General features: G+C 39.8%; 5 protein-coding genes and 2 long non-coding RNA genes across 19 annotated transcripts; 4 read left to right on the forward strand and 3 right to left on the reverse strand.

The window, feature by feature from the left end:
- Nucleotides 1–2,030: 2,030 nt before the first annotated feature.
- On the reverse strand, nucleotides 2,031–39,546 carry Slc6a13 (solute carrier family 6 member 13). 4 transcript variants are annotated; one of them, XM_003461776.4, is made up of 15 exons: nucleotides 39,400–39,546; nucleotides 36,967–37,173; nucleotides 29,004–29,138; nucleotides 26,712–26,852; nucleotides 24,033–24,117; nucleotides 23,232–23,364; nucleotides 22,286–22,420; nucleotides 7,389–7,492; nucleotides 6,455–6,579; nucleotides 5,400–5,512; nucleotides 4,975–5,112; nucleotides 4,277–4,379; nucleotides 3,706–3,806; nucleotides 2,767–2,937; nucleotides 2,031–2,465 (listed from the first exon to the last, which is right to left on the reverse strand). In XM_003461776.4, the coding sequence occupies exons 2-15, from the start codon at nucleotides 37,166–37,168 to the stop codon at nucleotides 2,346–2,348; spliced, it is 1,806 nt and encodes a 601-aa protein (XP_003461824.2). In that variant the 5' UTR covers nucleotides 37,169–37,173; nucleotides 39,400–39,546; the 3' UTR covers nucleotides 2,031–2,345. The 4 variants fall into 4 exon arrangements, with proteins under 4 accessions (XP_003461824.2, XP_013012019.1, XP_063114636.1 ...); XM_013156565.2 differs by lacking the exon at nucleotides 39,400–39,546 and adding an exon at nucleotides 38,728–38,906 and having other exon boundaries at nucleotides 5,475–5,512; XM_063258566.1 differs by lacking the exon at nucleotides 39,400–39,546 and adding an exon at nucleotides 38,728–38,905.
- Nucleotides 39,547–53,908: 14,362 nt separating this feature from the next.
- On the reverse strand, nucleotides 53,909–162,333 carry Kdm5a (lysine demethylase 5A). Of its 5 annotated transcripts, none has more exons than XM_063258550.1 (29): nucleotides 161,584–161,773; nucleotides 161,307–161,489; nucleotides 157,360–157,437; nucleotides 156,022–156,144; nucleotides 142,963–143,133; nucleotides 139,732–139,866; nucleotides 132,360–132,465; nucleotides 130,756–130,847; nucleotides 129,597–129,755; nucleotides 127,735–127,854; nucleotides 126,733–126,891; nucleotides 125,186–125,367; nucleotides 124,168–124,330; nucleotides 122,610–122,729; nucleotides 119,159–119,353; nucleotides 113,229–113,410; nucleotides 112,768–112,892; nucleotides 111,608–111,758; nucleotides 108,943–109,057; nucleotides 105,192–105,547; nucleotides 100,594–100,732; nucleotides 99,216–99,395; nucleotides 97,169–97,330; nucleotides 86,605–87,156; nucleotides 86,076–86,219; nucleotides 78,230–78,389; nucleotides 76,832–77,052; nucleotides 73,953–74,363; nucleotides 53,909–66,001 (listed from the first exon to the last, which is right to left on the reverse strand). In XM_063258550.1, exons 2-29 carry the CDS (start codon nucleotides 161,469–161,471, stop codon nucleotides 65,795–65,797), a joined length of 5,073 nt encoding a protein of 1,690 aa, XP_063114620.1. In that variant the 5' UTR covers nucleotides 161,472–161,489; nucleotides 161,584–161,773; the 3' UTR covers nucleotides 53,909–65,794. The 5 variants fall into 5 exon arrangements, with proteins under 5 accessions (XP_063114620.1, XP_063114622.1, XP_063114621.1 ...); XM_063258553.1 differs by adding an exon at nucleotides 66,470–66,552 and having other exon boundaries at nucleotides 65,818–66,001; nucleotides 161,307–161,772; XM_063258552.1 differs by lacking the exons at nucleotides 161,307–161,489; nucleotides 161,584–161,773 and adding an exon at nucleotides 162,158–162,333.
- LOC106028415 (WD repeat-containing protein 5B-like) lies at nucleotides 80,251–81,572 on the forward strand. The gene is given in 3 exon segments (XM_063258667.1): nucleotides 80,251–80,269; nucleotides 80,499–81,348; nucleotides 81,350–81,572. Coding segments are annotated over 3 exon segments (1,038 nt in total). The 3' UTR covers nucleotides 81,519–81,572.
- On the forward strand, nucleotides 161,953–165,837 carry LOC134478164 (uncharacterized). The gene is made up of 3 exons (XR_010050650.1): nucleotides 161,953–162,069; nucleotides 162,300–163,903; nucleotides 165,157–165,837. It is a non-coding gene; the product is annotated as an uncharacterized LOC134478164 (long non-coding RNA).
- Nucleotides 165,838–168,180: 2,343 nt separating this feature from the next.
- Ccdc77 (coiled-coil domain containing 77) lies at nucleotides 168,181–203,295 on the forward strand. Of its 6 annotated transcripts, none has more exons than XM_003461764.4 (12): nucleotides 168,181–168,271; nucleotides 176,854–176,907; nucleotides 178,817–179,018; nucleotides 185,487–185,629; nucleotides 189,298–189,394; nucleotides 190,914–190,986; nucleotides 192,632–192,723; nucleotides 193,852–194,000; nucleotides 198,316–198,535; nucleotides 200,845–200,970; nucleotides 201,064–201,216; nucleotides 202,504–203,295. In XM_003461764.4, the coding sequence occupies exons 2-12, from the start codon at nucleotides 176,870–176,872 to the stop codon at nucleotides 202,648–202,650; spliced, it is 1,440 nt and encodes a 479-aa protein (XP_003461812.1). In that variant the 5' UTR covers nucleotides 168,181–168,271; nucleotides 176,854–176,869; the 3' UTR covers nucleotides 202,651–203,295. The 6 variants fall into 6 exon arrangements, with proteins under 6 accessions (XP_003461812.1, XP_063114645.1, XP_063114646.1 ...); XM_063258575.1 differs by having other exon boundaries at nucleotides 178,917–179,018; XM_013156544.3 differs by having other exon boundaries at nucleotides 168,223–168,264.
- Nucleotides 168,196–178,799, forward strand: LOC101788650 (E3 ubiquitin-protein ligase makorin-1-like). Its single transcript, XM_063258574.1, is given in 3 exon segments — nucleotides 168,196–168,271; nucleotides 174,972–176,361; nucleotides 176,363–178,799. Coding segments are annotated over 2 exon segments (1,473 nt in total). The 5' UTR covers nucleotides 168,196–168,271; nucleotides 174,972–175,158; the 3' UTR covers nucleotides 176,633–178,799.
- Nucleotides 197,028–222,958, reverse strand: LOC134478165 (uncharacterized). The gene is made up of 2 exons (XR_010050651.1): nucleotides 222,851–222,958; nucleotides 197,028–197,496 (listed from the first exon to the last, which is right to left on the reverse strand). It is a non-coding gene; the product is annotated as an uncharacterized LOC134478165 (long non-coding RNA).
- Between the last annotated feature and the right edge of the window lie 4,109 nt (nucleotides 222,959–227,067).

Genomic DNA, 227,067 nt, shown 5'->3' on the forward strand with positions numbered 1-227,067 from the left:
CTCAGTGCCTCCTAAGTGCTTCCCAAGACTGCAGTTCAGAAATTGTCCCATTGCCTGTGCTTCTGCTCTCTGCGCTCAGCTCTCACCTGCTCCACGGCCCTTTCCACGGCCCTCCTTCTCTAACCGGTGTGGCCTCTGGACAGGGAGGATTCCCTTTCCTGCCCTGCCTGCTGTCTTCCTCCAGGAACAACATAAATCAGACTCTACCCTCCTGTGCAGGAAGCGTAGATGGGACTGAAGCAGCGCCTCTCCATCGACAGCCCTGCCTCTTCTACTCCCTGGGCCAACGCTTACCCCGGCACGAGGGTCCATCTCCAACTGCCCGCCCTTCCTGGATGGTCAGAACATCTCTGCCTCATTCATTTCCCTCACTGGCTTAAGGGTTTCACACTAACTGGCACCAAGAGACTGAAAGGGCTCTCACTGAGCCCCACAACAGACCCATGTAGGCCAAGGCACAGTATCATCTGGAAAACAAGTGGGAATCACAGGGAGTTTCCAAAAGGACATATAGCAAATTAGCTATAAATCAAGACCAGAACCAGTTCCATTTCTTGGCCAATGGATGATTTTTACACTGCATAGGCCACCATTTGCGAGTTTCCTACAAAGGAGTCAAATTCTAATACAACAGCTCTGTACCTTCCCAGACTCAGAAGATTCTCAGAGCTTTGATCAGAAGGCTGGATGCTCAGCTGGCTTTCCCAGACCACCTGGACTCCACTATCAGGCTCCTTCCTGCCTGTCCTCTCAGCTCTGTGCTTTTATCTTTCAAAGCAGTTGCCACCTTTGTTTAAGAAATCCTATCTGATACCCAGTGGGGACAGCATCAGAGGGCTCTGCAGGGCGGTGTTCTGGAAACAACATGGCACAGATGGAGAGGCCAGGTGTGTGTTGGCTCCAGCTTCAGGAGCATCGCCAACCGATTTACGTCTCTTAAGAACTGTTGCTGAGCCTGGTGCACTGTCCAGGAAGGCCAACTCGTGGTGTGTGGGTGTCAGGGGGTGCGGTTGGTGATGTTTATAAACTTTTCCAACAACAGGAAACCAAAACTTGAAGCCTGACAGAGGTTGCTGTACATTTCCTCACAAACTGACACAGAAAGAGAAAAAAAAAAAAAAAAAAAAGCTGAGAAAACCATGCAGAGGACCCTCTGTACCCTTGATGGCAGCTCTGAGAGTCATGGGACGTGACTCCAGATGGCAGCAGCAGAGTCTACTGATGAAGGGGCAGGAAGGTCACACGGAGGAGCACTCAACCACTTCCACATACGGACGCAATGCCACCAGAGACCTCTCTGCCCTCCAGGGAAAGGCTGCCAGGCCTGGTGTCATGGGCTGGGAGGGAAAGTGGCATGGGTGCTCGTGGGCTGGGGAAGGGGTTGACTGCAGCAGTGCCCCATGGGTCCTGGGGGAAGAGAGGGTGCAGGAACTCCTGTGGGCTTCTGCCTTCAACTGTCTCCTCTTTAGCCTAACCCATCTTAAGAAGCTCCAGCTCTGATGGTGGAGCTGCGGTCATGGCAGTGCCACCCACCTTGTGTGGACAGTTGGTGATGGCAGCATTCAGTTTGAAGCCTCTTTCAAACTTAAGGGAAGCAGTCCTGGGGGAGCAGGTCACTCTGCTGGCTCAGTCTAGGCTCCCACACCTACCTGGAGGCCATGTCATCAGCTGGCTTGTGCCCTCCCGCACCCCACTGTGCCAGGCTGGGCGGGCCTGCTGACACAGAGTAGGCAAGGGCACAGCCTGGGAAAGAGCATCCTCCCCCTTTCTCAGGTAGGGTCCTGGTCTCCTCCCCCTCCTATCTCCTTTCTTATCCCACTGTGCACAGGTAGAAAACACGAGACGCCTCCTGGGATCCATGCCCCTTGCCGTCACCCTCTCACCACAGCAGTCAGCTCTGCTACAGTGTCAAAGAAGAGACCTCAGTGACTGCAAGCAAGACAGGAGGGAGCTGGTTCCCCAGCCACAGCTGCACAGGGGGAGGCAGCCAAGGCACAGGCTGAGGCCAGAAAACAGACTGGATGCAAGCATTCAGGGAAGAAGATGGATTTAATGGAATGCAGGGAAAAGGCGGAGGCCAGTTGCTCTCACCCCTACTACCCCCACTGGGCTTCCCGAGCTGGCTCAAGAGGTACTCTGGACACTGGCATCTCTCGTCTGTTTTAACAGATGGGGTGGAACAAAGAAGTGGGGCTGAAAGGCACCCTGCTCCAAAGGTGCATTCCAAAGGATGCCCTTTGTGTTGTCTGCCCAGGGTGAGAACAGAGGGGCACAGTGGGCCTTCTGCCTGCTGGCATACAGATGTCCCCCAGCCAGGCCCACAGGCTCCATGTGAAGTTCCACCCTTAGCAGTTTGACTCCAGTTCTGTGAGTCGCAGAAGAGATGTCCTGGGTGTGGCAGCGGTGGGTCCTGCTTGGTTCCTCTGGGGCAGATCCTCAGCCGGGCACAAGAGCTGGCGAACTCTCTGCAAGAACAGTGACCATGGCTGTCATGTGGCAGATGAGAGTGTCCCTCAGCACCAACATCTGCCTGCCTCCTCACATACCCCACAGACCCAGGATGCCAGCCCTGTAAGCAGAGCCTGGGTCTTGCCATTACCAGTCTCTTCCTGAAACTTCTAAGCTCACGCTGTATCCCTCTGACACCTATGCCAACTCCCTGGCCCCTCTGAGCAGCATCTCCCACCCTGGCAGGCCACCCACCTGTCTTCCATAAGCTTACCCCATCCAGAGAGGCTCCCATCCCTCTAGGGAGATCCTTCCTACCTCTCTGAGGGGGCCTTTGAGGCTGAAAAATTTGTAGATGCTCCAGGCGGGAATGCAGGCCATGGAGGACAGAGCCAGGAGCCAGCCCAGGGCATCACCCCACCATGGATATGTGTACTTCTTGTTGTAGGTCAGTGGTGTATACTTGATCAAGGCGAACAAGAAGGTGGCCTGGGGTAATAGTGGAAAAGAAAGAAGTTGGGGGCACAGAGGGAGGGGCCTGGGTTCTCAGCACCCCACCCAATGGTCTGCCCTTGTGTGCTCCCAGTTAGCCTCCAAACTATACCACATTGTGCTCAGAACCCACTCACCAGGTTCCACAACACGTGCTTTCAGGACCCATGCCCTGTTACTCAGGGTCCCTGTGTCCCAGATGCTCTGCTGCTGGCTGGCTCTTGGTTAAACAGGGAGATATGCCTGGGAACTTTAAGGTGCTGGGTTGCCTGGGTGTGAGTACTGGCCTTCTACACCTCTGTCACTTGGTAAGGTGCTTTACCTCTTAGCTTCAGTTTCCTCTGCAAAATCATGCCGTTGTGATTCTTGCCTTACTGAGTTCTTGTGAGGAAGCAACAGATTCATACATGCAAATAAAGTACCTGTGCCAGGCATGGAGTAGGCCCTCGAGAACTGCTGCTATCATGGTGCCTGTGGTTTTTAATGTTATTCTGAGCCCCTCAACCCTATGTCCTGCCTATGACATTAGATGACAATGGGTTCCTGGTCAAGCTGTCTGACAGAGTTAGATCTGTTTATTCCTCTGTGAAATGGGAAGGAAGAATCTAACTTGCTGTGGATTTGTAGGCTTCAATGGGAGGAAGAATGAAAGTCTAAGATGATTTTCAAATTCTAGGGAGAACTCAACTCTGGAGCTAATGACTGCTACCCCTACCCCTGCTACCACCCTCAATCCTTCCCATCATCCCTTGAGGATTTCCTTACCATGCACACAGCTGGTGTGAAAAAGAGCCAGCAGAATTTGATAAGAGGCCATGGCTTGTACCCAATCATATCTTCAATATTGTCATAGAAGCGTCCAGCTCCTGCCACAGAAAAGGGTGGGAGAAAGGGGAGAAAGAATGTCTTTCAGGGTTAGGAAGGGGCCATACAGATTAGGTGGGCATAGACCTAAATGGAAGATATCATGGTTGTCTTTTCAAAGCACTGCTGGAGTCCTCTTCCCTAGGGTTCATAGCATAAACAGTAGCGGTAGAACTTGGTTTAGGGAGAGATGATCACAACCTGATTTTCAAGGTTGCTCACAGCAGCCAAGTTTTGATAAGGATTGAATATTGAATGAAGCTTGCCTGAAGGGGACCGGGAGTTCCTTCTGCAGGTAGGATTCAAGGCAACTTCTGGAGGGCCCTTCCAGCACTAGCCACTTGGGGGTTTGAGTTGTCTGGGGTTGGATAGGGCAGAGTCCAGGAAAATGTGGGTGTGGGCAGCAGATGTTGCTGAAAGGCACTAAAGTGGAGGAGATACTTAGGCAGGGATCTGGGGAATAGACACTCACCGTAAACCCAAGCCACACAGAGGGACTCAAAGATGGCCACAAACAGGAGACACATGCCACTGGCTGCGTAGTAGTCAAAGATCTGGAACACGTACATGCCGCCCTGCACAAGGGAGATTATCCAAAGGAGACAGACAGACTTACTTCTGTGCCCCACAGGCTCAGAGCTTTGGGGCCCACAACAGCCTTGGTGAAATCACAGCTGCTAAAGGAGAATGTGTTTATAAGCCATAAAAACAGTAGGCAAATATGGAAAATAACTGTTGTATTATTGCTCTCAGACAAAAGATGAATGAAAAGAGAGCTATTTTTGGAATGTTCCTAATAGCACTTAAGGATTCAGAAGCCAAGGTACCGAGTGCACTTGTCCAAGAAAAATGGAGCTGTCATTGGTGTTGTCAAAACACTGAGCTCTACCACCCGGCTCCTCCCCTGAGACATAACACAGGTGTCTGTCCCCAGGGCTCCTTTTCCCCTGTGAAACTGACCTTGGTCCTGCTGCCTAAGGAAGCATGGGGGCTTGCTGGAGAGGCAGCTTTTCCCAATGCTTTCTGTCTCTGCTTATCATGGAGCCAAATTCCCCCTCACCTTTCTGTGGGGTCAAAGAGGGGGGTCCCAGTGGCTAGGAGGCAGCTGCCTTGACTACCTTGCTGCTCCTCTTCCTCATGGGGTGCCCTCCCAGCCCCCCAGACCCTCACCTCTGTGAGCATGACTAGCCCCAAAAGGAAGCAGACGACGGCCACCACAAGGATGAGGATCTCTCTCCGGTGCTTCCTCCGGAACTTCTGGGGGTACATGTCCACCAGCGCTGTGACCAGGCTTTCTACACACACAAACTGGATGAGAGGGTGAAAGGGTTGAAGAGAAGAAAGCTGCCGTGGCATACTTAATCAACCAGCTCTGCTCCTGGACCCCGGAGTCAGCCCTGCCAGCCCCCCTGACTCCAGCCCAGAGGTTAGTCTGGACTTCACTGCAAGCTCCTCCAGATCCCCCAAGGATTGTCCCAGCCCCCAAACATTTTAGGCTGCCTTGGGGCAGACAGCTCACCTCATGCCTTTTGTGCACCCTTCCCCAGCCCATACACCCACGGCCTCTCTCAGTCAGAGAGGCTACCTCTTGATACCTGGCTATCAAGTCCCAGGAGAATGACCATGAAGAAGAAGCAGCAGGCCCACAGAGGAGAGAAGGGAAGCATTACCACAGCCCGGGGGTAGGCGATGAAAGCCAGGCCAGGGCCTAAGATGGAGTAGAGGGATACAGCTCCATGCTGAGGCAGTCCCGGGCTTCTGCCACCCCAAGGCTTCCGGTATGGGGCCATGGAATAAAAGATCCAGAAGGAAAACTTCACCCCAAAGTCACCATCACCTCCACCATCCTGACTCATGCCAAGACATCCAAAGTTCTGCCTGGTCCCCAGATTCCCAAGGCATCAAGCCATTGTATGCTCACTGGCAAGACAGAACATAGGGGCCCTAAATAAAAAGGGTTTTTTCCTAAAAGAGCTCTCTCTGTTGCCCCAAGCCAGAGGCGTCAAACTTAGAAAGAGTGCAGGAGCCAGTGGGCCAGATAAACCTATGAAGTTGACCTGCTATGAAGCAAGAAGGAACTGGAACATGCCACGGCTGAGGCAGCCACTTTGCTGCATTTACAAAGTAGGTGGTTCCAAAGACAGTACCTCAGGGATGCGATTTGGCCTGGGCCCGGTGTATTACCCCTCACCCTCCAGCAAGGGACCTGGCATTACTGTTAGAATGCCACTGGCATGCATCCTGTCAAATGGCCTCTCAGTCCCTTGTGGGGCAGCAGAAAGTTCACAGGCCAGAGCCTGATTTTGTCTGGGAAGTTTTCACTGAAAGATACAGAGTATCAGTGGGCGGTCTTCTCCTTCCCCAAGTCTCAGCTCCCACCCTGGGGCAGCAGGGACAGTGCTATCACCCACCCCATGGGCGTGCATCACATGGCAAAATGCTTCACACCATGCATGACTTATCCCTCATCCAAAATGGGACCAGAAGTGTTACAGATTTTGGAGTTTTTTGGACTTGGGAATATATACACAACCTGTCAGCTGAGCTTCCCAATCTGAAACTCAAACATGATCCAAAATCTGAAAATTTTGATTGTCATTTCTGGATCCCTATCACAAAGAACTTGTGGGCACCTCCCAGTGGCACTCACCTGACTCGGCGACCTCAGAAATGGGCACACCCTGTTCCTGGGCCATGAAGCCCAGGATGGAGAAGATAGCAAAGCCGGCCATGAAGCTGGTGCCACTGTTGAGGAGGCAGAGGGCAAGGCAGTCCCTGCAGGGGGCGGATGGGGAGGAGGAGGCAAAAGGCTCACACAGCTTCTCTAGCAGCCACTCGCTGAGCCCTCACAGAGGTTTCAGGGCTCCCTGTTAAATCCAGGCGGCTTCTAAGCACTGGCTCTGCTCCACCTCCCCACCACTGGCTTGGTCAGACATGAAATGAATCACAATGATCCTAAAAGAAGGATGCCTAAGAGCCACCCCCTAACGCAGGCACACACGCGGGCACACACACACACACACACACACACACACACACGGTGCTCCCACACTTCTGGAGATGCTACTGCTGTCACATGAATTCTTTCTAGCATGACATGGATAATCCCAAACAACTAAATCTGAAATTTGAAATGCCCAATAGGTTTTTTTCATATGTATTTCAGCGAATTAGCTTTGGCTTCACCTCTCTAAGAAGGAATCACCAAGGCAGAAAGGAACCCTGGGGAAGGGACGGGGCAGGAGGGGAGGGCCTCTGGGAACCACACCCAGACGAGGTGAAAGTTAACAAGGAGTCAGTGTTTGCTGGGGCAGGTTTACAGAGCAGGCACAACTGAGGCTTCCCCAGCAGCCATGAAGCTGCTGCTTCTCACCTAGTGCTCCTCCACCTGTTAATCTCTGCATTGGCCAGGGCAGCAGGTCCCTCCTCAGATGACAGCCTTTTCCCGCCCTCCCAGAAGCAGCCCCTCTGCCCAGCCTGCAGCTGACTCCGTGCAGCTCCCAAGAGCACCTTGGCGGGGAAGTAGGGGTGTAACCATGGCAAACGTGTGAGCTGGCGTGGATCAGAACCCGCTCCCCAGTCACCTGTAGCAGTTATTGTGGTACTTGTTGTAGCTGCCCAGGGCTGTGAGGCAGCCCAGGCAGATGGCGAAGGAGAAGAAGATCTGGGTGCCCGCGTCCATCCACACCTGTGAAGGGAGACGGCAGGAAGGCTAACCTCCTGGGAGGTGGCCCTCTGCACTTCCATGGAAGACTCAGCCAGGAGCCAGGCCCCAGGCAGGCCCTGCTGCCCAGTTCCCCCAGTGGCCCTCCTCCCTGAAAGCACCACAGGAAGGAACAAAGGGAAGCCTGAAGGAGGTCTGGTGGAGGGTGGGCAGCTGGGGCACGGCTCCAGAACAAAGGTAGGTCTGGTCTCCACTCTCTCCTACCCCTGGTAAGATCTCCTGTGAAGGTGCTCTAGGGGTATGGGTCTCGGGAACTCTCTGTCTGAACACCGGAGAGAGTAATCCTCCACCTCCCCTAAGTCTGGAGGATGAACAGAGAGAAATGTGCAGACAGCTTTGTCTCACTGGGGAAAACACCTCGCCAGCTAAACCTCAGTAAGGCTGTCACTGTTATGTCAGCTGGCTGGCCAGGTCTGTTCCTATTGTGATCTAACAGCTAGAACAACATCCCAAAGAGAAAGAACATCAAGGTGACAGGACTAAGGAACCCTGCAGAGTTGGGGGTGAGGGAACTGCAAGCACCTCCAGGGAGCACTGAGCTGTGGACACGCCCCACATTCCCAGAGAATCCCCGGAGAAAGGACACGAAAGGATACCAGGATACCGTATGACACCTCGGTGCCTTAGCCTAGGCCACTCCAGGAGCTCCCAGAAAGTCTCCTGCTTCCCATAAACCTTCCACGCTCCCATCATTTTCTTCTAACAGCAGCCTCCAGTTCCATGCACAGATCTCCTCAATCCCTCTCTGCTTCCCCAGGCCCTAACCAAGGCCACCCCCCAACTGGACCCTTGCTCTCTCCTATCACACTCAGCCCTGCCTCAACGTTGCAGGGTCTGGGGACCTGCAGGCAGGCTGACTCCTAGAACCACACTGACTACCACCCCAAGGAGAGGCTCTGAAGCCTGAGCCCCAGAAACTGCCATTTTCAAAGTTCTTGCTTATTCTAATGACACTACCCTGTGCCCTGAGGACAGGCATGCCTCTCTGGTTGCATTTCCCCTTCTGCAGGAGTGAGGAATGAGCCGGGGAGGATGTGGAGAGAAGGAAAGGGAGCCTCCAGCTGTCCACCCCTTCTGGTCCCTGCAAGTCCCTTCCCTGAGCATTCTCTGAGGTGGGAGCTGCCACCAGAAAAAAGGGTCAGAAGCAAGAAGCACAAGGAAGATTGAGAGGCTGGAGGTGACAAGGAAACAGCACAAGAGGCCAAAGATCAGGGGAAACTTAACTCTGAAAAAAAGTTGTAAGAGAGAGTGGAGAAAGAATTCATGTCAGAAGCTAGAAAAAGAGGTGCAAGGATAAAACCAAATCCTGAGGACAGCAAGGGGAAGCTTACGCAGTGTGCAGTGCCACAGCACATTGGAGGAGAGGCTGAGCCAGTCTGCTTGCTCCTTCTAGATATTTTAAATCCTTTACTCTCCTAAATTCTGCCCATAGTCATCTCAGAAAAACTAGTGGGTACCCACCTCTGTTTTGTCTCATTTCTGACTTCATGGGTAGTTTCTCGACAGCATCAACGGTGGGACCTCGCAGCAAGATCCTGAGCTCGTGCAGACAGGACTGACCAGGGCCAGGGACGTGAGGTCCCTGGCTCCTGGGCCTATGGAATCTGCTGTTACACCAAGTCATCCTTCTAAAGGGCAAAGCCCCTGAAGTCTCAGCTTGGGCGTGTGCCTCAGACAGCACACAGGGTGTAGCTTGCTCAGCACATCGCCAAGAAAACTCCCAAGTATGCTCGGGGCCGTGTGCGACTGCCCACGTACACGTAAACAGAGGCTCAGTCTTAAGATGATGGGAATTTATGAATTTGGGCTTGGGTAAATAAGGAGAGAAATGGTGACTAGTTGTTCACTTTGCCTTGTCATAGACAGCTAAGTTAAGCAAAAATACTATAGGCAGTGAGACAGGGCTAGGCCCTAAAGGAAGTCAGTGCAGAAAATGAGAACACATTACAACTGTGGCTGGAGGGCATCTGTTGAAGGCCAGACCTCCAGATAAAGCCAGAATGACCAGGCCTTTGTGCCTCCTCAAGGATAAGCAATATGCTGTAATTGGTATCATCTGGTCCAATAAAGTCTAGCTAGGTATCAGTCACTCAGGTGGGTCACTAGGACCTTCCGACTCATCTTTTTCAGGAAAGGTCTTTGTTCTTTCCGTGTACAGTTGCTATGTGAGTTGCTTCCCCATTGGATCAACAAAACCTAGGTGGTTATACTTGTTATCTTACGGGTTGATCATGGTGTTGTCCCGTGTTGCACCCACCTCATGATTTAGCTCTATAAAAGTAGACAAATGGGCTTGTGGCCACCCACTTTTGGTCCCCTCTTGTCTCTCAGGAGCTATCTGTCTCAACACAGTTTTCTTACTTTTAACTTCCGTTGTTCCTTAGAATTCATTCTTTGATTTTGGGGCACACAGACTTGATGCATCTGCCATCTAACAGGTTAGGAGTTCTATTTTAAGATAACTGAAAGGAAGTAAGAGTTCGCTTTTGTTTCATGGATTCTGGATTGTGACTTGTTTAGATAATGAAAAATTGTCATTCTTGTTTGTCAGTGGCTCACGCCTTGAATTTTTATGCCTGGACTTTTTACACATAGTTCTTGTTTAGAAAGATGATGCATTTAAATTGAGGACATGGGACGATTATGATGTTTCTTTGGGGGGACACTTCAGTTTTGTAGACATGGAGTTACACTCCTGTTTCGCACCGTACTGCATTTGTACTTACTAGTTGCTGAATTTATTGGTGCTGCCTGCTTGACCTGCTGGACCTGATGGACTAGTGTGGTTTTATCTTAGACAACAGCCCTAAGGAAAAGTAATGTTAGAGCGTCCCCTAGTGGACTTTTATACCAATTAAAATGTGAATTTTAAAAAATGAAATTAGTATATATTTAAGAAAATACACATGCCTATTAATAAATCACAGGACTCCAACTGCCAGTTAAAAGGTGATAGGCTGGCAGCCATTCTTAAGACTTGGGGGACAGTTTCCATTGGGACAGCCTAACTCGATCCCTCCCCTACATTCTGGGAGAGGGATATTGAACCTGTCCTCTCTCAGTTTCCTTTCTGGTCAGATCTTCTACTATTGAGGGGCAATCTTGGCTCTTAAGATTCCCCATTCTTCTCTTTCAAGGTTTTAGATAATGATTCATGGGAAAATCGTCTCAATAAAACTTCCATCTTCTGATCTTATTTCTGATACTTTCCTGTCACGTTTTACTTTCCTTTTTTGGAGGCATGTTTCTGCTAAAGATCAGAGAGGGAGGAACACTGAACTGCCTCGACCTTCCCCTCCTATCCAACAATTAAGAACCTTTAAATTGAGCCAAATACCGGAAGTCATCTTAGATGTCTCTCGGTCAGACGAGACTGTGGAATATTGCCCTTCTAGGAGAACACACATGAAAGAGATGTCCCCACTTCAGTGTCCCAGGCAACAGTCTCCTAGGGAAGCTGAACCTGAGATTCTGTGCAAAGAACTGACTTCTGGATGACACCAAAAGGAGCTGTTTCCTCAAGCAATATTTAAGGGACCCCCCCCCCAAAACCAAATATATATAATTTAGTTTAAGGGCAAATCCCCAACCTCCTGGCTTTCTCTCCTCCTAGGCCTGATTCTCTCATTTGTGTGGTAGGGGAGGGAAATACTTTTGCTAATGTGTAAACTGCGGTTGCTGACTGGTCAGTATAGGTTTTAACCTGTGAATTTCATAAGTGTGTAGAAGCTAAAGAGACACAGAAATTTTAGAAGGGATTTTAAGTAAAACTTACCTTTGTCTTACTGTTAAGAAAGATTGACACTGTGGTTAGGTAGACAACACAAATGTCTTGGAGACTTGCTAGTGCCCAGGGCAGGATTTTTCGGATCCATTACTTGACTATATTTCTAGAAGTGATTGCTGGTGAAGGCTGAGAGTGCTCCAACCACTTCCTACTTGCCCTCTGATTTTTTTTTTTTTTTTTTTTTGTCAATCTCTTTCAAAAAAATTGGAAAGCATTGGTTCAGGTCGCTTGGTTTTTGGCTTAATTTTACTAACAACACTTCCTTTTTACACATGACTATTATAGCTGGAATCAGCTGTATTGTGTTTTTGTTTTGTTTTGTTCCATTTTATTTTGTTTTTCAGACAGTTTCACCATGCGGCTCAGGCTGCTCTTGAACTTACTTACGTAGCCCAGAGTGGCTTTCATATCATGGTGACCCTAATGCCTCAGCCTCCTAAGTGCTGGGATTACGGGCATGGGTGAGCACATCTAGCTAGAACTGAAAGTAGCTTGTGCTTTGAGAAACACATGTTGGAATTAGGAGAGTGAGTTTCTGGGGAAGATGGGGTGTGAGTCAGGAAGTGTGGCCAGCCTGACCTAAGCTATCTTCTGCTCACTCTCACAGGTAGCAGCCACCTACTCTGGAAGGGTCACCTCAGCCCTGTGAGGATATAGAAACCAAGCAGGGATTAAAAAGGATATCTATTTTTTTGTGTTACAGATGAGAAATTCAAGATTGAATTCTCTTACTCCTTGGGAATGTATTCTTCAGCACTAGAGTTGTTTGACCTTCCCATACTGAGAAAGCTGTTTAATAATTTTCTGCAGCTGAGCATGGCCTGCCTAGAGACAAAATGAATGCTGAGTATTATTATGGTACTATTTCACAACTAGAATTGTACTGTAAGACAGAGGGAAAATGATCAGAACTATCTTATGTTCAGATGTTCTTTGCATTAAGAAAGAACCCTTACTTGCACTCAAAATGTAAATGTAAGCCATACGGAAACCAGATGCTTCTGGCTCCTAAGGCACACTCAGATGCACCTGCCATCACTGACCCTGAGGTTCCCTTTCACTGTCCTTTGGAGTCTGAGGAGAGGTTTCCAAGACAACCTTAATCAAAGCCTCCTTCATTATTCCTGAGCCCAGGTTCTCCCCAGTTGCCCTTTGGACCCTAAGGGTGAGGCTCCCAAGCCTGCCATAACTGAATCCTCTGCAGACTATTCGTCAAACTCTTCAAGGCCATGTGTACTTTTCTCTCAGTGACCTCAAACAGATCAAACGAGATCTGGAAAAGTTTTCAGATGACACTGATAAGTACACTGAGGGCTTTAGGGGACTTAGATTTATGAGGTAGACAGATGTAATACTACTCTTAAACATTGACTTCTAATGAGAGACAAGCAGCATACAAGCTGCCATTGCATTTGGAGATGAATATCACACTGTTACTTTTAGAGGGCCAGAAGAGACAGCCAGGGGAACAGCCGGTTCCTGCTGGAACCCAAGCAGTCCCTACACAAGAGCCCTACCCTACTGGCCACCAACCAGATGGGAGACTGGAATAGGGGGAGTTTTCAGACATGTCCTGAAGATGGAGAACTAAGTCCTTCAATTATTTTCAATTATAGATCATTTATAAGAGGCACTGATCAAACACATATCCCTGGCTCCTGATAGGAAGACAGATTATTCTTAAAGTCAAGTTTCGTCTCAGATGTTAGGAAAAGCTACAAAAGATGGCTTTTGCTCCAACTAGCTCACTTGATACTTTAGTGAGCATCATCTCCTCAGTATTTTATAACCAAGACTGAGAAGAGGCCGAGGGGAGAAAACAAAGAGACCAAGAAAACAGCTTCCTTGGTTGCAGATTTAAAAGTAAGAGAGTGGGTCTGATTCCCAGTCCTCCAAGAAAACGTGACAACTAAACTCACCTGCTACCACTGCAGAAAGCCAGGCCATCTTTGGAGGGAACCTGATTAGAGTCATCATGACAAGAGACCCCTGAGCCATGCACTGATGCAAAATTGACCACTGGAAGTCAGATTGTCCCCTGAGCTTCCCGGGGACCAAAGCCATCTAGCCAGTCAGTCCAGCCAGACTGAAGGGCCCTGGGGTGCTCTCTGTCTTCTCCCTCTGACCACACTCTCATCTCCACAGAGGGGCCTTGGGTGATCATGAGTACAGAGGGAAAATAGACGAGCCTGTCACTGGACACTGGCGCGTGTGTCTCTCCATCCTTCTTTTCAACTCTGGCCTGCCTTCCAGCCATCATACTGTATGAAAGGAGTCCCTAGAGAGGAGGTAACTTGCCACTTCTCACAGTCCTTAGCCTGCAGGTGGAATGGCTTCCTCTTCACTCATTCCTTTTTGAAATGAAAGTCCAGTTCACCTCCTGGGTGAGATAGCTTATCTTGCTTGAATAGTATAATATACATGCACCCAGGCTGCCTCCCCCTTGTGGAGACAAAATAAATCCTGAACTACGGGCAACTGAAAGAGAATAGGTAGACTAACAAAGAAGACCTCCCCTGGTACAAACACATCTCAAAAATGCTATTTTTCCTCACCAAAGACAATATCCTCTAAGGCTTGATGTTAAAAGGCTGTCACCTGTATTTTACTTCAGGGCACAAAGTCTACTTACACATTATAATACTCCAACTTCGGGAGTGTTACCCAATGTGGAGTAAAGGTTGGTACAGGATCTCAAATTGCCAGTAGTGCCAATTTACCCAGTGGTGCCTAACCCGTACGTTCTCCTTTCTTAGATCCCAGAAGATGCTGGTTGTTTTTCGGTGTTAGATTTAAAAGATGCCTTCTTTTGTATTCCTTTACATACAGATTCCAGCTTCCTTTTGTCTTTGAAAAATGCTTGCAACCAGGTCACTCAATTGACTTAGACTGTGTTTCCTAACAGGTTTAGAGACTGTCTTCACCTTTTTGAGCCAGTGATTTCCCACTATATGGTATGCTCTGAATTTTCTCTAGTGACAGTCCTACAATATATAGATAATAGACTGTTATGTTCCCCCTCAGAAGAGCTCTCTAGCCAAAGCACCCATCCTTTGCTGAATTTTCTAGCAGACAGAGGTTATAAGGTCTCTAGGTCTAAGGCACAACTTTTCAAGTTTGAGGTAAAATACTTGGGCCTTATCATATCTAAGGGAAGTTGAAGGCTGGAAAAAGAGGGTTAAATCAGTTCTTTCCTTTCCACAGCCCAAGATCTGAAAACAGCTCAGAGAACACCTCAGAATTATAGGTTTTTGTTGCTTTTGGATGCCAGGGAATGGTGAGATCATACAACCCCTCTATCAGTTTATAAAGGAACCCTAAAGGGCAGATACCCATATTTTAACCTGAGAACCTGATTCCAAAATTGCATTCCAGAAGCTTATAAACAAGCACTTATAAGTGTCCTAACAGTAAGCCTGCTGACAGGACACCGTTTCAATCTGTATGTTGACAAAAGGTGGGGCATGGGTTTGGGAGAGCTTACTCAGGACTGAGGACCTGCTCAACAACCTGTACATATCTAGACATAAAGTAGACAAAGGGATGGGCTGCATGCCTTAGAGCTGTGACTGCCCCAGCTCTCCTGGTACCAAAGGCGCCCAAACTGACTTTAGACAAAGATCTCACTCTATATACTCCTCACAATGTGGCAGGACTTCTTTCTTCCAAAAGGAGCCTCTGGTTCTCAGATAACTGATTTCTTAAATACCAGGCTCTGATCTCGAAAGGCTAGCCATTCAAATAAAGACATGCTCTTCCTTAAACCCTTTCTACCAGAAAAAGAAGAAACTGAGGCTGAAAAATGTGACTGTAAACAGGTAATTCTCCAATATACACAGCCAGAGAAGACTTGTTAGACACACCCTGATTTGTTGTGATGACAGCTCTTTCATGGAAAATGGGACAAGAGAGGCAGTATATGCAGTAGTGACCCCACATCAGACCCTTGGAAGTTGTTCCCTTGCCACTGGGACCAGAGCCCAGCTAGCAGAACTCATAGCTCTGACAAAGACTTTACAACTCAGTAAAGGACAGATAGTGTTTATACTAATGATGATTGTATGTGATTAACTCCAACTACAGGACAACTTAGTAGAAAAATCCCCTATGTTGGCAGTGAAGAAACCCCTCCTCTTTTCATTGGCCTAACTCTACTAATCCTTGGGATGGTCACCCCCAAGCAGTGTATATATACTGTAATTTTACAAGTCAAAGATTAGCTTATCGCAGAGCAGTTTAATCACCCTGGGATTAGATGAGAAGCCCTGAATGGCACTCACTTATCCTGTAGAACCAGTTTGTGGCCCTGGGTACCCCCTGGATGGATAGAGAGGTGCTGGAACTTGTGTGGCTACAAGGCAAGAGTGTCAAAAATATCGATTAACCTGCAAACTTACCCCATCTACGGCATCGATGGTCTAGAAGTGTGTTTCACTGGCATGATCATTTGGCTTCTATCTTTATTCCTTCCCTAGGATTAGAGGATGTCATCCAACACACCGAGGCTTTGACTAACTATACTCAACGGGCCTTAAACAACATCTCGACTGGTCTTTCTCTCCTGAATGAAGAAGTAAAATTAATGAGGCAAGTCATCCTCCAAAATCAGATAATATTATACATTCTCACAGCAGCACAAGGGGGTACTTGCGCAGTTGTAAAAGCTGAATGCTGTGTGTATATTCCTGAACCTTCTGCTAATATCTTGATGGCCATTCAAAACATTAAATGACAGGCTGATTCCATGTTAGATTCTGCAATTCCCTAGACCATCTCCTTACCCTCTTTGTGGGAGGCCATTACTGGCTTTTGCTGGTAGAAACATTTGTTAATTGTATTCATGATAGTCTGTTGATTTTATAACTTGGCACATGCATACTTAAGTGTTTCTTTGATCCTGTCTCCTCCACACTCAAAGCTATTTGCCTATGCAAGATGAGAACACATGACGTCTGTTGTGGGCCCTTAGATAAACCCTCTGTGGAATATGTCTGACTGCCGATCACAATTATGACCCCTTTCAGCCAGAAGTAGCAAGAACAGTCATTGCCCCTTGCCCTCTCATGGTAATTAGGGTACCTCTTCAGAGAGGGGAGTGTTATAGACAACTAAGTTAGACAGAAACATTAGAGATGGTCAAGAAGGGTAGGCCCTTGAGGGAGTCAGTGCAGAACCATGGCTGGAGGGGCATCTGCTGAAGGCGAGGCCACAAGTTTAAAGGCAGAATGGCCAGGCCTACTGCCTCCCCAAAGACAAGTAATATGCTATCATTGGTATGATCTGTTCCAATAAAGTCTAGATCAACATCAGTCACCCAGGTGGGTGACCAAGACCTTCTGACTCATCTTTTCCAGAAAAGGTCCTTGTTCTTTCCATGTCCATTTGCTGTGTGACTTACTTTCCCACTAGCTCAACATTACCTAGGCAGCTATACTTGTAATTGTATTGGTTGATCACGGTTTGTCCCACACTGTACCCATCTCCATGATTTTGCTCTATAAAACTTCCTCCTTTGAGAAGTAAGCTTGTGGGCATTCCACTTTCAGGTCCCCCCTTGTCTCTCTTAAGAGCTATCTCTCTCTTTCTCTCAATAAAGTTTTCCTACACCTAACTTTCACTGTTCCTTAGAATTCAGTCTTTGATTTTGGGACACACACAATATAGCTCACATCTTGCAGGTTGGGAGTTATATTTATTTCCCCGTATCATTTGGAGTAGCATCTGGGGCAGGAGTACAGGCTCAGCCAGAGCTGGGCTGGGAGGAGGAGTCAATGAGAACAGAGAGTCTCTGCAGGAGAGCAAGAGTTGAGAGCCCAAGGGTCAGATCCTGCGGTGCCTTTGAACAGAGCCCCTTGCTGGGAGCTTGGCAGGCTCAGCTCTCTGCACAGCTGTGGCCCTAGAGTCTGCTGGGCAGGGAATGCACTGAGCAGAGGAGGCTGAAGCAACATGCAGAGCAAGCTGTTCTGTTCCCCACCACGGGGACCCGTTTCCTGCCCGTTCCAGAAGCCCCAGGTTTCAGATCAAAACTCCCACGTGTTTTTAGCTGGGACAAAAGACTGACCAAGAAAAAAACAAGTATGAAAAACACTTGGTGGGCATGGGGGGAAAAGAGATCTTTTGAGAGAGAGTGAGAGTTCTATAATATCCAGGAAAGATATTTCAAGCTAGAGTCTAACCCTAGGATTTTGATGTGTAATAGAAAATCAAATTGATCTGGATCTGACTTCTAACTCTCACAGTCACTGGCTGTGTGAACTCAGGCAAGTCAATTAACCATTCAAAACCTCTTTTCTCATCAGAAAAATGGTTAAAATAACAAATAAAAGAGCGTATACAAAATGCCCAACACATACATAAATATTAATTTTCCATCCTGTCTGCTAAAATGATAAAAAGTGACTTTAAAAGTCTTAAATAATTCGTAGCCTTTGGGAAAAGTCTATCTATTGGGAAGGGTGTTGAAGAGAAGAGACTCCAACCGACAGCTGCTTGAATAAAACCCAAGCTTCCCAGCATGCTAGTTTTGTGGTTATCCCATCCTTTCAGTTGTCTAAGTGTCCACTGTCTCTGTGTATCAAAGGAGGCCAATATGTGTCTGACAGATGAGTGTGAAGAACTCAGAGAAGTGCCCAGCGCTTACACATTATACAATGCACTGTTGTTATTATGGTTATGCTATTATTGTAAAACACACCTTGCCCTTCAGTGATCATGAAGTGGCATCAATTTCAGGGAGCTATACAAAAACCCAAAGACTAGTCCTGAAGAGTTTCTGCTTTCTCCTTATGCAAAGCCTACATTTAAATTGCTTAACATAGGAATTTAAAAGGCCCAACAGGGCTCCTGGGTCCCCCTATCTCCCCACCACCACCTCCACCTTATCCACTTACCAAAGTTCAATATAATGAAGGGTCAGGACTGGGGAGGGGGGGGTCCAGGGGTCTGAACAAAATAGGTAGAGCCTGAGTCCCCAGAGAGAAAAACAACAACCAGCCCAGCACACAGCAAGCCTGGCAGGAGAGAAGCAGCATTGTCCCTGCCTGGCTCCTGGCATCCAGCCTCAGTGCTTGGCAGAGAGAGATGTCTTTGGTTTTGTATTGCTAATGGGGATTTTGCACCTCTCTCAAGTGCCAGGCAAATGACAGTTGGAATTATCACACTTCCTAGAGAGTGCCAACTAGATTCAATTAGGGCTCTGGCAGGGCGTGCCCTCCTGCAGGTGCTTCTGGCTCACTGACGACAAAGGCCTCCTGTCAGCATGGGACCAGGACAGGCTGCATTTGAAACATCTCCCTCTCTGCAGCTACAAAGCACTTGGAAGACATTTGCTCCCTGTGCAACCTATAGCTGGCTGCGGTTAGAAGGACAGTGTCCAGGGTGCAGGTTAGGGCTCATTCCCTGCAGTCACCCACCCATAGCCTTGTTAATTTTCTGACCCATTTTCACATGAAATGGCTAAAAGCTATTATTCATCAGACCCTGCATTTAGAACAGGCCTGGTACATAATAGATATTCAACACATTTTTGATGAATGCATGAGCTGTGCGAGAAACAGGGATCTTGTCTTCAAGAAATCACAAGCCAGGTATAATGGCACATGCCTGTAATTCCAGCTATTTGGAAACTGAGGTAAGAAAAATATTGAAACTTTAAGACCAGACAGGGCAAGTTAGTGAGCCCTTGTATCAAAATAAAATATTAAAAAAGAAGCCAATAATCTCAACACTCTGGAAGGATATGACAGGAGGATCATAAATTTAAGCCCAACCTGGGTGACTTGGCAGAACTCTATCTCAAATTAAATTAGAAAAAAAATTAAGGAGATGTAGCCCAGTATAAAAGACCTGGCTGGGTTTAGTTCCCAGTGCTACAAAATAATATCAACAGCAACAATAGAATAAATGACTGAGAGTATGGCTTGGTGGCAGAATGCTTCTAGATTTAATCTAGACAAGGGGAAAGACAGACAGACAGACAGACAGACAGAGAGAAAGAGAGAGAGAAAGAGACAGAGACAGACAGAGAGTGACAGGAAGAAACACAGAGAGAGACAGAAAGAGACAGAGAGAGAGACAAAGGGAGAGACAGAGAAAGGGAGACACGAGAGAAACAGAAAGAGAGAGAGGGAGACAGAAAGAGACAGAGAGACAGAGAGAGATAGAGACAGAGGCAAAGGGAGAGGGGAGAGAGAGAGAGAGAGAGAGAGAGAGAGAGAGAGAGAGAGAGAGAGAGAGAGAGAGAGATTACATTAAAGTACATGGAATTTAGACATGGTTCCAGCTGCAGGTATGAAGAGACGAAATTCCTGAGCTCTTTGGGCCTCAATTTCTTTCTCTATAAAGGGGGGTATCCCTCATGATCTACTATAAGGATCAGCTGAACTAATGCATGTAAACCTCTTAACAGTGCCAATGACATAATAAGCTCCAGCTCTAAAGAGCTGGTCAGGACAAGGCTGACGTAGTCATGGAACACTGTGGGAATGAAGGAAAAACTCCTGGCCATTAACCTGTCAGTCATTAAAAAGTAGGATTTACTTTTGCTTCTAAGATAGACGGGGGCTCCTAAAATGTACCAATAATTACCAATTACCAATGTAATTAGTGATTGAAAAAAGATAGACTGAAACTTAGAACCATTTTGTTTTTAGTAAAATTCATGACTCTTGGATCTATCAATATCCAATAAATAACTAAAAACAGAACGAAGCTTGACCTTCATTTTATGAAACTCTGGGTCAAACCCTTACCAGCTCTGCAGATAGGCATGTTAGTCATTTTTGGAGTGTCTAAAAGTTGGCAAAACAAGATTCATTAGCCCTAAATTTGCCTATTCTATGTCATCACCCATCAAGACTGAGGACACTTACACCCAGAAGTCCCCATTCCCCTAAACCTATGGTCACCTTGGATCCCAACAGAGCCTCACACGACTGGGATTACCCTTCAAGACAAGAGAATTCTTGCCGTGGAGACCGCATTGCTCAGTTCATGAGAGGAATTGCTCCACCCCTTTGGAGCTACAAACCCGTGACCAACAGAGTGACTGTCTTCTATAAGCACCCTATAAAACCGATCTCTGCCAGTCTGATCTTCTTCACCAATGTGTTCCTTCCAGGCACTACTCAAGCTGGAGGCCTTTCATTTTTCCTTTACTTTCAAGGTAAAGGTTTCTCCTGTAAAGTGATATTGTCACTTTAGTTTTAGTTTCTGTTATCATGAAGGGCAGGACCCACACAATAGCAAGTGTCAAGGCCATACATATTGGGCTCTCTGTCCTTTTTCTGCCCATGACCGCTCTCTCAGTCCTACCTGCAAGCTAACAGGGGTTGCAGCTACTGTTTACAGCTCTGCACTCCAGAACCACGCTGGCCTCCTCCTGCATGGCAGATCTGAGCCAGATTCTCCGAAGCCTTCCCTACACTCTACTGCCCCATTTCCTACTTGTCACAGCTCTTCATTTCCAGATAAGTCAAGAGGCTTACGATTCAGGAAAAAAAAATACATCTTGTGAAAGAAATACATCTTACAGGGCTCGCCACCTCCTTGCTGTCTGCTTTGGCTGCACATCTGTGCCATGCGGAGGCTGCACTAGCTGACCCCTGGGTCCTGTTAGCTTCAGCAGCTCCAGCTCTGGGCACAGCCCTAGAGCCTGACTGCAGCGCTCCTACCCTCGGGGAGGTGAGGGATGAGAAATGGGAGTGAGGAAGGATATGCTCACATCCCACAGGAGGGCCACCAACAACACCCAGAATCGTGACTGATTCTCTGGGCAGGCTTCTAAAGGGCTGCTTGGGCTGCCTCTGTAAGTCACACAGTCCCTGAAGTCAAAACAGAAGACACAACTCTGCTAAAGGGACCAGGAGACTTGAGAATGGCTCAGTTTCTGGATCAACCCAAATTCTGCCATAAAGAAGCCATGGCCTCTGGGGGAACTGAGTTCCCAAGGGTTCAGGGGACCTCAACTATGTGCCCTTAGCTGGACTCTACTCCCTCTCAGAACATCAATGACTTTTCTTTCATTACTGGAAATTGAACCCAGGGTTTTTCACACTGAACTATATGCACAGCCTGTTTTATTTTGAGACACTCTTACTAAGTCACTAAGTTGGCTAAGCTGGGCTCAAACTTGTGAATCCTCCTGCCTCAATTTCTCAGAGTGCTGGGGTTACAAGTGTCCATCACCACCCCTGGTTGTCAGTGACTACCTGAAACATGCAGAAGCCCTCTGAGCATCTTTCAAACACGGGAGCTGCCTGACCTTGAAGGCACTGCACTGACAGAGGAGGACCTGAACCGCACACAGACCCTCAGCACCCAGCAGGCAGAAGCAGAGCACAAGGCAAAGTCACACACCCTGGGGCTGGAGCTTACCCACGCTCCACCGACTTTGCCAGCTCTCAGGATGGCTGCCACAGAGGAGAAGAAGAGACAAGTGTCAGAGGCAAGGCCTGTGTTCCACGCCCTCCAATCTGTAAGCAGCATTGCCCCCGCAGGGTTGGCTGTGGCAGAGTGTGTACAGTGACAGAAGAGACACCTCTGGACAGCTGACAGGAAACTTAACACCAGCCCAGCTGGTGTAGGGAGGGACTGGGGACATGGGGCCAAGGAAGGAGTCACACGGGCAGAGGGAGGAAACCAGACAGTGGTATGCAAGAGAGAGAAAGGAAGTTTGGGAAGAAATGCAAAACATGCAGAAATGAGGAAAATGGGAACATGGAGGGGAAATGAGTGCCGTCTGTGAGTAACAGTGCTCGGTGACATATCTGCAGTCTCTAAGAAACACTCCTAAGGCCCCGGACCCCAAGAGCGAACCCCTTAGACCCATGTGCCACTGCTTGCCACTTCTGCAGGAGGAAGAGCACCTCATATCACCACGGACACCCTGGGACTCCCCACCAGAGCCCGGGGAAAGCCTGCGACTCGAGCACCCGCAGTCCCCATGACAGCCCAGGTCTGCACCTTCTTACCTGGGGGTCCCTCAGACGTGTGAGGTCAGGGTACAGGTAGAACTGAATTCCTTTGGCTGCCCCAGGCAGTGTCACCCCTCGGATTAATAGGACTATCAGCATGAGATAAGGGAACGTGGCTGTGAAGTACACCACCTGGTCGGGACAGGTATGAGATCCAGAAGAGTAGGTTAGGCAGTATGAGAAAGGAAGGAGGAACCCCGAGGTCATGGTGGATCCCAGTCAGGAAAGCAGGGACTGCCCTTACCAGAGGGCAGGTGAGCAAGGGGACCCTCTCCTACTCCTCTCCTGCAGCTGCTGTGTTCCATCTTCCCCGCCATAGGCCATAACCTCCCTCTCTCCTCTGTACATCTCTGAACACTACCTCTCCCCATACATATCCAGTAAGTATTTTTGAGTGACTGAATGAACTTAAAAATCATTCTCCTAGCAAGTGCCTGGTTACAGCAAGTGTTGTCAGGCATGGAAATGTCTGTAACACATGATCCCTTCCTCACAGAGTTTAGGAGCTTAGCACAACCAGGCAACCAAATTAAGATGAAAGCTTCATCAGAGGCCTGCGGGGCTTGAGTTCAGAAGAGCTCAGATGCCCTCTAACATCTCAGACACGCTAAGGGAAAGAGACCCCAACACTAAAACTGGTGAAGAAACATTCGAAGGCGAAAAGTGTGATTGGAGTTCACTGCCCACAAAACTGTTCTGTGAAGTAGAGAGGCCCCCAACTTACTCAAGCTACAATTTGTTCACATGCATGGTACATTCCAAGATCAAATTCCTCTGCAGGTGTCCTTCCAGCCTTTCTCTGTCTTATTTTATTTCCCAGAATTATGTGGGACTGAATTTAGGAGAGGAACATGATCAAGGGAGGGGCCACCTAAAGTCTCTGCAGGTCATTGCCCTCACGGGGCAAACGCTGAGGAGCTCTTAGAAGCTCTCTTGAACAGACCTTGCCTGTGGACTTGACCCCCTTCCAGATGCAGAAGTAGCAGATGATCCAGGCGAGCAGGAGGCACAGGACCAGCTCCCAGCGCAGGGCCCCCAGGTTCTGAATGCCATCAGAGATCTTCAGGACCCGCCTCCTGGGGAGAGAAGCATCGGACCTGGCTCCATGTTGGCTGCCAGCTTTGGGTCATCCTTCCTTCCTTCCTTCTTTCTTTGCTTGCTTCCTCTGTCTTTCTGTAACACTGGGGTAGAAACCAGGGCCTCCTGGCACATGCTAGACAGGTGCTCTGTCACAGATCTACACCCCACCCCTGAGACAGAATTTTGGAGCCCAGGCGCCTCCAATCTACTCTTGGCTAAGGCTTGTCTAGTCTGTGAGGCTTTCTTTTCCCAGGGATGAACGTTAGACTTAAAAGTTGGCAAACATAAGCCGCCCAGGTGAATTTTCTCTGAGACCTGTCCTAGCATGGGGAAGGAGGTACAAATATCCATTCTCCCAGCCAGATTCCTGGAACATTTTGATATGTGGAAGGGAGGGGACACAAGGAGCAACAGAGCAGAAGACAGGTGGTCGGGAGTGTGGATAAACACACATGTGTGCTCTCTAGTGTGAGGAGAGGGCTGCACTGCCTGAGGAAAATCATCTCTGAAGCCAGCCCTGCACTAACCACATAGGCAGCATACAGAACACTCAAGTGCAGACCAGGACAGAAGGAAACAGAAACTCTCCTTGGGCCCACTAGGAACTCCACCCCACATCCACTTTGGAACACATAACGTTTGGAAGGAAAGAGGGCTCACTCACTCCCAGAACTCGATGACAGGGGAGGTGACATTCTCAAAGGTCACATTCAGGGAGCCATTGGTCCTCTGGAACTCCACACAGTTCTCTACTCACAAGTCCCAGGGAGGAAGAAAGAAAAAGACATCAGGCAACATCCACTTCACCTGGGTTAGGGGGCGGGACAATGGAAGGGCAAGCCTCAAGAAGGAGCTCTGCTGCTGTCTATGCAAGACCTCCTCCCAGTGTGCTGACCTCAGCAGACTGTCTCACCTCCCCACACAAATGCACCATGGCTGTGTTTGCATGCATATTCTCACTAGAGCATGACTAGACAGCACTTGAGAAGATGCCTCCATCACCACTTGGGTGCAGATCACCACTGTCTCATGGCTCCTAAGGAACCTCCTGTTTCTATTTGCTCTTCTCTTGTCTGATCTCCATTCAGCACCCGGGGTGATTTTGTTAAACTTTAAATTACTTCCCATCTCAAACACTCCAGTGGGTCTCCCATCCCACAACTCCTTCAGCCATCTCAAAGCCTTGTCTGAAAACTCCTCTGACACCTCTGACCTCACCTCTCCCTCCCTTTCCTCCGCCCGCACTGGCATCCCGACTCTTCCCTACACTTTGACCCAGCACACTTCAGGACTGTGGTACTTGCCCTTCCTCTACTAGAATGTTCATTTCCTCAATAACCAGGTTAATTACCGAGTTCTTACTCCCCCTCCTTCTTCAATCATTTTTCAAAGTCGTCTCAAAAAGGCCTTCCCTAGATACCCTATTTAAACACCACCCCTAAAACTCCCACACACCACCCTGTTTTGTTTTTCTTCACAGCACTTCTAGTGGAATACATATACTTCTTTCTATCACTACGTATAGTTTCCCTTTTATTTTGTTGTGGTCTGTCTCAGCTGAGCTCAGGAGCGCAGGGAACTTTGTTTTGTCCGTTAGCATATCCCCAGTGCTTGGAACAGAATCTGGCAGCGCAGGATCTCAATAAACACTAGCTGAAGAGCTGAATGCCAGTGGAGGGTTTTCTCCACTAAACCATATCTTTCTTCCAGAAAAGTGTCATTTCATCCTGGCAGGACAAGATGGCTTATACTATTCAAGATACTAGGCTCTGAGCAAAACCAGACCCACTAGGGGGGTATCAAAAATATCCAAAATCAAAAGATTTAGGCATGCAATTTGCCTAAGAATTGTTCAAAGATTCCCAACCAGCCCAAAGGCATATAGGCCTGATCCTGCTCTAACCCAAAGTGTAGGTCCCGGGGCTTTGTCAGTTTGATCAGGTCACTCCACTGGGATCTGGGTAAAATATTTACTACCTGGAAAACTGGTTATCAAGGGTGATGCACATAGATATAAACAAATGAACAAATATATATATACATATATATATATATGAAAAATCTTAGAATAGAACAGATTTTTAAATATTTCTTGAGAGCTTGTGGGGAAGCTCACACTGTGCTAGACATACAGCTACAGAGATGAGCCTTTTCTGCCTCAGGGTCTTGCCAGTTTGTAGGCAAACCAACTCAATAAACAGACAAAAAGTTCAGTGTGTGCCATTTGACGGCTGGGGTCATTCTAGGCACAGCCAGGCAGGGGTGCCACCTAGATTTGACTCTTCAACTGGGCATGGGATGATGAGATGCAGGGTGCCAGGGTGCAAAGTACAGCCTGGGGTGGGAGCAGGAGCCATGGGGAGGGGACTGTCCAAGGACGGGGAGGGAGAGACACAGCCAGGTCACAAGGTACAAAGACTAAACCCTGCAAAAACATTTTCCCTGGCAAGCAAAGGATTCAAAATCGAGTTCAAAACTCAGCTAACTTGTCTAGCTAGTCCTACTTCAAAACAGTAGCTCTTGTGGACAAGCACTGAGAGATATTTGGACAAAGACAGCAAGATGTAGCTATGAGAATCCAAACAGAACAGTGCCCAGCTTGCTTTTCATCCTGCTACCCTATATGGAATCATGAGTTCATGTGGGTATTTAAAGTTAAGAAAAATTTTAAAATTCTGTCCCTCAGATAAACTAGCCACATGTCAGGTTGCTCAGAAGCCACTCTTGGACATACAGAGAAAACGGTCATCTTCATAGATAACTTTGTACAGACCTAACCTAGACATTTTTGTTGTCATTATTTTTAATATATTTAATGGTTCTATTGCTCACACAGTCTTACAAGCAGAGAAGTTAATTACTGCTATAAATTATACTGATGACACACAAAACAGTTAAGCCCAGATAAATTACAAATTTGAAAGACCTAAAATAGTATCAAAAAGAAGATTTAAGAAGCAAATAAATGAACAAATAATAAGTACATATATCAAAGTAGTCTTATTTCCAATTGAAATAAATGGCTAACCTCAACTTTTAAAAAGATGAGTTCTATCTGCATATGAATTGAACACATCGATTTGTTTTTTAAAGAGAATAGGACATTTTGCCTGTGATATTGGTGCATTCTTGGTTTCCTTGTTGTGCTGAAGATCAAACCTACAGCCTCACACACAGGCAAGGCAAGCAGCGTACAGCTCCTGCTCTTACCTGAAGGGGAGTTCTCCATGACCGATTTGGCCAGTTTCCATGAGCTAACCCTAGGGACTAGGTTTTTGGCACAGAGAGACTCCTGATTATGTGGCAGAGCAAGCAGGGGAAGTGGACTCTGATGTGATCTCACCTGTGTTCCACTCGTGGTGGCAGCTTCCCCAGGGCAGGTCAGTGGTGAAGCTGCTGAAGAGGTAGAAGAATGCCCAGGCCAGGACAATGATGTAGTAGATGTTGAGGAGCATGACAATCACCTGGGAGGCACAGCCAATGCCTGAGAGGAAACTGCAGAATTGAGCTGAGGACAGGGGACAGATTCCTCCTACTGCCACTACCGGTCAGGAAAGCGCTCGTGTTCTGCTGTCCTATAGCAAGAAGTGCTCTGGCCCACTGCTCCCAGGCCAGGTGGGGACTTATCTCCTACCCTCTGTTGCCCTTGGTCCCATCAGGTTCTGAAAAGTCATCGGCCCAGAGTTATTTTTTAAATGGGTAAGACTAATTCCATAATACTGATAGTCAGTGGTTCTCAGAATTAGTCTGATGTTTCTAAAACATAAAACCACAAATCAGAGGTAATTTGCATAGAAGGAAGTATAAAGCATGAATGAATACCTTTAAAATATAATATTCATCCTCTTTAATTACAGGTATGTAAAATGATACAGCCATGAGGCACCATTCTGCAGTTACAATTTTAGTGAAAATTTTTATAAAGGATGTAACTCAGAGATTTCCATACTGTCTTATATCAGAATGGCCCAGGGACATTTACAATATTTCAAAACCTAGGCCAATCTCCCGACTACTTCTCATTTTTTATTTTTTATTTATTTATTTTTGAGATAGGGCTTCACTATACAGATCAGGGTGACCTTGAACTCATTTTGTAGCCCAGGCTGGCCTTGAACTCACAGCAATCCTCCTGCCTCTGCATCTCAAGTGGTGGGATTACAGGTGTGCACCACCAGGCCTGACTTAACCCCAGACCATTTAAAGTACCTCTCAAGATGGAGCATGGCCACAGCTTCTGTTGCAGGTCCTTAGGTGATCTCAATGAATAAAACTTGAGAACCACCAAAGAATCCAGAGTTGCTCAAAATATATAGAAACATGATTACTCACATCTAGTGCACTGTCACTGTCAGTGTCATTAATAGAACATAATAAGCCACATCAAGGGATGCCAAGTTGATATTCATTTGCATCCAGTTTTCCTAATCCTGAAACTTCATCTCAAAGAAACAGTTCTAAAAGTAGAGAAGCTAAATAAACAAAGATAAGCAAAATATAAAAAATGCATAAGCAAAAGAAAATTTAAAAAGCTCTGGAGGCCTATTATTAAATGAGCATTAAGTAGAAAGTGGAAAATAAAATTAATTGTAAAAAGAACATAAACTGCGTATATTCCATTATAATAAGGTCTATAAAAAAAGAAAGAAAAATTCAAAAGCCCCCAAAACTGGAACAGCCAAATGCTGTGAATGGTTTAATAAACCATGGTACATCCAGCAAAAATCAACCAGCTGTTATTAATATATATGAAAGAAACTGAACAGAAGTACAAAAAGCCAACCACAAATGGTTACATTCTGCATGAGTCCATTTATACGACATTCTCAAATGACAAAATTACAGATAGACAGCAGAACAGGTTGCCAAAGGTTGGGGTTGGAGCTGTGTGGAGTGTGATGATAAAGGGTAGTGTGGAGGAGACCCGCATAGCGATGGGACAGCAGGCTCCTTGAGGTGGGGCGGTGATTGCCCAAATCCACATCAGAGTCACACAGGGTCCCCAAACACACATGAGTGAGAGTATGGGGAATTGCTGAACTCTGAATAAGGTCTGTGGGAAGTACTACGTCAATATGGAGACTTTGCCATTATACTACAGCTACATAGGATGTCACCAACAGGGAAAACTACATAAAGGACATATAGGACCTCTTTGCACTGTTTTTGTAACTTCCTAGAAATCTGTAGTTATTTAAAAACAGAAATTTGGAGAAAATCCTATACAGAGAGAAACAACAAAACAAAACCCCATAAATTTTAAAGTTATTGTGACAAGATGATGGAACTATTAGTGAAATATTGTTTCTCATTTAGTTATTTTTAAATGTTTTATCAATTGGTAAAATGACTTTAAAAACAAAATCACTGTAATATATTTAAGCTAACTATAGCTAAAATAGCTTTGCACTCTACTTATTTAACCTAAAAGCCTTGCCCACCCTTATTCTTATTCTCCTTCATCCTCTGATTGGCCAGGTGACCAGCTCTGTATTCATCTTATTAACCAAAAGTTATCATAGAGACTTGGGAGTCTTATTTTAACTTCAGAACTGATACTCACCACTCAGCCATCCCAAATATGGTTTATAAACATCAGTGAAGATACTCTGGAATCAGCCGCAAAGTCACTCACCCTCAAAGATGGGACAGATCTTCCTCCAGGCTGTGATGCCCCCCTGGCTTGTGTACTGACCCAGTGCTGTCTCCAGGAAGAAGAGAGGAATGCCACAGGTGAAGAGAAAGATGAGGTAGGGGATGAAAAAGGCACCTGTGGATAGGAAATAAACTATCAACTGCCTGACAATATCTTCTTCACAGTCCACTCCATAGTCTCTCATCACCATCCACAGCGCCAGTGAGTCCCAAGGGTGGGGAGCGTGCAGAGTTGTAGTACCGCCTACCTGGATATCTGGAACCACAACTGGGTCCCAGAGTTACCAAGCTACCTAGGAGCCACACATCCTGTGTCTTCTTTCACTGTGAAGTTTCAGTCTATACCTACTAACATTTTCTCTCCAACAGACATCACTGCTACTTAAATAACATCATATGCATCAAGTCACAAGGAGTTCACTGAATTGTAAATATCCAGGGCCATTAGCACAGCCCACAGCCCATAATACCATTCAAAGAAAGCATTGCTCTTAAAGTCAGAGAAGGATTTTAAGCAAGTTGAAATCAGATTTCCCTTTAGTAGTCTTTATGCTTCTTTTTTCATAGTCACTGGCTGAGACAGACCATGGGTGTCCAAAACGCTGGTGTTTTCTCTACCATGGATCTCCATCTGCTTCCAAAATGGACAGATGAGCTCGCGGAATCCAAAAAAACCCAAAAAATCCCCCCCAAAACGGAAACTTCACAGAGAGGAAAACCAAGACACTGCCCAGGTCTCTCAAACTTTCAGCTGAGCATTGGCCAGCACATATGATGAGAAAAGAAATTGAGGTAAGGGAAAGAACTATTTAAAAAATTCAAGTACTTGTACAGTGTATGTGCCAGGAAGCCAGACTGAATAATCTCAAGATTCCTCCAATATTTGGTAGAATATAATTAGCCCAAGGCTGAACTTGACTCCAGTCCTAGCTGACAAATCTAGGACTAGAATAAGATGCAAAAGGACCAAGAGTACTCATTGATCTCAGAACATAGCTCAAGAAGTTACAGAAATAGGATGCTAGGCAACTTCATGGCCAACCTAGGCAACTTAGCAAGACCCTGTATCAAAATTAAAAACTAAAAAAACACTAGGGATGCTGCTCAGGGCTCTCTATGTTTAATCCCAATATTGACAAATTGATTTGAAGTGTGAGATATTTGTAGAAATAGAAAACTATCTACCTAATAACCATTACAGATTGGAATCCAGAGCTCTGGGTTTGATCTCTAGCAGCACCACCCTCCAAAGAAAAAGGAGAGATTAACAGATTTGCAAGGTACAAGGGCATGTGCCTATAGTCCCAGCTACTCAGGAGACTGAGGAAGAAGACTCTATTGAACTCAGAAGTTGGAGAGCAACCTGGGTAACATAGACACTCCATATCTCTATGGGGAAAATTTATAAATTTTAGACTTGAACCATAGCAAAAACTATCCAAAATAAAATGGAGAAAAAAATGGAATTAAAAAAATCAGAAGCTGAGTGTGGTGGTAAACACCTGTAATCCCAGCACTCAAAAAGCTGAGGCAGGAGATCATTGTGAGTTCGAGACCAGCCTGGGCTACCAAGTGATCTCAAGGCCAGCCTGAACTGCACAGTGAGACCCTGTCTCAAAAAGACAAAAAAAAAATCAAGATTGCAGTTCAGTGGTAGAGTGCTTGCCTAGCAAACACAAGCCCCTGGGTTCAATCCTCAGAACAACAGAGAAAAAAAAAAAAAAACAAGAAAAGAACAGTTGTCAGTCCAGCTCAAGCCTCTCCCACATCTGTGCAGCCCGCTCTTTCCCAATACACTAAACCAATATTTAACTGCAGTGAGTCCCATGGTCAGCTGTGCCTCCTCTTTGCCTCTTGGAGCACAAGGTAGCCTGCCACAGGGCAGAGTCCACACCACACCACACCAGCTGGTCCTGAAGTGTCAGGGGTGGGATGGAGCTCAAAAGTGTAGACCAGGGAGTTCTAATGTCCACCTTTTCCCTTTCCCTTCTCATCACTACATTCAAAAAATTGAGCTATCAAATAACAAACCTGTTCAAAAAAAAAAAAAATTGAGCTAGTCCTGAAGAAATGGAGGGAGCAGTTACCTACATTCCCAATCACCCATGCTAGTCTCTTCAGAATTCTAAAATCCGCTACCTTTCTCCTCACAGAATAGAACATTCGCCTCGCCATCCTTCTCAAAAGAAGCATACCCTGTGATATTGCCAATTATATTCCAGCTACTTTTTAAAAAGTATAAACTGATATTCTCCCTGAGCAACAGAAGAAAGAGAACACAAGAATAGTTAGTAGCCTGACCGATGGCGGGCATTTAGGAATTCACTAAAAATGATAACAAATTGTCATACACTACTACAATAGTTGTTACTAGCTTATGAAGAACAGTGCTGTTCATTCCTCTTTATTCTTTGCTATCTACAAACAGCATTGAGGTTAACAGTTTCTTTTGATTTCATTCGGTCCTGTTTATCTTGGCTTGCCCTTCAGAGATCAGAGCTGAGATGAGCCTCATCCCTGTCTTTCTCCCCACTGTGCCCATTTCTGAATGTCTGGCTGCATGCAGACCATCATGCTGTAGCCTTGTGTGGGGACACCAAGCCCAGGTATTCTTCCAGGGAGGTTCCAACTGGAGGCCCAGGTTTGAAGCACCCAGGATCAGGGTCTTGAAGGACTGAGGATCCAAAGAAGGCCCCTGAGGGGACAGGAAAGAAGGGGTCACCTGTCTTATACAAGGTAACCTCCAGCTGTGTTCTGAGACTAGCAAAAGCCAAAGGTTTCGGCAGAAGTAATCTGTGCCTCTGGTGTTTAGCAACACAGACATGGAAATTAATTGTGAAAACTGTTGGCAGACAACCTGATTTTGTCTGAGCCAAGGGAAATAATTTAAATTTTCATTTTTCCAAGTTGAATCATTTCTCTAAAACCTTCTCCTATCCCTCTGTTCCTATATTATGCCTCCTGGGTGATTCTATCTTCCGACCCCCATGACTGGAGCTTCAGCTGGACAGGCCTTGGCAGGAGGTCATATTTGCTTTTCCCTCCAAGGAGCTAGGGGTGGAGGGTGTGAAAAATAGCTGAAGTTTGCAACTTCTTCAGCAACGTTGCCTGCTCAGAGACCTGTCCCCACATCGCTAGACCTGCTAGCCACACACTCGCTCCTCGGCAGCACTTGGCAGACACCCAACCCAGGCAGAATAACTGGGCTTCACTCACGCCTGAGTTTTACCCCTACCTCAGATGTACGACTTCCCATTCTTCTCTCTCCATCTCAACCATTATTTCAAACTCATTCATCAGTCTTTGCCCCAGAAGTCCACTGCAAACACTCTTAATTAAGGCCACAGTAACCTCCATGGAACTAAATCCAACTGTCAGTCCTCATCCTCATTTTTCTTAACCCATCTGCAGCACTTGACGGGGTTGGTGTCTTCCTTCTCCTTGATATAATTTCTTTACTCGGCTCTCCGAAACACTTGATTCTCTTGGTTTTCATTCTTCGTCACAGATGTTCCCTCTCTGTCTCCTTTGCTGGTTCCTCCTCTTCTCTCAGATCCCAGCTCTCTTTTCTTATGCCATCAAATTTTTGTCTATAAGCCAGATCTTGCTCACAAACTTCAACTCGTATGTTATACTACCTATTTGATTGCTCTATTTAGATATCTAACAGATTCCTCAATTCAGCATTCTCAAAACTCAGCTAATTTTCCTCTCAAACTCTGCTCTTCTCAGAGCCTTCCATATCTCAGTAAATGGCAGCCATTCACTTCCAGTGGCCCATGTTAAAGATCCTGAATTGCTCAGACAGGGTGGTAGCCAAGGTGGTAATGAGAACTGGTCAGATTCACATATCTCACAGGGGGACTGATGTACGCTGGGCGCTAAGGAGCACAGCAGACTTGATCCAGGGAGTCAGAGAGGCCCAGGTCTGGAGTGCAGGACATCTGAGTGTTTGGGTAGAACTAAAAGTTATAAAAAGAAGAGACGAAAAATTGGCTCCAAGACTTTCAGCCTTGCGACTGGTGCATATCAGCTCTTACTTCCTTATTATCAGTTCTCAGTGCAGACTCCAGGCAGATCACTTTAAAGCATAAGGTCATGCTATCCTACTCAAAACTCTGCCCTAACTTTGCACATCACTAGAGTAAAAGCCAGAGTCTTCCAATGGCCAACAAAGTTGTGGGTGCTCTTCAACCCCACACTCCTGGGCTTCTCTGACCATAGTTCTACTCATTCCTCCTGTTTCAGACTCCCTGGCCTTCTGGGCGCTTCTGAAACAAGCCAGCTATCTTCTTGCTTAAGACCTTTAAACTTTGCTTATTCTCCTGGAGCACATACCCAGTATTCACATGCCCATCTCACTGTTGAATGTCTTTGCTCAGATATGCTTAATGATGCCTACCCTAACCTCACCACCACACCCACACCCCTCACCCCTTTCCCGGCTCACTCGGTCCTTTTCCACAGCACTCATTAACTTCTCATCTGCTGTGTTTACTGTGCACTTTCTGTCTCTCTCCTCTATAATGCAAGCCCCACAAGGAAAGGGCACTGGTCTGACATGTTTATAGATGAATCCCTACCACACAAAGCAGTCCCTGGCCTTTGCTGGGTACTCAGTAAATATTTGTTGTTGAATAACAGTGCCAGGGCTCGGTTGGCAATATGCCTACACAAGGGACAAATGGGGAGCTAGAGAACCTTAGGGTGAGGCAAGAACTCGGGGCAAAGAGGCTGTGATCCCAAATGACAAGGATGATGAATACCTAAGAATGACTGAGTGAGCTCCTCCTGCAGGCTCCTTACAAGTCCTACCTACTGCTTCTGACTTTTTTTTGAGACAGAGTTTGCTATGCAATTCAGGCTGGACTTGAACTCACTTTGCAGCCCAGGCTGGTCTCAGATTCACAGAGATTCTCTTGTCTCAGTCTCCTGAGTGCTGGATTACAGGCATGTGCCACTATATCCTGCCTACCCATACTTTTCTCTACCTTGCCTTTTCCTCTCTGGAACTCACTTCAGGTTAGATCTACCAAATGTTAACGCTGAAAGCAACAAAAGAAGACATCACTTATATTAACTTGAAACTAAAGGTACATTTTGGAGGCTTTTTCATTTCTGACTTTCTCACTGAATAAATACTAAATTCTTACTTTATCATCCCCTCGCCCAGCACAAAAGTGGCTCTGTGATGCTATGGACTTAGAAAGATTCTAGAAGCGGCTGGTAGGGCACATTACCTAAGCATGATATTCCCCTGGAGTGTCCTAGCATCCTTCACCTGGACTTGCACAGAACATTCCTGTCTTCCCCATGAGCCCAAGCCCCAATCTGAGAGCTGTAGGTTTAAATAAAATCACTAAACCAAGAGGAAAGGGGTCAACTCATCCTAAATGGTTTCCATTCTCTGCAACTTCTTTCCCCAAATCAGCAGCAAAGTGTCTTTTGTAAAGCAGCATCAGTCTCTGACAAAAAGAAAATGGCAAGGTGAAATTTTTCTGGTACATCTGTTTTCTGTAGAAGCTTGTTTCCTTTGGCAGGCAGAAGAATTAACTGATGACAATGGGTAAACCCCTGGAAACAAAAACAAAACAAAAAAACCCTAGGCAGGTCTAGGTTCTGCTAACGACCAAACACATCCTTTGTCAGTTCCTGGCAAAGGATCGTTTTCATGAATTCACCCAGTGATCCCTGGATGACTCATGCCCTTCAAAGCAAACCTGGGTATCCGCCTCTAGCTCCAAAGTCCTGAAGAGCATGCCCCTTCAGCTGCTGTCATCCATCAGCAAACAGAGAAAAGTCTTGCTAAAGCCTCATGCTAGATCAAGGGACAAAACTGTGCATACAGGTTAAAGAAAGAACTTGGCTGGCCACCTATGGTCGTACATGCCATAAACTCAGCACCTTGTGGGGCTGAGGCAGGAGGATTCCAAGTTCAACTCTAACCTAGGCAATTTAGTCACTTAGCAAGAAAGAGCTGGGGATGTACTTTAGTGTAAAGGCTCTGAGTTCAATCCCTAGTAACACACACAAAGACACACACACACACACACACACACACACACACACACACACATACAAACTTGACCCTAAAAATATCTCAGTTATCAGTTTTGGAAAGTATTTAGGGGAACAAAGCCTCAGCATCCATCCTATTGTCTCCACTTCCCCACATTCACATGAAAAACCAAAGTACTGTTTTCTTTATGCACTTGTGTTGCCCTGCAAAACAGTGAGCAGAGTCCCAGCCTGCATAGGCTGACTGTGAAGCCCAGCAAAGCACAGACCCAGGGTAGCCAGACAAACGAGGTAGATGAGCCCCATGCCCCCAGCTGCTGTCACTGCTCCCCTTTACTACACCTTCTTCAGCCTGGTGGCTTTGAATTAAACCTGGAAATCACTGTCTTTCACCTTTTCGTGTCATCCCTGCTAATTCTCAGGCCAATGCTTACCCAATTCCAGAGAGGCTTGGGGAAAGCTGCTCACCTCCTAATCTTTGCCCATGTGAGGTGCTAAGCTGGTTACTAGGTCCCAGAAACAGAGTTCAATGCCCATCTTAGTCCCTGACTCCTGTTTATACCTTAGGTCAGCCTCATCCCTCCTCCTAAGTCTCCCAAGGGAAAGTGCTGAAGCTCAAATTCTTTAGCAAGCCTGAGGGGCATCCAGGACTAGATAGGAAATGGGAAACCTTCCACTCTTCCCTCTACAGACTGAGCAAAGTCTTGTGATTTCAGGCCACTGACCAAAACTTCCTGGGGAGAAAGGACACATTAGTTGATTACTACCCCTTTGGAAAAACACAAATTAACTTCCAACCCCAGGGTCAATCCCCAGTTGCCACAAATTTAGGAATGAGCCTCCATGGCCCAGAGAAACTCTCTTGTGTTCCCCTCAGTCCTCTTACCTCTACTCTGGTATGTGTGCTTTCTTTGCAGATTCAGTGGCAGACTTGAGCTTGATAGGTTTGAAGGTCCCTATTCCCTTGCAGAAGGTAGGTGCTGTTTGTGTACCTCCTCAACCTTTGTGACCTATGAAATGACCGCTCCTCTCAGCATGTTCCCCAGTGACCTACTTCTGCATTCTGCATTCCTCCAGCCCAGGCTGCAAGCTCATTACAAATGAGAATGCCTTACCTACTAGCTAGAGATCTTCCTAACCCTTTGGTCAACCAAAACTCTTCAGTACTTAGGAAATTCTCCTGGGACTTCCCTCCTAGAATTGGGATTCCCTGGCAATGGGTGAGCAGTAGTAGAATTACCAACACTGCTGTGGGAATGACAGAGTCACCATAGCGGGCTGGAATGAAGGAGGATGGGAAGCCAATAATGACATAGTTAAAGAGCTAGAGTTAATACATACAAATTTCCCATTTGTAGTTGGAAATTTGTAAAACAAGAGCCACTAGGGTCAATGGTTATGATAGTGATGGAAGTTGGCTTTGAGAATGTCATGGCGCTAGTTGAGGAAGAGGGAGACACAAAGTCACAAAGCGAAGGCTGAGGAAATTCAAGACCACAGAAGAGTTTGGTGTCAATATTATCATCAGCATAGCTATTGTTTATTAAGCACTTTTATATACATTACCTCTAAACTTACAACCACCTGAAAGATAGATACTACTATCTTGATTTACAGGAGTAGCCACCAAGGCTCTGAGAGCTTAAGTAACTTACCCCAGATCACATAGAAAGCAGCAAAGCCATAATTCAAACTCAGACCCATCTGGTTCCAAGCCTGCACTTTCATTTCTATGTGGCTACACTATACTAGACAGACCCTTAGGACATCTACATAGCTTTCTATACCCCAGTCTCCTGCAGTATCCTTAATGGCCTTCAGGATGCTTCTGACTCCAGCATCTATGGGCTCCCCAGAGGAGCAATAAGTGCTGGAGATGGAAGCACCCTCTTCCAGGATGGCTGGAATGGTGCAGTGGCTCTCACCTCCCCCATTCTTGTAGCAGAGATAGGGAAACCTCCAGACGTTGCCTAAGCCAACGATCTCCCCGACCACTGACAGCACAAACTCCATCTTGTTGTTCCAGTGTCCCCGCTCCAGAGTGCCATCTTCCTTTGCCTTTTCCATGACTGGAAACACTGGTTTTGTTTCTCCATTACTGGTTGTGCCTGAGACCCCGCTATCCATCCCACCTGGAAAACAAGTGGGATGCACTGTTACTATTTGGAATCCCAAAAGGAAGTCTCCTCCCTTCATTAGCAAATTTCCAAGGGAATAAATGTATTGTCTGCAGAAGGATGTCCTTTTTAGCATCTCTCATCGTACAGCCAGGCAGCATCTCCTGGGACTATCATTCCTGTTCTCTCACAGGAACAAAGCACTGACTGAAGGAATAGATTTGCTTCTTCACCCAGGTTCTCTCAGGATGGGACTTGGGGACTCAGAAATATTCATGTAGACCTGGTTGTTGAGTTCCAGCCAGCCTGACTATATTGGCCTATGCTGTGGTTTCTTTACCTTGTATTTTGAGGACAATTGAAAGGATGAGATTGTATATATTATCAAAGTCACTTATTTCTTTTCCAGAAGAAATAAGTAACTGTGACTGTAAGCAAGGATTTGGCATTCCAGATGTGCATTGTTTATAAGAATAAAAAACTACAAAGTACATAAATGTTAAAAAATGGTAGAGAATTAACAAATTATGGTAAATATATACAATGAAGTACTATATAATCATTTAAAAACGGGAAGTAATTGAAACAAACTCTGTTCACAGTATATGAAGTGGAAACAGTATGTACAGAATGATATGCTTAGCAAATATTTTATAAAGTATTTATCTGTATTGAAAGATCAGGCTTTCTACCAAAATATTTCTCTCCTTGAAGTTAGGTTATAGGAATATTTTCTTAATCTATGTTTTCTATATTTTTATCAAAGAACATGTTTTATTTTTGTAATATGAAAATAAAAATCAGGGTTTTTTTTTTTTCAATCCTTCCAAAAGAATGTGGGAGATTATGTAGTAGAGTGTAACCAGTGACTCTGAGCAACATAACCTGAGCTGTCTTGGAATCTATGCCTCCATTTCTTTCTGAAATCAAAATATAAAGATGAACTACAAACCCTCTGTGTTTCGGTCTCTGTCTCTGTCTCTCTCTTTCTCTGTGATGACAAGTGTAAACCATAGTTCTAAACTTTTCACTGCCAGAAATGCCAGAAATCTATTCTAGACTGCTTTGGGATAGAAGATAAGACTGGGTGTAGCTCACATTTAGTGGGCAACTACTATAGAGAGGCATGTTATATACGGTCCTTTCACTTGATTCTGAAAATGACCCTGAAATGTATTATTACCTCTACTGTGTAAATACAATACAGCTCAGAGTCTGGATGACTGTTGCCATGTAACTGGTGAATTGTACAGCACAGACCTGAATCTGCTCTGTTCCTCCTACCATTATATCCCTTCCATTATATTAGCTGCCGCAGTTTATCTGAACAGCTAAGTTAAGCACTGCTGGTGAGTCCCCAGTGATTTCTTTTTTACAGAAACAGACAGGGCAACTTTTTTCTAAACCTTAAAAAAAAAAGTTTGCATTAACTGAACTTTCTCAGCAGGTACCCTTTGGGCCACAGACAATTTGGCTGTGCCTCTCCAATTAGGTCCCTGACAGGTCCAGAAAGTCACTGATGGCACCTCTGCTCATTTGATAAATTAAGGGATGGGTTCCCAAGATTACTTGTGGGCCAAGAAGGAGGAACCACCGAGGTTTCCTCAGCTCCTTCAGGAAGGCTGATGAAGGAGGGTCTTTTGCTTTTCTGCATCTTCCTTTAACCAGCGGTGTGACGGATGTCTCCTGATGGTGGGAAGAGCCTCAGAGAAGCAGCAGGCCTTTCCCGCAGCCTCACTGTAACTTCTTCGGAGCAGCAGGTTGCAGCTGAAAGGACACTAGCTATAGCCAGACGAGCCTGGGTTCAAACCTTCGTTTTTGCCCCCTATCACTGCCTAACTTCAGAGAAGTTAATGAATAACTTGCTTTAGTTTGTTTCTGTAAAAGTGGGAATGATAGGATATACTTAGCTGAATTGAACATGTCAGAATTGATCATTACCTAATTTTACAGAGAAGGCTTTGTTTACTTAAAATTAAACCCAGTATCTTTCTTCTCAATGTGAGGTTCTCTTTCTCCAAAGCACAATGTCCCTTAAGTCATGAGGCACCCAAGATTCCAAAAATCAAGCAAATAGCATATGGTCTTTGCATATGAACATCATAAGTGTCAGAAACATTGTCTAGGAGAAAATCAAAATTTTGTTTTTAAGTCTTGTGGATCCAACCAACCTGCAATCTGAGACCCAGAAACAGAAAAAGGAAAAAAAAAAAAAATAAGAGAGAAGAAAACATTTCGAACCTTAGTGGAGTTGCTGTCAGAGGTCCAGTCGTGAGGAGCAGAATTATCGAGGGGAGAGGAAAGTGCTGGCTATTTAAAGCATGGCTGGAGAATGCCTCTGCCCTGCAGGACTTGTAATCCTAAACTTGGCCCAACCCACATTCCGCCCTCGGACCTCCCCTTCCAGTACTATCCCTTTCCTGGGCCACGGAACAATTCACCCAAGTGATTTTACAGCAGGGGACTGTGTACACACCCTGCCAGTTCAGGCCAGTTGCTTGTCAGCCTCCTGGACAGCATGCTGCTCCCTGTGGCCATGTGCCCTTTCCCTTTGGCGACCCCAGGATCTCCTGCTGTTCTCTCCTTGCCCCAACTCAAATGCTCCTACGAACCTAGCAAGGACAAGTCGCTGTGCAAGGTGTAATGCAATTAATTTAAAATTAAAAATTAATTTTAAAAATATATATTTAATTTACCTTTCTGCAGTTTACAATCTGGAATGAACAATGATTTAGAAAAAAATGACACATAGATGAGCAAACTCTGAGAAATCAGTTCTACACACTCATGAACACACACATTGTATGTATAGAAGTCTGGAAAATAGACACTGAAAAGTTGATAACCATTGTACTCAGTAGGACTGGGATCAGGAAATGACAGTAGATTTTTACTTCTATTTGTTTAAATTTCAGTATTGTTTGACTTTTTAAATAATATGCTAGAATAAGAATCTTTAAAATAAATACCGAAAAGGAAGTACAAAGGATTAAAACAAAGCAAAGTCCTGACCCTGTTATAAGGGAAGAGCTGATGGCAAGCGAGGCAGACAGAGCTCGTGGATCCAGGAGGTTCATCTTCAGGCAGGAACAGTCCAACGAGAGCACAGATGTCCCTGCATGGAGCTGCAGGACCAGAGGCAGGTGCTCTGCTCAGCCATCTGCAGGAGCACAGCACAGTGCAGGAGGGGCTGCTTACGTTTGGTGCCAGCCAAGTGCAGGTCTGAGTTCTGCTTCTGTCACTTTTTAGCCTGGAGTCTAGAACAAGGTATTCAATTTCTGTCAAGTCTTTTCTCTATAAAGAGTGTCTTTTCTATAAAGTGGGGAGAATGTGCCTTACAAGTTTGTATATAAAGAGTCTAATACCAACAAGTCCCCAAACAGTAGCCATTATTTATCCTCAGGAATTATTCATTGCGAGCAGGGAACTCTTCTCGACGTGGGTGGGACTGACAGATTCCTGAGCAAAGCTGGGTTCCTGCCAGACTGTGAGCCTGACTGAGGGTGGGGATGCCATGGACCACTGAAGTAGGTCAGAGAAATGGGTCGGATGCGACAGAGGAGGGGAAAGGAAGGCCGATCGGGGATCCCAATGTAGTTTTGATTTCTTTAGTTTCTTATTCACCTCTAGGATATGGGACAGGCAGGAAGTCTCTCATGATAATTTTCATGTAGCTTCATGGAGATTATTACGCTTATGCTTCAGCTCCCCTTTTTCTCTCCCTTTCTAACAATCCATCTGTCTAGTTTCATTGTGTATGCAACAGCAAACAGAACACCAGAATATGCCCAGGATTTGGAGACATTTATTTACATTGAGGGCACTGACCAGAATCATTCCCATACTATCAGGCCCCAATCTCAAGTGGCCTAGAGCTTTTATACGATGCACAAGCAGAAGGTACAAAGGAGGTACAAATGTGAGACAGCACAGCCTGGCAGACTTTTGATTGGCTAGCAGGGTGAGATCATAGGTTACCAGGTAGATGAATGTTCATCAGTTCATGAAGGTTGGTACAATGGTACCATCAAGCATCCTGCTCTCGTGGTTACAGGGATCAAGAAGCAGTTACAGAGCTAGGCAGTTTCAAAAGAACAAAGTTTTAAAAAGAACAATTTCACTTGTATGGTTTTTCTCTTTCATGTAAAGGAAAAGACCAGAAAGCCCTTTGAAAGACTGCAAACTCATGAGAAAAAAAAAGTCCCTTTTGAGGTTACACTGTAAGTTCCATTTCTATTTATTGGGTGGTCCATACTAATGGTCCCAGCCAACAGAAACACAGAACGTTATAAAACTTTGGCCTTTATAATCTAAAATTGCCAATTAGTTTATTTAGGACTCAAATTCATAAATCTAAGGGGTCAAGATATAATATAGCCTTAGGCAAAGTTACACAGACTTACACATGCAAACAGCTGGGATTGCAGGAAAGAAATCCAGTGATCAGAACATCATCAGAGTTACCCTGAGTGGGTTATCAGTGACTGCTCTTGCCCGAAGGAATGCTGATCCCTTTTTTGCAGTATGGGTGATTGAGCCCAGGTCACCATGTATGATATGCAAGCATCCTACCACTGAGCAACACCCCTAATCTGTTTAAAATTTTGAGACAAGGTGTCACTAAATTTCTCAAACTACTTCAAACTTAGGATCTGGCCTCAGCCTTCTGAGTAACAGATTACAGCAATCCTTTTTACTTCTTTTATTTTGAAACTGGATCTAAGTTACTAAATTGCCCAACCTAGGTTCAAACTTGCGATCATCCTACCTCCGCCTCCTATTGGACTGGTATTTGTGCTTACATGCCCCCCTAAAGACTCATTTGGTCATAGGTGGGGCTTTTTCAGAGGTGGCTGGATCTAGAGTGTGTGACACTGGGATTGATTCATGGTGTAATGCTAGGCTCAAGGGCACTAGGACTAAGGGTATGAATGCTACCCACCCTGAGTAGCCTGGATAAGACAAAAGGAACAGAAAAATGCTGTTAAGGCCCCTTGCTTGTTTTTCTACCTTCTGCCTGCCTTGAACTATTTCTATTCTGCACTGCCTCTCTGCCCAGCCAACCTGCCCTGGCCCAGATGATTATGGACTGAAACCTCTACAAATTGTGAGCTAAATAATCCTTTCCTCTTTAACTTTAGGTGTTGGGTATTTTGTCTCAGCAATGAAAAAAGAAAAAAATACATCGGAGATTACAGGTATATATCATGAGGCCTGGTTTTTTGTTTTAACATAACTGCTACCACAATAACATTTGTTGTTGTTGTTCTTGTTTTGCAACGGGCTCTTTCTATGCAGTTCAGGCTGATCTCAAACTTGCAGCAGTCCTCCTGCCCCAAGTGCTAGGATTTCAGGCGTGTGCCACCATAACTGGCTCACATTAACACTTTGCTTGCTATCTTATTACCTTTCAAATTTTTGCTAATTTCAATTATTTTTCCTCTATAAGATGGAAATGGGTATGACAGACATTTTACTTTGCTTATGTTTGGTGAAGGTTTCAAAAATACGTTTGAAGGCTGGTATGTAGCTCAGTGGAATAGCACCTGCCTGGCAAGCATGAGGTCATGAGTTTGATCCCTCATACCAAAACAAACAAGCAAACAAACAAAAACAAGTTGAGAACAGCTGGTAGATGTTGGTGACAGTCCTTCACAACAGCCTGACTGAGGCTCAGCACAAATCAGACAGGATCATCCTTACATCTATTCATGCTTTGGTCATTCTTTCGTCTTCTAGGTACAAGTCAAGTAGTCTGAAAACGTGAAGTATTTAAGAGCTGTTACTAAAACAACCACACACATGTGAAGACTCAACAGAGGTTGTCACTGAGGATAACTGCAGGCTGTGCCTCCCAAAACAGGACTGCATGAAACAAAGTGAGCCACGGAAAGGCAGTCCTGTAAGATCCTGGGTTGGATCAAGTTGGTCTGGGCATACTTAATGCCAAAATGTCATGATATGCTCTCTCAAATTTTTTTTTATCCCCATTAGGAGTGAAACAAGAACAAATAAATTTTGGTACTGGGAATCGAACTCACAATCTTGTGTTTGCTAACCAGGTGCTGTGTCACTGAGCTATATCCCTGGCAAGAAGAAATAAATTTTAAAAGAAGTACGATTGTTTAAGAGAAGTATGATTCTGTTGCTCAGAAGAATATTTCTGAACAACAATTTCAGTACTAGAATGGTGATGAGAAGCTAGTTGGCTTTCTCCCTAGAGACTTTGGAATTAAGAAGTACATTTCTGTTCAACTACAAGAATGAGGAACCTGATGATTTTTCAAACACCTTTTTAAAATCCCACTGAGAGAAAAGATAGGAGCAAGTGGAATAATTTAAACAACAAATTAGGACTTGCTGGAACTGAAGCAATTTGAACACAAAATGAATAACACTAAATTGTACCATGACCCAAAGAATAAAATTCACTCATCAGTTCATTTAGCATAAACTACAAATTAAATAAATAATGGGGGAGAAAAGACAATTCTTGCTTACAGTATAGCTCCAGTTAATAAATGTAAAAGAAAATAAATATAAAATCACTACTAGATATTAGTGCTATTATAATTTTTTCCCTGTTTAGGTTGGCCAAGTTACAAAGAAGAGAAGGAGAAGAAGGAGAAAGCAGCAACAGCTCAAGAACCACTGGTAGATAGGAGTTGGTGATCATCCCTCTCAACTGCTTTCTGGGGGTTCAGCATCCCCCCATTAGACTAGATCCATCAATGATTGCTGAAATTAGTGAGTGAAAATCTGAAAAAGAACAAAATTTACATAGTTTCAAAGTATCTCCACCAAGATATTTATTAACTATGAAAGGAAAGATGGTAGCTTCATAATAGAGAAACTACCTCAACCAAAACACCTCAGTAATAATACCTTACCAATAACAAGATATAGTGTTATGTGATGTATAAGAACACATTTCTGTAGTTTTCTTGCCAAAAATGTACTTCAGTCATGAGAATATATAAGATAAACCCAAAGTGAAGCATATTAAACAAATAACTAATTATTAGTCTATAATGTCCAGAAAAACAAGAGAAGACTGAAAAACTGTTTAAGGACACAGAAGCAAACTATTAATAACAATTAAATGTAACATGGGATCCTGGATAGGACTGCAGTACAGTCCTGGAATAGAAATATGTTTTAAAAACTGTTTTTAAAAAATGTTAAATGTCAATGTTAAAAAAAAAACCACAAACCTAGTAAAATCTGAATAGTCTTCAGTTTAATGGTACCTTACCAACATTAATTTCCCAGTACTGACAATTGTACTATTATTATATAAGATGTTAATATTAAGGAAAGCTGGGGGTGAAGGATATATTGAAACATTATTTTTGCAGCTTTTCTGTAAGTCTAAAATAGTTTAAAAGTTTTTTATTTTAAAGATGTTTCACCCCGACTATTGCAGTCCAAATACCTAAACTTTCTGTGAAAAACTAAGATGTTGCATGCAGAAGCCAGAAATGTCACTGAGAACTTTAGAAGAGGTTGGGCGTGTTCAGGTGCTATGGCACTAAAATTTTAATGACTTTTCTATGTTGTATTTGATTCTAATAGGACAATTAGCCTAAATTCTGCAAGCCCAAAATCTTCAAGAAGAAGAAAAAACTTATGACAAAGTGTATTACTACCATCGGCCATCACTTTTATAAAGTACCATCAACATGTCAGCCACAGTGTTACAAGCTCTGCAGGCACTAACTTACTTCATCCTCAGGACAGACTTATGGCACAAGGGTTACTGTTATGACAATCTTAGTCATGGAGAGGACTTAAGACAGGCTTGGAGAGAATTAAACGATGTGATCACAGTCACTTAACTAGTAAATGGTTAGAGCCAGGATTTGAACTCAGGTTTATAGGATTCTAAACTCCTTTATTCATAACTACCATGCAATACTTTAACTGGTGGGGGAGCAGGGCAAAAAGAAAAGTGTTAAAATTCTAGTGCTATGTTTATTTGAGGAAAGCTGTAGCAAAAATGACAAGAAAAATGTTTTTCACTGAAATTTTTATCGGCCTTGAAGAATGGCTTTAAAATCTATTTACAAGGCTCCCTTTCCTGTATCAATGAATTCTGCCACCATCCCCTTCTGCTTTCCTCTCCTCTCCCTACTAAAGAAGGAATGCCATGCTTTTTAACTTCAGAAAAATAATTGCAGCTATTTTCCAATTATATCACCCCCCCCATCCCTGTTCCCCTAATTTCTTGTCTGGTTCTCAGAGTGCAAGGAAGTTTGAAACACTTATGCAACCAGTCTCGGTGGGAAACTCTTGGCTGATTAACATCTGGTGAGCCAGGGATTCTGAATATGAGGACATTCTCAGCACAACTCCTAGCATCCTGACACTACTGAGCCATAGTGAGGGTTTAAAGCAGAGTGGCAACATTTAAAATCACCGGACAGTCTTTCTATCCAAGACATTTTATAAAACACTGCAAGGGCTTGTTTGTGATGACCAAGAAAACACAGTATATATTAGTGCATGGATGCTTTAGCTAACTAATATGGAACACAAAGTGTGCCCTGAGTTCACCTCTCACTGTGGAATGCTCCCCAGTCCAAAAGGAACATGACTAGTTCACTGTCATCGGTCTTGGTTTCTTCAAACGAGAAAAACAAAAGGGCCTACTCAGTGTCACGTCAAAGCCCACCAGGCAAAGGTCACAAGGCATACAAGGTTACCTGCAGGTAACCCAGGAGAATGCACAGGATGGAATCCTCAAGTGTCTCAGCACGAAGGTGTGAGTCAGGACTCACAGACACGATGAGCTGGTGTCAGGGGACTCTGAGCAGGGCTCTGGACATTGTTAGGAGGCCGGGGTAGTTTTGTGGTTGGGTTTCCAAATGGATGTCCTTAGAAGCAGGAAGACTGAAATGAAGCTAAAAGATGAAACTGGTAAAGGAGGAATTCATAATGGCACGAGAGGATTTTGTTTTGTTTTGCTTTTAGTTTGTGTTGGAGGAGGACCGGACAAGGTTTATGGTTTTGTTCCTGTTCACACTTGCTCAGTGACCTTTCATGATGCCATATGAAAAATTGTTTATGTCCAACAATACCAGGCTCAGCTGCATGGCCAGCTCCTAGCTGTCAGGGTTTCTTCTACCAACATGGCAGCCACACCTATCAGAGTAGGAAACTAGGACATGAAGATAAGTGACTCCAGCAAAAGAGGAAAGCCATACTTACTTTCTCCGAAGGCTCTGGTCACAGGTTTTTACCTCATCCCTATATTCTGTATTCTTCAAAGTAAGCCCAAACCCAACATTTCTCTCTCTTGTTCTATCTTATTCCCCACCGCCTCATCTTAGATTGACATTATTGGGCAATTTTCCTCCACACTCTTCCACGATTAACACTTAATTTTCAGAATCAGAAGTTACAAAATACTAATCAGGAGTGTGGAGGAAGCTTGGTTTCGGTAACCTTGTATCTACCAGAAAAGGAAAGATCCCCAGAGGCCAGTCCACTGGACTGTTTCCTTTACACTCTCGCCTGTCCATGTAGAGTGCCTGGTCTATTGAGAATCTTAAGATCACTGCTAATGGTCGTGCACAATAACCTGTCCTACCTACCCCTCTAATACTTTCTCTGCCCCCCTCTTGTTCTTCCTCTCTAATCAAACTCTTTTCTCAGTGTTCCCAGAAGACATCCTATATGTTTCTGTCTCATCTGGCCTACCCTTCATTTGTTCACTTTTTCAAAGTCCTGTGGGAATCTGCATCATTGAACAGAACAGACTTTCTGTGGTGTTCTCTATTTGTGAGCTTCAGGATAGAAAAATTTTCCCATTTCTTCGTTCTCAAGAGTAGGTGCTTAATACATGTTTGTGGCTTGACTGATTAGGTCTACATCTCAGGGCAGCATGTAACATGTATACTTGGAAAGGTAGGATATGCATTTCTTCCCAAGTGTACACTCACAATGTTTTTCGAGACAAAGCTGATGCTATTAAAACTGCAGTGTCTTTTAACAGAGTGGGTGTTAGGGAGAAAAGCAGCTTACCTAGGGAATCAGAAATATGTAACCCTTCTCCAGAATATGATCCTCAATAGTAACACTGGCAGAACTGCATATATATATATATATCTGCATAAACTATGTATCTATAATATTTACATGACTGTTAATCCTGATATGTTAATTTCATTGGATTAGAAATGTCTCCTAGATTAATGGAGCCATGTGCTGAGTGGGTCATGGAAGATAGAACTTGGGTCCTTATATATGGTCCTTTCTGGCCCTTTCTCTGTGCCTGACCAACATGAACTAAGCATGTTCCTACCTTTTGAGCCTGGTGACCATGGACTAAATCCCCAAATTGTGAGTTAACTTAAATTGTTTCTCCTTTAAGTTGCAGGTATTGTGTCCAGCAATGGAAAAGCTGATTAGTATATTGCATAAAATTTTATATAAATTTATAGTTTGGGCCCCACCTAAGATATTTGGATCAGTATTTCTGGGAAGGGCTCCAGAAAGCTATATATTTTAAAACCCCAAAGGTATCCTGATGCAAAACTAGTACTGCAAACTACTACATCTGAAGAAAGCTACCAGATCATCCGTTTCTACAAGAGGCCCTATCCTAAACAGTCCATGAAACTAAGAATCTATTATATATTTAAAGCATTTCCAAGTAGAAAGATCATGTACGTCATTCAGTGACCACTACCACTTGGATGTGGAATGCCCCCTGCCATATGTGTTAAAGGAATAATCCCCAAGCCATGATACCACTGGGATGTGGTGGGACATTTAAGAAGCAGGGTCTAGCGGGAGGAAATTAGGTTACTGAGGGTATGCCCTTGAAGGGAATATTAGCACCATGTTCCTCCTCCTTCTTAGTTTCCTAGCGGCCATGAGGCAAGCAGTTTGTTTCACCACATACCTCTGCCATCATGCAGTCTTACCAAAGGCACGAAGCGACTGGATCAACCAACTGATCCTGAGCTGAAGCCTCTAAAACTGTCAGGAAAAATAAATCTTTTCTCTTTTTAAATTGACTAACTCAGAAATTTTGAAATAATAACAGAAAGCTAATGCAGGGACCTCTTCCCAAATCAGGTAATCCTCAGCTACTAAAGAGATTTCTGGTGGTACTGTTTCTGTGATACTGGCCAGGGCCTTGCCCCATGCAAACCTTCTATCACCAAGCTACATCCAGAGCCCTAGAGTTTTTAAAACTTCATCCTTAACTCAATTTTGGCTACCTAGCAATTCACCTAGGAAACATTACTGATATTTGCTAAAAATTCTGAGTTGCAACGTATATTTTAAAAAAGCTGCCAGATTCTCCCTAATGGAGCTATATATGAAAACCTCTGTAACTTAAGCCCTCTTGTTTTTAGCTCATTTCTCATTCTATGTTCAGGAAGATGTTAGCAGATAGTTTTTCAGTCCCTTCCATCATTTCTTCTCCAATATAAATAATCCCAAATCCTTTCATCTTTCCTATGAGTACTTACTTCTCACCCTACTCACCATTTGCACTGCTCTTCCCGGGTGTCCTTCAGCTTCCCAACACCCCTGTCAAGCTCTGGGGAGCAGAGCTTTCTCCTGCCCTTTCATGCTACATTCTTGTTGACTGGATAATGGTGTACTATCTTCAATAGCAGCTCTGCATTGCCAACTGAATTTAGTTTCTTCTATTCAAGAAATTCAGCCATTGAGTGACTGTTCTCTGCACACAAACTAAGAAACAGGAGCCTGAAGAAGGTCCAGTAGTCTGACTGTTAGAACAGGGGGAACCTTTTGTAGAGTTCTGCCAAGGTGGTCAAAGAACAGAGGGGAAAAGTAAAAAGAAATGGCATAAATGTTGAATAAGAGAGTAAATTTCCGTATGATAAAAACAACACGATAATTTAGGAGGCAGCATCCCCAAACTTTTAGCCCTGGGTATGACCTTAACCAGCCATGTGACCATGGGTGATACATTTCATCTTTCTACCTTAGTTTCCCACATGAAAACGAGAGGGTAATACTGAGTCAACTCCAGGTTATCACTTCTGTTCTGGGTCTCCCACAGCTGATCTCAGGTGCCAATCTGCACATTTCCCTTTCACTTGTTCTTCCCATAATTCTTTCCCCAGAAACATCAGTCATTCTAACAGTTATGACTTTCTCAATTCTGAGAGGTAATAATTATAGTCTAGACCCAGCATTGCTAAATCCTAAATTTCCTGAAAGCAGTATAATGCCATCTCATGAATACATGTACAGGTCTAGCAGCACTCAGTTCACTCTGCAGGTAATTGAAAAGATTTAAATAAGTTAAATTTTCTCCAATCTCCAAATCAGAGCTCTAAACAATAACCAGGATAATTAATATTTACCTTTCATCAATAACAACCAAGATTTAGCACAATATAATGTTAACAATATTGGCAGGATGGCACTGTGGTAGGCACCTTTGCACATACTTGCTTAGTCTCCAATGACAACCCAGAAAGAAGCTTTATTAACTCTAAGGTAAAGTGATCTCTTCAGGGTGAGGAAGAAAGGTGTAGGGAGCAGCTCAGAATGGCTGCCACTGTCCTGCCCCTCCCACCTGAGGGCATTTTGTGTCAGCCTACATTTCCCATGATACTCTCCTTGCCTACAATGCGCATGGCGTAAGCACCTTTCTGCTTCAGCCTACATCTCCCATAACCCCCTCCCGTTGACATCACTTCCGCTTACCTATGTGCCTACCTATGACTTCCTGCTAGTCTGATAGGTCCACGGCATATGAGGAGATCCAAGCCAGCCCATCCTGTAAAGCCACGTTCCCTTGGACTTTATATAAGCCATGTACACTTCCTGAATAAATGGGACTTGATTGGAATTGGTCATCTTGTTCTCATCTCTGATTTCTCTTGCCCAGCCCTCTATCCCCGTCCCCTCTCCAGGCGAGGCCTACTGACCAATCCGTGGGCCGGATCAGAAAGGATCCATCAAATTCTGATTGTATTACTTAATATTATTAATATTTTTGAAATCTTGGACATTTTACTTTTCCTCTCTGAAGCTGTTTCTCATCTATGAGGGAAAGGACTTCTAACTTGCATCTTAGTATCTTCTAAGCCTCTTTTCATAGTTTTGAGTTCTTAATTTTGTATTAGTTTTCATAAAGAGGTCCCCCACAATTGTCTAAACTTCAGGACCTACAAAACTTAGGTCTACCTTTGAACTTATCCTTCCAGGCTAACACAACCAGTACTATCTTGGTTTTTTGTTTGTTGTTGTTTTGAGTCAGGATCTCAGTATAGATTCCAGGATGGCCTTGAACTCACAGCAATCCAATCTCAGCCTCTAGAATGCTGAGATTATAGGAGTATACTACTATGGCCAACACCACTACTATCTTCTTTAGTAATTTCAGTCTGAAGGTATTTTTCAAACACCAACACAAAAGGAACCCTGTGGCTTTCTGCTTTGGGATCTATTGCTTGGGTTTTCTTGGTCTTCACAATAGGCCACTTGAGTTGGTTTCCTCTGTGGCATGCCCATCCACTCTGGTTCTCAGATCATTTCCTTCTGTACTGAGCATGTGGTGATGGCTCTATTCCAACCTTCCTGCTGCTTCTCTCATAGGGTGTTCTTTGGACCAGCGCCTGTAGCTGCTCTGGTACTGGGCCAATTGCTTTTTGTAGCCAACAAAGCAGTGCTGTTGCAAAGAAATTACTTGAAAAGGAGAGAAAGAGGGAGCATTTTATACCTCAGTATCTGTTAGAAAAGCTCAAATACCCGAACTCACATTTCATTCCAGCTTCTTCTGTATCCCTGGATTTTGTATCCATCAAAATACTCGTAACACTGTCTTTTATCTACTATTCTTTCCCTTCATCTTGACCTTAGTAACTAGATCTCTGTTTCTTAGTTTTAAAAATAAATGCTATTATATACTTGAGGTTTACAACATGATGTAATGGGATATATAGAGTAAAATATTTACTTCAATGAAACAGATTAACGTTACCTATTATCTCACACCTTTGGGTTTTTTTTTTTTTTTTAAATGTGTAATGTGTCCCTTTTTCCCTTTCTGCAAACCAGAAAGAATGCAGGTATGTACAGCCAAGAAATAAGAACTCTGGACTGTGGGAATTTTGGAGAACTGAGCACATCGCTTCCTTTTCCTTCTAGACTGTCCGTTTGGTAGTTCCATAATCTCAATACTTACGAGTTTTAACGACTGCTGACCTCAGAATGAGACAGTGGGAGACACCTCAGATAAGTGTCATCTGACCATAAATATGAGAAGCCTGAGTTATCGAGGCCGCTTTCTTTCCTCTTTGCATTCAAGTCCCTTTCTCCTTTAGCCTTTGAATCCCCTTCACCTTCTTTTGCCTTCACCCTTCTGTTCCTGCTACATCCCTTGATCAATAAATGTAGCTCCTTCGACATGTATTTGGCAATCCTTTCCTTGTCATACACAAGAAAAGGACTAATTTTCAGCCCATTCAACTGTACATCAGCACTAGATATCTTTTAGGAATGGTTAAAGTACAGTACTCTCCTATTAGTAGAAAAAGCGTGGAAAAGATGCCTAAAAAATCTTAAGAGCTGTGTAATTTTAAGACATGATTTAAGTATGTGTTAATCCACAGAACCTACAGCAATCAGAGTACTAAATATGCCCTCAGACAAGAACTGTACCACACACTCAGTCAGCACTGACCCAAGCAACCCTTGTCAAACGTAAATGAGTCTGGAGGCAAATGGGTATGTGTGGGAATCATCTTTCAACAGTAAAACCAGCAATCTTATTATCTTGCTAGAATATTATTGTTTACGAGTTGGCAAAATTGGGGTGATACTTTAAAAGTCTGAATTTTGTGTTTGTTTCTTCTCTGCCTCCCCTACAGGTTCACATCGCACATCAAAAAACCAATTTACTAAATTCTCTATTGATTTACCCCTAGAAACACCAGACACTCTCATGATCCATGGGAAAGATGAGATTTCAGTAATGAGAGACTCCTTAAATTTCTGCATTTGTAAATAAAAAATACAGCACTTTTTGCCAACAGCTCCAAAAACATAAGGCAGCAGGAGAAAAATAAAATATATCAAGGGGAAACAATTTGCAAAGTTTTTTTTGATAGGGTCTTGCCACATAGTACAGGATGAACATAAACTATGTAGCCCAGGTTGGCCTCAAACTCCCAATGAACCGCTCACCTCAGCCTCCTGGATGCTGGGATTATAGATGTGTACCACCATGCCCAGTAAATTTGCAAAGATTCCTAACCACGCATACTGAATTTTTAAATTTTAAAAGCCAAAGAGGTAAGATTCCTTCATCAAAAGTTGTAGTTTGAAGAATGAAATAAATGCTTTGATTAGGAACTAAAAAGGATATAAACAATTTAATGTGTTTAGAACAATCAGTAGAATTAAGGGACTCAGACCATGTAGAAACATACTTAAGGCTGGAGATTTCTATTTTTGTGAGTAGAAAAGACTTAGGGTAGTTAAAAATACTCCAAAGTGTAACAGTATTGTAAAATTTTAGAAAAAAATGTTATTGCTTTTCAGTCTCATGAACATAGAACAATCTACTTTCCTTTTTCAATCCATCTTAAATAAGAAGGTACGGACAGAGTGAATTTTTAGCCTGAGAAAGTCAGTTTCCCCTCTCAGTATTAGGAGGTAATGCAGCACCTTTCTCATCCTGACTACTTGTGTATCGTACTAAAAAGGATATAAACAATTTAATGTGTTTAGAACAATCAGTAGAATTAAGGGACTCAGACCATGTAGAAACATACTTAAGGCTGGAGATTTCTATTTTTGTGAGTAGAAAAGACTTAGGGTAGTTAAAAATACTCCAAAGTGTAACAGTATTGTAAAGTTTTAGAAAAAAATGTTATTGCTTTTCAGTCTCATGAACATAGAACAATCTACTTTCCTTTTTCAATCCATCTTAAATAAGAAGGTACGGACAGAGTGAATTTTTAGCCTGAGAAAGTCAGTTTCCCCTCTCAGTATTAGGAGGTAATGCAGCACCTTTCTCATCCTGACTACTTGTGTATCGTAATTCCTCTCAGCCTGAGTAAGTAGGACCTGTGACACTTCTCCAATCAACAGACTACAGTAAAGATGATGGGGTATCACTACATACACACCGTTACATTATGTAAGACTATAGTTTCTATCTTTCCCAAAGGCTGTCTCCCTTGCTGGTTTTAAGGAAATAGGTAAATTTGTTGGGACAGTTTGGGAAGCAAGGAGCTAAAGCTGGCCTCTAGCCATGAGCTAACTGAAAACCATTGCCGAGTTCAACAGCCCACAAGAGTAAGATGCTGCCCACAACTACATGAGCCCAGAAGCAAATTGCTCCCCAGTCCAAACTGAATACCACACTGACTACAACCTAGAGACCCTGAGATAGAGTACCCAGCAAAGCTCTATCTGACTCCTGACCCACAAAAACACAGAGGTGATAAAGGTGTGCTGTTTTAAGCTGTTACATTTACGACGATATTGTTATGCAGCAATGGATCACCAGTACAGTGAATGTATACACATATGCAAGGTGTGTTTGTGTTACAAGTTCTGGAACGACTTATCCATACACATGCACAGAAACGCAAGCCTGCACTCAAATACTCTTTAAGAATAAAGAAGTATGTCATAAAAAACTTAAGTGCAGTCGAAAGAGGAGTAATCTGAAGGAACTTGGCATTCTTCACATAATTAATTCAAAAGAGAACAAAGATTTAATGTAAAGCATAAAACTATAAAGTACTAAGCAACATCATGGAGTACTTTTATTATCTTGAAGTAGGGAAGGTCATTCTAAGCATGTCAGGAAAACCAGGAACTATAAAATTTAAAAAGTTTACATCATAAAACTTAATAACTTCTATAAAGAAAAAACTATAAAGTTGAAAGACAACAAGATGGCCAAAATTTGCAATGTAAGATAACGAAATAGTGTCTTCAACATACATAGTTCTGAAAAATCATTAGGATTACATATAATGCAAAACTATATAGCCATTAAAAATAATACAAATCAGTATTTATAGTTATGTACAAATGCTCTCAATATTAAGCAAAAGAAGCAAGACACAAAGCAGCACAAAGTATAATCTCCCTTATATAAAGATGTACATATTTGTATACATACATATATAAATAACCACAGAAGTCTCAAAATAAATTCAGTTAAATCTTAACAGTGGTCATTTTTGGGTGGAAGACAATCTTTCATTATATTAGGCTTGTTTTGTGGGTGGTATTGGTGACTGACTACAGAGCTTTTACACTAAGCTACATTCCTGGTCCTATTTATTTTGAGACAGCATCTCACTAAGTTACTAAGTCTCCCAGGCTGGGCTCAGACTTGTGATCTTCCTGCCTCAGCCTCCAAGAGTGCTGTAATTATAGCTTTCAACAAATGTACATGAACTATTAAAGAAACATTTTCCCAAAAAAATTTATAAATAATACACCTATAAAGCAAAAACTTATTATTTCACAAAAAATAATCAAGATAGCAAAACATCTTGTATGGAAACAGCAATGCAAAAAATATTTAAAAGGAAAATAACTTTAAGGATGGAGTCAAGACCAGTATCAATAATCATTTCTGGAAACTACATTTTCTCAGGCAGAATATGGTGCCGAGTCACCTTCCAGCACTCTTCTGTTAGTGGGGGAAAAGCATTCTAGAGATGTCTGAAAATACCTTCAGGAGAGAATGGGAAGAAATTTTGAATATGATACTAAAATGTATAAAGGGAAAATAACCGAATGGTATATTAAGTTCTATTGTCAAATTAATGATGTTTTATCATACCAGTAATGGAAGCATGCACTGGCATGGGTAAGGCCATAAATGTGAAAATACATGAAACATCCATATTATATAGTTCTTAAAAATCAAGATTGATCACAATGCATTTAGGACTTTTCAGCTTCAGATGCATACTGAAATCAGCTGAGAGCTTAAAAAGCTCCTGACACTTAGGTCTAGAAAAGGCAAATCTATAGCAACATAGATGAATGGCTCACCTACAGCTGAATGCAGAAACAAGGAATGGCTGTGATAGGCATGAAGGTTCTTCTAGGAATGATGGAAACATTCTGAAGTATGTGTGACCTGGTGATGGTTGCACAATTTACTAAAAAATCACTGAATCATACATTAGAATTAGTGAAATCTATGTGATGTAAAGCTGTTTTAAAAAATACTGGTAGTTTGGGCTATACCCTGAGATGCTTGAGATTCAACTTTCTGGAGAGGGAGTAACAAGTATGGTTTATGATTTTTGGAAAGTTCCCCAGGTGGTTCTAAGAACTACCAATTCAATTACCTAAACCCATTTTACTGAATTACATATTACTAAGGCCAGGTCCCGTGAGGTAGTGAACATACACAGCTTTGAAGTACCTTTGGCTTCCACTGAACACATCCAAATGTACAAATGAAACACCAACTATATTCATTATAAACCCTGTCTTAGGTGATTTATAAAGACAAGTCTTACTAAGAATTATAGCTTGAAAGCTGAGGGTATGCTAATTACATACTTAAGGCAAAAAGTTGGAATTTGTTCAGAGAAACCCAATGAATAATGTAAAAGGATTTAAAGATATAGCACATGGGAAAGAATTAATGATAATAAACCAGGAGTTGACAGGGAAATAATGGTTATCCTCAAATATTGAGAGGCTGCTGGAGAGGCAAATAAAAGGACATCCTCAAAAGAAGCAGGATGATGAGGCAACAGAAAGACAGCTCTCGTTCTTTCTTCGAGGCAATGTTAGATGCTAGAGCTGTAAATGTGGGGACTACAGTGCAGTGGTGATGAACCTATGGTACTTGTGCTGCAGCGGGATGCTCATCATTGAAAGTTCTAAATGGTTGGCCGGCACTGCTCTAGTAGTTCTCAGATTCCAGCACAGTCATATGGATGGCTAAAAACACAGGTTGTGAGACTCATCCTGAGTTTTAAGATGTTTGAGGTGGGGCCCACAGTTCTACATTTTTAACAGTATTTCTGGTGATACTGATGCTGCCAATCCAAAAGCCATACAATGACAACCACTGCATAGTCTAAATTTTGTCAAGAGTGACAGAAAAAAAAAATATCTGTAGCCTGAAGGAAGAGTTTGGGGAAGAGCTGCATTCTGAAGAGGAGGTAGACAGGTGAAAGGACAGATGAAGGTATGGCAGTCTAAACAGAAAGAACAGCACAAAGGGACAATAACAGAGAAAGAAAGCCTGAACCAGAGTTCATGGTCTGAGTATTATATACATAATATTTCTCTAGCAGCTAGATACAGAAAGATAAAGGAAACAAGGCCCTTGCTCTCGTGGAACTTACAAATATGTATTGCAAACTCTCCAAAAAGAACAAAACTGGCTATTGAGACAGAATGAGAACATCTAAAAAAGTAGCATTTAAGTTGACATCTTAAGGAGAAAGCTAGAACATTCCAGAGGGAAAGCTTGTTATTTGTAAAGTGAAAATCATAATGGTAGGAGAACAGTGACTGAGTATGTGTAGATGATGAGCTTACAGAGATAGAGGCATATTCTATAGGACTAAGTAAGGAACAGACACACCCTTGAGATAAACTACAGTGACCAGACCAAAGACTAGTGGGGAAACAACTTCAGGTGAAAAGTGATGAGAGCTTGAACCACTGTATCACAATGGTAACACAGATGAAGACGAAAGATAAACTATCTTTAAGAATTTAAAGATAAATTAAACCACCTAATTGTATATGAAAAGAGGGCAAAAATAATATTATAGTAGTGTAGAAGATTTTGTCTTGCACAACCTCAGTGCTACCACCTCATGAACAGAATTCTTTTAACCGTGGTAAAGACGACCACATTCATGTTTGTATGAGAAAAATAACCACGGTTGTGTTTATCACCTGATTCAGAGTTCACAAACAAAAACAGAAGTTTGTCGAACACTTCTGCTCACAACTAAATTGTTTGCAAACAAAAGCATTCATGAACCAAGATACCATAGTAGCCATTTTCCCAAACAGGAAAAAAAAAAGCACTGATGTAAGAGGGAGGCAACAGGTGTAGAAGGGAGGTACGCTTGGTTTTTGACTCAAGGAATTTGGAGTGAATAAAACAAATACAATGGAAATGTTTGCCATAATTGATCTAAGAAAGCAAGCATGGGCAGATAATTAAGACTTGGGGAATTATATTAATAAAAGTGGTAACTGGAAGAGAACTAGGATGTCCACGGTACAGTCCTGAATAGAACACTTTAAATATGTAAAAAAAAATTAACTAACAAGTCAATGAAGTCTTTAAAAAGGGGATATAGATAACAATGTGAGATGCTGAAGAATGGTGGAGTAAGAACTAAAGTGCCCACTGGGCTGAGCAATATGGGCTCACACCAACTTTAATAGGAATAACTTCAGTGGGTTATTAAAGTCAGGTCACACAAAGCCGAGGAATGCCTCAGCACAACAGTGGAGCTTGGCTATAAAAGACGAAGTCGGGAAATGAGCGGAGACAGGCCCACATGAGAATTAAGAGACCTGAGTATGTTTATGTACTAAACGAAGGTGACATTAAAAACAGAAACTGATGGATGGGAAAGTATCTTTAGGAAGTTAAGATCAGATTCACTGACTCTTGCTCATTCACACATATATGCAGTGCTGACATAGGACAGATGAAGATGCTTACAGTAAAGATCACTAAGGAAGCCTAGAGCTCTCCAGTTTCAATTTCTTCAAGGGCTCAGCAGGCTTAAAAGGCTTCAATTGTGGGAGGATATATAAGCTTGGATATTAACAAGAGGAGAATGTCTAAAATACTCTAAGAACAAAAGAAGTTGCTGGATCCACGAAGGTGCTAAATTGCTTTGAGAACCCACCCATCTGTGGCAATCTGTAGTGCTACCTATCAGTGGTGTGTACTTGGTAGTACACCACAACCCACAAAAGCAAGTAAGATGGCTATTTGCTTGATCCAGGCAAAATTTCCATAGAGTCAGCATGATGAAAAATAGCAGACTATAGGTAACTTGACAGGCCAGTGTATGCTACAAGACCAAAGCCAGAATGAACCAATTGGAGGCAAACAGTGCCTAAAGAAATAGCAGGCTTGGGGCCAGGGTTTAGTAGAGGGGCATAAGAGCCTGCCTAGCAAGCATAAGGTTGTGAGTTTGATTCCTGGTACAAACAAACAAACAAAAAAGAAATAGGAGGCTGCTTGAGAATCAAGAGTAAGTATAAAGAAAGATTAAAAAAAAAAAAAGAAAGAACAAGGCACTTTACACTTAAAGTAACTCTTGAAGATAAAAGGAGCTGAGAGAGCCAAGTTAAGCAGCAGAAAAAGTATTTACAAAGAGCAGGGAAGACCTGTATAGCACAGAGAACTAGCAGGGCATTCAGCAACAGCAAGTAGATTAAGGAAGGCAGGTAACAGTATTACAATATGAGCAAGAACTGATGACCAAATACGGTTCTACTTCCGAGGCAGCAGTACACATAGCGAAGAAAAGCAAAGTGGATTAAACTGGTCTTAGTGTTTCAACTGCAACTCTATAGAATAAAGGTGGTTTTACGAAAAACAAACAAAACACAAGTACTGGGCAATGACCAAGATTATGTACTTCAACTGTCACACTGAATTCTAAAATGAGTATTGAGTCTAGTTTTTCCACCCTGGATGCTCCCCAGCTCACCTAAAATGAGGATCAGCCATAAGCTGTTCTGTGTCTCAACGAAGCTTAGCCTTAGAGAGCATGGAAGGGCAAGGTCAGAAAGACTAAGGCAGCAGGTGGCCAGGTGGCCTGCTGGCTGCAACAGAACATGGACAGGGAAGAGACCCACATTCTGATGAGGTTGAGGGTAGAGAGTTAACTCACATGGTCTACTCTTTCTTTCAATTGCATAACCTGATAGGACGAAACGCACTTCAAAATCATCCATGTCCTAGTTTATCAAGGAAAGAGGCTGTGATTTAAATTTCTTTGAATTCACATAAACTTACATGTGGCAGGACACTGAGAACCAAACAGTTGACACATAGCCATAGATACTTCTAAAACTTAAGATTACTTGATTCCTAAATCCAGTGTTCTTTAGCTTAATAATTCTCAGATTCTTATCTTGCCTTTTGAAAAAGATTTTTAATCTACAGAAAAATTCTTATTTCATCTCTATGTCTTACAACTCAAAAATTTTTAGTAGTGTAAGTTCACCAGCTGGAACCACCTAGCCATTTTTGAATCTTCTTGTGAGGTCTTTCTTTCCACTGATAAGGTACACAGACAGCTCTAAAGACAAGGCTAGAGAAAAGTCTTGGCTGTGATTTCTCTTGTATGAGAAACCCAAATATAAAGAGAAAAAGAAAAGATAACTAACAGCAAGGCAGATCTTTTGCAAATAGGAAGGAGGTCTAGAGATAGAGGAGAGGAAGAAGTAGAAATGGATTAAGATATGTACATGTTCCAAATTTCCGTGATGAATGTAATCATCATATACTGCAAATATGTGCCAATAAAAATTTTTAAAAACAGAAAGTTTGCCTAATAAAATTCATGGGACTATGACATACAGAAATATTAACTAAATCCTTTTTTCCACAAAAATAGAGTGGAAATATGCCTTAAAGAGTAACCAGGTCAGGGCCGGGGATTTAGCACAGTGGTGTAAGTGCTTGCCTGGCAAGCACAAGGTCATCAGTTCAATCTCGGTACCAAATATAACAAAACAAACCAAGAGTAACCAGGTGAGAAGAATCAAGAAATTCCAAGATTACTCTAAATTTTATTCATATAGTGTCTGGCTGTATTCTTTTGTACAGAGGGTGACAGAAACACATGGTGAATAAATTTGTTACAGTGAAAAGACACACTGCCATTAATCTCCTTCAAAATACTATCCTTTGCTTTAAACACACTCCATTTTCCTTGCAATTTTTTGAAGCAGCTCTAGAAATCTGTGATTTGAGGTGTGATAAATTGTGTGTGTGTGTGTGTGTGTGTGAGAGAGAGAGAGAGAGAGAGAGAGAGAGAGAGAGAGAGAGAGAATGAATTCTGCTGAGTGCCAACCAATAGGAAAGGCATGCTTGTAAAACATGACAGAGTACCTTCACCCACAATGGTCATCTGATCTGGCACATGTGACTTCTGTTTCTTTCCCCAAAGTCAAAATGGCCATGAAAGGTAAATGTTTTTGAGTTTATTCAGAACATCAAGGCAACCATAACAGCACAACTAAAGACATTCATGGAAGTGGATTATGAGAAAGTCCACTTTGAAAAGTGACAAGAACAATGGGACAAGTGTGTTCAAAGCAAGTAGAAATACTTTGCGAGAGATTAACAGCAATGTATCTTTTCCTGTAACATTTTAAACATTCCCTGTATTTTTAAATCACACCTAATATTGTTCTCTACTTTCATCTTGCATGATCTTCCAGTCAATGGTTAAGCTTTCCATGAAGAAATTCAGGATCTTCCATTTACTGGCATTAACCACAATGTCAAAGGCCCAAGACATACTTGATGTAAACTAGGAGTGCATGTAATTTTTACAAAGGAAAGGACTTGTCATCTCATGAAATTTCAAGTATCATTTTTGTTGCCGTCAAGAATATTTTCCAAGTTAAGAGAAAACCAACTTTTTCCCTCCTACATCCAACTAACTTCCTCTCAATATACACATATATAATCACAATTCATGCACACAGAACCTTAAAATTTTTAGCAATGATCTATCCCATACATTTGGGATAATAACCGGGGATATAGCTCAGTGGCATAATACCTGCCTGGTAAATGTGAGGTGATGAGTCTGATTTCTAACACCGCCCCCTCCCCCATCATACTTGGGACAATCTAGTATGCCTCGGAAAGGCGAGAGGCAGAGGAAGTACCATTTACTTTCTTGAAGCAACTTGAGTTTGAACTAATGAGAATTTGGAGGCCAAAGGAAAAGAAAGACATTTCCTTGTTTTCCCTTTTCCTGGTCCACTGAAAAGGGATATTTCTTAAGAACCAAGGGTGAGAAAATATTTGCTGGTCATCAATGGTTTCTTGATAAAAAGAGGATAAGTGAAATCCTTATGAAATTATTTCTACTTCATACTTCATACTTTCCAAAAAGCTATTCTCATCAATAAGCTGATCATATGAATAAGCAAAATTATTTCAACTCAGTTTATAATTAGCAAATAAAATATTTACAACTGCTTTGGCACAAGTTAAAAGTGGTTCCCATATAATAACTAATTTTCCTCAGGACTATCAACACTTATTACCAAAATTTACTTCATTGTCATTTAAAGTTGCTACCAATGTAAATGACAGGGGCTCAGGTTAGGAGTGGGGATGGGAAAACTGAATGCATATGTATGTGTAAACACACTTCTAAAAATTTTCTGATATAATGTAACTATATCTAATATTATTTCAGAAAATAAAACATAAAACATGCTTTAAAAAAAATTAGGAAATCAAGTTATACTTTTTATAAAGCACCACCAATAACCCTGGTAAATTTTCAATAAACATGGAAGGGGATAATCAACAGAAGGTCTCGACTTTACAAAAGACATTTCTGTTCAGACAACTGAAGTACTGTAAAAAAAATAACAGCAAGTAGGGATACATCTTTAAAAACCTATTGAATTCTTCTCTAGTGCCCATATTAGGGTGCATAGCACTGACTAGATACAATCCAGGTCAAGGAAAGATGCAATTCCAAAAATACACTAACATCCGTTCTTTCTCACTTACGTTATAAATACAACTTAGCAGAGGATCAGGAAAAAAAGAGGAAGGGGAAGGAGGCAGGAGGAAGAAGGAATGAGGTCAAAAGAGAAGCAAGGAAGGCCAAGAAGAAGAAAGTAATCAAAAGAAGGAGGAGGAAAAGGGAGGAGGAGGACGAAGGAAGAGGAGGAAAATGAAGGAGAGGGAGGGATTTCAAAGGGAATTATGCTTCAGGACTTATAGCAAAGGCCATTTTCTACACATGAAAAGTATGAAGCTATTATTCAGATGTGAAACCTTACTGAACCTGGTTATATGTGGGATTCCAACAGTTCAATTTTCTACAATTTACAATTATATTTTATTTCATTTTATTGGTACTGGGGATCGAACTCGTGACCGACTGCTTGCCAGGGAGGCACTTGTGCCACTGAGCTAAATCCTGGGCAATTTACAATTTTAAAATCCCACTCCAATATCACTTTTCTTCTTTTAAAGTGGATGATACCATACTTTGCAAGAGATGTTTTCTTAATCTTTCCTTTCATCCTCCAAATGTAAGTACTGGTTGATACACAAATGTACTACAGAATTATAATAATGACAAGGAGGGAACTGAACTGCATCTAAAATTAATGATTAAGAAAAAAATTAACTGACATTTCTTGGATATCTGTAAATGACAAGCAGAGAAGAACAGAAGGGAAACACAGGTAAAATCATGCTAACCTTACAGATCTATTAGCATTTAGCATGTTTTTGATTACTCTTGGGCAATCAGATTAAATGTTTATCTTCTCAATTATTCAAAGTATGACATGCAATAATTCATAAGTTTACTAAAGCACAATTCTGAGTTATGCAGGCAAAGCTGGTTTGGAGCAGCTTAGAAAGGGAGCCCAGGGTCTACATTTCAACATGGCTGTTTGCAGTAATTGTCAGAAGTGAAACAAGCATGTGTGAGAGGAAAATGTCCCCTCTTCCCAGGAGGAAAGCTAACTACTGATACTATGCTTGCACTTCTAAACTTAGAGATTTGTATAATTCTGATCCTCTGAGGAATTATTAAATCTTTTCATTTTTTTACTTTTCTATTAATTTGTTAAAATATTTATGACAGTAATGAGAAATACTCTGAAAGAATTAAACACAGATTAAAATATGAATGATGAAGAATTCAACTCTGAGGAAATTGGAATGTAGAGAAATCTTTTAAATTAAGTTTTTTATAAAATATTAACAGAAGAGAAGAGTAAACTTGGTTGCAAATGTACTTTCTTAAAGTAAAATCAATGCTTTACATTAGAACACCAATATTTCTTTAGATTAATCTTATTTCATTAATTCCAAAACTGCAGATTTCTTTTAGAGAGGGCAGGACTAATTTCTTTCTTCTGTTCTTTTCAACCTGTAGTCACGACAGACTAAATCCTCCAAGTAACTATAGAAAATATCCTATTATCAATTAAATGAAATACTGTAAGTTTCAAAATATCAAAAGATGACTGTCTTGTTTTCCAGGTCTCCTCTAATCACAAACCATAGCTAATCACAAACCATAGCAAGTATACAAATTACTCCCCAAACAACCACCTATCCACCCACTGTACACTTCAAGATACCAACTTTTCTCAGCATCATTGTAACTGTCCCCTGGTGACTGGGAATGGAAAATTAAATTTTTAAATGTATTCTGTATACCCATCACTTATTTTTGAATTTTTAACCCATAAATATTTAAAGACATTTATAAAGACCAAATGGTAAAAAAAATTGTGCTTTCTTCTGTAATATTACTCGGGCAAAATTCTTAAGTGATAATCTGTATGTATGTAGTTCAGCAAAATGAAAACTAGTTTCCTCATAATGTCCACTGAAGTTTTAAGTCATACACTTGAGATGAAATCAGAAGACACCACACAGCAACACTTACAAATCCCTTAACAGGTCAAAACATTCAAATGTTATACAGTATTAAAAGAAGAATGAACACACACAGTAGGCAGTGAACCAGAGAAAAATTTACAGAAATTGGATCTTATATGAAACCTCTTTTTCTTTAAGAAGATGCCTTTTGAGTTAGATCTCATGCCAACTCACACTGTAACTGGACAGTACATTTCACTTCTATTTACTAGAAGACATTTCTTTTAAAAAGACTGGGACAGAAAAGAAAGAGGAGATGACAAACTGTTCTAGGTCCATGCCAATCTCCCCTTTCAGAAAAAAAAAAGGACAGCTAACACATTTAAGTCAAATCACAGATTTGTAAACCAAAATAAAGGACACAGTATAGTGAGACAAAACACTATTTTTAGTGAAACTTATCTTTTGTCCTTTAAAAGAAAATAGTCTCCTTCCAGTAACAGTTTACATAGCTTACCTAACAGGAGGGAAAAGGACAGCACCGTGGTTTCGAACATTCACATACAAAAGAAACAACAGCCAGTACAAACTAGAATTAAGACCAAGGTTCCCAACAGACAGGGACAAGTCCCAACACACAAACACAAATACAATTATCTATTCTAACAAAACCAAAATGGATGAAGAAGGGAATGCTAACTCCTTGTACTACAAAGAAGGAATGGGACATCCTTATTAAAGCACAAAAGAAAAAGCAACCTCCCAAATGGATTTTTGATGTTGAAACTCTTGTCATATGCTGCTGGTAACAGTAAATATTTTATATATTTATATATATATATATATTTATATATTCATATATGTATATTAAAAAAAATAATCTATTTATTGAATAGTCAGTAGTCAGACATTTAGAAAAAAGTAAAAACAAGTTCTTTTTTTTTCCTTTTTAAAAATGGATTTACTAAAACAGCTTTATCACGCAGAGGTACTACAACCCCACATTCTCTGATGAAGTCAAGGTATTATTCAATAGCATTTGCTGTGAGTCATGTTCAGACGTTGCCATGTTGGGAACTGCAAACATCGGGTCAGAACCGCAAGGCAAGAAGCTGATGCTAGTCTTGCTCATGGCCATGCCTAAAGCCAGATGGTACCTGGAATATTTGCGAATGAAGGTCTCCCAAAAAGCATGCAAGCTGTGGCTCAGAAAGACATTCTGGTCTTCTTTTTCTTGCTTTTAATTTACTTTTCTTTTCTTTTTTAAGAAGTTTGGATTGATGTACCTGTTCTTCTCTAAAATGTACACCCAAGACAGTCAAACTTCTCAAAGGCAAAAAAAAAAAAGAAGGCTTTTGCCTTGAAATAAGAAAAATTCTTCTTCCCAGCATCCAGTATAGTCATCCTTCTGCTTAGAAAATAAGGTAATCCACTCAGATGGTGCAAGGTTCTCTTATTTGGGATTTTCTTGTTGGTATAAATAAGCATAAGCAGCTGAGGTCTACAGACTGGACTACTCTCTCATTACTTCTAAGAATAACTGATCTGTTCCTTTTAGCTGTACTGATGGAACATTAAATACCAGGTAATAGTGGTAGGAAAGTTGTACTCTGACTCCTCTCCAACTGTCCCAACTAAGGAGATTCAAGCAATCAGTACCATCAGATGGTAGTGCTAAGTTATAAGCCTCTAACATCAGCTGGCCTTAAGCCACATCCTACATGCTCTGCTAGCACACCCATGTATTAATGCCAACCAGCCAGCTCTGAGCTCTATCAAGTGTCTGGCCTTAATCCAGTAAATTATACTCAAGGGACATGAGTTGAAATACTGGCTGTTGTACCAAAGAGGACATCCTCTGCATAGATGTGCTGATAGAGAACATAGCTCACACAGTCCATGCAAAGGGGAAGCTAGCACTAAGCGGACTTTCTTTGAAGGCTGTTCATCTTTGGAAGCAACATTCTGAGTGGATCTCAACCACTCTACTGTATAACTAAGGTTTCAAATGGTCCATTCCCTCCATGTCCCAAACTAACCAAGCATCTGCTAACTGGTTTCTTTAAGATCCTCCATTGGCAGTTTGTAGCTCATTAGGAAGGAAGAAGGTGGCGCGTGACTTGGGCTATCTGGCCCCTGCTTCTTTGCACAGCTTACACAGATGTAATCTTCGTTTTCAGCCATTTCTGGAGATACACCCACACAAACTTGATGAAACCACTCATCACAGCCACCATCACATTGCACCCAGTCTACCTGTAGAAGACAAGATTGGGTAATGTTAGGTTATATAACATTTTAACCTAGAGTAAAAGCAAACCAAAGAGCTTTCTTTGCTTAAATGATAGCAAACAACTGGGATGTCCAGAGACAGACAATGACTTCTTATGGGGTTATTTTCCAAAGAAAGAAGCTGAGAAGTTAATACCCCAAAATTATATTCCACCATAGTGTGTCCACAAAATTAGGCCTCTTAGGTAGGTACTCCATTACCTCATAAATACCGGGGGTTTCTTGAGAGGCAGAAACATGTTTGGGGAAAATTTGACAAAAAAGAAACTTCTAATAGAGCAGCCAAGTAGTTTTAGCTAATATTAAAAATTTCTAGGCTCTAAGACAATGCAATTATCAATCAAGAAAGGAAGAGTACAACAATGTGAAGGCAATCCTGTGTATTAGCTTTATTTCAAAGAGATAAGCCAAAGTACTAAGAGCATTAAATACCTTTTTTAGAAAAGCAGTCACATAGGCCACTTTTTAAACTAATATTTTTTATTCTTCTCTTCTTCCGTTACAAATACAACTCCCTACAAAAAGTTAGCAAATATCAGAGGTCAAATCTTACAAATTAACCAATTATAACAGTCAAAGACACAGGTCAATAGATCACTCTGGGTTTAAAATCAAAACGTAGGTAACCAATAGGTGTCAGTGAGAGATGCCCAGCAAATTTTGAACCTTCAGAGAATACCGTGATTGCAGGAGTCTAAGAAAGGACTGTGGTTTGGTAATGTTAAGACTTGGACTTGCTGTTAATCATAAAGTGACTTTTATATTCACAAAGTGATTGTGTTTATTTTTATATCTAATGTCATGGTAGGTAAGCACTTTGAGACATGAGAAGTTACTCTTCTTCTCTCCAATATAAAAGTTGATCATTTCATTGGCAACAGAGAAAACCACTTTAACTCGGTGCCCAACATGATAACAGAGCAAAGTAAGGAATACAAAATATCACAGAAGCATTTCAGCACAGCTTATGAGAAAGAACAAGGAGGTTTTGGTTAGGTAAATGAGTTTCATTTGGGGAAAGACTGATTTTCAAAACCAGTTTTCATGCTATTTTTTTAAATTTTGAAACAAAAAAAGAGTAAGAACAATGATTCAAAATTTCAAATCAACATAATAGAAGATTAACAGTAGTTACATATTATGTATTATCTTCAAAGGAGTTGTTTTTATGTCCCATAAAAATTATTGAAATCGTAATTATGTCAATAGCTTTAGGCTTGTAAAGGATGGGAAAAACAATCTATACAATATTTTTGTTTTTAATATTCCTACTCTAGAACTATAGATCTCAAGAGATAGTGTTAATAGTGTACAGATCATGGAGCTCTAGTGTCTATCGTTTCTGGCAAGTTACTTAACTTCTCTGTGGTGAGGTTCAATTTCCCTGCCTGTGAAACTTCTTTTCAAATCTTGTAGACCACCTGCACCAAAATTACCTACCCCCATGTTCTTGTTGAAAATATACCTGGGAATCATTCCAAATCTATGTACTCAAAGTATTTGGAAATATAAGCCAGAAGCTGACATTCCTAATCACTCCCAAGTGTGGTTTTGATTTGTTGTATAATTTTAAGATGGAGTCTCCTTAAATTGCACAGATTGACCATGAATTTGAAATCCTCCTGCCTCATCTTAACAAGTAGTTGGGATTAAGGAGTTGCCTCAGAGTGATCCTTTTTTCTTTCTCTTTCTTTCTTCTTTTCTCTTCTTTTTTTATTTTGTTACTGGGAATTGAATGACCTCATGACCTGATGCTTGCCAGGCAGACCAGAGTGATTCTGCTTCCTGTAAATTCAGCACACTTACCAATTCCTTTCTAAATTCCTGTTTTGTTTGGTTTCGGTTTTTTTGGTACCAGGGATCGAACTCATGACCTGGCACTTGCTTGGCAGGCGCCTGTACCACTGAGCTACACCCCCGGCCCTTTCATTTGTTTTTTTTTTTGATAGATCTCTCTTTGCACTTCCTTTGGCCCATTTTTCATTTTGAGAGAGGAGCTCCCTAATCATTAAGTTGCCTAGGCTGGTCCCACACTTGCAATCCTCCTGTCAGAGTAATGAAATTATAGGCACATGCTACCTACCACACCCATTTTAAAATCCACTTTTACTGTGTTACTGCACGGTATTTTACTTCTGAAGTCTGTGCAGGAAAGAAAATATTATTTCTGTTGGAGCAAATGAATCAGAAACAAAAATCGCAAATAATGACTTCTAACAAAATAATGGTGCTGCAAGCAAATAATTTACAAAGTATTATTAACTATACAGAAGATGAACTTCAGCTGAGTGTTTTGACTGTTTGAAGCTGGTAAAGGGAATTACAAAGATGATCTGTATTTCTGTGAGCTGCCTATGTTCAAGACTTATGCTGTTTCATCATACTAGCCCTGTGCCAATAGACATCTTCAGCCCTACATCCAACCCTCTTAATTCAATCTAGGGTCCATTCATACCAATCCATAGGACAACTCTATCAGTAATAAAGTTACTAATGTATAGTATTTGCCAACAAAAGAGCCCCATGTCATCTTAAAACTAATTTTGCAGTGCTGATACTTCCTGACTTTACTTTCCCAAAATTAAATCTATCATTCCCTTTTAAATAAGGTAGGCAATATTTTCCCTTTTGTGATTTTGACTAGAATTGCTTTTCTAAGTCTAGTTCTTCCATTATTTCAAGAAAAAAAATATATATATAACCCATGGGTCTACATAAACAGTTGACCTTGATAACATAGCAAGGAAAAATTTTCTTTTACCATGTTACAATCAAATTTGGGTTTCATTTCTATTTCAAAAGGTCCATACAGAGCAAACTAAAGTTTAGATCATCAATTAAATCCTTGAAAGATTCTCACACAGGGTAAACAGACTATGTAGTAGCCTGAAAACTCAAAAACAGAATTTAGCTAATCGTATATTAAGTTCTAATAGTCATTATTTTTGGGAGAAGTGATTAGGAATCATAAAAATAATTATTAAAATTTCACAAAAGGCTGGATGTGGTGATGTGTACGTGGTCCCAGCTATGCTAGAGGTTGAGGCAGGAGACCCCAGGAGTTTGGGGCCAATTTGGGCAATATGGCAAGACCCAATCTCTTAAAAATGCAACAATAAAAAAGAAAACAACAAAAACTTCTTGGTTATGAGCTTTTCAATCACTAATGGGTTACTGAGTTCAGATCTAAGGGAAAATGTCTATTTAAAAAAGAAACATGGAGGGGCTGGAGGTTTAGCTCAGCGGCATAAGCGCCTGCCTTGCAAGCAGGCAGTCGTGAGTTTGATCCCTGGTACCGATAAAAAGGAAAAAGACAAAAAAAAAAAAAAAAAAGAAAGAAAGAAAGAAAGAAACATGGAAGCCTGGCATGGTGGTGCACGCCTGTAGCCCCAGCACTCTGTGTGGGAGAGGTAGGAGGATCTTGAGTTTGAGCCTAGCCCGGGCAACTTAGTGAGACTCTGTCTCAAAATATAAAATATTTAAAAGGCCCTGTGATCAATTCCCAGTACAGAGAAGTAAGAGGCAGATAAAAAGATAGAGATAGATACTGATTCAGGCTGGCGACAAAGTTCAGCAGTAGGCACTCAGGCACTCAGCATGCACAAGGCCCCGGGTTCAATCCCCAGCATGACAAAGAGAACTATATTAAATGAGAAAACAAATGTTAAGTTTATCATTTCTGTTTTGCTGTATGATTTCATATTTACATTTAAGAAAAAAATACTTGACATATGATATTTTGTTCAGTTTTTTTAGAGCATATTATGCACTGGGGAAAAAAGAAAATCTAGTCATTTGGTTATACCTAACTCAACAGATTTTTTAAAATTATTTTAGCATTTAGTCTCTTGCACAAATATTCTTTATAAAAGCTAGTTCTGAAAATGAACACAGGACAAGGGATATAGCTCAGTACACAGCACCTGCCTGGCAGCCCCAATCAGCCTGTCCTTGACCTGTCCTTGACTATCACAGTTCTCGCTTGGTGGCTACTGTATAAGGCATGTCAGGCCAAGACAGGCCAGTTGGGGCTGGCACTCTTGATCTGATTATTTTCCAGCTAGGTCTTATTTGGGGGAAAGAAGATACACACACACAGTATGTATGTGCTAATCACTAAATGACTAACTTTGCCAGTATGCTCAAGAATGAGATTTCCAGTCAGGAATACAGATGCATGAGCATCTGCCTAGCAAGTGCGAGGAGGTCCTGAGATCACTACTCAATACCACCACCCCATAAAAACAAAAAGATTTCCAACTATGTGGAACTTTCAGTGCTCAAGCAAAATGGGGTAGCTGGTTACCCTATTTTAGGTATCTCATATATGTTACACTTTACTAAATCTAGCCTTTAAGAATCTGTGTAGAAAGGAGTTATGAACTACTAGTAAAGCTACCAGTGATATAAATATTTTGGATAAGGCAAAAACCTCACAAAAGTTTTTCAGTATCAGAATGGCTAACAAATAGTACACATGACATTAAATCTTTTAATTCACTGTGCCAAACTTCTTATAAAAGTAGTAATGGCTAAGGAAAAGGCTCACGAGACAGTAAAAAAACAGAAGAGAAGCTGTACATGGTGGCAAATGCCTATAATCTAGTACTCTAGAAGGCTGAGGCAGGAAAACTGCTGAGTTCAAGCCTAGCCTGGGCAATGTAGCAACTAAGAAAGAGACTGTCTTAAATTAAATTAAATGAAAGCAAGCTGGTCATGTGGCACAGACCTGTAATCCCAGCACTCAGGAAGCTGAAGCAGGAGGATCTTGGGAGCTCAAGGTCAGCCTTGGCTATAAAATTAAGTTTAAGGCCAGCCTGAACTGCATAGTGAGACCTTATCTCAAAAAGAAAAATTAAATGAAAGGACTGAAGATATAGTTCAGTGCAAAGTCCCTGGATTCTGTCCTTAGTATCCCTCTTTCTAAAAAAAGGAAAAAGTCCATTTTAATGTATACAAGGAATGTTTACCTTAACACTAAAAAATATTATTTAAACATAAGCCCAAAATAATTTGTTCTTTCAAAGTTAACTTGCTTTATTCTTGGTACCAGTGTGAATAAATAAAGGGACAGGTTGCAGGAAGAGAAAGCTTCTGATTTTTAAAACTGTTTTTTCATAATAGTTCTTTATTGTGTTGAAAATTAATTTTGGCTTTAATTTGTTAATTGATGAAAGATATGACTTCGTTGAAACCCTTTACATCATTCTGGCATTATCTTACTATCCTCTTTCTAAAAACCTCATGGAATTTATGTTAGGTACATGTAAGTAATATTCTTCTCATTTTTATAAAAACACTTCTCAATCTGCATATTTTTAGGAAAAAAACAATAATAAGTACTAGTTAGAGAAATGGTAAAGGTACATTTCCCTAAAAACAAATGAACTCTAGAAATTAGTTTTGCTACATGATATTTTAAATAACAGATTTGTCAAAAAGCATTCTTCTATCATCTTTTGCTGAGGATGTATGCTGTGCATTAACTAGGTTTCTTTGGAGATATAGTACAAATTGAGAAAACTGAAAATACTTTACAGAAGTTTTTGAAGAAATACACTGCTATGTAACAAAATTAAGTTTCAGGAACAAATGTGGGGTACTGTAAAAAGTGAAAAACAATAATGACAGGTAAAATATTCATAATCTGAAATAATTTGCTTAAAATTAAACATGGAAATATAACAATACATTGATTTTAGCTAATGACAAGGTATCTTTAACAGCTTAAAAGAGATATTTTCTCTGAATGCTCAGCTAATTCCATTAAAATGTACTTAAAATGTCCCTATAATGTTAGGAACAAAGTCTCGGGTTTGTTTAAAAATAATGAAGGCTTATTTTTTTAAATGATCATCCCTTAACACTTGCACTACATTTTCCACTAGCAAGTCTTTTCACAGAAATTATTTTACCATTTCCTTTTAATCCTCTGAGTAAGCAAGACATATGTTAATTTATATTTAATTTTGTGACAAATGAAAAAAGAAACAGCCTCTAATGTTTATGTGCTACAAGAAAATGTAGGGATTATAGAAAAACTGAATCACATTTAAAAGCTGAGTAGAGAACGAAAAGATTAACTCATAAAAGAAAGGAGAAAAAAGACAAAAGGTTCATAATGGATATAAACAGGAAAAATTTGATCAAAAGTTTAAAAATTAAGTAAAAAGAAGATTCTGCCAATACTGAACTGCTAATATTTTAGTACCCAAAGATAAACAGTAAACCCTTCAACAGATTGTAATAAAAAATTCAGATGAATTCAAAGTGAAAGATAAAAATAATTTACATGCACACAATGAATCTACTAAAATGCTTTAAAATGTTCACAGTACAGGAAAATATACATGAAATTAATAAAATAAGATATAAAAGTGAATACAGTATGACAATAATACAAAACAAATTAGAGAAAAAGAGAAGAGGGAAATATGCTAAAATATTTATAGCTGTTATCTCTGAAAGAACAGACTATGGGATCTGTATTTTACCCTACCACTATTTTCTAAAAATAAAGCCTAATTTAAAATACAGGTGTCATTTAGCTTGCTTGCTTGCTTTATTTTTGGCAACAGGGATTGAACTTACGACCTAGTGCTTGCCAGGCAGGCGCTTGTGCCACTAAGCTAAATCCCCAGCCTGGGGGTGTGCTTTTGTACTTACATCTCAATTTCCCTTAAGTCAGATTCTGAATGGTTTTGCCACTAGTTAGCTATATGACTTTGGTCACATGATTTGAGTCCCAGTTTCATCATTTGTAAAATAAGAAGCCTAAACAAAGTGACATGTTGGTTCCTTCAGCTCTAAAACTATGTCAGTGTTTGACTGAGGAGATAAGTGGGGGCACAATATACAAGAAACAGTGATGTAGTTTTATTCTGTTCATTTTTTTCAAGTTGAACAGTTACTAAATTCTAAATATCAAATAAATTAAAATGATTAGCCAGGGACTTAGCTCAGTAGCATAAGCACCTGCCTGGCAAGCATGAGGTCGTGAGTTTGATCCCCAGTTGCAAAAAATTAAAAAAAAAAAAAAACATAACACAAAATAAATTAAAACGATTAATGTTTGGGGCAGGGCACAGAGATTCACTACATAGTTCAGACCAGCCTCACTACATAGTTCAGAACTCACTACGTAACCCAGGCTGGCCTGAAACTGGTGGCAATGTTTCTTTCTGAGGCTTCTGAGTGCTGGGATTACAAGTATGCACCACTACATCTGGCTTAACATGATTAACTTTTTAATATCCCTGATAGGAATAACAGATATCCCCTAAGCATTTAAAGAACTGATATTTTTCACAAAGTTTGACCATCAGGAATGATCACCACAGAATTGCTACATTTAAATTTTAGGGATGAAAGTCTTTAACTAATTTAACTAATGTAACCCTGCAAAGAGCTAAATTATGTGTTACAGAGGATTTGGGGGGGAAAAGTTATATTCTATTTAGGACAGTACACAATAGATTCAGGGTGTGTAAGATAAAGACTGAAAAGCTTTCAATTTTTGCAATACAATCTTTATGTAATTTCCTGCAGCTCTTAACTATGGCCCAGGATTTTGGGGGATCACTGTAGCTGACAAAGTATTTAATTCTGAGTTATCTTACTGGGAAAATACAGTACTGCTATAAAACTTGTTCTGCACACTGCATATGAAATGCACTGCTTGAAGGGAATATCATGGCTTTTCTATGCTCCTGTTTTGTGTTCATTAAGTATATGATTTATAATATAACAATTTTATTAAGCACACTGACCAATGAGCCTCATTATTTGAAATGGCTTATAGAAACTGTAGAAAACATACTGCACTAGAATCCAAACTCTGGATTCACAAATGTGCCTCCACGACTGTCATTCCTTGACCCTCTCTCACATTCCAGTACAGACAGATGGAACTCACCTTGTCCTTACAGGGCCTCTGGCAGTTCTGTGCTGCACACACAGCATTCTCATCATCAGACTCCTCTGCTCCTGACCAGTCATACTTGGAGGGGATGTCCAGCACTTTTTTCTCTCTTTTCTTCTCAGTACTCTCTTTCACAGGTTCAACTTTGGCTGCAGCAGCTTTTTCCTTCTTTTTCTTTCTTTCTTCTTCTTTTGCTAATTTCTTGGCCAGTTTATTCAGTTCCTTTGATTTATCTGCATTTAATTTTAATTTTTTCTTTTTGGGTTTGTCCATTTTTTTTAGCTCCTTGGATTTCTGTTTTCCTTCTCCAAAAAGCTGTTCTACCTTTTCTAGCTTCCGTTTTCGTTTCTTCTCTGAAGAATCTTTTCCTTTCATTTTTAATGGTTTCTCTTCCATGCTATCATCCTTCAAAAATATAAAATTAGAGACAATTTTAAAGCAAGACATTTTAAAACAGTGATAACTGCTTACACAAAGGGCCCAGAAGAAGCAGATTTATAGACACAGAAAGTAGAAGAGAGGTTAACAGGAGGTGGAAGAAAAAATAATGACTTGTTCATGTACAGAGTTTTCTGTTTGGGATGACTAAAAAAGTTCAGAAACCAATTGTGACAGTTCTGTAACACTGTGAATATACTTAACACAAATGAACTGCTCACACAATAAGGGTTAAAATGGTGTGTCTTGTGTACAATACACATTATGCCACACACACAAAAAAATTGTCATTCTAAAGGTATCTAATAAGTAGATTAAGAAGACAAAATACAAAAACAACAAAAATCAAACACATTAGATAACTGAATAGAAAATAATGACATCTTAAATAAGTTACTGACTTATTTTCAGCCTATCAGAGATCAGCATTAGCATATACTAGTACACTTTTTTATCCCTGTTTAAGGTAAATATATTAAGTAGATAATTGTACTAAATTATGCAAATAAAAATTTTCCTGGTTTTCATTAATCATTACTAAAGTTTTACAGCACCAGGCACAGTGGTGCACATCTATGACTCCAGCTCTCAGGAGGCTGAGGGAACAGGATTGCCAAGTTTAAGGCCAGCCTATTTAGTAAGACTGTCTGAAATAAAAAATAAAAAGGGCTGGGGTATAGTTCAGTGTTAAGAGTGCCTCTGACAGTTCAATCAACTAGCAGTCCCCCCCAAAAAAATTGTTTTAAATCAACAAATTCTTAGTGGTTAAGAAATCATCAAAAGGGCAGGGGATTTAGCTCAGCAGCAGGGCAAGCGCTAGGTCATGAGTTTGATCCTGGTACCAAAAAAAAAAAAAAAAAAAAAAAAAAAAAGAAATCATCAAAAATGTCAGGAAAACATAAAATTGTATTCATGATCTAATTATAAATGGTATGTAGTGACGTCAGCAAGGGTTAAAAAATAGCATTATATGACAAAAAAAAGTGTGCCCATTAACAGAAGGAATGAAGGAAATGTTAAGAAAAAATATTTTAAAATCTTTTTTTTTTTTTGTCTTTTTCCTTTTTTATTGGTACCAGGGATCAAACCCACAACTGCCTGCTTGCAAGGCAGGCGCTTATGCCGCTGAGCTAAATCCCTAGCCCCGTTAAAATGTGAACATGATAAATTCTTTCAGAGAAAAAAAAAAAATTTGCAATTTCACTTTCTTTGCAGATTTGAGACTTGAGAATCTTTCAAAGGAACCTAAGAATCAACAGAATTCAAAAGTATGTTAGATTATAAATGTCTTATATCTATTATTCCTTGAACAAGATATACAACACTGCTTAATACTTTGTGTTCCTTATATGAACTACAGAGGATTAGACGAGATAATAGATGCGAAGAAAATACTTTATAAACTACAAAACACTTTATCTAAATTAGGCTACCTCGTCTTCCAAACCAAACACAAACGGTAGTAAGGTAGTAACGTTAGTAAGCTAGAGGTGTCTATATTAGCAATTGGTGACATAATACCTTCAATTACATGGAAATAAAAAAGCTAATAAAATGGAGCAGGAATCAGAAACCAGAATTAGAATCAAAGTCTCTTAATTTTACTGGGTATATGACCTGACTTCCCACCTATTTGATCTTTAATTTCTCCATATGAGGAATAGAAGAAATATTGCCCCTTTTATTGTACCTGTGCCTTTGTTGCAGGATTATGGTAAACATTAAATGAGATTATGGATATAAAAACACAGTACAGTGCTAGAAACGGTGGCTCATGTCTGTAATCCAACTACTTGAGAGGCTGAGACAAGACGGATCACAAGTCTGAGGCCAGTCTGGGCAACTAAGTGAGACTGTGTCTCAAAATTAAAAATAAAGGCGGGGAAAGTGGGCCTAGGGTTGTAGCTCAATGGTAGGCACTTTCCTAGCAAGAGTGTGTCCCTGTGGTTTAATGTACTGTATGGCAAAAATAAAAGTATAGTAAAAAGTAAAGGTAAAGTGTAAATTAAAATAAAACAAAACATCACAAATTATAAACTGCTGAGAAAGTGTAATATAAAAATGTGGACTCCTCCTTTCCATCTAACCCAGTTCTACAAGCATCTAACTGTGCCCTTATTTCTTTTAACCACTATACGTTCCTATCTAACTCTGAGCCTTCCAACAGTGACTGGACTGCAGAAGTTGTTCTAAACAAATGATGTTCAATTCTCCCACTCCTACTTATTTTTGACAGAAATAGCCTTCTGAGAAAATTAATTAAACCTCCATGACAATAAACATAAAGTAGAACTGCTCTGGCTTAAATAGGACAGCTAGACAAACGGATAATGCCTACTGTACTAACTCTCTGCCAATATGGGTGATACCTCTAAGGAACTAGGACATTTTAATTAGCTTTGAAAACACTATTCATGTTAGCATTAAATCCGTACCTCTACGATATGTAGGAATCTGTCTTCTGAGGGTGGGTGTGTGGCCTGCAAAATCCGCCATATGTGTTGTGTCTCATCCAGAGACACTTCCAAGAGATCTCCAACCATCATGAGTTCTTCCAGCTGGGCTTTTGCTCCAGGTGACAACTCCAACACTGGAGGCTCCAAATTTCGGGGAACCAAAGGGCTTTTCCGAGGTTGTTTCCTTGGAGTGCTAGTACCTTCCCAAAAAGTATTATAAAACAAAACCAAAAAATGAAAAATGTGGACAAATGCAATGTTTTCAAAGAAAATATTTAGAGGAATGTCCCTCCCCATCTGGATTCATAACATTAAAAAATGAAAATAAAGGTTTCAGTTTTTGAGATGGGGTCTTAATACTGGGCCCAAGCTGGCTTTTACCTCTGAATTAAAGCAATTCTCCTAACTCAGTCTCCCACACAGGTACATGCCACCACAAATATGAAACAAAAAAAGACCTAGAATTCCAAACTTTAAAACAGATTTAGAGTTTAAAGTTGCTTATTTTTCCTGATTATTACAGAATCTCCAGACTATTACAGAATCCTAAACCCATGTTCTTTCTATTTTGGACTATTATCAAAAAAAAACAAGCAGTTAGCTACCCTATAAAAATAAATACACACAATACTATGTTGCTCAATAAAATCCTAAATTTTATATACAGAAAAACATTCTCCATCTTCTAGAGTTGTGTCCCAAAGTGGTATGATTTCCCGTCACTAGGAAAAACAAAAAGCGAGCATCACAGAGAAATCATCCATAGAGTAAAGGAAGAAGTTTCTAATAAATAAAGCTACCCAAATCCAAAATATATATTCTCAAAAAGCAGCAATTTCTTGAAGGACTGATAGTGATCAGATAAAATGTAAATGATGAGTTATCAGGGATTTCACAGAAATAAAAGGTATGACAACATAGCTTCAAATATTCTTCTCATCAGGGCTCTGTAATTCTATATAAGTTTTTAGGTTATCATCTCATATTAGAAAACAGGAATTGAGTTTTGCTTTTCTGAAAATAGCATTTTCCGATTCTATTAGTACTTCAATGGTCAGGCACTGCATTTAATTAAGGAATTTATATAGTCTTAGACAATGTCTTTTTTCTCTTGTTTAGGTTTATTGTCTCTATATTTATTTTTTCACTCTTGTTGTTAAGACAATCTTTGCTAAGTATTCCAAGCCGTTCTTATCGTCTCTATATTTATTTTTTCACTCTTTTGTTTTTAAAACAGTCTTGCTAAGTATTCCAGGCTGTCCTTGAACTATATAGCCTAAGCTATCCTCAAACTTACAATCCTTTGTCAGTTTCCTAAATGCTAGGATTACAGGTGTGTCCACTACACTCACATTTCTTAAGAAGGGTAATTCATACCTTGAGAACAACTTTTAGAAGCAGAAGAATAAGCATGCTCTGCACAGAATGAAGGTGCTGTCCACATATGAGTTACCACTTCCTCTGACTTGATAGGGATTTCTTCATCACAAAAGAGATTGGGTTCCAGACTACTAGAGGACTTCACACTGGCTGTGTCCTGAAGAAGAAATAAAGAAAAGTATTGAGAATTAGAACCACATAATCACCTATGGACAAGGATCTAAATGAAAGTTTTCAGTTTAAAGCTTCTAATATAACGTGCTAAAAAAAAAAAAAAACTGACATTAACTAAATAAGATTAGTAAAATCTCTACTCGGGATAAATAAAAAAAGACTACAATTAATGACTCCAGTTAATCTATAGAGATAATATTACTACAAAGAAGTTACTATTAATTTACCCTCCACAGTTTGTAACTATACAAGTAAGTTAAGGAATCTTACCTTTAAAAAAAAAAGAAAATAGGGGGCTGAGGATTTAGCTCAGTGGCATAAAGCACTTGCCTGGCAAGTATGAGGTCATGAGTTCAATCCCCGGCACCACCAAAAAAAAAAAAAAAAAGAAAGAAAAGAAAATAGACTTAAAAGGGGAAGAAAGGGTTAGAAACGACATGTTAGGTCACAAACCATTTAATCCTTTTCAAAGGTGTTTAAACTTAGAATCTTACCAATTCCTTTTATTTAATATAAGTTAGAGCCTGATACTCAGGTGGCTGAGGCAGGAGGACTGATACAAATTCAAAATCAGCCTGGGCTACAAAGTGAGCTCAAAGCTAGCCTTGACAGAGACACAAAGAGACAGGGTACAAGAAATAATCAACAGAAGAATCAAGGGAGTCAAGTATGGGCAGAGGATTTAAAAAAAAAAAAAAATGCATGACAGGATAATCTAAATGCAAGCATACCAACCATATCAACACACCATATTGAATATAATTGAAGTAAACATCCTACATTAAAAGGCAGAGATTTTAATGCTACTTTAAAAATAAAATTTAAAAAAAAGACCCAAGAACATAGTGGTCTGTATTTTACAAATACAAATATACAGGACTACAGATCATATATGTAGCACCCCACTACATATCTTATCTGTAAGAGATGTACTTTAAATATAGACATAGGATAAAATTAAAATACTTGAAAAATGGTGAGTAATTTTAAAAATTACTTTCCCCCAAATAAAAAGTGTATGAAATCTAAAGAAGCAGAAGAACACAAACAGAAGAATAGAATGGTGGTTATCAGGGAAGGACTCAAGGTAGGCAGTACCAAGAACTGGAGAGAGATTACTTGGAAAGGCTGAATTAGAGAAGGAGTTAAATGCTAAACAGCTCTTGTAACACAGTGTAACATAGTTAAAAATAAAGTGTTGTTTACTTGAAAATTGCTAAGAGATTTTTAATATTATCACAAAAAAGGGAGGTGACAGACACTGAGATGCTAATTAGCTTGATTTGAAATTCTAAAATATATTTATATATTGTGTATTTTACTTATACTTGCATATAAGTATATACCTTAAAGCAAGTTGTATACCATAGAGACATATTAAAATTTTAAAAAATTAAGCTCATAGAAAGTGAAAATTACAGCTTCGTCCCACTGATGACAACTCTATAAAAGAGGCAGAATGAAAGCTAAAACATATGTTCTACATAAAGATGTCACTGCAGTGTTACCTAATACTATATGGAACAAAAGTTTCAGTCAAAGTTCACTCTATTTTCACCAAAATTTAAATTACTTAGGTATTAACTAGTGTGGAGAAGAAATATAAAAGAATGAAACTAACATGCCTTTCTCTAAGCAGTTAGTGAACACATAAAGAAACTTCTTGGAAAATAACAGCTACTAATACTCCACATTCTCTTTTCTGATGTATAATTTTATACATATATGCATTTGAAAAATACAAACTATAATATAGGTGGAAGACTTACAAAAGGTAAATAATAAGCCTTAAAAAGAAGTGACTGGCTATATTTTACTATATAATCACTCTTCTTCCTAAGCCTATGGAGAATTCTTCTTCAGGTAAAAATATTCAATTGAAAGCATTTTTTCTGCAACTATTATGGGAGCAAGTTTTCCAGCCGGACCTATCATTTCGATGATTCTGCACGTCCTCTTTTAATTTCTTAAATCTATCTGAAGCAGTGAGTGATTCGTGGATCCAAAAGTACCTGGTCTCAACACAGGGGAGCTGGGAACAGGGTCGTGGAAAATAGTTTATGTGGAGTCAGATCTACCCCGGACGCCCTAGGGTGGGGCAGAACATCTCATTCACCGCCTGTCTTGGAGCTTTCGAGTCATGGCGGCAGAGGAGCCCGAGGCGCCTTCTCATCATCAGCCTGGCGGCACCAGGAAATGCCTACAAAACCGAACTATGCGCTCAAACTTACTCTTGAGGGGCACACAGAAGCAGTGTCTTCAGTTAAGTTTAGTCCTGACGGGGAATGACTAGCAAGTTCTTCTGCTGATAAAGTAATTATAATTTGGGGAGCATATGATGGGAACTACGAGAAAACCCTATATGGCCACCACCTGGAAATATCAGATGTTGCCTGGTCATCAGATTCTAGTTGTCTTGTTTCCGCTTCAGATGATAAGACCCTGAAGATATGGGACATGAGATCTGGAAAATGTTTGAAAACACTAAAGGGACACAATGATTATGTCTTTTGTTGTAATTTCAATCCTGCATCCACGCTAATCGTTTCAGGATCTTTTGATGAGAGCGTGAAAATATGGGAAGTGAAAACAGGAAAGTGCCTTAAGACTTTGACTGCTCATTCTGACCCAGTTTCTGCTGTTCATTTTAATAGCACGGGGTCCTTGATAGTGTCAGGTAGCTACGATGGCCTCTGTAGAATCTGGGATGCTGCCTCAGGTCAGTGTTTAAAAACACTTGCTGTTGATGACAATCTTCCTGTCTCTTTTGTAAACTTTTCTCCAAATGGTAAATATATTCTCATTTCAACTTTGGACAGTACACTTAAACTGTGGGATTACAGCAGAGGCAGATGTTTGAAGACATACACTGGTCATAAGAATGAGAAATACTGCATATTTACCAATTTTTCAGTTACTGGTGGAAAGTGGATTTTGTCAGGAGGATAACCTGGTTTACATTTGGAGCATTCAGACTAAAGAGACTGTACAGAAATTACAAGGTCATACTGATGTTGTGACTGCAGCAGCTTGTCATCCTACAGAAAACATCATCGCCTCAGCAGCACTGGAAAATGACAAAACAATTAAACTATGGATGAGTGACTACTAAACCTTTAGAAATCAAGTAGTAAAGCCAAGCTGCTAAAAAAAAAAAAATATATATATATATATATATATATATATATGTTTGAGTCAGGTGGTGGCACATGTCTATAATTCCAGTACTCTGGGAAATGGAGGCAGAACGATCTCAAATTCAAGCCCTGTGTGGGCAACTTAGTGGGATCCTATCTCACGGGGGTGGAGGCTAAGAATGTAGCTCAGTGTGATAGTCCTGGGTTCAATCCCCAGTGCAAACCAAACAAAATCCAGGCATGATGACACATGCCTGTAATCCCAGTATTCAGGAGGGTGAGACAGGAAGACTGCCGCCAAGTTTGAGTACAACCTGGGATACGTAGTTTGAGACCACCCTGGAGTACATAGTGAGATCCTGTCAAAAAACTGAACAAAAAAGCAGTAACAAAAAACTTAGATGTTTGAAAGAATGACTTCTCTTAATTTTGGTATGATTTTTGTTTTTTTTTTTTTTTAAATTCTGTTCAGTTGCAAGATTTTGAAGCTTACCAAATGAAGAGTTCGACTAGCAAGTATATGACCTGGGACTTATGCCTGCTAATCTTGAGGTTTGCAAGGAATCTCATGTGTTTGTCCCAAGAGTTTCCCATTCTGTTGCATCTCAGTGACTGTCCTAGAAGGTCATTATATTTGGGAAGTATTTCAAAGTAAAGTTGACAAGACAACTAACTGAGAGAAGCAAGTGAGTTGGCAGTTTTTGTTTTGGAAGGTCAGAACCTGGGTAGTGATGACAGACATGGAGGGGAGGTAAAGTGGGTGATGATAGAATATGAATCCATATCAGGTCTGAGTTGGGAAAAATAAGTCATGGTTAGGTTCATCCTAAGAGTATAAAAGTTAAAGGACCCTGTTGTGATCTAAAATGTCCCCTGAAGTCCCATGTTTTTAGAGGTGTGTCTTTTGGAAGGTGACTGGATTCTGGGAGCACTGTTAATGGATCAATCCACTGATGAGTTCATAGCTGAGTTGTGCTGTTAGAAAGTACAGCCGACATAGAAAAGAACAGCTAGTACTTCCATTGTTTGATCAGTTTTGCGTGCTTAAACTTGGTAATCTGAGCAACTATTTTGAAAATAGCAATATGCAATATAACTATTGTTAATTTCTTACCATCATTTTGAAATGCCATATAATTTTTGTTTTATTCTCTTTAAAATTAAAAAAATAAAGTAGTGCTGGGTTGCAGGAAGGTAAAAACAGGTATGACCTAGAAGGGTGTATTTTTGTCGCTAGCTCTTCTCTCTGATTCCTGGCTGCTCTAGGTTGAGCACCCATCCTGCATGCCATTTTTCTGCCTTCCTTGGACTCAGATGACTATGGACTGAACTCACTGAAACTGGAAGCCAAAATAAATCTCTTAAGTTATGAGTGTTGGGTATTTTGTCTTAGTAACAGGAATGTGACTGATACAGACCTCTGTTATCATATTAGGCAAACTCTGTATCTGAATAGTGACAGTACTTTCCTTCAGTATGTGACCTATTACTCCTACCCCATACTTGAGATTCATTTGAGAAATCACCTCATGGCTTTATGACTTCTTGCCTCCTGCCAACCTCAGTGCCCAGCTGAGTTAGGTGTTCCTGCTTCTTCAGTTTCTGTGGTTAAGTTCAAAACAATTTCTTTACCGATTTGTGTTGTAATGGTTACCTGTTTTTGTACTGTTGATTTTTGCGTGGAGAAGGAACTTAAATGCTTAATGAATGACAGTGGATATCACAGCTTCATTCTTTGCTTTTGATAAATTTTAGTATACATGCCCCAGACTATTACTGGTTACTGTGGAACCCTAGCCTCATACGTTAACTTTATTTACACAGGGATTAATAGGAAATGCAAGGTGAAAAATTTATAAAGTAGAAGCTAGACATGGTGGCACATGCCTGTAGTCCCAGCTACTCAAGAGGTAGAGGCAAGAGGACTGCCAGTGAAGGCCAGTCTGGGCAGTGAGCAAGACTGTTTCAAGGGTTTGGGAAAGCAGCTCAGTGGTAAAGTGATCCTTAGCATGCCTGAGACCAGGTTTCAATTCCCAGTACTTTGAAAGAAAATGGTTTCTGTCTGTTATACCTAGGGAGACATAATAAATATGGGGGGGGGGAATGTAGACATTAACGAATAGTAATTCATAGGAATTTAACTGAAAGCAACTATAGCGAAACTTCTCCTCTTTTTGCATTAATATGACCTGCTAATAGTAGTCATTAAATTTTATTGGGCTGACAAGTTTTCAGTAAACTGGAGCTAGTAGTAGGCACAAATGGCATATAAGAGTACCAGAAGCAGGTCTGAAGTTCTGGCAAAGAAACTTAGAAAGAGGCTGTCACTACTGTACATTACTGAATAGAAAATGACACAAAATCAGACACTAGTGTTGGGTGAATAAGCTTTAGTAAAACATTTTATTACAAAAAATCTACAAGATAATAAAAAAAAAAGAAAGCATTTTTTAAGTATAAATTCTGAGTTATAACAGGGAATACCATATGGCAAAAGCAGCAAACCAATTGCTAATAGATGTTAAACGTAATTTTTTCATTACATAAATTGGAATGGTGGCATAAGCCTGTAATTCCAGATATCTGGGAAGCTAAAGCAGGAGGATCACTTCAGCCCAAGGAGTTTAAGGCCAATCATTACACAATAAGTGCTTGCTGCATGGAAAATGCTAGAGTATTTTCATGCAAAGCTAGCATCATCAACATAAATGCAACTATGAATTATCTAAGTCTTGCCACTATTCTTTTTTAAGACAGGATCTCTCACTATGTAGTTCAGGCTGGCCTCAAAACTCAGTGATTCTTTTGCTTCAGCCTCCTGAGTGCTGGGATTACCAGAGATTTTTCTACTGTTCTAAACTATGAAATGTATTGCTAACACAACAAAATCCACGATTTCATTTTTCTACACTGCCGAATTCCTCTTTCAAAGAGCTTATAAGGTAAGATTCTCATAAAAATTCTGGGGGGGAAAAAACTCTACACAACCAAATCAAACCACCATTTTGATCCATGGGATACTTGTGAGGTTTTATTTTAATATCAACTGCTTCTAAGCAATGCCCAGCACGCTCAACAATTCTAGAGCAGTATGATAATTAATGTGTTACAAAGCAAACAACATAAATCTAAGAGTCACTAAGCAATAGCAAACAGATTAATCTAGCACTTAAATAAAAGACTAAATTATAAGTATTCCCTTTCGGCTACTCTCATTCACCCTTTACAACTCTATAAACAAATATGGTCATTAACTTCTAGATAATAATGTACTTAAGAAGCTTATCTGAATAAGCAACTCAAATTTCAACTTGTCTTTATAGTCTTGAATTCATGATAATTGAAAATTTTCTCATTAAAACATCCCCTGGATTCATTTTTACTTTGAGAAAAATATTCTCCAGCAGACAAATTTACAAGTATCTATGATGGATAGTTTTAACTTTATATACTAGAAGTTTTATTGCTGATTAGACTGATGCTGTAAGAATGAGCTGTACCAAAAAAAAAAAAAAGAATGAGCTGTACCTAACAGATCTGCATGTTTAAAAGATAAAAAAAGAATTAAGCGGCAGGGTTAAAACGAATTTTGTTTTTTAGAGGTAGACTCTGGGTTACCTAAAAAAAAGGCAGCTAAGTATCATTAAGCAAAAAAATTCAGGGTCTCTGCCTATATCATAATTTCATTAGCACACAAAAACCCAAGGATTATTTTATTCAACAAAAGGTGACAATGAAAGGCCAACTGAATCCAACACAATTTCGACACCTGTGTAGCATCATCAAAACTATCAGAATGGCGGAAAATAATTAGCTATAACTGCAACTGTAATTCTACAAATTCTAACCGCAGGCCTTTGTATTTCTCATCTGTGAACACTCAGATAAGAAATTAGAACACAAGTTTCAGCATAGCCAGCTGTGCTAGTACATTCCTGTAATGCCAGCGAGAGACTGAGGCACAAGGATACCAAGTTCAAACTTAGCCTGCACAACTTAATAAGATCCTGCCCAACAATAAAAAAATTTTAAAAGGGCTAGACATGTAGCTCAGTATAGAAGTCCTGATTTCAATACCCAATGTTGGGGGGCGGGGGGTGCAGTAGGGCGACACTCGGAACACAGCAAGAATGATTTAAAAAAAAATTATATAGATTTTAAGCATTCAATACACTTCGGAAAATGAAAATGAAAGTTAGGAGAGTTTCAATAACATAAAGGTTTGATTTTTCTATTCCCTCTGAAACTGGGTTTTTAATCTTTTTTTTTTTTTTAGAAAAACTCTTGCTTCAGATAAATATAAAGTACACACATAAGAACACACAAGGGATGACTGAAAGATACACTGAATATTTACATTAAAAAATACAGAGTTCTAGTTCTGAAAAAATGCTATCAACATAAATTTAATAATCATAAACATCAGCAGCCTTCTCTTCCACACTCAGACCCCAAACATCAGCATTCACAGCTGCTTAAAAAAAAAAATCATTGAACAGATATGTATACACATAGCCTGACCATGTAATTACCTTCATGTCATAGCCATATGTCTCCCGAATGTCCTCATCAGAATCTGTTTCTTCATCATCATAGTCCACTGTTTGTCGAGGGGAAGATGATACACTGCTCATCACCCGGTTAAAGGCAGACTGTTGAAAACTAGGTAAGTGTCCCTAAATAGCAAAGAATTCCAAGATGAACAGAGGCATACTAAACAAACACAGGTGATTACTATATGCTAAGATCAGCAAGATATAATGAACTTGCAAAGCAGCTAACGGCTGTTCAACAGCTAACAGGAAATTATTTAACTATGATGCAAAGATTCATCTGAATGCTATTTCCTAGTAATAGTTCACTAAAATAGCCTAGGTATATACCTAAAGAGAATGTGGTGGGAATTTCTTATGTATGCATAAGAAAGATGCCAGTGATCATAATTGCAGACCAATTACTGTTGTTTTCCTAGTCAACTGGGAAGATAAATTTGATTTACTAATTATACACTGACAAATATTATTCCAAGAAACAGAAAAAGAATATAAATTCTAAACTTGCCTGTAAGTCTGGATTAGCAGCTGCTTTTTGGAGTTCTGCACTGATGATCTTTTCAGTTTTTTCTCGTGCTGCCTGTTCGACCATCCGCTGGCTTAACACAGACAGTTTGGCCAAGGCAGATGACAGTTCATCTGTGGCGAGGGCCTGCCGGGCTCTGTCCTGCCAACTCATAGCACGTTCTGTTAAACACTGAAGGGCTTCTCCTTCAGGCAACCGTACAGGCAACTTCTGAAGAGATACCAACAGTGACAGTATAGTCTCTAGCCTGGGCCTTCGAGACCGCATACAAAGTGGACAAAGGAATTTAACTTCTTTAGCCTGCCAGCTGGATCCTTTTTTCTGGGAACTTGATTTAGGCAGGGGAACACAGTTGTTATGGAACCAGTCTTTGCAGAGTTCACATTGTAGCATGAACCCACTAGCTGTCTTACGGCAAATACAAAACTTTACTTCTTCTATGCGGTCCACCATTGTCATCTTGGCTAGGTTGGCGGCTCTCAGTGAAAGCATAGCATCAATCTCTTTTTGCTCTCGTTCTTTGAATACTGCCACCTGCATACAACAAACACTTAATTGAAATGAGTCACTGCAATATACCCCAAAACAAAATGCTTAAGGCTAAGGGCTTTTTCTGCAAGTTGTAAATAATTTCTTAAAATTTAGGGAGTTCTGTCAATTTGCATGCAAATATCCCTAACCTGTGGGTAATGTCCAATCATATTTGACAATTTACTACACTAAATATATTGAACTTTTCTGTAAGATATAGGAAAAAGCAGGCATGACTTGAAATCAAGCGATTTAGGTACCAAATCTGGTTTTTACATTTATTATAGACTGTTTATTTGGAACACAACTTTTCTTAATCTCAGTTTTCTGAAAAACACACAAACACTACCAATCCTGTTTTACTATTTTAAGGACTAACATAAGACATCAAAGAGTCTAACTTGGTGTCCACCAGAAGGAAAACAGTACTGATTTCCTATCCCCTTGCAATTTATTCCTTGAGAGTAAGTTCTATAAAAATAAATTCTTATCCCTAGAAAACCTCTCTACTTCACATGCAAGTATAATAACAAAGCTTGATGATCAATTATAAAAAAAGTATTTCATAAAACTCAAAGAGCATACAATATTTAATTATCATTAATATTGTCAAAGCATTTTAAATTACAAGTAGCATGAACAATTTAGAAATAATTTTGATTTCTGCTTGTCTGGCAAGACTGTTAAGATTGACTTGTGAGGTAGCTTTTCTAATTTTCACTGGCCTCCAAACCAGATCATTTGGAGCTGAGGGTATGGCTCAGGGGCATGCTTCCTGCTTGGCAAGCACGAGGTCCTGAATTCAATTCCCAGTTCCAAGTCCCCCCTCCCCCGTGCCCCCAAAAAAAGCCCAGGATCATTTCTAGACAGAAAGAGCCATATCAACCTACTTAGTGTATGCAATTCCCTAAGAATGAGTTATGAATAACTAGTATTTTCACTCCACTTCCTCAGGTTACTAGAAATCTTAACATCTTCCTCTTACTCTTCTCTGCCCATCCACACACAAAAAGTATAATTCACATTACTATATTTTATTGAGCATTCACTATATTGTTGAATGCTACAAAGAGAAATGAAATATTTTAAAAAGCAACTCACATCAGTAAACCAGTACAATTACTCTGAAAAGCACTATAGTATTGCCATTTTACCTGTAAAATGTTTAACATTTTAAAAAACTATTGAGCAATCTGAAAAGCACACAGGCACACATGACCAAAAACAAAAACCTATTCAGCAAATTTTCTAAAACTTTGGTGGCACATGATACAAGAGTTAAAATAACAATAGGAGGGGAGGAACCAAGATGGCAGAGTAATAAGCAGCAGAGAAACAGCCTCTCTCAGAGTCGCCATCCAGTCACCGGACTATAGCAACATGAGGAAAACAAGAAAGAGGGAATCGGGTCCCCTGGATCCAGGAAGAATCTGAACTATGAATTGAAGCCCACAAAGAGAGTACAAGGAGAAACCACACAAAGAAGGAGGTAGCTGCTGGCGGCTTCTCCCTGCAACAGGACTCACTAAGCAAGAGGAGTGGTTCAAACCTGAGGACACATGGTGACAGCTGGTAACCCTAGAAGCGTCCAGAGGGAGACACAGAAATAGAAGGGGGGCTGGGGATTTAGCTCAGTGGCATAAGCGCCTGTCTTGCAAGTGTGCAGTTGTGAGTTCGATCCTGGGAAGGAAGGAAGGAAGGAAGGAAGGAAGGAAGGAAGGAAGGAAAGAAGGGAAGGGAAGGGAAGGGAAGGGAAGGGAAGGGAAGGGAAGGGAAGGGAAGGGAAGGGAGGGGAGGGGAGGGGAGGGGAGGGGAGGGGAGGGGAGGGGAGGGGAGGGGAGGGGAGGGAGGAAACAGAGAGAGAGAGAGAGAGAGAGAGAGAGAGAGAGAGAAAGAAAGAAAGAAAGAAAGAAAGAAAGAAAGAAAGAAAGAAAAAGAAAGGAAGGAAGGGAGAAAGGAAGAAAGAGAGAAAGAGAGAAAGAGAAAGAAAGAGAAAGAAGGAAGCAGTGGACATGGAGGACTGCACTAGCTGGTGGTGAGAGCTGAGGGCTCAGTCATCCTGTGTCACGGAGTGACTGGCAGGGAGTCATCCAGGAGAGAGGCCAACTGAGTTCAGAACTCAGAACTATGGCTGGCTACATCTAGAGGCTCCCAGCTGGGCTCAAGCCCACAGAAGGTGCATGGATGACTGTGAGCTGAATGAATCTGATCTCAGCCAGAAAATACAGGCTCACTGAGATTCTCCGCTACGCTGCCAAAGAGCTACTGTGGGCTTGCTGAGATAGACTGGGGTAGATCAGGACAGTCGCCACATGTTGTCTACCAGTGACAGCAGACACAAACCTGGAAGTGGATTTCCTTCTTTTCTTTCTTCTTTTATTTGTTTTTCGTTGCTGTTGCTGAGCTTTTTTCCTTTTTATTTTTGGAATTTTTCTTTCATTGTTTGATCTTGTTATTATGACTGTGAATGTGGCTTCTAGCCGCTTTGTGGCTATGGTTCTGTGCTATTCTTCTTTTTATCTTTTCCTGGCTCTTTCCTTTCAGTCTTCTGAACCAGTTTCCATATTTAGCAGGACGCCCTTTTGTCCTCCAACCTTACGTCTAATCTCTTTCTCTTTTTCCACTTCTCTATTTTCTTCTTAACCCATTTTAAATTTTAACCCCGGAAAGCTAAATTGACATGTATTAGGGACTTGTCTACCGCATTTAATTTTCTGGTTTGTTTTAGATTTTGTTATATAAACATAAATCTAGTTCATACAACTAAAAGTGGCAAACTAATGGTTAGCTAGGCTCTGTTTGATGCCCGTGATACTAACATAGCCAAAAGTGAATTAAATGTTCTAAACGGCTATTCCTCCTGGTATTCCTTGACTGAGATTGATTAAGGGTCATAGAAAATACTGCGGAACAGTGCCAAAGAACCATGGACTGGGTCAAACAAGCAACAACTTCTCATCTCCAACAAATGGAAGTGGTAGGATCTTCCAACAGTCAAATCCAAAAACTAACTACACTTGGAAGATACTTTGTAAAAGTAGTCATTTCCTAAGGGTTCTAAATACTAGCAATAAGGCAACCCATCATAGGCAATATGAAAGTACCATTCCAGGAATTATAAACTAAAAAAGAAACAGAAATGAGAAGATACTTAAATGAGATGCAACCCTTGACATCCAGTTGACCAAAGGCAAACCCAGGGGGCAACAAGGTGGCACAATCTTAAAGCCTCTCACTTGGCCTCTCTGAAGTAACGATAAAGCAATTCAAGGAGGCGCTGGAAAAAAAAAAAAAAATCACACGAAAAATAATCTCTCAGATAACTGCAGAAATAGTGTTTACAATGAAGACCATGTTTAGTGACTCTCAGAGCAGATACAGACCCGTCCCCTCCAAAAATGCACGAGCTCAAGAAAGTTATGAAAGTCATAAATACTCAGCATAGGAAACACAAGGACTCCATAGGGAAATTCAAGCAGATATCCAGGAGAATAAAAATTCCATTGAAAGTATTTCAAGCAGATTAAGCCAATGTAGGGTCAGGATCTCAGATATAGAAGACAGGTTTGCAGTTATTGAACATGAAAACAAAGATTTCTTTAAAATAGCAAGAGATCAGGCCGGGGATTTAGCTCAGTGGCTTAAGCGCCTGCCTGGCAAGTGCAAGGTTGTGAGTTCGATCCCGGTACCAAAAAAAAAAAAAAAAGCAAGGGATCATGAGAAATCAGTCCAGCAGCTGCTAGACGAGGCAAAAAATATTTTAAGACTGATTAGACTGAATGAAAAAGCAGGAGATAGTACAAACAATATTATGAAAAAAAAAAAAAAAGGTTCCCAGGCATTTACGGCAGACAATTTCTCTGACAGAGGTAAAAAAAAAATTGACATACAGATAAGTGAGGCATATAGACTTCAATTAGCCATGACCAAAACAAAACAATCTATAGAGCCAGGCATGATGACATATGCCTATAATTCCAGCACTTGGGGGTGGGGGTGGGCTGAGGCAGAAAGATTGCTGTGTGTTCGAGGACATCCTGGGCTACAAAGTGATTTCAAAGCCAGCCTGAACGACACAGTGAAACCCTGTCTAAAATGCCTGTACACACATGCGCGCGCACACACACACACACACACACACACACACACACACACACACATATACTCTATCTATCTAGCCAGGCATATCATAGTCAAGATTCCAGAAATTCAACATAAGAATAGAATCTTAAACTGTTAGGAAAAAGAAAGAAACCACCTATAAAGAAAGCCCATAAGAATCACAGCCAACTTCTCAGAACCAACCCTCAAGTCAAGGAGATTCTGGAGTGAAGCACTTCAAGTTATAAAACAACCTTCAGCACAGATTGATGTACCCCACAAAACTATCTTTCAACACTTATGGAGAAATAATTCCATGAGAAAAAACATCCAAGGAAATTTATGACCATCAAACCAGCACTCCAAAATGTTTTGAAGGACATTCTAGAAAGAGGTAACAAGGACTACAACTCCATGAATCCACCAGGCAGGACAAAAAAAAAAAAAAAAAAAAAGAAGGAAGGGGGAAAAAAAGAGGGGAAGCAACAACAGGAAAATAACATGACAAGCCTAAGTGTTATGGATTGGAAACTGGCTGTCAACTTAACGCCAGCTGAATTAAATCACCGTGGTACTGAGCATAGATGTTTCACCTGAACAAAGTTGCCAGCATAAACACAGATGTGGAGAAGGAGAAAGGAGGTGTTAAGGTGTTGAGGTGTTATGGGTTCTACGTGTTGCTGTCTGAGCTGTTGGTTCTCCTGGAGAAGCTCTGGTCCTTATATCGAGCATTGCTTCCTGGCTCCAGAGGGGAAGATGTGTGCTGCTTAATCTCCAGGATGAACTCCTCACACTGGCTTCCTGGCACGTACTCGACTGTGCTTATCGTCACAAGAGCTCAGGGCCTCTGTGTCTCTGAGGATGGCTGTGGTGCTTTTCAGGACAGCCCTGGTTTTTGTTGTGTGACTTCATGGCTCTAGCGTAGAACCTTCATCCCACCTGCACAGCTACTTCACCACGCTGGCAAAGACTTTCTAGCTTCCACCTCTGACCTTTAGGCCTTCCCAGAAAAGTTCCGTAAAAGAGACTGGCGTGAGTCCTTCTTGTGGGCTCTAGGGCTCCAGTTGGACTCCTGGGAGGCACTGTCATGTGTATGGTGCTGTGGATAGATTTCCTAACTTTCTTGTGTCAACTGTAGGTGACCATTATAAAAATATTATAAATTCCATGTCCTGATTCTAATTGTTCTCCTTACAACTCCTGACTACAACAGTAAGTCAATACATGTCAGTTATACCATCAATGTTAATGGTCTCAATTCACCAATCAAAAAATAAGATTCAACAACATGCTACATACAAGAAACATTTAATTAAAAAAGAAATTCATAGACTGAAAGTCAAATGAATGGAAAACAATGTGACAATGTGACAGTAACCCAGAAAAAAGCAAGGATAGCTATTTTATTTGCAGAATTTCAAGCCAACACTGATTAAGAGAGACAATGAAAATTACTACATCCTCGTAAAGGGAATAATCCAGGAGGAAGAGATAACAACCACACACACACACCCCAAATACCAATGCACCCAGCTACATATAACGAATACTGACAGGCATGAAAACTCAAATAATACAGTTGTAATGGTGCACTAATACAGTTGTAATCGTGAATTCAATACCCCACTGTCACAAAAAGATAGATCAACTAGACAAAATACAAACAATGCAATATTAAAACTGAACCAAACTGTTGAGGAAATGGACTTGGTAGATATCTATAGAGCATTTCACCCCGCAACATCAGAATACACATTCTTCTCAGCAGCATATGGGATTTTCTCCAAAATAGACCTCATACTAGCTCAGAGAACATGTTTAAGTAAATGCAAAGGAGCTGAAATTATCCCATGCGTATTATCTAATCATAGTGCAATGAAATTGGAAACCTACAGCAAAAAAAAAAACCACGAAAACTTCATAAACACATGGAAATTAAACAGTAGCCTTCTGAACAACCCATGGGTCACAGATGAAGTTAAAGAAGAAATTAGATAGTTTTTACAATGATAACAACAATACAACATACTGGAACTTATGGGACACAATAAAAACAGCCTAAGAGGGAAATTTACAGTAGTAAATACTCGTATCAAGGAAACAGAGCAAGTGCATATGAACAACTTAATAGTGAATCTTAAACATCTAGAAAAAGAAAAGCAGGCTAAACCAAAAAATCTCATTTGAGGAAGGAAATTATAAAGATCAGAGCAGAAATTAATGCACTGGAGACTTAAAAAACAATACAAAAAAATCGAACTCAAGAATTGGTTCTTTGAAAGATAAATAGAACTGACAAACCCTTATCTAATCTTATCAAAAAAAGGAAAGAAAATACTCAAATCCACACAATAAGGAATGAAAAGGGTTAAATCACAACAGACCCTGCAGAAATTCACAGTATCATCTATTACTACTTTGAAAACTTGTATTCTAATAAGATGGGAAAGGCAGAAAAAAATGGACAGATTCCTAGAAACATATGAGCTACCAAATTCAAATCAAAAGGATATAAAAATCTTAAATAAACCAATATCAATCAAGGAAATCCAAGATGCAATGAAAAACCTATCACAAAGAAAAGCCCAGGTCCTGATGGATTCACTGCTGAATTCTACAAAAGATTTAGAAAACACCTAAAACCACTACTTCTCAGGCTCTTTAATGGAATTGAAAGGAAACCGCTACTCCCAAACTCATTCCTGGAAGCAAGTATTACCCTGATGCTGGAAGGACTCAACTTCAACTAGAATTAATTATAGGCCAATCTCCCTAATGAGCACAAATGCAAAAATCCTCATTACAACACTTGCAAACAGAATGTGGCAAATCATCAAGAGATAATTTACACCATGACCAAGTGAGATTCATCCCACGAATTCAGGAATGGTTTAACATTTGTAAATTAGTAAGTGTAATACATCATATTAACAGAGCCAAGGACAAAAATCATATGATCATTTTAATAGGTACAGGAACAGCTTTTTACAAAGTCCAGTACCCATTCATGATAAAAATCCTACAGAAAATTGGAATACAAAATTTTTTATCTCAATCTGATAAAAGCCATCTATGACAAGCCAACAGACAACCTCATATTACTCAGGACAAAACTGAAAGCTTTCACTCTAAAATCAGAAACAAGACAAGGATGTACAGTGTCTCCACTCTTACTTAACATAGTTTTGGAAACTTTAGCCACAGAAATTAGACAAGAGAAATAAATTAAAGGAGTTAGGAAAGGAAGAAATTAAATTATTATTTGCAGATGACATGATACTCTATATGGAAGACTCCAAAAACTCCACTAAAAAATTGTCTAGATTTAATATGTAAATTCAGTAGCATAGTTGGATACAAAGTCACAAACACTCAAAAATCAATAGCCTTCTTTGTACACAAATAACAAACACAGGGAAACAATACTTCTGACAATAGCATCCAAAAAATGAAATACTTAGGAATCAACCTATCAAAGGATGTAAAAAACCTTTACATTGAATACTATAGTAGTCTGAAAAAGGAGACTGAAGAGGACATAAGAAAATGGGAAGACATTCCTTGTTTTTGGTTAGGAAGAACCAATATAGTGAAAATGGCCATACTTCCAAAACTGTTATACAGATTTAATGCAATTCTAACTAGAATTCCAATAGTGTATCTCACAGAATTAGAGAAAACAATACTAAAATTTATCTGGAACCAGAGGAGACTTAGAATAGCAAAGGCAATTCTGGGCAACAAAGGCAAGGCAGGGGGCATCACAATCTCTGACTAAAAATTATACTGTAAAGCTACTGTGATTAGAAACAGCATGGCAGGGCCAGGGATATAGCTGAGCAGTAATAAGCGCACCAGCTGTTCAGTTCCCAGTAACAAAAGAAAAGAAAAGAAAAGAAAAGAAAAGAAAAGAAAAGAAAAGAAAAGAAAAACAAAACACAGTGTGGTACTGGGGGGAAGGGGGAACAGCATCAAAGATCAAGGGAACAGATTAGAAGATGCAGAAATAACTTCAGACAGGGGCCAGGATTTAGCTCAGAGGCACAGCGCCTGCCTGGCAAGTGCAAGGTCATGAGTTTGATCCCCAGTACCAAATACTAAATTAAATTAAATTAAATTAAATTAAATTAAATTAAAGAAAAAAGAAAGAACTCCAGACATTCTAAGCCATCTTATCTTGGACAAAGGTGCCAAACACATTCACTGAAGAAAAACAGCTTCTTTAATAAAAGCTGCTGGAGAAACTGGCTCTGTTCTGGACCCATATCTCTCACCATATACTAACCTAAATTTGAAATGGAGCAAATATTCCCATATTAAAATAGAAACATTAAATCTGTTGGAAGACAGAATAGGTAAAACTCTTGAAGACACTGGTGTAAGCAAAGACTTCATAAATAAAACCCCGATCGCACAGGAACTATCAAAAACAATCAACAACTGGGATCTCACACTACTGCAAAGCTTTTGCACAGCAAGAGAAACCACCAACAAAGTGAAAAGACAACCCACAATGTTGGAAAAAATGTTTGCCAGCTATTCCTCAGGATTACTACAGAGAACATAAAACTCAAAAAAAAAAAAAAAAAAAAAAAAAAAATCAGTCCTCCTAGATTTAAAGACCCAGTCCAAAAATGGCATCTGAGATGAATACACACTTCTCAGATAAAGAAATATAAACATATGAAAAAATGTTTAACATCCCTGGTCATTTGAGAGATGCAAATTAAAACAACACTGAGATTCCATCTCACCCAGAAAGAATGGCTATTATCAAAAATATCAACCAATAACAACTGCTGGACGGGCTGGGGGAAAAAGGAACCCCTCTCCCTTGTTGGTGGAAGTACAGACTGGTGCAACCACTGTGGAAATCAGTGTGGAGATTCCTCAAGAAACTAGCATTAGGAGTTCGGTTTGACCCAGCCATTTCCTTTTGAGTATCATCCCAGAAGAATTAAAAGCATTGCACCTCAGCAATGTATGTGCACCCATGTTTACAGCAGCACAATTTGTAATTGTGAGATGTTAGAAACAACTCAAATGCCTATCAACAATATATGTGCACCCATGTTTACAGCAGCACAATTTGTAATTGTGAGATGTTAGAAACAACTCAAATGCCTATCAACTGAGGAATGGATAAAAAAGATGCTGTCTTTTTCCTACAATGGAATACTACTAAGCCATAAAGAAGAATAAACTGGAGATTTTAAATGGATGAATTTGAAGACTATACTCATATGTGAAATAAACTAGATGAACATGTGTAGACATCATATTGTCTCCCTAGTGTGAGAAGCCAAGAGTAAATAAGATACAGATTGTACAACAGATACTATAAAATGAGATGAAGCTTCAAAAGGGAAGAGAAACCAGGATGGGGGAATGGAGAAAAGAAGGAAGAGTGAAGTGGAAAAAATAAAAACTAAAAAACTACACATACACACACAATAGTTAAGATAATTACACCACTAATTTCTCTTAGTTCTGCTAATATTGTTTGGACAATTAAATGCCAAAATCCTGCACTCCGACTAACTTAAAGACAGTGATACACAATATATTAATCACTGTCACCCTCTTATTGTCTTGAAGGGTTTTTTTTTCCCCCTCCTTAAAATAAAATCACAGGGGCCAGGGATTTAGCTCAGTGGCATAAGTGCCTGCCTGCATGCATGAGGTTGCGAGTTCAATTCCTAGTACCAATAAAATAAAATAACAATAACAATAAAGGTAACAAATGGAGGAAAGACAATTTGGGAAGCAAGCAAAATAGTGAACTTTTTGCACTATGAAAGATGTCAAAAATAAAGCATACAAAGTATAAACAGTCAAAAATACAAAAAAAACACACACACACCTTAACACCTTCAGAGAATTCTGTACTACAGAAGTGAACACAGTCTCTTACCACCATGGCCGTATCTCTAGTTTCCTCCAGTCCTTCCTCCAGATCACTCAAAGGCTCAAGGTCCACATCTTTTTCTTTTTCTTTTTCTATTATTTCTTTTGCTTTTTTCCTTCTGTTTTTACTGCTCCCATATACACCAATGTCAGTCCGAGGGCTCAGCACCTAAAAATAAAAACAAAATATGAACTTTGATTTTCAAAAGAATCTTATAAGTGAAAATGGTAAAAGGAAACATTCCCCATATCACAGGCATTTCTTTTAATTTTACTTTAAAGAAAAAAAGTTTTTAAATTTCAAAACAACAGGAAAGTAACAATAATTAATACATTGTTTATCATTATCTTTAAATTAGTTACTCAGGGCCAAGGATTTAGCTCAGTGACTTAAGTGCCTACTTGGCAAGCAGGAGGTTGTTAAGTTTGATCCCTGGTACCAAAATAAATAAATAAATAACTCAGAGTACAAGATTTCAGCATTTAATTGTACAAACAATATTAGCACAAACTTTCCTTTAAATGAATTAAGAGAAATTAGTAATATAACTATCCAAACTATTTTGTGTGTGTGTGTGTATATATATATATATATATATTTTTTTTTTGTTTTGTTTTTCCCTTTCTTTTTTCCTTTACCCCACCCCAGTTTCTCTTTCCTTTTAAACAATTTCTTCCTATTTCACAATATCTATTGTATATGTGGATTTTACTTTTTCAGCTTGTCACATTAGGGAGACAATATGAATGATGTTTATGTGAATCTGATTTATTTCTCTTATGAGTATGGTCTTAAGTTGTATCATTTACCTACAGAAGTCTCCAGCATATTATTGTTTATTGCTGAGTAGTACTCCATTATATTTTTAAAAACACATCTTTTTATCTACTCCTCAGCTGATAGGCATTCAGATTGTTTCCAAGATGTAGCTACTACAAATTGTGCTGCTATAAACATGGACATGGGTGCACATGTATCACTGTGGTACAATGTTTTTAATTCTCCCAGGCATTTCTTAAAGAACTATACACATATTATCTAATTTAATACTTTCAACAACCCTATGCAGTAGGTATCTATTTTCCACATTTTACAAAGGAAACATATCAGAAAAGGAACAACTTGCCCAGTGCCATGGTTTATGCCTGTGTCCCCCAGGCCTCATGAGTTTGTATTGTGTACTTGTGATTGGTTCATTGTCTAGTGCTTGGATTGATACTGTCAGTGCTCTACCCACATAGGGGTGAGCCAGGATGTGATGTGGAGCCAGGAAGAAGGTGTGTCTTGCTCTTTTTGCTGGTTCCGGTTTGCTATTTGCAGCTGCCATGAACTGTAGCCCAGCCATGCCCGCCTGTCTTGGAACCAACTGTGTGGGGACCGAAACCTCCAAAAACTGTAAGAAATACACCTTTCCTTTCCAAACTTTGGGCTTCAGGTATTTGGTCTCAGCGACGAGTAAAAAGTAACTAAGACACCCAGGAACACAGGGTTAGTAATTAAGGAACAAAACACGATAAATAAACTATTTTACTTCAAGGCCTATGCTCTTAACTACCATGTTCAACTGCTCAATACAAAAAGGACATCTGAGTATTTAAACTTTCTGTCAGTGACAGAATCTAATAATAATAGAGTTGAGATGCAGCTACCTGCTTTTTCTGGACAAATAACAAAATTACCCGGAAATGGGTTTGTGTAAGGTCTCAAGGTTTCAGGTGAACATCTGATACTACTTAATAGGAATCACTTGTTATGATGACAAGATTAAACAGAAAATAACCTTTACCAGTACTATATCATCTGCAGGTTAACAGTCTATCAAATGCTGATGAGACAGCTGTACATGGTGGCTCACACCTATAATTCCAGCACTCAGGAGATTAACGTAGGAAGATTATTGTGAGTTCCAGACCAGCCTGGGCTACAAAGTGAACTCAAGGCCAGCCTGAATTGCACACAACGAGACCCTGTCTCAAAAAGACAAAATTTAAAGAAAGATAAAAAGACAAATGCTGGTGAGAATTTAGGATATGTGTAATAAACTACACTCCACCTGTAACAACGTATGGCTGGAGTTCTTCTTCAGAAAGGTCCGCCCTGTGCGTTCTCTCCAGGCCCGTGCTGCTGCCACCTGTGACTCCACCTGTGGCAGTGCATCAAGTCGCACAGGGATAGGGCGCCCTTTAGCAGACAAGCTTTCAAGCTGCTCCAAGTAAGCATAATTGCTGCCACTCTGAAAAACAAAAGTAGATCCTCACACAATTTGAGTTCCTTATGGAGCGTGACAATATACTGTTGGAAGAACTTACAAGTTTAGGGTTAACTTTTGTGTTTAAAAGAAACTATCTGTGGGGCCAGGAATACAGCTCAATGGCACAGCAGCTGCCTGGCAAGTACAACATCATGAGTTCAATTCCAGTACAAAAAAACTGCTGTGAATTCCTAATATTTCCATTACACCTATACCTCAACTTCTGCATGGATTTACAATAACCAGAACAAAGTTCATCCAAAGGCCAGTACATCTATCCAAGGAAGATCAAAATCTCACCAAATATTCAATCTTATACCTACTACCAAAAAATCTAACTTCCGTTGAGGGCTCTGGGTCACCTCCATCTTTAACCCATACCATTGTCCACTGAGCACTTCCTAATTTTCTAAGTTCCTTATCTTTCATTTAAAGGGCAGAGGGAGAGACAGAGACAGAGACAGAGACAGAGAGAGAGAGAAGCGCTAAGAGGTGAAAGAAAATGAGAATTCTTACATATATAGTATACTGTAGCTGCTATTAACAGCCTTTTATAATTCCAACATATCTTCACAGATCAAGCCAAGAATAACATATTTACTACTATAAAGCAGTTTTACTGTTTTGAACGTTTTTGTTTTTGAAACAGGTTCTCACTATGAAGTGCAGGCTGGTCTTGAACTGATAGCAATCCTCCTGTCTCAGTCGCCCATGTGTTGGGATTACAAGGATGCACTATCATGCCTGGCACTGCTTGGAATTACATATGTATAATATGTATCTCCAACTAGAAAAATATGCTATTTTGAAGACCAGCATCCTATCTTTCTCAATACTTCTCTCAAACAGCTGCTCCCAAACCAGGAGTGCTGTAGTATTCAGTTAAGACTCATTCAGTTGTATTTTTCTGCCTCTTATTTACTATTAATGTACACAGAAAAAGAAACTTATAAGGTAATAAACTCTCTGCTGGTAAGGGCTGAACAGCTAATTCCATCACCTTTGATAACAAAAACTAATAATGTCAAAATAATCTTTATTCTAAATTATGAGATGGAAGAATAAGTGAACTTTAACTGTTACTATTTTACTATGATTGTTCAATTGTGAAGAACTGAAGGCTTAAAAGATTCATCTAAGGTACTACCTGACAAGAAGGTTAATACAAAAGTCTCCTTACCTGAATAGCTTCCACTTTTGCTGTCCACTCTCGAGCCTTTTGTAAGGCTTCTTTGAGGGACAACACATTGGGTAGAAAAGCTGGAATGTTTTTGGCTTCATTGACAATGCTTTCTAAACTTGCCACACTGTGCCGAGGTCTAAAAGAACAACAGGGTCAGATGCATGAGCGTAAGAAAGTTCAACCACTACCAACATTTAAATAGCATTTTATAATATGCAAAGATTTTCATATATATTCAATTGTTTTAAATTCATTTAATTCTTACCACAATTCTATTAAGGAGGCAAAGTAGCTATCATTTTTGAAAACTAACTCAAAGAAGGTTAAGATTTTTTCCCCCAAGTTCTTCAGTAAACAAAGGACACAGTTCTTCAGTAAATAAAGGAAGTATGAAATGAGTTTCGGCTCCAAGACCCTTTGCCTACCCAGCACTGTAATGCCTCTACTCCAACTCTCCACAATACCTGAAATGGTCTGAGATGTGTACGTCATAGCAATGAGAGAAGCAAAAGACCAAGAATCTCTTAATACTGATCATGCATATTTAGCTAAACTTCATTAATATCTAGTTATACAAAGATGAATAAAATATAAACCTTATTCTCATCTAATCAAAATATAAGATAAGGATTACTTATGTGGGAACAAATTATCATGGGTTTACAACCCATGAAGAGTAACAATTAATTGTGCTTTCAAAGCTAAGAACAACTCTGACCCAGGCCTTAAAGAAGTATGATTTTGCCAATGGAAAGATTAAAGAAACCAGTGAACAAAGGTATACACAAATATAAAAATAAGTTGGTACAGTTCAGCTTAAGGTGGGGTACATGGTGTGGGGTACACGGGGGGCAGGAGGAGAAGATAAGTGAATCTGATAGAAAAGACACAACAGATTAGTTTCAAGAAACATGAATTTTACTATGTAAAACAACAGGAAGCAACAAAGAGTGAGTTTCATCATCTATTGTTCTACCATGTGCTGGCACTAATCTAAGTCCCCGAGATGGCCAAAGAGCAAGAATGACAAGCCTCGGCCTCATGAAACATTTTAATCTTGTGGGAGAGATTATTAATGAGGAATTAGAGGGACTCTGATTAAGTGGGGTGATAAAGGAAAGTAAAAGTACTTCAAAATATATAGGAAGACCAAATTAATTTGACAGGTTAAAGAAGGCATCCCAGAAATGACATCTAAACCTTTCCATCTTTTCTAAACAGGAGTTAGTCAGAGAAGATGGCACCAGAGGCAGGACAGGGAATGCTGGAAGTGCACTAAGGGCATGGTGGGGAACAGGTAGGCGTGCTTCACCGGAGATCAAAATACATGTGTTCGAAGGTCCTGAGAAAGAATGTGGTATGTGGGAGGGTCTTAACTTTTTGCTTGCTGGAACAAAATATTCAACATCCACAGATTAAAGGAGGAAAAGTTTACTTTAGCTCACAGTTTGTAGAAGCTGTGGTCCAGTCAGCTGGCTCCAACGCAGGGTGGCATAGCCAAGGAAAAACAGCTCATGATATGGCAGACGAGAAGCAATCTGCTTGCTTTCCTTCTGTCCCTTTTCTTTCATTCAGGCTACAAGCATATTGGCAGGTACCTCCCATACCCAGCATGAGCCTTTCTATTATCCATACTCAAAACTATGCTAAACCAATCAGTGGGCCAATTTAGTTATCACATATCCTTATTCCATATTCACACAAAAGATTCAGCCAGCTCCGAAAAACCCCACCTATTAACAACAAGGGTGTGGGGAAACATCTACATACTAATCATAATGATGAGGAACCAGAGTGGGGGTAAACTTCTAAGTTTGGAAAATAGAATATACAAGAAAGAATTATAAAACATGGGGCAAAATCATATAATTAAGAAAGGACGGGCTGGGGATTTAGCTCAGTGACCTAAGTGCCTGCCTGGCAAGTATGAGGTTGTGAGTTCAATCCCCAGTACCACGGCAAAAAAATAAATAAATAAAATAATAAGAAGAAGAAAGAAAAAGAAAAGAGCTAGATGACAAATGGTCTTATAAATTAGGCTGAGAAATTGGGACTTCATTCTCAGGGAACAAACAAAACTAGTGAAGGGTACTATGCAAGGGAATGAAACAGTGATGCCTATATTTTAGGACAACAGTAGTATCACTGTAAAGAACAAGTTAGAGAAGGGCAAGACCATGGAGAGAGCCTGCTATGACACAGATCAGCTATGACAGCAGTCTAAGGAGACTGAAATAATATTCTTCCAAACAGTCCAAGCAAAAAGACTCTTAAAAACAGCATACAGAATTTCTTCAAAGTACTGATACAAAATATCAACCTAGAAGTAGGGCATGGTGCCATCTGCCTATAATCCCGGCACTTGGGAAGCAGAGGCAGAAGGATCACCGCGAGTTCAAGGCAAGCCCGAGCTACACAGTGAGCCCAGGCTAGCCTGAGTTACACAGTGAGACTCTGACTCAAACAAAAACTATCAACCTAGAATTCTATGCATAACAAAGCTCTTATTGAAGAATTAAGGTAAAAATAATCTGGGAATGGCAGTACATGCCTATAACCCTAGCACTCAGGAGGCAGAGGCACCATCAGGAAGATAGCACCATCTAGATCCACCAGCAAGTTCCAGGCCAGCATGAACTACGTGGCAAGACCTCTACCTTAGGAAAAAAGAAAAGGAAGCAAGGGAGAGGGCAGGCAGGGAGGGAGGCAGGCCAGCCCATTTACAATCAGAATTTTTTAAAAATCTGAAACTCAAAGAAGTAATGCAATCAACATGACTAAGTCTGAGGGAAGAAAACAGAAATAAATGGTCAAAGTTAACTGCTGAAGTAGTTTTGTGTGCCTACTTATGAAATATGGTATTCATCAGATAAAGAAATGAAGCAGGTATGGGAAAGAGGTAACAAGGTTTAGAGAATTTGGGCCATCTGTGAGGACACTGACTGGAATTATCTAATAGGCAAAGGGTATCTATGAAAGAAATCTAAAGGATCTAGGAGTTGCTCAGTATGAAGATGGTACATGAAGACAAGAAATTAGACAAAATTTCCAGAAAGATTGTACAGTGTGAAAAACGGCTCTAGGCCAGCATCTTGAGGAAGAAACTGAAAGGAAGAGAAAAGGTCCAGAGCAAAGGGAACAGCTATCAAGAAATTAGTGACAAGGCCTACACTCAACGCTAAGAAATCAAGAATATTAAGGATGTATTTTAAAAAGATAATTCTGATCACATCCCCCTCTCTTTCTTCACCAGTCTTATTTTCTTCATGACACTAATTACCTGAAATGCATACATTTATTCTCATTCTCTTCACTAGAATGTTAGCTCTGTGAGATGAAGGACCTGATGTATTGTCACCACCGTCTCCACCATACCTAATATGTAGTAGCTACTTACTATACCGCAAAGAACCAGGTAAAACACAAAAGGGCTGTAAAAACAGAGTTGAAAGACAGACTAGACAGTCATATTTGGGGGCAAAGTCATCAGAACTTGGTGACTGATTCAATGTAGATTTGGAAAAGTTTTCAAAGATTACTATCAACTTCATTTGCTAGATGATGATAAGGTGCATCAGGTATTCCAATCATACTTTCACATTCAAAAGTCACTTAGCTCTTGCACTTAATACTCCCGCTTCCAAAAACTTTCACAAATCTGAAGATGTAGCATAATTTGCTTATTTCAGATTACATAATATTGCTATTAAAAATTTTAGTATATACTCTACTTATATCTGATGAATAAAATATTTAGTACTCATGGAAACTTCTTAATGAGGCAGAGCTGTGTTAATTAAATCACCTAACACACTTCCTACCAAATGTCTCCAAAGTAAGTGGCTTGCAAAGTAATTGAGCACATAAAGACCTCAGCAGGAAGTAGAAGAGGTTTTAAATTTTATTTGTGCCTCTTTCTAAATACGCATCCCAGCTAGTCTCCTCATCTGTACCTCACAAGAGAAAATATTATAAAAATATTAATCTTTGCTAGTAAAGAAATACTTTCACAAAAAATCATAGTTAATTACTAGCCAAATTAATTAACATACAGTCAAATATGATGAATACTACTTAAATCCCATCAAGTTCAATGGAGTGCCAATGCTAATTCAATTGCTTGATTCTTCTCTTCTTTCCTGAAAAAATTTTCCACTCCAAAAAGATTTATCTTATCATATGGATACATCCTATGTACTCGTCAAATCTGCTTTATAAAATTTGTTACCCCTCTTCCTTTTTTAACCTACTCATTCAACACTCTCTCAAAATTCTTGTATTTCTTTCAAAGCTTCTCAACTGACCATCCAAATCCACCATGTCCCCTCCAAAAATTGCTATAACTCCTCCTCTTAGTAAACATTAATAGCATACAGGTGACATTTATAACTTTGTTCTAACTATTGTTAATCATTAGTTATGGACAGGGTGTGCATATCTGAAACTGTTACATGTAGCCTCATTATATGACCGGTCAAGAAGTAACAAAACATTTAATTAAACATTTAATGAAACAGGCCCTTATGTTCTTCCTCCCCACTGTGCCTTCTGACTTGGTTATTAAAGAAGCAACAGCCACCAAAACATGTGTTCACCTTGCCTGTAGGCAGACCTTAGCCTTTTCTTCCCATCGTTCAGAGACTGTAAGGAGCTCCTGTAGCTCAGCCATTGCTTTCTCCACAGCATGGTGGGGTGCCAGCCCTACCCCAGAGTCAATCAGCTTTTTCATGACATCCAAAGTGACTTGTTGTGGGTCTGAGAGGGTCAGTCTAACTTCATCCAACCACCGAGCCTGCTGTAGCTCTTGCTTCAGTCGAGGTAATTCAGGTAGCTCCACATACAGACTAGAACCCATATCTATCAACATCTGCAGTTTGGAAGAATCCGGGGTTTCATCCATCATTGCCTCCTGAGCTCGTTCATGAAACTCTTCCACATCATCAAGCAGATTCTGAAAGGGACAAAATAAAAAGCAAATGCTTGGGGTGTGCCTCAGCAGTACAATGCCCTAGGTTCAATTGTCTGCAGCATAAAAAAAAAAAAAAAAAAGGGTGGTGGGACAAATTTAAAGGATACAAAATGAGTATGGAAAAGGCATACTTTAGGCAGACTATCAAATTTTAGAGCATCTTTAGTACTCATGGAATACTCATTTGGATGCAATTTTGCCACCCTAACACCAAATATTCAAACATAACAGTTAAACTCATAAGTGATTCTCCATAATTTTAGCTACACTATACTTTCAAAATACAACCAATTTATTCAGTAAGTATTTAATGTCTGCTAATTTAGATGTAGGTACTGTTGTAGGTACAGAGTATTTTTTTTGAGACATAGTCTCACTTTGTAGTTCAGACTGATCTCAAACTCATGCCAACCCTCCTGGCTCAGCCTCCCAAGTGCTGGGATTACTGGCATGTGCCACCACGCCTAGAGGCATACAATACTGAACAAATTAAAGTCCTGTCTTCCAGGATTGAACACCACATTTAAAAAAAAAAACTACAATAAAACATACATTGCCATTAATTCTCAATATACTCCACTTCAAACACACATGTCATAATTCTTACTACTTCCTGAAGCAGTTTTGGAAGTCCTCTTTCATGAGTGTATCTAGTTACACTGTTGCAGTTGCCTCTATGCGCTGAATCAATTCAAAACATTTACTTTCTATGGCCATTCTGACTTTGGGAAGAGCCAGAAATTGTACAATACCAGATTTGATGAGTAAGGCAGACGTGAACACACTGTAATGCTCTTAGGAGCTTGCTTTCCTGTTGGATGATAACTGACAGCAGCAGTCACTTGTTTTTGATCACATTACATAATAATAAGAAAGAGAACTTCTAGAACTACTTTAGAAAATGGCAAGAACAATAGCATAAGTGTGTTTGAGGCCAGGGAGGGTGGTACTTTGAGGGCGATAATTGCAATTTGTCTTTTATTGTAGTAAATTTTAAATATTCATCATACATTTTACTCACCCCTTGTTTACTGTAATAAAGGTGGCCAGACAATAAATATATGAATAAGTTCAGTTTAATGTTACATGCTCTGAAAACAACATAGGACCACAGAGAATGGCCAGAGGGCATATAATTTAGCAATGATAGTCACAGAATATCATAAACCAAAACTAAAATGAAGGCAATGTGGGAATGGGAATTGTATGAAGATCTGATGGAAACATAGTTCAAGCAGTACCAAAAAAAACTACAAAAGCTTTTAAAAGCAATGTGCTTGGGCCAGGGATTTAGCTCTGCAGCATAAGCACCTACTTGGCAAGCGTGAGGTCAGGAGTTCAATCCCCAGTACCCAAAAAAAGGAATGTGGTTGATGTGTTGCTACAAGTGCATGAGGGAAAGTCAAGCATGATGGCACAAGGCTATAATCCCAGAATTTGGGAGGCTGAGGCAAAAAGATCACTTTGGGTTTGAGGCCAGTCCTGAGCTACAGAGTGAGACTTTGCCTTGAAAAAAAATAAAAATAAAAATAAAAACAATTAAGTAGTAAGAGAAAAATGTAGTAAAAGAATAAGAAGAGATTATATTACACCATGTCTTATAGATAATAGCAAGTTTCGACTTCATTTTAATGGCTTTGGAGAAGCACTGAAGGATTTTTACCATAGGGGAATGAAGACCATAGCTCCATGTGAAGATCCTAGGCACAATTCCCAGTACCAAAACCACAAGAAAAAAAACAAAAAAAAGTGTAAAGAAATTCGGAGTCTGCTACAGTGACCCAAAGCAGATTCTAGTAGAACTGAACCTATTTAAAAATGAACATGAAGATAAACGGTTCATTCTTGGGTATATTTTGGCAGTAATTGCAACACTTGTTGTCAAGGGGTATAAGAGAAATAAAGGCATCAAAGATTTGGATACAATGAACTCCTTAAAAGGCTTTGAAGATGCCTTTCAAGTTGAGCTGTGGTGCTCACCTAGATCTAAGCATTCTGGGAGGCCAAAGAAGAAGGATCACAAGTTCAAGCCAAACCTAGGCAACTCAGTGATTTAACATGACCCTGTCTCAAAATAAAAAATAAGGAAGGATGAAGAATGTAGCTCAGTATAACAGCCCTGGTCCTATCCCAGTACTGCCAAGACATAAAAATAAAAAACAATTCTTTTAGTCTGCTAAAAGAAGTATAGAGTATACATCTAACTATACAAGGAGCAATGGGGATGGATGCCAAAAAGAACTAAAAAAAGGCAAGTGGAGTGCCACAGATGTTCAGTGAAGAAAGTCACTGAAGAAAGAGAACTGTCCAGCACCAAAATGTTCTTATAAAATGCAGTTAGAAAAGATCACCACAGATACTAGATTTTGCAAGTTGATAATTTTGATGAAAAAAAATTTTAGATACCCTAGTCACCCTTCAAAATATAGCAATTATCGAAAGATTACTAATCATGTAGATGAAAATTCTTTTTTTTGCTTTTTAAAAAAAATCTATCTAAAAAATAATGAGCAATTTATAGACCTTTCTCTAAATCAGAACCTCAAGTATATATATCTATATAAAGGTACTGTGTGTATATATAGCATTTACAACCAGGACTTCCAGCATGCTTTTGCTTAGCATTCCAAGGCGACATTGCTAATCAGTATATAATCAGTACAGTGACAGGTTGCTTAGAGAAGATCCACATCAGACAACATATGACATCAAAGTCACGTCACAGATAACAATAAAAATAGGATTTGTATCACTAATTGTGGACTATTGGGAAAATAAGTCATTTCTGTTACTAAATTTATTAGCATTTATTCAAGCCTCCTAATTTTGCTCTATGGGTAAATAAGTCCTGGATGATAGACCAACATTCCTAATATATACTTTAGAGATTCTAGTTACTCATTAAACAATAAGGTCCTGGTAAATTCACAGCTCTGCCTGAGCAACTTAGTGAGACTGTGTTCCAAAATAAAAAAGGGCTGAAGACATAGCTCAGTATGAAGAATCTGGGAACAATCCCTAGTAGGGGATTAAAAAAAAAAAAGAAAGAAAGAAAAGGCTCATGTATTAGTTGCTCATTGTTACATTCAGGTTCTTTTAACTAATTTATTGCATTCAACTACATGTATACTAATTGGAGCTTTGACCTAACCAAAAAAAAAAAAAATAATTCCTAATAGCCTTCATCTACAACTGTAAAAGGAATAAAAGCTAAGAACAAAAGTAAGATACTATCTACTAAAGAACTGTAAGTAAAAGCATATATGTGAGAAAATAAACAGAAGAGAAAAACTAGTCTAGATATATCATCCTATTAATCCAAAACAATAGCCCAAAGCACAAAGGCTGTAACTCAAGAGAAGAATGTGATACTCCACCTTTACTTGTCGAGCTTGGCTGATAACACATGGAAGACTAAAAAGTTGTTGAACAAAGGCCTTCAATTCTTCTACTGTCAGCTTGGTCCGAGTTTTCCCACTATCTGGGCTCTGCCTGATGTGAAATAATATTGAAACACAGTGAAAAAATTCAGTCATTCTGATATAAAATAGGGTTCCTACCTACTCTCTTCTGAATTTAAACCTAAGCAATCCTAAAATTCTAATGTTTAAGGGATTCCACTGCAATGATAATCACTTAAAAAATGCTCAAAGATTCAACTCCAAGTTACAATTGCTCAAATTTACAAGTGCTACAATACTGCAAGTTAAATTCCCCAAAATGAGATACTAAATTAACTAAATTAAATCCTGTAACTTTTTGTTTTTTGGTCTTCTTTGGTTTTCTCAAGACACTTACTATGTAGCCCACAATGGTCTCAAACTCCTGATCCTCGTGCCTCAGTGTGCCAAGTAAAGGGTCTATAGACTTGTTCCATCACTCCAGACTTAAATCCCGTTATTTTAAGAGGCATACAATCTGAAACACTGGCCTTTAGCTTGCCTTCAATTAATGAACTTGTTGAAACTTTTAAAATAGTGCGAGTATATGCATTTTTCTAAAAAGGACCTTAACTTTTACCAGATTCTCCAAGAAGCTCAATGACCCAACTATAAGTTAAGAATTACTAGTCAATGTCTCTAAGAAAGGTTCTCTGGTAAATGGTAGGTTATAAAAATTCACAAAATAATTTAAAACAACATGAACAGCCATAGAAGAAAAGCCATTCAGATATAGGGAATGTGTTAGAATGACTATGAAAAATGCCAAAGGAAATTTAATATACATGCATTACATTAGGTCAAGGGCATACAATTCAACACTCCTTTAATAGCTTCCTGGCATTATCAAAGTTACTCTTTGCTGCTTCTTGCTTTCAGTGTATAGTACCATTTATTTACTTGAAATATTTATTATTACTAGCCAGGAATTGTTTTAAGTAGAAAAAATACAGCAATGAAAAGCAGGACAAAATCCCTGACATTCAGGCCAGGGATGTAGCGCAACAGCATAAGTGCCTGCCTGGCAAGTGCAAGGTCCTGAATTCAGTTCTCAGTACAAAATGTCTCTGGCATTCTAATTTAGTGTACATTGTCATGGAGGTAAGGAAGATAGGAGGTGACAATAAATCAGTCAGTCAGTATAACAGAAAGTGAGAGCTAGAAGAAATACAAAACAGGAAAAAGGGTAAAATGCTTACAATTTTATAAAAGGTTGTCTGAAAAAGTTTTTCAAGAAAGTGATACTTAAAAGACTTCAAAAAGGTAATAGGTCATCTGGATAGAATGGCAAGACAAATGCAAAAAGAATAAAAGGCAAGTGTGAATGCCCTGGGGAGGAGTAACCTGGCACAGTCATATGAAGAACAGGAAAAGGGAGTTACAGAGTAGAACAAGAAAGGAGGGAGAATTCTTTGAGAAAAGAAAATGTGAAACTAGAAATATGACTCTCCTTAAAAAGTGAATCAGAAAAAAAAAGAATCAGTTCTAATAAAGGTAGATCACAAAGCAAACAAAGCAAACCATTTCAACAGAAAATACTTTATTCAGAGCCTGTTATTAAATATTTTGATCTGTTCTATGAAGGAAGCTGAATCTGACATCTAATTAATGAAAATAAGAGATCTGGTTAGCTACTATAAACTAAGGTGGGCAAAACTATTTTCCTCCCTAAAATAGATGAACCTTAAGAAAATAATGTGAAGTGAAATAAATCAGACATTCAAACTTAAATAGTGTGGTTTTTCTTATACGAGAAATCCAAAGTATAAAGGGCAAATAAAAACTAGAGCTGGGCATGGTGGCACAGGCCTATAATCCTAGCACTCAGGTGGCCGAGGCAGGAGGACTATTGCAAGTTTAAGGCCAGCCTGAACTACACAGTGAGACCTTGTCTTAAAAAAAAAAAAACAAGGATGGTAATTGGAAACAAAGGGAGAGAGATCTTATGCAATAGGTGGAGGAACGGGGGAAGGATGGGCGAACACAGAAAGTAAACAGAATTAAGATGGGCTGGTGATATAGCCCAGTGGCACAAGCCTGGCAAGTGTGAGGTTCCAAGTTCAATTCCTGGTTTAAAAAAAAATGTAAAGCAAAAAGAATTAAGATGTGTATCTACATGTACCAACTTCTCACAATGAAGGTAATCATTATGTACTACAATAGTGAACTAATAAATTAAAAAATAAAAATTATTTTCCTACTTAAAGCTAAATCTTTGTCTCATAGACCCCATATAAACTTTGGTATAATTTCTAGCATTGAACATAGCAGATGTTTGCAGTCTTTTATTTATTTATATATATATAATTTTGGTACTGGGAATCGAACTCAAGACCTTGCACTTGCCCAGCAGACACTGTGTTGCTGAGCTATATCCTAGCCCACTAAATTAGTTTAAAGAGTTTCTCATAATTTCTGAACCACCACCACAGGAAGGAAGGAGAATTGTATTAGTAGGAGACAAAATAGGGACATTACTAGGAAAGGGAGAAACTCAGCCAAAGAAATCAAAAATAATATACAATCTCACTGGCTAGTTAAAACTCTGCCTTTAAATCTGAAAAAGGAAATGAATGGGGAATTACACTCTTCTTAGATTTACCTGTGTTTCTGCTTTTTACTCAAAAGCAGCTGGGCCACAGAAGCACAAGTCTCAGCTTCTTTTACAGCATCCTTGAGTTTTCGAAAGAGATCATTTTCTGGATATTTCCTATCCTCAGCATCTTCCAGCATTACTCGCAATTCAATCAAATCTGTAAAAATAAACAAAAAGCCATGTACTATGACTGTGATCATCTGGACAAAAAGCCATCCTAAAATTTCTTCACCAGTCTCAACCTACTAGCACAAACATACTGTGGCTGTAAACCGCCCCCCCCCAATGTACAGTTTCTGACCAGCGGTCCATTCCCAATGCCAAAACTTGATTTCTCTCAGATAAGGCCATTCTTCTTTTAAAAACCTTCAGTGCTAGTCCACTGGTAGCAATGGCTCCCTAAAATATGCACCTCTTGCAAGTTATCTGTCCCACTTTATGTCAGATTTTTCACTGAAAATATTCTCAAAGAGAAAATTAAACCTATGTTCAACCAACATGTTATGCTTTATATCTAGATGTCCCCTTATAGCCTTACAGCTCATAATTAATGGGGGTGGTTGGATTATGGGACTGTGAGATTGCTGCATTTATAGTTAAATGTGATGTTGGGAGGTGAAGCCTGTCAGAAGAGGTGGTCATGAGGGCGTGGCCCAGAAATCTCTGATTCCTAACTGCCATGTCTCCTCTGTCTGGCCACCTTGCTTTGAAGCCAGCTGACTATGGAATGAAACTTCTACCAACTGTGAGCCAAAATAAACTTTTCCTCCTTAGAGTCGTGGATGTCAGGTGCTGTGTCTTAGTGATAAGAAAAGTAACACACAACCCATTAGTCTCAAATCTCATGAGACCTAAGGTTTTTTCTTAATAGAGGAAAAGACATAAAATCAATAAACAAGGCCTTTTTTGACAGTAGGGGAGATTGAACCCAGAGAAGCATGCATACTAGGTAAGTGCCCTAGCCCTGAGCTACATTCCTTGCCCCTGTTTTTTGGTACAGGGAAAGGGGTCTTGCTAAATTTCCAAGGCTGCCTTTGAACTTACAATCTTCCTGCCTCAGCCTCCCTCCTCAGTTGCTAGAATTATAGGCATAAACAACTATACCCAACTAGGACTCTTAAATTGACAATAATTTCAGCATATACATACAAAACAGGAAACTTAACCTTTCTTGTGGTTGAAGTTAGCAGATAATGCTTCTGTAACACGACTGACCCAAGTGTCATAGGATTGTGCCCTGACTTTTACACCATAAAGAAGAGAAGGGAGGTCTTCTAATGGGTAGCGATATCTACAAAAAACACAGAAATAAAAAAACTTCAAATTCCCACAATGACTTAAAAAAATTAAGTTTTAAGTACAATGGTGAGGGGAATGGCATCTTGGGTTTACATTAAGAGAAAATCAAAGAAGCCTACAATTTTAATTCAGAGAGAGAAAAAGAACATCTGGAATTAACTGATAAAAACACTAACTTTATCTACCATGCTAGGGGCCAACATTAAAGGACTGGTTCTCAAGCATGAAAGCAGATAAAAAAAGACATTCCAGTTCAGGGACAGAGAAGGTAAAACTACACCATAAACATATGATATTTTAAAAATGTAATGGAAGTGTCAATGGATACCTAAGACATTTCTTCTGCATGGGGCAGGGGCACAGATCAGTTGGATGATAGAGACATACAAGCCGCTCAGGATTACAGGAACATGTGAGAGCCGAGAGGAAACATGTGGTTCTACATGCTGAACACTGTCGTTCATCATCAGGAACAAGTTCAAACACTTCTTCTTCTGACATCAGGACACCCTGAAACACAATTTACACTCCCAGATCAAATCTTTCAGGTTTCTAAAGTATCAAAAACCCTTACTTGTATTTTTCTAAGGTTTATCTCTGATTTTAAGGCATAAATACAAAAATCACAATGGTATGACATAAGGAAAAATTTAATCATGACTAAATCTTTAAAAATGAGCAAGCCCAAACTCTGGCATTAAAGATATACACTTAAGTGAAACAATTATAAATAAATGCAAAGAAGTAATTACTTCAAAAGTCAAGATAATTTTTGGGGGGAGGAATTTTAATGAGGCCCCCTGGAGGCAGCTGACAAACTTCAATTTCTTGATCTGAATGGTAATGACAAGGTTTATCATAGAATTTATAAATCACTCCGTGTGCTTTACATGGTTTCCTTTGCCTTCTCTTTAAAACAATAAAGCACAGCAAAACCAGAACTACACCTTCCTGAGAGCCAGCCAGTGCAAAACCAGAAGAGCATATGCCCCCTCCCCCACCAACTAGCTGACTGAGAAGACTCAGGGTGAGATGCCAGCAACTGAGGTGAAAGGGACAGCTTGATGCTTAAATCGCCTCACAGACTCTGCAGGCCTGGGGCTGCTGGTCTGGGCATCTATTTGGAGGATGGAGTGTACACTGTGGCTAGTGTGGGGGAGGGTTCCTTCTGTCTTGTTTTTAAAATCCAATGTTTTGTTTTATTTTACTGTTTTTGTTTTATTTCTGTATCTGGTAACCTACGCAACTATTTTGAAGATAACAATATGTAGTATAATAACCACTGTTAAATTCCTATCATCTTGTTTTGAAAACCTATATACCTATTGTTTTGTTGCTTTGCTTTTGTTGTTTTTTAGGTTTCTTTGCTTCTTGTTTTTTCTTTTTTCTCTCCAAAATTAATTTTTAAAAAATTTTAAAACAATAAACAAAATTTAGGGGCTGGGGATTTAGCTCAGCGGCATAAGCGCCTGCCTTGTAAGCGGGCAGTCGTAAGTTCGATCCTCGGTACTGATAAAAAGGAAAAAGACAAAAAAATAAACAAAAATTTATAGGGCTGGGAATATAACTCAGCAGTACAAGCACCTGCCTGACAAGTACAAGGTCCCAAGTTAAATTCTCTATATCAGAAAAATAAATAAATGCATATATACATAAAATAAATAAAATGAAAAAATTTTAAATTAATGTCCCTAGGGAGTACACACACACACACACACACACACACACACACACACACACCCTTGAACAAGATAAATCAGTAAAGTATCAAACATACACAAAGACAAGTATACCTAAGCTACCTAGTATCTAAATAAAAATACTTCAGCCAAAAGTCAATAAAAGATTAATCAAACTTAGATGCCAGCTTAGGAAAGAGTACTGAAACACTTTTTAAGAAGACTTTCAAGCTACCCATGTAGAACTCCCTCCTGTCACTCAAAAGCTATTCTTATTCCCCATTTCCCTACTCCTATTTCCTATTCCTTTTCTCCAATGAATTTTTTTGCTCTTAAAAAAAAGAAAAACTTTCACTCACTGTACAAAAGTTCCCTTTATATTTTCTGTTTAGTTGAGCAAGGAAAATGCAAACCAAATTTTTCTAAAAAGAGCAAACTTTTTCACCTAAACAAAGCAGAGGTCTGATTATTCATTCAGTAAAAGAAACACAATCCAGTTCATTCTTTGTACTTTTTTTTAATCAATTTAATCTAAATGCTTGCTAGCTATACTCTTTACATTTCCTCATATTAGCATGTTATTTTCTTTAAAAATTATTTTCATGCAAAAATGTCCCAAAATGAATGTTTCTTAATTTACAAGAATGTTCATGAGTTTGGAACAGCTGGAAAATACAGGACACTGATGTGGCAACTGACAATTCTGATTTCCAAAAAATACTGTTTTGTAAAGTGTTCACATTCCAAGGACCACTAATGCTAAGACACTCTGAAAAATAAATTTCTATTTTGGAAAATTCTACAGATTAGTTCCCTCTAATGTTAGAGATTAACAATGAGCGCCAGCATATTTTAAGGGATTAGAGAAATTATGCAACAAAGAGCCCTATTTATCCTTTCCTAACCCACTGTTTCCCCTAAGTTTCTAACCACAAGACAATTTTTTTCTTGCAACACATTCTAAATTATTCTAAAGCTCACATCTCACAGAGATTACACTGTGGAAAAACCATAAATTATCAGGAGGGAGTCAGGAAAAGAAAAGAACCAAAGAAACAAATTAAAAGGCCATTCAAAGTAACTCAGATGAAAAATTAGGAAAATAACTTATAAAAGGATAGTGGAAGAAAGGATGGCACACATTTTAACATGGTAAAGTGGATATGACAAAAATCAATAGTATAAAAATGTGGAAACAGTTTACAAACAAGCAACTGAACATAGTGTCTCATTTAGTGACAATACTCCCCATGTTTTTAATTTAACAAGAGGGAGCACTAAATAAGAATCAAAACTACACTAATGTGTTAGCACAAGCTCGTAATCCCAACACTCAGGGAGGCTGAGAAATTCTCAAGTTTAAGACCAGCCTGGGCAATTTACCAACCTAAAATTAAAAAATAAAAAAGGCTGCCTAAAATTAAAAAATAAAAAAGGCTGACAATGTATCTCAATGTGAAGGCTCTGGATTATATCCTCATACTGAAGGGGGGGGGGGACAAACTACAATTTAATAGCTCACAGTTTAAATTCTAAGAATAGATGAGAATTGCTTTTAAAAAAACAGCATAAAAGGAGACAACAAAAAAATCAAAGGCTGACTCCTAAAAATACTAGCAACTGAGAAGAAGAAAAAGTTAGCTGGAAGTGATGGGCTAAAATGATCAAACAGAATGGACCAAAAGTAAACCAAATGTTAATGGAAGAAACAAAGAAAGCAATACACACTGCCATAAGGAGGTCATTGGGCATGGAAGAAGGGGGAAAAAAATCCACCAGACTTGGCAATAAAGTTGTCAGCAGTAAATCTGAGAAGTTTCAAAAGTATGATGGGATCAGAAACGTGGTAATGAAGGGATGAACAGAAAGTCAGAACAATACAAAAGAAAACAACTTTAAAATTTAGGAAAATTATCTAGTAAGTTTTTTTTAAAGAAAAGGCAATTGAAAACTTTTCACAAAATAGGAAAGACAGGGCCAGGGAAAAGCTGAGCAGAGTAATTGCTTGCCTGGCAAGCTCAAGTTCCTGAGTTCGAGTCCCAGTAACAAAACAAACAAAGGAAATAGAAGAATAAATATCTGGAACAAGACACAGGAAAGATAATTTAAAAGTAAAGACCTATAGCAAAATGTGTCAAGATATCATAAAACATGGTATAAGACAAAATACATGTTCAAATTATCAGAAAAATTAATAATAATGTTCTAACAGTTGGGCCTGATGGCACAGGGTTAAAATCCCAGAATTTGGGAGGCTCAGGCAAGGGGATCATGAGTTTAAATTCAGCCTGAGCTATAGCAAGACCCAGTCTCAAACAAAAGAAAAAAAAAAAGCATTATTAAAAACTGACTGAATCTGGGCCATGTTGGAACTTAGGACTCTGGGAAGCCAAGCCAGCACCTCCCCTCCCTGGTAAGCCGAGGCAGGGTGGCAGACTGCAGCCCTTCCAGGGGGAGAACTAGCAGTGTCTCCTGAAATCCACGCCATGCTGGAACTGAGGACACTGTGAAAACAAATGACCATTCTGCCTCCCTGCTTAGCAATAGTGAACCTACTACTACATGGGCTAGAGTCAAATATCCCACTTCCCCTATCCTCCTTCTCCTCCTCCTCCCTGCCCATTAACAAGGGAGAACCAGAAATCTGAGCATCTCCTGGGAGATTGACCATAGCAAATAAGTGGGACTTCCTTCTACCATTTCTTTGAAAGCAAATATTTTTATTACTGTTTTGCTCTTTTCTGACTAATGATACTTCTCTATTCAATATTCTGTTTTGATAAGTTCTATAGTGTTCTATATTTCATCTCATTTTGATATACGGGATTGAAAGAACAACTATTATAAAGATAACAAAATATACTGTGATACCATTACTGTCATCCCAGTAACCTGCTGTGAAGTTCTGTACCAATTTCACTGTATGATCTTAGTTGGCTTTATTCTGACTTGTTCTGTTGTATACTTTCAAAATAAAAATTAAAAAAAAAAAAACTGACTGAATCTGAAATAAGAAAATATATCAAAAATAAACTTACTACGCCGGATGTGGTGGCTCACACCTATAATCCCAGCACTCCGGAGGCTGAGGTGGGAGGATCGTTGCAAGTTTGAGACCAGTCTGGGCTACAAAGTTAGCTCAAGGCCAGCCTGAACTGCATGATGAGAACCCATCTCAAAAAAGACAAAAATAAAATAAAATAAAAATAAACTTACTATATGAGTCTCTATTAACATATTTTAAATTTCGTAAGGACCAAAATGTATAATAGATGCCAGGGATTTAGCTCAGCAGCATAAGCGACTGTCTTGCAAGCTCAAGGTTGTGAGTTTGATCCCTGATATCCAAAAAAAATGTGTAATACATATTGGGAAGTGGGAAGAAAATGTTCAAATGAGAAGAGTAACAAAGGAGAGGAGAGAAGAAAAGGAAAGAAGGAACAAAGAAAAAAGAACAGAAGGAAAAATAGAAATTAAAACTTTTGTAAATAAGAATGGAAAGAAGGATTGAAGAGAATACAGGGGAATAGGAAAAAAAGAAAAGACGACATATCATGTACAGGTACAAATTCCCTATGATGAATGTTATCACTGTGTCTATCTAAAAATGTACCAATAAAGTAAAAATAGAAGAAAAAGCCAAACCAAGAAATTAATGTATTTAAATTTCAAAATTCAAGGTACTCCTCATGAGGAAAAAAATCCCATTTTAAATAAATATATACTGAAAGCAGAATTTTAAGAACACAAATATGAAACACAAACATTTTAAAAGGATTACTAATTATCAAGCCATATATATTTAAGGATCCCTAGAAAGTAAAATAAATTCTTCAAAAATCCACTTGTATCTTTTGTTTTTCTTATTTCTACCAGAGGTAATTCAACAAATAGAAAAAAGAAATCTGACCATTTATAAAACAATCAGCTTTACATATTTTATAATATTTCTAACATGTATAGCTTTACATTTTGATTCATAGGTTTTTCTATTTGTGTCTATTAAAAAAAGTAATGAAACAGTTTTACCCTCAGATCTGAACCACTGTTATCACTGTAATGGTTTTTCTTAGCCTAAATTAACATTTGTTCTGTTAAGACCCTTACAACTTAATATGTACATCTACCAATTAAACTCAATTTATTGAAGTAAATTATTTACAAATACACACAAGTTCCTTAATTTTATGATGGCACAAATTTTTTTATTTGAAAATGTTACTTTCAAGAGAACTCTAATTTTAGTCAGGGAAAAACAGATTCCTATTACATCCTACCTTTTAGAATTATGTCAAAAATAAGATGTCTTCACAAACTACCAACTATTCTAGGCTATTAAACACATATTCTCCTAAAACATACTTTCAAAAATCTAGAGATGCTATCAAGTTGCCTAAAGTTTTTCAATCTAAGAAACCAAAAATAGCAATTAAAAATCTAAAACCTCCTTCAAATCAGTGATTTTCATGTCAACTTTGAAAATGATCAAAGGTGAAAAAAAAATAGTTTCTCCAAAGACTTAATTTCTTCTGCATCAAATAAGCTATATAAACATAGGAAATCTGCTCATCAAACTCACCATTTGTACAACAGACTCCCTTAGTCGTGTTTCTTCTTCAGTCATAAGAGTCAACTCTTTGCACACCATAGCAGCCAGTCCCACGTCTAAGCACTCTGGGTCTGCTGCCATCTTGAAAATGAGTTCCTCGTGTGAAAAGACACAATGGCGCCTTAGGCGTCTATAATGATTTACACACTGACGTCCAATGGGCAACTGAAAATAAATTTCCAAATTAAATTACTTGCTTATAATGTATTCTAGAACAGAACCTCCATTCATCCTCCAGAGCCTCCCTTTTCTCATAAAGAAGGCAGAATAATAAACACATGAATATAAGAAGCAATTATAAATATTAACCCTCCTAGCTAGAATTTTAAAGGCCCTAGAAAATTCTCATGATCTAAGATGCTGGACTACTCCTGACCTAAACAGCTGGTTTTCTACTCATTATGTGTATCAAGAAACTGAGGCTCCCTGATGTATGACAAAGCGGCAAACTCTTTTTGAGACCAATCAACATGAGATTTCCCTTAAGGGAAAGTATTGTAAAAATTAAAATTTTAAAAGTTCTCTCCACAAAAGCATAAACAAAATTACTCAAGACTTGCCAGGGATTTAGCTCAGTGTTGTAAGTGCCTGCCTGGCAAGCATGAGATCTTGAGTTTGATCCCCGGTACCAAAAAAAAAGGAAAGAAAAAAATTATTCAAGGCTCAAGAGGCCACAAAACAAAAAGAACAGATGTTATTTGAAAGGAGAAAAAAAGAAGAAAAGGTGCTATTTAAATATACTGGCTGATTTTTTTTTTTTTGCAAGAACCAAATTTTTCAAAGTAATCATAGTCCCAGAAAGAGGATTCAAACAAGTAAAACCACAAAATTGTATACTCTGCTTCCCCTAACAGTGCAACAAATGACTAAATACAATAATCTTTTTTTTCTTTTGAGATAGGTTCTCACTATATAATCCAGGCTGTCCTCAAACTTGCAATGATCCTCCTGCCTCAGCCTCCTAAGTACCGGGATTGGAGCTGTCTATCACCACACCCAGTCCACAATAATCAATTTTTATCAATCAATAACTTTTCATAAATATAGGACTAGGAATGTACAGCTCAGTGGTACAGCAGAACTTCGCCATGCATGAGGTCCTGCATTAGAGGAACAGCACTGAGGGCAGGTAGGGGGACTCAGCTATAACTACACACACACACACACACACACACACACACACTCTCTCTCTCTCTCTCTCTCTCTCTCTCTCTCTCTCTCTCTCTCCAACTTGAACTTCTTTCCTATGCTTAAATGGAAAAACTACAGTAACTCAAAGTTCATTGCTTGGATTAGGAAACTATAAAAGAAAATGAACCATTAAGAAGCTTTTAAAATTAACCTCCATTCTGATAATGGCAAAAAAGAATCAGAGGTATCAGAAAATATAAGCCTCTCTCATAATTAAGGAGTGTTTCCATACTCTTCAAATAAATTATCACTTTCAACAATGTATTCAAATTTAGTACTAGCAACCATCTTTTCTATTAATAACATACAATGCTTTTATACCTTAATTCTTAAATATTTACTCTTCAAATATTTTTCTCACAGTTATCAGGGAACTTAAAGGAAAAATCAATCATATGGTTTTCAATTTTTACTTATTACAAGTGTAAAAGGAGGCCACATCAAATGCAGCTGATTACACAACATGGCTTATCAAAGCCCATTCTTCTTTCTCTTTTTTCTCTCTTTTGAGGTATGGTTCCACTATGTTGTCCAGGCTGGCCTTCAATGTACTATGTAGCCCAGCTGACCTCAAATGGCTGTCAATCCTCCTGCCTCAGCCTCCTAAATGTTGGGATTACAGGTATACACCACTATGTCCAACTTGCTCTAACTGTTCATTTATAGAACCATAATATATAACTTAAATTATTCAGTAAATCTATTAGCATCTTCAAATACTAGGGAAAAAAACAATTTAGGCTCAGTGAAATTAAGAGCTAACTCAGACTAAACATCAAAAAACAGCACATTAAAAGTAGCTATCATGGGCTGGAGAAATAGCTCAGTGGCACAAGCACCTGCCTGGCAAGTGCAAGGTCCTGAGTTCGATTCCTGGTACAAAACAGACACACACAAAAAAGTAGCTATCATCTCTTAATTCTTATCTGAACTGTCCTGTTTCCTACTCTACACCAAGTCAATCACCATGTAAATCATACACTGTATAAACATTAGCTGAATCAAGCACCCAAGGGAAATCCTAAACTTAGGCTTGCCCACACTAAACTATGCTGCTTCCAAATCCTAAAAAGGATGAATTTTAAAATTACAGGATTAGCTAGACATGATGGCACACGCAATGTCAGCACTTGGAAAGACTTGCCACAAGTTGTAGGGCAGCCTTTGCTACATAGTGAGTTCAAGGCCAGCCTGAACTATACCTATATAGCAAGACCCTGTCTAGAAAAAAATTTTTAAAATTTTAAAAATAAAATTACCGGATTAAAATAAGACTACTCACTACTCAAAACACTAACAAAGTTATGTATGCCTGTACTCCCCAGTATTCCAGAGGCTGAAGCATGAAAATCACCTACAGTGCTAGGGATGGAGCTCAGCAGCACAGTGCCTCCCTGGCAAGAACAAGGTTTGATTCCCATTATCAAAAAAAAAAAAAAAAAATTCTGAGTCCCCTCCCCACTGGTGTTCAAAGGCAGAATGGGCAACACAGCAAGAGCTCACTTCAAAAACATATTTATTCATCATGAAAATGCATTCATTGGCAAAGGAAAGAAACATTCTATCATTAATCATGGAATTTAATAAATTAAGGTACCCAAGGAAAAGATCCAATATTATGAAAACATTTCCCCCAAAATGTTAAGAGGCAATGAAAACATTAATAAAAGAAAATTGAACAGCACATTATAAATGTGTAGTTTTCCCTAACCAACATGATCTGATTGTAACTAATTACATTTTTATATCTACCTCACATAAAAGTAAAATAGCAATGAGTAGCATTATCATTTACACATTTTAAGATCTAAAAGTACTCACAGAAAGAAAAGACTAGAAGAACCATACTCCTCAGAAAATAATTAGCTGCCTATTTAAAATTCAAACAGAATGGGAAAATGAATACATGAGAACAAGAGAACTATAAAACTTTCTAAATAAGCAATGTGATGGAAACACTACTTAATTTTCTTTTTCTTTTTCTTTCCTTTTGTCTTTTTTGTTTTTATTGGTACCAGGGATCGAACTCAGGACTACCTGCTTGCAAGGCAGGCGCTTATGCCGCTGAGCTAAATCCCCAGCCCCTTAATTTTCTAAATTATAACAGCCTCATCAGTCTCCACTGAAATACCCATGCCCCTATTCAGAACCCAGCTAAAAATATGACACCTAAACTTTATTTTATAGTGGTGTTAGTACACGTACAACAGCCACTTGCTATAGAACAGACCCAGTCAGCAGTACAGAAGTTCACAGCTTCAGCAAAGTTGTAGCCCTGGTTAAATCCAGAATGATAGGCACGAGGAAATGTCACAACAAACTCGCCTGCACACTGATTGGTCCTGTACACCTAAATGAAAATTGAGAACAAGGATATTAAAAAAAAAAAAAAAAAAAAAGCAAGACATGCTATCAGTCAGATAGTTGTGGAAGCATTTTCTAAAACTGAAAACAATACATAAATTTATACATGCCAAAAACAGTGTCAGGGATTTAAAAAGTAGCCAGAATTCTTCCTTCTTAAAACAATCACTGATACAAATAATTCATGACAAAATGAGCAGCAAAAAATTTCCAAAAGGAAAATGTGACTCAATAACTTAAAATATTAATAATTAAGGAAATTTTTTATTCCTGGGTTGCAAATAGTGTGAAAAAAATGAAATTTCTCACTATCGCCACATAATTTTTTTGGTAGTGAATTAGCTCATACAGTGTATGAGGAAGACCCAAAATCAGTTTTCCAAAATGTTACTTTGTTTTATGCTAATACTATGACTTTTAAAAAGTCAAATCTATGTCATGTGGTTCTAACTGTGAATTTGTTAATGTGTGGCTCTCAGAAACACTGTCCTATGGGATCCTAAGTGTGTAAGGCTTAAGAAATACTGAAATACACCCAGATTTTAGGAAAAAAAATTTTTAAATGTCATTAAGTTGTAGTATAAATACACTCTTCTTTTTTCTTAGTACTGGGGATTGAACACAGAGCCTGTACACGGAGGTACATTCTCCCTTGTTTTGAGAAAGTCCCACCCCTCTTTTTTGAGCAAGGAAGACCTCACTAAGGTCTTCCAGACTGGGCATGAATTTGCCCAGTCTGGAAGTCTGCTTCAGCCTCTCAAATGTGCTAATATTACAGGCATACAATACTGTACCTGACTAGTTCACTCTTCAGAGACAAAGCAATACTATAAATGTTACTCAATCTACTTTCTCATTTGAAGTTTAGTAAGTATTTGACTATATGTAGCAAACATATTAAATTTACACTTTATGAGGTTAGTAGTTTAAACTAGTTAGTAGTTTAGACCCATCTTAAAAGCTAATTTGAAAGGAGGAAAAGTATTCATAGTGTATTTTTAGTTCATTATCATGTATTAAAGGCTGTGACATCTTTATATAAAAAAGGATAAGAATTTTTAGAGTTACCACTTAAAATACCTATTTTTTTAAACAAAGGCAGTAAGAAACATGAGGTTTTTGTTCAAAATAGGATATAATGGTTTACAGAAAACAGAAGGCTATTTGAACAAGTAACTATACAAAAGGTATGATTCATACCTTCAAACATACCTCTTAATCAAAAGATAACAAAACTTTTCACTTCCAGTTACAACTACTTAAGAGCTAAAATTATTTTTAAAATACTGAAAGAATCCCAGCACTCAAAGGGTGAGGGAAGAAGATTGTAGTGAGTTTGAGGCCAGCCTGAGCCACACAAGACACAGTCTCAAAAAAACAAAACAAAAACAATAAAACAACTAAAAAGAGACATAAAGACTCACAGGCACACCATGCTCCATTAGCACATTGGGGTTCATGATGGTGACTAATTGATGCAGCAGATCAGGCTGGGACTCAAATAACTCAGGGGCCAGCTCCCTCATCACCTCCTCCAGTTGTTCTGCAGCATGAGATGGCACACCATACCATGTCTTTGGCTCTCCCCTAGCAAAAGAAGTAACTGTTGAGCTAGGTAGAGTGTGGTACCAGTGAGATCACAGTCTCCAACTCACACCTACTAGGTTATCGTTAACGCATATTATTTTCTAACTCAAACCCATTAATTGTAATCATTGTGTCTTATTCCATGGCTACAGAATTTTGTCAATCATTTTATAAATCTGTGCTATTGTGTTTTTTTTCCCTTTTTTTTTTTATCGGTACCGAGGATCGAACTGCTTGTAAGGCAGGCGCTTATGCCGCTGAGCTAAATCCCCAGCCCCATGTGCTATTGTTCTTAATAGGAGGTAGCGCAAGAGTATATGGATAGGTAATTATCACTTCTATTACAAAACAATTCAAAGCATATAAGCTCTTCAAAGAGATTGGTAATTATATGTTTCAAGAAGACACTATATATGAAAAATAAACACTGATCCAAAAAGTACTGACATACTATCTTGATCTACAGGTTCACTGGACATTCCAGTTATTTCCACAATATCAAAGTAAAAACTCAATGATCTCTATAATATCTGTAACTTCAATGAGTTCAATGTACTATCCAAGGAAATTAGCTACTCACACATACTTTAAAAGGGTAGGTATCCTTAGATGTTCCCCTTTTCTCTGTAACATATTATCCTGCTTTTAGGTAGAAAACACTTTTGAAGACAGTTCTCCCTAATATTATGACATCTTTAAAAAAGACTAGAGCTGGAGATGAAATTTTGTGGTAGAGCATGTGCTTAGCATGCATAAGTCCCTGAATTCAACCCTCAGCACTAAAATAAACAAACAGTTCAGTAACTCTGTATGCCGTACTGATCAAGGATACATACCAATACAATACATACATACCAATGCAAGTAGTTAATGGAGTAACTCCAGTGATCTTCAATGTGCCAGCAAAAAGAAGAGAAACACATTCCCACATAGAGCCATGGCACCTTCATACCAGAAATATCTACATTAATGTGTGCAAGAACAGACTGCTCCAGGACAGGCATGTTATTCAAATTCCAACCAGAAAGTGCATACTCCTATTTAAAAAAAAAAAAAGGTTAAAAAGATCAGAAATGACAAACAGTCAACAGAAATCTCAAGAAAAGTCTCTCAACTGACAGAATGTTTTTTGTTACCTAATACATATATATAATTCATCTAAGTAGAAATTTAATCCTCAGTCCTAATTTCTTTTCAGATTGCCCCTTATTTCAGATACTTTTGATTTACTTTTGTTTTTTGCTTTCTCTGATTTACTTTGATACACACAGCAAATCTTATTACTCCCTTGCCTTCCAATAAAACAGGGTGCGACCCATTTTAACAGGTCATATCACATTTCTATTTTATCCCCAGTGGTATAACTTCCCAAAATATTGATTACTATATTTATAGAGTGGTGCTTCACACTGTGAGGGTAAAACACAAGAAAACACCTAATCTTGAACTTGTGACAATACTGAAAGTTAATAGGATACAGAATGTCACCACCACCACCCTTCATTACAAAAATACCTAGAAATATTGGGTAAATAAAATACTATTTCACAACTAAACTTGAAAGAAAAAGGAATTCCTAGTTTTCAGAAACAGAAATTGGAAAGCCAAAATAAAAAAGAAAATTTTCACAGGGGTTTCTAACTAAATTTAGAAACTGAAGAATAAGCTTCAAACACACATCTCTGAAGCAATATGAGGTTCAGACTTTAAATGCTTCTCATCTTAAACAGTATACTTCTCAAACTCAGGAATCAAACTCAGGATCCTGCGCTTGAAACGCAGGTGCTGTGCCATTGAGCTACATCCCCAGCCCCTGAAGGTTTATTATTGTATTTGCTTTTATACATTTAGAATTTTCTATAATAAAAGATAAAAATTCTCAAGGTTAAACAGCCAATGGCAGAGCTAAAGAGAGAAATCAGTAAACTAGTAGATTTGAGAAAATCATCTATAATGCAACAAAAAGGTGTGGACACTATGAAAGTAAAGAGACATAAAAGACAAAATAAGAGAACCTAATGTTCATTTAACTAGGAATTCCAAAAGAGAAATAAAAAAGAGCCAGGCATGGTGGTGTACACCTGTTATCTCAACACTTGGGAGGCTGACACTAGACCTATTACACTTTAAAATTCCTTGGGCTACACAGTGAGTTCAAGGTCAGCTTGAATTGTATAGCAAGAATTTGTCTCAAAAAAGCCAATTAAAAAAAAAATTAAAGAAAGGTGATTTTCTATAAAAAAGCTTTAAAAAGCTAGGAACGTAGCTCAGTGGTAGAGTGCTTGCCTAGCATGCACAAAGTCCTGGGTTCAATCTCAGTACCACTGAAGAAAAAGAAAAACCTAAAAAGCCTGGAAGTTTTCAAAATATAATCTATCTATTACAGATAATACCATGTGTACCTCCTCTTCTGGCAACATCTTTTTCCGACCATCCTTCACAGGAAATCCACTTCCAAAGTCTTTGGAGGAGATATCAGCTCCATACTCTACAATAACATCTTCTTCAATGCTGCTAACCAGCCGCCAGAATTCTTTTTCTACTAGTTCTGTGGGAACCATCTACATAGAGAAATAGATGACAGATTAATAACCCACCAAAACTATAATCTATTGTAACATAATACATAGGCCAAGTAAACACAAACTCAAAAAAAAACTCATTTCATTCAGCAGAAATGATTGACACCCTTGCTTTTTTCACTAAGAATGGGGGAAAGCTAAAGGTACCCTGGATATTTAGGAAAAACATAATGAATGTGAACTGCTTCATTCTGAAAGCTGCTATTTCCCAACTATAAAGGACTAAGATGAACCAGGACATCAAGAAGGACCAAGGAATTGAAAATAACTAGGCCAAATTTTTAGTAGCTTTAGCCAATTTTTTTAGCACTACACTACTAGGAATTTACAAAGCCCATATCACCTAGGGAAAATAAAGCAAACCATATTATTACAATTAATGAAACAAAAGCAATAGTAGTCAAATATTTCATGCTTCTCTGTAAAGGAATAGTCACAGAAGAACAATAAAACAATTCAAGCATCGAAATAGATTTCTCTATAGGAGAACACAAACTCCACTTACAGGAATGAAAGAAACAAACAGGTGTGCTGGTATATGCCTGTAATCCTAGCACTCAAGAAACTGAGGCAGGAAGATGGCTGAGAGTTCTAGGCCAGCCTGGGCTGTATAGTGAGTTCACGACTCATGTGAACTACATGGTAAAACCCTGTCCCAGGGAGTGAATCAATGAAACAGTATGTAAGACCTTTAAGATTCAGTATTGCCTCATTCCGTCCCTCTTTTCTACAAAGTATGAAAAATTAAAAAGCAAATCAAAAGCTTTAGACTTAAAAAATGTCTTTGTACCTCTCTAAAATGGCTTAAAAGACTTTACTCACATGCACTGGCATATTGAAATAATCAGACTTAAAATTATCTGCCATCTCTCCAAAGCTCTGAAGTGTATACTCTCGTACGGCTTGTTCAAATCCAAAGGCTTCTCGAGGTTTGTTACATTCCTAGAAAGAAAAAACAACTAAGATTAACTCAATAAAACTATAATTCAAAAAGCACTAAAGATCTAAGTATACTGATGCTTTCCTGTAATTCCAGCACTCTGGGAGCCAGAGGGAGGATCTCTGGTTCAAAATTACAGTTCTTGCCTGGCAAATGCAAGGTCCTGAGTTCAATTTCCTATACCCAAAAAAAAAAAAAAAAAAAAAAAAAAAAAAAGTGCACAATTTAGCAATATCCTGCCTCAAAATGGGGAAAAGGGAAGGAAGGAGAGGAAGGAAAAGGGAGGAGAGGAGAAGGGAGCATAAGAAGAGGGGAAGAAAAGGAAAAGGGAGGGAGGGGGAAAAAGGAAGGAGGAAGAAAGGAGAAAAAAAGAGAGGAAGGAATGAGGATGGATAGAGCAAAGAGAAAAGGGGAGGCAGGAAACAGAAAGGTGGGGAAGGAAAGTGAAGGATGGGAAGGAGAGAAGAGGAACAGGAAAAAGACAGAATAAGGGGAGAGTGTGGGCCAGGGATTTAGCTCAGCAACATAAGCGCCACCCTGGCAAGTATGAGGTCGCGAGTTCATAAATAAATAAATAAATAAGTGTCTAGAATAAGGGGAGTGAAGAGAGTGTAGAGGAAGAAGAGGGGAAAGGAGAAGGGGAGAGGAGAGGTAGAAAAGGGAAGAACCAAAGCTCTTAGGTACTATTTTGATTATTTCCTTGGGTAAAAAACAAATTTAATCAACCCTAACATAACAAAACAAGTATTATAGTAGTTACTTGCAAAATGGTATAAGGAAACAATATTCTAGAACCTCAACTCTGATTTTCAGTCTTCCAACAGGAAGGTAATAATGAGATGGTTTTAAGACTCTGGTGTTAGCATTATGCTCTGTCAAATAGACAACAGCTGGAGGTCTACAACATGGAATCAAGTCCCAAGATGTCTTTCATTTTAGCACCCAGTAGATCTGATCACAGAGAAAATAATATTCATGGAGGGGGGAAAATAATATTCATGGAGGGGAAACACAGCTTGTGGATATTAGGATACCCACTGCATTGCTAAGATTTCTGGCTAGGAAAATGTTTGGTTCACACTGATATGGTAATTACCATATCATGATCAATGTCTTAACACAAGCATTCATTAGTGCACAACTCTGAATCGTCTAACCTTGAGGACAATAATAAATAATTCCTAGACCGTAAAAGACCTCTGAATCTATCTAGATATACCCAGCCAACTTCCTCTCTCTGATATCCTATCATGCATTTTGTTAAAATAAGTAAACAGACCAGGCTTTTGTAACATCATTGTTTTTCAATAACAAAGGTTTAGTATAATCAAGTCAAAATGTGCACAAGGTAAAAGACATCATCAATTTATTTAACAGAATGAAAATTTGTATAAATCCCATGTTTTACAACTTCATGTCTGATTAGTTTCATTTTTAAAAAGATCTACAGCTTTTCATCATTTTTATTCCAGCCAAAACAAATACTCTTATAGAGTCTGGCCTGAAACCTCATTCAACTGAGGCAATAAAGAAATGCCTCATCCATAGGAGAAAAACAAACTTTGAAGGCAAGCTGTCATAGTATGGTTGTTACATTTCTATTCAAAACGGGTTTTTTTTAAAACCACGGAACATTTCAACTCTAAAGAACAAAAAGAAAGTACCACAAGCTTGGGGGAACCTATTTACATGTATGCATACTTCCTTTAGTTAGAAAAGGATCCATAAAGGTTTAGGCTTGTACCTCAGCAACACACTTAGGACACCTCCAGTCTCCCTTGGGAACATCAGGTAGCGGTGGAATGAGACAAAATGTATGATAGCTGTCATCACATCCATCACACAAAAGCAATTTATCTTCATTGTTTCCTCGACCACAAAACATACACACATAGAGATCAACCTGTTAAAATAAACAATGAAAGTCTAGTTTCTATAATAGAGAATATTAAATTACCAGAATCTCTTTAAAACAGACAAAATAATGTACACTAAAACATAACCCTGAATATCGACTTTAATACTTTAACATTTTTAATAAAACTTCCTAAATTTCTCTCCAGAGGTTTTACCAACAAATTAATAAAAGCATATCAAATTGTTAAAGAAATACTATAACATTTTTAATAAAACTTCCTAAATTTCTCTCCAGAGGTTTTACCAACAAATTAATAAAAGCATATCAAATTGTTAAAGAAATACTACAAATCTAGATGTAAAAGAATTTGTATTTTTCAAATGCTGTACTTTCTAGATGCAAACAATAAATACTGAGATACTGGTAAAGAATAAATACTGAGAACTGCCTATAATAATTTACAAATATCCATGAGCATCTTTCAGGATTGATTCAAAGATTCTTCCTACTCACACCCACACCAAGCCCTATAGATACCAAAATCCCCAGATGCTCAAGAAAGGATATACAATGGCATAATATTGAGTTATAATATATGCAAAGTCGCCAATATATTTTAAGGTATCTCTAGATTACTTCAAGTACCTAGTACAATATAAATACTAGTAAATAGTTGTACACTGTTGCTCAGGACAACAATAAAAGTCTGTACTTGTTCAATACAGACACAATTTTTAAAAACCTATTTCAATCTACACTTGGTTATTAAATCCACAGATGTACAACATGTAGATACAGAGGGCCAGCTGTATAGAGATTTACACTTACTAATCACCCATAAGGTAGATGACTTAGGGGAACATTTTATACACATGAAACAAAATAAGATTAACATTACAAAAACCAAAGCTGTAACTTTAGGATTGCCATCAAGTCTTCTAACCAAATAAGCCAATTAAATGACATACAAGAATATACCAAGATAAAAGTGCAAAACAAAATTAAAATAAATCCTTTCCCTCCTAATATATCCCAAAGCACTTACAAAGTTAACAGAGAGAGTTCCTTTCCGTTGTCTCATTTGCATGTTAAATGCGTCTGACCTGTTGGTAACTTTTCGTCTTCGGGTGACCTCATCTTGAAATAAAAAGTTATATAATAATAGTAAAAACTAATGTTGAGAGCTTACTATGGACCAGATACTATTTAAAATTATTTAAATTAGCTTTAAAAAATCCCACAACACTATAAAGTAGATATATTATTATCTGTGGTTGAAGATAACCTAAAGTATACAAAAGTTGGATAATTTGCTCTAAATTACAGAGCCAGTCAGTGGCAGATTTGGGATTCTAATTGAGGTAATTAAGCTTCAGACAGTTTAATCATTGACGCCATACTGTCTGTATGTAGTACTTATTACCTCCTGCCTGTATGTATGCTTTCCAGGTACTCTCAAATTAACCAGGGATTAATTTTTTATGATCACTGCCAGCCAAAAAATAATTTGTTTTCCTATCACTGCCAGCCAATTTGAAAATTTCAAGAATGACAAAGTACTTAATTCTTAAAAAGTCAATTAAAAACATCATAATGTATTCAATGACTCCTATTAAACAACATTCTGAGAGTGATGGAACAGTATTATCTGACCTTCTATAATTCAGCTTAAGATCTGAATTATGATTAAATTATCCATATAATGCATAATTAATATATGTAACTATAGCAACTTATTAAATTCTTATAGTATAATCAAAACATGCCGAACTTATTCTTTGTTAAAATGAGTGTTTTTATAGGGGTCTTTTGTTGTTGTGTTTTGTTGTTTTCCACTGGCACTAGGGATGGAACCCAGGGCCTCACACAGGCTAGGCAAGCATTCTATCACAGAGTAATATCCCACCCTAAAATGCCTTTTAAAATTGACCTAATGCATAGGGAGAATAAGACCTGATTTTCACATTAGCAATTCTCCCAAGATTTTCAAATACAAGCTGAGAACTAGGCTCACTGAAAAAAAGTAGAGTAGAACAATGCCAGCCAAGGTGGCATACTCCTTAATCCCATCACTAGGGAGGCTAAGGCAGCAGGATGGTTTTAAGTTCCAGGCCAGCCTCAGCTACTCACTAGTTCAGGACCAGCGTGAACTTCATAACAAGACCCTGTCTCAAAAATCAAAAAATAAATGGTATAACAACATATTGAGGGCAATTATTTTTTAAAAAAATATTGTGGTTAGAATTTAAATGTTCTAAGATCTTCCCAATATATTTTCATACTGAAAGTTGAAGAATCCTCTATTTACTTTTTACTTTAAAAGTTATAAAAAGCAAATTATAAGATGAAAACTAATAATTTCATCATTACTGGTAAAACTAAACTAGCCTTTAGAAACTGCCATCAATTTCTATGTTGTATATCAGACATGGAGAAGGAAAATTCTCTCTTCTAAATCATAAACATTGAATATTGCTCCTTACACTTTAAGATATCTGCCATCAAACAACCATGTATAAAATCCATTTTGTAAGTTTATAATTCTCAAGAAATCCCCAACACAGACTGAAACTGAAGTATCACTTAATCTTTTTACAACTACACTATTACATCACTTCATTTCTCTTCATGACCAATAACAGATTTTACCTTCTTTATCTTTTGTAGCTACTGTCAGGCCCACAACCTTGGGTCCAGCCCCAAAGATCTGAAGTTTCTTCAGTTCTGTGTTTTTGTGTATTTCTCCAGATTCTGACTAAAAGATAACAAACAAAATCCACATTAGAGGCTGGAAATTTAGCTCAGTAGCGTAAATGCCTGCCTGGCAAGTATGAGGTCATGAGTTTAATCTCTGGTACGAAAACCCTCTTTAGCAGAATTATCTTGATTCGTGATTAATTTTCTTTAAGAAATGAAGTCTTGGGGCTGGGGATTTAGCTCCGCGGCATAAGCGCCTGCCTTGCAAGCAGGCAGTTGTGAGTTCGATCCCTGGTACCGATAAAAACGAAAAACGAAAAAAGACCAAAAAAAAAAAAAAAAGAAATGAAGTCTTGCTATGCTGACCAGACTGGCCTCAAACACCTGGGCCTCAATAATCTTGCTGCCTCTGTTTCCTGAGTAGCTGGGAATAGAGACATATAATAACATACACAGATCATACATTATTTTATTACCCCCCAAAAGTTTCAAAATCCTCTTCCAAATGAAGGAAAAACTAGGATCGCAGTGTACAACTGTAATCTCAGCACAAGGGAGGGTAAGGCAAGAGGATTATTGTGAATTTGAGGCCAGTCTAGACTACACGTGATTTCAACAACAGCCTGAACTGCAAAGCAAGACCCTGTTTTTAAAAAAAGGCAGGCAAGAAAGAAGATTACTTCTCTCTAAATCTACTCACTGCCTCATTTATAAAACTTTAAAACAGTCACCAAAGCATCATGCAATACTCAGATTCCTTTCCACAAAATACTTATCTTGAAAGTGTAGTTGCCAATTTGGCTTTAGCTAGAGACACCACTGGTTATTAGGCAACAGCAATTTCCACTTCTGACTTGCTAATGGATACCTGTCTTTAATTAAGAGGGTAACACCTATCTTAAATCATGATTCATGACTGTCCTAAAATAATGATGCTGGTCTCATGTCTATTTCTAAGTGATAACTTAGCTAGGACTAGGAATGTGGCCTAATTTTAGCCAGTAACCCATAAAGTTTATTCGAAGACTTGGAGAAAATTTCTTAATCTAATAAAAAGGAAAGCTAAGTCCTTTTGTCCCAACTCCCTTCTTCCTGGTAGAAAATTCAGTGCTGGGGCTGGGGATTTAGCTCAGCAGCATAAGCACCTGCCTTGCAAGCAGGTGGTCATGAGTTCGATTCCCGGTACCGATAAAAAGAAAAGAAAAAAAAAAAAAAAAAAACTCAGTGCTGGACTGTGTAGCAGCCACAGTACAATTAGGAAAGAACTACCCTCATACTAAAAAAAGCAAGACAACTAGGCATGGTAGCCCGCACCTGTAATGGAGGACTGCAAGGCTGAGCCTAGTCTGGGCAATTTAGAAACTTAGTGAAACCCTGCCTCCAAATTCAAAACGTAAGTGTTGGGGATGCAGTTAGGGGTGAAGGTCCTAGGTTTGATCCCCAGTATCTCCCCAAAAAGGAGCAAAAAGATGAGAAAAGAGCCTGGGTCCTTCATACCAATATGAACATGCAAAAGCAATCCTAGACCTACCTTCCTCTAAAAAAATTTTGTTTTGAGACAAGGCCTCACTATGTAGCCCAGGCTGCTCTCAACATAGCAATCCTCCTGCCTGAACCTCCCAAGAGTTGAGATTTCAGGCATGTACCACCATACCCAGCTAAAATTCTTATGTTGAAAATGCGTTCTTGGCTGAGGATTTAGCTCAGTGATGTAAGTGCCTGCCTCACAAGCACGAGGTCATGAGTTTGATTCCCAGTACCAAAAAAAAAAAAGAAAGAAAATGTGTTCTTAAGTGGAGAATTTATCATTAATGGTTAAGCTACTGTCATCTGGCACCTAACAGGTATCAGTGTTAAATCTTGAATTCCGATGAATCATAATCTCTGAATGCAGACAAATTAAATAACTAAAATTTACTTTAATTGTACAAATAAGAATAAATGAGAATAAAAATAAAACAGAATAAAGATTATTTTATACATATATTATGGCCACATTAAAAAATCCACAAAATCCTAATTAAAAAACACAAAAACAAAACAAAATGGCATTCCAAAAATTTACTTCTAAATTCTTGTAGACTTGTTTATACTAAACTTCTATGTTAGTCAAATAATAAACATGTTACTATACATTCTTTACCACTATTTTAGCAGAGTACATAATAACAAAAGCAAAAACATGAAATATAAATCACTCAATTAGCCATTCTCCCAGGAGCCAGCAGGAGCCATGAGTCCAGAGAGAAAAAACAATAAGCCAATCACCTCTCCCATGAGCCAACCACTGCTACCCACCAACCCTCAGTAACCAGCTGACTTGAAGGAACTCGGGCTGAGGTGACAGCCACTGAGGTACAAAAACAACTTAAGCTGGCCAGAAATTTAGCTCATCAGCATAAGCACCTGCCTGGCAAGCACAAAGTCATGAGTTTAATCCCTGTACCAACAAAACAAAACAAAACAAAACAAACAAAACTGAATGCTTGTATAGTTTGATTGACTTTGCAGGCCTAGAGCTGGTAGTCTGAGCATCTAATGAGAGGATAACAATATGCAATATAGCAAATATGGGGGATTTCTTTCTGTCTTGTCTTTGAAATCCAATAATGTTCTATTCTGTTTTGTTACATTTTATTGTTTTGTTTTATTCCATGTTCTGTTTTGATTGGTTTTATTCTGTTCTATTTTGTATGATTTTATTATGTCTGATGGTATGGGCGTAATTTTGACGATAACAAGAGGCATTATGGTAGCCATTGTTGATTTTCTATTATCCTGTTTTCAAGTTCTGTATCACTTTCACTGTTTTGTTTTGATTAGCTCTATTCTGTCTTACTTGTTTGCTTTTATTCTCTTTAAAATAAAATCTTAAAAAATAAATCTGTCATATCTGAGTATTTTAATCAATTAAATCTTATAATCACTTTAGCAGATAGGAAATATTCTAAGAAGAAATAAACATTCTCTAATCTTAAGGGATTAAAACTAGAAATGAAATTAAAACCAAAAAAGGCTTTTTCACCTAGAAATTTTTAACTCTATTAACAGGTAACAACAATGAAAACGATCAGATCACTGAGACAAAGCAGTGAATATAGGGAGCTTTATAGACATAAGAAGATAAACAAAATAATAAGTTAGTTTTCAACTCAAAACACTAGGAAAAAAACTACAACAACTTTGTGGTCCTGGATTAGAAGTGAAATAATCTGTATAAACTTAAAGTAAGAAGTCAGAATTTTTTTTTTTTTTTTTATCGGTACCAGGAATCGAACTCACGACTGCCTGCTTGCAAGGCAGGCGCTTATGCCGCTGAGCTAAATCTCCAGCCCCAGAAGTCAGAATTGTTTTAAAAATTTATTTCCTAACCTTCACCATTTAAAAGACCTAGAAGCAATCATATCCTACTAGGAACAAACATACCTTGTGCTCAGGTCACGCTTTCTAAGTAGCATTTCCTGCTAAAAAGAACCAGGAATCTTAGAGAAAAACTTATTCCAGGTTTAATTAAGGGAAGGTAAGCATATTAGCTTTTTGGTGGCAGGAAATAAATATCCAACACTAACAGAAATATGCTAACTCCAGAACACATGAACTACCTGAAGTGACTCCCACTAATCAAATTTGTAACAATTAGATTAGAAAAGAAATAAAAGGCAGCAATGGATTACACAATGTTGCTGGGGTTTTTTTTGGTACCGGGGATGGAACTCATGACTGTGCGCTTGCAAGGCAGACACTTATGTTGCTGAGCTAAATCTCCATCTCCCAACATTGCATTTTTAAAAATCATGATCTACAATGATACTCAAAAAAGCAGTAGAGGAAGTCAATTACAATTTCATAAGAATATACATTCATCAAACTTCACACTTAGGATATGTGCACTTTAATCAGATACAGTGGTATGTGCCTATAAATACCAGCTACTCATGAACCTGAAGTAGGAGGATCACTTAAACTGAGAAATTTGGAGCTAACCTAGGCAGCTTAGAAAAACTCTATTAAAAGAGTTAGTGGGAGAGGAGGGATAGTTTACCCTTTAAAAAAGTGTGAGAAGCGAAAATTTCATTAGAAAAAAAAAAAAAACACCAACAAAATAAATGTAGAAAAAAGAACAAAACAAAACTACTCAGTTTGCAAATATCAATGTGATTAACTAATTTAGTCAACAATCATCAATGAACTTAAAATTTCTGAGTAGGGGCCAGGGATTTAGCTCAGCAGCATAAATATCTGCCTGGCAAGTATGAGGTCGTTAAGTTCAATCCCTGGTACCAAATAAATTAACTAATTAATTAAATAAAAGTACTGGGTATTCTGGGTGACTGATTTGGGAATGGCAATGCCCAATATATGTACCATTATCGTCCTCTGTTGTTTTGAAATTTTTTTCTTTATGAAATAAAATGGATTTTTTTAAAAAATCACTTAGCAAAATATAACTAGAAAATAGGTTATTAACAATGTCTCAGAATTTACTGATTAATTTTATTATAAAGTGACTACATACAGGGGGCTGGGGATTTAGTTCAGTGGCATAAGTACCTGCCTTGCAAGCATGCAGTCATGAGTTCGATCCCTGGGTACCAATAAAAAAAAAAAAAAATGACTAAGTACAATGTAGAAATTCAGATCACCAATAGTGAGATACAGTGGCATTTTAAATTTCATTCTAATACATAAAAATGGTATTATAGGTTTCATTTTACTAAATAAATATATAAGAGCTGAGCATGGTGGTGCACATCTGGAATTCCAGCACTAGGAGACTGAGGGAGAAGGATTGCTGGGAGTTTGAGGCCAGCCTGTGCTACAAAGTGTGTTGAAAGCCAGCCTGAACTGCACTGGGAAACCCTGCCTCAAAAAAACAAAAGGTAAATAAATAAAGACATAGCTTAAGAGTTTGGAATCTCTTGATAAGAACAAGATATAATTCTAAATCTCAAGGAACTCAATACTTCAGTGAGGTCACAAGAGGAAAAAATCATTTCAAGAGTGCAGCAAGTGATATAAAAGAAATTTTAAAAAAAGGAAGCAAAAGCCAGGTATAACAATGTATATCTATAATTCTAGCATTCTAGAATGCTGAAACAAAGATTGCAAGTTCAAATACAACTTGGGGAACTTAATGGACTCAGTGAGATCCATCTCAAAATAATTTTTTTTTAAAAAATGACTGACAGCCAGGTATGGTGGCACGCCTGTAATCCGAGCATTGAAGGGGCTGAGGCAGGAGGATCATTGTGAATCTAAAGCCAACCTGGACCACAGAATGAATTCAAGTCCAACCTTAACTACCTAGTGAGACTTTGTCTTGAAAAACCTGAACAAATGAATGAACAGCGATGTAGCTCAGTGTTAAGGCCCTAGACTCAGTCTCCAGCAACATACACACACACACACACACACACACACACACCTACACAAAAGAAAAAAAAAGAAACAGAATAAAGAAAAGGAGCAAGATAAACTCTACAATTTACATTACTTTAGTTTCTTACATGAGAGACTATGAGGAAGCTAATGCTTATTGTTACCATGATGCTAGAAAAACAGATTCACAAAAAGTGAAAGATTTCCCAACTGACATACTGAAATCACTAAAGAAGACAGAAGAGTGACACAGGCTGGTAATCCCAGATATTCGGGAGGCCAAGGCAAGAGAATCATAAATTCAAGGCCTGCCCAAGCAAAGATCTTATCTCAAAATAAAAACATTAAAAGGATGAGGGATTATCAGGCATGGTGGGCCATGCCTATAACCCAAGAACTAGGGAGGTTGAAGCAGGAGGATAGCTTCAAGCTTGAGGTCATTAGAAACTATATACAAAGACCCTGTCTTTAAAAAGGAAATGTGGGGGCTGCGGATTTAGCTCAGCGGCATAAGCACCTGCCTTGCAAGCAGGCAGTCATGAGTTCAATCCCTGGTACGGATAAAAACGAAAAAGACAAAAAAAAGAAAAGAAAAAATAAGTGTACTTTGCCCACAGAGATAGAATGATACTATGGGTAAGTATCAGTAGTTTAAAAACATTTTTACTGTCTCAAATAGAAGACTAAAAATAGAAGCAGGCTTGGCACATGCCTGTAATCCAGCACTCAGGAGGCTAAGGCAGGAGGACTGCAGTTTGATGCTAGCATGAACTGCATAGTGAAACCCTATCTCAAAAAGAGAGAGACAGAGACAGAGACAGAGAGAGAGAAAGACAGAGAGAGAATATACAGGCAGACTGGCAATGTAGTAATTAAGTACAAATTCTAAATGAAAAGAAATCTTAACCTCAACTTCTGAAATACCCCTAGTTTCTACCTAACAGCAAACAACCTAACTGTAGTAACAATAACTATATTAGGTAGGGTTGGGGATACAGCTCAGCAGCACAGACACCTGCCTGACAAGCACAAGGTCCTCAGTTTGACTCTAGGTAGCAAAAAATAAAATAGTAAGTAAAAATTTCTACGTGGTCTCTATTTTTTTTTTTTTGGTCTCTATTTTTATAAATATAAAAAAAAAAAAAACAGGATTGGTGAAGCATATCTATAGTCCTAGCACTTGGGAGGCTGAGGCAAGACGACTGCTTGAGTTTGAGGCCAGCCTTGTATTACAAAATGAATTCAAGGCCTGGCTGAACTGCATAGCAAGACCCTACCTCAAAAAATAAAATAATGAAAAGAAAATCAGGGTGGGGTATAGTTCAGCAACAAGGTTCTTGTCTAGCATGCCCCAGTCCCTGGGTTTGATGATAGTACCACAAAAACACAAACACATACATGCAAAAGAAAAATGGAAGACATTAAGGTTTCTACTTAGATACACCCCAAAGCCTCGTGCTTCTGGAAGGTGACTGGATCACAGAGGTATGATACTCATCAGTGGATTGGTCCATTTCTAAGTTTAAAGCTAAATGTGATTCAGAAGGTAAAGTCTGGTTAGAGGATGTTGTTCACTGCAGGCATGGACTGGAAGGGTCTCTCTCTCTCTCTCTCTCTCTCCTTCCCCCTTAATCTCATCCTGTTTCATCTCCCCTATGCCATGAGCAATTCTCCTCTGCCATGCTGCCCTGCCTTGAAACTATGGACTGAAATCTCTACAAACTCTGAGCCAAAACAAACCTTTCCTGCTATAAATTGTAGCTATCAAGTATTGTGACTCAGCAACGAAAAAGGAACCTAAGAGAGTAGATTTATCTTCTCAAGTGCTAAAGAATAACAGTACATGAATGGCCTCCCATGATCAGAAAACTGGTATAGTCAATGTACTTGAAACTCCTATTACAATGGTCCATGACACTTATACAATGGTCCATGACACTTATACCTGAGACTTGACCCGTCGTGTTCTCTTATGCAGAATATTCATCCTGGAGCCAGGCTCTGGGGAAGTATGGATATCAGCACTGAAAACCTCAGGTTCCACTTTTTCCTTAAGATCTAAATTAGGCATTTGTACGCCCTAAAAGATCAGAACACAGAAAGAGGACAGACTCACTGATAAGAAATGTGCTTAAGCATCAGTGAAATAATCAATTTCCAGTAAATCCCTAAAGTTACTAAAACCAGGTAGCAATTTTCTCTCAAATTGATCTTAGGCTGAAGGTAATCTCTATCAAAATCCCAACATCTAATTTTTTGAGTAATGTAAAGTGGAAACTGATCGTAACATTTATGTGGAAGCAAAGTGCTTCAAAATTCTGAAAAAGAAATTACAGAGGACTTATATACTACTGAGCATCAAATTTTACTAGAAAGCTGCAGTACATGGTATGGTAATAGTCTTAGACAGTTATAGTACCTCTTCCCTTATTCACTATGTTTCTAGTGGATGCCCGAAATTATGGACATAACCAAACCCTACGTATTTTTTTTCTATATATGTGTTCCTATAGTAATGTTTTAACTTACAAATCAGGCACAGTAAGAGATTAGCAATAGTAAAATAATTACAAGAACATAATAAAGCTTACATAATGTTGTCTGTCCCATTCAAAGTACTTTACCATATTTTCATCTTTTCACCTAGAGGAACCACTTTACAGCTTGTGTTTGGCACACCTGAATTGCCAGGAACATGACTCTCACACTTTGGAGCTATTATCAAGTAACATATGATGTACTTGAACATAAGCACTATGAAACTACAAGAGTAGATCTAATAACTAAGATAACTACTAAGTAAAAGGAACAAAGAAATAATTCACAGGCCAAGGATTTAGCTCAGTGGCATAAACCCCTGCCTGACAAGCGCGAGGTCCGAAGTTCAATCCTGGTACCACCAAAAAAAAAAAAAAAAAAAAAAAAGGAAATAACTCACTGTTGTACTAAGATGCTGAAAAATTAAAATAGTCAATTAAAAGATAGTTATTAGCAAAAGTAGTTAAAATGATAGTTATTAGCAGTATTGTCATTCTGTGCTGAGCTTGTTATCCTAGTAATCATGCATCAACCACAGTTATAGATTAACTGACCTTGTCATCATGCTGTTCTGTATGTGTTGTCCCCCTCCCACCCCAGTAACCTGTTTGCTGTGTCAATCTTTGTTCCCTTTGTAAGAGACAAATGATGCTGTGTCAACCATTGTTCCCTTTATGAGAGACAAATGTTCCTGGAATTGGCAGACCAAGGGCTATGAATTGGCTAACCACCCACTGTGAAATGCCTCTGACCTCAAGCAAAGGGAACAAAGGCCCACCTTGTTTCTGTTTCTCATCACTGTGTACTTATGAGCTAATCACAAATGACCTAAAAAAATCAGTCAAAATTCTAACGCAGTTGCACAGCTTTGCAAATTCCATCTGCACTGTGTCGCTGGGCCAGCTAAAATAAAAGCGCTTCTTTTAAAAAAAAGACGACGTCTTGCCCCGTTTTTCATCTCGGGGTCTTTTTGTGGGGTTTACAACGTTCACATCCAGCACAGGAAGATAATAAATTCTACCATCTTAACTACAAAAACATGAAATTTGGAAATTATGAATTGTTCAAATTTTCCATTTACTATTTTCAGACTACGATTGACTGGGGTGATTGAAACCACAGAAAATAAAACCACAGGTGAGGAAAGGACTATTACTGATCAATGCAACAATAAACTCACATATTTATGGTCAAGTTGATCTTCAACAAAGGTGCCAAGATAACATAATGAGAAAAAAATAGTCTTTTAAAAGAAATGGTGCCAGGTGTGAAGCCGTGTGTGGTGGCTCATGCCTGTAATCCCAGCACTCAGGAGGCTGAGGCAGGAGGATCGTTGCGAGTTCGAGACCAGCCTGGGCTACGAAGTGAGCTCAAGGCCAGCCGGAATTGCACAGTGAGACCCTGTCTCAAAAAGACAAAAAAAAAAAAAAAAAAAGAAAAAGAAAAAGAAATGGTGCCAGGTGTGGTAGTGCACAACTGTAATCCCAATATTCAAGAGGGGGAGGCTGAAGGATCCTGACAACTTCACAGCCAGCCTACTATTCACAATGAGTTCAAGACCAGCCTGAACTACATAAAGAGACCGTATCTCAACAAACCAATAATAAATAAATAAGTGAAATGGTGCTGGTACAAGTAGTATTGTACCAAGTACAACAGTATTGCACCAAGTAGTATGTACTCCCCAAATGAATTTATATCTTTACCTCAATCTATATATTAAAAAAATTCATGCAAAATATGTCACAGAACTAAATATAAAAATTAAAGTCAGGTGTGCTGGCACACACCTGTAAACCCAAGCCCTCAGAAGCTGAGGCAAAAGAATTGCTGCACCTGCCTGGACTACATAGTGAGTTCAAGGCCAGCCTGATCTATCCATAGTAAGACCCTGCCTCAAAACACAAGTTAAAATCATAAAACTTCTTAAGTAAAAACAAAGAAGAAAACTCTTGGCAACTCTAGCTTAGGAAAAGTTTTTTGTTTTCATTTGTTTTGTGAGCCAGACATAAAATCTTATTATATGATTTCATGTAAAATTTCTTACAAAGGTAAAAAAAAAAAACTACAGAGCCAGAATGCATATGAATGATAATATGAGTCTATAGGCAGTCAGAGTCTGTAGGCAGAAGAGAAACTATCCAAAGAATATTAAAGAACTTTTCTGACAGGCAGGAGTGTTCTAAAACTGGATTGTGGTGATTGCTACATAAATGTATAAATTCATTAAAACTTAACTATGATACACCTACTATGGGTAAGTCTATAGTACAAAGTTTAAAACAGAAGAAACAGGGGCTGGGGATTTAGCTCAGCGGCATAAGCACCTGCCTTTCAAGCAGATGGTCGTGAGTTCGATCCCCGGTACCAATAAAAAAGAAAAAGACTAAAAAATAAAAAAATTTAAAAAAAAAAAAAAAAAACAGAAGAAACAGGAAAAAATTTTCAAACTATCCTTTATCTTTTAAGCCATCAAAAAGTTACGATTTTTAAACTACTATATATACCTTGCTTTCAAACATTTCAGTTTCTAGAGAAATCAATTCCAATATGTAAACAATTACTAACTTGTGGTAAACATAATTTATAAGTTAGAAAACAAGATATTCTCAACTCTAAGAACAATGATACATCTTACCATAAGGCTAACACCAGACTGGAAAAGTTCATATGGGTAGAGAATTCTTTCATAGTGGGACTTCAAAAGAGACCCAGTTCCTTTTCCTGGCAGATACCCCAAGCGGCTACCCACTTTAGACCATTTCTTCTCTTTGGTGACCACTTCAAAACCTCCTTTGCTGGCAACAATCTGAAAAGAAGGTTAAGTTATTTAAGGAAAGATTCAAGTATCTTAACTCTGTATCTTGTTGCTAAATACAACAATTATTCTAGGCTTAGTTTCAAATATTCTTTCAGTAAATATGACCAAACTGATACTTGTCAACATTTAAAGGAACAGCCAATGATTTTTTGGAAATGTTAAACTAAAATTTAGGCCCAGGGATATAGCTCAGTGGCACAATACTTGCCTGGCAAGTACAAGGTCCTGAGTTTAAGTGTCAGTACCAAAAAAAAGCGAGATAAAATTTAATGAATGCTATACCTACCATCAAACAATGCATTCAAAAATATTATACAAATTTATACTTTGTGTTGTACTCTAAGAAAATAGCTTCGTTATATGTTATTATAGCAAACCTGTAAAGTGGCTTACTAAATGTGGTTTTTTTATCCTTTTTCCCTGATATGTTAAGTGACCTAATTGATATGTTGAGCAATACTCTCCTCTGTAACGAATTGCAAGAATTTCACTTAATTGAGATGTTAACCAGAGCGGCCCTCTACAAACAAGAAGAGTGGTGCTAAAACAAGCTAACCAGGGTTGTTAATCACTGTTAGGCGCCTCTATTCTTCACTAAAGAGCTAAAGAAGACTAGGAGACGCAACAATTTACACATTGTTTGAAGTAACTTGTTTATATGCAGGGAGATTTGCGTATGAGTTTAACCTTTTTACCTAACCTTAGTTACTTTTCCCAGAAGATAGATACCCGCTGTTTTCCTGTTCTGTAGCGCGCCTTATTGCCTCCCTCCACCCACCTATCTGGGCCATAAAGAATTTGGGTTTCTGGTGACCTCTCCCCGACCCGGTGATAATCTGTCATAAAAGGAGCCTGCCCCAATTTTAAGAACTGCTTAGCTTAAAAGAAATTACCGGGTAATACTATGGCCCAAACCCCGATCGGTGCTTTCCTTTTGTTCTGTATGTATCAATGGGTTAGATATCAGATCTTTGTAAAACTTAAGTTCCAGCGTCTCATAACTCGTGACCCCTTCACACTCACTAGCGAAGATGAGCTGTCCTGGGATAATTAACTCTCCACTTTCTTCTCCAAATATTGCTGCAGATGTGCCACTCTGAGATAATGTCAGTCTGCAGGATGGGAGTAATTTGAGGAACACCAGGAACTCCCGAGATTGTCAGAGCTAAGTGGACAGCAATACAGCTTCCAGATGCAGGTCAACAGGTTTAATGGCCTTGCAGGTTTCCCCCCACTTTCCCTTACTTTTAAAAACCCCTTTCCCCAGTCTTGGGCACGCAGTCTTTGGGTCGATCCGGGAGAGACTGTGCCACCGGGACTGGCTCAATAAAGCCTTTGCTACTTAAATTTTTGGACTCTTGTTTCCTTGGGTTTTATACCAGGGCCAGAGTTATAACACTTTGTACATTATGTGCTGTGAGAAAACTAGATACATATATATCTTCATAAACTAATTTGAAATAATAAAAAATACACATGAAAATAAAAGTTGTATGATATAAAGTTTGAACTTAGAAAATATACCAAAAATTTATAGCCTTTAACAAAAATGCAAACTATGGATTCAGATTATAGTTCTGAAAAACCTTAAGAATAAGCGGGCTAGACTGTATTCAGAAATAGATCGAGACTCTGGATTTAATCCCAGCATCATAAAAAAGGGAGGAAAGGAAAAAGTTTTATATCGAAGACCATGAGACCATGAAGGAATGGCAAGGAAAGATGAAACTGCAACAGACTTACTGGCACACAGAACAAAATAAAAATATAGTAAGAGAGGAAGTGATCGCTCATTGGCCTACTTGGCTGAAGGCTCCTATCAAGCTAGGTACTACAGAGAATATGTAGGCATCAAAGCCCCCATCTTTCTACAACTGAAAATCTACATTCTACCCAAAAATATAGGCCATTTCCAGTTTTACCATGAAGAGAATTAAGAGGGCTATGACATAGTATTTCAAATCAAACATTTCTCCTATGTGAATACACACTACTGTAGTTTGCTATATGGAAAACCTGAAAAACGTAACACATAGAATTATTATATGATCCTAAATTTTACTTCTTTTTTTTTTTTTTAATTTAAGGAGAAAAGAAAAGAAAGAAAAAAAAACAGTGAAGGGGTACAAGTTATACAGATTTACAGAAGAAAAAAATGCACAGTAGGAAATCACTAGTTAATGGATTACATATTGCCATCTTAGAAATAATTGTTCAAGTCACAAAATTAAAGCTTGTAGAGTGGACATTCCAACAATGATACTGCAAACAGTTCTGTTCAATGATCCAATAAAACTCTGTGATATCATTTTCTATCTTATACATTTAAATATACATGCAGTTATATAGTTCAGAGCACCTTCTTTTCCTCTCTTTTGTAAGTGACTATTACACATTTTGGGTTTCATTGCTCCCACGGTTCTTATTGCTTTTTTGGAAGAGAGTAAAACCAAATGTGACATAACAGAACAGAATCGGTCAAGTCAAAAGGGTGGACATAATAGATAATATAAAAACATAATACAAGGTGATCAACAATGGTTACCATAATGCCTCCCGCTATTTCTAATAGAATTGCCTATATCATTAGTCTAAATTTTACTTCTGTACGTATACCCAAGATTACTGAAACTAGAGACCCAAACAACTGCATCAGTCACAAGAAACAACTCATGCCCATTAACAGATAAATGAATAAACACACAAACAAAAACATATGTATAAGCCGGGGTTATAGCTCAGTGGGACAGCACCTGCCTGGCAAGTACGAGGTCGTGAGCTGGATTTCTGGTACACACACACACACACACACACATACACATATGAGAATAGACGTATGGTTTAGCTTTTTTTTTTCATATATATATATGAAAATAGACGTATGGTTTAGCTTTTTTTTTTTTTTTTTTTTTTGCTTATTTCTGTTTGAGAAAAGGTCTTGATATATAGTTCAGGCTGGCCTTAAACTCACTATGTAGCCCAGTCTAGCCTCAAACTTATAGCAATCCTCTTGCCTCATCCTCCCAAGTGCTGGAATTACAGTTGTTTGGCTTTAAAAAGCCAAACCCTATAACATAGATGGAACATGAAAACGTAAATCAGAGAAAACAGTGACCACTGTATAATTATATAATGTACCAAGAATAAGCAAATTCACAGAAGCAAAGTATAATAAATGTCACTAGGGGTGGGAATAGGGGAGTTTGGTAAGTAAGCACTGGTAATGATTATACTATAGTGAACAGACTTAAAGCCACTGAACCCTCAAGCTAAAAATGGTTATAACTGGTAAGTGTGGTAGTACATATCTGTAATCAGGTGGTTAGGGCAGAGGATCATTATCAATTTAAGGTCAACCTGAACTATACAGTGAGACTCTGTTTCAAAATCTAAAAAGTAAAACAAAGTTAAAATGCAGCTGGGGATGTTGCACTGTAGTAGAACACTTGCCTAACACATAAAGGTCCTAGGTTCTATCTCTAGCACCTAACAAAACCAATGGTTAAAATCCTAAATTTTACTATGTATATTTTTTCACAATTTAAAAAAAAAAAAAATGACTAAGAGACCTGGGCATAATAGTGCACACTGTAATTCTAGCTATTCATCAAGCTCAGGCAAGAGGACCAGAAACTTAAGGCCAGCCCAGGTAACTCAGAAACAACCTGTCTCCAAACAAAAAATAAAATGGGCTAAGGACGTAGCTAAGTGATAAAGCACTTGCCTAGCAAGCCTCAGGTCCTAGGTTCAATCCTCAGCACCAGGAAAAAAAAAGAGAGACAAAGAGCAGGGCATAGCGACAAGCATCTGCAGTTACAGTTCCAGCACTCAAAAGGCTGAGGCAGGAGGATCACTCAGTTCAGATGTTCTAGTGTTGTGTTAAAACACTGCTTTAGAGAATGAACTCTGGAGCCAGACTATCAATGTTCAAATTCCAACTCTGACATTTAATATTTGTGTGACCCAGGCAAGTTACATAATTTGTGACTTAGTTTCCTATATTTCTATCATTAAAATAATAAAAACTTTTGGGGCTGGGGTTCTAGCTCAGTGGCATAAGTACCTTACCTTGCAAGTACACAGCTGTGAGTTTGATACCCAGTACCAAAAAAAAAAAAGTAGTAAAAACTTTTAACAGTGCTTGCCTCATTATGAGCCTATACTGAGAAAAAAAGACATAAAACAAGAAAAGCACCAAGAGAAAGCACTGTATCAATGTTCACTACAGTATAAATATCTGTGGTTGGTGAGGGTATACATACTGAAACTAGTGAAATGTTCTTAACTCTTACACTTGAATGCAATTACAGACAAAGATAAGACCATAGCCAAAGGACAACTGTCTAGTGAAATATCTAAAAGTATGGTACAGGGGATGGGACGTAGCTCAGCGGCATAGTGCCTACCTGGCCAAGGATGAGGCCAGGTTTGATTCCTGGTACCAAAAAAAAAAGTATGGTATAAATTCATACATTGAAATAAATAAATAAACTCACTCATACATTCACATACATGAGCTGAACATCTCTACAGCACCTTCTATCACACCTTCAAAGCAACCATATCTGCTGATAAGAGCTAACCAGAGGGGGCTGGGGGTTTAGCTCGGCGGCATAAGCGCCTACCTTGCAAGCAGGCAGTCGTGAGTTCAATCCCTGGTACCGATTAAAATAAATAAATAAATAAATAAATAAATAAAAACCCTTAAAAAATTAAAAAAAAAAAGCTAACCAGAATGAAAATTGCGTGAGAAAAAATTATTTTTCCAATTTTATATTACAGAGAAGACATAATGACAGGCTATCCAGCTATCTAGATAGGCTAGAAAAAGGGCTATCTAAACCTTGCAATCCAGCACTTGGGAGGTTGAGGCAAGCAGATCATTGTGAGTTAAGAGGCTAGCCTGGCTAGATAACAACAGCCTGTCTCAAAAAAATAAAATTAAATTAGAAATAAAAAAGGAAGCCAGGAATAACACCACCCATCTGTAAACCCAGCACTTGGGAGACTGAGGCAGGAGGATTGCTGTGCACTCAAGGCCAGCCTGGACTACATAATTTAAGGACAGCCTCAACTACAAAGGAAGATCTTGTCTCAGTAAATAAATAAATAGCCCCTGCATGATGGCACATGCCTGCAATCCCAGGACCGGGGAGGATGAGTCAGGAGGATTACTGTGGGTTCAAGGCCAGTCAGCTACACAATGAGTCCCAGGGCCAATCTGAGCTACATAGTGAGACCCTGTCTCAATAAATAGATAAATAAGTAAATAAATAGGCTGTCCAAAAGCAACTGGTGTACAAAATGAACTGGAAGGCTCTCCTTGAATGCAGAACAACTGCTTCAGCATTAGTTAAACCTCGCCCTATCTCAATGTACTGATATGCTTATGCAATTTCCTTCTTCCTTCAACTGGCTCTAAGCAATACAGATAAGGCTGGCTGAGACACTCATATGTAATCCTTGAAGCCAGGTGACAGTTTCATGCTTCATCACACTGTGTTCCCTATAAATGGCTGAGCATAGTAGGACGGCACAGCTCCATAGCTCCAGGAATGCCAACTGGGTTCAGCCTCAAGGTAAAAGGCTATGACTTCCCAGGGCACAAAAATTTACATATCAGACTCTCAAGCAACAGCCTCCTAAATCATTCAAATGCTACCTCAATCAAGTTATACAGATTAGTCTTTCTGCATACTCTTATCCCTGCATATTGCAGTGGTGTTTTCTCTCCATCTAGCTGGCTTAGCTCACACTATTCACGTAATTCCCACCACAGTCACCATCACTCATCCTCAAGCCACTCCCTTCTTCATGAGTTAATAAATGCCAGATGATGCCTTGGATCAAGACTTTTGTTCCATGAATCCTCAACTGTACCAGACTCAGAACCCTTTGGCTGCCCATAATTATGAATGTCTTGGTGTCTTTATTGACACCATGGATTGCGCTGGAAATGGTAGATTGGAATTAATTCACCAGGATTCCAATAACGTTTCAATGGGATTACAATTATAAACTTCCTGTACTTCAAGGAGGATGGAAAAGAGATTACAATATTTGGATTACAATATTATAAGGCATTCAATTGGGATTACAATAAACTATATGAATCAGAGCATCGTCATTCTATATATATCTTTTTGGTGTTTTCACACTGCCAGCTAGTGCTCTAGCTTGGAATATATTCATGGAATATATTCATGAATGAAGACCTTTTCCCTTGCAGAGCTTATTATATTCTATTGGAGGTAGAAAGATAATAAACCCAATGAATGCTTGAGTTAGGTGATAAGTACAGCTATTTATACCTGAATGGCTCTCCCATCAAAGCCTCAAGTGCTCAGCAAGAAAAGTTTTCAACAGTGACTCAATTACGGGAGCATTATACCTGTCAGGAGGTGGGAGCTGTGTCAGAAGTGGCCGGTCATGGGGGATTATGGCCCAGAAGGGTATATCTCCCACCCTTCCAGGCTTCTCCCTTCACTTTGCTTCCTGGCTGCCATGAGGTGAGCAACTTTTCCTCTGCCAGACCTTTCAATCATTTTCAACATGAGTCTAAGTAATCCTTGCCTCCTCTAAGTGGTAGGTGTTAGGTATTTTGTCCTAGCAATGAGAAAGGGACTAAAACAAGTACTGTGGAAGAAATTTAAAGCAGTCAAGGGTCATCACAAGCAACATAATGAGGATAAATCATAGTACTATAAAGTCATGGTGAGTCTAAGGTGAAATCTGACAGCTGCAGGTATAGTTCAGTGATTGAGCATTTATCTAGTATGGGTGTAATTCAACAGTAGAACATTTATCTAGCACTTGTGAAGCCCTGGGTTATATCCCCAGAACCACCAAATTAAAAAATATACATAAAATTTGAGAGGACTTTAAAGAGGTGAAGACATCAACCTAGCAGAAATATTAGGGAACAACTACTGCAAAGATTTCAGGCTGGAAGCACGCCTAGTGTGGAACAATAAAAGTGAACGAGCAGAGATGAGAAACAAGCAGTAAGGAAATGTGAAGCATAGAGGCTTTTCAATCTGCCTATCTCAGGAGCACAGCAGGAGGAATTCCAACAGTGACATTGGTGGAAGAAACTAGTCTAGACTGGAGCAAGATGACTCCAAAAAGAAAATGAAACTGATAGATTATATGCTAGGTAGAGCCACAATGACAGATTTGTACTTCTACTGGCAGTTTAAAAATAAGCTTTTGATGGTTACAGTGAAAACTAAACACAGTGGCACAAGTACCTGCCTGGTAAATGCCAGGTTGTGAGTTCAATCCTCAGTACTTTAAAAAAAGAAAGAAAGAAAGAAAACTACACACATGAAAAAGGGGGTTTAGATTATTAATTCCAAGAAAATAACAACTGGTACAAGAAATTGCACTCACAGCACTCTACAAGGCTCAAGTATAAATAATATTTACATTTTATGCAGTCACAGTAATAACTTGATTAATAAAACAATATTAAACTAGGTAGGTATGGAGGCACATGACTGTAATCCCATCTACTCCAGAAGGTGTAACAGAAGATCCTAAATTAAAAGCCAGTCTAGGTAACTTCAGGAGACCTGTCTCAAAATAAAATGTTAAAAAAAGGGAAGCTGGGCCTGGTGGCATATGCCTGTAATTCCTGCATTCTAGGAGGCTAAAGTAGGAGGACTACAAATGTAAGCCCAGCTTGGGTAAATTAATAGCTCAGTGTAAAAGTATAAAACTCTGGGTTCAGGACTAGGGATTTAGCTCAGCGGTATAAGTGCCTGCCTCACAAGCACGAAGTCCTAAATTCAATCCCTGGTACCAAAAAAAAAAACCCACTGGGTTCAATCTCCACTACTGAAAGAAAAAAAAAAGATACAAAGCAGTAAGTTCAGGGGCTATAGCTAAAGCTGTACATCTGCACTTGCAATGTGAATTCCTGGGTTTAATCTCCAATAGTGCAGAGAAAAATACATATTTATGTAACTATACTAGTAAGGAATAGGGAATATGAAGCATGAAATTTAAGATCTCTTATACCCATTTCTCACTGGTAACAGCAGAAAGTCAGTATATAATAGAACTGAAAAATGAAGTATCGTCATGAGCCTATTATTTGGAAATACAGAGATCAAAATCAGAAACAGCTAAATGAATTGAAAGTGATTAGCTATGAGAAGTGGAAATAGGTAGAAAAGGCAGACTACTGCTTTAATTTTAGGACTTATTTTATAAAATAGGATGACTCTAACAAAAAAATATATTTTTTCAGTACCGTAGATTGAACCTACAGTATTTGGGAGGCGAAGGTAAGAGGATCACCAAGTTTGAGGCCAGCCTAACTACACAGTATGACCTTATCTAAAAAAAAAACAAACAAACAAAAGTAAAATATAACAGAATTTAATTATCTATTTTCCAAGGACAATAGAAAACAGGTTAAAAAAAGAGCAAAAAAAAAAAAAAAATTAAGACTATCTAGCCAGTTCAAAGCCAGTCTGAACTGCATAAAAGGACCCTATCTCAAAAACAAAACAAAACAAGAACACAAAAGTGTGGACTACTTTTGGCAAGGAAGAAAAAAAAAAGACAAGACTAAAAGATCTTTGCTCAATTTGGATTTAACTTTAAATATTTAGTAAGTTCTCTAGGTATACTTTATCAGGAGTATTCCCCTTTGAACAAGAAGGAACAGGGTTTTTCAAAATGGAACTGAACAGTATGGTTGACAACTGCTAGCAGGAATTGTGAATGATATAGTTCTGATTAGGTTACTTCTAAAGTCCCTTCTTTTTTCATTATTTATTTATTGGCAGTACCAGGGATTAAGCCCAAATTCTGCCCTGCGCTGTATCTACAGCCCCTTTTTAATTGAGACAGGAACTTGAAAAATTGTCCAGGCTAGATTTGGTTTTGTGTTCCTCTTTCCTCAACCTTCCAGAGTACTAGGACTACAAGTATGCACCATCAGATTCAGCTAAAGGTCCCTTATTTGTTGTTTTTTGAGATAGGGTCTTGCTATGTGGAATTATAAGAATGCGCCACCATGCCCAGTCCCCTTAATTTTAAAATTCTATAACTTACAAAACCAGGATCTAACCAAATTGAACCTAATGTTTGCTTTTTTTGTTCTGTTTGTTTGCTTTTGAGACAGGGTCTTCCTATGTAGCCCAGTCCAGCTTCAAACTCAGTGACCCCTCTGCCACAGCCTCCTCAAGTGGTGGGTTTATATATTTTCCTTTTAATTGGATTTTAATTCACTGATATAAAAGTATAAGTTTCAGAAATTACTTATACTAAATAATTATTCTAGGAAATCACACAGGATATTTGTAAAAGTATGTGTAGTGATTTTTGGCTAAAGTATTCCTATGAATGATAAAGTAATTTTTAAAAATATTTTCTATTTCATGCTATATAAATCAAATCAAATGCATTTAGAATCTTAAACATAATATAGCAAAACTCAGTAGAGAAATTTTTTTTTTTTTTTTAGTAGAGAAATTTTGACTGAACAGAAACACTAAAACAGAATTTTTGGCCAGGCGTTCCAGAAGCTGAGGCAGGAGAATCACTGCAGTTCCAGGGCCTGCCTGGGGTACACACTGAGTTCAAGGCCTACATCACATATAGAGACCCTGTCTCAAAAAAAATGAGAATTTTTTTTTGGGGGGGGGTCCTGTTTTATGTTTTTGGTTGTTTTTTTTTTTTGTTTTTTTGGTCTTTTTCCTTTTTATCAGTACCAAGGATCGAACTCACGACCACCTGCATGCAAGGCAGGTGCTTATGCCGCTGAGCTAAATCCCCAGCCCCTATGTTTTTGTTTTTTTTGAGACAAGGTTTCACTATGCAGTTCATGCTGGCCTTGAACTCAGTGATCCTTCTGCCTCAGCCTCCTGCTGAGTACTGGAATTACAGGCATGCACCACCATGCCCAGTTTTCTCTTGTTTTTTGAAACAGGGTCTCACTATGTAGGCTAGGCTGGTCTCAAAAACTGCCATCTTCCTGCCTCAGTCTCCCAAGTGTCAGGATTACAGGAATGTGTCACCAAAACCAACTAAGAAAATTCTTTTTTTTTTTTTGTCTTTTTCGTTTTTATCGGTACCAGAGATCGAACTCACGACTGCCTGCTTGCAAGGCAGGCGCTTATGCCGCTGAGCTAAATCCCCAGCCCCCAAGAAAACTCTTAAAACTAATTTTTATCCCAATGGTTTCCTACAAAAATACATACTCTGACTCCTCAAGTTTCCTATAAATTGCTCTTTGGATCACAGGTTTTCATATAACTGCACTAGACTATTGCCTGAACAATGCTTAATTATTGATATCATTACCTGGCTGATAAAAACAGCTGAAAGCATTACAGAACCTATGGCACATGAGCCACAGTGAGCACACAGAGCACTCTATCAGCACTTGAGCCAAGTCATTCCAGTCAAGGTCTGACAAATGGTCAGCAGGCATAAAACAGCAAAGAGCACATTCAATAAAAAGCTATTTGTATCACTCAAAGATCTGACATCATTTCAAGATCTGTTGTCATTTCCTTTTAAGACAAAAGATGTTAATGTATGAGTTGTTTTTCTAAATTAAAACCTCAGCATTCAGGTTTAACTGTAGTGTTGGCACTTTGCAATAAGTAAGTGGATTTGGGGTTACAGTTTGGACACTTGGTATCTAAAAGGTTCAGTATCACTGACCTAAAGCTAGAGCCAGGAACAGTACACCTGTAATCCCCAGTACTCAGGAGAGGCAGGAGGACTGCAGCAAGTTTGAGCCTAGTCTAGGCTACATAGTGAGTTCAAGGGCAGCTGGAACTACACAGTGGGACCCTGTTTCAAAAAACCAAAAACAGTCTAAATCTGATTGTTAGCATGAGACCACAATTCCTACAACTTTTAGTAAGAGAATTCTAATGATACTGATTTTAAAACATATCCAAAAAATAAATGAGGGTAAACACAGTGACATACATTTGTAATTCCAGCTACTAAGGAGGCTGAGGCAGAAAAATCCAGTAAAAGATAGGTAATTTAGTAAGACTCTGTCTCAAAATAAATTTTTATTACAAGGACTGCGCCACCTTGTATTCCCAGGTCTCAAGAGCTGAGGCACGAGGATTGCCATAAATTCAAGGCCAGCCTGGACTACATAATGAGACTGTCTCAAAAACTAAAAAAGCAAAAGGAAAAAAGAAAATAATTAAGAATACTACAGACTCCTATTCAAAAATGATGTGCAATCAAAGGTGATAAAAGACCACAAAAGCTAGGTGTGGTGGTGCATGCCAGTATTTCCAACATTCAGGACACAGATGCAGGAGGGTCGCTGCAAATTGAGACCAGCCTAGGCTACAAAGTGAACTCAAGATCAGCCTGAACACATAGAGACCCTGTCTCAAAAAAGACCCCACACACACAAAAAAAAACCACAAACTAAAAGTACTTAGAAAATTTCTCAAGTAATTAAGGTGTTTTCAGGGGCTGGGGATTTAGCTCGGCAGCATAAGCACCTGCCTTGCAAGCAGGCAGTCGAGAGTTCGATCCCCAGTACCGATAAAAAGGAAAAAGACAAAAAATAAAATAAAATAAAGGGGCTGGGGATTTAGCTCAGCGGCATAAGCGCCTGCCTTGGAAGCAGGCAGTCGTGAGTTCGATCCCTGGTACCAATAAAAACGAAAAAGACAAAAAAATAAATAAATAAATAAATAAAAAATAAAATAAAATAAAATAAAATAAAAAATAAAGGTATTTTCAGCCACAAGTCATAACAACAGATTTTTATTATTATATTTAAAAATATATTTTTAGAGAAATTATTAGCTCTGTTGCAATTCAGTTTTCTTTGCATCAGGGAATGCAATGTTACAAAGTTAACAAATATTTAGGCAAAAATGAGTCTAATGTAGTCACCTGTAAGTTTTTAAATTATTATTCATCCTACTGGAAAATACTGGCTTCAGTCATTTATAATACTGTACTTAAATGTTAACTGGTATCATTAATAAAACTGATATATAGCATATGAGAATGCTATAACATGAACCCCTTTAATATGTCAAGAATTTTCAATTAGGAATTAGAATAAAGATGACAGGCTAGCCAGGCGTGGTGGTACACTCCTGTATTCCCAACACTTAGGAAGCTGAGGCTGAGGCAGGAGGATCATTGCAAATTTGAGACCAGCCTGGGCTACAAAGCGAGCTCAAGACCAGCCTGAACCACACAGCAAGATCCTATCTCAAAAAGACGCCCCCCACAAAAAAGAAAGAAAATGACAAGTTCAATGTATATTACACACTCAGTATACAGCAATATTAGAAGATACCTGTTTCTTCTGCATATTGTGTATCACACAGTCAATTGGTTGGAATCATTAAATATTAATCTCATGAACTATAAAATGCCTTCTAAGGGTATCTTTAAGATCCCTCTCCAAAAAAAGATCTATCATTTCCATCTCTTCATACATGCATTTTATTGTCAAACAAATTATACACTGAAGGAGCTGGGGATTTAGCTCAGCGGCATAAGCGCCTGCGTTGCAAGCAGGCAGTCGTGGGTTCGATCCCTGGTACCGATAAAAACGAAAAAGACAAAAAAAATTATACACTGAAAACAATGTTTCCTACTAAATTTAACTGAAATTCTTAATTTCATATATTCACAAACCTCTGCTCAATTTCTTTGGGGGTGGGGAATGTTAAAACAGGAATCCAGTGCCTCACACATGCTAAGCGTGCACTTTACCTTCTGTTCAATTTCTTTTTTATTTTTTATGTTTTTTGATACCAAAATCACAACATAGGACCTTGTGCCTGTCAGGCAGGCACTGTGCAACTGAGCTGTAACCCTTGCTCTCTGTTCAATTTCTAAACCAAATAGAAGCCTCACCTTGCTCAAAGCATAAAGATCCAGAATTTTTCTCTCAACTACAGGGATCTTCAGAGTAGATCCTTGAAGTTCCCAAAACTTTGCCAGTTGATCCAAGAAGTCCAGTCTCACCCTGGTCATTGCCTATTATTAAAATACAGAAATCAGAAATAGAAATCATCATGGTTAAAAATAAATCAATCTAACATAATAAAAATGCTCATTTCTCTAATGAAATTCAAAGACTTCATTACTGCTTAGTCCAACTGTAAAAATACAAAAGCCAACAGTAAACAGAAAATACTGCTAATATTTTCACCATTAGAGCAAAAGAGTTACTCTAACATATATAAAAAGATCTCTTTAGCACCCAAAGCATTTTTTTGAAAGTGGCTTAACTTATGCAACCATAAAATTCAGTAAACCAGATTGTTCCAAGTTTCTAAGCATTCTAATTTCTGTCAATTTATCTGTATGTGATATTCATATTTTATGTACATCAATTCTATCCACACTGATTTTATGATGCTTTGTCAACTAATTATAAGATATATAGGTTTATAGGAATAGATAGATAAGATAGATATATGACAGATAGATAATACATGTAACAGTTCTGGAAACAACAGCAAATAGGCATGATGGTGTGATGGTGCTTGCCTGTAATCTCAATATTCAGGAGGCTGAGTTGTGAGTTTCAGGCCAGCATGGACTATACATACCAAGACCATACCTCATAAACAAACAAAATCTTTGAAAACTAGATTTTGAATTAAAATTTAAAAATCTATTTCCCAAGGGCCACTGGAAACAGATTAAAAATAGACTAGCAAAGAAAAAAACTAGAATAGTAAACATCGAAAAAAACAGAATTTAAGAATTCCAAGTCTTGGGAGTTTAGCTCAGTGGCACAACATTTGCCTGGCAAGCGTGAGATCCTAAGTTTGATTTCCACTTACCGCCCTCCACAGCAAAAAACAATTCCAAGTCTCTGAAACTAAGCACTGAAAAATTCCACCTTGAAAAATATAGCAAGAAATAGTTCCCCAAGGACCGGGGATTTAGTTCAGTGGCATAAGTGCCTGCTTGGTAAGCACAACATTGTGAGTTCAATTCCCAGTATCAAAAAAAAAAAGGAAATAGTTTCCCAAAATCAATTAAGTGAAAAAAATAACCTACTTTAATCAATCTTTTAAGAATCAGATACTTCCTCCAAACATAAAGTAGCTACTGTATTCAATTTTAATACATACTAATACAAACCCTCAACCCCAGTAATTAAGTCCTCAAAGTTCTCTACCCAGACTCCTAACATAAAGAATCAGAAAGCAGAAATGGTTATATTTATTTAACACTCACCTCAAGTTCATTCAGGCGCTGAACTCTAGGAGTAAAACGAAAGCTTTTTACTTCACATGCAAATGGTGGTTGCCAATCCTAAATAGAAAGAAATTTTTTAAACGTGGTGATATGTAGCAAGTAAGGAGTGCATCATTTATTCTCTTAATTTTAGGGATAAATTGCCACAAATCATACTGACAACAAACAACTTTATAAGGCTTTTTATTCTTTTTTGCCAGTACTGAAGATTGAATCCAGAGCATTCTGCACATTCCCAGCCCCTCTCTCTGCCTTTTTTTATTTTAATTTTGAGACAAGAGCTCACTAAACTGTTTACACAGTACTTCAATTTAGGATACCTCCCTGAACACTGGAATTACAGGTACGCACCACCAACTGTAGCTAACATTTTCTTTATTGTAGACAGGAAGAATAGGATTTTGCACATAAAGCAATTTTAATTTTAATATTAAAGAACCAATGCTCAAATCTCACTAGTCTATTTACAAGCCCACAATTATGCTTTCCCAAATTATTCAAAATAAATTTCATTGAGTTCACATACCATAAAACAGTATCCAACATATAAATTTTTAAAAATTTTTTTTAAAAAACAAGTAAAAGTAAAGTTTAAAAAAGATATTGTTAGGGTTGAGGATGTAACTCAGTAGTAGAGCAGTTTTCTAGCATAAATGAGCCCAGGTATGAGTCCCAGCACCACACACAAAAATATTTAAGTATTAATAAGAAATTAGGCATTATGGTGAAATACTTGCAAGGAGGCTGAGGCATGAGGACCGCAAGTTTGAGCCAAGTCTGAACAACATAGACCCCACCTCAAAATAAAAATTTTAACAACAGATGGGATGAAGCCAGAGCACTTACATAAATGAGGTCCCAGGTTCAATCCCCAGCACCAAAATAATAATAATAACAACATACTGAGGAAGACAGCTTGAGCCCATGAGTGTAAGTCCAACCTGAACAACAGAGAATCAAAAGCATTTATTTGCCTGTTTTAATTTCAGCTACGGCTGAAAAAAGTTCAAGTCCAGCCTGGGCAACTTAGCAAGACTAATACAACTTTTCATTTTGCTTCAAAATAAAAAGGCTGGGAATGTAGCTCAGTGAAAAGGCTCTGAGTTTAACTCCTGGTACCACAAAAAAGTAACTACAGTGGTACCCTGTTTCACAAACAATTTTGTTGGTTTGCAAACAGAAGCACTTAACAAAATTTAGTTTTTGCTTGCAAATTGTGCATCAGGTGACAAATATTTTCCATGTGAACATGAACATGCCTATCTTTTCTGGATTTGTGGAATAAATTAAGTTTGTGAACCTAGGTACTACTGTATTAAAATGCAAATATATGCAATTTAGAGTCTATGTTTTACAAAAATTTTTTTTAAAGCTTTGAGATTATTGGTGTACAAGCAGCTCAATATTTTTTTAAACAGGAAGGAAATCTACAGAAAAGAGGTAATTTTCAGACTGTGATATAACCTAATATATTTCAAGTAAGGGATCCAGAGAACTGTTAGTTTTTTTATTGTTTTGCTTTGGAGAGGGGATCTCACTGCACAGTTCAGACTGGCCTTGACCTCACTGTGTAGTCAGACTGGCCTCAAGCTTATGGTGATCCTCCTGCCTCTGTCTCCCAAACAGGGAATTACAGGCATGTACCAACAAACCCAGCTAAATTTGATTTAAAGTAAATTCATTCAAAGACATGAATAGAAGGGCCGAGGGTACAGCTTAGCAGCACAAGCACCTGCTTGGCAAGCATAAGGTCATAAATTCAATCCCCAGTACCCCCTCCCCCCCAAAAAGAGCACAAGTCCCCAAAAAACCTTCAAAACTAAAGAAATCTGCCAATATCCAAATTAAACTCTGCTTATAAACTAGATCTATTTTCAATAATAATGGAACATCCATAGAAAAGGTATATTATTACAGCCTTAAGGTAATAAAAACCACTTTTTCTTTTTTTTTTTTTTTAAACCATAAAAGCATCCATGAATAGAATTTCTAGTGACTGTAATGGCAGTACATGAAACTATGATTTAGGCCATCTTGAATGTTTAAGATTTGGTCAATATTAGGTAATTTTGATAGGAGTTAAGTGGAAGCTTTTAAAGAATGACAATATATAGCATCATAGCAATGATTTATTAATCCTTTCCTTGAAAATGATTATAATCTTAATAAAGTCATTCAGCAAACTGTTCAGCATAGTGGGGAGCAGGACTTCTGCTCTACAATCAGGAAATTAATCTGGGTTCAAAATTCACTTTGCCACCTTGCTCAAAATCACACATTTGTCAAATGTTGTAACTTTTCCAGACTTTCCTCATCTGTAAAATGAATACTGGTTCTCAAAGAGTAAATGAAACAATCTCTAGGAGCTACATTAGCTCCCCCTCTTCCTCCCTCCCATGTAAGCTTTTAATCCACTGTGGCACATATTCCCATGGTGTAGCAGTTAGCTGTGAGTGTAGAGGTTTTATAAAATTCAAACATGACACTTTAGTTTGTTTTGTTATTTGTACCGGGGATATAACTCACAACCTCAGGCTTGCCAGACAGGCGCTTGTGCCTCTGAGCTAAATCCCCAGCCTGACACTGCTTTAGATTTAGGCAAAAAGTAAAGCAAAATGTCTAAGAATACTGTCTACTGAAGCCCAGCCGGAGCAACTTGATGATTTAGCTAAGTCTCAAAAAAGAATGAAGGGTTGAGGATATAGCTCAGTGCAAAGGTCCTGGGTTCAATCCGCAGTAGGGGGGGAGGGGTGTCATAAAAAAAGAATTTGCACTAAATATCTGTGAGTACTTGCTAGAAACACAAACTACAGGGGCCGAGGGTTTAGCTTGGAGGCAAAGTGCCTGCTTGGCAAACGTGAGGTCGTGAGTTCCCGGCATCAAAAAAAAAAAAAAAAAGAAAGAAAGAAACAAACACAAACTCCAGAACTCCTACACCCAGAAATCGGTATTTTTTTTCCCTTTGCCAAGGAACCCAGCGTCTCGTGAGAACTAGACAAGTGCTTCCCTCCGGACCCTAATTCTAGTCTCAAAAAAGACTAGAGATCTGTCTTTTAACAAACACCCAGTTGACGCTGATGCAGGCTGTCCAACACCATCTGGAAAGCCCCCAATCTAACAGGTCAAGAGAAAAACATTTGGACCTTGAATTTATCACTCAACCTCTTAGGGCATTAATTAACCCCATATAAAGAGTAGTATCTGTTTTCCTCAAAGATTGAGGATTATAATTAACCAACCTATAGGTAAACCTAGTTATGTGCAATAATTACAATTCTTTAGTCTTTGCTCTTTAGTTCCTTCTATCAAGGGATTTCAACGTTTTCCTCCACCTTTATTATTTATCAATTCTTCCTAAACCTTTGACTAATTGGTGTTCTTCCTCTTTTGGGGGGGGGGGGATTCTCTTACTGTAGTAGTAATTAGCCTGGAGTCTCCTCTAGTGATATTAACCTGATGGATTACTAGAGCTCAGATTACCTCTTAAGAAACCCTAGCCCTGAAATGTGGCCTGTAAATGTTTGATGAACTAAGCACTATAGGGCTTGGATAAAGAAACAGCCACTGAAAAGGCAGGTCCTATGATCAAACCATAATGAGAATCGTACCAGAGTACTAGGCATCAGATTAGAACATTTCGAACACCTTACTGGCTAACCAGGCCTGAAGCCTTCTTACCCTTGCCCTCGATCCAAATAAAAGTATCAGTTCTCAAATTTTAGGGAGGAAAGGCCCCAGAGACACCACTTTCTCACGTTAAGACTTGCCAGCATAAAAACTGCAACAGAAACAAAGGCAAAAATATCCAGAAACGTAGCTTCCAGGGGTCGAGAAATAAGAGAGACACCTATGAAAGGACAGAAGTACAGCTGAGCCGAGCGAATCGACTCCCATTCTCCCTTCTCCCTCTTCGAAGACTCGGGTACCTTTGGCGGTCGGATTTTGCAGATGCCGGTTTTCTCAGCCAGAGGCCGGATGCGGCCGATAAAGCTGAGCGGATCTGTGAACTCCTCCCAGCTGGGCTCAAAGACTGGGCACTCCGGAGGTGGCACGAACTCCGCCGCGTAGCCCCCCGGCCCCACGCCCGCCATGGCAAGAGCCGGGGGTCCCTGGGGGCAACAGATGAAGGAAAGTTGGCTGGAGCCCACCGAGCCTTTTCACATCCCCTCACAGGGCCCGAAAAGCATCTTCTCAGAAACCTACACAACACTGAAACCCAGAATCGCTCCTTCCTGCTGTTTGTTATTGTTTCCTTCAGGGCTTTTCCTCTCAGAGCCCGGACTTTCCGGAAGTTAAAGTGCTGTCATGTCCCTCCGCCACCGCAGGAACAGAGTTCTTCCACGAAGAAAGGCCACCTCGATATACGGCTTTCCCTTCTCGCCTTTCCCGGGTGCCCGCGTCGCTTTTTCTCTGCCTGTTTGCCAAAGTCCTGCGCAGTCCAATAATCTTTGGAGAACCCCCTGGAGAGAAGCGCGATCCCTCTCCAGTAGAGGTGAGAGTAAGCCGGGTCGCCCTTCCGGCGCGGAGGAATGCGTCGCGGTCCCAGGACAGCGGTTCCGCTTCCGGTGGGGAGAGCTCCGCTCTTTGTGCATTAATGGTATCCAAAGCCGCCGGGCCTACCTCGTCCTGCCACCCCGCCCCTGCCTCTCCGCGCTTCTCCGTGACTTGTACATGCCTGCATTTGAACAAGTACTAACCTTTCCACTGCTCATCTCTCTTTTTAATCCTTTGACGGCTAGTGTTTACGAATAGTCTCACTCGGTCAGTTCATACCCACCTCTTCGTCACAAATTCGAAAAGAATCCATTCCATCTGGAAATTTCTCTACATTCTACACGGGGGGAAAAAAAACCGTTTTCTAGTAATTGACACGCAACTCCAATCTTATGCTTCTCTTCTCTTTGCTTTTGTTGAGACAGAATCAGATTGTGTAGTTCAGCCTGCCAGCTAGCCTCAAACCCGCGGTGATGCACCTGCGTCAGTCTTCCAAATGCCGAAATCACCAGCATACGCCACCACGCCCATCTACCCAAATCATCTTATTTTTAACAGCAAGCAGCTCCTGCACCATATGCTGTGCTCTTTCTCATTTTGCTATGGAAACCGTTTTGAACCTGCTCGTCGAAAAATCTTTGTGCCAGTCTTCTCTTTCATTTCCTCTAAATTGTGGAGAAAAACGTAGACAGGACTAAAGAACAAACCATGAAAATACAGTCCTTAGTATGAAGTAAACTTACAGAAGAAAGCATTGTTTCTAAGCCATATTTTCAAATTTAAAGTACTCCTCACAAAATATCAGCCACTGCCAGGAATGGAATTGCCAAATTAACCTGATCCTCGCAAATCTGTACTTACAGCCTAGATCTGAGTCCTAAGTTAGAAGCCAGTTTAGCTACCCAGTTGCACCCATCTCAGATCCTGCTGTTCCTCTAAGAGTATCTGAACTCCATCACACTCCCAATACGAATCATTACTGTAAAAATACACAGCAGGGTCAGGGATCTAGCTCAGTGGCACTACGCTTGCCTTGCAAGGGCAAGGTCCCAAGTTCATGGTACCAAAAAAAAAAAAAAAAAAAGATGCAGAGTATTTTATCAGCTCCTGTGAGGAGATTATGCACAGATGAAACACAATAGTATTTGGGTCTCTGGGCAGAACACTTGAGTATAGCTATAATTTGAAGATGATGCTTACATTATTTAAAAATTCACTAGAAATAATTTTTAGATAAAAATAAATATTAAGGTATTACATAATCATCTGAAATTTGCTATCCTGAATGTTCCAACAGAATAAATATAGATAGGTCTAAAAATCATTTGGGGGAAGAAACATAAAAAGAACTGAACTATGTTGCAGACATGTACTAACTCCCCATCATAAATGTACTCATTATGCACTGGCAACATAATAAAATTTTACAGCAAATATAATTCCAACACTCAGGAAACAGAGGCAGGAGGATCACCACAAGTTCAAGGCCAGCCTGAACTACATAGTGACATATTGTCTCAAAAAATACATACATTTTAAGCCAGGCATGGTTTCACATACCTGTAATCCTAGCCCTTGGAGGCTCAGGCAAGAGACTCACCAGCAGTTTGAGAACAGCCAGTGAGTTCAAACAGTCTAAATTACATAGCAAGACCCTGTCTCATGAAAAACAAAAGAAAATAATTTGTAAATGAAATTTTGCATGGCTGTAGTCTGAGGTTTATATTTTTTTCGAGGGGGTGGGGGAGATTGTTTGTTTGGAATAAAACCCAGGGATGTCATCCCTTTTTCCGACACAGGGTCTTGCTAAATCCCCCAAGTGAGACTAAAACTTGCTCAGGTCCTTGTGCACATATCCTCATGCCTCAGCCTCCCTAGTGCTGTGATTACAGGCATGAACTGGTGCACCAGCTTTTCTTTTTCTTTTCTTCTCCAAGCAGGGTCTGGCCATGTTGCCCAGGCTGATCTCCCACTCTTGCATTCAAGCAGTCTTCCTCCCTCAACCTCCCGAACATCTGAGACTACACAGGTACCATGCCTCCATCCAATTTTCTTTAAATTCAATAAAACCTCACAAAATCAGATTAGTTGGGAAAGAAGGAAAAGTCAAAATTATTGAATTCTTATAGAGATGCCATTTTAGCTAGATACAGTGGCACAAGTAACTGAGATTACTTGGAAGGCTAAAGAGGAAGGCTGGTGAGTTCAAAAGCAGCCTGGAAAACTTAAGGAAACCTTGTCTCCAAAAAAAGGGGGGCATTGGGCTGATATATGTGATAGAGTACTTACCTAGCATGCACAAGGTCCTGTGTTCTAATCTCCAGTACTACAAAAGAGAAAAATACCATTTTGTTTTGCAAGTAATTTTTACCAATAAGTCTCAAAATTTTGGTGTTGGAACCTATTTTTTTGTTGTTTTTTTTTTTTTATTTTTGGTAATGGGGATTGAACTCACGACCTCACCCTTGCCAGGCAGGCACTTATACCCCTGAGTGAGTTTCATCCCCAGTACAAAAACAAAACAACAACAAAAAAAAAAATGCCAGGGATTTAGGTCAGCGGCATAAGCACCTGTCTGACAAGCAGAACGTCATGAGTTCAGTTCCTGGTACAAAAAAAAAAAAAAAACTTTTAAAAATTACTGAAAGCCCCTAAGGTTATTTTTTTATCCATTTTATTCAAACATAAATGGAAAGAAAAGAAGAAGAAAAAAAGACTACAACAAAATTTTAACGACATCTGCCTTCAGTTTTCCAAACTTTCCAGCACGAGTCTTTCTCTTTATCAAACTCAGAGGCATCAGTAGTATAACTATTGTAACTTTTTTATGTACAGATACATACACATATACATGTTTTTTCTTTCATTTTGTCACACTAATGAACCAATATGATCTTTACACATGTGTCTTATTTATTTCACTACTGAGTATATTCTAAAGTTCTTGTTTATGAATTATAGATTTATCATATATTAGCAATAAAAAGTAAGACATGTTTATTAATTTACAATGAAATAAGCTTATAACATGCTAAGAGTATTTTAAGAATAACTATCCTGGGCCGGGGATTTAGCTCAGCAGTATAAGCGCCTGCCTGGCAAGTGTGAGGTTATGAATTCAATACCCAGTATCACCAAAAAAAAAAAAAAAAAAAAAAAGAATATCCTTTCTAAAACAAGAAATTTAGTGCTAAAAATATCATTGGCTTACATTGTCTGAAAATTCCACTAACCTTTAAAGCTGAATTCTTATAAGTCTTTCCACATTCATTCTCTTGTAAGATGTTGTTTTGATTGAAGTCCATGAAGAAAACCCACATCACACCAGTCTGCAGTTGGAAGAGAGAAGCGGCTGGGTGTAATGGTGCACAGTTGGAACTCAGGAGGAATACACAGTTGGAATAGTCAGGAGGCCGAAGTGAAGGATAGCATGTTTGAGGCTCCTCAGCAAGTTCAAAGCCAGCTTCAAAAACAGAGCATCTTGGGGCTGGGATTTAGCTCAGTGGCATAAGCCCCTGCTAGGCGAGTATGAGGTTGTGAGTTCAATCCTTGGTACCAAGAAAAAAAGTATTTTAAAGCGTTTTCTTAAAGGCCATTTGTCGGGCCTGGGGGTTTAGTTCAGCAGGCATAAGTGCCTGCCTTGAAAGCAGGCAGTCGTGAGATCGATCCCCGGTACCGATAAAAAGGAAAAAGACACACACACACACACACACACACACACACACACACGCCACTTGTGTATCTTCTTTGCCTGTAGTTTTTACTGAATTTATTCTCTTATTGAATTGTAAGAGTCCTTTGCATATTTTGTGCTTTTTCTTTCTTTGCATATTTTGGAAAGCAGTTTTCTGTCAGATGTATGTAATGCAAATATTTTTTTGTCAGTTGCGGGATGCTCTTTCATTTTATTAACATTGTCTTTTGAAGAGGAAAGGTCTTCTAATTATAATGAAAATTTTAAACATGTTTTATGGTTCATGTTTGTGTGCGTGTGTGTGTGTTTCCTATCAGAAAATACTTTAAAGCTGGGCTTGATGGTACACACCTGTAGTCTAGTACTCAGAAAACTGAGCCAGGAGGATTGCCATGAGTTTGAGGCTAGCCTGGGCTCCAAAATGAGTTCAACTCCAACCTTAACTCCATAGTGAGACCTAGTCTCAAAAAACAAAGTTTCCCAAAATTATAACTTTTATTTAAAAGCTCAAATTTTGTCATTGCTGACAAGTACTATCAGTTGTTTCCACTGATGAACTTACTCTGCTCATTTTCAACAATGTATGGACCTAATACCTAACCCCACATAGCCATCATTTGTCAGCTCTTTTAGTATCCTGTGAAAAAGTGACTCTTTCAGCTGGTATGAACTTTTCCTTGAGGGGCTGGGGATTTAGCTCAGCAAGCAGGCAGTTGTGAGTTCAATCCCCAGTACCAATAAAAAGGAAAAAGACAAAAAAAAAGGAGAGAAAACTCTTTTATTTCTGTATACAGTATAAATGCTTTATATGGTTCCTATTTCATCATACAAAATATTTAAAAACACGTATGAAGCCAGGCATGATGGTGTATACCTGTAATGCCAGCACTGTGGAAGGGTGAGATAGGAGGATTTGAGCCCAGACTCAGCAGTTTAGTGACACAGCAAGATCCTGTCTCAAAAATAAAAAAAAAAAAATAGAAAAGAGATGGGATATAGGTTAGTTCAAAGGCCCTGTCTTTAATCCTCAGCACTGCACCCACATAGAAAAATAAAACAAAAACCATAAGCACAATGCAGTGGCACACGCCTGTACCTTCTAAGGTAGGGGAATCACATCAATTTCAAATCCAACCTGGACTATGGAGACTATCTCAAACAAAACAAACCAAAACTTAAAAATGTCCAGGTATAATGAGACATGCCTGTATTCCCAGCACTGGAGAGGCTGAAGAGGTAGGAGGATTTCTTCTAGTTTGAGGTCAGCCTGCATTACAGATTGAGACCCCATCTCAAAGCAAAACAAAATAAAATAAAACAAGCTGGATGTAGTGGTGCATACCTGCAAAATCTTAGCACTCAGGAGGCTGAGACAAGAGGATTGCCCTGAGTTTGAGGCTAGCCTGGGCTACATAGTGAATTTGAATTCACTATGTATTTGAAACAGAGTAAGACTCTGTTTCAAAACACAAAAGAACAAAAAAAAAAAAAACCTTTAAAAACAAGTTTGAAGGGATGGAAGAGGAATGGGGAGAAAAGTCAAAATATATTATGTACAGGTACAAATCACCTATGATGAGTGTAATCATATATATCAAAAGTGTACCAATAAAATTAAATTTTTTGTTTTGGTCTTTTTCCTTTTTATCGGTACCAGGGATCAAACTCACAACCACCTTGCTTGCAAGGCAGGTGCTTATGCCACTGAGCTAAATCCCCAGCCCCACTTGGGTGAGTTTTGATTTGGTTTAAAAAAATGTTAGGGGCCAAAACAAAGTGAACACACAAAGATATTGAGAAATGTCTGATAGGATTCTGATATAACTGAGGAAAGTCACAAGAAAGAAAAAACAGGTTTGGGAGAAGATGGTACGTTTAAATATGCTCAGAGGTGCTGGGGATTTAGCTCAGTGGCTCAAGTGCTTGCTTGATAACCGCAAAGTCGAGATCAATCCCCGGTACCAAAAAAAAAGCCATATATATATTTAGGGTTTAATAACAGAGAAGGTTCCTAGCTTTTGCACAGCAGTAGCTACAATTCTAGCCTCTAGTGCCTCTTACCTCTATACCTGGCCCTTCTGAAAAGATGAGTATTGAATTTATAGGATTTAAAGTTTCTCACATGTCTTGGAAAAAGGAGGCAGTGTCCCTTGACCAAAAAAATTGAACCCTATATCCTATCCTAACTTCAGGTTACCAGGATAGATGAAAGGAGAAACTGTTCTGGAATCTTTTAGCTTCTAAAGCCATGCTTGTTTATTTCAAATTGAAACTCTTTTTAAAAAATTGAGCCAAGCTTGTAGGCCTACACCATACAACAGTATGTATTAAGATGCCCTGAAGGTCTCTAGTGCTCCATTCCACAAGTATGCCTTTCTACACTTTTCTTAAATGAAAAGTCGTTAAACAAATTTAACCCAGCAGTGCCCAAAATTTGTGCTGTGTGGGAGGAGCTCCAGGGCGAACTCCGAGCAGTTACGTGCAGAAGAAAAACTACATTTCCCTTCGACCTCTGTGCGGCGCGACCCAAGGCGCCATGGGAGAGGCGTCTGCATGAACAGCCTTTCCATTGGTGTTTCATCGAAAGGCCCGTGTAAACTCGTTGGCGATTGGACAGATTTGTGGATGCTCCGTGGCGCCGCGACGCTCTCTAGTTTGAGTTGTTTTTCAGTTGAGTCCTTCGACTTCGTGTCGTGGTGTGTCGTGAGTATAGATTTTCAGGTTTAAGGGAGTAGAATTTTGGAGAAGAGATTCTGGGAAGAAAAGCGAGTGAGGGAGGGGTAACCGTGGGAGCACGTAGGAGAGAGAAACAGGATCCTGAAACCTCGGCGTGCTAGGTTTGGGGACCGGAAGAGGGTGTTTGTGCAGAGACCTGGGGGGATTGAGGAGCGGTGGCCATGAGGGAGTCAAGAACTGAATGAAGTAGGGAAAAACTAGCACAGGAAATGGACCCCTGGAATGGGTTCGGTGTTCCCTCACCACACGTTTATATGTTTAGGGTTTAACAACAGAGAAAGTTCCTAGCTTTTCCACAGCGGTAGCTGCAACTCTAACCTCTAGTGCCTCTTACCTCTGTACCTGGCGCTTCACAATAAAACTACTTAACCGAGTTGTTCGTAAAATTCGGTCTAGAGTAGAGTGCTTGCCTGGAAAGTGCGGGACCCTTGGTTCAATCCCCACCACAGAAAAACAAAAATCCTGTTTGGGAAAAATAGTAGCAACAGAAAACTTTTAACATAGTTAACTATTTTTAGGGAATTGCGAATGGAGTTCCTTTACAGTCAGATAATTTTTGTTTGTTTTGAGATGGGCTCTCGCTATGCAGTTCAGGCTAGCCTTGAGGTCACTTTGTAGCCCAGGCTGGTCTCAAACTCGCAAGGAGTGCGGGGATTATAGGCGTGAGCCACCACGCCCAGCAGTCAGATAATTTTTAATAGAGACATGCGGAAAAGAGATGGAGGGGAATTATTATTAATTTATTTGTTGGTTTTTTGAGACAGTCTCAATGTGTAGCCCAGGCTGGCCTCAAACTCAAAGGGTACCTCCAGGCTCAGCCTCCCAAGTCCTGGAATTTCACGCATGCACCACTACTCCTAGCCAACATCTTTTACCTTAAAAGAAAACACGCGTGCTATAGGTTTGCCACCTATACTGTCCTATAAAGAGCCACTGGTGAATTTACAGTTTTTTAAAAATTTGGTCTAGAGGACATAAGCGGTGAGTAGTATCCTGGCGTAGTGGTACATGCCTGTAATCCCTCTACTGTGGAAGGCTGAAAGGAAGATTGAAAGTTTGAGCCCTAACTCAGCAACTTAGTGATTTAGCAAACTCTCACAAAATTAAAAAAGTAGGGGCTGGCATGTAGCTCATTATGAAGGTTCTAGCTTCATAATGCGGAAGGTCCTGAGTTCAATCCCCAGTACCGCAAAAAAAAAAAGGTTAAGGTCTGCCTAGGCTATGTAGTGAGACTCTCACACACGCATTTAAAAAAAAAAAAAAAATCAAGTTACGAATTGAAATTGCCAAGTCTGGATTACTTTGAAATGGCTGAATTGATAACTAAAATAAGAAATCCAAAGGAACATGTTTAGGGCAAAAAGATCATATACTGTTTTTGGGAAATGGTAGCTTTATGTTGACACAGAGCCTTAAGAATTTAGTCCAGGCTTTGGCATAAGCGCCTGCCTTGCAAGTGTGTGGCCATGAGTTTGATCCCCAGTACCGATAAAAATGAAAAAGACCAAAAAAAAAAAAAGAAGGCTTGAAATTTGCAGTTTTCGTGCTGGAGCTGACAAGAGGCATTCATTGTCATGCCTAGCTGAAATGTTAGCTTTGAGCTACTAAAACATTTGTGACTCAAGTGGCAGCTTTTTATTGTTGTTGTTATAAATTTCAAGCTCCAGTGAGACAGTATATAGAAATGCCCAGTAATAAGTAGAAATTCAAGATCCAGAGATTGAGAGATTATCTATTCAACACAATGATTAGTCTGTGCCAAGTGAGATTTTAGATGACAGAGATAATTATAAGAGCAGTAGAAATAATGACATCTAAGAAATGGGTAGAGGAAGTAAAAACAAAAGGTGATGGCAGGCCCTGTTGAACCAAGGGAATAAATTTTCAGTGATAATAGTGGCCGCTGTTGGACTTCCATGCATTAAACATTGTGCATAGCCCTTTTATTCATTATTTCATTTGATCTCTACCGTAAGCTGTGACATATGAGTAACTGAGGTTTAGAGAATATCACTTGCCTGATATAAACACTAATAAGGGATGGAACTTTGACTCAAATCCACTTCTGTTTGGCTTCTATGCCTATGCTCTATATTACAATATTTTCAGGAAGGGTGATTGATACTGTCAAATTCAACATACAAGTCAAGGAGTTAGTATTGGATGAAGAAGAATGAGAATTGAAAAGAGAAATAGAATTTATAAATTTGGAAGTTTGCTGGTCAAGAAGAGCAGCTTAATGTGTACAATAGAAGTCAGATTGTTAAGGAATTGTAAAGCTAAATGTAAGCCAGGTGGGTGGTGTACACTTGTCAGCTTTTTGGGAGAGTGAGGCATGGGGAAAATAAGTTTGAGACTAGCCTGAAAAACCTCAGGAGATTCACTGTCAAAAAGCAATGGGGATGTGGTTCAGTGCGCCTTGGCTTTAATCTCTAGTGCCATAAGAAAGAAAAGGAAAGCAAAAAGAAGTGAGGGCGGACAGCTTTTTGCTTATATGCAATAGTCATAAGAAGAAGGAGCAAGAACTGTCACTAAGAACAGAGATTGTAGGTTACAAGAAGACATTTCATGTTCGAGGTTACTCTTAAATGGTTTGGAGACAGTGATGTTTGACATTACTCTTTTTTTTTTTTGTCTTTTTCCTTTATATTGATACGGGGGATCGAACTCACAACCGCCTGCTTGCACGGCAGGCACTTATGCCGCTGAGCTAAATCCCCAGCCCCCTGACATTACTCTTAAATGGTTTGGAGACAGTACAGTGTAGCTTTAAGATGTCACCAATGTGCATAGAAAAGAATAATATGTAGCTGATAACTTGTACAACATAGGTCACTCTTGAAAACATGCTAATTGAGAAAAGCCAGTCATGAAAGATCTTATACTGTATGATTCTATTTCCAGAGTCTAAAATAAGAAAATCTATAAAGACACAGTGTAGATTAGTGGTTGCTTAAGGCTGGATGGTTAGATAATGAGGTCTTGAAGTAAGAAAAATGTTCTAGAATTTGTTGTGATTATAGTTGCATATATTTGTAAATATTAACTAAAAATCATTGAATTGTACATTTTAAATGAATTATATGGTATAATGTATAATAGTTCCATTTAAGAACAAAAGATATCATCCATAGTCATATGATAGCAATCCAGTAACCATTTTTTAAGCTTATTTACAAAAGACAGATTAGCCCAATTTAGAGAATTTTGAGAAAGGAAGTGACTTGGAAAGAGAGTAAACATTTTAAAGGAGAGAATTAAAAGAGAGATAGTATATTTGAATGGTTGACTGTAGAAGAAAGCAAATGGAATGGGACAAACTGAAACCAGTTTTTTGAGCCAGAGTGAATAACCTGATGTTTAATAATTATCTTTTGAATTCATATCAGGGGTTTTAAAAACATTCAGTAAGTATTTATTGAGCATTTATGGTAAATTAAGCACTAATTTACATATCAGGCATAAAGCAGTGGATACAAAAAATAAAAATCCCCACCCTTGGTAAATTTGTACATCACAGTAGGGAGACAGAGAAAAGTAAGGTGGTGGTGGTGGTACAAATAAGAGTGAAGCAAAGAGAGTAGTTGAGGGGATACCGGAGCTTCAGGAAAGATTTTATCATCACGGTGACATTTGAGCCTTGAGGGAGGGAAAAAAGGAAGCTGCATAGATGGGAAATGTCATGGTAGGCAGAGGACTAAAAGTGCAGTGGCTGAGTTGCCTGGTATGTGTGAAGAGCAGCAAAGACTAGTGATTTTTGGAACACTGAGCAGGAAGAGTGGGAGTTACAGACAAGGTTAGGGCATTTTAAAGTCTTTGATTGTGTGAGTAAAGCAAAAGTCTTTGGAAGCTGGACATGATGACATGCCTGTAATCTCAGCACTTGGGAGACTGATGTTTGAGGATTACTGTGAACTTCCAGGCCAGCCTGCACTAAACAGTGAAACCCAGCCTCAAAAATTAAACAAGATTATTGGAGACTTTTTATTTTGTCAATTCTACATTTTTTACATTTTTTTATTGATTTTTGTTTTCAGAGTTTCCAATCAGAGTTTACTAGTGCATTTTAGGTATATATAATAATTACATTCATCTTCATTGGAGGATTTTAAGCAGAGAAAATTTGTTTTGGCTTGTGTAATTTGTTATTTGGGCACCTGGAATCAAACTCAGGACTTTATGCTTGCTGGGCAGGTGCTTATGCCGCTGAGCTACATCCCTGGGCCCATTTGGTTTTTTTGAGACAAGGTCTTGCTATGTAGTTCATCAGCCAGGCATTGAACTCACTGTATAGAGCAGGCTGGACTCAAACTCATAGCAGTCCTCTTAGCCTCTCAAGTGCTAGAATCACAGGTATGCACCACCTTTTAAAACACAAAAAAAATTTGTGTTTTAAGGAATCACTGGAACTTTTGAGAACAGACTGTAAAGGCTGGGGTTTAGAGTAGAAGCAGGGAGACCATCTATCTGGTCATGGTGGTGCAAGCCTGTAATCCCAGCTACAAGAGAGCCTGGAAGGCTGAACCAGGAGGATCACAAGTTTGAGGCAGCCAGGGCAGCTTAGTGAGACTGTTTCAAAATTTAAAAAAAGGACTGAGAATGTAACCCAGTGGTAGAACTTTTCCCAGGGTTTTATCTTCAGTCCCACCCCCACCCCCCAAAAAGGCTTTTATAGCTGGGTGTGTGGTAGTTGCAGCTACTTAAGAGGCTGAGGAGTGAGGACCATGAGTTTGAGACCAACCTGGGACCTTCTCGTAATGAAAAAAAAAGCCATTTGTAGTCATTAGACAAAGAGATACAATAATGGTTGAGAGGATGAGTAGTTAATCAGATTCTAGAGTTTTTTTCCTAGTGGATAAAACCTAGGGCCTTGTGCATACTAGGTAAGTGCTCTGCCACTGAGCCATATCCTTGGCCTAGATTCTAGATATTTTTATTTATAGTTACCAGGAGTTGGCAGTTGATTAAGTATAATATAAGACAAAGAATTAAAGTTTGTCAAAGTTTTGTTTTGTCATAAGCAAGTGGCAAAATAGAATTAGTAATTATTGCAAAGTAGGATTCTGAGAGAAAGGCTGTTTGGTAGGGGAGGTGTGAGCAGCTCTGTTTAGACTTACTAAATTGGGCAGACCCGTGACACATGTGGAGGCCCAGAGTAGGCAAGTGGATGCATGGCTCTAGAGAAGTGGGCAGAGTCACGGCTGCAAGTGTAAATTTGAAAACCATTGTATACTTGGTATTTAAAACCATGAGACTTCATTAGGTTACGAGGGCAAGGAGTATAAAGATGAGGAAGAGCTGGCTGAAAAGTAATGACAGTTAAAGAGAAAAATTAGGAATCAGTGTCCTGGAAGCCAAATTAAGGGAGGTTTCAGGAAGTAGTGAGGAAAGGTATGACAGACAGCATTCTACGCAGGAAGATGGAAGTAACAGTAGTGATGGTTCCTTTTAATACTTTCCACAAAATTCTGCCAAAGGGGCAAGCATAGCGTTCCATGCTGGTAATCCCAGCACTTGAGAGACTGAGGCAGGAGGATAGGAGGGATTTCAAGGCCAGCCTGGGATACATGGTAAATTTAAAGCTAACCTGGGCTATACAAAGAGACTATGTCTCAGAAAACAACAGCAACAACAAAGTAACCAACCTGTCCCAAAGGACTGAAGAGTATAAACAGATAGAACAAAATATTTCTTCGACTTTTGTCTTACTCAGAATCAGAGTAGACAGACAAAACATGCTTGGGAAGGCTTTAACCAAAGCCAATGAAAGACCAGTCACTTTCCTCCCGTTCCTTCCTTTAAAACCATGTAACAGGGGCTGGGGATTTAGCTCAGCGACATAAGCACCTGCCTTGCAAGCAGGCAGTCGTGAGTTCGATCCCTGGTACTGATAAAAAGTTAAAAAAAAAAAAAAAACAAAAACAAAACCGTGTAACATAATGGTATTTCCTCTCCAACTGAAGCTGTCTTCCATCTAAGTAGAGGAGCTCAGGCTCTTATTACCAATGGAAATGAAGATTGTGAAGGAACCTTTTAAAAATTTATATGTAAATTTTTCTTTTGCTAAGATAATTCAAGTGGATTTTTTGTTCGGTTGGTTTTGGTTTTGGTTTTGGTTGGTAGAACTGGGGGTTGAACCTAGATCCTCAGACATGCTAGGCAAGCACACTTAACTCAGTTATATCCCCAGCCTTTCTAAGATTTTATTTTGAGACAGGGTCTCACTAAGTGAGACCAGCCTTGAACTTGTGATCTCCTGCCATGGCCTCTTAAGTAGCTGAAATTATAGACTTGTTCCTCTGCCTGGCTTGTTTTGTTTTTGTTTTATCCTTCTAGACTAGGGCCTCAAAACATGCTAGGCAACTTTTTCGCTAATGTAAAACAATTTTTAAAAAGCACACCAAATAAAAATAGCATTGTAAATTTGAAATGGTGTTCTACTTTACTTTCCATTACTATGTCCTATTTATTAGCAAGTTTTCTGACGGGGTATAGTAGCACACCTGACTTCCAGCCACTCAGGAGGCTGAGGCAAGAGGATCATTTGAACCTGGGAGTTTGAGACCAGCCTGGGAAACAGTGAAACTCTTGTCTCAAAAACAAGGAAAGAACCTTTCTGACTGTCCCTTGTAATTCAGTGTAAGGACTTGTTTTTACATTATTGCAGGTAGCATTGATACTGAGAAGACTTCTTCCTGTATGTTTATCCAAATATCCAATGCCATTGTCATTGTATTTGAAAATGATAATGAAGATTACCCATAAAAATTTGAAAGGCGTAAAACTTTAGGAGTTGAAACAACCTTAAGGAATATTTTACTTTAAAACATACTGTGGACCACAGGTGAGAGTCAATGGCTAATGTGAAGGGACTTCTTCCTTCAAGCTCGTCAGACAGCAGTTCCGACAGTGAAGCTGGCAAGCAGTTAAAAAGAAAAAAGCAAGTTACTCCAGAACAACCTAGAAAGAAGCAAAAGGCTGGTGAGACTTCAAGAGCTCTGTCATCTCCTGAGCACGGCCACAGCAGCAGCAAAAACATGTTCCCCGGTGGGGAAGGAAGGTATTTCATGCATGGGGTTTGTAAGGAAGGAGATAACTGTTGCTGCTCACGTGATGGCTCCAACAGTCCCCACCATGCAGTATGCAAGTGTTTCCAGCAAGGGTACTGTGTTTGTGGAGACCGCTGCAGATGCGAGCACAGCAAGCCCCTGAAACAGGACGACGCAGCTGCTGCAGATGTAACCGTAAGACCGTCCCTCGTTGCTGCCTCAAGTCTTTTCCCCATTGTTGCTGGACCACTTGTGGAGAGGAGAATGGGCAAAGCTGAGTCCAAAACTGTGAACTTCCCAGCCATAGGCCCAGGTTCCAAGGACTGGGCAAATGCTGTTGAGTTTGTGCCTGGGCAGCCCTACCGTGGTCGCATCGCCCCTGCCTGCTCAGAAGCCTCTGCACAGGAATTGGTGCCCAAGGCCGAGTCGCAAAAGGAGCCCGCTGCGGTGGAGGCCAAACAGCAGGTCTGCCCCTACGCTGCTGTGGGAGAATGCTGCAACAAGGAGAACTGCATGTATCTGCATGGCGATGCCTGTGACATGTGTGGGCTACAGGTCCTGCACCCGACAGATCCAGCCCAGAGGTCCCAGCACATAAAGTCTTGCATTGAGGCCCACGAGAAGGATATGGAGCTGTCCTTTGCTGTGCAGCGCAGCAAAGACATGATGTGTGACATCTGCATGGAGGTGGTGTATGAGAAAGCCAGACCCAGCGAGCGTCGCTTTGGTATCCTCTCCAACTGCAATCACACCTACTGTCTCAAGTGTATCCGCGAGTGGAGGAGTGCTAAGCAGTTTGACAGCAAGATCATAAAGTCCTGCCCTGAATGCCGGATCACATCTAACTTTGTCATTCCAAGTGAGTACTGGGTGGAAGAGAAAGAAGAAAAGCAGAAACTCATTCGGAAATACCAGGAGGCAATGAGCAACAAGGTATGCAGGTATTTTGATGAAGGCCGTGGGAGCTGCCCATTTGGAAGAAACTGTTTTTATAAGCACGCATACCCCGGGGGACTCTGAGGGGCATGAAGAGGAGCCACAGAGACGGACAGTGCCAACACCAACTGATAAACCGGTTGGGGGCAATGAGCTGACTGACTCTGAGGATGAGTGGGACTTGTTTGGCAGTGAGCTGAGTGACCATGGGTTGGACCCATACATAGCAGTTTTGCATGGCACGCAGGAATGGCCTGCTGAGCATCAGGCAGTAGCTATCCCAGTGGCAGTTCATGGCTCTCTTAGGCTGGCCTCTCAATTCCAGTGCTGTGGTGGCCACTAAACGGGGTCTGCTCTCCACCCCACTTCTCCATAGTGTGTCGTCTCTGTTTCAAAAAGTTGTAAAAATAAATCTTCAAGTCAGAAAATAAACAAACCATATTGTCCTCAGGAGGCAAATACGATAATGTTGGAAGGGGAACCAGTCTGTATCCTATGCTGTTCGGGTTTTTTTGTTCTTTTCTGTTCCTGGAGTCTCATTATGAATTTTTGTGTATTTGATAGGTGTGACTAAGACAGCATGAACTTTACCCCGACATGCACCCCTGTCTACAGAAAGTAAGACATTTGTTTTATTTTTGACTTGTTAAAAAATCAAGACTTTTGTAACCTTAGATCAAGTTGGCATAAAAGTTAAGAGAGTTGAAAACACTTCCTAAATCTTTTTTTTTTTTTCTTTTTGAGATAGGATTTCACTGTGTTCAAGTAGGCTGGCCTTGAACTCCATTTGTAGCCCACACTGGCCTCAAACACTCAAGTGATCCTTCTGCCTCAGCCTCTTGAGTGCTGGGATTATAGGCATGCGCCACCACACCAAGCCCTAAATCTTGATTTGAACTATATTGTGTCTCATTTCTGTATTATCCAGAATTTAATACTGGGGACTCATTCAAGCCGGGAATGGTAGCACATGTCTGTAAGTAATCCCAGTACTTGGGAGGCTGAGTCAGGAAAATTGCCACAAGTTCAAAAGCAGCCCGGATTCTATTAGGGAGACCATGTCTCAAACCAGGTATGGTGGTACATACGTGTAGTCCCAGAATTTGGGAGGCTGAGGCAAGAGGGTCAGTATAAATTCAAGGCCAGCCTGAACCACATAGTGAGATCCTGTCTCAAAAAAAAAAAAAAACTTCAAAGTCTAAAACAAAACCCCCCAAAGCAGGATTTATTCAGTGTGACAGGATTGGGCACAGGGCCAGTAGATTGTGGCTTACAGAGAACAGCCCGTACCAAGCAGGACTTTCGTTGGTGATTCTGCTAAATTTGCTGACACCTCATGTTTATTGGTGCCTCAGCTCTCATCTGCAGCAACAGAAGTACTTCATGGTTGATGCATTAGTCTATTGCCCAGTGTTGTTAAAAGACAGCCCCTCTAAAAATAAGAAACATTAAATAAGATAGAGTTTTTTTCTCTAGTCAGACTTTATTGGCACATTTTAGACATTCATAATGATCACATTCATCATAGAGAATTTGTACCTGTACATGATACAACTTGGTTCTTTTTCCCATTCCCTTCAACACCTCCCTTCCGCATTTACAAAAGCTTCATTTCAGTTTTCCTTTTTTTTTTTTACTTTCCATTCTCCCTCGCCCTCCCTTACTCCCCATTTGAACATTTTCTTCCTATTCACAAGTAACATAGTATTTCTATCATAAGCTTTTTCCTTTTGATTTGTAATGTTGGAGATTCAATCTAGATCCTTGTGCCTGCCAAGTGCACACTCTACCACTAAGACCAAAAGGCTTTCAATAAAGAAAAATGTTGGTTTTTTTCCCCTTCATCCTGCTTGAGTCCCCCCACAAATAATTGAACTTGAGTCTTTCATGCACGTGCTGTACCAGAGTTACATCCCAGCATGAGAATAAGAATAAATGTTAATATCTTTGTGTTTGCTTACTTAAGAGGGACTGCATATATTAACTACATTCATTGATTACAAGTAGCTCTGGGCTTCTAGTATAAAATTTTTCCACTCCAGTGTTGCGTTTGTTGCATTGTAAAGTGCAGACAGCTGAACTGGATTGCTTTTCACTGGCTTCTCTACTTTTCATTGTGTTACCTTAAGTCTCTTGTTTGCTTTAGCAAGCAAAACAAAAATGCAGCCTTGGATCTGAACCTTGCCGTTTTTATCAATTAGTCCTAGTCTTCTATATATTTTATCATTTAGTCTTTTGCTGTATGTTTTGTAGTACGAAATGTTACTATGTGATATGAATTTATACTAATTTTGAAGTGATCTTTTTAGTTTCTTAACATGAATTTTGAATCATTTTAAATCTTGATACCACTGTGTAACATCAGATTTTCAATATGTGCGAGGACCTTAATTATAAACACTTTGAGATAAAAACCCTGTGTATAAAAAAAGTATAACATTTTATACATGTTAGAGAATTCAATGAATAAATCCTGTCTAATTTCCAATAAACTAATAGTTACTTCAAAACACGGTGTTGCTTCTAGCATTAGTGGTCCCACCAGGTGGAAAGAAATGGCAGATTTGATGGAGTCCACTCCCTTGCCTTCCATCAAAGATCGTCTGGCTGTCCTCTGCCCTTCCCAGGAGCTTCTGGAATATTACCAAAAGAAGATGGCTGAGTGTGACTCAGAATATGAGGATCTCTTGGAGAAGCTAGAAATCTACAGAGAAGCTTGTGAAGGACAGGTAAAAAACAGACTGGCTAGGTGTAGTGGAGCACACCTGTAGTCCTAGCTGCTTGAAGCTGAGGCAAGAGGATTCCTTGAGCCTGTGCAGCATGGTAATACTCTGTCTTAAAAAATTTCTGAAAAGCAGAGATAATGCATGCCTTTTGGGGACTCCTGAGTCTTGTTTGTTAGAGAAATTTATTTATTTATTTTTTTTTTTTTGTAGAAAAGCTTTTAAAGTACCAGTGTCTCACGTAGATGTATTTTTTTTATTCCTCAGGCCAAATAGCTAGTTTTCATGCCCCTCCTTAGATAATAACCTCCCAAATTGCTCTACCTCTAAAGCATTTTTCCTCTTTTCTGTCGCAGGAAAGAGAAAAAATGTGTAGCCCATCTGGCTCCAAACATTCTGCCTCAGTCTCCTGAGTAACTGGTATTACAAGCATGTGCTTTTTCTACCTCTAAAATCTTACTCTTAGGGTGGGGCGTAACTCAGTGGCAGAATGCCTAGCCTGTGCAGTGCCCTGGGTCCAGTCCCCAGCACTGTAAAATAGTAGTAATTCATCTTAAACCAGAATCTTTCTGTCTCTGCCCTTCTAGTCCATGTACTTCATTGTTAGCACTGTAGCTTCCTGACTTCAGGTTTCTCAGTGCCCCTGTCAGTTTCTGACATTGTGTCCCTCCTATCTAAACTAAACCTGTCGTGCTTTACTTCAGTAATAACTATTACCTGCCATGACCTGTTAGGTTTTGCTCTACCTGCAATAGCAAAAAGCCTACCTGCCGCAGAATCCAAATCTCTGCCACCTGTTCTCCAGGAGCAGTGTTTCTCAACCTTAGCCCTTACTGACATGGGCCTGGTATTTGTGCCTTGGGGGTGCTGTGTGTGATAGGATGTTTATTGACCTTTCTGGTTTCTACCCTCCAAATATCCGCAGCACAACCCTCCTGATTGTCAAGACTGTCCAGACATTGTGACATATTTCTAGGGCAGGGGTGGGGAGCAATGGAGGAGTGTGTATTCACACACTTCCAGAAAGGCCATGAGGCATTACTGAGTGAGTTTCTTCAGTCACTGCACAACAGTTTTCTTGTGGGTGCGTCCATTCTCCCTCTCCATTACTGCTTGTGCTTCGTGTCTCTGCCATGCCTTCCCAGCTCTCTTGCAGCCTGAAAACCCTTAGCCTTTTAACAGGTAATCCACATTTCTCAGGAAATGTTGGATCTCATGTGTGAACCCATTCATTCATGTCTTGTGTACTGATGGTGGAGCCTAGAGCCTGTGCACTGCGCTACATCCCCAACTTTAAATTTTTTTTTTTTTTTTTTTTAATTTTGAGACAAAGGCTTGTTAAAATTTCCAGACCGGGCTCAAGTTTACACCTTTTCTGCCTTAGTCTCCCACTGGGCTGGGATTACAGGTGTGCCTACCTTCCTTAGTTCTGAATGTCCAAGTTCCTCCAGAGTCTGCTGTGAAGAATCTCAGATATTAAATGCATTAGTTTACTATACGTGTAACGATGACTTCCAAATAATTAACCCTGATTCACTTTTCTCCTGAGTTCTAAGTTAATATGCCCTTACCTGAATTGATTTCCTTTTTCCTATCCTCTTCTCCTTTGACATAATATATCACTATCCCCTTGCTCTGTTTTTTTGTTTTGTTTTGGTTTTGGTATGAGGGATTGAACTTACGACCTTGTACTTGACAGGTAGACACTTGTGCTGCTGAGCTAAATCCCCAGCCCACTGTGTTTTTTGAGATAGGGTCTCTCTCTGAAATTCCAGCCAGCTTCAAACTCACTATGTAGCCCAGGCTGGCCTCAAACTCCCAGTGATCTTGCTGCCTCAGCCTCCTGAGCGCTGGGATAACAAGAATGTACTATCATGCTTTTATCCCAGGGAGAACTCCCATTTTTAACTCTTCACTTTCTTTTTACTCTGAGTCTTAGTAAACGGTTTAATTGCTTACAGTTCTGCTTAGCCCTCTGCTTCTAATCATTTGTTTGTTAAGTCCTACTGATTCTGCTTCCAAAAATTACTTAATCCATTCCTGCATCTGCAGCTGATGCTAGCTCAGACCTTCATATCTCACCCAAGCTATGGGTTACAGTTTCCTCACCATTATCCCAGCCTATTTAGTCTCCATCATACTTTTCACTTTAGCACTACTGAAATACTTGTAGTTGTCCAAACATAAGAGGTTTTCTAGCTGGGCATGGTTTCAAATTGCCTGTAATTCCACAATGCTGAGACGCTGGAGCAGGATGATTGTGAGTGACTTTAGTGAGATCCTGGCTCAAAAATTGAAAAACAAGCCAGGCATGGTGGTGCACACCTTGTAATACCAACACTCGGAAGGCTGAGACAGAAGGATCATTGCAAGTTCAAGACCAGCCTGCGCTACAAAGTGAGCATAAGGTCAGCTTCAACTGCATAATGAGAGCCTTTCTAAAAAAAACCAAGATAAATAAGTAAACAGACAAACCCAAATTAAAATAGGGCTGGGGATTTAGCTCAGCGGCATAACTGCCTGCCTGGCAAGCTTAAGGTTGTGAGGTCAATCCCTGATACCACAAAAAAAAAAAAAGATATAATTCAGTGTGAAATTCTTGTGTACAATCCCTATTGTCAAAAAGCCTCAATCTGTAAAGAAATCTAAATGAGAAGGAGAGCTACAGATGGAGAGCAGGAAGAGTGAAAGGGAGGCAGGGGGAGATAAAAATTAAATGTGTTGGGCTGAGGATTTAGCTCAGTGGCATAAGCGCCTGCCTTGCAAGCAGGCAGTCATGAGTTCGATCCCCGGTACCAATAAAAAGGAAAAAGACAAAACAAACAAACAAAAAAAATTAAATGTGTTATGCACATGCACCAATGCCCCGCAGTGAATCACTACATACCGCAAACATGATGATAAATGTAATTTTAGAAAATGAAATCCAGGCTAAATGTGACACATGCCTGTAATCCCAGCACTTGGAAGACCAAGCCAAGAGGATTGCTATGGCTACATAGTTCAAGGCCAGGTGAACTACATAGTGAGACCCCTGTCTCAAAAAAAATTAAAGTCCTCTCTAAAAAGCAGTTCAAAAAAGGCAAGTTCTTATGTAGGAAGTGAGCGGGTGAGAAAGGTGCAGCAAGGTTCCTGCCTCAGTCAGTTTGAAGAATACAGAGAGAGAAAAGCCTCCCTGTGATGCTGGTAACAGTATTAATGAGACAATGATGAGTGTTCTAAAGAAAATTTATGAAGACAGGAATGATGATATAAAGTGAATCTTTTGTCTCTTTGAGACAACATCTCACTATGCAGTTTAGGCTGGCCTTGAATTCAGTGGGTAGCATAGGCTGGCCTGGAATTCAAAGTAATCCTGCCTCAGTAATCTGGGATTACAGATGTGCGCTACCATACCCAACTGTGAATGAGTAATAAAGCCTATCTTGGACCAAGAGAGAAGCAATCAAAAGAAGATAAAGAATTACTTTAGTGTTTTTTGTTTTGAGACAGGGTCTCCTTATGTGGTCTCAGGGATCCCTCTGCCTCAGCCTCCTGAGTGCTGGAATTACAGGCAATGCACCATTAAGCCCAGTCAAGACAGGATTTTGACCCTTTCCTAAGGCCTGGCAGTGTAAGCACTTGCCCAGCGTGAACAAGGCCCGTTGTATCCCCAGCATGGCAAAAGTAAATAAAATGATGTTTAAGAAATTTCTCTGAAAAAAAAAAATTTTTTTTGAGACAAGGTTTCACTATATAGTTCATGCTGGCCTATAACTCACTTTGTAGCCCAGGCTGGCCTTGAACTCAAAGAAATCCTCCTGGCTCAGCCTCCTGAATGCCAGGATTATAGAAGTCTTGCCAAATGCTTAGTGAGACAAGAAAAAAAAGTTTTAACATGTTTTTGTTTATTTTGGAGAAATCAAAAGTATTTGCTTGCCTCTAAGGTCCTGACAGCAGTTCTGACTAATCAGTGTAAAAAAAAACTAAAACCTAAATTTTTGCATAAAATGCAAATTTGTTTGCTACAAAAAAGTTGATCAGTTTTCTATATGCATCTTAAGCAATGCATTTGCCGTGAGTTACGATGAACTAATAATCCAATCACAGCTTTTTATTTCTGGATTTAAATATACTTATGAGGTGGTGGGGATACAACTCAGTGCACAAGTGCCTGCCTGACAAGTGCAAGGTTCAGTTCCCAATGCCAAAAAATACATATGTGTATACATATTTATGAATATAGAATTAAATGAAGATCTAAAACTGACAAAAATAGACAAATATTTTGTATAGTGCCACTTTTACCAGAGGTGGTCATGGCTTACAAAAGTAATAACTAAAAAGCAAAAATAATCAACTTGAATATCCATCTATTCCTATGTTCAATTAAATTAGTTTTTTATCTAAAGAATCATTGGGGGGGCTGGAGATTTAGCTCAGCGGCATAAGCGTCTGCCTTGCAAGCAGGCAGTCGTCAGTTCGATCCCTGGTACCGATAAAAAGGAAAAAGACAAAAAAACAAAACACAAAAAAAATAAAAATAAAGAATCATTGGAGCTGGGGTTCTAGCTCAGTAGTACAGCATCTGCCTCACCAGTCAATCCCCAGCATCACAGAGAAAATCCCTGTTATCTATGATAGCATTATTGTCCCAAAGGTTGAAGCCATACAAGCACAAATTCATCTCCCTGTCTACACTTCTGTCTTTTTAAATTTTTCTGTTGACTGAATGATTGTATCCTGGCAATTTAACACAGGCCTTTACCCTGAGCTGTATCTCCACCCTTTTTAGTTTTTTGTTTGTGCTTGTTTTGTTTTTTTTGGCGGGAGGTGAGCAAGATTGTACTGTGTAGTTCAGACTGATTGTTGAGCTCACTCTGTAGCCCAGGCTGGCCTTGAACTGACAGTGTTCCTCCTGCCTTAGCCTTCTGAGTCCTGGAGTCACAGGTATATACTGCCGTGCCCGGCTCCTTTTTAGTTTTTATTTTGAGACAGTTTTCAGGTGGATTCAAACTTGGAATCTGTGCCTCAACCTTCCAAGTGGTGGCATTACAGATATGTGCCACCACTCCAGCCACTTTTTTCTTTGTGAAAACTTTTTAACTATCTGAACTATTTTAAGTGTACAGTCCAAAGGTGTTAAATATATTCATGTCATTGTGCAGCGATCTCCAGAACTTTTTTTACAAGCTGGGATTCTGTCCCACTAAACAAGTCCTTATCCTGTAACAAGCATTTTACTGATGGCTGTGAAGTTGTATAGAGACTTTATTTATAAGGAAATAAACAGTTTGTGTGTGTGTGACTGGCTTATTTCATTTAACATAATTTCTGTAGCATATGACAGGACTTTCTTCCTTCTCAACAAACGTTACACTGTTTCATCGTTCCCTGCTTGCTGCTTTCTGAAAGCACCCTTTAGCCCATCTCCCATTTGCTTCATCCTCTTATCTGCTCTCTTCTGATTGCACTTGGCTTCTCAAACTGGCTGTAGTGATTTTATTCCTGCCCACATTCCAATGCTTCTCTATTGGATAATTATTTCAATTGTTTGTATGTCTTCCCGTGAAATTCCACAGTTCTATTGGCAGGAACCAATCTTTTCTCATCTCTGTTTTACTGAATGTCATAGAAATGCTTTATTAATAAAAAGCATCACTAAGAAAGTGTAGATAAAATGGGGAAACACATATGCATTCTGGGTACTGTCATCGATAATAGGAATGAGTTGGGTTTTTGTTTTTTGGGGGGTTTTTTGGTACTGGGAAATGAACTCAGGACTTTGCACTTGCCAGACAGGTGCTGTGCTGCTGAGCTATATGCCTGATCCAGGAATGATAGAGTTTTGACACATGTAAATGTCATACTTATTTTGAAGCCTTCCTTTATTTTATTTTATTTTATTTTATTTTATTTTTTGGTACCGGGGATCGAACTCATGACCTTGCGTTTGCTGGACAGGCACTTTATGCTGCTGAGCCAAATCCCCGGCCCTCCTTTAATATTTTTGATGCTAAAATTGGAATCTAGGGGCTCATGCATGCTGAGTGCCTTCTCTATTACTGAGCTACGCTCCCAGCTCATCTTGGACCTTTTATTTTATTTATTTATTGTAGTATTGGTGATTGAGCTCAGGGCCTTCACAATAAGCTTTGTCTGCAGCTTGTGTTTTTTTGTTTTGTTTTGTTTCGTTTTTTGAGATAGGTTCTCATTAACTCGATCAAGCTTGATTTAAACTTGTGATTCATCTGCCTCGGCCTCAGAGTGCTGGGATCCCAGGTGTCCAGTACTACACCTGGCCCATATTGGACCTTTTAAACTTCTGTAAACATCTGTACACAGTCTGTTGTCACTTGGATTTGGTGGACCCACCATTTGGAATGTTTCCACATGAATTGGTTCTTGCATATCAAACACAAATTTAAAAAAGAGGTACTCATTGAAACCCAGTATCTTCAGCTGCTTTTTTTTTTTTTTTAATTTTCCCCCTAGCATAAACTTGAATGGAATTTACAGCAGAGGGAGGAAGAGATTGCTGAATTGCAGAAAGCACTAAGTGATATGCAAGTGTGCCTTTTCCAGGAACGGGAACATGTTTTACGCCTCTATTCAGAAAATGACCATCTGAGAATCAGGTATCAAGTAGGATATGGGAAATGTTGAAGTTCTGTCTCTGGATTGCATTGAAGGTGATAAATTTATGTCCAGTTATTGTCAGAAGTTCTGTTCACCACTGAACAGCCTCTGAGATGAAGATTGCCTACAGTACAGCAACAAGGGAGGCTCTCAAGAGTAACACCTGTGAGAAGAGTGTTTGGGCATAGAGCACCTGTGGGAGAGTTTGAACTGTGGTACAGTGGTAAGAGAGGCTGTACCAGTTCCACAGGGAACTAGTGTTAGAGTCACCTTCCAACGGGCATGGATAGTCCTTGGATACAGAATGCTTCAGAAGGGGTCTAAGTGTAAAATTGAACAGTTGGCCGCCTTCAGCCACGTGTAGTTCTTGGAGAGGGACTCGGTGCCTGGAAGATGGGTGTCTTCATGGTAATAGGTACATCTGAACAATGTGCCACAGCATCTGCTGCAGTGCTTTTCTGTATGTGAGAGAGAAAACGAATACACAAAGAACTTTGCGTTTTAACCTTCTCTAAGTGTAGAATTCAGTGGCATTAAGTCTGGTGTGCAAATATCTGTACAAGACTGCTTTGAGTGCTTTCGGGTGTCTGTCCAGCAGTGGAATTTCTAGATAATATGGTAATTTTATTTTTAATTTTTAAAGGAACTGTCCTACTGCTTTTCATAGCGGCTGCACATTTTGCATTTCTCCCAGTGAATTCCTTTTTTGTATCCTTGCCGACATTTGTTTTATTTATTTTTTGGTCCTGGAAATCAAACTCACAACCTTGAACTTGCCAGGCAGGTACTGTGCTATATCCTCACCCTTGTTTTATTTTTTTGATAGCAGTTTTAATTGATGTGAGCAGATACTCATTTTCCTTTGATTCATATTTCCTTAATGATGAATAATATTGAGCAGCTTTTCTTTACAGGAGTGCACCACCACACCTGGCTCCAGGTCACTTTCTTAATAGTGTTCTTTAATATACAGAAGTTTTAAACTTTGTTTTAATTTAGTTTGTCTATTTTTTTTCACAAGTCTTCCATCAAGAGGCTTTTCCTCTCTGTTCTTCTAAGTATTTTATAGTTTTTGGCTCTTACATTTAGACGTTCAATCTATTTGGAGTAAATTTTTACATATGATATTAAGTAAAGGTCCAACTTTATTCTTTTGCATGTGGAGATCCAGTTTCCCTGGGCCACTTTTTGAAAAGAGTAAGCCACATGCTTTCTTGGTGTTCTGATACCAATCAGTCTATCTGTAGCAGGATTGAGTAGCATGCCAGAAGCTGTTTTTCAAATTTATATGATTCTGAACCCTAAATGGCATGGTCTTGCTCCATAATCTCCTAACTATGTTATGGTTCTTACAATGAGCTCTGCCATAAAACCCATATGACAGCTTGTCCCAAGCACAGATACCACGTTTGGTCATGAGCTGCTTTAGTACATCTTTAACTTAATACAAACAGAGCCTCCTTCAATTTGTGTGTGTGTGTGTGTGTGTGTGTGTGTGAGGGGTGGGTGCCAAGAATCAAACTCATGACTTTCTGCTTGCCAAGCAGACCTTGTGCTGCTGAGCTATATCCCCAGCCTCTCCTTTCAATTCTGAGCCACAGTGAAAGCTTGCTTCTCATGTCAGTTTATATAAATAGGTCAGAACAGTGTTCCCAAGTGTGGAATATGCTGTCTCTAGGACCTTTCAGGCATTACGCTTTCTTCTTGGTGGTAATAGGTATAAGATGTAGTAATTTGTCTCACTTTGGAGGCAGTGTCCAGGTGTGCCTCGATAGAACCCCTGGAAACTTCACTCATGTGCTTTGCAAGGTTTATCATCAGCCCTTGGCACACACATGTCTTACCAAGAGTTCCTGCACTTGCTGTTGCTTGTTTGTGCAACCTAACTTAACGTGGTATCAGTAGTAAATTCATCTGATCTTACACATGACCAGGTCGAGATTCTTTTATGCTATATTGACAGCGCAACAGAGTTAACACTGCCAAAGGGCAGACTATGAAAGTGTACTCCTCCCCACTTCACCTGAAAGGGAAGTGGTTTTGACCTGTGGAAAGATAGAAAAGAATGCATTTGCCAACTGAGCATGGTAGTTAGTGCATGCCTGCAATCCCAGAACTTGAGAGGCTGAGGCAGGAGGATTGCCACGAGTTTGAGGCCAGCCTGAACTACAAAATGAGACCCTATCTCAAAAAAAACAGCATTTGCCAAATCAGCGACCACATTCCTTATACCTAAGACCAATTTAATCTGCTCTAGGAAGATACTACTTCTGGCACAGGGGAATTCACTTGATTGAAGTCTGTTATCTTCCAGGATCTATTTCCTGTTGTCCAGGTCATACCTGGTTTTGTAAGGATCTAGCCCTCTACATCTTTTAGGTCTTTGTTTACCATCTTGTCTGGGTAGGGATGAGTACTTTCGGAAGCTTCTGTTTGACTTACCTCATAATCCAAAAAACTAATTTGGAGTTCTCCCAACTACTGCGTGCATTCTAATGATACGTTTGGGAACTGGGAAAATGATCAGTGGCTGGATCTATGGATCCAGTAGATGCACTGTGAGGTGGATGTGGGCCAAAATTCCATTAATTATATGGTTCCCATATACCCAATGCCATAAAGCTGCTTCAGATTACCAGGTATTGGACACCCTCTATCCAGCCACCCTTGAGACACCTGGTTAATCCTTTTCCCCTGTATGATTTCTTGTGTGGATCACCATGGGTCCTGTAATAAGAAACCGGGAGAACCGTTGCTATGGGCACTTGCTTGTGGTGTTACAGAGTCTTGCCTCCAGAGAGATCCAGCCTCTTGTTTAACTAATACATGGAAAATGAGCCAGAGAGCCTGATTTCTCATGGGGCATGGCCCTCAGCTTCTTTTGCACCTTTGATTGATGCTTTAAACTATACCCTGATATGCCCATCCTGCTCCTAGAACACTGGGCTTCATAAGTAGCTCCATACCTGTAACTCTTCAGCTCTGCAGTTTCTCTTGGTGCAGTCGTGTCTTGGGTTGGGTTCCTGGGAAACAAACTAAACAGTGGAGGTTTGCTTGCTGGAAGGCTGTTGGGGACCTTTCTGAAAAATTCCCACAAATGAGGGGATAAGGAAAGCCTGACTGGGCAGGTAGAGAACCTCGAATGGATCAGTTACACTGGGGCTCAGCCAGCATCACAGTGGGTTCAGAAGCTGGGATCGCTCTTTAGACCCATTTAAGTTTAATTAAGGAGACTAGATTTTTGTACCTCTCCTTGAGTAGGCACTGAAGGCAAGCACTCCTTAAGGAATGGGAGGCCTCAGTAAGTAAAGTGGCTCCTCTGGCTGAGCGCCGTTTGGTACAGAGAGTAGACCATTAGCCACCATACACACGTTCCTGGCATTTGGAGAAAGGGCTGGTTGGTGCTGAATGGACAGGGCGGTATTCTTCCTCATCTGCTATGCTGTCCTTGAAGCAGCTGAGAAATGACTTCCTAGCCCCTTTCTCTCTGAATTCTTAAGTGGAAGTACCTATCTTAAAAACTAGTGCCAAAAATCTAGATAAATCCTGTTCAATTTTCATTTGAGGTTACTTCGTTATAACAACAAAACAGAAGAAAGGTCTTGAAACAGGAAAGATTACTCATTTGGAACATACATTGTATGCTTTCTTTCTGGAAAAATTGCAGGGAACTAGAAGACAAGAAAAAGATTCAGAGTCTTCTGGCTCTTGTGGGAACAGACACCAAAGAAGTGACCTATTTTTACAAGGAGCCTCCCCATAAGGTAAGTGAGCTTCATGCAGCAGGATGAGTGTGGCCATTGAGGTGAGGATAACTCTGGTGCTTGCTGAGAAAGTCACATGCAGAGTAGTGAGCTATCTACCCACTTTCTCTGTTTTCTAAACATCTTCCGGGTTTGGTTTTGTTTTTTGAGAGAGGATCTCACTGTGTAGTTCAAGCTGATCTTAAACTCACTATGGAGCCCAGACTGATTTTAGACTTGCTGTGATCCTTCTGCCTCAGCCTTTCAAGTGCTATGAACTACATAATGAAACCTGTCTCAAATAAATAAATAAGCAAGCAAATACAACCTAGTACGGGGATAGACACCTAGTCTCAGCCACTCAGGAAGCTCATTTGAGGCCAAGAATTTGGCTCTAGTCTGGACAACACAGAAGACTCTGTCTCAAAATCAAAGCAAAAATCACACATACACACCAATAAAACCACAGAGTACAGAAATCTATCATATAAAAGTGGCAGTTTTTTCTAATCCTTTGTCCTAGACATAAACATTGTTAATAATTTAGTGTATGTCCTTCTAGCTCTTTTTTTCCATTCATAAATGAATACTTGTGTGTGTGCAAACTGTTTACAGTTTTTCCCCGTTAGAGATAATTTCTCAATGAATTTTTTTCTTTTTGGGATTGGACATACCTTTTACAACCTTTTCTCTTTTGTTTTCTTTTTACAGCCTGGGGTTTTTTTTGTTTGTTTGTTTAGTTTGTTTTTTGGGGGGTTTTTTTGTCTTTTTGAGACAGGGTCTCGCTATGCAGTTCAGGCTGGCCTTGAAGCTTACTTTGTAGCCCAGGCTGGTCTCAAACTCGCAATGATCCTCCTATGTCAGCCTCCCAAGTGCTGGGATTACAGGCGTGAGCCACCACACCTGACTGTAGCCTGTTTTTGAGACAGTGTCTTGCTAAGCTATCAGGCTGAGCTTGAACTTGTGACCCTCCTGCCTCAGCAGCATCGTAGTATGCTAGGATTATAGGCCTGTGCCACCATACCTGGCTTAATAGCCTTTTTGTTCAGATTTACTTACACATATTTCTGTGTTTCTATTTCTTTCCAAAAAATGGTTTCTAAGAGTACTAAGTATTTTTTATTCGGTAGCCCTGTGATTTTATTTTTGCAGTTCAGTTCATATATATTTTTTTTTCTTTTTTAGTACCGAGGATCAAACTTAAAACCTTGCACATGCCATGCAGGTTCTTGTTGAGACAGAGTTTTGCTATGCAGTTTAGGCTGGTGTTGAGCTCGCTGTGGTCCTCCTGCCTCAGGCTCCTGGCTGCTGGGGTTACAGGTGTGCACCACCATGCCCAGCCAGTTTATGCAATAACTGGACTTTCTCTAAAAACTTCGATCATGTTGCGTGTTGTATATGTGGCACCCATATATGATTTAATCAATTTTGATAAATTCAGTTTATAAATAGTACTGGATCTGAAGAGCTAAGGCTATACAGTAAAACTTCATGTTTAAGTACAGGAAGGTTGTTTCCCTGTCCTTTCTTCCATCTTCAGGTCAGCATTCTCCAAAACACTCACCAGGCTGTAGGTACGTGTGAACTGAACGAGTCTTTGGCCTCAAAAGCAGGTAACAACCATATTTTTAGAAATTCTCGTTGATGCCAAATTGAAAATCACTATGCAAATTACTAGAAATTTCATTCCACTATACAGTGATAATTGGTGACTATTGTATTGAGTCTGAAGTCTGAGTTTTAGGGGTGGGGATTTAGCTCAGTGGCATAAAAGCCTGCCTCACAAGTGCAAGGTCGTGACTTTGATCCCTGGTACCAAAAAAAAATTTTGAGTTTCTTAGTTTCTTCAGTTAAAAATTAAAATTTGTGGGGCTGGGGATTTAGCTCAGCAGCATAAGCACCTGCCTTGCAAGCAGGCAGTCATGAGTTCGAGCCCTGGTACCGATAAAAAACGACAAAGACCAAAAAAAAAAAAGAAAAAAGAAATTAAAATTTGTGCAATTCCTGGTTTCTTCTTTTTTATTTTAATGCATTTTTGTTTTAAATTAACACAATAATTATACATATCTACAGAGTGCAGTATGGCATTCCATTACATGTTTACTTTGTATGCCGATCAGATCAAGATGCCTATCACTTCAAACATTTGCCATTTCTTTGTAAAGATCCTCTGTTCTAGTTATTTTGAGATGTACAGTTAATTATTGTCAACCTTAGTTTTCCCCTAAGCCATATAGCACATTAGAAATTATCTTTTTTAGTGGCGTGGGGAGAGGGTTTCACTATGCAGTTCTGGCTGGCCTTGAACTCCTTTTCTACCCCAGGCTGGCCTCGAACTTGCAGCGATCTTCCTGCCTCAGCCTCCCAAGTACTGAAATTATAGGTGTGAGCCACCGAGCCCAGCAGAAATTATCCTTTTTGAACTACACTCCTGTACTTATTAACTGCCTCTTTCCCTCCTCCCCTCTCTCACACCCTTCCCAGGCTTCGTAAACCTCAGTGCAGGATTCAGTTTTGTGTATTTTTATTTTTTTCTTGTGCATTTTTGAAAGCTACTTTTATTTTTAGACAGGCCTGATTGGTCACATCTGTAATGTTAGCACTTTGGTGGCTGAGACAGGAGGATTGCCATGAGTTCAAAGTCAGCCTGGGCTACACATAGTGAATTCAAGGCCAGCCCAAACTACATAGTGAGACCCTATCTCAAGAAAAAATAAATTACCTTTTTTCCCCTCTCTCTTTCTTCTCCCCTAGGTTTTTTTGAGACAGAGTTTCACTGTATAGTCCAGGCTGGCCTTGAACTCACTATGTAGCCTAGGCTGACCTGGAACTCATTGTGCTCCTCCTATCTCGACCTCCCAGTTGCTAGGACTACAAGTGTGTGCCACCACTCTCAACTTTTTACCTTTACTTTTAAAAATTGAGGGATACGTCATAACCAAATTATTTAAATTTGTTTTAAAGAATGGATAGGGATGATTTCTGGTTCAGATTAAATACAGTTTTACTAGAAAATAGGCACAATCCAAAGGAACATTCAACAGCTAATTCCATCAAAAGATGAATTGGTTATGCAGGTGAAATCCTGTCATAACAATTCTTCATAATTCATTCTGTAGTTATCACATGTTTTCTTTCTTTCTCTTTTTGGTAAAGGAAACAGCTCCTAGGCAAGGTTAATGCTCATCCTTGGAACTTGGATAGATACAAGAAGAGCTAAGTAAAATCTTCATGATGAATTTTTCTTTTCTATTTTAGATCCTAAAGTAAACAACAAAAGACCATCAATGAGAGAGAAGGAAGACAGTTCTGAGCATTACCAGAGAGACACACAAGCACTCATTCTGCAAGTAATGTATTCATTTTGGCAGATTGAGAGTTTTTATTCTCACATTGATCTTTCTGTGACATGCCCTTGATGTTGTATATCTCCTTGCACATAGGATGCATCTAGGCAACATGTACTTAAGAAATTGAGGTTGTTCTAATTTGTATTTAAAAACCATTACTTTCTATTGGAACATTTCAGAAGGACTTCTTTGAACCTTCACTTTATATGCAGAGCCATACCCAACAAAAAAACCCTAAATCACCTGTGCTTAGCGTAGGGTATACTGAGGAGTACAAAGGGAAGTCTGTCTGTATTGATATTTACTTAGTGCATAAGCTCTAAAGTCCAGGAAGTAAATAAATCATTTTCTTACCACCTGGTATTTGGAACCATGATTTTGTATCAAGTTGCTGTACTTTGAGTAGGGCCATGATTTATGTGACAGTTTCTACCTTTGGCCAGTTATCTCCATGTAGTTGTGGCAGCCAGATTCAGAAAAGGAAATGACATGTTCATTTCACTGTAACCTAAGTCATTCTGCTTCTGTGTGGTCAGTACATCTTTTTTTTTTTTTTTTTTTTTTTTTTGTCTTTTTCATTTTTATCGGTACCAGGGATCGAACTCACAACTGCCTGCTTACAAGGCAGGCGCTTATGCCGCTGAGCTAAATCCCCAGCCCCATGATCAGTACATCTTAAAAGTCTTAATATTCCTAAAGGCAAGAAGCAGAAGGTCAGGAAAAACAGATTTTGTAGCTTTCCCTATATGATACGGATGTGAGCTTAGTGTGGACAAAGAATCTGTTCTTGTGTTGTGCAACCCCATTTATAAGGCACTAAGCCAGTCATGGTGGTGCATACCTAAAATGCCAGCACTTGGGATGTTGAGGCAGGAGAATCACCAGGAGTTTGAGGCCAGTCTGGGCTGCATAGTAAGTTCAAAGCCAGCCTGAAGTGCATAGCAAGACCCTGTTCCCTCAAAGAAGACATTAAATAGGAGGATTAGAGCTGAGATTTTGCTGCTGTTTGTTTTGCTTCTGTGTTTTTGTTTTGGGGGGTCGTTTTTCTTGTTGTGTTTCCAGGGAGGCGCTCACTGCTAGGGAGACACAGTGGAAACACGGGTGGTGTCTACCCTATTGGCCTTCTAGGTGGAAGCACTGCAGGCACAGCTGGAAGAGCAGACCAGGCTCTCCAGGGAACAAGTCGAAGGGCTCATGGAGGACAGACGTCTTCGCATTGAGGAAATACAAGTTCAGCACCAGAGAAATCAGGACAAAGTCAAAGAGCTAACCAAAAGGTGAGTGTTCAAGAAACATGAACCTAATGAGTATTTGGTTTCTCTGAGCAGCTTACATATTAATTCTCAGGCTGCCAGTGTGGCTCAGTGGTAGAGCACTTGCCTCATTTGTGCAAAGCCCTGAGTTCCATCCCTAGCATTACAAAACAAAAAAGAAACAGTTTTATACCGCAGCAACAGGGGAGTATGGAACTGAAATGGACCTTGAAGAACTTGCTGCCTTCAGGGAGGAAATGTCTAGGCTTTTCCAGGCATACTCTCAATCAGTTCTTTTAACTCTGTTGAAGAACAGTAAATATTCCATATGCTCCTTTTAACCCAGTTTAGTTTTATTTGAGTGGCTAAGAAATGTTCTTTATCCATCAGTATTATCTTACACAGAATAACATGAACCTTTCCTTTTGTTTGGCCTTTCATGATTTTATACCTGAAAAAAAATGCTGTGTGCTGGGCATGGTAGCATTTACCTGTACTCCCAGCTGCTTAGGATGAAGCAGGAGGATCTCATGAACACGGGAATTGAGGCCAGCCTGGGCAATATAACAAGACTGTGTATCAAAAGAAAAAGTATACAGTGCAACTTCTGAATAGTCAGCATTTTTTACTCGGGTCCTGGGATTGAACTCCTGACCACCTGCTTGCAAGGCAGGTGCTTATACCGCTGAGCTAAATCCCCAGCCCCTAGCATTTTTACTCTTTATCTGCTTTCCTTTCCTTTCCTTTCCTTTCCTTTCCTTTCCTTTCCTTTCCTTTCCTTTCTGCAGTCTGATTTGATACACACACACACACACACACACACACACACACACATCCTTTTACCAAAATGTACCTTTTCCAAGATCATTGACTTCTTAATTTCTGAGGCTAGTCATCCTGTATTGGCTCTCATTGTATTTCGTATCTTTCAGTGTATGCAACATCATGATCACTCCTTCATTGAAACTCACCTCCTTGGAGTTCTGCAGCACCTGTGTGTCTTGGTTCTTTGACTTCTTTAGCCACACTCACCCTTTTGTTTGGTTCCAGTGGTCCAGACCTCTGCCATGCAGATACCCTCTATTGAGTGTGTTGAACACCTTAAATTTACCATTACTGAAGCCAAATTTGTTATCTCTCTTCCTACCACTTGTCTCTTTGTATTCTAGAGTCTTTTTTAGAATACATGTTAGTTCTTGCCTTAATGGTTATCAATTGCTTAAATATATATTTGCTGTCCATTTACCAAACCTTGACACTGCAGTGTGAATTCTTAGGGACTTATCATCTTGTCAGGTGATAATTAACAAATCTTTTAGCCTCAGCTCTTCTATTGCTTTTTATTTGTGCTTCAGCCAAAGACTTACCTAGGCAGAATTAAATTCTTCCTCATTCACATTCCCATAATGATCGGTGAGCCTCTCTGTTGACACCTGTTGCCACATGGTGCAATTATGTCTTTGTTTTCTAGGGTCCTGCCATACAACATTTGCCTTGCCCGTGTGCACAGCAGTCACACAATAAATGTGTGTTGAATATATTTGATGATCCTTATCAAGGTGTACATGTGTTTTTTTGCATTAAACATCTTAAATTTTTTTTTTGTCTTTTTCTTTTTTATCGGTACTGGGGATCGAACTCACGACTGCCTGCTTGCAAGGCAGGCGCTTATGCCGCTGAGCTAAATCCCCAGCCCAAACATCTTAAATTATAAAAAATTTTTCTCTCTCTTCCTTTTGTTCTTACAGTATGGATCAAGTCCAGGGCTTCACACATGCTAGCCAAATGTTCTGCTGCCTAGCTACAGCTCAAGCCCAGAATTTGCAATTTTATGTTTCTGGAATATTAGTAACTATCTAGTTCGGCATTATCTGCATATCTGAGCACATGGTCCCTGTCTCCCATTAAGGAACACAATCTTAAATACGTTGAATACTTAAAATCTTAGACTGCTTTTGGCGAACCTGTGGCACACGTGCTGCAGTGTGCTGCTTGTGTCACTGAAAGCTCTGAGAGGCTCACCAGCAATGTGCTCGGCCACTAGACTGTCTTTGGGGTGTTACTTTCCAGTCACTTGTACCTCAGACCATAGTGTATCTGCATGGAGTTTAGAACACGATGTAACAGAATAAAATTACTCATTGAAAGCAGGAGAGAGCCTGTGGAGTCCTGTGGGTAACTGATTAAGCCTCTCCTTTGTGTACACCGTAACCACGCCAGAACATTTGGAGCATCTGCTGAGCCCTGTGCATGGGACAGTGCCATCACCTTCCACTCTCTTGTATTCTGTCACTAATGAAAGGAACATTATTTGTTCAGTAGAAAACTATAGCCATTGTCTCATGATATTTAATACGTCTGCAGGCAGTCGGTCACTCAGTGTAGTGTTGTTCTAAGAGTTGATGTTGGGGCTGGGGATTTAGCTCAATGGCATAAGTGCCTGCCTTGCAAGCAGGCAGTCGTGAGTTCGATCCCTGGTACCGATAAAAGCCAAAAAGACCAAAAAAAAAAAAAAAAAAAAAAAAGAGTTGATGTTAAACTAATGAGTTGCCGGTTTCTAGGATTATTCTTTTTTGAAGATACATACATCATTTGTCTACTCAAGCTTGGTGGCGCTCATCTCACCACTATAGTTGTGGGTGCCAGCCATAGAACTGTCAGATTTAATGTTTGCTCTATTCAGTTTAGGTCTTGCTTTGGTTCTGTTCTTTTGTAGTGTTTACTCTGTACTGTTGTATGTTGGCAATATCTAACTGGTATTTTGTATTTCCAGGGATTTAGAGCTAAGAGTTTCCCTTGAGTCTCAGAGGAGATTTTAGACGTGGACTTTTGCGCAGTGCTGAACTGCTAAGACTCCGGGCACAACATGAGTGCATTTTTTGTTTGTATGTGGGACAGTTTCATCATGTTAGACAGAATTACAACCTGTGATTATTTTTGGATGTATGTGGGGCAGTTATATTGTGTTAGGCAGAATTATGACCTGCGTTTATTTGGTGATGAAGTATAATTTAAAGAGTTATGTTTGAGTATTGAGTTGACAAAGGGAAGTAGCCTGGATTGTCAATTTAATTGGCTTTAGACAAACATGGTGGCGCACACCTGTGATCCCATCACTTGGGAGATGAAGGCAAAAGGCCACCCTTAGTTCCAGGCCAACCCGTGCTGCACAGGGAGGTCAAGCCCAGCCTAAACCACTCAGCGAGATGGGATCTTAAAAAACAAACAAACAAAAATGGCTTAAGAGCTGCCCAGGCAATTAAAACACGCCTGTGGGTGTGTCTGGGCGGCTCATGGAGTGTGGCCTTGGTACTGCATCTGTTTCCTGGCCTCACGGGTGCTGTTCTCCTGCCCTGCTTCCGGCCATCATGAAATGAGCAGCTTTGCTTTATGAAGTCCTGCCACGATGTTCCTGCCTTGGAACCAGCTTGCCATGGAGTCAATCCTCTGGAACCATGGGCTGAATAAGCCATTTCTTCCTTTAGAATGTGGGTTCAGGTGTTTGGTCACTGACAAAAAGCTGGATAAATAAGAAGGCACATATTAAAACTGGTAAGGCATTTTAGAGAAATTAAAATAGTGTAGAAGTATTGAGATGATTCCATAAAGGAAATCAATCTGTAAAAACAAAAGATTGTGATACAAGGCAATCACACTTAAGCACAGTATAATCAAAAGCAAAGCTGTTTTTGGTATTTTAGAATTTCTATTAACACTTATTTGGAACATCATTCCTAGGAATGGTCCAGACTTAGCGGGCTATATATAAATATTTCTGTCACCCTTTTAATCATATAACCTTAGATTAGCACAAAGGTAGAGGCCAATCTGTGAATAAGGAAGCTTGGGTGGATACGTTACACTTTGCATTGTAAAGCATATAATATTGCCAGTGATCATAAGACTAAAACTTCTAATATTTTACAAAATTCTTATATTGGTTTTGTATGTTTGTTTTGGTGGTACTGGAAATTGAATGCAGGACCTTTACACTGAGCTACAGCTTCATCCCTTTTTATTTTTTTATTTTGAGACAGTCTTTTTAAGCTACCATACTGTTCACTCTGGGTTTGAATTAACAGTCCTACTCCAGCCTCCCAGAGTGCTGGGACTGCAGGAATGCACCACCACACCTGATCATGGTTCAGGTTTTGTTTTGTTTTTTGGTACTGGGAATCGAGCTTACAACCTTGCACTTGCCAGGCAGGTGCTTAGACCACTGAGCTAAATTCCCGGCCCTATGGTTCAGTTTTAAAGAATCTGTATCTTCTCTTCTGGAAGAACTGTATTTCAGATGTGCTGTGTAAGAATCTTCATGTCTGTATCTGTTCTTTCGTAGTCTCCATCGTACCCAAGAACTTTTGTATGAGAGCACCAAAGACTTTTTGCAACTGAAATTTGAAAATCAAAATAAAGAGAAGTCATGGATGCTTGAAAAGGATCATTTGATGTCAAAAATTAAGCAATGTAGAGTGCAGCATAAGAAGAAAGAAGATAAAATTGAAAAAGTTTGCCCAATTTTATGTGACAATCATCAAACTCAAAATGAATATATTAAGGTAATGTCTTTCTGTATTACAGAAATTGTTTATTTTTCTGGAGGTGTTAAAAAAGTTCAAGAGAATTCTGAAAAACTTAGATTGCCATGTAAGATTCCTTCAGTCCAGGAAGCTGGGGTAGCAGCAGCTTCATGAAATAGATCTCAAAGAGTCATTGATCATTATGGTGTTTAGACTTAACATTTTTGACTATTGATTGATTATTCACTCAACAAATAGGCTGGGCTGTGGGACTACAGCAGTGCATAAACTAGACAAGCCCTGTTCTTGATGGTATTCACATTTTAATGAGTAGAAAACCAGAAACATTAACAACCAAGAAATCATAGGCTATAAAAATGATATCAAAGGAGTAAGAAGATTGTATGAAGATAATACATAATTGCTAGAAGCCCGGTAGAGAAGGGTATACAAGGACACAGTCTTACGGCATAGCCAGACTGGTCTTGGACTTGTTACCTGGGTGGCCCCACTGGCCTTGACCTCACAGCGATCTCCTGCCTCCGCCCCCGAGTGCTGAGATTATGGACATGCACCAGCATTCACAACGAAGGGACACTCGTGTGCCTGATGTTTCTGCTGAGACCTGCAACCTGGTACCAGCGTTCCCTGTTAACCTGGGGGAGGCCTTTCCAGCAGAGGGAGAAACAAAGTTCAAGGTTTTGGAGTTTATGCAAGGAAAAGGAAGGCTGTGTACGTGGGTGTACTCACTAGCAAGTGAAATGGAGAGGCGTGAAACATCGGGCAGCCAGTCTGAAAGGGCTTCTGCATTCCTGGTCAGGAGCATGAACCTCATTGCAAACATTGTGCTTTCAAGGGATTGTGGGTAAAGAAAAAGCATTGGACTTAAGACTTTTGTTTTTAGTGAGGCATAGTGGCACTGGGGAGGCTGAGGCAAGAGGATCAGTGTGAATTGGAGGCCAGCCTGGGCTACACAGTAAGTACAGGCCAGCCTTAATTACATGATAAAACCTTGTCTCTAAAAAACAAAAACAAGCTAGGGATTTAGCTCAGTGGTGTAAGCACTTGCCTGGCAAGCACGAGGTCATGAGTTCGATCCCCAGTACCAAAAAAAAAAAGAAAGAAAAGGTTTTTGTTTTTTTTTATTTTTTGCTTTTTGTTTTGTATTTATGTATTTGTTTGCAGAACTGAGCATTTAGCCCATGGGGATCTATCACTGAGGTATATTCCCAATACTTTTTATATTTTATTTTGAGACACAAGACTAAATTGCTCAGGCTGGCCTCAAACTTCCCATCTTCCTGCCCTAGCCTCCTAAGTCATACTAGATCTGATTTAAGGGTTTTTGTTTTGGTTTAGGCTTATTTGTTAAAATGGGGCTTACTGTATAGTTCAGGTCTACACATAATGGCCAAAGGGTGCAGTAGAGGTGATCTGCTCATTGCGTTGCACTAAGAACCAGTGATGCGGGCTGGGGATTTAGCTCAGCGGCATAAGTGCCTGCCTGGCAAGCACGAGGTTATAGGTTCAATCCCCAGTACCGCAAAACAAAAAGTTAAAAAAAAGAACCAGTGATGCTCTGGCCTTAGCCTCCCCAGTGCACAGATTTTAGGCATGCACCATCATACCCAGCTTTGATTTGTAAAAGATCATCTTGTCTGCTTAGTGGAATGTATATAGAAAGTATTATTTTTTCCTTTTTAAAGAACTTTCTCACTGGATGTGGTAGTATGTGATTGCAATCCTAGCACTTGGGAGGCCGAGGCAGAAGGATCACAATGATTCAAGACTAGCCTGGACTACATAGTGAGCTCAAGACCAGTTTGGAACTACATAGCAAGTTCCTATCTCAAAAAAAGAAAAAAAGGCTTTATGAAGTGTGGCCCAAAATATATATCATAATGTCTTACTTGGGACAAATTCTTAACTATTAAAGTTTTATTTTAAAGAATTTCTACCATGTACATTTTAGAAAAGTGCTAAAAGAATAGAAACAGGAAGTTTGGGCTAGGGATTTAGCTCAGCGGCATAAGCGCCTGCCTTGCAAGCAGGCAGTCGTGAGTTCGATCCCTGGTACCGATAAAAATGAAAAAGACAAAAAAAAAAAAAAAAAGACTGTGAAACAGGAAGTTTCCAGTCTATGGTCACACCACCCTGAATACACCTGATCTCGCTGAGAAATAGGAAGTTTCTAGATGTTCTGCAAAGTACCTTGTTGTCTTGTTCCTTGCTTCATTTCATACTTCTGGAAATCCTTTTTTCCTGTTTCTTTTTTTTTTCTGTAAAGTGCTATTTGAATAACCTAAATTGTGAACCTGAAAATTAATCTTTGTCCACTTGGCCTCCAGTCCTTAAAGGATAAGTTAGCGCAAGAGAAGAAGCTGTCCAACATGTACCAACAGCAGTGCATCTCCTTGGAAGAAGAACTGGCCCGAAGCCGAGAGGAGGAGGGAGTGCGAAGAGAGATCTTCAAGGTATAAATTTTGTACATTGCGATGGAGGTGGAGTGCAGGCAGCTGGGGAATGCTTCCCCCACTTCACAAATGCCCTCCTATCCCTGTATTTAGGATCGCTCTAACAAGATGGGGAAGCGTTTGCAGATAATGACGAAACGCTATGAGGCCTTGGAGCACCGACGTAACCTGGAAGTACAGGGCTTTAAGACAGATATTAAGGTTCTTCGACAGAAACTGAAAGACTTGGAGCAAATGTTGTACAAGGTGATTGCTGGTCTTAGGTTGCCTCAGGCAGACGGGTGGAAGTGTGGACCCTGTCACAAAGGCTCCTCTAGAGAAAGACATTTAGGGGTACAGGCTTGGTTCTTTCCCTAGCTCCACCCCACAAGGAAGATGGCCATTTCCCTGGTGGTAGACTGATGGATTGCCCTCTGTTACTTGGCTTCACAGTGTTGTGATCAGATACCTGACATTAACAATCTAAAGCAAAAGAGATTTTTTTTTTTTTTTTTTTAAATCGGTTCCGGGGATTGAACTCACGACTGCCTGCTTGCAAGGCAGGTGCTTATGCTGCTGAGCTAAATCCTGAGCCCAAAAGAGATTTATTTTGACTCAGTTTGAGAGATTTACATTCACAGCCAGCTGGCACCAAGGCCTAACTATAATGGCAGAAGTTTGTGGTGAAGGAAACCTGTTCATCACAGAGCAGCCAGGAAGTGAAGCAAGGACAAGCTAGAGAGGAAGAAGTCAGGGACAAGATATAGTCCCCAAAGTCCTGCCCCCCATGACTTACACCCTAATTCTATCACCTCCCCATAATGCCATCAAATCATGGTTCATCTGCTGATGAAGTTCATGCTCTTGTGATCTGATCACTTTCCAAAAGCCCATCAGCAACCAAGCCTTCAACACAGTGAGCCTTTTGGGGAACATACATCTCCAAACCATAGCATCATCCTTCAGGCTCCCTGGAAATCAGCCCAGCTAGCACACACTGGAGGGGAAAAACCAAACCTGAAGTAATGCATTGGCTTGCTCAGTACTTTCAGGTAGACTACACTCAGACACTGTCATCTTTCCCTGCTTAATCAAGAAATTAGAAGTTATCTCTGTTTTTACGAATGGTAAAAGTGAATAATTAATAAAGTAGCTTTTCCAAGACTTGGCTCTTTAGAGTTCAAATTGCCTCAAGGTTAGAGATTGGACTAGTCATCCACATATCCTAGTGTTTGTTACATTCTGAATACGTTTAAGAAGAGGTGATACTTTTATTCTTTGGCAAATTTACCAGTAATGTTTATGTTGGTCTGTTCATTATTGATCTTTATCTCAAAGCTCCTTTACTGTTATATGTAAAGCAGAGTATCTTGCCTTTCTGCTTTAACTCTACATTTTCTGTAAGTTAGTCACCGAGCAAACCAAGGATTAGATTTATTGTGTGTACTAAGAATCCGTAAAAAGGAGCCAGCTAGCATAGCCTGGCCTGTGTGACTGATTTCTTTTCCCTGATTTATTCCATGATCGTTTCCTCTTGTTTTTTTAAACCTCTAGGCAACAGTGAGTACTCAAGCAAACCAGGACCTGGCCATTTTGTGTGAGCTGCGCAACAGCAATAGGCGGACACATAAGATCCAAGAAGAACTGAAGAACCTCAAGTCCAAAGTGTTTGGTCTAGAGAATGAACTTAGGCTTTGCTGACCTGTGCCTTCAGAAGAAGGCCTGCTTAAAGGCCGTTTGCTCTCAGGAGTGTGGACCTGAAGTTGATTAGGGGATTAATTTTTATAAAGACTAAATGAAAAATCAGGGCACAAAGAAAGCCTTTCTTACATGCCAAGCTTCTTCTGTAATTTTCACTGTCTTGTTAGCCTTCCTGAGGCATAGAGATGGCAGCCTAAGTTACTTTGTGCTTTCCTATATTCTCTCCCATCTATATTGTCCGGTTTGTCTTTTTTTTTTTTTAAAGAAGGCAGTGATTGAAAACACAGACAGTTTTTTGTGTGATTTTGGCTGAGTGTCGTTTGGAAGAGCAGTTTTCCTACAGGATAAACCCTCTTGGGGGTGCTTCCTCCAGACAGTGAAAGTTGCTACTGCCCATCACGCATAAAATCTGCTCTTTGAACTGTTAACTTTCCTCAGACACAAGTATTGCTGAGTCACCACCAGAGGGCAGTAGAGATCCTACTTGAGCAAAGTTGTTTCATCTGAAAACTAGAGGCGCTGCTGTGGCAATAGGAGGTAAAGCTGAAATGATCCTTTTGTGAGACAGTTGACTACCAATAACATGTTTTTTAGAGTGATATATTTCAAATTAACTATTTTTAATAAAGTATATACTTTAAAATACTTGAATTTTGTATGTCTTGTTAAACCCATTCCTCCATTGTTACTGACTCATATCTCAGATTAATTCCCTGTTCCACAGTAGTTTCCTGTGGAACTATACATGTTTTCTAAGTGAATTCTTTGAAATCATCTGGTGTTGGTTTCTGTCCATAATCGGCTGACTCCAAGGCAGGGTGGCTTGGCAGAGGGACATCGCAAAGGAGAAACAGTTCATGGTAGGCAGAAGACTGCAAAAGCAAGCAAGCAAGGGAGAAGACAGCTCTTTCTGTCCTGTATGTTGTATCCAAGTTACCGAGATTAGGCTGGTGCCAAACCAGTCACTGGAACCACACACCCTTAATCCAAGCATCACATATCCTAGATTCAACGTCACTGAAAAAGCCACAGCTATGACCACATGAGGCTTTAGAGGGTCATCTAGACCCATAGCATAACAATATGAATAATACAAGGATGGGTGATGACAGTGAAGCTTTCTCCATTTTTAGCCAAATTACTACTTTAAGGATAAATGTCATGGTATGTGGGTTATATATTAATTTAAAAATCAAAAATACATGAATGACTTAGTCCGGTGCATTACATATATTCAACATTCAGAGATAATTCAGCATTATCTATATTTTGTCTTCAGTTGTGTTCTCTGCTTGTTCACTTTTGCAGCACTAGGGAAGAGACTCAGGGATGTGCAAGTGTTCTACCACTAAGCTATACGTTGCCCAGTTGATTTTTAGCGATTACCTACCACTGCCAATCAGATTCTAACATGCTTAATTAATATTAATTCCAGGGCTGGGGATTTAGCTCAGTGGCATTAAGTGCCTGCCTTGCAAGTGTGTGGTCATGAGTTCGATCCCTGGTACCGATCAAAAAGAAAAAGACAAAAAAAATTAATTCCTTCATTCAAAAATCTGTCTTTTTTTTTAAACTAGAAATGTGCTAGATCTTACTTATAAAAGCATTAAAGCAATCTGTACTCTAAATGTTGGTATGGAAGATAAACAGCAAAGAAACTCTGCTTAGTAATAAAGTGCTCTGCTGTGGGTGCACTGGAGAGAAGCAGCAGTGAAGATGAATTGAAGTATATTTTAGCTGAATCTGTTTATTTAAGACAAGATCTCACTGTGAATTCCAGTGGTTGGCCTCAGTAACTCTTTTGCCTCAGCCTCCTGAGGGCTGGGATTACAGTTGTGCATCACTGTGCCTTTTTCTGAGTTGAATCTTAAAAAATGAGTTTAGAACCCAATAGGCTGAGCATGCCAGGTAGAAGGACAGAGTGTATGGAGGCGTGGAAAAGTAGCATGGAGACATGCAAGAATAGAAGACAAAGTTACAGGACATTAGAAACGGTATGCAAAGTCATTTAACAGCAGTGCAGATTTTCAGTATTTCAGGAGTGGGGCATCGTAGCACAGCTTGTCATTCCACACTGTGGAAAGTGCAGGCAGGGAGATGAGTGTGAGCCCAGCCTGGGCAATTCAACAAGGGCTGGAATGTTCCTCACTGCAGGGGCTTCGGGGTCAATCCTCAGCCCTACCAGGAGGAAAAAAAAAACTTTCGAGGAACTCTTGAATCAGAAATATTTGGATTTACTTCTTAGAAAAATATCCTTATATAATGGCACACACCTGTAGCCATAGTTACTCAGTAGGCTGACACAGGAGAATATCAGGTTTGAGGCCAACCTGGGCAACACTGAGACCTGATTCCAAGAAGAAAAAAATCACTCAGAATAACATCAATTTATGTATTAAAAAATTTGAAATGCAAATCACTTTCTTAAAAATTCCAGGTAAAGCTGCATGTAGTAGCACACACCTGTGTTTCCAACACTGAGGAGACTGAGGTAAGAGGATTCCAAGTTGAAGAACAATCCAGAAGGTGGCTGGGGATTTAGCTCAGCAGCATAAGCTGCCTGCCTTGCAAGCAGGCAGTTGTGAGTTCGATCCCTGGTACCGATAAAAAGCAAAAAGACAAAAAAAGAACAATCCAGAAAACTTGACAATTTAGGGAGACCCTGTCTCAGAATTTAAAAAAAAAAAAAAAGGCAGTGAGGTAAACAAGAAGCATCAGAAGCATCATGCAGTAACAATTACATAAAATATTTGTTTCCTGGAAAATCTTTATACCAAAGGCCAGAATAGCTTATAATCACTTAATAGTCAAATTTATTACAGTATTTGTGGGAATGAAGTATAGTTCAAAAGATCTTTCAAAAATCCATCAGTATCATCTGTTTTGCCTTCTATATTTTTCTCTTTTACCAGATTATTAGTAACTATTTTCAGAATCCGTGCTGTTAATAAATTGAATTCAGAAAAAATAGATAAATTCCTAGATACATACGAATTGCCAAAACTGAACCAAGGAAATACTGAAAACCTGGAACAATCCAGTTAACAAGTAATGACATTGAGGAAGTATAAAAATAAAAAAACTGCCAAATAAGAAAAGCACAGGTCCCAATGGATTCACTGCTGAATTCTACAAGAACTTGAGGGATGATCTAATCCTCATATGCGTCAAACTAACCAAATTGAAAAGGAAGGAGTACTCCCAACGTCATTCCTGGAGGCTAGCATTACCCTGATTCCCAAACAAGAAAAAGAGCCAATGTAAAAAAAAAAAAAAAAAACTACAAAATTAAAAATTAAGAAAACAATCTCAGGTGAACACAGACAGAATTCCTCTATAATGCAAAATAGTGCAACAAATCAAAAAATCATACATCACGGCCAGGGATGCGCAGATGGTTCAACATTAGCAAATCAATAGGCATAATATATCACAGAAGTGAGCACGGACAAAAATCACATCACCTCAACTGAAGCAGAAAAAGCCTTTGACAAAATTCAACATCCATTCATGATTTAAAAAAAAAACCTTAGGGGCTGGAGATTTAGCTCGGCGGCATAAGCGCCTGCCTTGCAAGCAGGCAGTGGTGAGTTTGATCCCCGGTACCGATAAAAAGGAAAAAGACCAAAAAAAAAAAAAAAAAAAAAAAAAAACCCTTAAGAAATAACCATGAGCATTCAGTGATTCAAGCGTTTGCTTAATAAGTGCAAGGTCGTGAGTTTGATTCTGGTACCAAAAAAAAAAAAGCATGAAAGGACCTGATCGCAACTGATAAAAGTCATTTATGAAGCACAAAAAAATTGAAACCAAAATAACAACAAAGAAAAACCAGCCAACATCATACTAAATGAGAAGCCACAAGTTTTTCCTCCACATCAGGAACAAAACAAAGATGTTCCACTGTCACCATTCTTGTTCATTACAATTCTCAAAAACATTAGAACAATCAGGCAAGAGCTGGGCGTGGTGGCTCATGCCTGTAATCCCAGCACTCAGGAGGCTGAGGCAGGAGGTTTGTTGCGAGTTCGACACCAGCCTGGGCTACAAAGTGAACTCAAGGCCAGCCTGAACTGCATAGTGAGATCCTGTCTCAAAAAGACAAAAAAAATAAATAAAAAGGCAAGAGAATGAAATAAAAAGAGATATATACATACATATATATATAATCAAATTATCATTTACTATATATATAGGAAATCAAATTATCATTATTTGCCCATATGATCCCTATATAGAAAACCAAAAAATTCCACCAAAAGACTCCTAGAATTTTTTTTTTTTTGTCTTTTTTGAGACGGGGTCTCACTATGCATTTCAGGCTGGCCTTGAGCTAACTTTGTAGCCTCGGCTGGTCTTGAACTCGAAATGATCCTCCTGCCTCCGCCTCCCGAGTGCTGGGATTACAGGCATGAGCCACCATGCCCAGCTAAGACTCCTAGAATTAATAACCAAATTCAGGGTAGGTGTGTTGATGCATGTCTGTAATCCCAGCACTGAGGCTGAGGCTGCTGTGAGTTTGAGGACAACCTGGGCCACATAGTGAATTCAAGCCCAGCCTGAATTATGCAGCAAGTCTCAAACAAGCCATTCAGTAGCATAACAGGATACAAAGACAAAAAGCATTTCTGTACACCAACAATAAATGCACAAGAAAGAAATTAAGGAAATAATACTATTCACAATAACCTCAAGAAAATTTAAAAGCTTAGGAGTTAACCTAGCCAAGGAAGTGAAAGATCTCTACAATGAAAACAGTAACAAGTGCTGTTGAAACTACAGGGGAAAAGGGACTATTCTACATGGTTGATGAGAATGTAAATTAGCACAACATTATGGAAATCAAAAAAATTAAAACTGGAAATTCCATTTGACCCACCTATTCGTTTTCCATTTATCTTCCCTGAAGAGCTAAGGACATGGTATTATAGTGATACTTGCACACCCATGTTTTGTAGCAGCATAATTCAATAATAGCTAAATCTTGGAAGTAGCTTGTATGTCTATTAGTAGATAAATGGATTCAGAAAATTTATACATGGTAAAATTTATACATGGTGGAATATTATTCCGCCATAAATAAGGATAAACTTGGGCCAGGGATATAGCTCAGCAGCATGGTGCCTGCCTGGCAAGAGCAAGGTCATGAATTCAAATTCCTAGTCTGTGTGTATGTGGGTATAAGCTTGAGTCACTTGTAGGGAAATGGATGTAGCTTGGGGTCATAAGGTTAAGTTAAATAAATTCGATACACAAGCTAAAATGGTACATTGTTTCTCTTATATGAGAAACTCAAAATACAAATAAATAGCAAAATAAAAAACAACTATCGGAACTCAGGAGGCAGATCTTTTGCAAATGAGAAAGGAACCAAGAGATGGAGAGGGGAAGAAGGAGGGAAGGATATTTTAAGAAAAGAAGATATGTGTTATGTATATGTACCACCTCTGACAAGGAAGGTGATCATTATGTATTATAAACATGCACTAATAAAAATAAATTTTCTCTTTTATGTTATGAACATCAATAACTTAGTGTGCTTGCTTTGACAGTGCATATACTAAAAAATGAGTAACAGTAAATGTTACCTTTTTATCCAAGAAATATGTATGTGATTTCTCACAACATAAAATATCCTCTAGCTATGTTATTTTGGGCCCAGTTTTGTGATCTCACTGCCTGTCCACAAAGGCCACACTACCAAAATTTATGGTAATATCTGCAGTCTAGCAGACTGTACTGTTAACACTCACTGCACACAGACACAGAAAGAAGGTGGCGACTGTCTTGATACTGAAGAGATCTTCAGGCCTAAGTCTTCCGATACTGAGAATAGGGAAAAATAGGCCTGAGAGACCTTTGAGAGCAGAGTGGGCCTTATTCATTTGGATGAGTTGTGAGGCTTAGGAATAATTAACAACACTTCTCTAACAGGGCCTTGTGCATACTAGGTAAGTGTGCTACTAACTGAGGAACGTCCCTATTCTCCCCCCTCCTTTTTTAAAATTTTTTTTATTTTAAGGGGGTAAAATTAAACTCAACAAAACCAAACAAAATAGGACATAAGAAAGCAATGTGGGGCTGGGGATTTAGCTCAGCGGCGTAAGTTGCAAGCAGGCAGTCATGAGTTCGATCCCCGGTACCGATAAAAAGAAAAAAGACCAAAAAAAAGAAAAAAAGAAAGCAATGTAAGTGATATAAATTTCAAAGCTAGACGACCTGAGATCTTCACTGTCTATCATATTGTCTCTTGTTTTCTTCCAAATAGTTGTCCAAGCCAGGCGTGGTGGCTCACGCCTGTAATCCCAGCACTCAAGAGGCTGAGGCAGGAGGATCCTTGTGAGTTCGAGACCAGCCTAGGCTACAAAGTGAGCTCAAGTCCAGCCCGAACAGCATAGCGAGACCCCGTTTCAAAAAAACAACAACAAAAAAGTTGTCCATGTCTTCGCATGCAGAGAATTCATACAAAACAACATAATATAAAACTGATCCAAGAGGCTGGGGATTTAGCTCAGCAGCATAAGTACCTGCCTTGCAAGCAGGCGGTTGTGAGTTTGATCCCTGGTACCAATAAAAATGAAAAAGACCAAAAAAAAAAAAAAACAAAAACAAAAAAACTGATCCAAACAGAAAGAGGAAGGCGCTCTAGGTCTTCAAAACCAGACAATAGGAGCTCGAGAAAAGATGGCGGATAGATAACACCAGCTACGGAGGCTGTCTGAAATAGCCAGCTTAGATTCCAGGAAGGGTGTGGTGTGGGGAGTCCTAAGCAGGGGGAGATATAACCTGCCGACACAGGAACGAACTAAGCTGAGAGAAACCAATTGAAAATGCAGTTCCAGTGCTACGACTGGAACAGCTAAAGTCTCAGTGCCTGCTAGAACTCACGGATTGAACTTCCTGCGAATGCTGCGCCTGAATTGGCGCAGCCAGGATAGAGACGTGAACGCTCTGAGAGTGGGACTTGGCAAACCGAATTGAGAGCAGAGCTGGCAGGGAACCCTGCATCAACCTGTGGTGAGTGAGAGGAATAAAGACCTTTCCATAGGGCTGGAGATTTAGCTCAGCGGCATAAGCACCTGCCTTGCAAGCAGGCAGTCGTGAGTTCGATCCCCGGAACCGATAAACAGGAAAAAGACAAAAAAAAAAAAAAAAAAAAAAAAAAAAAGACCTTTCCATAGACAAAGAGGCTCCAACAGAAGACATTCTGGGACTGGGCAGACTGGCCGGCTGGAACAGAGCACTGCAGTGATTTCAGTCACATATTCCCTTCTCAAGCAGGATTGGTGGAGAGCACTTGACCTGGGTGATGCCTGGACTGAGGCCCAGTAGGCTAGCCCAAACCAGGTCCCCATGCCTGGCAGTGCACCCTAACACAGTGAAGCCTTCAGTAGGTTGACTGACCTGGAGGAGCAGACCCAGCCTGTACCTCCTAGTACACTGCAGTGGGCAGGAACACCTCGTCAGCGTGCTTCAGACAAACTGAAACCAACAAAGAAAGAAACTGGGGCTCCTATATACACCTCTATGGAAGGAACAAAAAATATGAGAAGAGGAGGCAACAAGAAAGGTTCCTCAGTCCCCAATCCTGAGAACACTGATCCAGGAAAGGTAAATGTAAGCAGAATGAGACCAGAAAACATGCAATATCAGGCACAGCACCAATAGACATAAAGGGATTATCTCCGGAGCCTCATAGATGAGTTCAAAAGTGAAGTATTTAACCAAGTAAAGCAAGATATAAATAGAATAATTAAAGAAATGCTAAACACCTCCCAAGAAAAAACAAATGGTAGAATGGAAGAGTAAAATAAAAAGGGGAGAATTGTTTGATGGAGAAAAATAGAGAAAACATAGAATACATGAAGCAGGTTCAAAGGGATTACCAGGAAACTAAAAACTCTATTGAAAGCTGGCATAACAGCTTGAAAGAACCTAAAGATAGATTATCTGAACTGGAGGACAGGTTTGTAATGTGGGAACATGAAAGGAAAAACTTCTTTAAAATAACAAGGAAACAAGCAGTAACAATACAAAGGCTAGAAGATGACAAGGTGGGGCTGGGGATTTAGCTCAGTGGCATAAGCGCCTGCCTTGCAAGCAGGCAGTCGTGAGTTCAATCCCTGGTGCTGATAAAAACAAAAAAGACAAAAAAAAAAAAAAAAAGAAGATGACAAGAGGATCTATAACTTAAAAATAAAGAATGTAAATGAAGAAGCAGGGGTACCAACAAAGGCTATTCACAGAAATAATCAAGGAAACCTTCCCAAACATAGGAAAAGGAAAAGATGCTCAGATGTATGAGGCATACAGAACTCGAGCCACCTACAATCAAAACAGAACTACACCCAGGCATATAATAATCAAGATTCCAGAAATCCAATATAAGAACAGAATATTAAAAGCTGTCAGAGACAAGAAACAGATCACTTACAAAGGGAAAACCCATCAGAATTACAGCAGACTTCTCAGCACAAACCATCAAATCTATAAGAGTGTGGGGCGAAATAATCCAAGCTTTGAAAGAAAATAACCTCCAGCTCAGATTGATATATCCTGCACAACTGTCTCTAGAAATTAATGGAGAAACAAGGTGCTTCCACGATAAAGAGGAACTGGGGGAATTTGCAACCACCAATGCAACTCTACAGAGAATATTGCAGGACATTCTAAAGAGAGAGAAAAGGACCAAGACTCCAGAAACAGTGGCAGAGAGGCCTCAGTGAATGGAGCAGAAAGCAAAATGAAGAAGACAAACAGACAACTAATGACAGAAAAAGAGCACAACAGAAATGAGGCAAAGAAGGTTAGATATAATTTCTAATATAGATGGCCTAGATACACTAAATTAGGGGAACATAGAGAGAATCACAGGTAGAGTGGATCAAGAGGCAGGGTCCACTGAGAGGCTCTTTATAGAAAATATAATTAGCCTGAAGAAGGTTATATGGACCAAAATCAAATATGAGAAAACGGAACTCGATGTGATAGGGAACCAGAGAGTAATAGGGGTAACTATACCAGTATTTATGGATAGGTTGAACAGACAGGCTTTAATAAATGAAGAAATATAACTAGAAATCCAGCCCAGGAGTGAGAAAGCTCAGGAACACTTAGGTAAATAGCAGGTTGCCACCCCAATACAAAACTGTGAGTGTTGGGGAGAACCAAAAATACACAGTTCATTCTGGGGGAGTAAAGGGGAGGAATAGTCTTCAAAAAAAAAAGCAACAGAAGATATAGCTAATAGTGTATCAAGAATTAAAACCCTGTGACTCTCACCACTCTGCTTGGTTGGAACTTGTTCTGTCCTAATTTGTATACAAGCACTGGATCTGAGGGCACAGAGCTGTCCTGAAGATATCAGGACATAGCACAGTGGTCATCTTTAATTTCCTATTAACTCAATCAGGATCCCTGTATGACTTATACTGTTGTATCATGACTGATCTTAGTTAAATCTGACTTGTTTGATTGCTACTTATTATTGACAGATTTTATTCAAGACTGTTAGGTTGCTGATATAAAGTTGAGGAGTACAGACAACTATACTGAAAATGACAATGATTCACCACGATATCCATTGTGATTTGATTACTACTTGTTTTTGTAGCTTTATGCTATCTACAAAGTTGTATTTCTGTTAATCCTGTTATGTACTGATACTTCAATTATACTTTATCTGATGAAATAGCCAATTCTGTTGATGATAACAAGAAACAGCATAGTGACCATGGTAGAACTTCTTATACAGCAGTTTTATATGTCTTTTTAGTTTTATGTGTCTATAGGAAAATGTTTAGTTTTGTCCTATTTTGTTCTGTTTCTCCCTCTAATATAGAAAGGATAGAAATACATGTTAAGACTCATGCTTGCATAAAACCTATATGAGAACTGATCTTATGACACATGATGAAATGAACAAAAACTTTGAAGGAAAGAAAGAGGCACTACAGTACCCAATCCTGATTCTGGAGTGTTATGATATGAAATCCAGCAATATTATTTATCTTTGTTCAGGAGGATTTCAATCTAATAAGTTTTACTAGGTCTCAACATAAATGAAGATATGGATAAATGTGTACATGTCTAAGTGTATAGGATTGATAGTCATAATACTTAGTTTTTGTTGGATAGTTGAACAGAACTGTTTGCAGTCTCCCTGGTTGAAATCCCATTTACATGTTCCACTTTTGTATCTTGAACAACTATTTGTGGGGGAACAATATCTATACAACACCTGGTGATTTATTACTGTCTATTTCTTTTCTTTGAAAGTACTTACTATTTCTGCCCATTTTCTATTTTGTTTTGTCTTTCTTTAAAACAAAACAAAACAAAAACAGAAAATAGGGAAGTCACTAATGGCTGTCGTAGGGTCTCTTGTTCTCTTCAAAATAGCTGTCCACACTTTCATGTATATTGAAGTTCAACAAAACAAAACAGGCAGGCGGGGAGGGGTTGCTTGGTTTCCTGGTGCTCCAGGTTCCAGCATGGTGTGAGTCCCAGTAAACGCTGGTGGCTCCAGTCATGGGCCTCCGGAGCCTGCCATGCTCACAGCCGCTCACCAGGGACTCCCTCTTTCTTTAACGTCAAAGATTTTGTCTGGGGAAGTAGGTGTAGAGTGACACCATGGACTGCAATTTTATAAGAATCAATAGATTGGGGAATAGGGCTGTGGAAGTTAGGATTGAAGACAGAGATATAGAAGATAGTTGAAATCACAGATCCAAACCACAGGTGTGGATAAAATTGGACATAGAAATCATATAGAATAATATGAGGACCAATAAGAAGAAACCCTAATGGTTGGAAAAGGGGGTAGCCAGTAATAAAAGAACTGTTTGGACAACAAGCAAAGAGTGTTCAGGAAACCTCAGGTAATGAGAACTTCAAAAACTTCAAAAGGATGTAGGAGCTGAGATAGCTCGGCGGTAGAGTACTTGTCTAGCGTGCATAAGGCTGTAGGTGCAAAGAGATGAGAGTTATGGGGGCGGAGTTGGAGGATGTGCTTAGAAAGTAGCTTTAGAGTTAGACAAAGAAAGTTGTTGGATAGTTTTGGTTTTTGTCCATGATTCCTGGCTCATACTCTCTCCCCAAGGCAGGCTGTAAAGACTCCAATTTCTCTGCCTTTCTGTCTTGGACCTGGCCTTAAAGAAATTCTGTTATCTACTCTTGTCTGATAGTTGTTACAGAGGGGTCCTGCACAGAGAGAACAAGAAGAATCTGAAGACAGGCTTTTCTCGGGCTCCCCATTCCATCCATGAGCAATAGCAGACATATTTATGCAATGAAGTTTCCAAAAAAAAAAAAATGTTACCAAAACGCCAAGGCTCCAGGAGCTTCCAGGTGGCTAAATACATGGAGGCTGGGGGCTGGGGATTTAGCTCAGCGGCATAAGCGCCTGCCTTGCAAGCAGGCAGTTGTGAGTTCGATCCCTGGTACCGATAAAAAGGAAAAAGACAAAGAAAAAAAAAAAATACATGGAGGCTCACAGGAAGGCTGAGAACACACATGGGAGAGGGTGGCACACCTCAGCTCCAGGGCACAGAGGGTCCTATAACAGGCCTGCACACAGGAACTTCAGGCCTTACCCTGAGTATTCCTTCATTGGATGCTTTATAATAAACAAATAAAAGAGGCTGGGGATGTAGCTCAGCAGTGCAGTGCTTGTCTGGCAAGCGTAAACGTACAAGTTAGATTCCTGGTATAAAAATAAATAGATAATCCAGTAAATATAAGCATAATGCTTTCCTGAGTTCCTTTATTTCTTTTTTTAAATTATGCCAAAAGTTTATATGGAAAGTGAATGGTAAAGGAGCAAGGGAAAAACTGACTTTGAAAAGCGAACTTGGGGGCTGGGCATGGTAGTGCATTCCCATAATCCCAGCACTAGATTTTGAGGCAGGAGGATCCCTCAGAGTTTGAGGCCAGCCTGGGCTACAAACTGAGTTCAAGGTCAGCCTGAACTACACAGTGAAAAGGTATCTCAAAACAAAAAAACAAAAACAAAAAGCAATTTGGGCCAAACAAGAGCAAAAGGGTGCAAAAATAAAAGTACACCCTGGTCTAGAAGATACAGAGTAGGATACTGTCTTGGTTATTTTTCTCTTCTTGCTGGCACAAAATACCCAGCACCCCAAATGAAAAAAGAAGGAAAGGTTTATTTAGCTTATAGTTTGTGGAGGTTCCAATCTATAATCAGCTGGCTCCAAAGCAGGGTGGCGTGGCCCTGAGGCAACACTTCAAGGCAGCAGACAGTAAAATAAACCAGAGCAAAAGATGTATATAGGGGGAGAGCAAGTCTCTTTTCCTCCTTTATATTGTACACAGGCCACTCACCTCCAGGGCCAGTGTAGCACTCATGAAATCTAGCTGTTCAGAAGTTTACAAAGTAAGGACCCTGGTTCTCTGCTGAGTCTTTTAGTTAAACTTATAAACATCTCAAGTTGATACAATGTACCAACCATAACAGATACTATGAAGAGTCTGTCTGATAGCTGTGTTTTCCTGAGTTCTTAAGCTACTCTAGCAAGTTTAGTCAAACCCAAAAAAGAAACTGTGAAAACCCCAACTTGTAACTGGTTGACAAGAACTTCCAGAAACCCAGACTTATAGGGTCTGAAGTGGGGGTTGTCTTGGAGACTAAGCCTTTAACCTGTATCTGCTGCAGAATTAATTGCTTATGCTTGGTGAGGAGAAATCCTCATATCTTTTGAGGTCATGAAAACTGTTGATACACATTTGAGTCAGGAGTGAGATTTTCTGTAACTTTCCAGGTTCAAAGAAACATGCAATTCAAGAAAAAAAAGAAAGGGTAGGGTATGAGAAACCTTTATCCTTGTGTGATTATCTAGTTACCAACAGTTTAAAGTCAGAGCTGCAGCCTTCAATTACTGAAGATAAATCTACTAGTGGAATTTAGAGATCACAGTAGACCTAGCTTCCTTTAGATATGAAACGAAATGCTAAATAGTAAGAAGCATGCTGGCCTCCAATCCGTTGTCTATTGTTATGTGTAATTGCTAAACTAAAATAGAGTGCTGTGTCAGGCCTTGAGCAAGCTGGACCAAGCTCAGATGTGTCTGTCTGAGCTCAGACCACTAGCCTCAAAGCTGCTCACAAGGAGGAGAATTATGGGAGAGCCACAGAAAGCTCCTCTAAAAGATCTCTGGTCTTCAGGGAGGCGGTCAGTGTGGGAAGAGCAAAACCAGCGTAACTACTAAAACTGAAGGGTATAGTGTGAAGGAACTGTTCCATTTTTTGTGGTTCAGTAACATCAGCTCCCCAAGGAGCCTTTACTGTGATTGTAAGAGTAACTTATTTAGCGGCAGGAGCCACCTGCGGGTTGATGAGAACCCACAGCTCAGCATTAAACAGTCACAGGTGGCTATGAATCATGAAGATCCAGACACATAGCAGGTTACTCCTGAGGGAATAGCCAGTCTGGACTGGAGAAAAGTCAGTGTGAAGTGTATTTACACTGGAGAGGGGAAGCTGCCTAACTTTCCCTGTAAGGACCAATGGGAGCACCCAGATGATGCAGCGGAAATGTCCCAGATGCAAGCCACCTGGAACTGGCTTTGTGCTGACTGGGATATCCACCCACTGAAAATGCCTGTTCCCCAAGTTATGGTCCATGTTGTGATTAAAGGAGCCCTTTCTACAGGAACACAACCTGTGACAGTCACCTTGCGAAAGCCAACATTTTAAGAAGCCTTTTCTAATTTGCTGTCTTGACTTCCCAGTATGGGTCACACTGACATCAGGGACATTAAAATGATAAAAAATAAATGGAGGGAAGGAGGAACTCATGTCAGGGTACCATAGAAGTCTTGGGTGATTACTGAAACATGAGAATAATATAGTTTTAGTAAAGATGTTGTTGCAGCTGTACCAAAGTTTGGCCGGGACAAGAGTTTCCCTTATTGTCTTCCAGTCTGTTTGTTTGTTTGTGTTTCTGTGTAGCCCAGGTCAGCCTCCTCCCTCAACCTCCTGAGCAATAGGATTACAGGCATGCACCACCACACCCCACTTCCGTGCTAATCTTAACAGACCTTAAGAAAATCTACTCCATTGATTTCAGTTTGCAGGAATTTAAGAAGCCAGAAGGTAAAATTGGTGGTGAGAAACCCCAGTTAAAGCTGCCAGGGGGTGATGGCTAGACTTGTTGATGGAGGTAAAGGCTGACGGAGGCCAGTGTCTCCTGGCCCTGCTCCCAGCTAGGAACAAGGGCAGTGTGTACAGGTGCAGGGAAAGGGGCCAGGTCAGGGAGAAGAAATCAGTGCAGGGGGATTCAAAAGGCTGCTGGTGCAACTCTGCTGAGGGCTGAGCTCAGGACTCAGAGAGAGAGGCAACAGATGACAGGACAGCAATAAACATTTGCATAAAAATTGGGATTTTAGGGCCAGGGGCTTAGCTCAGCAGGCACAAGTGCCTGTCTGGTAAGTGCAAGGTCATGAGTTCGATCCCTGGTACCAAAAAGAAAAGAAAAAAGGAGGAGTTTTGTTTTTTGTTTTTTTTTGTCTTTTTCCTTTTTATCGGTACCAGGGATCAAACTCACGACTGCCTGCTTACAAGGCAGGCGCTTATGCCACTGAGCTAAATCCCCAGCCCCATGGAGGGGATTTTTTGGGAACAAACTTTGTGTGAGGCAGCAACAGCTTCTTCCCATATACAGTTTTTGTGGTACTAAATTGAACCCATCAGCTGTGAGGTACAGTCTCACAGCTCAGCCTTTTTTTTTTTTATTCCCGAGGCAGGTTCTCACCAAGTTCCTAAGTTACCCTGGCTGGGCTTGAACTTGCAATCCTCTCACCTAAGCATTCAATAGCACTGGGATTGTGGTCATGCTCAATCACATTTGGCTCCCTAAAGTTTTATGAGAGTGGACCTGTCTGGCCAGGAAACACTTCCCTTGCTTAATGCTGTAACAGGAAAGTCATGTAAACCTGCTCTTCAGGCAATAGTGCTTGGACATGCCAAATGGAAACCAACAGAGTGTCCAAGCCCATGTACTATAAACACAAGTTGGACAAGGTAGCACACAGCTGTGGTTCCAGTTACCCAAGAGGCTGAGGCAGAGGATCACTAGAGCCCTAGGAGTTCTGGATCAGCCTGGGCAGGACAGGAAGATCCTATCTCAATTAAAAAAGGAAGAGAAACTGGAGTGTTCTCTACTGGGTAGCCCTGTGAGGACACTAGAGTGGAGTTATGGTAAATCTCTGTGAGTGCCTCCCAGCAATGGGACTTTGGCCAAGATAATTTCCACCTGGGGGGCATTTACCACCTTGTTATGACACAATAATTAAAGCTCACCTGATTACTATTGAGAGCATATAAAGAACTCAAAAAATTCAGACCCCTCTCCAAATTTAAAGACCCAATCCAAAAATGGGCATCTGAGATGAATACACACTTTTTGGATGAATAAGTATGAACAACAAATACATATATGAAAAAATGTTCAACATCACTGGTCATTCATGAGATGCAAATTAAAACAATGCTGAGATTCCACCTCACCCAGAAAGAATGGCTGGTATCAAGAAATCAACCAGTAACAAATGCTGGCAGGGCTGTGGAGAAAAGGAACTCTTTTCCACTGTTGATGAGAGTAGCCTGGAACCACTACTGTGGAAATTTGTGTAGGGATTCCTCAAAAAACTAGGACTAGAGGTCTCATTTGACTCAGGTCCTTGTACATGCTAGGCAAGTGCTTTACCGCTGAGCTGTATTCCCAGCCATTAGTATTACAGGCAAATAAGTTAGACAGAAATTAACATATAGACAGAGAAGGAATGGGCTGCAGATTTAGCTCACCGGCATAAGCACCTGCCTTGCAAACAGGTGGTTGTGAGTTCAATCCCTGGTACCAATAAAAAAATAATAATAATAAAGGAAGGACTGAAAAACAGACAGTAGAATTGGCTGTAGGTGCATCTGAAGAAGATCAGGCCTCAAGATAAAGAAGCAGTGGCCAGGGATAGGGTGCCTCCCTGGGGGGTAAACAGTGACTTGGGAGTGCACTGTAATTAGCACCATTTGGCCCAGTAAGTCCAGAGAGGCATTATCTGTTTAGGTGAGTGACAAGCGCATCTCCACCCATCCCCTCCCTAAAATGTATTTGCTCTTTCCACACACCCTGGCTATGTGACTGACTTATCTCCTGTTGGGTCAATATTAGCCAAGCAGCTATACTTATAATTTTATAGGTTGATTGCAGTTTGACCCATGTCGTACCCACATTGTGACTTTGCTGTGTAAATTACCTTGACAAAAGGCCTTGGTGGCCACTCCATTCGGGACCCGTTTGGAAACCCAGGGGCCATTCTTCTCTCCTTATTTCCAATAAACCTCTCCTGACTTCTTCCTTTGGTTCATGACTTCATTCCTTGATTCTGTAGAACACAAACTCAGCATGTTTGACATCTAACAGGTCAGGAGTTATATTTCTCCTATATCACTAGGAGCAAGTCCTGATGAAGGATTTATTGAGTTGTACTGACTGCCAGTGGGAACCCAGCAAGTCCCAGCTGGCTTCCTTTGCCTTCCTAACTTCCTGAGTAGGCAAGGACAGAGAGCCCAAAGGAGTCTAGATGGGGCAGGCCAGCTGGGAAAAAAAATGGCAGGTAAATGAGTGGAGCTGAAGGAAGGATTTGGAGGATTTGGTTCTCAAGTGAAGAAAAACATTTTTTGTGTGGTGTTGGTTTTCTTTCCAAGTTCATTTTATTACAAGGAAATGAAGGGAAAAACAAAGAAGAAAAAAAAAGTAAAACAAACTTTCAAAACATGTCAATCGGGGCAACAATTGTACATATATTGTACATCCCCAAATCATTCACTCTGAGCACAAGACATCTGCATTCAATTGTTGACAATACCAGCATAAGTCTTTCCCTTCAGTGAACTCAGAGAAATTGGTAATATAACTATCTTAACTATATATATATATATATATATATATATATACACATACACATACATATGTTGTTTCTTTCCGCTTCTCACACTAGTAAAACAATACAGTGTTTACACGTGTGTCTTATTTCACTTATGAGTATGGCCTCAAGATGCATCCATTTACCTATAAAAGTCTCCAATTCATCTTTATTTATGGCTGAGTAGTACTCCATTGTATAAAACTTTGACATCTTGGGCCAGGGGTTTAGCTCAGCGGCATAAGGACCTGCCTTGCAAGCACACGGTCATGAGTTCGATCCCCGATCACACACACACACAAAAAATCAACATATTTTTCATCCATTCCTCAGTCAATGGACATTTAGGTTGTTTCCAAGATCTAGCTATTACAAATTGTGCTCCTATGAACAAAGGTGCACATATATGGCTGTGGTAGGATGTTTTTAGTTCTTTTAGGAAGATCCCCAGAAGGGGAATAGTTGAGGCCAATCAGACCTCCAGTCCTATTTTTTTGCGGAATCTCCACACTGATTTCTACAGTGGTTGAACCAGTCTGCAAGAAAATGGTTTTTAAAGTTTCTTTTCGTTAATCTCTACATGAAAACATTGCCTACGATGTGAAGTTCTCCACTCCTGGACTGGCTATAGCTTGGTTTCCAACTCTCCCTCCACACAGCAAGGCTGAACACAGCGTGGCCTCTGAACCTCTGCTTCCTTGCCTCAGTCGGAGGTGCCCCTGTTGTGCCCATAGCTTTCCTTCACTTTGGAGATGAGCTGGGTTTTTAGAATCCCAGGTGAGGGGTGGGCGCTTCTGCTGGATTCAGACGGAAATTGTGAACGGGCAGACTGCAAGCCATGCTGGCCATGATGATAGATATCACCAGAGGACGCTAAACGTCAGCGGTTGACTCAGGCAGCTTAGTCACTGCCCCTCTACCAGGAGCTGCTCTTGCTCTGACTCTGAGGCCACTGTTCTTCTCACATTACTGTGCTCAGGACAAGGGCCCCACAGGCATTTATAGGACTTTAGAAATCACGAGCAAGTTTACAGGAACTTCAGGTGTAAAGGAAGTCTTATTTGAATAGGCCCTGGGCTGCAGTGCAAGGGAATCAATACACAGGAGGGAACCCCCAGACTAAACAGGATCAGCTGCAAGCCTGTCACCGAGGGGCTGGACTGAAAGGCTGCGTGAATGTTGGGTATGAAAATAAGGGGTGCAGATCCCCACCTTCCTGAGCTTAGCCTCTCCGGGACACACCCCCTCCACACTCCCCTGCACTGTTCTTCAAAAACACAGGGGAGTGGTCTGAAGTGACTGGGGTGGGGGACGCTGTGCCTGTCTGGCTGCACTCGTGCTGGAGAGTGGTGGTCTGATGGCCACGGGACCGGGAAACAAGCTGTCCCAGTGCACTGAGAAGGGGAGGGCGAGTGAAGGGGAGGGAGTGGAGGGGCAGACAGCTGCCGGCCAGGCCATGTCTCTCTAACCTGCACAGGAAAAGTGAAAAAGGCACTTTTCATCTGTCTCACTAAGTCACAAAGTTGCTCAAGCTGCGCTCGAATTTACGGCCCTCCTGCCTCAGCCTCCCATAGTGCTGGGATTACAGCTGTGTGCACCATGCTCAGCTAATATTCACATCTTAAGTGATATGTGTATGTGGAGTAAAACTGAGAGAGCCAATTCCCTACCTTAGCAGCCTTCCAACACCTTGACTTTCAAGTGGAGATATTATTATTGTTTTTGAACTTATTGGCATTTCTTTTGCCTCTTGACCTGCCTGGCTTCTTTTTCCTACTTTTTTTTTTTTTAACTAAAATTGTATCATGCTAGATGCTAGATGGTAGATGCCTATAGTCCTGGCACCTGTGAGAATAAGGTAGGAGAATCACTGCAAGCTTGAAGCCAGAATGGGCTACATACTGAGACTTTGTCTCAAAAATAAAAAATAAATTTAAAAATTATATTGTTGGTCCCAGGGTGTAGCTCAGTGGTGGGATATTTGCTTGCTGGGTCCTGGGTTCAATCTCCGGTACTGCCAAAAAGAAAAAAAATTATTGACACGTGAATAGACCCACCAATGGGCAAAGAATATGAACTTGAATAAACCAAATAAAGGGGGCTGGGGATTTAGCTCAGCGGCATAAGCACCTGCCTTTGCAAGCAGGCAGTCGTGAGTTTGATCCCCGGTACCGATAAAAAGGAAAAAGACAAAAATAAATAAATAAATAAATAAACCAAATAAATAATAGATATTAGGTTATTATAATAGAAGCATTTCAAATTGGTTGGCAAATAATGCTTTTCTTTTGATTTGGACAAATAGTTACTTCATTATGCTTGATAACTCAGCTCACTTATTTATATGTATATTAATCTTTAGATAATTTCAGATTCACATGCATTGTAAGGAACAATACAGGGATCCCCCTTTGCCCAGTTTCCTGCTGATCAGTGAATCCACTGGATCACAAGGCTTCTAGCTGGTTGTGTGTTGGCTTTGTGACATTTTTTTCTGCCCCTTTTTGGCTCACCATTGTCATATCCACTAATTGCCTCAGCATTTAACAATAGCAGGGCTAATTTTATTTTATTTTATTTTATTTTATTTTATTTTTTTTTTTTTTTTTTTAGTTTCCGTAGCTAAAGAAGCAGGGCTAATTTTAAATTAGTACAACTTCAATATTGCCATGTTGGCTGTCCAGATCCTTTTAATTGGCAACCTTGCTTTGATGGAAAACACCATTAAATATTAAACCGAGGGGCCCAGAATCGGAATGAGACTTATGGAACATCATCAGGCAATTCTTGATAAGATTCCGTTTGGTCCCAAGTTCATTACATCAGTTCAGATTGAACCTGTATGTCGGGGACTCCTTCACCTAAAAACAGTGTTTTCCCATCTGAGTCCCACACCTCCTGTGTCAGTGACCAGGCCAACCCAGCATCTGATCAACTTCTGCATGGCCAGCTATGTTCTCTGTGTACAAATTGCCAAGTTCTCTTTCTTTGTTTTATGGTAAAGCAATGAAATCCTTCCCCTCAAAAATGACTTTATGAAGCTCTTTTTGTGCTATCTGCTCTCTGCCTGTTTCTTGAAGCCTGTTGTTCCTATCTTTAGAATCCTGTATTTAGCCTCAGGTTTGACTAGATGCCTCTCAAGAGCTCCCTCTTCTGCAGGCCAACAAACCTATCCTTACCTCCTGTCTTAGTTACTTTTTACTTCGTCGCTGAGACGAAATACCTGAAGCCCAAACTGGGGAAAGGAAAGGTTTATTTCTTACAGTTTTTGGAGGTTTCAGTCCACACTCAGTTGGCTCCAAGGCAGGTGGGCATGGCTGGGCCACAGTTCAAGGCGGCTGCAAACAGCAAGCCAGAACCAGCAAAAAGACAGACACTCCTACTTCCTGCCATTACATCACATCCTGGCTCCACCCCTTTGTGGGTGTAGCACTGACATCAGTCCAAGCACTAGACAATGAACCAATCTCGAACACAATGCAAACTCCTGAGGCCTGGGGGCCACAGACATAAACCATGACACCTCCTGAGCATGAAGAGTACTGCCCTGTCCACCAGGCACTGGTGTTGCCTCTGGTTCTCTCTGTTCCTCAGGCCACTTTCTTGCCCTGGTTTCTGCTCTCCTGCATCTGCCTATTCCTGTCTCTAGCTCATCTTTCAGTGTAGCATACTTGTGAATTCTGACCTGGGTTCTCTTCACAGGAGAACCAGTCAGCTGTCACTATCGCAAATACTTGAGACAACTTATAAAGACAAAGGTCACTTTGGCTCAGGTATGTGGAGGTGCCAGTTCAAGGGGCTTTAATGACACATTGCCAATGACCTGTGACGTTTCACTTTGCCATCTCCCAACAGAGCTGCATGCTAGCCTCGAACTATAGCTGGTCTCCTTATTCTCTCCAAGTGTTCTCATTCCTTTAGCTCCGCTCATTAATGGTAAGAAATCCACAGTCTACTCTGCCTAGAGGTGCTTTCCTCTAAAAGCAGTAGGAATTTCCCCCAAGAACAGTATAAAATATAAATGAAAAACCTATCAAAAGGAAAAATATTCAGTCTGGAAAGCCAAAATATCAGTGGACTGAAAATGTAGTGCAAAAGGGTAACTAATTTCAAAGAGAACACTAATTCAGAGACTCGGCTGAAATCCCCAAGGTCCTGCTAAATCCTCCGAAGAAGCATGGTTCTGTTCACCTGTAGTTCCAACTACTCAGGAGGCTGAGGGCAGCAGAATCACAAGTTCAAGGCCAGTCTGGCCACCATGATGAGACTGCGTAAAAACAAATGAGGTGGGGCTGGGGATTTAGCTCAGTGGCATAAGCACCTGCCTTGCAAGCAGGCAGTCATGAGTTCAATCCCTGGTACCGATAAAACAAACAAACAAACAAAAAAAAACAAATGAGGAAGCAAGCACACTAACAAACAAATCCTCTGAAGGAAAAGTTAGAGTGTAAACTGTCTCTCTAAAACACTGATGATGACACTCAGAAGGCTGAGGCAGGATAATTGCTGCAAGTTCAAGGTCAGCCTAGGCTATAAAGTGAACTCAAGCAGTGAGACTCTGTCTCAAAAAGACAAAAATGAAAACAACAAACAAACAAACAAAAACCAAAGCAAAACAAAAACCTATGATGGAGAATCAAGCTTTCAGTGCATGCCTCTCCCATTGGCTCACCCCAGTATCCCTCCTGTGAGGGAAAGATGCCTGGAGGAATACCAGAATCCTCATGAAGCCAGTAGAATATTCTAGAAGCTCCAGAGTAATAAAAAAAAGTTTAGGGGGAAAAAAAGGTTGTAAAAAAAGTTTAGAGGACCTGGTGCTGTAGCTCAGTGGTGGAGCACTTGCCTGGCATGCCGGGTTCCATCCCCAGCACCACTGAAGAATAAAAGAAGCTGAGGGAGAACTCAGCAATCTCTTTCTCTGCAGGACCTTTTCTTACCCCAAACACCTACCCTGACCCTGCCCTCCCTTGCATCCCCTATTGCAGCAAAGGGATGAGGGACCTGCAGAACAGAGTAACTTCACCAGGGGCTGTGGGCTCACTGACTGTCTTTATCCTGCCTTTACGTGGGATTCATCCTTCCTTCAGAGCTTAGAGTAACGAGAAGCTTCTGTTTTGCAAAGAGACTACATCAAACAGGCCGGGCCGGGACTGGGGCTGAGAAGGTGCCAGAATCTATCCCCAGCACTGCAAACAGCGGCGCAGCCACGACCGCAGCCTGCTTCGCTCAGGGCCTCAGTGTTCACCTGGGAACGGGTGGGGAGCCGGCTGCCCCGCTGAGAGGTGGGCCTCACTGCTAACCCTGCCCAGCGTCACTGGGGTTCGCTGCTGCAGAGGGCGCTGCGGACCGAAGAGCAAAGTTGCTCTCTAATTTTCCCTCTCTAGGGCCAAGCTAAATTCCACAGAAGCACATACAGTGGGGATTTTTGTTTTCTCTCTCCCATCCCCAGTCCGGTGGCGGCAGGGCTCAAAGAGTAGTCTGTTCTGGGGCAAAGACGGTTGTCTGCCTCTCTCCCAAACCAGCCCTGATCAAATCCCCAGTAAGCAGTCCTTAGATAACGTGGCTGAGAAACCTGAAACCAGAGCCCTGCCTCTCATCAGGGCCACCATCACTGGCTGGAAACTGAGACCTGCCGCTGAGACGCCACAGTGATTGAGTGCCCAGGGGCAGCGCTGGGGCTCCCTGTCCGGGTTTATAGCCTGGACCCATGAATTTACACAAAGAAGTTTTTCAGAAAGTCTGGCTGGGGCTCGAGCACTTGAGCTGTTTTGTGGCACTCTGCACACGCACTGAGCCTTGGGACTGCTGTTCTTCCCTAACTAAGTCAAGGGGTAGGTTAATAGCTCCGGGGAGGCACTTGCCTGGGCTCCCTGAAGTGCTCCCTGAGGGTGAGTGGAGTCAACCGTGTTTGAGGCAAGGGAAGGAACATCCATACTCTTTCCTTCCTTTCCTCCAGCCTTCCTTTCTTCTCTCCTCCCTTCCTTCCTTCTTTTTTCCTTCCTCCCTTCTTTTTTCCTTCCTCCCATCCTTCCTTTCTTTTGTTTTTCTGTGGTGCTGGAGTTGGAATCCAGAGCCTTGTGCATGCTAGACAAGCATTGTACTATTGAGCTACATCCCCAGCCTGCCCCACTTCTGTTTTATTAGGGGAAGATTTTTTTATTATTATTATTTCAGGGATCAAACTCATGATGACCTCACATTTACCAGTGAAGTGCTTGAACCACTGAGCTAAATCCCCAACCCCTAGGTAGATATTCTTAAATGAATATCTACCTGTAGAGGAAACAGAGTCTCCTATGAAGGGAGAGTAAGAACATTCTCCATTATTACAAAGTGTTTATTGAATGACTTCTGGGTTGAATGCTACAAAAGAGGTGCAGAAGCTGGGTGCGGTGGTACATACCTGTAATCCAGAACTCTGATAGGCCAAGGCAGGATGTCCTAATTATCTTCTCATTGCTGGGACAAATACCCAACACACACAGGTTAAAGAAGGAAAAATTAGTTCGCAATCTATATTGGCTTTGGTTCATAGTTGGTTCCAAGGCAGAGTGGCATGGCAGAGGGTCATGGCAGAGGAAAAACAGTCCACAGCATGGCAGGCAGGAGACAGCGAGCCTTCTTCCTGCCCCTTTTTATTCTATCCAGGCTACAAGCCCATTGGTTGGTGCCACCCACACCCAGAAAGTGTCTTCCCTCTTTAGGAAATCCATCCATACTCAGAACTGTGCTAAACCAATCAGTGAACTAATCCAGTGTCATACAACCACGATCCAATTACCTCCGTCAAGTCCCACCTGTGAGTGCATAGTCTTTGGGGAAACATCTAGATAAACACCATAACACAGGAGGATTGCAAGTTTGAAGCCAACTTGGGTAAGTTAGTGAGATGCTGACTCAATATAAAAAATAAAAAAGAGCTGGCGATGTAGTTTAATTCCCATAGCTGGAAAAAAATTAAAAATGGGGGACCAGGAATTTAGCTCAGTGGCATAAGTGCCTGCTTGGCAAACGCGAGGTTAAGAGTTCAATCCCCGGTACTAACAATAAAAATAAAAATTTAAAATTTAAAAAATAAAAAAAGAGTTAAAACAAAAGCCAGTCAAAGATGTAACATTTGGGGCTGGGAATTTAGTTGAGCAGCATAAGTGCCTGTCTTACAAGCGCGCAGTCATGAATTCAATCCCTGGTACCAAACAAAAAAAATTAAAAATGAAAGATGGTCAGGGATGGGGGTGCAATTCAGTGGCAAAGTACTCCCCCAGCAAGCCTGGGGTGAAAAAGAATAGATGTAGGAAATGCAGCTTCCCGCGGAGGACAGCCTGGAGAAAATGCAGGGAGCAGCCTCAGAGCTGCGGAAGGTGGTGCCAGAGAGCTAAGTGCCTATGGAAGCTGCCTCAGGGTCACATCCGTGTGGCCCCTGGAAGAGGGCACCTCTGGGTGTGTGCACACTCACAGGGGCCAGTGGGCTGTGCACTTG

Source organism: Cavia porcellus, unplaced genomic scaffold, assembly GCF_034190915.1.
Source record: "Cavia porcellus strain 051 isolate PalLab524CR breed Dunkin Hartley unplaced genomic scaffold, mCavPor4.1 scaffold_11, whole genome shotgun sequence".
NCBI classification, from domain to species: domain Eukaryota; kingdom Metazoa; phylum Chordata; class Mammalia; order Rodentia; family Caviidae; genus Cavia; species Cavia porcellus.

Bases quoted from the DNA above. Each gene is read 5' to 3' on its own strand.
- Slc6a13 (XM_063258566.1), bottom strand. From the start codon at position 38,812: ATGCAGAAAAGCAAAAGACCCTCCTTCATCAGCCTTCCTGAAGGAGCT. The intron at 26,853-29,003 runs GTGAGTGACTTT...GTTTCCTCTCAG, and splicing joins GATCTGTCCCATCTTTGAGG to GCATTGGCTGTGCCTCCCAG. The intron at 24,118-26,711 runs GTGAGATCACAT...ACTTGTGAGTAG, and splicing joins CCACCACGAGTGGAACACAG to AGAACTGTGTGGAGTTCCAG.
- Kdm5a (XM_063258550.1), bottom strand. From the start codon at position 161,471: ATGGCGGGCGTGGGGCCGGGGGGCTACGCGGCGGAGTTCGTGCCACCT. The intron at 129,756-130,755 runs GTAAGTGCTTTG...TTATTTTAACAG, and splicing joins GAACTCTCTCTGTTAACTTT to GTTGATCTCTATGTGTGTAT. The intron at 109,058-111,607 runs GTAAATCTAAGA...ATTTCACATCAG, and splicing joins AGTAAAAAGCAGAAACACAG to GCAGAGCCCAGATAGTGGGA.
- Ccdc77 (XM_003461764.4), top strand. From the start codon at position 176,870: ATGAACTTTACCCCGACATGCACCCCTGTCTACAGAAA. The intron at 176,908-178,816 runs GTAAGACATTTG...TGTTGCTTCTAG, and splicing joins TGCACCCCTGTCTACAGAAA to CATTAGTGGTCCCACCAGGT. The intron at 192,724-193,851 runs GTAATGTATTCA...TTGGCCTTCTAG, and splicing joins CACAAGCACTCATTCTGCAA to GTGGAAGCACTGCAGGCACA.